We start from the raw sequence: 253,104 nt of genomic DNA on the forward strand, positions 1-253,104 counted from the left end.
ACTTTTAAAAACAAATATATTTTTTAGAAATATAGCTAACCTTTCTTAACATCTCTAAGAATCTCATGATATTTTTGACTTTTTTTTTGTTTAAGTCATAATATATGCACATATAAATAAAATTTTGATAATTCTTTAAATATTTTATAAAAAAACCTTGAGTTAGTATATTTTCAAAATATTGCTTATTCTCAGATTTTAACATGCTAATAAATTCGTTAATATTTATTTTATTAGTATTTTCCCCCTCGTGTAACTGTTGTTTAGAAGTATTAAACACATATTCATTTTCTGTAAAATTATTTATGTTTTCCATAAAAAATATTATAGTTATTATTGATAAAACGTTGTCATAAATTCCATTTAGTATTTCATAAATATTAAGAAAATCTTTTGAGTTTAAATATATTATACTTTTATATGTAAAAAATATATCTTTCAATATATTTATTAATAAATCGATGTTTTTATTAGTTACACTATTTTTTAACTTGGTAAATAAAAAATCTTTTAAAGAATCATTATCGGTTTTGTTTGTCCCAACTGTATATTTTAGCTTAACGAATAAGTTAGCAACATTATTGATGTTGTTAGAACTATTTGAATAAGATTCATTTTCATCTCTAATCCAATGTTCTTTATTGTATTTTTTTTCAATTACATCATTATATAAATAGCTTCTTTTTTTTTCTATAGCTTCTTCGTTGGGCATAGACACTCGTTTATTATTCAATTTTTTATCAAATATATCCTTCTCCATAGTTCCATTATATAATATAATATTATTTTTTAAAAGAGAAAATATGCACATTATGTTTTTGTAATTTACAGATTCAATTAAATTTTTATTAAAATCGTATGAATAATACATATATGATGACATAATTTCTTTTATATTTGTGGAATTTTTTATGTGATTTATACACATCGATATAATGTTTAATATAAAGTTTGGTATGTATGAATATATTTCATCTTTGTTTATTTGAATTATCCCATAATTATTACCAATAAAAAAGTTCAATATATTTTTTTTTAAAAACATAGAATATTTAAAATCGTTTTTTACATATTTTGTTACATAATAATTTAAATATAACAATAGTAAAAAGGATATATTTAGAGCTATTCTATAATTTTGCTTGTAAAAAAATAAATTTATTGATTCGAAAAATATGTTTAATATATTATTTATATTACTATATTCATTTTCTAATATATTATATAATAAAGGATAATCAAACAATACATATTCTGTTATAAAATTACTTAAGACAAATAAGCTCATTTCATATTTATCCTTTTTCGCAATATCATAAATTTTGTGACACAAGTCTAGGTTGTTTTTTAAATCCTTCGATTTACATATGTAATAAAACAATTCATTTTTTCTTAAATTTATTATATCATTATAAATTATTGTATTTTTTTCAAACATAGTATTTTCTATTTTATTTTTCTCTATCTCTTCATCTTCATTTATGGCATTTTCTTCCATTTTTATACCGTCCTGTTCATTTACCTTTTCATTTTCATAATTTAAATTGTTAAAAAATCTGATTAATATCAAGTATGTTTTGTAAGTCTTAATGTAAGAGTGATTTAGTAATAGAAAATACAATTTCTTTATATTTATAAAGCTTTTAAATTTTATAAAATATTTTAACAGTTCATTAATGTTAAATATATCAATCATTAATTTCATGTCGCATTTTTTCTTTAAATAATCACACATGTGTTTATATAACAATGTTTTAGTTAAAACAAAATACGAGTCTTTTGAAAAATATAAATTTAAATAGTATTTACTGATTAAATTTAGCTCATTTAATACATCCCCTTTGTCTACATCACATTTTTTAAAGCTTTCTATTAAATTTTTCACATTTAGATATTTAATAGGCATACTTTTTCTTAATTTCATTGTTTTATAAACCTTATACACTTTATCATATTTATGGTTATATAAAAATGATTTAATAAATAAACTATATGTTTTATTATTTGCATATAAGTTATCCCTTTTTTCCAATTTTTCAATTTTATCATGTTCTTTGTTTTTTAATAAGTGAACTAAATAGTTGTTAAACTTTTCCCTCATGATGATTAAATCTGATGTATTTATATCTTGACTTTTTAAATGTTTTAAAAAAAAAGTATCTTCATTTTCTTGTTGAGCATGTTCACTATCACATTTGTCGATTTTTTTTTTTTTTTCATTTCCATTACTCCTAACATTATTTTTTGTAAATAAAATGCTGGTATCATTTGTATTTACAATTTTTCGTTCAATCTCTATATTTTTAATTTGTTCATTAATTTCTAAAAGTAATTTATGTGTATTGTGAAAGCTGGTATCCTCCGCAACATTATTTATAACTGAATTAGTAATTTTTTTTGCATATGCTAAATGGTGATCACTAAATGAGCTGAAATTATTTTTAAACAAATCCAAAACTATTATTACTTTAAAATAATCCCTTATGTTATATAAATTGTGTAATAATATAAATAACATATAATTAAGAATTTGTAAATTTTTATCACACTGTTCTTTGTCTTTTAAAATATGTTTAAATCTCAATAAAAATATAACGCAAAAATAATAATCACTAAAATAAAAAAAAACATAAAACAACAAAAGTTGCACGAATAAATTATTATATAACTCCTTAAATTGTATATTATTCTCATTTTTCTTCACTAATATATATGTTTTATTATTTACAATACTTTCCTTCTTCTCATTGCTGTTTATATCTTGTGTATTGGTATCATTTTGTTTTTCTATATTAGTAGTGTTTTCGTATTCTATAACATTTTTAATCGATTCATATTCTATTTTTTCTTTTTCAAAAATATTGTTAATGACATATTCTCTGTACACATTATAATTTAAATTACTATCGTATTTTGCATCACCTTCCTTTTTATTTGTTGGATATATTTGGTTATGAATTAATAACATAAAATAGTAGAAGCGAGACTTACTTATATTATAAGTGTACAAAGAAAAAATGCATAAAAAGAAAAATTCTGGGTTTATTATATACTCATAGAAATGAACTAGATGTGGGCTATCTTTCATCAATAAATTCAATGATGAAAAAATTTCTGTTAGAAAATAAAATATACTATTATTATTTAAAATTTCGTCATTACTTAGAATGTAAAGGAAATTTATAATATTAATTTTTATAGAATCATTTTTTTTAATTTTTTTTATGAGATCATATATATTTATAAATTCACTTTTCATTTTGTTACATATGTATTCATCATATAAATAATTCTGTGAATATTTTATTATTTTGTCCATGCTATTTACTATTTCATTTTTAATAAAACTAAAAGACACATAATTATCTTTACAATACGTTAATAACATAGTGTATATTTCTAAATGCTTAAAAAAGTCATTTGCGTTAATATTTTCAATTGAAATAGACTCTAAGGAAAGAAAAAATGATTTTATTTCTTTTAAATTATAAATGTCGCTTAATTTTTTTTTTTTTTCACCTACATCTATATATGCTTTTTTATATTTTGTGCCCAAAATGTTTATTAAGCTTGTAATATCTTTAGTATTCACGTCATGGATTGTTATTTCATCCCAAGCATTTATATTCGACGTGAAATTGGAAATAAACTTATCTAGATCATTCTTAATTTTGTTTTTACTTTTATTACAGGGATATGAGGTATTTGTAATGTATTTCTCTATATATTCATATACATTTTTTTTAGTATTTAAGGGTTTCAACGAATTTCTATAAGATGAAAATGAATTTTCTAATGTTATTATTGACCTTATATTTTTAGGTCTTTGCATTTTTAATAAGTATTCATTTGTATTTAAAAGGGAAGTAGGCTTTAACTGGAAACATGATGCCATTTCATGGTATATTTTTGAAGGTAATATAAAAAAAAGAATAATATAGAAAAAATTATTCATATTATGTCATTTTGCCTATTCAAATATACTACCATATAATATATGCTCATATACTCAATTTCTCATTAGCTTCAACAAATAAAGTACTTATTTATATAAAAAACACGTTTATTTATCATTATGGAAATATAAAAAAAAACAGTAAATAAAAATATATTTAAGATAAATTTGTCAAAAAATTGCAACAATATTTTTAAAATTTTATAATGATTAGCCCCCAAGAATATTTAGAAAATGTACATATGTAAGAATTTGTTATCTATTTTGTGTAAGAAAAAAAAATATGCAACGGTAAAGGAGCTATTAAATTATATTTTAATATATTTTATTTCGAAAGTGTTAATAAATTATATATATTTATTGCATTATTTATGAAGAATATATATATGTAAAACAACTTAAATAATATTCGCAGTAATTATGATGTCGTATTATGAATAATATAAAATATGTTTAAAGGGGTAAGATAAACGACCACATATATATACTCAAAACCAAAAAAATATAAGATTTTCTGAGAATTTTATATTGTATCAAATTTGTATGATATAAAATAACTACGTTTTTTGTTATTTTCTAATAACAAATAAAAGAAAAATTGAAATAATAAACGATGTAAAATAAATAACATGGTTATCTTAAACAGTCAGTGATGCATTCCATTAATAGTGTTTCTATATGATATGATACAATAAACTCCGAAAAAAATGTGTTGTTAAATCATTTATTTAAAGGCATATTGAAATTACCTTAATATAACAATATGGATAATTTTATGGTCTTTTTTTAGGTATAGATGTAAAAATGTAAATACACTTAATATTCCATTTATTATTCTTCATAGTCTTAAAGATAAAATGGTGGGATTTTCTTGTTTAAATTTATATGGGTAAATAATTTTATATATTTATGTAATGTCATGTTGTATATACTCAAGAATGGTAATATAACATTAAATACAGACAAAAAAGAAAATAATAAGCACAAGTTAAAAATAAATAAAAATAATCTGGTTAATTTTAAAATGTGTCAATAGCTCACTTTTTAATAACATGGATTTTATAAAAAATAAAAACTATTAAGACATTAAGGAAAGTGTGAAATATTAGTGTTTTGTTTTGTGTATATATGTATCTTTAATTTTTTGAAATGTAAATTTTATTGTTGTAAGATTATATTAAAATATCTCTTGGATACAAAAGACCATAATATACTCAAAATGTAGTGAATATAATTTTATATTTATTGTTACAATTGTTAGACTCATAATGAATACCATTATTCTCATAAATTAATATTATATTATTGATAATGTGTATTCGCTTACAACATTTCTTAAATTAGCACTAAATATTATTGAAATACTTATCATTTTAATATGCGCCAAAACGTTATAAATCATGCATATTATATAATTTATTATTTATATTAGTATGGATATGAAAATATATATACCAAACTGACTTCAAGTATGTATTTTTCTATGATTTAAATGGATCATTTTGTGTTCAATAGTAAGCATGCTATATTTAATATGAATACAATGATAAACACCCAAAATAAAATGCATGTAATACGTTTTTAAAATACAAAGTTAATAATTTATTTTGTTTATTAAACTCATTTTATAGATTCTCAAAACATAAAATTTGATTTTGAATTTATGTATACTTCGTCTTTTAATAAATTACATTCTTTACAAGTACTAAATGAATGCACACATTCTATTTATTTTACATATTACCAGTATAATTTGATTATTTTAAAGTACAATAAATACATACTTATGTTTACTCCCAAAATAGCGTTTTCTTCGTAAAAAAAGACATTAATTTTTAAATTTGTGTAAATTAAATAGATTAATCATATAGTCTTCTAAACAATAACTGTATAAATAACCTATATTAATAAAATACTTATGTAGCTATCGAAAATAAAATTGTTATTAATACTAATAGTTATTTAATTGCTTTAAATATTTTATGTATTTAAAATAATTAAAAATATTAATTTTTTAAATGTAAATAGTAATTATATAAATAATAAAAACATATAAAGTTCTAGATAACTAATAAATCTTTTATAAATCCAATATAATTAAATTAATAATATTTTAGTAAATATTTTAAAAACATAATTTTATCTCAAATATTTTAATTAATATTACATTAATTTAAATAAAATGACAAAAATTAAATATAATAAATTATAATAGAAATCAAATAAATAAATTATAATAAAAATTAATAAAATAAATTATAATAAAAATTAATAAAATAAATTATAATAAAAATTAATAAAATAAATTATAATAAATTAAATAAAATAAATTATAATATAAATTAAATATAATAAACGATAATATAAATTAAATTAAATTAAATTAAATAAATAAGAATATAAGTTAAAAATAATAATATAGTAATACAATTAAATAAATAATATAATAACAGTAATATAGTTATTATTAATTAAATATATTAAAAATAATGATAAAATAATATTAAGACATATAAATTAATAACAATTTATTTAAAATAAATAATTTAATAAATAATAATATATTAATATTAATTAAATAAATAATATTAAATTGGATAATTAATAAATATAAAATAAATAATTTAATAGATATAATATACATATTATTAAATTAAATATATATATTATAGTTTTAATAAATTAAATAATATAAAGCATTTAATATATTATTATTTAAAAAATATATACAATAATTAAATATTAAATTAATTATAAAAACATAATAAATTATTTTAAATTAAATATATGCATAATATAAAATTGTTATAATATAATTATTTTATTTAATAATATATTTAATTAATAAAAATATACTAAATTATAATATATTCATTTTAAATAATATTATTTATTTTACATTAATATATATTATTTAATATTTTAATTTATAATAATTTTATATTAATAAACATTTATTAAATAAATATTAAAAATGGAAAATATATAATTGATTTATTATTTAATTTATATATTAATTTTACAATATTAAAATATAATTGTATTTTAATAATATATTATTAAAATATAACTATTATTAATAAATAATATTATTTTATAATTAAAAATAAATATAATTTATTTAATTTAATACATTTCAATATTATTTATACTTAATAATATTTTAACTAATTAATACTTATTTCTAAATTATATATAAAATATATAATTTTATATTAAATATATAATTTGGAACTAGTATAAATAAACAAAGGAATTAATATATTTTTAAGAAATAAATTTTCTCAATATATTTATATATCGCAATAAGAATATTTGACTAAACACACAAATTAATAAAAGACATATTTCATTTCAATATGAATAAATGCATGATATTAAGAATATTGTTTAGTATACTTTTGTAATATAATGTGTTATAATTAATAATGTTACAGTTAATTTATAAAACGACGAAAAAACAATGTCTATTGATTATATTTGTTACATAAAATAATCATGCATATATACATTAAATAATATCAAAATTATTTTTCGTTGCATAGATGAACATCTGAATCCTTTTATGTTGATTCATAAGATTATCAAATTTGTGAAATATTCCAAGTTTGTTGAAATATCATTATATATCTATATTTTTATTAATAAACAATAACTGTCAGTCTTATTCATAAAAAAATATATATTCGAATATTAATAATTTTTTTGTTTATAATATTGGATGTATTTTTTCCACTTTTTTAAGCATCTTTTTTTGTTTGAAATATATAACATTTAGTAAAAAATGGTATTCATGAGGTATTTAAAATAATATAGGAACCTTGTTATGTATAACTAAGATATGTTAAAACATAAAGACTTAGATATAAAACAATGTAAATTGCATTTATTAAATGATGAATTGATATACGACCAAAAACTGTCCTGAAAACGGTAAACGATATTTTAAATTCAATTATTACAAATTTACCTATTTAAACATTACTCCTTTTAAAAGAAATTCACAAAAAGATTTAGTAAAAGATGAGAAAATGAATAAAATAAACATATACTCTAATATTTTGTGTATTGTTATGTTAATACGAACATTATAATAAATGTATTACATCCAATGTTTTTACTTAGGGATGAATAAATGTATATGTTTATTCTTAAATCCATTTCGTGTTTTTTAATCAACAGTAATATATGTCTACAAGCAAAGCAAGTTCAATACAATATAAATTATATATTTAAAACTATATTAAAATTTAAATTTCAAAATCAATGTAATGAAATGATAGTAATAGCTTTTATTTTAATAAATTAATGACCATATGAAGTTTTTAATTAGTTAAAGTAACAATTTATATAAATATATTTTATATATTATTGTACTCATTTTATTTAATTAGCTACATAATTTGTTTTTTACGTAACATACATTTTAGACATGAAACGTAGTAAATATAGCTGTTTGCAAATTTTATTTTATATAATAAAACATAGTGTTTAAATGAAAAATAGGAATTTCATAGTATGTTTCATTAATATGATTTTAAGAACTGAACAAAATAAATATTATATTCCATTTTGGTATTTTTCGAATGTGAACAGTAGAAACCACACAAATTATATTTTAATATAATTTCCACATTGAAAATTATATATCTTAAAGATTACATAGCTTAACATGAGCTGACTTTGTATTATTTGAAATTATAATTTTTTAAAAGTTTTATGAAAATTAAAATATTTTCATTATAATGTTGATACTATAGTTTGATGAATATTATGATGCAGCAAATAAGTAAAAAACGAAAAAATAAAGTACTGTAATAAATCTTTGTTACACAGATTCTTATAAAACTGTATGCATGCTACTAAAACAAAATTTCATATTACCTAAAAGGTAAACAATATGAAAAGGTATTTGGATAAATATTGAATATTTCTAAATTGTCTAGAATAATATATTAATATTTGATTATAATTAGCATATTTTTCGTGACCCTGATGGAAACATGATACATAATCCAAAAGAGAGAAAACAAAGAAATATTCCAGAATGTGTTTTTATATCACTCTTTTAATACTCTAAATGTTAAAAATATATAGTAATATTTATAAGATATTTAATTTATATATATTTTATATATAAAGGAAAAGAAATAATGAGATAGTATTTTGATTTACTTGTATATAAATTCATCAAATGATATTTCCATATTTTTAACGTGATTGAATTCCACATTTAAAAAGGAATCTATTTCATCTTCTGTTAATTTCACACCAGTACCTACACATTGATATTAAAATGCATTTAATTTTGAATTAAATATGAAAATATAATATCTTCATCATCTTAAAATTGAACATCTCAGTATTTTGTTGTGTACCATAGTATATTTAGAACTTACCCAATGTCATTAATAAATGTTTTAGTTTTGCAAAGGTAATTGTTTTACTGCCTTCATTAGTATGGGCTTGTAACGATGTTAATAGCATTTTCCCAATGTTTTCATCATAGTAAAATTCTTGTATAAGAGCATAGAAATTGTTTAAATTTAAATTTCCGTTTGTCTTACATTCTGTATTTTTTAAAAAGATGATTATATATTAATGTAATATTAAAACAATATATGTTATATATGACATACTGAAATGTGCGATGTTAAAAAATGATGCAAGTCAACAAAAATGTATATATATATTTCACCCTCGAGTAAAGAAGCTGATTCATCTTTGTTAAGATAAATTCCAATCGACTTTAATAGATATAGCAACTGATTCCCATCTAGTCCATTTTTATTTTTATTGAATTCATTAAATATGAATTCGATTTCGCGTCTCTTAAAAACATATAAATATTGTGAAAATTAAGATGGATGTAGAGTGATTAAATAGTTTTATTTATGCATTAAATAAAAATATTTTTACGTTACCCTTTCCTTAGAAAATTTATATTTGTCCATTTAGAATATTAAAAATGAGGATTGTACTGGAGGAAAATTACATTTAAATTTCGGTACTTATCTGTTTTTCTTTAAGACAGATAAACATCAGTTTTTATCAAAAGTAATAAAATAAATAATGTTTCTATTTAATTACAAAGAGCTATAAGCATATGTATATTAATAAATTTGATAACTCTGAAAAGTATCAACTTTAGTTTTGTGCTTTTGAAAAATACTAAAACACATTTTCACGATCATTTAGGAATGGATTGTAAGAAAAGGGAATTTATTTGCACATATTTGGATAATGCCATATTATAAAGATTTATATTTAAATATGTAACAAATATGTATACGTAAAAACAATTTGTGAAAATACTGCGGATAATAATATTTTGTGTAAGAAGAAATTAAAAAATAAAATATTAAAAAATGAAAAACTTGTATTACCGCAAGCAATATTTAACATAATTATTAAAAAAATAATAATGTGATATTTAATCAGTTTAGTTATTTTGTTTTTTGTAATAATTCATCTTATAATTTATATTGGCATTACACAAAAAAACAGAAAAAGAAAAATTCTCTAATATGGTTTTATCGAACATTTTTTTATAATTAATTTGGATCCTCATTTTATTTTCGCAATAATAAATTATTTCCAATACAACTTTTGATGTATTTATATATATGATATATTCTACTTTAATTTGGGGAGTAATAATACATAATTTTAAATTTATAAAAATACACACTAATTTTAATCACAACAATCATAACCAATTTATATATTGTGTTTATTTTTCTTGTTACAAATTAAAATAAAAATATAATTTCCTCGCGATTTTTCAAGTGTGCTTCCAAAACTCATTAATTTAATTAATTATGTATATTAAAACTTGTGCTTTAAGTAACCCATGAATTTCTTTCTCTAGGTAATAATACAATGTCAAAATTAAAAATAAATTTATGACTATATTTCGTATATAATATATGTTGGAGGAATTGTACGTTTTTATTTATTCGCTTAATAAAAATTGATACATGTATATGCTAAATATTCCCATGGAAAATATGAAGACATACCATTTTAGGTTATAAATATAATATTTATCCTTAAAGACATTGTAGAAATAAAACAAATTAAATATGCCTTATTCTTATATTTTTAAAACTTATAGCAATTCCCCCTGCTTATTTTATTTGTATGTTTATAAAAAAAATAGCATTGCATATTGCCAGATTTTTTATGTTTAAAAAATAGGGTCTAAGTAAAATAAGAATGTATAATTAAAACCTTTTGAATTTTTATATAATACAAAAAAAATAACATAAAATAAAATAGTCTTATTTTTCAAAATGTAATATTATATATTTCAAATTAAGATATGATAAATCATCTTCAAAATATGATATATTTCAAAAACATAATAATAAAAAAGTGTGATAAAAAAATTATTTATGTTTATGTAGATTAAGCTACAAAATTAAATAAAACGGGTTTATAAATGGCTTTGTTATGCTTTAATACATCATGTTTGATATGTTATTATTTTAATATGCATATTTGCGTCTAGAATACAACTTCTCCATTTATCAATTATATAATTATCATTTAGAGGAACAAGTATATATTATTATTTTTATATTGCAACAAAATTTTTTCCAAAATTATGTGTTAAAAATATTAAGCTGATAACTGCAGATATTCTTTTACTAATCGATAAAACAACTTTTAATGAATTTCATTCCAAAAATTTTATTTGCCTTTCCAGAGAATCACAAAATTTAAAGTAGTACTGTGTTCACTGTTATCCATGATACCTTTGTGAAAAAAAAAAAAAAATAATACACATTTTTATATATTTCTTATTTGCACATAAAGAAATAAAATGTATTTAGCAACAACGTAGGCATTTATGTTTAATGATGTTTTACTTTTATTAAAATTATGTTAATGTATGTCTTTTTTATTTTTTTAAGTACCACAAATGCCGGTATAGCAACGGATAAATTACTAGTTACAATGTTATAGTTATCAATATAATAATTTTCATCTATTTTTTTATTGTATAGAATAACAGACATAAGGAATTGAAATATGAGAAAAAATATAAATCCTAATAATCCTTTGATTCCTATTATTCCACATATAGCACCAGCTATTATACCTACATTTTATTAAAATATATATATTATGCGAAAAAATACATGTATATATGCGCTATTGTGGGAATGAGTTTCAATATGATTGCTCATGATAAACAAATAGTCTTACCTATTATTTGTTTATAATAAAAAAAAACATCGTCCATTTCATTCTGAAGTAGAAAAATATAATTTAGCGTTAATGTTAAAAACATGTTGTAATTGCATATATATATGTATTAATAACTACACAAATAAGCAATATTATATATATGTATGCATACTTGATATGAAATAATTTTAAAATATGTATATTATTTGTTAACTAACCTTAGTCAGCTTATCATGAAGAAGCTTCTTAAATAATTCACTGCCATTTTTATTTGGCTTTGTCATTTTTTAAAAATCAAAACAAACAAAAGAATAATTTTCAATGATACTTTATTTTGTTCTTTTCTTTAAATCGTAGTATGTAATTTCATTTTAATTAATGAAATATCCTTATTTTTTCATACTTTATTTATTATCATTAATATAATACTTAAAAAAAATTAACAAAAATATAAAATAAATTATATAAGCATAAAAAAATACATACTGTATATATTTAATCTTGGTTACTCAACCATTTCAAAATGGGGAAAATAAAAATAATTATATAAAATATTTCCTAAAGATAAAATTATTTATAAATATAAGTGAATTTTTGTTTTGAAAAATGAAAAAATGCAATATATATAAGCATTTTGTTAATACTTCCAAAAATAGCTTTTTGTCGTATATTTTACCTAAAAATACCATATAAATTGTTATTTATTTTAATATATTTTATTATTTATATTTTTTGTGTAAAATTCGTTTATAGTTACATATATATGGGGTTTCATATGGGAAATTATAGCATGGCTTAAAATTAAGCACATAATGTTGTTATATTTTATTGATGGAAACTAAAAAAAATGGTTATAAATCCTTTAAACTCTTAATAATTAAAGTGAAATAAATGTAAAAATTATAAATTGTTTTTCCAAAAAAAAACAAGAACGGTTTGATTTGTTTTATATAAAACAACTGACGTTTTGAATAACAAATTTGATAAAAAAAAAAAATTATTAACATGGAATATAAAAAAGACAAACTATTAAGCTGCCTCGAAAAATGCATTCACATATTTTTATGTGTATACCTTCAAGTACGATTTCTTAATATATATAAGATCCCCTATAAGTATGTCCATAAGAATATTATCAAATAATTTCGATATAAAATTAAATGCGAATTTTCTCCAATATCTTTTAATATTTTATAAAAAAATTAATTTTTTTTTATAAATGAAAATATAAATATGTTATTGCATTTCAGGTGCCCACGATATTTTAATACGCACGTCGTTTTAAAAAAAATTGCTTTTTAATATAATTGCAACTATAAAAAACATATTTTTCAATTTATAATTTTATAAATAGTATAAAAAATGAAGAAATATAAACATGTGTGAAATAATTTTTTTTTATAAAACATGAAAAAAATTGGTTGCATATATATATATATAGTATGTGTCTATTTTCGTAATTTTCATTATATGAAGAAATTAAAAATAAAAAACGGTGGTACCGTATGTATAATTACATATTCACAATCTCAAACAAAACATGGGGCCCAATTGCGTTGCAATAAAACCAATAGAAAATTATCCTTACGCGAGTATATAAAACACTATTTATGGCATATCATTTTTATTTCACTTCATTCTTACTATTTTTGTTTTAAAAAATGATATGATTTGTCTTTAAGTCTCTTAAATGGTTACATATATAAATACTGAAAAAAAAAAATAATGTTGGAAAATTAACTTGTTTTTATTTTTAAATTTATTCTTATTTAGATTTTGCTGATGTGAACAAAATTAGAGAGGCACCACATGTCCATGATTCAATAAAGAATATGCAATTGAGTAAAACATGAAAAAAAAACACACACATATATAAGCATGATAACTTTTTTTTATTATGCAAGTCTTTATATACCATATATAATGTGTTTCTTTAAAACGTTTACATGTACAAACGTATTATGTTTTAAATTCATTACAATACATATATATAAACATATGTGATTATGTAAAAACTTTTTATTTTTTATTTTTTATTTTTTTGTCAGAAATTGCAGGTTTGATGAATCAAAAGAAAAATGAAAATGCTTTAAAAAAGAACGTCAATTTTAATATGTCTCCACAAACAAAAAATGATATAGGTAAGAAAAAGTTCAGCATCGAAAATTCAGCTATTGCCGAAATCCTTAACAATAAATTATTTCAAAGAAATTCATGCCCAAATATTTCAACTCCTAACAATAATAAGAGTATTGATAAAGAACCGATTTTAGGTAAAAGTCCAAAGTCATTTACACAACCAAAGACCTCAAATATAAATAAAGTGATAGATGAAAATTATAAAAAAAAATTAATCGCTGCTTTACAATCGAGGAATAATAAATATGATGATACAAAAAACATAGCTTGTGATAACACAGAAGAAAATAATAATATTGACACAAAAAATATAAATAATACCCTTAATAACAGAATAGAAAATATATCAATAAATAAATCACGTTATTCTGATTGCACACATATATCTAGCGATCATGAAGAAAATAACATTTGTATAAATCAATTTCAGGATAATAAATCTTATAAAGATCCAAACTTGGTAAAAAATGAAACAAAAGATTTGTTGTATTTCAAAAATAAAAATACACTTACAGATGATTCTACCTGTACACCGGATGAAGAAAATAGCAATAATGAATTACTCAAAAAAAAAAATACACATTTTTTTTTTAATTTTTTTAATTTAAAAAAAAAAAAAAATCGTAATTTCAAAAATGAAGATATCAAAAAAAGTGATTCCAATGAAGACAAACATAAATCTCCTAAGGACCCAAATTCTTTTATACCTCCTAAAAAGAATAAAAGGAGTCTAAAATATTTTTTTTTCCATTAAATGGAAATATTTAATATATAATTCGCTTAAAACAGCAAAATAAAAAATAAATTATATATTATATTAATTGCATTTTATATACCCGCGTTTTTTATATTTGTTTTATTTCCCTTCACATTTTAGCGTGAAGTTCTGTATAATATTTTTATAATTTTGTATCGAATATTTTTATATGAACAATTTTATTATATTTTTATTTTATGGCTTTTTTGTTTAGTTGTTTTTTAATACGAAATATAAAAAATTATGTATAATATATATGTCCTCGTTGAATAGACTATTAAGGAGCACGGTTAAAAACAATACTATAAAGGTCTCAATTGTTTAAGAAAACGAGAAACTAAAAATACACAAATAAAATAAAAATAATATAACATAAAAATAAACTACAAATTAAAATTGTGGTTAAAAGCTAAAAAGGCCATTGAAAAAAACTCAAAAAATGACATATAAATTAATTGTTATAATCCGGTTGTTGCATATTTTCAATCGAATTTGGATAATAATTATAGTTGGAATAAAAATCTGGAACGTTTTGAAACCTTTGGTTAAATAAAAAGGGTACTCCACATGCATTGTACATAAAATTTGCCCACTGACTCATACTTTCTTTGTTATAAGGGAAAGGGCCCATAAAAGGAGGAAGGTGGGAATATTTTGAATGACTAAAAAGGACGAAATAAATAAGTAAAAAATAAGAAAATACATATATATATAAATATTCGAATATGCAAAATTAAAATACTCTTAAAAAAAATAATTATATACTACCTTTTATTATTTTGTCGTTTTATAGACATTTTTGGCTTCTTAGGTTCGGCTTTTCTAACTTCAACCATTTTATCCTAATTAAAAAAAAAAAAAATTATTAATATATACGCATATTTACAATATAATAATATTATACTAAGGACATATGCATATTCTCCTCATTCCACTATTATTTCTTATTTAATTTTACATAAATTTTATGCCTTTTGTGCTTGAGAACTTTTGCAACTGATGATTCATTTGTGAAAACTACAAAACCAAAACATCGAGATCTACCACTAGAATCTACAACAATTTGTACTATATCTATTTCTCCAAATGCCGAAAAATAACTAAATAATAATAATTAAAAAAATGTGGATATATAAATATGCATACGTACAATATACATGTATACGTTCTCATACATACAAATATCTGCATAATCGCATAATATTCTATTATATATATATTTATTTTATTTTTTAATTGTTTATGCCTTTCTAAAGTATCTTTAGTCCAATAGTAGCTTAATCCGCCTACAAATATTTTTCTTTGAATATCTGAGGGTGTTGTATTGTGTTCCTCACGAACATCCACTCGTTTCCCATTCAATTCATGAGAATCCTGAATAAAATATACATAATGTGCCTTATATATTTTTTTTTTTGCTTTTTATATTCTTTCTTGATTTTTTAATATACCATTAATATTTGATCTTTATTTATATGAGATGACATGGTTACAAAGGCAAACCCTCTGTTCCTTTTTGTCTCGTGATCTTGTGCGATAACTACATTTTGCACAGGTCCATATTTTTCAAAATATTCGGTTATATACTTTTAAATCGAAATAAATAAAAAAATATCAGTTTATTATATTCGAATAAATTAGAGAAAAATATGAAAAAAAATTAACATATATTAAATAAAACCACAATATTTGTATTACTTTATTTGTAATATTTTGTGGAATTCCTCCAATGAAAAATTTAAATGGTTCATTTATAGTTTTTGAGCTACTTCCATATTCAATAATTCCTGTTGAAGCTAAATGTGTAAGCATGCATATGTGTATAAGAATAAATCCAGATATTTTTATATTAATTTTTATTGTTCTAATTTGTGTATTACCAGTACTTAGAGTATCCGTATTTTTGCTCCTAGAGGATGAACTACTTTTATCATTTTTGTTAGAGCATTTTGACATGCTTTTTTCATGGCAACAACACATTTTTTTTTTTCCTAAAAATAGAAAAGGTTAGCAATAATATATTTATAATTATGAATGTACATACATTGGGGTGGATATTATTTTATACAAGGTATCCTAACCACGCCTATAAGAACTGTTAGATAAACTTCGTTCTCGTTTTTCTCTGTTTTCACAATTGTTGTCACTTTCATTTTCGAGAGAAATATTGTCTATTACTTTTTTCCCGGTTTCTTCATTTTTATTTTCTTTTATTTTTGAGGATGTATCATTATCATTTGGTTCATTTATTATATCATTTGAAGTCATTTTGTGTATTTTATTTTTCTTCGAGAAAAAGGAAGCACGATTTTAATATCGATGTATTAAATAAAGATCTATATTACATATAGTTATTAAATCTATAAATATTTATTTTGGATAAAAATTATTTTTTATTTATTTTTTTTTTTTATTTTAATTTAAAGAAATATATATTTTTAAATTTATTACATTTAATGTATTATATATATATATATATATATATATATATACTCGATGCTCCCTTTTCTATTTTTTTTTTTATTTTAAACTTTTTTTCAAAATAATATTTTTTTTATTTAATTATTTTTATACTTCCCACATTAATTCTATTAAATATTAGAAATAACATTGCATACTATATTTTTATATTATAAAAAAAAAATAAGTACACACATGTATGCAATACAAAAGTAGACATGATATAGGAAATACTGTACTTAATTTTTAGGAGAAAAAAAAAACCATAGATATTTTTCATTCAAAATGTTCGTTAATATTTCCTCGTGTATGCTATTTAACATTTTATTTCGTTTTATTTTATTTTCACCTTTTTTATACCAGCTGGTATGGTTTTATTTTATTTTCTCGCAATTTTAAATTAATTTAAAAAACGGATTTAACTTAAATGGTAAACATTATACCAAAAAATTGTAATAAAATTTAATTGAGTTATTTTATGGTTTATTATCAATAATGTAAAAATATAGAAAAAAGGAAAAAAAAGTATATAAAATTAATAATATAAATATATAATCACGAAATGTATGAATGCATACTCACATGATATAAAGAGGGAAAATATAACATTAAAAAAAAAAAAAAAAAAAGCGGAACCAAAAAATTTAGTTAATTTTGTAAACAAACGCAATGATAGACTAAGTTTTTTGCTTTAAAAAAAAATAGTAAAAATATTAGTCTGTATTTTTTGATTTTTATTATAATTAATGTATTTCTAATATATTTTTTTTTATAATATTTAAAAACACAAACTATTCAGTATATTGTGTGGTTCCCAAAGTTTATTATATATATGGATAAATATGTATTTCATTTTATTTCATCCATATCTATACTACTACATATAACATTTCAAAGCACATATAGTTCTATTTCATATCCATAATATTTTTAAACGATTCTAAATGGTTTTGCCAACTTTCCCTTTCTTCTCTAGTTTTAAATGTGAAAAGGTAAGTATTAATGTTCACACTACTAACAGATATTTCAAGGGATTTAAGATTATCTACTTTGGTTCGTATTGATGTTATTTTATTTAAAGGAAAAGACCCAATAGGCTTTTTATGTCCATCATCATCTGCTTTCCCTTTATACCATTCAAGAAGTTTCCCATCTTTTGAACATGTTACTTTAACAGTTTCATGAAAAATAGTAGTTTTTATTTTAACAACTTTAGTTAATATTTTTCGGTATTCTTTAATTTTTTCATCTTTTAAATTTTTTGCTGAAATATCTTCCCCTGAATTATCTGTAGATAACTTTTCATCTTCATCTTCATCTTCATCATCATATATTTCATCTTTTATGTTTATTTTTCGAGCTGTTGGGGAATATGTAGGCCTTCTTCTTGCATTTCTTATAACATTTGGTTTTATGTTGCTATCGTCATTATTGTTACTATTATTTAAATCACCTAAATTTCCATGACTGTTTACTATTCCCTGATTTGTGTTAGTTCCATTATACTCTTTTTGATTTGCATTATATTTTTCTTGTTTTAATTCATAGTTAAAATTTTCTATCAAATTCGATAAAGGTCCGTTATTTGTCTGTTATGCGAAAAAGGGCAAACAAATGAGTAGCACCAAATTGGCAAACACAAAATGAATAGCATCAAACTAACAAATAAAAGATATTGAGCTATTTCGTTTTTTTACCATTTCTGGATTGTAATTTATCAGAGGACCATCGGGCGTTCTTTTCCCCCATCTTTCATAACAGCTATATGGAACTGTATTTCCCATATTATTTTTATGTGAATTTTTTTTTTTTTTAATTTATTAACGTTTTAATAGAAGAAAAAGTGGTAAATTATATCAAACCGTCAAAGTTGTTTAAATAAATAAAAAAGAACCACAAGGATTTTCAAAACTTTGACAACATATATTTCTCAAATGTGTAAAATGCATATAGTTAAATATATATGCATATATACATATATGATGTATATATATATTTTTTTTTTTTCTCCTAAATAATTAATATTATATGTAATTAAATTTGATATTAATTTTTTTTTTGTCATTTTTTTAAATAATGTGCGTGTGTTATAAATAAAATAAATAACAAAACATTTTCAAGGAAAATATTAAATTAGCATTTTTAGCGCATATATGCGCGCTAAAAAAATTAAAAAAAACATTTAATATGTAATATCGCAATATAGCAAATTAAATAGGTAAAAATAAGATATATAAGGAAAGTATATTTTTTAAAGATTATAAAATATAAATTAATGTTATTAAAAAAATTACAACATAGAGGACTATAGAAGAAGGAATTAAAAAAAAATATATTATACATATCACATTATTAATAAAATGTATATACATGCATTTTTTTAAGAGAATAAGCAAAGATGTGAATATTTCAGTTAGCCCATGTTGAAATGAAAACTTATGAAAATAAACAGTTCCATGTTTTGGGGGTTTATTATCATTTTATATTATCCAAATCAAAAGGGAAAGATAAATAAATTGAGAGATAAATGAGTATATGCATAAAGGGGTCAGACGTGGAAAAGTGCGTATTGGAAATGTAAAAAAAAAATTATTTTTTATTCTGAAAGTAATAGTATAGTTATATATATATGTGTGTAACTACATAAGGAATCATATATATACATGCTTATACGCACATGTGTACATATTATATATATGCGCTTGCAATGTCGCTGGAAAAATGCTAGGTATTCATATCCGTATACGAAAATATGCCTAATAAAAAAAGGGCGAAAAATATGAAAAAAACTGTGCGAACAAATACAATTGAAAAAAAGAAAAATGATATTTATATTTAAAGCCATTTTATTCGCAAATATTTATTATAACATAGTTTTTTCTTTTCACACAAAAAATAACAGTAACAATTATATATATATAAAAAAAAATAATTTTAAAAATTTTAAGTTTAAAAAAAGTAAATATATGTCTAAAAAGTGTAACACAACATTTTTGTGCATGAATAATGAAGAACAAAATGATTCACTAAAAAAAAATAAATCAGGGGATAGTTTAAAATTTTACGGATTTTCACATATTTATAAACATTTAAAAACAGATCAATCAAATATAGATTCTATAAAAAAAGGAAAAGATGAAAATAGTAAAACATCTCATGAAAATTTTGTCAAAAATGATTTTATAAAACAAGTGTCAGCATTTTCCCAAGAAAATAAAAATGATATAAAGAAATATCCCGAAGAAGATAAAAAATGCACACTAAACCCAGACAATAATAGTGTAAATAGTATAAGTGTTAACGTATTAGTTAAAGACGAACCAAATAGGATACAAAAAATGGCATTTGAAAATATATATGATTATAGCAATATATTTAAAGAAAAAGAAAAAAAAATTCATATAAAAAAATATGTTGCTAATATATTTCAGAAATTACCAAAATTTAAAGACAATCTAAAAGTAATTAAAGATGCATTATTGTATCTAAAATTTATAGAAAAAGGAAACTTATATTTAATTAAAGATTTGGATAAGAAAAGCATAAATTCAGAACCATATGACGATTTTTCAAATAAAAAAAAAAAAAAAGGAACAAAAAAAGATAAAATAAAATTAGAATTAACTAGTATTTATAATAATATAAATAAAGAAAAACACACAAAAAAAAGAATATGCAAAGAATGCTGTATTAAAGTAGATTTATATACAAAACTTTTATCAAGACCTTTAAACAATATATATAATTTGCACACAAATCTAAAAAAATATTTGCATCCTTTTCAGTATAGTTTATATGAAAATGCTATAACAAATATGTATAAAGATGGAGAAGCTTCAATGCCATTAAATGATGTATTAAATAATATTGTAGAAGTAAGAAAATTAATAACAGTAACTGGAAAAGCATATGCAGGACAAATGAAATATTTAAAAACCTGTAGAGAAATATTTAACAAATTAAATGAAGCTATAGTTGATCTAAATGTTATTTTACAATCAGGAAGAAAGTGGCTAGATTTATATAATTCATACATTAAAAAAATTAAAAAAATTAAATATATTGATATAGAAAAACCAGCCATATCAATTATAGGTTGTACTAATGTAGGAAAAAGTAGTATTCTAAATTCTATTACAAATTCTAAATCTAAAATAGCAAGTTATAATTTTACAACTAAAGAGTTTAATCTAGGCCATTATTCATTTGTAAATGAAAATGATATATTTACAGCACAAATTATGGATTTGCCAGGACTTATAAATCGACAAGAAGAAAAAAGAAACATCATGGAAAAACTTTCTCTTTCTTCTTTAAAAAATATACCTTCTGGAGTTATCTATGTTTTTGATCCATTAAAAAAAGAGGATCATAAATTTTCTTCTTTAAAATCACAAATAGAAATTAGATATTATTTAAGAGGACTTTTTCCATTTAGACCATGGATTGATGTTATAACCAAATCAGATTTAATTGATTTTTCAATGGTAAATATTCCTAAAGATATAAAAGAAAATGCTATTTTTATTTCAACAGAATACAAAGATTCGTTGTTACCACTGAAAGAAAAAATAAACGAAATGACATTCAAATTAAATAAATTCTTGCTCAAGCATACGATGGAATAATCTATTTTTTTTTTTTCTTAAACTGTCATAATTCTTGAATATTATTCTTATTATTTTGATGTTTATATTTTATATTTTCATAAATTAAGTCTTTAATTTTATTTCCATATTATTTGTTTCATAGTTCACCTTTTAAGGCACCTCAAACAATATATAATGTTTCTATTTGTTTTTAGTATTCCCACCAATTTTAACATTGCAAATAGTATAACACATTTCAAAATGCTAAATTAGTGCTCTTTTATAAGCATTAGTTTATATATTTTTTTTTAATATGAAAATAACAATAGCATTCACAATTTCATTAAAACACTGCAAACAAATTGCAAAAAATATCATGAAAAAAACAGTTTAACTACTAATCAGCAATTTAATACAAAATTAAACTAAATATGATGGACATGTATATTATTTTTATTTTTTATAAATCTGTTCAGAATAAATATTATTTCCATCATATGTAACTTGGTCATTTTTATGAAGTTCTATGTAATTTGTATTAGTTAAATTATTCTCACAATTATACATTTGTTGATTAATATATTTTGATGATTTTGTATTCTCTGAATTTATATTTATATGTTTTAGTTCTTTGATACAGTAATTTATAATTCCTGTCGTATTGTTTCTAAAGCAAAACGGGTTTTTAAGAAAGTTAACACTAATTCCATTTACCTGAACATTGTAACCAGCATCAATGTCAGGAATATATGGGCCATTAAAAAGTGTGGTTTTCATAGTTAAAAAGAAAAAAGATAAATTAAAAGAAAAAGAGAAACAGTTTTATACACAAAACAATAATTGCCTAATAGACAGTATATTTACTTTTAAATATGTTTATATTTTTTTAAAAAATGATTTACCAAATGAAAAAAAAAAATAAGTTTGTAGTAAATGTCCATAACCAATGAAAGCCAATTTATTATTAAATTGAAAAAGTAATATATTAATATAATGAATCTTAATAAAGTTTATTTATTGTAATTCGTTACTTTGGTTAAATCATATTTTAAAAAAAGAAAAAAATATAATTTTAAAATATATTCATATAAGTGTTTTTTCTGGAAAATGGCTAGAAAACATATATAATTTTATGAACGAGTAATAATTTCTTTATTTCTCCATGACCATGCAATAATTTCCCCGTTTTGTCTATGAACCAACCAACTTTTGTAGTTTTATAGCTATTAAATTCTGTCTTTTTTTTATTACATAATAAGGGTGAAAAATAGGCTATATAGCCTTTATTGTGTGTGGAATATTATATTTTTTTAAAAACACTTTGAAAGTTTTGCCATGTTAAATTATATCCATATTTTTATATACACACAAATTTACCCAGAAAAGCCCATAAATTATTATTATTTAAACAATTATTATATTATATGTTTTTTTTTTTTTTAATTTAATATAGAGTTAATTCAAGATGATTATAAATTATTTTTAAAATTTATTAAGTATTGTAGATGTTTTAGCGATTAATATATCATTATTAAAAAACGCTGTCATATATATAGGAAAACTGGTGGTGGTTAAAAAAGTCGTGGCCCATTGGTTGTAAAAAAAAATATATAAACTTATTATAAATTGAAAAGACTCTTTAAAAAAATATAATTTATATACTGACAATTTATAAACTTCCATTGTTAATATTGAAAATATTTTATGAAAATTTCTTTAGTACATATATATTGTATTATATATATATAAAATTGATTTTAAAAAAATGAACACACACACGCACGTACACACAAATAAATGAAAAAAAAAGCAAATGTATATTTTATATAGGAAAAAACAACGAAAAAATCTATAAGTATAAATTCCCATTATTTTTTTACAAAATATGTATTGAGAGTTTTATCAGTATGATAAAATAAATTACGCTCCTTTAAATAAAATTTATATATAATTTTATGGAAAATTATTTGGGAATTAACACATGTTAAGAGAAATTAATATATATAAAAAAACAAAAAAATGTAGAAGTGTGCAAAGTTATTAATTTTAATTAAAATTTGCTAAATATGTGCAATTAGATATTCATTTAATAATTTATTTAATTACAATAATGTAAAAGTACAATAATAAAAAATAAAATAAACAAATAGTTAGAAACATCACCATAAAAAAAAAAATATATATTAAGAATCTATAAGTGTTGTTAAAGAGCAAACCCAAAACTATGTTATATATATATATATATATATTATAACAGTTGCATAGAATTGCTCTCACATTTACACACAAATGACATATTGATATTATTTTAGTTAAATAAGACTGTGTTTTTAATTAAAATTCATGGTTTGTTTTAATACTTTTAAAGGAAAACATTTTAAAAAAAATACATATACATATGCGTGCACACAATAAGGTATAACACCATATATTTTATGATTATGCTTTAGATTTAAATCAAACATTTAATTTACTTTTTAATAAATCTACCAAAGCGATGGGAAATCGATGTTGCACGGGAAGAGATGTATGAAAATAAAATAAATGAACAAGCAAATAAATATATATGCAAAAAATAATTTTTAATTTTATGGAAATATATCTTTTTATCGTCCATTATAAGCATGTGTGCTATATTTCATTTTTATTTTATAGTTACTTTATAAAAGCAAGCTTCAAGAGCTTGGAATTGAGGGATCGAAAACAATAAGAAAATTGTTATCTTTTACAAGTAATTTTTATTTACACCATTTCATAAAAGCCTTGAATTATATTTCATTTATCGAATTGTATTAATATATTTTAAGTTTATATTGTGATTATTTTCAAAGATTAATATATTTATGTACTTTTTTTCTAATATTATAGACAATGACATTATACGATTCGATAAAGCATATGACGAAAATGATGTGCAGGAATTTGTGAATTTGTGTTCTTCAACTTGCGAGGTAAAAACGTAAAGATGTATATGAATATATCATGTGTGTAAATATATAGTTTAATTTTGTTAAGATCATATATTTTTAATTAATATGTATATTTATTTTTCTCAAATCAGATTGAAAAGTTAGAGGATAGAATGCACCCATGGGCTGCTGACCCCAAAACGATAGGTGCGTTATCAGCAACTCAATTGGCAATATTGGCTAGCAAAGAAAGTAAGAAAAAAAAATAATGTATTTAGAATAACAATTTTTATTTTTTTATTATCTGAAATTAATTTGGGATACATAAATTGCATATATTTTCTAAAACCCTTTTTGTTAGATGAGCCACATTATAAAGACGCAATTCGTGAATCTAACGGAATTCCAGTTTTTATAAACTTATTAAAATCACATGTAATATATATTTTTTTTTTCAAAATATTTAAATTTAAATAGTGTATAAGTATTATAATTTTTTTTGTATATTTTTTTTAAACAGGAATTAGATAGAGTACATGCAGCGGTTGTAGCTTTATCGTTTTTATCAGTTGATAGTTAGATAAAATAAAAAAAATAAACGAATATAAAATAATGATGGGAATAAATTATTGTGTGTTAAAACATATTTTATAGCTATTATAAATTAACATTTTTTCAAATTTTTATCCTATTTTTTATTTTTTCCCATTTTACAGATGTGAAAAACTGTATATGTATGTTTGAGAATGGAGCATTACCATATTTGATAACAGGAATGAAATCTAACATAGATGGAATGAAAGCAGCTTGCGCTCAAACATGTAGAAATATATTTGTATTAGGTAATAAAGAGGGGGCACGGATTAACATATACATATATGGATAGAAAGATGGATTTTCTACAACTCTCAACACATCAATACACATTTTTATTTACTTTTATAATTACACATTTCCAGATAAAAATTACAAGAAGGAATTTCTAAAATTGGGAGGAATAACTCAATTAGTCAATTTATTAGAATTGTATAATTAAAAAGGAAAATACGATACATGTATTTATTTTTTCACATATATTAATTACATTTCTATATATATATATATATATATTGAAGTTACTACTATTTTATTATTTCTAATTTTTTATCGAATTTATTTTAGATCATCTACTGATGATAGCCAACCTTTATATACCCAGTTGGAAGCTATTTATCACTTGGAAGACTTTATATTGGTTTGGGCAAAAAATAAAAATATAAATTTATATGCAAGTTCATAACAACTTATTATATACTCCATAAGTGTACAATTTGTGGTTGTAAATAAATATGTGTATATTATACCAATCATAGAATGCGTGCATACTTAAAATGGGGAATGTAATTGTGTTTTCTATTTTTTCTATTTTTTCTATTTTTCCCATTTTTTCGCCATTTTTCAGAATGATGGGGATGAAGTTCCTCAGTTTTTAGAGGCAGTAAAGAAATCCAATGCCATTAAAAATTTAAAAGCTCTCCAACAGGTATTAAAAAAAAAATAATAAAAATGATAAAGGCACTTAATAAAATGTTTGCATATATATATAAACACAATTAATAACTTTGTATATTTTTTTTAGTGCCCTGAACAAGATCTAGCTGAAGCTTCAAACGTTTTACTTTTAAGATTGACCGATTAATATATTCACTTTTTATAATTTTTTTAATGTTATTTTTTGTTACTTAAAATTCATAAATTGTACTATTTTGTAAAAATAAAGAGACTGACAACTTTTTTATTATTCCATTCCACGCATGTCTGCGCATTTTTGTAATTGTATACAATATGCGTATATATGTATTTATCTTTTTTAACCATTTAGCATTTTTGAAAAAAGTTATTTGCTTCATTAAAATGTGTAATTATTTATAATGCTATTAAACAAAATAATTTTTATATACACAAGTAATTAAATGACACTTATGTATATAACAATATAGACCCACATGCAACTTAATTTTTTTTTTTTTTAGTTTTGCATTAAAAAAATAAATTAATGTATTCCAGAATATGTATGTATCTATGTTAAAAGTGTGTAAAATTTGCATTTTTTTTTTTTAGAATTTTTAAAAAATAAAATGAAAGTATCTCAATTGTTTGGTAACTACTACATATGTATATGCTCATTTGAAATTTCCATTTTATATTTTTAAAATAATTTTAACAATATATTTAATTAAAATAATATTAAAGGAAATAAAATTATTAAGTAGAATAAATTGGTATATCTTTAGATTGTAAAAGCATTTCAGAAAAGTTTGAGATTTTATCTAAACCTCTTATTTCGGTTTTTAATTGAGGCATACAAACGATATGAAAATAATTTCCATATAAGTTTTTAATTTGTGTTAAATATTTAGATTGCAATTTTCTTCTGGATATATAAACATCTTCTAATTCTTTAGCCTTTAAAATAAGACTATTGAATGAATTTTGTATATTAGTATCTTTAATTTGTTTTAATAATTTTTCACATTTTTCTATATTTACATCTGGAGAAGTTAATGGAAAAACAACTTGATTTACAACAATGTTATAACAAGATATATTTTTTTTTGTAAGTTCTTGTATTAACCTTTCTGTTTCATATACACTTAAAAATTCTGGGATACATACACATACAAATGTTGTTTTTAAAGGATTTTGAAAATTTTCTTGAATACTTATTGACATTGTATTTAAATGATTTATTTTATCATACATTCCTTCAAATTCCATTTCATTGTTTGTTAAACTTTGCAACATGCTTAGTGTTCCTTTAAGTTTTTCTTTTAAATTAATTAAATATCCTAATGCCTTTTTTAATAAATCAGGAAAAGCTAAAAGTCTTAATGTATGGCCAGTAGGTGCTGTGTCAAAAACTATAACGGAATATTTCATATTTTTTATGGATTGCATTAATTCAGCAAAACATAATGCTTCGTCAATACCTGGAAAGCTTTGTAAAAGTTCAGGAATAATACTATTAAAAAAATCAGATTTATTTATTTTAAATGCAGTATCCTCTGAAAACGTTGTATCTATTTCCATACAATATAAATTATCAAAAGAATTGATTAATGTTGGTTTATTTGTAAACTTTTGATTAAATGCATCACTGGTATTATGCGCAGGATCTGTTGACAATAATAAAACGGATTCTCTTTTTTTAGCTAATTGAATAGCTATAGAACAAGATGTTGTAGTTTTTCCTACTCCACCTTTCCCTCCAACAAATATCCAATTTAATGATGTATTTTCAATTAATTTGTTTAAATTTGTTTCATAATATTCGTCTTCACATGAATCGCTATCTAATGATAACGAGCAGGATATTGATGATACATCTGATCCGGCTTTACTCATTTTTCACATCGAGTTTTGTACTAATTTTACTTCTATAATCAAATCAAACTAAATTAAATTAAATCTATATTTCAGCTGCCGTTTCCAATATGTATGTGTTTTTTTTTTTTTTTTTTTTTTCAGAAAATGTTTCTAAAGCATTGAGTGACTTAAACCGTTTCGGAAAATACAAACTATTTTTTATTTTGAGAATATTTTTTTAGAATAAAAATTATATCCATTTTTCTAAAAAAAATAAATATGTATAGTAGATACACATAAATTTATTTAAATAAAATTGAAAACCGAAAAATAAATTTGGAGAAATATACCATGTTTTTTTTTCAAATATTTTGATATTTTTTGTCCACGCATTATATGGGTATTATTTTTTTTTTTTATTTTAAAATATATTTAATGCGATAAAAAAATAATAATTATTGATTTTCCAATTTTTTGTGTTAAGGGACCACAAGTATATATTTTGTAAAAGAATAGAAAGGAAATATAAAATTTTATTTAAATTATGAATATTACATTTTTATGCACATATATGCAAAAAACATAATTTACAATAAATAGTTATATATATATATATCCTAATTTTCATGTATTTATAATTTAGTATATGGTGATTCGTTCTAAAGTATGAGTTTCCACGACATTTTCCGTTATTTATTTTTTTTTCAAAATACATAATGAAATTTGGACGTTTCATAAAACAATGCGATTATAAATATTTTTTAAAGCCAAGATTTAATCAATTTAATTCAGGAATTTGTCAAATAAATCAAGGAAAAAAAGAATTGAGTATTTTTAAAAAATTAATTGTGATAGGGGGAGGGGAATGGACAGAAAATAAGGAATCCGAAATAAATGAAAAAAAAAAAAAAAAAAAATTTGAAAAAGATTGGGTAAAAAAATGGAATATTTTTTTGGAAACAAATTTTGATAAAATAAAAAATGAATTGAAAGAAAAAGAAAAACATACTACAAATTCCTATGAAAAATATTTATATGAATGTGTTCAAAATTATAATTATAACGATTTATTAATAGCAGATATTATATATCAAAATAATCAAAAAATATTATGTATAGGGGAAGGAAACTTGTCTTTTAGTGTGTTATTACAAAAAAAACTTTTGAATTGCAATGTTATTGCAACTTCGATGGAAAGTAAAGATTTATTAGAAAAAAATTATGGAGAGTTGTTTATAAAAAATAAAAATAATTTAGAAAATAATGGTGGTATATATATACAAAATATTAATGTAGAATCTGTGAATAAGCATTTTTTAAAAAACATGTTTGATATTATAATTTTCAATTTTCCATTTACATTACCATCAAAAGAGTTTGTAGAAAAAAAGTGGAATATACAAATAGGTAATGAAAATGATGAAAAAAAAAATAACTATATTAAATATTATAAAAAAACAGAATATTATTTGATGAATAAACTAATATATTATTTATTCAAAAATTCATATATCCTATTAAAAGATAATGGATATTTACATTTACGAATAAATGATAAATATTTAACATGTAGTTTTCCAAGTGATTTTAATTTGTTTTTTCAACAAAAAATTAATTTTTATGATTCATATTTTATATACAAAAATATGAAATATATTCCTTCATTATATAATTATCATTTTTTTAATAATAATAATGATAATAATAATAAAAAAAAAAAAAATATTATGTTTACATCACATGGAAAAATTTTCAAAGGTTTTAAAATGGAATATACATCAACATTAGTTTTCAAAAAAATCAAAAAAAAACAAAACGGAAATAATTCAATTATTATAACAGATTAATAATTTAGTAGCTAAAGAGGTGGGAAATAAAATAAAATAAATATATTATTTTTTTTTTACATTAAAGCCACTTATTTTATTAGTGTGCAAAATATCATAAATAATTGAAACAGAAGAAAAGTTAAATGGGGATTTAAAATGTATCATAAGTTGTTTATATTTTTTAGTTTTTTCTGTAAATATTTTATTATATTTTTCAATTTTATTTTTTAAATTATCTTTTAATTTTATTTCATTAAAAAAGTTGTTATTATTACAATATCTGTTTAATGTTTCATCATTTGAATATAAATATAATTTTTTTTTTTTTTTTTTTTTTATTGACTTATTATAATTTGTGTTATATATTAACGGATTTATATAAAGATATTTATTCCAATAAATTGCCATATCAGCAGCAATTAATAAAATATTAATGTTTTTTGATTTTATTAAAATAGATGAATATAAAAACAGTTCTAATATTTTTATTAAAATTTGTCCTTTTTTTTTTATGTCTTTTCCTTGAAAATAATTTAAACTATCATCACTTAAATTGTTATATCCATCTTCTACATTTGATAAAACAAATAACTCTTTATTGTTTATAAAAAGTTTATCATAATATTCGTAAACAATATCTTTTATTTCTTCAATTTCAAACCCTCTATAAAAATAGTAGTCATTATTTAGTTTCGTCATTTGTTTCTTAATATATTTATTTTTTCCATTTTCTACACATATTTGAGTAAACATATTTGAATCTTTACAAAATAAGTATTTTTCTTCTATTTCTTTATAATTAGTAGTTATGAATTTATTTAAAATATGTTTTGTAACATATTCTTTTATGATGTTGTTTGGAAACGATGTGCGATTTACCTTTCCAATATTTATAATATTATTAGTACAATCGTGATTATTTTCTTTTTCATTATTTATCAAAATTGAATTATGCGACATTCCAGTATTTTCCACATAATTAATATATGAGTAAATTAAATGAATTTTATTATATAAGTTTTCGATAGAATATGTAGAATCTTTAAGTTTGCAAGTTTCAAATAGCATTTTAAATTCTTTTTTTTTTAAATTTTTAATAACACATGATGCAACATAAAAAGATCTATAAAAAATTGATTTCTTAAAAGGATAAGAAAATTTGATAAGAATATGATTTATATTTTCAAGTAGTGGTAAATTGTATTCATTGTTTATATTATAATTTGTATTTTCATACAAACATATAGATACATCATTTCTTGTATTTAATTCTATTAAGGAATATTTATCAAGTTTGTTTGCATTATATATTGATATTGCTTTTAAACCATGTGTGTATTTAAAAAAATAATTAATGTTTTTATATTTTTGTACTTTATTTTCATATATAGGACATAAATTACATGAATAACATATCAGTTCTACTATTCTTTTTACACAACAATTTGGTGGATATATAATAAAAATAATATTTTTCATATTATCTGAATTATTTGCCTCTTTTTTTTTTATGCGATTTTTTTGGCAATTTTTTCGAGAATTTTGACATTGTTTTTGACAGTTTTTTGCAGTTTTCACGATGCTGATATCGCAGGTATTCATTCGTTCATTTTGATTTAATACATCCGAATTAATATGTTTTTCTTCTTTTTCATTTTGATCTAAATTTGGGAATTTTTTTTTTAAAATTTTATACAAATATAATATTTCATTTTTATGTCCACATATTTCATATAAACTGTTTGGTCTAAAAAAAACACCCCATAAACTTGTAATTTTTTTTAGTTTTTCACATTTTTTTATATTTTTTTTAATATCTTTTTCACTCAAATTTAAAATATCATTCTTTTTTTTATCATCATTATCTAATTTATTATTTTCTTCATCATATTCTGTATTATTGAAATTATAACATGGTGATATATACCCAGAAGATAAACAACAATTTGACTCTGAAGTTTCATAATTGTATATTTCTGTATCGTTTATATTGGATATATTAGTTGGAATGCCTATATTTCCAGATCTTATAATCGAATGTAAATTGTCAAGTTCATGTTGAATAGCATTTGGAATGTGTATTGAATCGTGAATAATATATGTTTCGGAAAAGATTTGTGCAAATTTGTTTAAAAAATAGGAATATTTAGGGAAATTATTTTGATTAATTTCATATTTAGAGATATAATAACAATTTTTTTGGAAAGAATATAAAAAATCGGATAAATTAAAACTGAATTTCTTAGAATTTATATTATGTAAAAATAGGAAAAAATTATTTACACATTTTATTAATTTTAAAATAAGTAAATTTTTTTTATCTAATTTATCAAAGTTATTAATATATAATAATAATGATTTTATAATATTACAAAAATTATGAATTTTATCATTTAATAATTGTATAGAGCAATTTTTTATATTAGTTTCATTTATTAATAGCTTATATCTTTTTCCATTATCTTTATTTATAGGAATAAATAAATTTTTATATTTATTAATATTTATTTTAAAATGTGATAAAATTGTTTTTTCGTTAAAAATATATCCATTATATTTTTTTATTTTATTTAAAAATTCTGGATTTATATCATATCCTATAAGTATAGCATTACAACGTCTTAAAATATTAGATACGTTATATCCATAGTATTTGAGTTTTTTAGATAAAACATAATTACTAAAAAATGTAAACTTTCCTATAATAAAAAAAGTAAGAGGTTTATTATATTCATCTTTTATTGGAACAAACATATTTTTTTGAAAAGTATTTTCATGTTTATTATTTTTTTTATATTTCATATTTTCTAAATTTTTATAATCATTATATTCTTTGTCAAAATAGTGTTTATTTAAAACTCTTAAAACTTTTATTTTTTTTTTTTCATTTAATATATCTTTTACATTATCATTTAATTTTAAATCTTTTTTAATTGTTATTAATTTTTCTTCAATATTATTTGTCATTTCATAATAGTTATTAATAAATTTGTTCATATTGTCTTTTTCGATTTCGCCCTTTTCGATTTTGTCCATTTCGATTTCGTCTTTTTCTTGTGCAATTTCCTCTCTGTGTACACCATCCTTTTCAGTTATGTTTTTTATAAGTGATAAATCATCTATAAAATTAAGTTTATTTCTTTTATTTGAATTATTAGTTGTTTTATGTGTATACGTTTTAAAGTCACTGTTTCTTGACATAGTAGTTTGATTTTCTTTTTCCACATTTAATTTGGTTGTTATGTTTGTAGTTTTATTTAGGATTATACTTGAACTTTTGCAAAATGCATTATTATATGTCCATGAAATATTATTTTGTATTTCTTCATTTTCACTAATATTAAAGTTTTCATTTTTTTCAAACTTTTTCTTTGGAGTTGTTTTTTCTATAATTAAATTTGTTCTCAAATCCATATTCCAACATGATTTTCTATGATTTAAATTAATAATATTTTTTTTATTTTTCGAATCACTATTTATAATGCAACTAACTCGTGAATTTCCATGACGTTTTCTATGCTCATCATTATGTATTCCTTTTTGTATGGTTTTATATTTTTTTTTAGATTCTAATTCTGCATCAAATTTAAATATATCACTATAATCTGTTTTATTATTATTATTGTATATAGATACATAAGTATTATATTCATTGTTATTTTCTATATCATAAAATAAATTATTTTTTGAAAAATTTATATTTATTTTACTGGACATGTTTATATCCTGATCTTCTATTTCACATTTTTTTTTTTCTTTTATATTTTCCTCAGATGTATTAACAAAATAATTTTTGTAATTATAATTTTCTCCATCTGAAATTGAATTTCTTTTGTATGAACACTTTCGTTCCCTTTCCCATTCATATAAGATATCACATTTATTTGTCGATGAGTTTAAAACTGTTTCAATGCATTTTGAATTGTCTTTGCAATTTTTTTGAGATTTAAAAATTGTAAAACTGTTTTCTAAATCTGAATTAGTACCTGATGATACATTTTCATCTACATTGACTTTAATTTTTATATCATCTCCAAAAAGTGTTATAACAGATTTTTTGTTTTCTTTATTTTTTTTAATTTCATTAATTTTATTTATATCGTCTTTTTTACCTTGCCTGTTCATATTATTTATGTCATCCCGAATTTTTGTCATTTTTTCGGTATTTTCAAAATAATTTGTTTTTTTTTCTTCACTTTCTTTTTCTTTTAAACAATTTTGCTCGTGTAATAATTTTTTTCGTTTTCTTCCACGTTTTATAGGATTATTATTTTTTTTATTTTCTGAAATTATTTGATTTAATTTTTGGCCTTTTAATAATATGCTTTCCTGATCATTATTTTCTTTAACACTTTCGAATTTTTGTTTTTTGTTTAAGACAAATCCATTACTATTTGTTCTTTTTATACCCTTAAATAAAATTGATTTTATTTGGGTATTTTTTTCATCATTTTTTTCTTCATTTTGTTCGTCATTTTGTTTGTCATTTTCTTGTGTGTTATAGATAGTGTGTATGCTATTTGTATTATATGATTGAATTGACGAGAGGGGTTTAGTTTTGTTTGTATAATTAGATAATAAACATAATTTATTACTGTTTTCATTTTCATAATGTGGCTTAGTTATATTTTTTATTGTCTTATCATTACTTAATAAAAGATTGGTATTAATTTCTTCATTATTTTTTTTGAGACTAGTTTCTAAATTATATGCTTCACACCCCTTGTCATGATTAGCTTGTATTTTATATTCTTCACAAAATTCTATAGTTTCAACATTTTTTAAATTACATTTTTTTATTTTAAAGAAATTTGTTATTTTGTTCGATTCTTCTTCCTTATTCCCTTTCTTTTTGTTCATATTTTTTTTTCATATTTTTATTCATATTTTTTTTTCATGTTTTACTGTTTGGCGATTTAATATCGTTATCGCGAATTCATTTGTTTTTTGCAAATGTAATCCTTATGAATAATCGTACTTTTATTTAAGTATTTTTTTTTTTAGTTATTTGAAGTTTAACTAAAAAAAATAATAATGCTAAATAATAAATAAAATAATATATTATTCTTTACACATTTCCTGTAAATAAATAAAAAATTAAAATGTGTATACACGTTAATATATACTGGATTATACATACATATTCTTAAAATTTTTAGCAAAGAAAAAAAGGAGAAAAAAAAAATACATTTATAAAATATAAATACTAAAAAAAAAGAAAAGAAAAAACTTCAGAAAGAAATGTGCAACATCTGTAATATGCACAAACATGTGTATGCTTTTTTTTTTTTTTTTTTATCACGAATAATATAATATATTATACATTGGTGAATATATATGCTTATTTTTAAGACAATTTTTAAAATGGAAAATAAAATTGGAATTTACAAAATATGCGAAATATTCATTAAATGGGCAAAATAAATAATGGAAAAATATTGTAGCTGGCTTGAAAGTGACTTAACATTTTTTCTTTTCTTTTCACATTCCCAAAAATATGCAGAAAAAAATTTTAAGACAAAGTGATTACGAACATACCATACCTTATTATTTATATTTCCACAATTTTATTATTTTGCAAAACGAGTCTATTTATTATTTCTTCTATTTTTCATAAATAAAAAAAGAACAAATTTTTTTTTTAAGAATTATTTGTTATAATATGGTTCAACATACACTTATTTTTTATATGGGCCGAATCATTCACACATTATATATATATTTATTTACATATTTGCAAAAATAGAAAATGTAAATAATAATAAGAAAGAAATAAAATAACAAGGGGATATATAAAAATATGAATAGTTTATTTCATAAAGTTAATTTATATTATTTTTATTTCCATTTTTTTATAATGTTAAAATAACTTGAAAATTTTTTCTATATGCATATATCCAAACTTTCAAGTCATTTACATTATCTATATTATTATTTAAAAAAAAAAAAAAGGAAACTAATATATATAATTTTATGTTTATTCCCTAATATTATCTTAAAAGTTACAAACATTCGAAAAATATTTCGACACAATATATAACATATGTAATAACATATGGTGGGACTAATTAAGTTTCCATTTTTTTTTTGAATTAAAAATAAAGAAATAAAAATAAAGAAATAAAAATAAAGAAATAAAAATAAAGAAATAAAAATAAGGAAGTAAAAATAAAGAAATAAAAATAAGGAAGTAAAAAATATTTTTAAATGCTTCCATACAATTATACTTATTACTAATATATACCAAATCACAAATTAATGAATTCAAAAAAATCATAATTTTGTAAAAACACCAAAAAAAAAAAAAAAAAAATTGATGATATAGTTTGATATATATTTAATTACTCATGAAAAAATGAGTGGTAATGGATTTCCCGAATAATTTTTATTTCCTTTGTTTTTTTTTGTTGAAAAAAATAACAGAATGAATGAGCTTGAAGAAAACGAAGAGGAATTTTTTCTTAATATTTTTAGGGGGGGGCCGGGTAAACATTTTTTCTCAAAAAATGAAAATTTTTTTTTAGAAACCAACACTCTTGAAAATAACATAAGAAATAAACTTTTAAAAAATATAGAAAACCCTTGTTTTTTATCTAAACTTTCTGAATTAAAATACAAATTGTTATATGATTTTTGTGTTATAAAAAAAAAAGAAATTCAAAATAAGATTTGGAAAAATATAGAAAATGTGGTTAATAACTTATGTGATGAAGATGCTATCAATGTGCATGAACATTTAATTAAATCCAAAAAAAAAAAAGATGAAAAAATATTTTTGGGATATATACATATATACAATAATAATACAACAAGTAAAGATGAATTAGGTTCAACATATTTAATAAGAAGCATAGAAAATGATAAAATTGAAAAAAAAAATAATAATATGAAATCTTATTTACCTCAAAATATAGACTTAGAAAAAATATTATGGAATAAAATAAATTTAAATAAATATAAAAATTTTAAAGAAATAAATAAAAATATAAATATGTTATGGGATATATACATAAATTTTAATATTTTAAATTTAAATAAATGTAAAAATAAAGAAATTGTAAGGGATATATTAATAAACTTAATAAAAAAAGATAATCATTTAATTAATATTATTCCAGGGAATAATCAAATTAGATTGTCTAATATTCTAAATATATATAAAAGGGATAAAGCTGAAAATAAGCAAATAAAAATCCCAATTTTAAATATTGAGACACAAGTACAAAATGAAAATCAGAAAAATGTACACAACGAAAATAACTCTGATTTATCTTTTCATTTAAATGTTGGTTCAATTGTTGAGCAAAGTCCTGAAATAGTAAAAGATAATTTCAATAATATAAAAAATGATCAAAACGAAGTTCAAACATATTTAAAGAAAGAAGGAAATGGAGATATAAAAGAAAAAGATAAAACAATTGATCAAACAAATTTATATGAATGGAAGGATAATTCATCAATTAAAAATGTGTTTTCCTTGTTTTCTTCAACAAATAATTCAAATATAATTTTAAAACCAAAAAAAGATATTTTAAAAAAAATTAAATTAAAATCAATGAAAAACGAAACAGAAAATGAAAATAATTTAACACATGAATTGTTATTATATTCTATTAAAGGGGAAATACAAATAAAAGTAAAAAATATTGTCAAAATACATCAAGTTGGGCAAGGAGCATATGGAGATGTATGGATGGCTGAGGATATAGAAAATAATAAAAGAATTGCTTTAAAAAAATTAAAATTAAATGGAAATAAAGAAGGATTAGCTAAAACATACATCAGAGAAATATCTATACTTAATTCTTTACAACATAAAAATGTTGTTGAACTTATTGGTGTTATTCGTACAAATATTATTCCAGAAGAAATAAAATCAAATAATATATTATATAATTTTGAAAAAAAAAATCAACTTTTAAATTATCAAAATGTAAAAGATAAATCCATTGATTCGTATATAATGCCCGACCGAGCTTTAAAAAAGAAGTTAGCGAAATGTAGCTCCATTTATCAAAGTAGTGAAAGTAGCGAAAGTAGTGAAAGTAGCTCTGACAGCTCTGATGGGATTTCTTGTGACAGCGACTCTTGTTTGTGCAATAAGAATCCATTGAACAAAAAAGTAAATTCATGTGCATCTATTTGGATGGTTTTTGAATACGTTCCGTTTGACTTATCTGGATATAGCGAGCTGCTTCGAGAAGAACGTCAACAAAAAGATAGATATAAAAATATGAATTTGTTTACAATAGGTGAAATAAAAAATATAATGTTACAATTATTCCAAGCGCTAGAATATTGTCATAAAAATAATGTAATACATAGAGATATAAAAATAGCAAATTTATTAATAGATGCAAATGGTATTTTAAAATTAGCTGATTTTGGATTAGCTAGATTCCATATAGATAGTTTTGCATCTAACATGACAAACAGAGTTATTACTTTATGGTATAGACCACCAGAATTATTATTAGGTTCAGAAAATTATTCATCTAGTGTAGATATGTGGAGTTGTGGATGTGTTTTAGGAGAATTGCTGACAAGTAACCCTTTATTTACCGCTGATAATGAGTCAGATATTTTAAAAACTATAGTAAATAAAATAGGGGTTCCCAATAACAATGATTATAAATTTTTGAAAAGATTGCCACTATGGAATAAAATAAAGTTTAATCCAATACACCCAAGTAATATAAATAATTTAAATCAAACTAAAAAAATAGAAACTGAATATATTATAAAAAATTTAAATGGCGTTGGAGAAATAGGATTAGACCTTTTAAAGAAGCTTTTAAAATGGGACCCTTTAGAAAGAATATCAGCACATGATGCTTTAAGTCATCCATGGTTTAGAACTCATCCTTTACCTGAACCTATTCAACAAAGATGTAACATTAAAGCTGCTCATAGCTTTATGACAAAAAGTTATAAAAAAAGAGATGCTCCAAAAATTAATTTAAAAAAAAAAATACAAGAAAATTTTAGATTTTTAAATGTTGGAAAATATAGAAAAATATATTTTATGAATAAATATAACGGCAACATTCCTCAACAGTTGACTTCTCAAATGTCACATTCTTTTCTACCAGGTAAATTGTTTGTTAAACTCGAAAATTGCATACTTTATTATATGAACAAGTCATGTGAAAAAGTCATTTATTTATTTTTAACTTTTGTGTGCACGCAAGTTATACTAACTCATTTTAACGAATTCTTAATTCATTTTATTTTAAATTTGCAGATAACGAATTTCAAGGAATAAAAAACAAATACACTTCAAACGAAATTGAACTTCAAATTGGAAAAGAAAACAAAATAGATAAGGAAGAAAAATTAGATAATATAACTCGGATACAGGAAAATATTCAAACAGATCAAGCTAATGCTAAGATATTGTCTAATTCTGCAGATTATTTTGAAAAAAAAAATATAAAAAAAAATAATAATATTCCAGATACAGAAATAATTAGTAAAGATGGGTATGGATACAACAAATATGATAAAAGTTCACAAAATGAATATGAAAATAAATATAAAAATATAGATAGGCAAAATAAATATATGAACAAATATCAAAATGATAACAAAAAATACTATAATGATATAGAAAAGAAGAAAACATCTGATGATTATCGAGCTGGCTATGAATCTAATAGCCAATGGGGAAAAGGAAATTACATAATTAAAGACAGAAGAAGTAGGGAAAGAAGAATTAGAGGCAGCTGGAGTAGGGAAAGAAGAAGTAGGGAAAGAAGAAGTAGGGAAAGAAGAAGTAGGGAAAGAAGAAGTAGGGAAAGAAGAAGTAGGGAAAGAAGAAGTAGGGAAAGAAGAAGTAGGGAAATAAGAAGTAGGGAAATAAGAAGTAGGGAAAGAAGAAGTAGGGAAAGAAGAAGTAGGGAAATAAGAAGTAGGGAAAGAAGAAGTAGGGAAAGGAACTGGCATAGAAAAGAATATTGGAAAAGAGCCGGAAATAAAAGGGATTATCGAAATAGAGACAGAAATAAATATGACGAAAGGCATGAAGAAAAATATGACGAAAAATATAGGGATCGATATCGAAGTGAAAATAGGGAGAAAGATAAGTGGTGCGGGAAAAAAAGAGAGTATGAAAAAGAAGATGAATTGAATAAGTCAAGAGAATTAAAAAAGGAAATAAAAGAAGAAAATAGAAAAAAACAAAAATTAAATTCAGAAAATATCAAAGATGAAAAAAAATAAACTATTATATTTATAATAAAAATTTAGTACATAAATATTTGTTATGTTAATTGATAATATTCATTTTTTTTTTGTTTACATTTTCCATCTATTTTATTAGCATACTTTAAAGGGTTCATAAAGTTAATGCGAAGAAATTGGACGAATAGAGATTATAACTGATAAGTAATTACAGCACTATTTAGTGCATTATATTCATATTTACTTTTATATTATATTATATTATATTATATTATATTATATTATATTATATTATATTATATTATATTATATTATATTATATTATATTATATTATATTATATTATATTATATTATATTATATTATATTATATTATATTATATTATATTCATATTTACTTTTATATTATATTTGTTTTGTATATGTTACACATAAGTGTGTATATTCCATTTTTATCATTATTATTATCAATTTTTTTTAATTTTATAAGTATCAAAGATATAAGAAAAAAAACATTGCATATAATATACAAATACATGTAAGTCATGTTTATTGATTCTACGGAAAATATAAATTATATATCGGATAAAAATGTATGTGAAATAAAGGAAGTAAATATTAAAAGTGGGTATTATATTATAGTTTTTTTTTTTTTTGAATGTAAATTGAAATAATCTATGTTTTATATAAAACGAAAACAATTATATAGATAATTTATTATAAAGATGAAAAAAAAAATTATGTACCACTTAACAAACTTCTAATTATATTATCCTTTGCTGAAGATATTGCTTGATTTAATGAAGTTAAATCTTGTATATCATTTTCATTCATATATAATCGATTTACTATAATACTTGGATTAGTTTCCATAATAACCCCATTATCAATAATTTCATCTAAAAGCAGATAAATTGAATCTAATTTATCTATTAATTGTTTTTTTCCAATATTATTATTTGTTATATTATTTAAAGAATCTTGAATTGCTTTCATAACTTCATATAAAACAAGTTCATTACTAGTTTCATCGCCAACAACATATATATATATATCGTTTATTGGTAAACATAATATAATGTATTGATTTGATACTAAAATTTCTATTTCATTTAATAAGGAAGATGTTTTTTTAATTTTATCAACTATGTCATGTTCAAATTGTTTTTGTTCATCTACTGTTTTTAAATTGTTATACGATTCGTCATAAAAATTATTCATATGTTCTTTACTATACAATTGATTACTATTCATAAAATTATGTTCACATTGATTTTTATTTTTATTTTTATCATCTTTATTTTCTAACACATTCGTATAATATTTTACTGCAATTCTGTTCCCATATTCATCTAATATTATTATTGCATCAAGTTGTTTTATTGATACTCCTTTCATTATGTATTTTTTCAATTTTGTTCAAAATATATTAATATATGTAATACTTTCACCGCAGCTTTAGTTATATATTATTATAGATAGGGATAATTCTTTTTTGTATTTATATTTTTTTTAAATCATGTATAATTTTTTAATAACCTTTTCCTTTTTTTATATTAAAAATCAAATATACATGTGTATGGATATGGATATTTTTGTATGTGTTAAATTATTGGAGTTATATATAAATTTTTTGTAACTCCATTTATTATTTTTATATTTTAATGAAATTACAATTTTCAAAAAAATAAATAAAATATTTTTTTCAAACTTTTGTAGTGCCATAATATAAAATAGATAAACACTTTTTTTTTTTTTTTAAATAGTTTTACTTTGCTTCGGTATTGCATATTTTAAAATAGCACTTATTATATATTGACAAAAGAAAAATATATATAATAAAATAATATATATATTTTATTTTTTATTTTTATTAATGTTTGATATTTCATGATATATATGAAGGATTTTTTTTATATTAATTTATAACCATTGATATCTTTACTATAGATCATAACCCTCTGCTTAAATTATCATATAACATTCACTACAATACAAAATTCAACCAATCCAAGTTAGTTAACATATATTTAAGTAAATTAACAGATTTATATGTGCATCTTTCATTTTTTTATTCATATAATTGGACTATTTTTAAACACTCTATCTATATCTAGCCATTCTCTCTAAATATTATTTTTTTTATTTTTAAATATAAAAAAAAAATAAAGTGAAAGGCGTAGACAAACATTTTCCCGTATCTCTAAACTCAAACAATATCAATTTGAATAAGTATATCATACTTATATATTTATCCGAATAATTTTTTTTTTTTTAAAATGTCACATTTATATGAGCAAGTATATAAAAAAAGAAAATACTATGATAGGGCATTATGTAATGATTATGAAGATTGGTTAAATAAAATACAATATTCTAAAACTGTTTACATCGGGAACTTATCCATTTATACAACAGAGCAGCAAATATACGAGGTTCGAAAAGCACATTTTATGAAAATATGTGAAGAAAAAACATATTTTATTTTATTTTATTTTATTTTATTTTTACTTTTTTTTTATAGCATATGAATAAAGCTGGAGACGTCGAAAACATAATAATGGGATTGCATAGAACTGAAAAATCGCCCTGTGGTTTTTGTTTTGTAGTATATAAAAAAAAAGAAGGAGCAACACAATCTGTTAACTTTCTTAACAATTCAATATTAGATGGGAGGATAATAAGAGTAGATGAGGATTTAGGAGTAATAGGGAAACGAAAATATGGACGAGGTAAAACGGGTGTTCAAAAAAGAGATGAAAGAAATAAACATTTTGATGAAGATAGACCAGTAGTACTTGATAACTTAGCACAACATTTAATTACAAAAAAAAGAAAAATTAATAATAATAGTTATCATTATTCAAATGTGTACAATATATATCATCCATATGAAAGAAATGTCAAACCAAGAATTTTAACAAATAATAATTTTTATCCAAATAATTATCAAAATTCCAAATCTGTAAATTTAAAACCTGTTGTAACATTATACCCAAATGTTCAACACTTAATGACATACAATAGAAATAAAAACAACAATCCATATAATTATAATTATAAAAAAGATAGAAAACCCAACATGTGAATTTATTTTGTTTGAAAATGTACATGCTCATACATGCATGTGCTATAGTTATATCAAATATGTTTGTGTATTTTTTTTATAACATTTTAATTATTTTTTGTTTTCCATAAACCATTTGACTATCCCTTCATTTTACAAATATACTCTTAAAAAGAGAAATCCCAAAAAGTTTAAATAAAAAAAAAAAAAAATTCATTCCAATGTGCTACATATTATGTACGTACATATGGATGCCCAACACATACATTGGCTTGCTATTTTTTTAAAAAAATTAAGAGAAATGTGTAATAAATAAAGTGCACACAAATATATCCTCATAATATATATGCCAGAAATTATGTTTAAAAATATTTAAAAATTGATTTGTGAAATTCATCAAAATCTTTTATTCCTTTTTTTATTTCAAAATCTATAAAATTATATTTTAAATTTTTAAAAAAATTAATAATCTGTGCATTGGTGGATTCATAAGAATTTAATCGGTGTAAAATCGTTTCTTCATTGTCATCACTTCTTTTAACTAAATCTGCATTTCCTTTACAAATATGGCAATTTTTAGATGGCAAAAGTGGAGGCATATCAAAATTTTTATTTTTTATATCAACAATATTGAAGCAATTATTGCAAATAGTACAAATTCTTCTTCCTAATAACTTTTTAATTAGTATATATTTTGGAGAAAATATATTAACAAATAAATCAATACTTGTTATTTTTATTAATTCTTTACTTTGGTTTATATTTCTAGGAAATCCATCTAATATAAACCCTTTAAAATTGTTTGTATTATTAATAGAGCATTTTTTTATTTCCTCATCAACAATATGTGTTATTATATTGTCTGGAACTAAATTTCCACTATTGACTATTTTACTTATTTCTTTCCCAATTAATGATTTTTTTTTTATTTCATTCCTTAAAATATTACCTATATTTATATGTTTTAATTTTTCTTTTTCTGCTAATATTTCAGCAAATGTACCTTTACCCACCCCTGGCGCCCCAAACAATACAATTCTCATTCCCTAACTTTTAGTTTATTTTTAATTTAATTTGAGGCTTTATAATTATGTTTCACTTTACCCTATCTACAATTTTTCGGCATGTTTCTTTCTTTATTTATTTTTCCCACATTTATTTCATTTAAAAGAAAACACCTATTTTATACATCAATGGATATACATACATCGAGCAATGTATACGTATATGGTATTTCTTATACTTTTCGTTCTTTCCAATTTATGAAAAAAAAAGCATATGCTGTATATTTGCAATTTCATAAATGCTATTTCACATTTTCACTTTTTTTAAAAAATAATATGTATTTTATAAAATAAAGGAAAAATAAGTAAATATAGTAAAGCAACACTGTTAGGTGCATGTGGAAATATAGAGCTTCGATTGATTATCCATTTATTTTATTATTTTTTTTTGCTTAATTATTGCTAATATAATATACTTCAAAATAGTTATTAAAAAAATGAGGATTAAAAGTTTGTTTTAATTTGCTTTTTTCATATAACAAATGCACAAAACGTTAATACATCGTGCTTACAAAATGAAATTAAAAAATACTATAAAAAACAAGTAAAAAAAATACAAATAACTAGCTATGATAAATAACTAAAATAATATATAACAATAAAAAAATATGAACAATTCATAATTTTCTTACGCTATTTATTGCACACAAAATTATCCTTCTTCCTTTAGCTTTTTCCATTTTATATATATACGTTTCCTTATAGAACGATTTTTTATAATAATGTTAGCATAGTAATAGAAACAATAGTTCTGGCTATCAATAAATTGGCTGGTCATTATTCATGTATATATATAGCGAATTTATTTGGATCGGTTAAATATGTGTGCAATTTCACTACGCATTTCAGTTTGCAATTTTTTTCGCAATTTCGTAATTTTTATTCTTTCTTGATTTTCAAAATTACCCATACAAATAGTCCGATATTAGGTAGTTTAAGTTTTTCCTGAACGATCTGAACAAGTCATATTTTATTTTTTGAAAAATTTTGTTGACATAAAATGTGAAAACGCTGGTTTGTGTGGAATAAAGTTTTTCATCATACATGTGGCTCGTGGGGACAAAAAAAAGGTTGTGAAATTCTTTCAGTTTATTATCATTTGCCATATTTAATAGCATTAATAAACTTTCAAACGAGTTTAAAATTATTTGTGGTTTTGGAAGGATATATTCAGTAAAATGACCTTTAAAGCTTGCTATAAAAAGTTTATAAAAATAATAAGCATGCTCATAGGAAAAGAAAATAGGTATATATTTTTTTTTATCAAGGGTTTCAAGTTGTATATATAAATACAATTTTTTTTCATCCTTATTAGTGTGATTTTCTGTTTCGGGCCCTTCTTTTTCATATGCTTCCTTAATTGTGTATGTTATAAAAGTATTTGGATACAACTCAACTTTGACTTTTTTAAAATTTTTTCGAAAGAATAATTCATAAAAAGTTTTCTTAATAGTTGATTTGCGCAAAGTTATTTTATTTATATAATATATTGGTGTGCCATAAAATACTTTTTTATTTTTTAAAACATTTTGTAATTCGTTATAATTGGGTACTAAAACAAAATCAACTTTCGAACTTAACGATTTTTTTAACTTTAGAAAATAATCAAGGTTGGTAAATTTTACTTTTGATCCAAAAAAAAGTTTATCATTATTTTTATCTTTTAAATTTTTATTATATAAATGAGCAATATCGTCTTTGTATGCTTCCGCTGTTTTTAGATCAAAGAAAAATATTCCTATACAATCATTATTGTGTATTTTATTAAGGTCTATTTCTTTTCTGACTTGTTCATTTTTTTTTATTATAGGAAACAGCAAGCTATTATTATAATTTTCTAAAATTATATCATCGTATAAATTTTGATTAAATTCGGTGTTATTATATTCGATAGATTGGGTGGTTGTATTTTTTCCAGCCTGGTTATCTATTCCATAATCTGGATCAAAGGACAAAATAACTTCATCAAATTTGTTTGTAACTACAAATAATGGAACATTTTCTAAGTTTTTGATTTCATATTCATTTTTTTTTTTATAAAAAATAAAATTAATTTTATTTAGTACATTGTTTTTTTTCCAATTAAGTGATATTTCTTTTTTAATAGGGTTTAATATATGTGCATTTTTTTTTAATGTTATAATTTTTTTGTTCCAAACAAAGAGCAAATTTAATATAGCCCACAAAAAACAACTAGTTAAAAAAAGGAAGCGCATTTTACAAAAAAGTTATGCTTTTCCAAGCTCTGCAACTTCCTTCTTTTAGTTATAACCAGTTGGCTACTCAAATAAAAAACAACAAGCATGTTGGTTAGTAATTTCTCTCATTTCATTATTGATATATTTAAATTTTGTATTGTAAATTAAAAAATTATCTTAAAACAATATAAAATTTAAAAGATATATCACAATTATAAAGGCATGAACATTTTCCCATTTCAGCTATTTACTATCTTCATTTTCCCTTCCTATTGTTATGCATACATATTTATTCACTTATGTGCTTTTTTATTATTCATACAAGGGATATCCCCATAAAATTATAAATAATTCAAAAAAAAAACAAAACAATTACATTTACATATACAAATCATACATTTCTTTTATATTCATTTAACCTTTTATTATATCCAACCTTTTGGGGAGTAGCTATATTATTTTTTTTCAATAATTAAATTTATTCAATATATGTGTGTAAGGGTGATTAAAATAGCAAATGGAAAATGTTTATGTTCTATTATTTCGTAGCTATATTATATGGATAAAAAATAAATGAAAAACATATGTAAATTTAGCAACTCAAAAAAAATATCATAAATATTTTTTGGGGTAAATTAGTTAGTTTTTTTATTTATTAACAGGACTATCTAATTAAAAACTATTTCATATTTAGAACAGTCACTCATTATATAGTATATTTCCATACCTTATTTTTATTTATTTAAAAAAATGTTTTTAAACTTTTTATCTTTGTGACATACACTTGCAAACTTATTCACTTCCTTTACGACTCAACGTTGTGAACGTTTTTTTTTTTTTTTTATTGGGAGAATTTATATATACCAGTATATTTTCTATACATATTTTATGTATGGATATGGGTAATTATATTAAAAAAATATATTTTTCTTCTTAATAAGTAGTAAAAGTTTCTTTTTTTTTAAGGCAAAAGTGAAATAAACGAAAATAACGCACATGCATAATATATATGCATATCCATATACATATATATTTGTATATGTAATTTGGAAAATGCATGTATATTGTTCATATTTTTGTGATACAAAAGATATATGTATACATGCACATATATACAGTTTTCATCAAAAAGTTTCGTTTAAAAATTTTTTAATTAAAAAATATTATTATTATTTTTTTTTTTTTAAAATCAGTTCCTCTCGATTTGTATACAACACTTTCTATGTTTATCTACGTTTCTTTAATTTAATTAATTGTCTTCTTTTCCAATTAGCTCTTATAGATGGTCTACTTTTAGCAGACAAATGTCCTTTAACACGTAAACCTCTATATTTCTTTCCGGCTGAAGTTAAACCTCTTAATTCTCTATGCTTATGTACTGAATCACATATCCAGTTTATACTAGGATTATTTCTTACTGCATTATGCATTGGATCGACTAATATAACTTCATAATATTTATATACTGCATCTTGACCTACCCAATAACTATTTAAAACTCTTAAATTTCCGCAAATACTTTTACCTACTTTCCCTTCAGCAACACTTTTTAAATTTCGTGCTGATTTTTGTTTATGAACACCTTGATGTTTTGGTTTTCCATGAACAACACCTTTTCTTACTCTCTTTTTTCTATCACCTCGTCGAACTCTTACTCTATATATTACAAATCCTTGGAGAGCTTTATATCCTAATCGTTTTGCTTTATCTGGTCTGCTGGGTTTGGATACTCTATGTACAACTGGCAATTGCCTGTGAACAGATGCAAATTATATATACATATATAATAAAATTTATATATACTAACAAGTTTGGAATAAAATATGTTACTCTAACAACTATATTGCATATTATAAATTTTTTTTTTAGTGTATAAACAATAAAAAGTGATGTCAATATGCCCTGATCACAAGTTCATAGCTTTAGGACTCGAATCGACGAGTACATATAAAGTTACAAAACATATTTGTATATATATATATACTTTATTTTTTTATTTATTTTTTTTGTTGATGAATTTACCTATATTCCCAAGTTCTGACACGTAGCAAAAAATGCATAGCATCTGATTGTTTTTTTTTCCATATTTCTTGAATATACTTGTATGCTCCCATTTTTTTTTTTATTAGTTTAAATGTTCATGTAAATAATGTTTATATGTTTTTTATATACCATACATAAATCTTTAATTTGGTATAATTCTTTATTTTTCTAATTTATAATATTTATTATTATTTTAATTTTAATTTTTATAAATATAATTTTCTTTTATTTTACTATTATTGCAAATTTTTATGCTATTAAAAAAGGTGGGAAAATTATAGATATGCATATTTTTTATTATTATATATATATATGCATTTATTTATCATATTTAAGAACATTTACCGAAATCCATAAAAATAATAAATTTATATACTGCCAATAAATAAAAATATATTACATAATAAATATACCAAGCATATATAAAATGTTATACTATATATGTATTAATATGTTTAACCAATGGTATGTAGTATGTATATATATATGCAATATTTTCTTTGATTTTTTTTTTTTGTTTATATTTTCTATAACGAAGAAGGTGCTTGGAATATAATATTAGCCTGCTATATGAATTATATGATATATTATTTATTGTTCATAAAAAAATATCCCCCGTTTTACTTTTTTCATTATATATACTATATATTATTTGTACTTTTATATTTTTTTATATGCACAAGGGTTTGCTTGGTTTGGTTTGCCAATTCTCTAAATTATTCTTTACTATTTATTTATTTATGTATGTACGTACAACATAATATATAAAAAAACATTTTATATATGTACAAGTAAACGAGCCATTTCATGAACATTTTTTTTATATAAAAAAATATTATACGCTTATTAACATGAGTAAAATTAGTACATATTTTATTATGGAAAAATTGTCATTATTATAAGCACGCAAACTTGATTAAGATATTATATACCGTATTTAGAATATACGCAAAGATTGTATACTTTTATTTTTATTATTCACAGTTTGGGTTTTATTTTATTTTTTCCATTCCCTCCATATTTTTTCTCTAATTTTTTATAGCCCCCAATCTCACTAATGATTGCATGTTGGTGTACCATATAATTTATATATTTTTTTTTTTATAAATAATTTTTATTTGTTTCCCCCTTTTTAATAATTTATGATTAAAATTGTATATTTAAAAAAATATCACATTTAATGGATTATATATATATTTTTATTTTTTGTTTTACAGTGTTAAGTTTTTATTTTTCGATATTTTTTACATTAGTTAATTTTGAGGGTTTTCAACCGAATTTGTCCCTCTTTTTTTATAATAAGATTAATTAAAATAGTGTTGTAAAAAAAAAAGAAGAGGGGAAATAAAAAAAATAACTAATAATGTTGTTTACTATTTTTTCCTAAAATTACAAGAGCAAAATTTAATGTTCTTAATTAGAATATAATACCAATTTTATGCAAACTCGCATGTATAAAATGCATATATGTGAATATCTATAGATTTTAATGGGGATATTTTGGTAAATTTATAATTTTACAATTTTTTAATTACATATCATATTGCACATAGTGAGAAGAAATATGCATGCCATGTAATTAAATTAGGAAAGGTTAAACTGTAGGGAACAAAAAAAGACAAATTGTTTTAAATATGTAAACAAATGAATTAATATTATTGTATATATATATATATATGGATTTGTAACACTGACTATAAAATAACAACAGAAAGTGTGAAATCACATATTCACGTGTATATCTATTTTAAAAATACAACAAAAAAAAGAAAGGAAAAAAATAATATATTGTTCATTATTTGTTCTTTACTTTGTTTTAATATATCATCATATTAGCCTCTGTATTATTAAGTCAAACTTTTCATTTTTATCAATCGATATAAACATACTGTGCAAATATACTGCATACACATGTATATATTGTAAATACTTATAAACATTGTGGATTTGTATTTTCCTTTTTCCGATTTGCTTAAGCAATGGATAAATAAAAAATAGCGGTAACATAGCGAACAAAATTAGAAATATGACAAATTCAGAAAACAATAAAAAAAATATAAAAAAGTTATTACAATGACAGGTAAAAGCAGCAAATCCTAGAGTATATATTTAAAAAAAAAAAAATATGTACATATAATATATATATAAATACAATAAAATCATACGCAATTGTATGTGTGTAGATAGCAGTATAAGCTATCAAAATGTTTATGAAAATTAATTCGTTTAACATGTAAGTGTAAATTATAGTTTGTTTATAGACTAGGGGCCACCAGTTATGTATATGTGTGTGCTTATAAAGTATCGTTAAAAAGTAAAATGAATAGTAATGTAAAATGATAACAATAACGAAAACGTCAAAAATAAGCATAAGCACACATAGGTATTTACTCATAAAAAATATTTTTTTGTAAACATACGTGCATATATATATAATATATATGTAATTATGTTAACATACAATATTCTAAAAATACGGGGTTTCATTTATCATATTTTTCCCATTTTTTATAATCGAATAAATAAATAAATAAATACAAAAAAAGAAAAACGTTAAAAAAGCATCAAATATTTGAAAACTTGAAAATTTTGAAATGAAAAAAAAAAATAAATATATGCAATATATATGTGCATAGTTATATATACACTCATAAGTAATATAAAATGTAGAGTAGTATTGATAATATCTTCAAAGACATGAAAATTAATGTTAATAAAAATGTGTGCATATATATTTGATTCATTTTATTTTTCAAAAGTACGAAAAAAAAGGAAATATGTTATAACCATAAAAATAAACGTTTATAAATGAATTATATACACAACACATGAGATATAAGTATAAATATATTAACGATTAAATAAGTACTATATACTATATATTTATGTGTGCAAACATATTTAACCCACTTATTATATATCAACAATTAATTGGGCTATATGTAAATTAACTAGCAATATTCTTCATTAAAGTTGTACATAAAACATAATATGTATTTATTTATATTTACGATTGGTATATTTTATGCTTGTACACATATTTATACAAATGGTTAATATTAATATATTTACATATGTAAATAAACATACACATAAAATATATGTATGAATATATATTCTGTTTCCAATATTATATATTAAAAATTTTTGTTAATTATTTTTATTCTATAAAAACTTTTATTTTTTGATTATTCAATGTCCCTCCATCATATCGGCCTATAAAAAAAAAAAAATATATAAACTATTATTACCAAAAAAGAGTATATAGAATTCCCCTATTTCCACAATTACAAAACTTATATTTATTGAAAGTGGAAAAATAAATTTAATTGTTTAAATATGATACTTGCTGCCAATGCTGCGGTTTCGATGTTTGGGAATGTCACGTAGGCACACCCTGAATGCTCTCCCTAAAAATATTCCGAAAAAAATCATAAATAAATGTGTGATAACATATAAAATAAAATAAAACAAATAAAAATATATAACATGTACAGGCAAGAAAAATACCTTGCTGGTCATCATAATTCCAGCTCCTAAAACATTCCCCATACATTTAAATGTTTCCATAATATCTCTTGATGTTAAATTTTTTGGTATCTATATGAAAGTAAAATATTAATAAAGTATATGAATAAATTTATTTTCCATATATGTGGATAGAATATGATACTCTTTGGGCTAAATATAAACAAATAAATCATTCATTTAATATAATTGTTTTGAAAAAAAAAGTAATGCATATTTACATTTGTAACGATTATATTATGTGGTTTTGTATCATAAGGTCCATTGCCCATTCTAATTGGCTTATCCTTATAATTTATTTTCTCTGAGTTATAATCATCTAAACAAATATGAACATATATAAAATATGTATATGTGTCATAATAGTAAAATAATATTTTGAGAAAATAATGGATGAAATATTTTACGTGTTGAAGTTTTCGGATTTCCATGATAAGGATTGTTTGGAATAGGAGGGTGTGCGGCGCCATTCCAGGTATTTATGACTGAATAGTAAAATGATAAAAATAGTCGATAAAATAAAGAGATGAAATAGTCGATAAAATAAGGAAATTAAAGAAGGGTGTTGAGCTTTAAAATTACCTGGTTGGTAATACTTAGGAGCATTATTATGATCAGTATTATTTTGATAGTTTGGGTAGTATATTTTATCTTCTATATAATCTGTTGGGCGTAAATTATTTGGTTGGTAATAGTTAGGATTGGGTGGAATTGATATATTTGAATATTGTTGTTTTGTATTTGATGGAAATGAAAAATTATTATTATTGTGTTGTATATCCATGTATGGATAATCTTTATTTTTATTTATAGAATTGTTAGATATAAGGGTATGTTTTCTTTCGATCTGTATATTAATTGGATTATTTGTTTGTTGGGTTGGTGCTGGCATTAATGTTGGAGATGCCACAACATATAATTCTGATTCAGAAATATTATTCATTTTATAATTTTTTTTAAAACTATTATTATAATTATAATTAGGGTTTGTTTGTAAATTTACTTTTATATTTGTGTTAGTACATGGTAAGGAGTTTATACCAGAGCCATGGTTATAAATATTTGAAGTATATGGGGGAGTTGGACCATGAACAGACCCAATGCTTAAACTTTTGTTGTAAATTTGTGATTCATTTATTCTATAATGTGGATTGTTATTAATATTATTTGGATAATTACTCATTGAAATTATATCATTATTAATATCAGGATTGTTTGTTTGTTTTTTTAATTTCCAATTTTGTTGTTTTTCTTTTGGAATAAATGGAGGTGGTGGTGGAGGTGGAGGGTGAGTAGGTGGAGGCGGACAAGCCAATGGCCCATTTATTTTTTTTTTTGTTTTATTTTGAATTACTTTTTTATTATTTTTTTGGCTAGTTTTTGAAGATATGGATAATTTTTTCTTTGGCTTCTTTAATAAAACTTTCATTTTATTTTTTTTTTCATCCTCATTTTTTTCATCAGTTTTGTCGTCGATATTAGAAAAATCACTATCAGTCATTTCAGACAAATCTTTTGGGGTTTCCATTTTGCTACTCATTGTGTATGAATATATATGTATATGTTTTTTTTTTTTTTACTTAACAAAAATGCAAAATAAAAATTTTAAGTATTGTATAAAAATTATAATTGGAAAGCACCAAATATAATCAATACTTAAACATATATGCACATACATATAAAGTACGCCATTTATGCTTGTATATTTATAAAAAAAAAAAATAATTAAGAAAATGGGATAACTTCAATATAATATATACAACAAAAAAACTTAAATGGCATTCATTATATGTGAATAAGTGGGAAAATAAAAAAAAAAAAAAAAAGGAGGAAAATTCTCTCCTTCATATTCATAGGGAATTAGTAAACATTTTATGGATTATAAATATGTATGTATATATATAAATATGTATGTATAATAGATAGATATGTATGTATAATAGATAAATATGCATGTATATATGTAATATTATATAGTAATAAATGTAAATATAATATAAAATAATGGACATGTATATATTTATTTAAAGAAAAAAAAATTAACATATATTTTTTGCAACATTAATAAAATGTTAATATACTATGTATTTTTTGCGTACACAAATAAATATATTATAAGTGCTATTGTATAGGTAGCATTTTGCCCAAACTATTTTATAGAAAAAATGATATTTAAAAAAATAATTTAAAATGTTTAAAAATGTATAATTAAATGTATTAAAATAATTTAAAATGTACAAATACATATGAAAAAATATTAAAAAAAAAAATTATTTTAGTTTGAAAAATATAAATAAGTAGCGAGAATTAAGTACCAAAATATCGAAATACTTTTTAATATATTAATATAAATATTTATGATTTCCAAAATTGTTAAGGATATATAAATAGAAAAAAAAAAAGAAGAATGCTTTTAAAGGAAATTATAATAAGGCATGATTTATATTTCTGTTATTTGTTGAAATAACTTCAAATATATATTATTCATTTATTTCTCCATATTTATTGTGTATACAATTATATATGCACATGTATGTGCTACCACAATATATTTGTATTTAATTTGATAGGTTCACTATTTTTTTTTAAATCAGATTGTTATAACGAAAATAGGGATAATATCATAGTTTTTTATTTTGCTATATATCACATATTTATATTTTATAATATTTTTACAATATTCTCTAAAAAAATTTTATCCCCATACTTTCTATTACATTTCACACACAGTAATAGCAATAGCTTTGTTTTTGTTATTTATCAATTGCATTTACTTTTTTTTATTTCATTAATTTCTATTTCCCTTATAGTTTCACTTTGGGCTAATAACAATTTAGTATTCAAAAGTTCTTTTTCTAACTCTGATATTTTATTTTGATATTTTTTATTGTTTTCATTTTGTCCATCAAATTCATTTTTATTTTTATTTTCTGAACTATCAGCTTCTTTTTTGATTTTAACTTGAACTTCCTTATTTTCTTTTATACAGTTCATTTTTAATTCTTCTATATATTGTCGAATATAAGACATATCACTAACTAATTTACTAATTGATAATATAGAAATGCTGTTCTCGTTATTTTGGTTTTCTTTTTTATTTTGTTCATCTTTTGTAATATATTCTGTTTTTATATAATCATTAGCTAACTGTAAATTATTTATTTTTATTTTATTAACACCTTCTTTGTTTATTTCGCAATTTGGATTATTTAAAATATTTCTTATATTTTCAAGAGCTATACTTAATTCATTTTTCATAAACTTATTTAAACAGTTTACATATATTTCAGATGAATAAATATTTTGTTCATCATTAATTTTAAGAGTTTTACAATAAAATAGTTCTTTTTGAAAATTCTTATTTTTGCTGACATGGTCATGTAAATTTATTTCCTTTGGGTTTTGGGTAAAATATTCATCGCATTTGTTTATAATGGTAGTGGAATTTATTTGTTTTTCTAAACAATTATCATTTTTCTTTATCTTAAAACAAGTATAGATAATATGCATTAAATCTTTTAATTCATTTAATATAAGCTTTAAATAATCACAATGTTCTTTAAAAGCATATACATGTGCATTCATATCTTTTAATAAATCTTTTTCATTTTCAATATTTGTTTTTTCTATAAAATTTACATTATTTTTATCATTGTAGTTTATTTTGGGTATAAATTCAGGGAGTTCCTTTTTATTTAATTTGTCTTTTTCGATATTTATATCCCAAAATGTCTTATCCGCTTGGATAGCTTTATTATTCTCATTTTCTAATTGTGTGTTACTATTTATTTCTTCAAAATAGTAGTTCATATTCTTAATAAATTCCGAATTATTTATTGCCTTGTTCATATTTTCAATGATTACTTGTGGTTCTAAATCATAATTTGATTTATTATTTTTTTGAATTATTTTTGATGCTTGAAATATATTCCCATTGTTGTTTTTTCTACATTTTTGAATTTCTTCGTTTTCAGAATATTTACTTTCATAGTGTATAGATTCTTTTCTAATATTGTTTATATCTTTTCCTTCAAAGTTTTCTGATTCATATTCCTTATAATATGTTACTTTTGAACGATTATTTTTTTTAAGTTTATTTAATGAAGTAACTATTGAAAACTTTAAATTCTTAATGTCTTTATCTTCTCCACAAATTAATGGGTACATTTCGCAATTGTTTACTATTTTGTTTTCATTCTTATTACAAAATATATCTATATTATTATTTTGACAATTCATACCGATTTTATTTTTCCAACCCAATTCGTTACTATTTATGTTTTGTTTCCATTTAGGAACGATATAAGAATTTCCCTCATAATTATCTCCTTTTTCATATTGCATATTTTATTTAATTGTACTGATATAATTTGATCAAAATATTATTTTCGAATTTTTGTATAATTTAAACATTACATATATGTTTTTATAAAACTTTATTTCTTCATAAACCATTTTATTTTTCTTTTGAAGTTGTTTCCCCTTTTTTATCCCTTTTGTTTTTTTAATTAAAAAAATAGCATGTTTTTTTACAGGGAAATATATTTTCTTACATTTTAATTTTTATTATTTTTTTAAATACATTATGGAAACAATAATAATACTTTTTGTTTATTTTTAATAGTTAAATATGGTGGTAATTTCTTTATTTTTCTATGCATATACTTATTTGCTTATCTTAATAATACGTATCATTGAATGCAATATATAAAATTCAGCAACTTTAAATGGATGAAATCGAGATATAAGAATTCGTTTCTTTTTGTCTACACACATCTATTCATTATTTTTTCCCAATTTTTTATTTGTATCGATAATGGTAGTATTTTAAAATATTTTTTTTTATCATGTACATATATTTTTTAATTTATTTTTTATTATTATATTCATAGACAAAAGTTATTATCATATAAATTATTCAAATACTAATAATATACAACCAATAACATTATAGTAAAGAGTCTATAATTGTTGTGAATACTTCGAAAAATATATAGGATGTATATGTAAAAAATGTTAAATATTCTTAAAAAAAAATTAAAATTAAATTGCAAAAAAAAATAGCCAAATACAATGTTATATTTTTCGAATAATTATGAACTGTCCATAATAAAAACTATACATTTTTTTGTCGTAACTTTTCTTGATCATAAAAATAACCATTCGTTATATATATATATATATAAATAAAAAAATTCGCAAAAAATGATGGTTTGTTTTCATTTTTACTTGGCTAAAAATAAATTAAGTATCACAACATTCGAAATTGTAGAAATTGCAAAGATTACAAATTTTTTTTTCGAGAATTTGCTTCATGAAGTTGACAATGCAATAATCTCAAATGTGTTAATAACAAAAAAAGGGAAAAGTGTGTGTACATGTATATATAGCTAATATAATTATAAATGAACCTTTTTATTAAGCATAAATAAAAAAAGATAGCTATAACTCCTTAAGACAAAATATAAATGTATATGTTTCTTAAAGCGTTACGATTGTAGTTATCATAATGTTTTTAGAATCTTTATCATCTTTTAAAATTAAAAACGTGATATTTTTCTTGAGTGCATTCATTTCGTAAGGAATGTGATTATTGTATAAAAAGTAGAACTAGAACATGAGGGATAATTATTGTTTTTCATTTTGGTTTCGATTTGGTAATTAAAAAATTATAAAACTAACAAAATGAATAAAAATTGTGCATGGTATTGATGTAATGACAACATTAACAGTGGTAGTGAACATGTATAAAAAAAATAAATACAATTTTTACAATTAAAAGACATATATATTAAACAAAATAATATAAATAAATAATAATAATGTATAAAAAGTATTTAGAGTCTTTAATAGGGGAAGAAAAATTTGGAAATAAAACAAAAGTTAACTAAACGCATAACCAATAGATTTATCTTTGTACCTATCTATATTCATGTTATATTATATATATGTTGTAGTTGCACCGAAATAAAGAATAATATGTATAGGTATGCATATATAAATTTTTCTATATATTTCTTAAAATTTTTTTTATTATTTTTTCCCTGAACAAACCATAATAAAAATTGCATTCGTGTGATATTTTAATCCATATAAAATAATTTTTTTTATCTTAAAGATATAAAATATTTTTGGAGTATCTTTTTTAATACTTTAAAATTTTATTTATTTTTTAAAACAAACGAAAATGATAAGCAAAAGAGAGTGTTTGTTAGTGTAGGGTAACTATAAATATGTAAATATTTTATCCATTCAGAAAAATATATCTTTCTATATATTATATAGCCGATGCTAATATCAATGCATAATTAATTGAAAAAAAAAATATATATATATAAATCGAAAAAATGAGGAAAGCTTCAAAAGATTGTACATGAAAATTTTTAAGCTATACAGAAAAGATATATATATACTTAAAGGGATAATATGCATTTCAAGTGTACAGCAATATTATATATTATAATATATTTACTTAATTTTGGCGTTTTCAATAATTTACAATTTATCATTATAATTAACGGTAAGAAAGTTGTAAGGACAAAAGGAAATATATATAATGAAAGAACAAAAAATATAAATAAGCGTACACATACGAAGAAAGAAAAAAATAGATGGTTACCGTTTTTTTTATTCAACAAAGCTCGATATATTAATGATAGGGTTATAAAAAAAAAAAAAAAATTTCATGCACATAGTGCACCAAATGAAAATAATAATTATAAAGAATCAAATAATTCTCATATTTACCAAATAAGAAAAGAAATATTATCATCCCCTGGAAATATAAAAAGTATTATTGAAAAGCATGTTATTAACAAGGTTTTGCATGGAAATATAAATAAATACAATAGCTTTTCATATATATGTAACATTGATGAAATATATGAACAAGTCACCAAATTATATGAAATTTATGAACAATGTAATAAATTGCCCTTAAAATTACCAAAATTATTTGGTCTTCCTATTGCTTTAAAAGACAACATAATAACAAAAGGTATTCCGACAACAGCAGGAAGTAAAATATTATCAAATTATAAAAGTTCTTATGATAGTACAGTTGTAAAAAAATTAAAGAAACATGGAGCAATTATTATTGGGAAAACGCGTTTAGATGAATTTGCAATGGGATCATGCACAGGTAATGTAAAAAATCCATTTAATGAAAAGTATTTATCATGTGGTGGGTCATCTGGTGGTTCAGCTAGCTGTGTTGGATCAAAAATTCTGAACTGTTCAGTAAATACAGATACAGGAGGATCAATCCGAACACCTGCTGCATTGTGTGGATGTATAGGATTAAAACCTACTTATGGGAGAATAAGTAGATATGGTATTATACCATATAATGAAGAAACCGATGTAGTAGGTTTAATAGTTAATAACGTCTATGATTGTAGTATATTATTAGATTGCTTATCTGGATATGACAAAAATGATTTAAAAAGTGTGCACACAAAAAAAAAAAAATATTATTTTTTATTAAAAAAATATGAACAGTCAGAAATATTTAAAAGCGAAAAGCCATTAAAAAATATGAAATTTGGATATTTAAGTAAAGATCTATTAAAGAGATATTTTGTTGATGATGTTGTGTGTGATCATTATGATATGGTAATGAAAAATATTAAAGACATGGGGGGAATATTAATAAATACAAATATATACAAATTGGTTGAGTATTGTTATATATATTATATGTATTCAATGATAGTAGCAAATAGTAATATAGCAAGAATGAATGGAATTAATTATAATATTCCTAATATAAATAATGAAAATAATTTCATTACAAAATTACGATCAAATTTAATAGATGAAAATGTTTTAGCACGAATAATTGGAGGTTCAATTATATCTTCATATTTCGAAAAAAATAACAAAAAAATAAATTTCCGTCGCGTCTTTTTAGTAATAAAAAATAAATTGATTTCGCGTTTAAACAAAATTTTTGAACATGTTAATTTTATTTTATTACCATCATTACCTAGATCGAATAATATAAAGGAAGATTGTAATATGGATATTTCTTTATCATTTGAAAAATATTTAAAAAATAAAACAAATTTGGAAAAAAAATATTTTGATAATATTAATATGAACAACGACAATAATAATAAAAATTATTTCTGTATAGAAAATGACAATATAAGTAATAAGTATATGTACAATAAATATATGAGAGAAATATTTTTGGTTATATCTTCTATTACAGGATTTCCGAGTATCGTTATTCCAACAGGGGAATTTACTAAAAATTTGAATGAACCTCAATCTTTTCAGTTACTAAATTCGAAATTGAATGAGCATGAGTTGTTAAAAGTTGCCTTAGCATACAAGGATAAGATGTATGTTAATAAAAAATTGGTTCACAATTTGGAAAATAAGGCTAGTTAAATAAGTTTAAAAAAACGAAAAAAATTAGTAAAGTTGCGATTACACATTTGCTGCGTTTTTTTCTGGTGAAAAATTAGCTAAAAAAGGGGAATAATAAGGTGAATAAAAAAGTGAATAACAAACGGGGGATAAATTTGAAACAATCAAAAAGAAGAAAGAGGTAATTGCATATAACTATTACCATTGCTATTGGCTACTAATAATAGTAACATTGAAACAAATGAACAGAAACCACTCAATATAATACTAAAAAAAATTATTATTCCCTGGTTTAAAACATACAAAAATAATAAAATGGCAAACTAAAAAGGCCTATCTATGCATTATTGTTTAGTGTTTTTTTTTTTTTAGTATATGCTTAGATTAGTATTAGCTGTATTTTTTCCCAATTTTTTTGGAAACACATATAAATATATATATGCATATATATGGGTGTCCTATTACTAAAATAATTCATCTTCTTTTAAAATGAGAAACTTGTTTGTATTAATTAACTGTGTATTTAAATTATTTTTATCTTCAGAAGTATTACATTCTTCTGTTCTTTCATTTTGAAAGCTTTGGTTTCCTTTTCCTTTCCCTTCTTTTGCATGTATAGAATTTGTTATACTATCTTTGTCACTTTCTGTATGCTTAAATTTATCGGTAGATGACTCTTTATTATTATCATTTTGGGTTGTTAATGTATTTATGTTTTCCAGTTTATTTTTTTTTTTTTGATTTCTTAATTCTTTAATTTTTTGTTTTTTAATCAATCTTTTATTTCCTTTTTTTAGACGTTTTTTCTCCATATATTCAATTTTTTCATTTCTTTTTTGCTGAAATATTTGGTTTTCAGTATATTCTTTCCATTTTTTTTCTATCAATTCCAATCGTTCATTTTCTTGGTTTCTTTGCTTTCTATAAAGATCAAAGTAGTCACTTCCTGCCCCAGCACTGCTACCCCATACATTAGGAACTTTTTCTATTTGGACTTTTTTTTTTTCATCTTTATTAATTTCTTCAATTTTGTTCACGGGGATTTTTATTACCCTCCCATCTGACAACATAATCTCATCATCCAATGTTTTTAAATCCATTTTTTGCTTTTAATCCTTTTTTTCGATTTTTTTATAAAAGGGACAGTTTGGAGAATGGCGACGCTTTATGACATATCGTTTAATCTTGATCCTAGCTGGAGTAGCAAACTAATAAATTATTTTTTTAATAAATTCTGGATATATATAATTATATATTATTCATCAATTGTTTTGCATAAATTTTATTACACTTTTAAAATTTTTATGCATTCTATTTATTTTATTTTTCGAAATGGAAAGAAATTAAAAAAAATTCAATTCAGCGACGAAAAAATTTTCCTATTATATGCCCAATCGAAGAATTGCAAATCGCCCATTTTTTTGTGGGGAAAAATATTGACGCTTAGTAAAAACTAAAACAATTTTTATTTTTAAAAAGGTTATTATAAATGACATGGCTAATCTTAGATAAAAAAAATTATAAAATAAAAGAAAAGCAAATAAAGAAAAAAGGCAAATAAAGAAACTGAGCGAAAAAACAGCATTTAAAAGGTAATGCCATAAAGGGACAGAAGATTAGCCAAGCTGAATTAATTATATGTCATAAAAAAATGACATACTAATAAAGCCATTTTGATGATTAAAAAATAAGAGAAAAATTTAATACAGTTTTTTTTTGTGTAACTTCCTATTGTACCACACTATGAATAACACCATCTTGTTCCGACAAACCTAACTTGTTCAAAATTACAGATTTAAAGTAAATATATAAACTTTTATCAAACAAAACATCATCTAATAATTTGAATGTATGGTTAATCTGATTATATGTTAATAAAATTTGTTTTAAGTTTTCAATGATTCCAGTCTTTGCTATTAGAATATTATTATTTCCGTTTATTTTAATACCTATTTGATAACTACGTAAACTAAGCTCAACTAACAAAATAATATTTATAACATCATCTGTTGTAACTATACTATTGTACATTAATTTAGAATGAGCTTCGCTCAATCTGATCAGACTTTCTAACGAACGAATGGTTGTTCCATTATCTCCATTATTATGTTTTCTTAAATGTGAATAATATGTTATTAAAATTAATTTTGAACTTTTTGTGAAATTTGGAAAAAAATTATTTTTTAAATAATATATGTACTCTTTTAATTTTTCGCTAGGCCACGTTATTTTTTTTTTTTTAGTATCGGAAAATTTTCTTACTTGTTCAGAATATTTTCCCTCTGAATTTGCATATTTGGCTAGCTCATCATTTTCATTATTTTCTAAGTGTATTATTTTTGCATCATTCACTGTCTCTTGATCTTCTCTTGGTTTCTCCTTGTTATGTTCATTTTTATTTTCCAAATTTATTTCATCCTCACCCTGACGCAAAACACAATCAGCAACTCGTGCATCTGTTTCATCATTGTCTTCTGTTATAACTACTAAATCGAATCTACTTAGTAAAGCATATGAAAGGTTTATAATAAGTACTTGATCTTGGCATTTATCTATAGTTCCGTTCATATTTTTATGTATTTCAAAATTTGATGCACCGATAATAGTGCACCTGCAATTTAATTTGTCTACTATACCAGCTTTTGCTATAGATATAGACAATTGTTCCATGGCTTCATGTATAGCATTTTTATTTTCCGTTTTCATTAAACAAAATTCATCAATACAACATACGCCATTATCTGCTAAAACTAGTGCACCACTTTCCAACATAAAGTTGTTTCCTTCTTTTATTGCTGCACATGTTAAACCAGCTGTTGTGCAAAACATTCCAGATACATTAGTGCATATATTTGTTAAATTTTTTATTTCTTTTAACAATTGTGATTTTCCTGTTCCTGGATTTCCAACTAATAGCAAATGGCATAATGACCTTTTATGATAATTATCTACAGAAATTTGATTTATCATTTTTTTCGACCTTTTTCCCCCTTTTCTCTTCAAACTATCATAAAGTACATTATTTTTTTTTTTTTTTTTTTTTCCTTCATTTTGTCTCATATATATATTATCATCATTTGAAAATGTAGCATTTGAATCTTGCTCATTCTCGAACCCCTTCTTCCGTTTTGTCATGTTATCATTCAAATTACTATCTTCACTTTCATCATTTTCTTCACTTCTATTGAAATATTTTTTCCAACGATTGTTTTCAGCGTAAAATGAGTCAAACTCATTTATTTTGTTTCCTCCTATCAAAACAAGTAATACTGACAATTTAGATATTTTACAATTGTATAAATTAGGGCATACACTCTCACATATATTCTTTTTTCCTTCAATTTTATTATCTTTAAAGGCAAACCAATATTTTTCAAAAATATTTATTTCATGTTCCATTTCTCTATTTTGGAAACTCATTCCTGTAATATGCGTATTTCTTACAAGCGTTGAACCATTTATATTCGAAATGATATCATTTCGATAATTATCTGTTTGTAATTTTTGTCCACAGTTATTTTTTTCTAATAGAATACTCTGAATAGCATTGTTTTGGTCTAGACGTTTCCATTTTGCACAGGTTTCAGATTCATCAATAAGGCTATGTACACTTTTTGTAAAATCATTATCTATTAATATTTCATTGCCCTTTGAATTTCCCAATTTATTAACTTCAATATTGTTAGCTTCGATGAATAATTCTGTATCACATCTAATATCTTTATACAGTCTTTTCCATCGCCTTAGAATTATTCCATTTATTATTACTTTTTTTCCAGGATAATACTTTCCTACCAAATTTTCTAATACCACTACGGTTATTGAAAATGGAATATTTGCATTGCTTGTTTCTTTTATTTTTATTTCTTGGTAATCGACTCTTTGAACTTCATTTTCTAAAAATTCAAAGTTGGTTTTGTTGCAAATCTTTTGAGATACAATCCCGGGTTTAATATTATTATTATTATTATTATCCATACTATTTTTTCGTATCTTGAATTTCATGCTGTATTTATTCTTATTGTAATTACTTTCCTTTGCTACCCATTTCCCCCCTCCTTTGCCAATTACTTTATCTTTTTTTTTTCCTTTGAAAATATTTTTATATAGCATAATATCTACTTTATTAGGATCGCTATTTGTATTTATAATATTTTGACACTTGATAACCGGTTGAGTATTATAGTATAATTCAGGTATGGCTTTTTTTTTAATAATATGATCACAGCTCATGCATCTATATTTTTTATATTCTTCTAAAATTTTTTTTTCTCCAACTCTTGTTATTATACCTTCTGTACTTATAAATTTGCCAATATATTTATTACTTTCTATTTCTTGCAAATTATTTATGTGCATATTATGTAAAAATGGAACATTTACAATTCGACATTTCAATTTTATATTATGCTTATCAAATATTATTTTTAAGCAATTATTTATTTTTGATTTTATATTATTGTCTGTTAAAAATTCATAACTTTTATAAGAATGTAAAATACCTTTCATTAAACAGGCACTATATAAATCTATTTCCTCCATTACTTTCTTATCTTTGTTAAATTCATAATCTATAAAATCGTAAAAGTGTATCCCTTTTTTTTCATCTCCTTCGGGTTGTTTGGATTTTTCCAGTTTGCCATCATTTAACTGATCACTATCATTATCACTAGACTTAGATTGATTTAATTTTTGACTTAAACTGGTGAATGCTTCTTCCTTTTGGCTTTCTCTGTCTTCGTTATATGTATTTGTTTCTTTTTCCGAAATGGTCATATCATTTTCAGCCACTCTAATAAGGTTGTCTATAGAATTGGAATTTCCGTTTTTAATCATTTCATTGTTTTGATCAGGTTCGTCAAATTTATAATTTTCTAAATTATTTTCTTTATAATGTTGTTTCTTTTGGTTTTTTTTAGGCGTATTCCTTCTCATAATTTCTTCATTTCGAAGGACTTCAAAATAGCAACTCAAAAAAACGAGTCTAAAGAAGAATGGAGTGGAATAGTTATTTATAACATCAATAAATTTATGAAAATTATTTTGAATATAATAAATTAATTTATTTTCCCCATATTCAATTGCGTCATATGTATCAAAATAAAAATTGTATATATGGTCATTTCTGTCTTCTACAATTTTTTCTACATTAAAAAATTCAATATCCTCTAATTTACTAATATAATTAAGAGCTATGGCTTTTATTTGTTCATAATATTTCTTATTTTTTAAAAATAGTTTTATTAATATATTATTATAAAATTTCACATTTTCTACAGTCTCTTCTCTGTTGGTAATATCACCATCTTCTTCGCTGCTACCACCATAATCAGTGTCGCTAAAAATACTAGAGTCTGAGCTCGAGAGTGACATAACTGCTGGTATGAACGGTAAATGAACATGTGTATGTGCGAGTGTATATTTATATGGGGATATGGTTAAAGTTGATAACAACCGTTCGCATATGGTTGGAAAAATAAGCAAAATTAGATCAAATAATAACTTAAAATATGTATATGGAAATCTTTGTTTCAACAAAAAATAAAAAACGATAAACCGGCATCATTGAAAATTTCAAAACAAGCAATAACCACACAAATGAAAACAAAATTTTGGTATGTATGCTTCAGTTTTTTTTCATGTTTCTTTTTATAGGCATTTTGTGTATTTTTTACAAATTGTTTTTTGTATATTTTCGGAAAACTATTAAATTGACATATGCGGGTATTCCTCAAAAGGAATAAAACCAAATATAATTTTAATTAATTATAATATTGTAAAATAGCCAAAAAATGCATAATAATATATAATGTGAACTGTTTTTATTTCATTATTATATTTTTTTTAACTAGCCATAATAGAATATATTTGTTCATATTGTTATAATTTTTCTTAAATTTCTGCTTATTTCTTAAAAAAGGTATTATGTGTGTAAGTGTAGACGAATATGTTATTTATTGTCGACTACTTTTCACATGAACATAGCAAAATAAGATATCTTTAAAAAAAATAATAAGCTAGTTTTATGAACAAGTCATAAAAAAAAATAATAATAATAAACAGTACAAAACAGCTATCTCTATAAAATTGAAACATTAAAATAGCATAAAAACCTGACCAGTGAATTAAACAGAACATCCTTAATATATATCATTGGAATGTGGAGAAAAATGAAAAATTGAGTCATGTCATTATACACACATAATTATATATGCATATATATATTTTTTATTAAATAAATATATATAATAGCATATTGGTAAAACTATTATTTTTATGTCATATGTTTCCAAGTAGTGTATTTTAATATATAAAACAATGCTTATATGATATATTTTGTATGAAGTAGGTTTATTTTCGCGTATGTGGAATGCAGTCATAGCGGTAAAAAAAAATAAATGTCAGTAGCGCTACAGAGAAAATGAGCCCGATGTGTTGATATATATTATGGTAAAAGCTTTGAATTATTTTGAAAAAAAATAATAAAATGAACGAGTAAATTATAATACAAAAAAGGAAGGAAAACCATGGAAGAAAATGAAAATAAAAATAAAATATGATATTAAGAATGTATAACTATGGTGTATGGATTATATAATACACATTAATATATGAAAATATTCATTATACAACTATATTATTATTATATAATAAAAGATAGATTCCTTTATGAGCTAAATTGTAATTGCGTTTTATTTTTGTAACATAAATTTTTTTTAAGTATAAATATATATTTTGTGCTTTTACGCATATATATTAATGGCCTTCCAATTATTCTAGGATTTATTTAAAAAAACCTTGGACTTATAATATTTTCTTTTATTTTTTTTCCTTTTTACTTAATTTTTGAGATGTTTATTTCCATACAAATATGTCACAGATATAGCCTTTGTGTATTTTTACACGTTTATTTTTGTTTTGGGAATTTATTTCTTAAATAAGTTTTTTTGGTGCACTCTTATTTTGTGAATAGTAATATTTTACTATACAATTCAATTTTAAATAAATGCATAATGTACATAGTGGATATATATGTGTATAATATGCATGGCTGCTCACTAAAGTCACAAGAACATATCCATCTAATATGCGCGTATATTTATAAGTATTATTAATATATATATTTTTTGGTGTGCATTTTTTCGTGTTTTGTTGCAAGTGTAACAAGTGTTTTACATATTTATATTGTATGTTATTAACTAAATGTAAGCAAGCATTTATTTTTTTTATTAGCATTATTATTATATATTTTTTTTGTTAACAAAACAAGGAGCTTAATATTCTACAAACCCAAACTGTAGTACACACATGCATATAGTTTGTGTTCGTTCCTCTATATATAGTAATGTAAACTAAACAGAAGTTTATACATGCACATATTAATGTTATGAGTCATTTATCAGGTTATTTATGTATTTGGATATTTATGGCTAAGGAAATTTCGTATAAACCCAATTAGTGTGTAATTTTAAAGGGATATTTGTATTGTAAATATAGAGAATAACTCGGAGCATATTTTAAGTGTCTATATGCATATATTTTTAGAATAAATAATTTTTGTAAAAATGAAAAGCGAGATAAATAATATAGATAATGTCCAAGAAAGCAAATATGAGGATATGGATAGGGACTATTATAACTGTATAAAGAATTGCGCAGCAGATTTACAAAATTTATCATTAAATTTTTTTCCGTCAATTAATGCATATGCATGTATTCCAAAACTGAATGCTATAAATTCGATTACCTTTCATCCTTGTATATCAACTAAAGATTATTTTAATAATACCTATTCTTTTAAGCCTTTATTTACCCACCATTTTTTTAGCGACAGTGAGCAGGTAATTTTTCACAAAGTGCTTTTTGTTAAATGTCTTTTCTTTGGAATGAATTTATATTGGGATGTTCATTATTCTTCTTGATCCATATATGATTATTTGTTTACAGTTTTGTTTTTTTTTTATTTTTTTATTTGTTAGATAATTGGGTTCGAATCGTTGAAAATCGACTTTTATTATACATGTGATTGTTATGAAGTATACATGAAATTGAGTGGTTCAATATCTGACCAATATGAAAATTCTAATTATATTATGTTATTACTTTTGCAAAGTTTGTATATCACTACCCCTTATCCGGGGGGGTTTGTTGAATCTGAAGAAGATTTTTTAAAAATTTTAAAAAGAAACGAGATAAAACAGGATAAAAATAAACATAAAAAATCTAGAAATATAAAAGACAAACATTATAAAAATATCATAAATAGAAATAATTATATTCCTCCTGGTTTTGTAATATATGAAAAAAAACTTAGTGAAAAAATATATTTGCAAATAAGAAAATGTGGATTTTCACAAACATATTTTAAATCAAAAAATAAAAACAATAATAGATTGGATAAATCTGGAACTACACATGATTCTTTTTGTAACAATACTGATATTTTACTTCGAGCAAGTAATAATATAAATAATATGAATATTGATAATCCTATTAAATTAGACAAATCGGAATTGAATATGGTTCATAATAATATGAATAAAATTTCAAATAATGAAAGTATTTCTAATAGTACATGTAAAAATTCTAGTAACAATAGTAATATATGTTTGAGCAATAGCACTCGATCCATTGAAAATGAAAAAATCGACGAAGAAGAAAAAAATAATGTTAAACAAAATGGAAATATCGAATTAAATGATAAAGATAGTGAAAATAAATTTTTAGAAGAAGATATAAAAAATCGAGAAATTGATATTGATAATAAAAAAGGGAAAAAGAAATTTACAAAATATGTTACAGAAAAAGATTTATCAAAACTATATAAAGAATATTTAAACATCATAAATGATAAGAAAAAAAAAGATACAACTTTAAAGGATGTGAAGGAAAAATCGAACAATCTTGAAAAAATAAATGAATCTGAAATGGGATTGAATGAAAATATGGAAAATGTTGAAAAACAAGAAGAAGGTAAAGAATCTATTATTGAAAGTAAAATGATAAAACCAAAACAAAATGTTAAAAATGAAAAAATTAATGAGGGAATAATTGAAAAAACAGATGAAGAAAAAAAAAAAAGAAGAGGAGCAATAGAAGATAAATATAATAAATATGATTATACAATAAAAGCAAATTTTGAATTATTACATCGAAAAGTAGAATGGTTTTATCACTGGTTTATTGAAAGTGCATCTAATATTGAATATGATTGTCGATGGAATGTTATTCTTCCATATATAGTATTTAAACAGGAAAATACAAAAAGTTTTAGTGAAAATGATTTTATAGATTCTCTAAATATTTATTTAAATCGAAAAAGAGGAATTGTTGAAAACAAAGCAGGTGATAAAAACAATTGCTGTGATAATGATGAAGAAATAAAAATAAAAAATGTTGGAAAAAGAGGATTTAGTGAAATAAATTCGAACGAAAAAAAAAACAATTTGAAGAATAAACGGGTTAAAAAGGGTGAAGATAATACAGACAGAAGTGAGCAGACAAAAATTGATGAAAATAGAGATGGAATAAAAAGTAAAGATTTCAACAAATTTGAAATGGAAGAAATAGAATATGTACTTAGCCGTGAAACAGTTATGCAAGTTGTTAATGAGACGTTGAATAATAGATATGAAAAAGAGGAAGAATGTTATTACTCTTTTCATAAAAAATATGATGTTGTTTATTTATGTTCAGATTTAAAGAATGATGGAAATTTATTAATTTGTGACAAACCTGAAAATGGCGAAAATGGTAAAATAGTAAAATTCGAAGAAAATAATCCAGAATATGTAATGAATATGATTGATGCAAAAAAAAAAATAATAGTAGAGCAAACAAAAAATAAAAAAGGAAGAAGACGAAGTAATAGTGATAGTGGACAAGGAAGTAACAAAGGTGATAGTAATGAAGAAGATTCAGAATATTTATATTATTATTATTTATTTGGATTAGCAACAACATATACATTTTTTACTTTTCAATTTGATAGAAATCGAATATCACAATTCTTGATTTTTCCACCTATGCAAAATAAAGGATTAGGAATGAAAGTATTGGAAAAAATTTATCATTTATCGATTGTCAATTCTAACATAAAAGAAATTACTGTAGAAGATCCAGCAGCATCTTTTACACATTTAAGAGACATCATAACAATAAAAATATGTATTGATTTGAAAATTTTAAGTCCAACTATATTATATCCTGATGAGTATTTAAAGACAAAGAATATCGAAAAAGAACATGTAGAATTAGATAAAAAAAAATTTATAAAAGTCTGTAAAGAAACTCATAAACAGATTACACGAATGATTGAAACAATATCTTTAGCTGGTGTTTTACCTTACCCTGCTCCTTTATATATTGAAAATGAAGATAAGCATGTTCATTTTCGAAAAAAAGAGAAAAATGAAAATGTGAATATAGCAAACTCAATGGAGCATTTCGAAGCTTCAGATGCATGTAAAGATGTCCGAATAAAAATTAAAAAACGGATAAAAAGTGATTACATTGGAAATCTTATAAACAAAAATACCAACTGTATGTCTAGTGATGTTTTCCGAGATTATGTATGATTAAAAATAAATATCAAATTGACTTTGTATTTATGAATATATGCACAATTTTAATGATTAAATTTTTTTTTTTTTTTTCAATTTTATTAATTTTGTAAATTCTAGGTAAAGGAAGAGCTAAATAATTTGTGGAAGAAACAGTGTAAAGTATATTACAGGTAACTCTGAAATAAAAAAAAATAAAAAAAAAAAAATTTTTTTTTCGAAAATATAAAATAGGTGATATTATTAATCAATCGGGTCAATAGCTTTTAATGTGCATAATTATTTTTTTAATGTTTTTAGTGTTTTTAATTTTAATGTTTTTAATTTTTAAATTTTTGGCTGCGCAGAACCATCAAAAAGTTGAGGTCATTATACCCACTTTAATAAGAAACAAGTTGTAAGTTCGATAGAAATAAGTTTTGACATTTTTGGAATTTACAATTTTAACAATTTGGATTCATATTAAAAAGTGAATATGAATGGAATGGAAATATATTGTGTGTAAACAGAAACTTTTTTCATGATAACCTTTACAGAAAAAAAAAAATAGAACATACAGATACATAAAGATAACATAGATGTGTTTATTTGTTAACGAGGAAATGGATAAAAAAAAATAAGATGAATGAAATTCATTTTTTTGAAAAATGGAAAAATTCATTTTGTCTGTTTCTACATAATATATTGTCATAATAAGTTTGTCTTTTTTTTTTTTTTTTTTTTTTAAAACTTGAGTATTATGAACTAGATGAATAATTTTCGTCATAATCATTTTGAGGGTTAATAGAAGGTTCGTCTTGAATTGTCATATATATATTATTAAAATCTTCATCGTTTTGATTTTTATATTTTGGCTTAGTTATACAAGATATAAATAATATCCTTTTAGTTTTTTTTGCAAAAAAAAAATAATTAAAACTTGAAATACTTTGTTTATCTATATATGGGTCTTTATCAGTATTATTTAAATATGTATATATATCACAAGATTTAAAATCAATTAATTCTTTTAATATTTTCCATACTTTTTTATTAAATCCTCGATATATATTTTCAACTAAATAAAATAAATTATAATTAATATTGTCTATAACATTGTGTAAATTTTTTATAGGTTTGTAATTTGAGTTGTTTAAATATTTAAATTCATAATCTGGGAAAACATAATTTAATATATTTATTATATTTGACAAAATATATGTTTTTTCTTTATTATTTAATATATCTTGAATTGTTTTTTTATTCTTAATATCACACTGTTCGCTATTGTAATGTTCGCTATTGTAATGTTCGCTATTACAATGTTCACTATTACAATGTTCACTATTACAATGTTCACTATTACAATTGTTGTTATTATACTTGTCTGTTTCAAAAAGTTCAATTGTAGCTTCGATAAACCTATCATGGGCATCTAATCTTTCTAAAATTAAATTAATGTCATTAAGGTTTTCGATATCTAAGCTTATCATTTTTTTCTTTGGTTTTTGAATTTATTGTCAGGTTTATTAATTTTACACACATTATCATGTATATAAATATATATTTTTTTTTTTTTTTCTAAATGATAAATAAATATATAGAATGAGCTAAAGGATGTATAGAAATTTATTTTTATTATACATAAAGGGATTATTAACAGATATACAAAGTTGAAAACTCGAAGCGTATCACAAAAAATGGGACGAAAAAATGGGGATAAAACAAAGTTCCTCTGCGCCTGGGCCTAGGGTTATTTATAGACAAAACAAAAAATAAAATAAAAACAAAAGAAAACAAAAAATGAATATAAAAAAGATAAATTAAATGAGCAATTGAAAGTGTCAAGATGTATACATTCAATCAACTAGGAATAAAAATATTTAAAAAAAAATAGTAATGACAATAAATAATATATTAAAAAATTGTAAGGCTTTTAATATATGTTTAAAAAAATCTAAAACATTTGAACTTATGATATATAATCAAAAAAAGTATATCGAGGGAAAAACTTATTATTAAAAAGTTTAAGAAAATGTATATACATAGTGAGTGTCAATTTGATAAATAACTATAACCCCATTCAATATTAAAGTTATTGTTTTGTAAATACTTACATATTTTCTAGCATAATATCAAACTGCTATTTGAATATTGTATATCTATCAATAAATATATATATATATATTAACGAAAGGATAGACACGGAACCACATTAATAAATAAGTAAATAGATGAATAAATAGATGAATAAATAGATGAATAAATGGATGAATAAGTAAATGCTTTATTATTACAAAGGTAGTTTCCGTATATTCATAAAATGAGGAACTATAATATATCTGCTTAATTGTAATAATAAAAAATAAATGTGTGTATATTTGCTATAAAATTTGAAAAAAATATTTTTTGCATATTCATAAAATATTCTTAATAATATATTTCTTTTTTATATTTCTGTTCCCAATACAAAAAAAAATAAACGATTTTTTTACATTCTAACAAAACATTCTTTAAAATAAAGGAATGGAAATTTAGTATAAAAAAAAATTAGAATAATCAAAAAAATATATTTGTATATATATATATATGGAAATTTTATGAATTAAAACATAAAAAATAATTTAGGAACTAAAACATATTTTTCGATGCTTTTATTTTAATTATATATAAATTTTTATGGCAAAAAAAAAGAAAGCTTCTTTTATCGGGGCATGCAAACAATGATATATATTTGTTAACAACAAATATGTGTTAGTACCCAATTATATTATCAATGCATATTATATTAATTGTAATTGTTTTTAATTTATTTAATATTATAATTATTGTGTGATAAAACAACAGTATTCTTTCTATTTTTTATATGACCATATTTTATAAATAACGATAAATTAATCCGGATATTTTTTTTATTGATTACTCTTTTACTTTTCAGCTAAAGCCTTAGCGAAGTAGAAGGTACATAAAGTGAAGTAGAAGGTACATAAAGTGAAGTAGAAGGTACATAAAGTGAAGTAGAAGGTACATAAAGTGAAGTAGAAGGTACATAAAGTGAAGTAGAAGGTACATAAAGTGAAGTAGAAGGTACATAAAGTGAAGTAGAAGGTACATAAAGTGAAGTAGAAGGTACATAAAGTGAAGTAGAAGGTACATAAAGTGAAGTAGAAGGTACATAAAGTGAAGTAGAAGGTACATAAAGTGAAGTAGAAGGTACACAAGTATAAGTATGCTATTTACAATTGAGAGGGAATAGAGAAGGATAGTTATTTTTCCTTTCGATTTTCCAAAATATCAAATTTACATTTACAAAATTTTAGCACATAAAAATATGATTATAATTGTTTATAAAATGAATAAACGTTAATACAACATACTAATATGTCACAGTCCCCCTTTTATCACTCTTTAAAAGTATATGTTAATTATGAAAATGAAAGAAGGAAAATTAGGATTTATGAATTTTGTAAAATGCTATACATCTAACAATATGTGGGGGATGAAATGTTATTTTTATAATTCAGTGGTTAAAAGGAATTTTGTTTTTTTCCCAAAAAATTATAAAAATATAATTTTAAATACTGATAAAAAAAACATATACCATTTTTATTATAGTAATGAAATAAATAAGGAAAGAAATGATTTAACAATGAGCATTGATAAAGATGATAAAAATATAGAAAAAAGAAATACCGAATTTAAGAAAAAAAATGAAATAAAATTCAAAAGTGGAAAAAGTTTTTTTCTAGGAATAATTTGTTTTGTTACATCATTATTTTTTTATTGCACACTTCAAAAGGTTCCAGAAGGATATATTTGCTTATTGGAAAATAAAAAAGATAAAACAGTTTTACCATATATATATGATGATTTAATGACATTTTTTTTCAATTCTATAAAATATAATGTTATATTTATGAGAATTATTCCTATTCATAAAAAGTATACAAATATATATGAAACATATGATAAAAAAAAAGTCCGAGTTAAATTAGAAATAAAGCTTAAACCAAAAATTCCATTCGTTCGAGAAATATATAGTTCCTTTGGTGCAAATTATAGTACACATTTTATAAAAAAAGAATTAGATATTGATATAAAAAATGTTATAAAAAATCACAAATTTGACACTTTCATAAATTCAAATAAAAATAAATCTGACCAAATTAATGAAATTGCTGCAGATGATATAATTGATGAAATTGTAGATAGATTTTATGATACTTCTATTTTTTATAAAATAGTTATACTCGATGTTTTGTTATCATTTGAGCCAATAAATGAAGAAAACTAAAATCATTTTATGTTATTATCATCATCTTAAGTATAGTATTATATAATGTTTTATTTGTTTCACTTTTTATACAATCCACAAATATGCTAATTTCGTAATGGTATGTTTTATGCTATTATTTTGTAAATTCAATAACTTTTATGTAAATTTTTTTTTTTTTTTCAAAAATCCCAAAATAGTAAATACCGTTTATCAAAGATATGCATAAAATTGTTCAAACACGTATATACCCCATACACACACAACCATATATTTACATGTTGATAAAACAACATATTTGTTTTTTTTTTTTGGTTATCATTTATTTTAATTATAATTTTAATTGTAAAATTACAAAACAAATTAATACTTTGAAATGGTTAGTTAAAAAATAAAATGTAAAATAAATCACAACTTTAAAACATACAATTAATTTTTTTGAGATTGTTTTAAAAACTAAATTAAATTTTTAAATCGAAAAAATATGCAAAAAAGTTGATTTTTAATGTTGTCTAGATCTATAGCGTTTTACATTTTAAAATTATATACATACATAATATCCAAGAAATATTTATATATTTTTTGTATAATTAATTATTATTTTATTCCTAATTGGGAAATGTTTGAAGTTATTTGATATTTAAGTAATTGTGTGTAACACATTTATTTAACTTTAGATTGTTTTCTATTTTCATTTTATCATATAGTTTTTTAATTTAAACGAATATCATTACTTTTTCGAACTTCCAAAAGTAATGGGCCACAAATAACACCTTGTTGTTGTAACTTTTGATGTGAATTATCACAATATGGGAATTTGTTAGATTTCCAACATCTACATATAGATATTTTTGTTGACGTTTTCAATGGAGGGTATACAGTTTCAACATGAACAGCTTTAAAATTTCTCATATTTAATATATCTCCTTTTTTTCGAAAAATATCGATTTGTTTTTCTTTTATCAATCCGTTTCCCATCTTTCTGATTTGTATATAAATATATATATCTATCTTTGTGTGAATATATGTATAAATGGATTATATTGCACATATGCCACTATGCTTGTTTTATTTCACTTTTTTTTTAGTTGAAAATTGTTTAACATGCTTAATAAGATTTTTGTCTGCTTGAATTGTGTGCACGATATATTTTTTCATATCAAAACTTTCTAATGCATAATTAGAAATTTGTTATATTTTATATTTTGGTTATTAATCTCATTTAAACAAATATATTTTTATAGTAATTATTTTAGGTAGCTATTTGTCTTTTTTTTTTTTTTCGAATAGCCGTTTTTTTTGACTGTGGTCATGTAGAAATACGTGTGCCTATATATTCAATATGTTGCAAAATATAAAATGGATGATTTTTTTTCGAATATTCAAACGATGAATAAGAGAAAGTATTCCTTTTAAACTTGGTAAACATAGAGTGCTATTTTAATTCATAATTCAAAAATGCGTATTGCGTGTTAGAGATAAACATAAAATGCACGCACACATATTTGCATGTACACGTGCATGTAAATAGATATATGTGTGTGCGAATATTTTGATAGTAAGCTGAAATGTAAAAGGGGATATACAATATGTATTATAATTCACTGGTATGAGGTTTTCAAATATGTATTGCATATATATGCATATTTAGTTTTGGAAAAAAAAAGAGAAAAAAAGGCACATAAATAAATTAAAATTAAAGGAATGTCACACAAATAGTGTATATACATCCTTATTAACAAACAGAGAAAAATAACTGTAAAGAAAATTGTATTATATACTATAAAAATATATGAAGGGATAGTGGTTTAAATAAAATGATTACAATATCATATTTCCTTCCCCCTTTTTAAATACAATAAAAAAAATAACACGGGAAAAAATTTGAAATGTTTTATTATTTTTTTGAAATAAATAAAAAAAAATAAAAAGAAATATTAAGAAAAAAAAAATGGGGAAAATATTGAAAATACATTACACGTGCCGTATTATTATGCATGATATATTTTAAACAATTTGTATTTTGCTGAATACTAAATTTTTTTAGTATATATGCATAATTATGCGTATGCAAATTTAATTAAACGTAACTGTAAATTTTTAAATAAAGTATATATTAGCTAAGTATAGGTAAATAAAATTTTAGTGAATAAAAAAATTAACTAAATAATAAAATAAAATGGAATGTGAACTTCTTTGCCTAATTTGACATGGTTATAATGTATATTTGCTTATTAGCAAATTTTGTAAAAAAAAATTATTATACATTTTTCCCTTGCCCCTTCATCACACCATTTTAATAATAAATACTTCTACCAATGGGAATGTTCAATTATCATAAATTTTAATAGTATAATAAAGTATATTATTTTTTTTACTTTTTTTTATGTATAGATTTTTTTTTTAAGTGATTTTATTTGTTGTAAAAAAAATAAAAAATACATATATAATTAAAATTAGCAGATTTAATAAATATATAATATTTACAACAGTGAATAAAAATGTTTATCATAAATTGGTGAGTTAAATTATAATGCGTTTATAAATGTCAAGTATAAAATCTGTGTGTACCCGTGTTTTTTTTTCTTTTTTAATCAACTTTTGTTCCTAATATATGTTTTGTACAATGCCCTGAATATTACTTGGCTAAATTATTCTTTTTATTATCACTCTCATAATTGTGCATATTATTATAATTTGTTAGGTTTCGAGACATTTTGGCCCATTTGGGGTTATCACAAAAGAGCGCTAGAATATTATTTTTGGGTAAAGCAAAAAAAAATATATATATATATATTTTTGTTCAAATACTATAAAAATTGTATTCTAAAAATATGCTATATAGTAGAAATGTTTTTTTTTTCAAATTGTACAAACGCCGGTGTGCGAATTATATCGTAATAATTTTATTGCGCTTGTTTTTATTTTATGATATTGTACATAATATATACCCATAAAAATATGCACGTGTGCAGGTAAAAATGTATTTATTTTTTTTTGGTCAGGATTGGATAATGCTGGTAAGACGACCTTATTACATATGCTTAAAGATGATAGAGTTGCTCAACATGTTCCAACTTTACATCCACATTCAGAAGAACTAGTTGTTGGAAAAATAAGATTTAAAACATTTGATTTGGGAGGTCATGAAACAGCAAGAAGGATATGGAGAGATTATTTTGCAGCAGTTGATGCAGTTGTATTTATGATTGACACAACAGATCGATCACGATTTAATGAGGCACGAGAAGAATTAAAACAATTATTAGAAACAGAAGAATTAAGTAATGTTCCATTTGTTGTGTTAGGAAACAAAATTGATAAACCTGATGCAGCAAGTGAAGATGAACTACGACAACATTTAAACTTATTTTCAAATTCAACAATTAGTAACATTAAAGGGCGTACAGGTATTAGACCTGTAGAATTATTTATGTGTAGTGTTATAAGAAGAATGGGATATGCAGCTGCCTTTAAATGGATATCTCAATTTTTAACATAAGATTATACAAATTATTATTCATTCCAAAATATATTATATATAAACAAAATACACCATTTATATGCATGCGTTCATATAAAAAAATTTGAATAATATATATATATAAAGTTATATATTATTATATGCATGTAATAAGAGGGCGATATATATTATGAAGGGGAAGCGCCTATATAAATAACATATGCCTGTTTTTTCATTTTTTCATCTTTATTATATTATTACCTTATAGTTTATCCATTTACCAAAGAATTTTTGTCTAATTTATTTCAAATCGGATGATATATTCATTATATATCTATATATATATGCGTTTTTGGTTTTTACATATATTTATGTATCTAGCGATAAAAAGAAAAATTTACTTTTGAATTAAATTGATTTTAAACTTTATTTTTAACAAACAAGTTTTTAAGTATAAAAATTGTATAAGTTGTATAAATTATGTACAGGACATGTAAAAATAGTACAAAAAACGTGTCATAAAACAAATTATAAAAATGATTAAAAATGTTTTGATAAGAAGTAAAAAGTATAAACAATTTGAAACCATTATAAAAATTGGCATTTATTCGGTAAAAATATGCATATAAATATGATATATCTTAGTATACCTATATATGGTGAAATTTAGTAATGTACATAAAAAATTAAAACAAAAAAGCACAGACAACAATGTCGCATATATGTGTGCGTATATATTTGAAGAATATTCAAGGTCTCTATAATAATTTTTCTAGAAATACTATTTTAATTTTTAAGACAAAAAATTTAATTGTGAAAAATAATTTTTTCCCTATTCTTGAGATTTTTTATCATTTCCTGTGCATAAAAAAAGAGGCATAAAATTATGAACAGTACATGCAAAATTGATAAATGTATATAAATGTAGCCATTTTCAAAGAGTATATAGTTTTTTTTTTTTTTTTTGTATATTCATAAAAATTGGTGAGTATAACTTACCAGATAATTTTCTTTTGATTTGTAATTTTCGTTGTTTGATGGCCAAAGTTCCTTCAATTTACTCATCAAATTATAGTCAACTTTATATCCACCTATATATCCAGTTACATTTGTATTATTATATAAGTTGGCCTCGTGTTTATTAACATACATTTCCAAAGAATGTATTTGATTTTTATGTACGTTAAAATATTCATTTTGTATATATGTATGCATATCAAAATGTTTCAAATTATTAAAACTGATCGAATCATATATATCAAATAATTTTTTATTATAAAAAGCGATTGAATAATTTTTAAAACAAGTGATGGGGGTGCATAAAAAGTTGTTTTCATTAATTTTTATTTTATTGTTCATATATTTAGGAATTGGTATATAATATTCAGTTTGTAATATATGTTGAAAGCATTGATATGTCATATCTTTGCTTAAAAATAATATATTTTTTTTTTTAAACTTTTTCAATTGGTCGTTGTTTTTATTATTATCCATAATAATACAAGCCTCACTTTTTCGAAGTTTTTCAAAAATATCATATTTATTTTCAAAATAATTAATATTATTATTTTCATCTTGTGCTATGCTTGTAGATTTATTATTTTTTTTTTTTAAAGAATGTGAAAATTTATTATATCCATCAGGATATAAAACTTTGATGTGTTTTATCACTGATAATGTGTTATTAAAAAATAAAACAACATTTAAAAGAAAATCATAATAATTTATATAAGTGTTATATTGCATTTTATTGTTATAATCATTGTTGTATAAACAATAACATATTGGAGATTCGTAAAAAAAAAAGTTTTTTGTGGGTATACATTTGTTTAGTTCTTTTGAGATGCCATTAAATGTGTTTTTTAATTTTTTATTATTACAATTTTTTTTTTTTTTATTATTATTATTATTTTTTTTTTGCAATTTTGTCATAGCATTTAAAATGTAGACAATTCCTTTTTCATTGTAAAGCTCAAGTAGTTCTTTTATATCATATACATTTTTTATAATTGATGTAGAATATTTTGGTTGTTCTATTGTTGTATTTATATTATTTTGTTCAGTTTCTTTAAAATGGGAATGTGAATAATTGTCCATACTTTGATGATCTGGAGGGTTACATAAATCTACATTCGAAAAATATTCATATTCATTTTGTGGAGTAGCAGTTTTATTCATTCCATATTCATTCTTAAAATTTTGTTCATAATTTATTTCATCACCATATAAATATATATTTTCCATTTGATCTAATTGGTTGTTTGTTTTATATTCTATATGTTTTTCGTTTTGCTCGTTTTGTTTATTTTCTTTTAATTTGCGTAGAATAAATTCAAGCAAATTAAAACGATCAGAATAAAAAATTTTTGTATTATTTGAAATATTTTCTTTATTTTTTAAAATTCTAGATGCTTGGAAATTAGGAGAATATGTTACAAAAGGATAACTATCATTTAAATATTTTTTAATCATTTCTTCAGTTAAATTATATGCAGAATATCTTAGATTCACTAATGTTTGTACATAAAAAAAATTATTATAATGAAAAGTAGCGATTGATTTGTTATCTTCCCCAAGAATTATATTTATAATTTCATTTAATTTAATATACACTCCTTTGTCTAATATACATGTTTTTAATACTTCATTTTTATATTCCTTTTTAATATTATTTTCAGAATATATATCAATTAGGTTATCCTTTGCATATAATACTTGTACGTTATTATATTGTGGATACATTTTTTTTTTTTCGATAATTTTTTTATTATTTATAGACATATTTTTAATATTTTCAACAATTAAATTTGATGTTATTTCGTTTCTATGCAATTTATTACCACTATCATTATTACCACTATCATTATTACCATTATCATCATTATTATTATAAGTTTTTTCAAAAATAGATTCGGAGTGTTTATTTATATCTGTTATATTGCCATTTTGATATACGTTCTGACTGTTTTCCACAGATTCATATATATTATGATATAATTGTTCCAACTTTTTGTCACTTTTTCTTTCTCTATACATGACAATATTTTGAGGAAACAAACTATTAAAACAATTATTTCCATTTATATTTTCGTTAATATATGGAATCAATATATTTTCATTACATTGTTGGGTTCTATATATTTTGGATAAATTTGTTATTGTTTTTTTTAGTTTTCCCCAAACTTCCTGATCTATTTCCTGAGTATTATATTTAACTATTTGTATAGCATTATAATTGTTTTTTAAAATAAGTATTTTATTTTTTGTAATTAAATTAAATATTTTTGAAAGTGTTTCATTGGAAATATTTGAATAATTAGATGAACATTTTTTTAACATATCTAAATTATTTTTATTTAAATTTAGCATTTCATCTTTTAATTCATTGTTATTATTTATTTGGTTGTTTTTTTTTTCATTTTCTATTTCATTTTGAAAATTTAATAAGTTTTCATGATTGTAGTTAAATTTAGAATCTGAATTTTGTTTATCATTATATGTTTCTTGGGAGTTTTCTGAATTATTTGAATTTTCCAAAATATTTATAAGTTGCTTAAATAAATTTTCTATATTTTCATTTATATATGTATGGGTATGATATATTTTATTTATTGGAATCCAGTTTTGTAATTGATTTGATGTTAATTTTTTAATATTTATATTTAAGGGTGTACAAAAAATACATCCTGCCGAATTTATATGAAAAATGAATTGAATATAATCTAATTTTATACCTTTAATTTCTTGTCTTTTTTTTTTGATTTTGTTTTGTTTTCTTTTAATATAATAAGTATGCATCTCGGTCGTTTCTTCATCATAATAGTTTCTTTTTTCTAAATTTTGTTTACTATTTTTTATTTTTGAATCCGTTTTTTTTGAACAATATAAAGTTGGAATAACAAATTGTATACATGTTACTCCATATAAACCAAAAAATATATTATACATATCTGTATTTATTGAATTAATTTTATTTTCGTCATTTTGTATATTTATTGAATTCATTTTATTTTTTTGCATATGATTATATTTACTTGCATCTAAAATAAAAGAATCTGAAATATGCATTTTAACGCTTCGATAACTAAATATGTGATTCATGGAAATATTTTCCCTTATGAGTATATTTGATGCTCTTAAATCTGTTTCAATTTGTTTGGAGTTTGTATTTTCCTTCGTTTTGGTATCTATATTACATCTAGTTTGTTTTAAACTAGTTAAATTTTTGTAAACTGGCTCAGGATCTGCATCTGAAAAATTATAATTATATTTATAGTTAAGATAATCCAAGGGTTGGTTATTAGTATATGTTTGAATACCTAAATCTTTGTATTTAGTAAAATTATCATAAATAATAATTTTTCTTATATATACCATATGTTGATAATATGAAAATGTAAATAAATTATAAGCATTATTTTTGTGAAATTTATTAGTAAAGTTAGGATTTATTTTTATCCATTCAATGTATCTAAAATATATTGAAACAAATTCTGAGATATTTAAAGGAAATATAAATATGGGTTCAAATTGATTTCTTATATCCCAAATTTCAATATTATTAAAAGATGCATTTACGACTGCAATTATATATGGATAATCTGGATTTTTCTCTATAGCGGTATAACTTCGATTAAAATGTTGACGACTTTTATGTTCTGCATATGTGTTATAAGTTTGATTTCCGTCTGTATTTTTTGCATTTGTATTCAAATAAGTTGTATATGATATTCTATTTTTAAAAATCTTTTTTGTTGATCCAATGTTAGTATTAAATCTGGTTATCGTTTTACATCTTTTATCATATATATATATATTTTTTGAACCCAATAAAATATTATTATCATCATTTAAATCACATAAACATATAAATTTTATATTGGATTTAAAATTTTTATTACATTCAGAATTTTCAATCAAATTTAAATCTTTTATATCAATAATATCTGAATTTAGATCATATGTATATATACTGTTATTATTTCCTAAAAAATAGCATTTTCCAAATGTTGTTGAACTAGGGTACATTTGAAACAATCTATCAAATAATTGTATATCTCTTTTTATTTTAATATTATAATTAAATATTTCAAAAGAATCTGTGTTATTTTGTGATTTAAATGGGTTTATATTATTAGAAGTAAACATTGAATCTTTTAAGTTTTGAACAATACTATTTTCATAAAAATTTACATAAAAAATAAAAAGACCTATATCATTTCGTGTATATACAACAGTTTCATTAATATTATTATTATCTACTTTTATTTCTTTTATTTTTAAATATTTATTCATAGAACTATGTGCAATTTGATGTTTTTCAGTTTCATATCTATGCAGCTTAAATTCTAAATTTTTATCTATATTTAATTTATATTTATTTTTATAAACACATTTTTTATTATATTTTTCTGCTAATTTTATTCTTTTATCCATATTATAAAATGATGGTAACCGTTTCAAACTGTATTTATCATGATTGGTTAATTTACTAGAAATAATTTGAATTTTTTTATTAAAATTGAATTTTATATTAATTGGTATATTATCTATATTGTTGTATATCCTTGGAATGCTATAAGCATTTTCATAACTATTTTTTTTTTGAGCATATTCTTCATCATATATACAGTTATCTATGTCAACTTCCATAAGTTGTATGTTATTATTAAAAAAACCAGTTGGAAAAATTAAAACTGGAGTTTTTTGTCTAAAGTTTATGTCATATGCATACTTTTTATTTATACATGCATTTTTTTCTATATAAAAAGTTCCAAGCGTATTTATTACATCATTAGGTGTAGTAACTACAATATTATTATCTCTTATCCCTTTTTCATATTCCATAGAATTATATAAAAAATTTATTATATTTTGATTATATTTTTCTTTATATATTTTTTTGTGTATTTTTTCACTAGTTTTGTGTTTCTTAAGTTTATTATAGGAATTATCTTTTTCATTTCCAAAAAAACTTTGCTTACTTTGATTGCTATCATAACTAACGTCACTATAAATATAACTGTTATCACTTGTATCATTAGACATTTCACTACTATAATTGCTATTCATTTTAAATATTTTTTTTTTTTTTTTTTTTTTTTTTTTTTTTTTTTTCTTCCTTTCTTTTCTTTATTTCCTAATTTGGATTGATTATTCACATCTTCGTCATTTGAACCCACTATATCATCATATTCTTTATCGTGCCCAAATATATTTTCTCTATTAGTTTCTGGATTCTTAGGATCTGTTAATTTGACTATGTCATATAATTTATCAGATCCATAATAAGTTTTTATTTCGTGTAAAATATTTGAATTTATTGAATCATAGATCATATAAGGATAGTTAATAGCCTTTGTTTGATAATCAAATACATTGCTTTGTTCATGTTCTTTGAAATAATTATTTCCTCTTAATGTTTTCAATTTCACATCAATTTGATTTGGCTCGCTATATACTTTTAATCGTCGTAATGGATAGATATGTAAATTGAGTTTTTCTTCCATCCGTTATTTTGTTGTTTTGCTATTTTTATATTACTTATAAACAAATGGCACCTTTCTATTCCCTTTGAAAATAATAGCTATAATATCTCAACTATATTATGCCATTCAGTTTTTATCAAAGAAAACATTTATATATGTACACGTTCATACGAATATATGACTATTTTTTTTACATGTTGATAGTTATTAATGGAAAATTTTTATCAATACTTTTTTTTATGAAAATATTAATATGGCGTAATTTCCATTTATTTATTAGCTAATTATATTTTTTTTTTACAATAAAAAAAAATGATTTACAAAAAATAACGCCCACTATTTCAACATTTAAACGTTTTTTTAAATTCCCCAAATTTATGAATGCCCTATATTTTTTTTTTCGCCTGACCATGAAATATTTGTTCAGGTAAAAATACCTCGAAAATGAACAAAAAAAAAAAGTAATAATATAAAATATTTATTGTGGCATGTATACCAATTAAAAGAATAAAAACGACATACCTAAATAAATAATTACTTGAAAATGACACAAAACTATTGTTTCTGCATAGGTTTAGCAGAAACAATAGCTATATTATACCTTAATTTTTTTTTTATTAAATAGCTATATAAACATTATATATATTTAGACTATAAAAATGGGAGGCATAAATTATACGCAATTAATGTTTATCTAAAATTTCATGCTTGTATATGTATATTTGTTTTCCCTTTCTTTACACACATATAGCTTTTTCATTCTTAAAAATAATAAACTTCAATATTTTATGGTGTATATTATTTTTATTAATAATTTGGAAGGAAACATAAATTAGTATACCGAAAAAATACTAAATACCAGCACTTAAAACATAATTGTAAAAAAATATAATAAACCACGGTTTAATAAAAAGCATATTAATAGTCACATTTCAACATTTGCTTAGTTCAAAAAAAAGTTTCATGAAATTAATCTTTGTCTATTTTATTAAATTTTTGAAACAGTTTCCAGTTTTCCGTTTTTTTTCTATTTTGATTTTTTTATCATCTTTTAATTATTCATAGATTATATTTTTATATCTTAAATTTTTTTTTTAAATAAAAAAGTATATACACAACATTATTATATCAAACATAATTAAAAAAAATTCCTGACTTGTTCAGAATAAAATATTATGCACTAGCCCCAAAAAATTACTTATTTCGCTTGGTTATAATTTTTTGAAAAAAGGATAAATTAACTATAGAGATTAGTATACACAAAACATACATAGACATTTATATAAGACTAAGTTACATTATTTTTTCCATTTAGTAATCATTGAATATAATAATTTATTATCAGTTTTCATGAAAATCATACGACTTATTCCTTGTATTGATAAAAAATATATATGCATGGTCATAAATATGTGTACATATATAATATAATATAAGTAGACATATGAAATATATTATAATTTTTTTTTAATATTTTTTTATATTTTTTTATTCCAATTTTTATATGATGTTCCATAAAGGTAAATTATGTTCTCTTTTATTCGTAGCGCTGTTATTATATTTTTTGCAAAATGATGAGGAACATTTCCTAAAAATAGTTAAGTGTGACATTACTGTAGCTAGAAAAATAGGGAATAATTATAACAAAAAAAATAAGCACATTGGAAGCAAATTCTCTAATCAAACAAATATAGGATATAAAAAAGAAAATGATATAAAAAAATATATTTTGTTAATAAATAGTAAGCAAAAAAGCTATATAATATCTAGATTTTTCCTGAAACCCACTAAAAAAGATATATTTATTCGAATTGTAAATAAAAATAAAAATCAAAGGAATAAAAAAATATTTAATTTGAATAACATTGAGAAGAAAAAAAAAATATATATAATGGAAAAAAAAGTAAATAATAATTTTAAAAATTTTACATTTTTGGAATTGCGTAATCATGTTTTATCAAAAAAATCAAATGTCTTATCAAAAGAAACAATGGATATGAGTCATAACAAAAATATTCCTTATAATTTGGAAAATTATAGTAATAAATTTTGAGAGTAATAAGTGAGTTTGTATACATGTATTTCATTTATTTTTTTTTTTTAATATGCACATTCAAAAATAATATTTCTTAAAATTTGTCGATATATATTTTGTTATTTTAAACAAAAAATATATTTACAGATCATAATAGTTTTATAGATGAAGAACAAAATAAAAATTTTGATTGGAATCAGCTAATTAATTATAGTATGTCATGTAGAGAAACTGGATGTCCTAATGCATATCAAATGTGTATTCCATTTTCAGATAACAAAAAAAATTATGACGGAAAAGATATTGTATCTATTATTCTTGAGCATATAGGTTTTGCTGATTCACTATTAAAATTTTATAATGGACCTATTATCGATGAATATAGATATGATTTTTATTATTCATGTATTTGTAAAAAATATACAACAGATAACCATTGTGATGAATCTGTCGAGTAAGTTATATGACAATTTATTTTCCTTTTAAGATGAATAATAAAATAATCGATTTTTTATTTATACAAACTAATATTGACATTTTGTGTGCATTTTTTGGTTTATCAAAATACATATATTTATTGCCCAATTATCAAATCGAACGATCAGGTGAAAATATAAATAAGTGTATGTATGTAGAGAGGGAGATGATGAATATTTTCAAAAAGTGAAAAAGTTCATTTTAATATTTTCTAAATTTATGCAATTTAAAAACTAATTTATTTTATTACTTGGGGTAGGCTTTTAGTCATATAAAAAAATAAGCTCCAATTTATAAATCAATAAATATATGCACTAAAAATAGTTTAATTATAATAAATATATTGAAAGAAAAATTGTTAAGAATATATAAAAAACGAACTTATAAAGAATATTAAAATCAAAAAACATTCGTTTTAAATACCTTTTTTATTAATCAGAAACTAAAATATAACATAAATGTGCAAAAAAAAATCAAAAATTATGAAATGTATGCAAACACATATCTAACGTAATTCTTAAATGTCTGTGTTGTCCTAAGTCGTTTTGTTTTGTCCTCAAAAAATTTGAAGCCGCCAAAGGTTGGATTATATATATACATATGTATGCACTTTTTCACTAATAATAGTAAAAATTCATGCCTCTAAATTATTAATAGCCCTTAAAATATATTTACCTATAAAATATGGAGAGGGGAAATATATATACTCCTATAACAATAATTTTTCAAAAATATAATTAAAACATACAAGTGTGTCTATTTTTTGCATACACATTTTTATATATGAACAAATATACACGTGTACATGTTAATTTTGTTTATATTATATTTTTTAATACTTTTCCTTTTTTGTTATTACCATAAGTTTCTTCCTTTAGCTTGTCCAAATTTTCAATAATAGTTTTTACTATTAAATTTCTTTCTTTCCTTTTGCAAGTTGTTAATAATTTCTGCATCATAAAATTCCCGTAACAGTCTTTGCAAATGCTTATAATGTTGTCATTTCTGTGTGCAAAAAAAAAAAAAAATATATAATAGCTAGCTAAGAATATTGAAAAGGGGATAAAAAATAACATATATTTATGACAAATAAATTTAATACCCCTCAGGAATGTCGTCAACAATTCTTTTGATAATTTTTTTTTTGTATTTGTACTCCTTTTTAAGTAAAATTTTTTCTATGATATTGCTAAAAAAGTAGAAAAGAAAGAAAAATAAATAACCTAAATTATGTTTGCATATAAAAACTCGGAATATTTGCACAAATATTATATATTCACCAAAATTGGCTCTAATATATATATATATATATATAGTTGGGTATGGGTTTGTTAAAAGTTACCAGGCATATTTGTGAGAAGATAACTTGTAAATGTCGTTGACAATTTCATTAGTAATGAGGAGCCTAACATTGTCATCAGAATATTCGAAACATTTTTGGATAACATAATTTCCATATCTATTTTTTATTAAGTGTATTTTTTTGATAATTTTATCATTCAATCTATTGATTTGTTCAGGTGTTCCTATCTCATAAATTCTTTGAACTATTCTACACCCATAAGCATGGGAACTTAAAAATGATAAATATTCTTCTATAATATTTATGATTGTATCAATATTTTTTGATGGTAATACTTCGACACATTTTTGAACAACATGATTTCCATTTTGGTGACATATATAAGTTATTAAATCATTTTCCAATTCTTTAAAAATTTTACATTTATATTCATTAGATAGTGATTCTAATGATTTCTGGATAAGTCTACAACCATATGTGTGTAATGTTAAAAAGCTAGTATGTTTTAAGAATTCATCCGTAAAACGTTCTTTATATTTTTCATCTTTTAAATCAAATATACTTTGAGCTACATAACTTCCATACATGTCTGGGCACAATGATTTTGCATCAATTAGAAGAGAATTTAATATGATTTGCTTTTCTTCTGTGTCATTTTCTTTAAGCTTTTTTATAACATACTCACATCCATTTTTATGAAAACATAAAAAAAATATATCATTCATTATTTTATTTAAATCCTCATCTTTTACAGTTTGTTTGATTTCCTTTGTATTTTCTAATATTTCATTGATTGGTTCATTTATTATGGCATTATCATAATATTTTTCATTTTTTTTTTCACCTGACACTTTATTTATGACTTGTTCAGGTAAATTTACATTGTGATTTGTGAACAAATTATTTTTGGCTAGCTCAGGGAATTTGTCATTATGATTGTCTTCGTATTTAATTTTTTCGAAGAATTTGCCATTTTGTTCGCAAGGGGAATTTTCAAAATCATTAATAAATGAAAAATTATCTTCGGTGAGAGTTTTGGGGGAAGATAAAAATTCGTCGCTTACTGAGTTTAAACTTTCATAATGAGTAGACCATGAGTTTAACTCTTTTAAATTGTATAGATTATCTTTGAAGTTAAACTTTTTTTGAACATCCTTGAGGTTTTTTATGTTTGTTTCGTCTAAAAACATGGATTGCATCGTTTTGGGTATACTTAAATGTATATATGCTGAAATTTATATAGGTATATATAAAATAAATAATTTATGGTTGTACATGTATATATATTACATATGATTATAAAATATGAACAAGGAATATTTTTTTTAAATACGGTCTGAAAAAAAATAAATAGCACAATGATGAAATAATTAATGAATGGCTTTTTCAAAATATATGCTAAGTGTAAAACAAATATGTTAGAAGATTGCAATTTTTTATTATGTAGATATATAAAATGTGTATTTGAATTGTTATACAAACTGTTTTCATATTATATTAATATGATGAAATGACAAAAAAAAAATTAAAAGTATTATTATTTTTGTGTAGACAGCAATAAACTTAAACAATATTCTGTTTTCATGTTAAAAATGTGTGTAGAATATTTAAGAATAGACAAATGAGAAATGATAAGAAGAAAATAAAAGTATACAATATATATCATGGGTATATGGAATGTGGGGATAAAAAAAAAGTCAACAATAAATAATAAATAAATATTGTGGAAATAAAATAACATATAATTATTTTTAATACATTGATTTCCCTTTTATTTTTTTAAATTTCATTGATATAAAAATATATAATAATAACATATATGATTTCAAATTAATCTTTTCAAAAATGGTGTTTATTTTTGTATGTTTGTGTATGAATTAATCACATAACACATCTATTAAATTGAGTTGGTAATATAGACACAAATAAATATATATATTTTTATAGCTTAAAAGTGTGTTATGAATATTTTAAGCATATTTTCTTTTTCTTTGGATTGTGTAAAATGAACTCATATAATGCGTTTTTTTGTTTTTGTTATTTTGTCATTTTGTTATTTTGCTATTTTATGGATTAATTTTTGTTTATAAAATGGGAAATAATTTTAACATATTTAAATAAATGGAGAAAAAATATAAAATAATTATAAAAAAAAGTTAATACACATTTTTTCTTGTTATAGACCTTATATTTATTTATCCATATATATATATATATATATATATATATATATATACATACCAAGTGAATTAAGAGGAAAGCTAATTTATTATTCAGAATAATATATGAACTATATATAATTTTTATTATTTTGGTGTATATTAATCTGTCTATATGCATACATGCAATAATTTATCGACTTATATATCAAATAACATAAAATAGAAGTGTTTTAAATTATGGATATATGCTCAATATTCATTTTTTTTAATAAGTTAGCTATATTTAAATTATACATTTTATATATGGTCTCTTTTTTTTTTAAATATTATTTAAGTGATCATGAAAATATAAATAATTTTTTTTTATTTAATATACTTTTGCTTGCATGTGGTAAATGGAAATTTGGATGTGTTTTGAAAGTTCGTATATAGTTGTATGGACATATAAATATATTTTGTGAAAAAATTGTTTTTATGTTTTATACTTTATGCCAATACTTTTTGAGTAAAACAAAGCAAGTGCTTATAAATAATTAAAGCCAATTTTATAATATATATTTTTTTATTTAATTTGAATTTAGTAGTATAATTTTTTATGGTAAGTGCTCAAAGAGAGTTGCTTATAAAGTATGGTTTGTTTCTTTTTCGCCATTTTGAATTACACATTAAAAATATATAGATACATATATTATAATATGAAATCATTAATAATTTAGGGAAATTCTACAAATTTAAAAACGAATAAAATAATTGTTTTTCATTATGCCATAACACAATATTGATATATACATGTACAAACATTTTTTTTTATTTGGAAAATATAAATTATATAAAAAAAAATGTATAGTATACAAAATGAGCATATTCACACGGGGTGGACGTTCATTTTTTCATTTTTCCCCTGTTTTTTATGAGTATATGATAAAATTTTATGAACATTTACACAAAATGAAAATGGATATATAGGAAAAATGGAGCGGTATTTCATTTATCTTTGATTGTCATTTGGATATTATATTACCTTGGGTAGGCAATTAAAAATGTTAAATAACAATTTAAGGAAATTATATTTTATATATTAAAATTAACACTGTATTATATGATTCGCTTATAAAAGCCACTCTTCCCCATGCAAAGCTGTTTAATATCAATTTTAACAAATACACACATGTTAATATATTTATATATATAATTTATATATTTATAATTTATATATTTATATTTTTATTATTTATATATTTATTATTTATTGTGTGTGTCAATTCGGGTAGGATATACCTCTTTTTTATTGTTTAAAGCGATTTGTATTCTAAAATATAAAGAATTTGAAAAAGAGAAAGATAGAATATGATCCCATCATATATAGCTCTATAATTTTTATTTAGCGCGAATTAATTTTTCTATTAAGTTTATGTGTAATTAAAATAACGGAATATATATAATACAATAAAAAAGTGCATAAATTAAAATTTTTTCAATTAAATTTTTTTTTTTAAGGGGTTATATAATATTAAATATATAAAATACGATTATATATTTTTGCTACAATTTTTTATATTAAGATATAAATAGTAAATAAATGGTATTATATGGCATGTAATATATAAATTTTTTCCAATTTTTATTTTATATACACTTTTCCTTTTTTTTGTCATAAAACTTAAACAATTTACACATTCATTTTAAAAATTGACTATTTGTTTCAACATTTTTTGAGTTTTCGTTTTATAATAGTATTTTCATTTGTATATTGCTTATATATATATAAATACACACCTAAATGTTACAAAATGGAAGACTTATCTGAAACATTCGATATATATGCAATATGTGCATGTTGTAAAGTTCTGAACGATGATGAAAAGGTTAGATGCTTTAATAATAAAACGTTTAAGGGAATTGGAAATGCGGGGGTGTTACCTTGGAAATGTAATTTAATCGATATGAAATATTTTAGTTCTGTAACATCATATATAAATGAAAATAATTATATAAGATTGAAATGGAAAAGAGATAAATATATGGAAAAACATAATTTAAAAAATAATGTAGAACTAAATACTAATATAATTTCTTCAACTAATAATTTACAAAATATTGTAGTAATGGGAAAAAAAAGTTGGGAAAGTATTCCCAAAAAATTTAAACCTTTACAAAATCGAATAAACATTATTTTGTCTAGAACTTTGAAAAAAGAAGATATTGTAAACGAAAATAATAATGAAAATAATAATGTTATTATAATTAAAAGTGTAGATGATTTATTTCCTATTTTAAAATGCACAAAATATTACAAATGTTTTATTATAGGGGGTTCGTCTGTTTATAAAGAATTTTTAGATCGTAATTTAATAAAAAAAATATATTTTACAAGAATAAATAATTCTTATAATTGTGATGTTTTATTCCCAGAAATAAACGAAAATTTGTTTAAAATAACTTCAATAAGTGATGTATATAATAGTAACAACACAACTTTAGATTTTATAATTTATAGTAAGACAAAAGAAATAAATCCAAATGAGGAAGTACCTAATAATACATTTTTAGGTGTATGTGATGAACAAAATAAAGCCTTTGATGATGAAGACGATTATACATATTTCAGTTTCAATAAAAATAAAGAAAATATTAAAAAAAATTCTGAACATGCTCATAATTTTAAAATATATAATAGCATAAAATATAAAAATCATCCTGAATATCAATATTTAAATATTATATATGATATAATAATGCATGGAAATAAACAAGATGATAGAACAGGTGTTGGTGTGTTAAGTAAATTTGGATATATGATGAAATTTAATTTAAATGAATATTTTCCATTATTAACAACAAAAAAATTATTTATAAGAGGTATTATCGAAGAATTATTGTGGTTTATAAGAGGGGAAACAAATGGAAATACTTTGTTAGAAAAAAACGTAAGAATATGGGAAGCTAATGGAACAAGGGAATTTTTAGATAATAGAAAATTATTTCATAGAGAAGTTAATGATCTCGGTCCAATTTATGGATTTCAATGGAGGCATTTTGGTGCTGAATATACAGATATGCATGATAATTATAAAGACAAAGGAGTTGATCAATTAAAAAATATTATAAATTTAATTAAAAATGATCCTACTTGTAGACGAATTATTTTGTGTGCATGGAATGTAAAAGATTTAGATCAAATGGCATTACCTCCTTGTCATATTTTATGTCAATTTTATGTTTTTGACGGAAAATTATCATGTATTATGTATCAAAGATCTTGTGATTTAGGGCTTGGGGTTCCATTCAATATTGCTTCCTATTCTATATTTACATATATGATAGCACAAGTATGTAACTTACAGGCAGCTGAATTTATACATGTATTGGGTAATGCTCATGTTTATAATAATCATATTGAAAGCTTAAAGATTCAGTTAAATAGAACTCCTTACCCTTTTCCTACTCTTAAATTAAATCCTGACATTAAAAATATCGAGGATTTTACAATTTCTGATTTTACTGTTCAAAATTATGTTCATCACGATAAAATAAATATGGATATGGCAGCTTAATGTTCGTTTTTCTTATTTATATATTTATACCAATTGATTGTATTTATAACTGTAAAAATGTGTATGTTGTGTGCATATTTTTTTTTGTGCATGCACATGCATGTAAATAGCTAAAATTATGAACATTTTATTTTTTGTTCAGAAAAAAAAAACTTTACACACATAAAATGGCTAGTATGAATAGCCATATTTTATATAAATTAAATCCTATGAATTTATGACCATATTAAAAATTTAGATATTTATGGAACATAATATGTTTGAAACAATAAGACAAAATTATTATTATTATTATTATTTTTACTGTTATAATTATGTTGTCTCTTCAATGATTCATAAATAGTTGGACTTGATTTTTAAAATGTTTATAATATGATTAGCATAGTTAAATAAAAAAAGTTGAAAAATTAAAAAAAAACATATAAACACAAATGATGTTTTTTCCTTCAATTTCGATATCATATAGCAATCGTATTAGCAGGTAAATGAGCAAGGTTAATAAAAAAATGGTAAAAAAAAAAAAATTGGGGAAAAATAAACAAGGTGTTCTTTATCTACACTTTGGCTTTACAATGTATAATTTATATGCATACAAAAAAATTTTGATAAAATTGTAAAAAGGTGAATAAAATAACATTGTAACAGTAGTAGATAGTAAAGGGAAGGTGTTGCTCAAATAGTGTCGAAACAAAACTGGCATAAAGAAAAATTGATATTGAGCAGAGGATATGCGCATAATGGTATTTTGTTTGTTTGTTTGTTTTCTCATTTTTTGAGACAGCTCAATTCTTTATGTCCACAACATCATCGGACTTTTCTTCTTCAGGGTAGAAATATTCATCCTACAAAAAAAAAAAAAAATTATTTTGAAAATTTATCATAGATGGTTATAATAATAACTTATAAATATGAGATATATATATATATAATTTGTGAGGGATATGTATTTTATTTTATTAATTTCATTTTCTTAATTTTTATATTGAAATAAATTGATCACCATTTCCATTTGTTTATGGGCATTTAATTCATTTATGTGTTTTTCAATATCTAACAACCTCTGTGACATTGTTTTTATTATTTCATTAATATCGCCTAAGAATATAAAAAAATATATAAAATTATTACATTTAAAGAGGAATAAAAATACAGGTATTTGAATACGTCTTTCATAAATATAATAAAACAAAAGGTGTTTGTATTATTCAACTTACATTTCCCTTTTTTTTCAGCAATATCAGTCAAAGAGGTGAATGCAATTTGTAGTTCTCTAAGGCGAAGAAGTAAAATGAAATGAATAAGTGAAGTGAAATGAAGTGACATGAAGAGGTGTAGATCGGGTACCTGTGTTGAAGATTGCATATTTGGTTAAGGAGAGCTAGCTCATTTTGCATATACTTGTTTTTTTTTTTGATAAAATTGATATTTGTTTTTATTTCCTTGTGTTGAATAATATTATCTTCATTAGTTTCTTTATTTATGTTTTTTTTAATTTCTTTTTCTTTCATTTTAAGATCAACTAATTTTTCTTTTGCTTCTTGGATTAACTTTTGTTTATCATCTATGGTTTTATGTTTGTTGTCTTTATCGTTTACATTGTCATTTTCATTTATAGATTTCGAAATATTTTGTTTATCATTTTCATTTTTTATATCCATAATAGCATGCGTAACAACCACACATCTTATATATAACAAAAGAATATAAGGGATTTCTTTTATGCTTGCTAATTCGAGCCATTTTTTAACTTGTAATTTCATTTCATTTTCATTAGTATTAAAGTTCATTCCTCTATCTTTGCATATTTCAATAAGTGTGTTTTTTTTTAAATTATCGATCCCCTCATATATTAATTCTTTATCTTCTCTGTGCAGGCGTAAAAAATGATGTCGTAATTGCAAAACAACATGATAATGAATACTATATGGTTTTAATCCTAATAAATGACAAATAGTTTGTAATGTTTTTAAATTCATTTGATCAAGTACAAATTCTTCTTTAAATATTTTTGCAATTTTTAATGTATCATTAACATTTAAGAATGGATTAAGATCTTCTTCATCTTTATTTATTAATTGTTGATGGAATTTATTTAAAATTTTTTTTTTTTTATCTGAATCTATTCCTATATTTTCATTTAACTGTTTTTCTTTTTCTTCAATTAATTGTTGTAAAAATTTAGATAATTGTTGTTTTGCATATAAATTTTTTTTAATATTATTGAAATTATCATCATTATTTTTAAATGTAGAAGGTAATAAATTTGGATAAATTTTTAAAACAACTGGTAATAAAAATTCAGCAAATGGAACTATTACAAAAAAAGAAAAAGGTATTAATTTAAACATATCATTTATAGTTCGTATTAATAATTTATATTCAGAATAGGAAAGTCTATGCCCTTTTAATCTTTTTATTATTAAATTTTTTGATATTTTCATATTTGTTAAAAATAATAATACTCCAGTTTTAACCCAATCAATTGTATGTTTTATATTTTTTTTCAAATTTTCATAATGTATTTTTAAGATAGATGGCTGAAAAATAATTACTTTAATTACAGATCCAGATTTTTTTATAAATTCCATTGCTATTTTAAATCCATTTGTTCCTTTATTATAATATTTAGCAATTTTACTTTCTTTTTTATTTACACATTGTTTTGGTTTTTTTTTTTTTATTAAATTTATAATATCATTATGCTGAGAGTTATTTGAAATGGATTCGTTATTATCTATTTCGTTTTTTATATCATTTGTTTGTGTATGCTTAAAATTTGAAATTGATTTATTTGTATCTTTGCAATTTGTTGAAAATGGTTTATGATTCAAACTTAGTACATAATATATGCTTTTCATTTTATTCAAATTGTTTATATGGGTAAGATTATTTGAATACAGATTTGTATTATTCCAAACTTTATAACCTTTGTAATTTGAATTTTGTTCATATTTTAACGATTTGGGAATAGATGCATTTTTAAATTTTCTAGAAATTTGATTGTTGTTGCAAAAAAAGAAACATTTTCTAGAAATTTGATTATTGCTAAAAAAAAAGAAACACTTTATTGTTTGACAATCGCAGATCTTTGCGATTTTGTTTTTCTGATGGTTTGCTAATCCCCATGCCATTTGCATTTTTTTTTTTTTTTTTTGGTACTTTTTTTTTCAGCACCCTTTTCAATTTAAAAAAAAAGTAAAATGATTTGTATCAGGAATGTATAATACAATAACACATCGTAAAAAAAAATGTTTATTGTCTATATATACAAATTAGAATTTATAGTTTTAACCAATAAAATAAATATACATATTTTTTTTTTTCTAAATATGCTTTTATCTTATTGATATTCCGTTTTCTTTGATTGGGAAATTTATGATTATGCCGTTTTATGTTCTTTTCCTTTTATGGTATATATACACATTTAAAAAAAAAAAAAAAAAAAAATTTATTCATTTTATTCTTCTATTATAAGTTAATTAAAATTGTATTTTAATTTACTGTCTTTAACTTTTTATATATTTGGGTTTAAGTTTATTCTGATAAATTGTGCTCTTAAAAAATATTAGTGAATATATTTTAGCTAGCTCTTTTTTTTTCTTTAAAAAAAAATGATTATTCTACGATTTTTGCATGTTTTGCAAAAACAACTTGGATTAAAGTTTAAGAATAAGTAACGAGAATATAGAACAAATGGTGTTTTTGTAAATATAAGGACATTATATAATATACACTGAGTTACTCTTTTAATAATACAAATAAACGCTACATATATTCCAACTAAGGATATACTATATATCAATTTAAAAAAATAATAATCATATTTGCTTTTCAAATTGTTAATATGTCACTAACACAATGGAATTAGATAAACTGACTATTAAGTATTTTTAATTGTAAAAAAAAAAAGCAAAAAATAATGAAATATAAAAATATCCATCAAAACATTTTGTAGAAATTGTTAGAAAAGAAAAAAAAAATTATTATGTCATATAACTAATTATCTGAATAAATAAGAGTACAAAAATATAAAATCAAAGGAAATGATAAATAGGCATACAAGGGATATTATAGTATGTGAATTAAATATGCATATAATTTAAAGGTGTGAAAAAATATATTTGCAAACATATTTAAATAAATTTATGCATAATATTGCATCAAAAATAGTATACGAGTTTGAATACTTGGAGCAATGTTCATGTATATATATATATATATATATATATATACTACGCATACATACATATATAGCGTTCTGAATATAAATCATAATTTAACATGATGGTTAGTGGCGCTTTGTTATAAAGGTAAACATTTTTAATTTTTGATTTTATAATATAACAACATATACAAATTAATATAGAATAAATAGATAAATATATTTTTTCTTTCGTGGAATGTATATGTATACGATATATATTAACAATAAATTTCAAAACAGGACATGTATGTATATATATTATATAATATTTTTTTTTTTATACTTTTTATCATAAATAAAATAAAAATAATTAAATATTATTATGGTATATTTTGTATATGTTTATGCATATTTATGTATATACGATTTTTCAAGGTGATTTTGTGTGATGTATATGAAAAAAAAAAATAATAATAATAAAATAAATAAATAAATAAATAAATAAATAAATAAATAAATAAATAAATAAATAAATAAATAATAAATAGCAATTAAAAAGAGATTAACACGCGTTTGTTTTTTTGTTCGTTCCTTTAAGTTATTATCGTTCATTTATTTGTTTATGTATTTTTTGCAGTAATTTAATATATATTAAAAAAAAATTAACATTTCCATAGTGGAATATATCACTATTTTGTTTGCTTTGATTTGTATTAATACTGCCTTTTACAATTTTATATATAATCATGTATATATAATTTGCATACATAATCATGGATACACAATTATACAACTCAATGTATGATGTTTTTTTAAAAAATGATAAGACATTGGCTATATAACAGGATTAAAAATAAAATTCAATAAAACATTGTAAAATAGACCAAAATAACAAAAAAAAAAAAAACATAAAGGATATCAATTCGAAAATTATAAAGAAAAGCATATTCCAGAAATATAATTCAACAATTAAATTATTAAGGAGTATTGTATTAGTCTGTATGTATATAGGTTTAACTATGAATAAAATATAGATACTGGAAAAAAGTAGAAGAAAAAAAATAACTCCTAAATTTTGTGAAATAAAATGTGAATATAATTATCACAGATATTGTATTTCTTCGCATAAATCAGAATGCATATAAATATATATTTGTGTTTGTATATATTTATTAAAATAAATAACATGCTGGTTTAAAATAAACAAATAATATTTATTCGAAATGAAGAATATCATATTGAAAATATTAAAGAATATAGCGATAAATTATAATGCGACAAAATATGTGAAAAGATTTAAAAATATTATTTTTCAAAGTTTTAAACATATTATTATAGAGGAATTAGAATTAAACAAATTTAGTATAAATAATATATTTAATGATTATATAATAGATAATTATGTTAAAAATATTGACTTAAAATTAAGTGAAGTAAATTCAAATGGCCCCTGTTCAAACCCAACAAATAATTTTACTGATTATTTAATTTATTTAAATTTGCTAAATTATAAAAAAAAAGAGTTGCAATTTAATATATTCTTTTGTGATAAAATAGAAATTGATTGGGATACAAACCACACTGGTTATTTTTATGATAATCTTTTACTAAATATCGAAAACGTTTATATATTGCTTAATGTTATTGAGCTTTCTTTCGAAAAAGGGAATGTCCAACATGGAAATAAAATCGGGGAAAATGATGAACAAAACGGACAAAACAAACAAAATGAGGAAGGTGGTAGTGAAAAGGATTGGATCGGAATGGTGATATTTTTTACAATTGTCTTTCTGAACTTTTTAAAAGAAATGATTGTTGAAATTGGAAAGTGGATTTACTATTTAATAAGTTTATTATTGAAGAATATATCATATATAAATATATTAAAAAAAATATTTAGAAAAATAATTTTAGAAAACACATTATCTATAAATGTAAAAAATATGAATATAATATTTGAAGAAAAAATTAGTAAATGTGAACAAAATATGTTTTTGTCTATACATGTAGAAAATTTAAATATAGATAATTATAATTATATAAAAAATAAAAAAAAAAAATTAAGAGAGGAAATAGATGAACAACGGGTAAATAAGAATTTATCTGGATTTTATAATTATGGAAAATTAAATAAAATAAAATTTAATGAAAATAAAGAATATTTAAAAATGCTCCTTACAGGTTTTACTATTTATTATGATATAAGAACTCATTTAATTAGTGGCACAGATATTAATTTAGATAAAAATAAATATATTTTTTTTTATAACTACAATATAAATTTTATGCATAAAAGAAAATGCTTAGTTGAAGATATCGATTTGATTTGCATTATTTCGAAAAATATTCAAAACATTCAAAACTATGTGATTGATTTGATAGTATCGTCTCTTAAAATAAATTTTATACACGATAAGTTTTATGATTTATTTTTATTTATTTATAAATATTTTTATTTGTTGTGTAATAAAAATGTTTGTCTAAGAAAAGATAAAAAAAAAAAAAAAAAAAAACAATCTAAGAATGGCTATTTTGCGAAAACAATTGCAAACATAGAATTCAATATGAATATTGAAATGTTTAAAATAATGTTTTATTACAATTATTATTATTATTTGCAAATCGTTTTAAAGGATGTTAATTTTTTAATATTTTTTGTGAAGAAAGAATGGAAAAGTAGAAAAATCAGACAAACATTGTTAAATAGTTCTAAGCCAATAGTATTTAATTCTTATATTTTAAAAGATTTTATTTTTTTTATTGAATCATTTGTTATAAAAGAAGAATATTCTAAACTATCACTAACCATATATACAAAAAAAAAAGAATTTATTTATTTAAATAAAAGAAATATGATTATAAAACGTATTCAATATAATTGTAATCATGAAAAAGAATTATTAAAATATTGTAATTTAGAAAGCAAAATAAATCGATTTATAAATATTATTTCAGATGGGAATTATGACAAAACCAAAAGGAATAGTATAAATAATAATCATGAATTAACATGGAAAGATAATGGACAAAGGTATATACATGATAAAACTAAAAAGTATAGTTTATATTTTCGTATATATAAAAAGGAAAAAGGAATAAAGAATTGTCAAAATCCAAATTATTACATAAATAATATATATGTTTATATTGAAAATATATATTTCAAAATAAAAAATTTGGATAATATATATTCATTAATAAGTAATATTCCAGATAAGTTTTTTTTTATATTATATTATATCATTAGTACATCAAAAAATTTAAAAGGAAAATTAATGGATAACAAAAAAGATAAATTGACATATCGAAGAAGCAATGATATATGTCTAAATGTTAGATTAAATTTTATTGAAATAGAATTAAAAAATAGAAATATGGCTAGTTTTTTTTTTTGTATACATAATTTAGCATTATATAATGGAAATGGGAAATTGCGTCCTTATAAGCGACATTATTCGGGTTTTAATTTTTTTAAAAGAAAAAAAATAATATTTTGTAAAATAACAAATATATATTCATATATACAAAATGATAAAATCACACATGTACTTTTTTACCCATTTAATTTATTTTTTACAATTCATAATTATTTAAAAAAAAAAATGAAAATAGAAATATTATCTTTGATAATAGAACTTAACAAAAATGCAATTGAAATTTTTAAAGACATATTTTTTATTCCAGAAAAAGAAACAAGTAGTAATGATCTATTTTATGATTTTGAAAAAAAAAGAAAAAAAAATACAGAACATATATATAATGGTTATAAAACATTTAATAATGAATTAATAAATGTTGTTCATAAAAGTTTTACAGAAATAAATCCCAAAGTTGAAAATATATTAAATGAATATGATAATTTTATAACAATTTCTAACGAGTTAAACATTCTTTTTAGTTGTATAGACATATTTGTTGATGTTTTTAATTTTGAAAAAAATAATAAAGACGATGAAAAATATGATGTTAGTTCATCTTTTAGTATAACATCAGTTCTTAATACGCTTGAAAATATAAATATATATTTTTCTTTTCAATACATACATATTTATTTTTTTTTTAATAATGATTTTGTTGAATTAGGAAAAAAAGCAAGTAATAAAAATAAAAAAAATAAACATGTATTAAAAAAAAAAAAATATATGAATATATTATCTTTTTTTAATGATAAAAATAGAGCGAACAATATTAATAGTTTAATAAGCATAAATAATGTAAATGTTAACAATAATATTCCAATAAAACCCGTGGAAGTATTTTATATAAAATGTGAATTGAAAAATGTGAATTTTTTTTGTAATGTTAAAAAAGATAATGATAAAAATTGGAGTTTAGGAAAATATTCAATTTCAAGCAAGTTTAAAATTACAAATTTTCGAGTTTTATATAATTTTTATTTTATTCCAATAAATTTAGAAACATTTGTTATGAATGGTTTGTGTGTATATATTTTGAAGGGATCTATTTCTGATAAAGAAATAATAAAAATAAAAAAAAATGAAGATTCAGAAAAAAATAAAAAATCAATGTTTATTCTAAATAAATGTATGTTGGAATATGTTGATAAGGAAAATATTTTGATAAATAAATGTAAATGTATAATTAATTTGAATTATATAAATATATTTATATACGATTTTTTTATTAATTTATTTTATTATATATATAGAAATAGTAGGACAAGAGTATTTGATAAAACAAATGAAAAATATAGCAAAAAGAAAGAAAAAAAAATGAAATCAAATATAAATTCAATAATAAAAATACAATCAAATTATACAAAAATGTTGAAACGTATAAATATATGTAATGATTTATTAATTGCAAAAAATATATTTAAAATTTTCATTTTTTTTTCAATTAAAAAAACAAATATTTTTTTCATTTTTTATGATAAAGTAAATGAAAATAAAACATATTATAATTCCGATAATTTATCAAAATTTTATAACACTCATTTAATTTTACAATTAAATTATTTTTTTACTAAATTGAAAAATGAAATTGTACATATAAAATTAAGAGATACTGGACTAAATGCTTATTCATTTAACAATGATAATTTTTCATTTTATCAAAATAGCTATCCTTTTATTTCGAAATATTTAAATAAAATACAAACTTATTATTATATATTTAAACCTCGGATTTGGATCTGTTTAAAGTGGATAACACTTACGAGGTGTAATTGTTTTATGCATTATATGAGATGTGATATAAATAGAAGAAATGTGCGAACTACTCAAAATGAGGAAACTATTAAAAATGGGCAAACCGAATGTGTAGTGGCAAAATGCAAAGATAGAATAAACAAATCTGGGAAAAAAAAAAAAAAAATTTTAATAAAAGTCGATGAAATAAATATAAAAATGTTAAATTTGTATAATTCTATACTATTTATAAATTTACATAAAATAAGAATATTTAATTATTTAAATTTTATTGAGGAATTAAATATATATTTACAGTTATTTGCAACAACATTTAAAAGTCCATTTTTTGCAAAATATTTTCCTATAAATCATTTTGAATCTCGGAATGAATATATGATTGAGTTTGATATGAAAGAAAAAGAAACAAGTCAATTTAAAAATAGTAGTAAATATAATAAAGTAGAAAATGATGAATTGATAATAGATAAGGATTTTTATAATGAAGATACAATTAATAGTACATGGATTGAAATTTTTTATAAAATGTGTATATTTAAAAAAGTAATATGTTGTATAAATGTAATAAAATATAATTACACATTGATTTCCCCTATTGTAAATAATGACAGAAAAAAAACTAAGAAAGAAATACTTAGTTTAAAAATAAAAAAAACAGAATTAATATTAAAAAGAAATAATATAAAAAATTTAAATAAATATATATCTTATTTTAAATACAACTTGTGTGCAAACATATATGGAATCAATATATTTATAAAAAAATTAAAAAAAATATATATTTTATTTTGCTCTAATTTTTTATCTTTTTTTAGTAAAATCAATGGATATATGCCAAGAAATGCCATTTATCATGATTTTGAAAAGAAAAAAAAAAAAAAAAAAAATATTGGAGAATCATATGTATTGTATAAAAATAATTATTTAAAATATATCCGTTGGAAAAATAGTTCTATAGGATTGTTTTTTAAAATTAATAGACAAATAAAACGAAAAATATCGGATATAATTTTTTTAAAAAAAAATAATAATATTTTGATTAATTTAGAAGCTGAACAAACATTGGACAATAAATTTCCAATAATTGTAAAACTCGAATTAAAATCATATATTAAAAATAGAGAAAATTATTGTAGTGAAAACGATTTTGCATTTTATTTGTTTTTAAATGAAGTGACTATTTTATCTGTAGTTAGCATATATGTGAATATTGTTAATTTATTTGAAAGTTTGAAAAAAATTACAAACATGTGGATGAAATGCAATAGAGAAGCAAATAAAAATATAGAAATAGAAAAATATACACAAGAAAATTGTAATAAAATTGAAAAATATTATAGAAAATATCAAGTTAATAAAATAGATTCTGTTTCATTTTTACAATGTTTAGAAAGTTTAAAAATAAAGGTGAAAAATATATTTTTTTTATTTTATGAATATAATATGAAAATGTTTATAGGTTTTTATTTGAAAGAAATAAATAATATATTATATATAGATCATTTAAAAAAAAAAAAAAATTCAAATGAATATCAATATTATTTTAAATACATACACAAATTAACAGAATCAGTTTTGTTTACTAATAATGTTTATTTTAATTCGAATAATAATATTTATATTTTTGAGATTTTCAATAATTTAGTAAATAAAAACAATTTAAGTTACTTAAAGGGTATGTTTTATTTTTTTAAGAAGCAAAAGATAGATTCAAACTTGTTATTTTTAAGACAAAAAAAAATAATAAATAATCTAAAAAAGAAAAGACAAAAAGAATATAATGGGAAAAACAATAAAATACAAAATTTATCTATTTGGTGGAACAAGCAGTTAAAAATAGGGAAAAAAAAATATTCAATTTTAAAAAAAAATAAAATAATTAAGACTGAATTTCCATATTTTATTAATACAAATATATTACTTCATAAAATTATCAAATTGAATAAGAAGATACGTATTCCCAGTGAGTTAGATATAGATAATAAAAATAAAATGGTTGTTTTTGTAAAATATTATTTAAAAAATAAAAATACATTTATTCATATAGAAACTAAGCACACATTTAAAAATATTTGCATATATTATCCACTATACGCCATTATAGAATTAAATAAAATGGTAGATGCATTAAACTGCCCTTTTATTTATAAATTATATTTATCTACTATTACAAATTCTCAAAACAATGATAACGATTATATTTCCAAACAAAAAAAATGTGACATTTCTTTTGATTTTAAAGTTTGCCTTTTAAATTTTAAAATTAATCTTTTGTCGGCATATACATATTCAATCAGAAACATTAAAGAGGATGATCTCATAAAAAATGAAATCGAATTTAGAGATGAATCTAGAAAAAAAAATAAGGAAAATGATATTTTTAAGGTTCAGAAACGTGGAAATAATGATGATAATAGTGATAGCGGTACTTTTGAGATAAAATTGGAAAAACAAAAAAAAAAAAAAAAAAAGGAAAAAGGAAAAAACAAAAATGGCAATGAAATAAAATTCCAACATTTGGATGGTATTCTTAAACAAAAGGACGTGAAAAAACATAAAAATGAAATTGAAAAGAAAAACAGAAACAATAAATCAGATGAAATAGACGAAAAAAGCATATTGGAAAACAAAGAAAATGAAATAAATATGAATGAAATAAATAGAAAACAAAGAGCATTCTTATATGTTTTTGTTCTTAAAACAGATATAAATATAGATATGAAAAATAAAAATAAGAAAACAAAAATAAAAAAAAAAGTAATAAATAATAGTAAAAAAAATAATATTACTTTTGTAAATAAAGTAAATATGAATGTTTCTTTTTCCCATTTAAATGTAACAAGTGGCTTGTTGTATATATGTATTAACGCTGAACCTTTTTTATTTAACATAATAAGAGTTCAAAGTTTATTTAAATCCGTATATGAATATAATAATAGTTCGAAATACTATTTTAATATGTCTAGAAATCACAGGTTTAGACTGAAAAGAAATGAAAATTTAATAAGTCAAATAGAAAATAAAAATATTTCGAAAATAACTACTAAAACAAATAAAATAAAATTTATAATTATGAGAGAATATTGTACATATAATACAATAGATATAATGAATATTTTATTATTTTTTCAAAATATTAGTTACTATTTAAATTGGAGTAAACGGTCATGTAAAAAAACGAAAAAAAATATAAAGAATAAATCAAATGAACATGTTAAGGAAATTAATACAGACTTTGCAAGTAGCTATGACATATATAATAATATAAAACATGAAGGTATGGGTGCTAGCCAACATCATATAAGTGGTGATGCTTTGGATATTTATTCAACAAAGAAAAATGAAACAAATATTGATGGTTCGAAAAGAGAATCATATTATTACGAAGAAAAAGAAAGGAAAGAAAACAAAAGAATAATTGAGAGTTCTTATTTAAGTTATAATAATGAAGTTATAAAATTGGAAAATAATTTGAATGAAAAGAATCAGAAAAAACGGTATAAGAACAAAGGAATGAAAAGAGAATTAAAAATCGTTGATGAAATATTAGATAAAGGTTTGTGTGGAAATGAGAAAAAAAGTTCAAATGTGAATTATTGCCTGAACAATCAGAAAAAAAAAGCTATAAGCAAAAAAAATGTTAATGTAATTATTGGAAGTAAATCTATATATATTAATAATAATGATTTGTTGATTTTGAATTTGTTAATAGAAGAATTATTATTTATTCAAAAAAAGTTGAAAGGTGGTAAAGTTGTGTATTCGTGTAAATATAATTATAATGGTGTAATTATATCATCGAAATTTTCCAAAAAAAAATGTATAAATAACCAAAAAAAAAAAAAAAAAAAAAAAATTTGAACAATGCAGAAAAAAAGCGAAATTCAAGCCAAATTATAAAAAGAATGAAAAACAAAATAAATATTTCAGTAGATATGTTAAAAATATATTTTATGACAAAATCTTATGTGCATGAGCTATTTTCAATAAACAGTTTTAACAACATAATTAAAATAGAGAATACATATATAAATAACAAGATGAAATATTTGTTTATATTTTTTAATTTTAATAAAGTAGACACATTAACTGTCATTGCAAATGATTTAGTTAATTTTATTTATACTAATTCAATTAAAACATCGTTTATTGATTCATTTGATTTATCATGCCAATATATTTTGAATAATAAAAAAAATAAATTTTTGATTCATATTAAAGATGAAATAAATATTAATTTAAATAAAAATATTATAAACTTTTTTGTTTTATTTAAATATAATTTTTTACATGATTATTTCGATTATAATGAATACAGTGTGTTTAATCAGGCAGGTAGCAGTCGTGATAATAGTAGAGTTGCCATTGTAAAAGATTTAAGGAAATTTATTTTTTATGGAAATATATTTTTGAGAGAATATGTAATTATTCGAAATTTCACTTTTTATAATTTAAAATATGAATATGAAGATAATGTTGGTTATATAAATAAGAATGAAGAAAATCTAATAGTTGGAAATAATTTATATTTATTGAATATATATATGATTGATGGCAAAATAAATTTATCCAAAAAAATATATATAAAACGGGCTATACAATCGTTAAATAATTCTAATAATATAACAAGTAATAAAGATGATGGAAATTTTATTGAAAATAATGATGTCAGTTTTTATAACAACAACGAATGGGCTAATAATGATGGAAATAAAAATAAATTTCGTCCAATTTTGAACGAAAAAAATTATCTTTACATTGATGTGGTTGTACAGGAAAATAAAAGATGTATTAACATATATCCTTACTTCTTTATACATGTGCTATATAGTAAATTTTATGAAAAAAAAAAAAAAATGAATGAAAACGATGTAAATAGAAAAGATAACACAAAAATGAATATTGAAAACAATGATTGGATAAAATTAAAATTCATCAAAGAAGAATGTATAAATACTTGTTTAATACGAAAAAATGAGATGCTATTTAGTGTACCTTTTAATTTTATAAAAAAATGTAAATATATTCAGCTAGCTTTAAAAGAAGATAAAAAAATATTTACAAGCAATAAAATTAAATATAAAAATATATTTAATCTCCAAAAATATGCGTATAAGGATATTTATGATATAGAACATTATGTGTGCTGTTGTTTTTTTTATTTATTTCTAAAGAAAGAAAAAAAAATGAAAAAAAATAGAAAATATATTTCAAAATATGAAAAAAAAAAAAAAGAAGAAATAGTAGAAAACACCTTTCCAAAAAATGATGAATATAATAATTATTATAAAATATTTAATGTAATGAATATTGTTAAAAATAATATGCATATTATATCTATAGAAAGTTGTATAAGAATTATAAATTTAAGTCCACTCGATATAAAAGTTTTGCTAAAAAGGGAAAAGGGAAGTATAAACACATATAGTATAAAAAGCTTTGGTTACATAAATGTTTATGAATTTAATTTTTTAAAGAATATTATTTTAAATTTTTGTATGAGCATACATAGAAAATGGGTTGAATTTATAAAAATTGAAAATGAAAATTATTTTAGAGAATATAAAAATGATAATGGATCCAACACATTTTCTAAAGATCATTCTAAACAAGTTCATGATAATAAAAAAAATGGATGTCATATAATAAGTTACAAAATAATACAATTTAAGAATTTATATTTTGTTATATATATATATATATATAACAATTGCTATAATATTGCATTTCTAAGTAAATATAACATTTACAATTTTACAAAAAATACATTATATTACCATTTAACACATAATGAAGAAGAATGTACAATTGACGAATTGAAATATTTATCTGAAATAAAAAAACATAAACTTAAAGATACATTTAATATTTTAAAAGAACATATGTTTGTTTTGCATCCATTAATAGAAAATGAGATAATAATAGATAATAGCAATTTAATAAAAATAAAAAGAAATAAATTTTATAATTATAGTATAGATGGGAAAAGTCAGAATAATTTAATAGATGAAAAAGATAATACAAAAAAATATATAAACAATTATTGCTTTAATCACAAATTTGTTATAAATAATAATAGTTCTCGAATTTTAAATACAGATGTTTCTATTTATGAAATAAATAAATCATATACTAAAATAATTAATTTGAATGATGAATATATAAAAATAGATATAAACATAGTTACTATTCATTCATTTAATATAGTGTTTATTCAATTTTACCCTCATATTATTATAGTAAATTTAACAAAATATAATTTAGAATTAAAGTTGAAAAATAATGAAGAGGTTAAAAAAAAATATCAAAATATAAATTATGGAAAAAAGTATAATGAATTAAAAGAAAACAATTCGTATGCTTCTTGTGATAGTATACAAAATGACGAATTAAATTTTAGTGAGCAATCTGAGTGTTCTATTTCTAGTTATGATGAAATAAATAAAAAGGAGGTACCTATAACAGTTAGTTCAGATAATAAAATAAAAAATTATTTTAAAGCTGCATCTCAATTGTTTGACATAACGATAAATTCAAATAAAAAGAATAGAGGTAATTATATAATTTTAAGGAAAATGAGTATGAACGAATTAAATGTGAATGATAAAAATGCATGGGATTATATTAGTTTTAAAATTAAAAATAAAGGGGAAGAAGAAGAAGAAGAAGTTGATAATAATACAAAAGAAGAGGGGAAGTATAACTATTCGGAAAAAACAAATGTAAATAGATTTGCAAATTATGAAATGATTATTGAATATCTTAAAAAGAACGCAAATTCGAATATAAAGGGAGCAAACAATTTGATTGGGAAAAAATATACACGATGTAAATATATTAAAATTAGTAAAAATATGAATAAATATTTTTATATGTATAAATATAAAGAAATTAGATTTGCAAATAGAAAATTTGAGAATAATGACGAATATAAGTATTATGGAATAAAAGAAATGCTTTTTAATATAAGTTGCATAGAAATTAAAAAAACAAATTATATATTTATAAAGAAAATACCATTTCTTCTTAATTATGAGATGGGTTATTTTCAGGGTGGAATAACGATTCAATATGTTAGTAGCGAATCTGATATTCCTGAAGAATTTTTTATATTAAAAAATGAAAGAAAATGTTTTAATGAAACATCAAATAAAACAAAAAAGGAAAAATGTAATGATTATTTAAATAGACGAACATATACTTTGAAGAAAAAAGAGGAACATGTACTTGAAATTGATGGATATGAGAATTATCAGAAAATATATGATGGATTTAAAAAATTAAATTTAGGAATGGTTTGTAATTTAAAAAAAAAAAATTTTAATCTTATATTAAAAAGTTACAAAGAAATTGTAAATAACAAAATAATAAAAGAAGGAAAGATATATATATTCAACAATTTAAATATTCCAATTTTTGTGAGCCCAGATAAATCTAATTATCTTTTTTATATAAATAAGAAATATATATATTTTAAAGAAAATAAATATTTTTATTTTTATTTCCCTAAATTTATATTAATTAGCAAAAAGTTAGTTTTTTTATTCAAAACGGATAATAAAGTACATGAATATCGAGGAGTTAAAAATTATATGCACATAATAAAAGATGATAATATATTTCAGAATTTTTATGTTATGAAATTATTTTTGTTTTGTAGCATAGTTTCAACTTTTCAATTTTATTCTTTTGTCTTTTTAAGACGAGCATGTTCCTCTCGATTTAGTGGGAAAAAAAAAAGTGTTCGAAAAAATGGAAAAAGAAAAAATAGAAAAGAAATAGTTTATTTTGAATTATATTTAGTAAACTTTTATTGTGATATAATAATAAATAATAACAACGAAATAAATATAATATTAAATGGAATAAATGAATGGCATTTCATAAAAAAAATATTATCGATAAATTATTTTTTTAATTTTTTGAAAAACAATAAGTTTGATAAATATCCTAAAAGTATTTCAAACGTTACTTATATAAACAATATGTATGGTTTGAACAGTAATGATTTATTAAATGTTAAATGTTTTATACGAAGTATGAATTTGCTTTTTAATTTTGAAAATATTTCAAATAATTCAGAGAATTTGCGACAAAAAATATATATAAATAAAATACATTTAAATCTATACACATTTCAATATTTTAATAATAGTGTTGTTGAAAAGAAAAAGCGTTGCATCCAATTTTGGGGAAATACTAGTAGTCGATATAATCCAAAAACGATAAAAGGGGGATTCGGGAATACAGAAGAAAAAAATGAAACATTTGAGAAGTTTGACATTCACGAATTTGAATATTTGAATCGGGATGGTTACTTAGATTGTTTAGAAAGTTTAAAACGTTTCGAAAAAAGTCCAAATGTTGTGAAAAGTACCAGAAGTGACGAAATTGCGAAAGAATGTTTAGGGAAAGAGCTTGCTGTGGAATGTTCTAAAAATATAAGGATGAAAAATATTCGAATAAAGAATAAGAAATTGCTTGGTGAAATGTTAGAAAATAATTTAATTTTGAGAAATAACAATGAAATATATAATATATATAATAAGTTAAAAAATAAGATATATTGTCATTATTACTCTTTTATGTTTAGTGATTATATACGCAATAATAAAACATATAAAAATATTTTTAAATTATTGAAAAGTCAAATTATTGCAGTATGTTTTAATAAATCTGATTTTTACAAAAAGATATCCATAACGATTGATAATATTAGCATAAAAAAGGATATGTTATATGATAAAAAAAAAGTTGAATATAATTATACAATTTTAACTAAATATAATAAGAATGAAAGTATTTTATATATAAACATTAACTTATGTAAACAAACTTGTATGGAATATAAACATATTTATAATACTTTAAATATATTATACGCTTGTTCATATATAAATGCGATTAAAATGGGGAAAAATATAGGGGAACAAGATTTGTACAAAATTAAAAAAGGAAACTATTCTTTTTCAAATATTTTAAATAATATAAAAAGGGAAAAAGGTGTAATAAATTTCATTGATATTGAAAATAATATAAGAAATGATATTATTAAAAAAGCAAAATATAATATTTTTAATTCTAACAATTTTTCAAGAAACAGAGAGCATGCTTTACTATACAATATATATTATTTTTATAAAAAAAATGGAAAAATAAAAAAAAAAGAAAAAGATAATAACATTGGTGGAAATAATAGTAGTAGTAGTAGCAGTTGCAAACGCTATAAAGTAAAGAATTTATTAGAATTTATTGAAAATATAAAAAGTAAAAAGTGTGAAAAAAAAAGAAAAGAAATAAAGAATTTATCTATAGAAATATCTAGTCTTGTTTTGACATTGGACTATAATTATTTTATTAATATATTGCCATTATTTTATGATTATTTTTGTAAAAAATTAAAATATTTAAATCCTATAAATAACTTAAAAGATGAAAGGAAAGTATGTTTTTTACACATGTATTATTACTATTATTTAAACAAGTTAATGGGAAAAAAGCGATTTGAAAAATTAGAACAAATAAAAAACATTGGTAATTATTCTTATACAAATGATATAGTTATATGTAGACAAAATAAAGAAGAAAAAATATTTTTATTATATATACATAATATTAATATAAGGAAAACAAAGATATATATAAATGTAAATTATTTATTAAAATTATTTTTAACAAAAAATTTCTTGATGAATATATCAGCCATAAAGATTCAAAATAAACAAAAAAAAAATTTAAAACATATTTTAAAAAAAATAAAGAAAATATATTTTTACAATTATATTAGTATATTTTTTTATTTGCTTAAAAATATAAATATATCTGAACATTCGTCTTATACAACATTAAATTTCTTAAATTTTATTGAAAAGTTTTTAAAAAATAATTTACAGTTATCCCCTTTACAAAATTTATATAGTTTAATTATTACTTTAAAATATAAATGTGAATATGAACTTAATAATAATAAGATAAACCAAGATAGTTATTCTATAAATAAAAAAAATATTGAAGAATTAGTAAATATTGAAAATAATCCTCTTTTAATTATGTCTGAAAGGGATAAATATTCACAAGAAATTGACAATAGTAATAATTATTTTAAAAATATGTTTTTATTTAATTATTCTAACATTTTTTCTATGAATATATTTTCGAAAAATACAACACAAATAACTAATCACCCCAAAATACACAAAAGTTTAATGAAAAAAATAATGAATTTAAAAGAGCGAGAAAATATATTTTCAAAAATTCATGAATCATATAAAAATTCTGATTTGATTTCCAATTTTAAACATACAAAATTTAGTCAAAATTGTACCAAAAGTACACAAATACAATTTGACAATTCAAATGGCATTTCAGAATCGTCAAATATCAAATATAAAGATAGCAACAGCTCTGGAAATTATTTAAAAAAAAAAAAAAGTGGTAAAATGAAGAAAAAAAAGAACAGAAAAACAGACAGAAAAACAGACAGAAAAACAAACGTACAAAACATTACCCACATATCGTTTACTCACAACTTAAACATCAAAGAATAAGACCATTGTGTATTAAACATTTTAAAATATTTAGTTTCGTCCTTTTTTGTTTTTTTTTTCAACTTAATTTTTTGTTATTATGTGTACGAATTTGACTTAAACTATTTTTTTTAGTTTATTATTTTTATTGTTTTATTATTTTTATCGTTTTTATATTTTTTACTAGCTTTGAAGTTAATTTTTGTAGGAATGTTTTCCCTATATATATTTATTTAGCTTTACAACTTGATTGTTTTTAATAATTTGAATTAAATTTCAAAAAATATGATTTTCATGAAATTTGTTTAAATTGAAAATATATTGTTGTACAGAATTATAGAAATATATTATAGCGATAAATTTAATTATATATTAGTCTTTATTTTGTAGTTTTATTTAACAATAGAGACTTTTAATAAATTAATTAAATTGTGAAATTATTCCAGCATAAGATACAGATGATTCATTTATACTTTGAGCGGGGTTGGACTGAAATGGAATAAAAAAATGAGTGCGGAAATGGAGCGTACATAATTAATAAGTAAATATGTGTATGTAGGAAAATGAAAGATTTAATTTACATTCCGAAATATTATATAAGAATAAGATATGCATATATACCTGTGAATAATGCATTAATTGTGTTGATAATTTTCCGGGGAAAGATTGAATCAGCTGTGAAATAACAGATGAAATAGAAAATTAAATGACAAATGAAATAACAAATGAAATAACAAATGGTGAAAAATTACCTGAAGCATAATTTTTATAGGATTAGATCCGCATATAGTATTGTGAGTTTTTTTTAAATAGTCGATAAAATCTGAAAAAAAATAAAATTGCCATTTTTAATTTTTTTTGTAAACTATAGTATATAAAAAAATAAATATTTTTTGAAAAATTATAAGAGTATTAATTTAAATAACCTTGGACATGATGTTTCGTGATAATATTAATTCCGTCTTTATCCATATTCTTTAATTTGACAAAAAAATGAAAGAATAAAAAATAGTAAAATAATGTATCGTAATAATATGTAAATGACTCTAATTGTTGCATATACACATTTTTTTTATCAAACCTTAATTAAATTGACTTACCTCAATTTTTTTATGAATATATTTATCATTATATTTTTCTAATATGTTTGTAAAGCTAAATCTGAAAAAATTAGTTTAATTATAAATAAAAGTGTAGCATTATGAAAATATTATAAAAAAAAATTATATATTTTTTTTTTTGAGATCATGCAATATTTATAAGTAATATGAATACCTTCGTCCAAAATGACAAAAATCAGAAGAAAATATAAATGCATTTGTTTTGTCTTGAAAATATTTTTTTAAAGGGTTGCCTATATTAAATTAAACAAAAATATTATATATAATAGAGAATAAAATATGGTAAGTATATATGTTTATATGTGTAATATATTTTTTTATTTCTTACAAAATTCGTTAATTTTGTTAATATCATTTCCTATACATCCGACGTAGATTGGTACTATTTTAATGTCTTTTCTGAAAAATGTTTGTAAAATAAAATATTCATTGGTAGATTAAATTAAATTATTACTTTTTGCGTGTTATTTTATGTTATGTTAGGTAATAATATAAAATTAAAACAGTAAACAAATTGGGATTACTCTTTAATTATATATTTTATTAGTGGCAATTGCATTTCTATCGAATGCTCTTCTTCATCATCAATTTCATCAATGTAGTCATATAAATTTTGTGTGCCATTTTTCATAATATCTGATATAACTAAAGTGGAATAAATATTGGCGAATGAAATAAAATTGGCTATTTTATTCATATATGTATATTTAAAAAACGTGTAAATATATATGCATTTACAGTGGTAAGTGATAAATTACCATTTTTGTTTATTTGTAAAAACCCGAAAGGTGTTTCATATTTATCAACTTGTGGAAGTAAGCATCCTTTGTTGTAAATATGGTGATTTGGACCGAGAATAAAAATATTTTTTCTGAAATAAAAAACAGCCAAATTAAAAATTATTAACAATTAATAATTTTTTTATTACAAAATCATTAAAAGTGTAAAAAGTTCTGAACAGCAATAATTTTTTGTATAATCATTAAATAGGTTATATATAAATCCATTTCACACATTTATTATTCGTCTTTATTTTTTACTAACATATTTTCAACATTTATACAGGAATAAACATGGGAACTAGTTTCAAGGCAATAAGCATATCCTGCATGGCTTTAAAATAAGGGATTTTTTATGTGTAAACATATACGTAATGCATATATAATTCTAATAGAAGTCAATTATATATAATATGTATTTTTTAATTACGGGCAAATAGCAGCTTTAACTTGTTGTTTTGGTAAATTTATTTTTTCAAAAAGTGATTCTATGGAGTTTTTCAATACATTGCCTATAGTTACAAATGAATAAATTAAGAATGTAAATATTTTGGGGGGCATGCGCTTATACAGTTTTTTTACGAATGTCATTTATTTGATTTTTATTCTACAAATATATTGGGTATTACTGTTGTCGGAATACCAGGAACCAGAGTGATATGCTCTTCTATAAGTTGACATGATTAAATTATTTTTAAAAATAGGTTTCCTTATTATTGTTCTTTTATTTTATTCTTATCCCTTTATATTATTTTAAAAAAATTATATTACTATTAAAATTTATGAACCCAAAAATGCATAATTATTATAATATGGTTATTTTTCCAAAGAGGAGTTTTAGTTGATCATTTTTATTTAATTTATATATTTAATACGATTTTTTTTTCTAAAAAAATATATTCCCTTTGAAAAATTTAAGTGAATAATTTATTATTATCACACCTTAATGAATTTCCAAAAGTACAACGATGAATATTTTAATAATAAAAAATTTCTTTTTAGTATAATGTACATATTTTATTTATATTAAAGGAGTAGCGATTTTTCTATAGGTGTAAAATTAAATCTTTGTAAAATTTTAATAAAAATAGTATCCATAATACAAATAGTAAAAATGTTAATAAATATAATAGTTAATTTTTCTTTTATGAAATATTTAATTTGTTTAAAAATCAGTTATAGGCTGTAAGCATTTCGTTACGTCTTTTTCCACATGTCCATAGTAACATAAAATACGAAATATTATTTTAAAATTTTTAAGTTATATAATCATATTCGCAGATTTATTCACTAAAAAATAATTTTAATCTTTGGATATGCATATACATGCTTACAGATAGTAAATTATATTATGTAAATTCAAAAAAAAATATATATGGATAGTCATGTTAATGTATAAATATATGAGGCGTGGTCTTAAAAAAAGTTGCAAAAATATCTTTGAATTTTGAATAATTTTACTGTTACGTATATTTATTATTTTGGGTTTATTTTAATCAATATGTATAGTTATATATACATAATAATTATTTTTCTTTTTTTCTTATTTGATTTTATAAGTTACGATTGTCATATTGGGCGCATTCTTCGGTAGTTTTATTCCCTAAACCCTCATTTTCCTCATTTTCTTCATTTTCTTCATTTTCTTCATTTTCTTCATTTTCCTCATTTTCTTCATTTTCTTCATTTTCCTCATTTTCCTCATTTTTCTCATTTTCTTCATTTTCCTCATTTTCCTCATTTTTCTCATTTTCTTCATTTTCCTCATTTTCCTCATTTTCCTCATTTTTCTCATTTTCTTCATTTTCCTCATTTTCCTCAACTTCTTCAGATTCGACGTGACGATTCGTATTTTCATAAGCATCCTGATGATATTCGTAGAGTGCGTTATTTTCTGCTGGTGCTCCAATTGAAACTTCTATTTGATTAATTTTTTCTAATTCTTCTGCACATATATTTTTTTTAACATCTTCAACGCTGTTTATGTATGATGTAGTTTTAATAGATATACTGTTCATATTTGCATCTAATTCATCGTAGATATTATTTCCTTCGTTTTCCATATTATTTGATTCTTCTTTTTCGGATTCTTTGATATTTTTATGAATTTCTTCATCTTCTATTTTATTTATATCACTAATATTTGAATCAGTTAAAGAATACGCTACTTCATTGTTCTTTTCATTACTTGTTAAATTTTCAGAGTATCCATTATGTATTTTATTGCTAATACTAGAATTTTTAGACAGAAAATCAGAGGCGTTGCATTCTGGATCCTTATTTTCTACATCTACATTTTCACTATTATCAACTTCTGTTAATAATTTGTCTATTTCATTTAAGACTACATCATTAATATTTCCTCGATTAGAATGAGCATCATCTGAGTCCTCCTGTTCAGGATCAATTTCATTTATATCTATATCACTTTCATTATTCCCTAGTTTTTCATTTACTTTTTCTTGAAGTTTTAAGAGCATTTCTTCTTCAAAAACAGGAATAAAATATTTATTTTTTTTATTAAAACTAGAGTTTTGGTTAGCATTATCATCGTTATTATTAAAACTATAACTTTGGTTAGCATTATTGTCTTTATTATTTTCCTTATCATATTCTTTTGTTAATATTATCTGATTTTTGTTAATGTTATATGAATTACTTTCCTGATTTAGCAAATTTTTGATAAAATTTGTTTCATTTTCAGAAATATGTTCGTTAGAATTATATGGTTTATCTTTTTGTGGAATTATTTCTGATTTCACAGGCTCATTTTTATCTTCTCTTTTTTCTAAAATTGTTTTTTTTTTAAATACCTTTATTTTGTTTTCTGTTTTACTAATTTTAGTATTTATAGTTCTTTTTAAAATTTGATATTTATCTAAATTATTTTTTTCTTCATTTAATAAATTATTTTTTTCGCTTTCTAAGTTTGATATTTGTTTTTTTAATTTGGTTAATATACTCATTAAATTATTTATAACATTATTTTTTTCTTTTTTAAGTTCATCTCTTTTAGTATTAAGTGTGAATATTCTTTTTTCTAAAATATCTTTAGATAGATTAATACATTCTTCTATTGGGTTTTCATTTTCTTTCATTCTGTCTATTTTCAATTCGTTCATTTTTTTTTTAATTTCTTCGAGTTGTATATCTATTCTGAGGGATAATTGACAAATAAAAAAATGAAATATAAAAATTAAAAACTGTATGGGTATATTTGTGTATCTATTACTAAGTGCATTTACTTTATACTACATAAATTATTATATATTGAATTTATTTTATCGGTGCATAAATAATAATGGCATACTTGGATATATTTTCTTCATATAATTTATTTCCATTTTGGAGTTGTATTAATCGCGAACATAAATTTGATTGTTGCCCTAACAAATTTTTATATTCTTTTTCCAGTGCAACTTTGTTTGGTTTTTTTTTATTCGAATCTAGTAATCTTTCATTTTTTCTTATAATATCTTTTAAGAATTTTATTTCATTTTTTTTATTCTCAATATCTAAACATATTTGTTTATATTTTTGTTCTAATGTAGAATAAAATAATGGGTCTGTCGATTTTTTTAATTTTTTTTTTAAAGTAATACTATCTTTTTTAGCTGTTTCTATATGCTTATTTAAATATTGCATATTTTGTTCTATAGAATTATATGCTTTATTTAGTTCTGGTTTATTCTGGTTATTTGTATTAACTTTGAAATTTCCACACAACTCTATGAATTCAGCTATTTTGTTGTTGTGTTCAATCAGCTCTTCTAAACTGAGGTTTTTCTAAATGCATTATATGTGAAATAAATGTGTGCACATATATATGTGTATATATATAAGACATGATTAAGATTTATTAAGTATAAAGGAAAAACATAGACTATGTATTTATTTGTATCAATATTTATGTGTATATATTCTAATATATGTATATTATTACGCTTTTCAATAATTGGTCGCTATCCTCTAATAATTTATATACATTTTTTAGCTCGATAGGACAATAAACTTTATTTTTTATTATATCATTTCGATTTTTTCTTATTTGTAAACCTGTAAAATAAGGAAATACATATTAAATTATTTTGTGGGAATTAGTAAGGCGTTTTATATATTTTGTCTGAATATATATAAACCAAATAATGGCTATATAAGTTGTGTGCAAAAATGAATAAATATATGAACAGTTCAGGTGAATAAGGTTAAAATGGATAAAACAGCATGATCATATTATGTCAGTTTCAAAGATAAATCTATCTATATAACAAAAAAAATAGCTAGATAAAAAATAATTTTAAAGATATTAATTTGATTATAGTACTTGTGGATGATAATTCCTTTTCATAGGATAAATTTTTTTTTGAAGGATATCTCAAAGACGATTTAGTTTCATACATTTTCACTTTTTTTTATTAATTTGATGCATTGTATATTTTATTTTTTTGTTTTTTGTGGATCATGAAAAATGCAAAGTTTGTCCCTTATTTATGTATACTAATTCAGGTGTTGTTATTAAAAATGAGGTAGTTGAAAAAAAATATATAAAAATAAATATATATTTCAAGGATAAGTAGTAGAAATAAGCATAGATTATTTGGTTAAATACAATAATGGTATATTATACGAATATATTCATTTATACATACATACATAAATCTATATCCTTACTTATACGTGTGTGTATATATATGAGGGTATAAATGGAAAAAAGTATACAAAAGACACATTATATATATATTCAGAATATATTAAATTAAAATGATAAATGATTACAAATTTGTTTAATAAAAGATAACATTGATTTAGTCACATTTACATAAATATTTTCAAAACAAATTCATTTCAAAGCTGTCTAAAAAAGGAGAGATATGTGAATAAGAAGGATATGGAATAAAAATTATTTTTTAAACATGCACACTCAATAAAAAACGTAAAATAAATAAAAGGGAATTAACAATGCGTAAAATAATATCGTATTCTTATATATATATATATATTTTTTATTTCTAATATCCTTATAAATTTCAAGCTATAAGATAACAATAAGGAAAAATAAAAATCTACAAAAATAAAAAAATTATGCTTATTCGTACATATATACCTTTTAAAAAAATTAATAAAAATAAAAGATTTTTTATTTAAGAAAAATTTGCTATACCAAAAAAAGACCTTTAAACTTGTTTACATTTTAAATATGCATATATATAATTAATTTGTATAGTAGTTATATATATGTGTTTTGTTTTTAAAATGTTAGTTATGAATAGACCTGTCTTATGTACATATAATTTTTTTTGTGAATTTAATTTAAAAAAAATACAAAATAATAACATTTAATATTATGCTACTATATTTTATATATTTGTTTTTTTATCAGGGAACAAAAGCTGGAGCTCCACCGCGCTGTAAAGGGCTCTATAAATAATAACATTTAATATTATGCTACTATATTTTATATATTTGTTTTTTTATCCTTGTTAATATAAACTCTAATAAATTGGAGTGATGCCCATAGAACTACATTTTATTTGGAAAAAATATTAGCGAATTTATTCGAGTGGAAAATGATTGATATGTTACTCAAGATATTCTTCGGGAAGTATTTTGAATGTAAACAACGAGAAAAATAAAAAATAATGAAAACATAAAAAATAAAAAATAATAAAAACACAAAAAATAAAAAATACTACAATTATATTCCAAATAATATAGCTGTATCACCTTTTTTATATTTTTTTTACTGGTACTTTTTTGTAGCATATGACAATAACTTTATTACGATGAACATGAATGCAGGAGTTGAAATTCGAAACATAATAATAAAAAATGATGAAATCAACAATTTTTTAAAAGTTATTATTTTTTTATTTTGTCTACCAACACATGCATGGCATGCATGTATATATAATGACTTATATTTATCACCATGAATTTGATAGCTTATTAAAAAAATGTATTTTTGTCTACAATATATTTTTTTATTCCTTGTTCGTATTTATTTCATCCAGCTAGCCATATAAATATATATGTGCATATATACATATTTTTTTTTCTTCAAGAGTAAAAACGTAGATATAGAAATAGTTTACTTGAAAATTGAAAGAATTAATATAAGTTTTTTAACTTTATCTGGTGTATTAACTGTAATAAAAAAAAGAAACAGCATTTTCTTTATTTTGAATGAATTATTTTTTTAGCCATTTATACTTTGAAATATGCATATATTTTTTTTATTTAAAATGAAATACAGCTAAAGTTACAGGGGGTCGATTTGAGAATTAAGCCGAATATTCATAAAAATGCTTCCAAAGGAATAAAAAACAAACTTATGAAACTTTTAAAAAATAAAGAAAAGGGTAAGGGGGACATACACATTAAATAAAACTTCTTGGATATAGTACAAATACAGTGTATACTTACATATGCTATATTTCCCTTTATTTTTATGTTCTTATATTTTCTAATTTTTTTTTAGTTCATATAGTAGATAAAATAAAATTATTTTCTCCAAACGGAACAACGGTATGGGAAAAAATAGCATGAATTTGTAAAAATATAAATGAAAGAATATTATGATATCTATGAATGTTTGAAGTCATTTATATGAACATGCAATATGTCTTTAGACTAATTAAAATGTGAATATATATATATTTAAAATTTAATAGGATTTTAGTTTTTTACAAAAACGAGTACAGAAAAAAATATTATGTTGTAGCTGTGAAAATTATAAGGGCATTAAAAATACGTTATGTTCATATAATAACTATAGCAATATAAAAACTTATATATGTAAAGATTGTTCTATTTTAAAAAATAAAAAGTATGCACAGAATTTTAATTTATTACACGAACAAATTATTTTAAAAAAAGCATTTAAAAATTATACTACTGATATAAATAATGTAACTAGCACAAACAATACCCCTTATAATAATAACGAAATAAAATTTATGCATGGAAATATTCGAACCATTCTGAATAATAAAAATATATATCGAGATACGAAAAATGGAAAAGGAAATTTTATTAATTCATATAAACAAAACAAAAACAGTTATTCTAATATAAAAAATAGACACGAATTTGTTAAAGAAGATTATTCAAAGCTATATGGCAACAATAGTGAAAAATATGTTTATGATACATTTAAAGATCAAAACTATTACATAAATAGTAGCAATATATATAATCACATGGATATGGAAAATAATAATATTTTCAGATATGACGATGAATTAGATAATGGCCAGAATTCCAATTTCGAAAAAAATTATTTAACCAGCGAGAATATAATTAGTAACAATAATTTTGGGAAAAAACAAAGTAACAATAATTTTGGGAAAAAACAAAATATAGAAAGTAAAAAAACAAAGACAAAAAATGATCAGAGAACTAAAATTTGTACTAAATTTCACAATAGTTTTGACCATAATATTTATCAAAATAGTCATGAAATAAAGGAAGAAGCATACAAAAATATAGACTATAATATGCCAAGTAAAAAAGAGGGAAATAATTATACAAGGCATATCAATAAATTGTTATATCGCTATAGTAATATGGATAATGATGATTACAGAAAAATTAAAATCGATAATTTTTTTCAACCACAGTAAAGATACCTATATATAAAAAAGGGGAAAACAATACATTTTTTATATCAGCATGTTTAAAATGAGACAGTTATATTTATTACCTTTGTATTCATTTTAAATTTGTTTGTAAAATCGGGTTTATTTTATAGAATTTTTTTTCTACCGTTTTTAATTTATATTCTTAATATGTTACATATTCATGTGAATGTGTATATTTACCTATTGTACATATATGCGTATTTGTTTGTGAGGATAATTTTTTATAATATATATACACGTGTTTTATTTTTTATTTACACCTAAAAATTAAAAAAATATCTAAGTTTAGATAGTTATAACATTAAAAAAACAAAAAAATACAAGAATAACTTTTTAAAATATAATCATAATGTAAACAAATTAACAATTAAACAAAATTGTGGATTATGAACAGATTAATTGAAACAGATTAAAAAAAATAATAGCTATATAGGATAGTATAAAAGGCACATTTTTTTTTTTAATAAAAGTATGTGCATTTAATAAATTCATATGAATTGTTCAGAAAAAATGAAAAAATATAGCTAAAATTTATAATTAATTTTTTTTTTATGAACGAAACATAATGGTATTTTGATTAATAAAATTATAATGGTTCGACAATTTATTTGATCTAATAACTTTATTCGAATCAGGTATAACTGGCATATCGCTTATTTCCAATGGTTTTGGAAACTCGTTAAAATAAGGATGTTTTAATGCATCGGAAGCTGACATTCTGTCTTGTGGATTAAAATGTAATAATTTTTTTAACAAATCTAAACCAATATCCGATAAATATAGTCCTGAAAATTGGCTAGCTATGTTAGGAAAATGAGATCGAATATTATTAACATTCATTTTAATTTTTTTTTTTTTGAATAAATCTTTATTTTTTGATATAAAAGAGTATTCATAAAATTTTGGATATGTTTCTTTATCAGGTAATCCTAACAAATTTAATATTTTCCACATTTGATCAACTTCATTTTCACCTAAAAATAAAGGTTTTTTTAGTATCATTTCTGCAAATATACAACCTATACTCCACATATCAATTTTATTTGTATAGCATTTTTCTCCTAATAATAATTCAGGAGCTCTATACCATAAAGTTACTACATTTTTTGTAAAATTAGGATTATCAACATGACTAAATTTTCTGGCCATACCAAAATCACATATTTTTAAAATACCTTTATTACTATATAATAAATTTGTTGGTTTTAAATCTCGGTGCATAACCCAATTTGTGTGCAAATAATTAACACCATTTAATAGCTGCTTTAATAAGCATTTCAATTCAGAAACAGTAAAACCTGGTGATTTATTATCTAGTAGCATTTTTAATTCATGTTCAATGTATTCCATAACTAAATATATATCATTTAAATGCTTTCCTACTATAACTTCTTTAATAGACAAAATATTTTCATGGTCGAGTTGTAACAAAATATTAATTTCTCTTAACGATGTAATTGCAAAACCTTCATGTCGGATATTTGAGAAATTTTTTAGTTGTTTCAAAGCAATAATTTTTTTTGTTTTTTTATTTTGAGCTCTAAATACTGTTCCATATGTCCCTTCACTTATTTTATTTAATTTTTTATAATTTTTAATGCTTCGACATCCATTTAATATACAATCAATTTGGTCTGTTTCATTATCACTTAAACATTCTTCTTCATTACTATCATATTCATCACATATTTCTTCTTTAGCACTACTATTTTCACTTTCTGAATCATTTGCATCATTTTCTTTATTTTTATTTCCAACATTTTGATGTTGTTCATTATTATTTGAATTATCTTCAATATCATCTTTGGTGTGTTTTTCATTTTGTTTATCAACATCATGGTTGTGTTGTAATTCCTTTTCATGTTTATAGAATTCGTCTTTATGATCTACATACTTAGGGCGTTTATAGTTTATCGTTTTTTCAAAGGAACTTGAAAAACTATTTTTATAATTTTTTTTTGAAAAATCATTATAGTTATCTGAGTATTTTTTTTTTTTTTTTTCATAATTTTTTTTAGAATATTCTTCAATGTGTTCATTATTGGATTTATTATAATGATGAGATGCCATTTTGGCATTATATTCTTTTTTTTCATTGTGTATGTGATAAAATTCTGGTGAATTTTTATATTTTCTTTTATCACAATATTTATTTATTTCGGTGTGTCGTTTTTCAAATGTTTTTTTTTCACCATAATTATATGAATATCTATATGCTGCTTCGTTATTTTTTAAAGGATTGTTATCATTATCCAAGAGTTTCTTTCGTTTTATATCTCTTTCCATTCTATTGAAAAATTGATATATTGTTATCAAATTAGTATATTTTTATTTTTTTTTATATATTTAATTTATTTATTCAGGTACTAATTTAATTCAGCATTTGTTTTGTTTGTCCATCATATTTAATTACAAGTATTACAAACGTTCTTGGAAAATATTTTCCATTTATCAAAAAAATAATATTATTTATAAGTCATTATTTTTTAACATATATTTTAATAATTTATCAGTCCTGCATATATAAAAATATTTTACTATATTTTCTTAACGTTTTTATTAGTTTGCCAATTTTTTTGTTATAAACATATATCCCTATATTTATTAAAAATTTGATATTAAAAAACAATTTTTATAATATCAATTGATGCTGTTAAAGTTTTAGTGAATTACATAATATAATTTGATTACCAGCATATGCAATAGTTGTTAATTTGAAAAAAAAAAAAAAAAAAAAAAAAATATATTATATTATATGCTACCTTCCAATGTGATACTTTTGTATGTATATTTACACATAATAATAATATCACAAACATAAAAATAAAAATATTAGTATATAAATATATGTAATATATAGTTTGAGAATATTTTCCTTCTTTTATATATAACAAAGAAATAGAATAATATAGTTAAATTAAATTTTGTAAAAAAATATATTACTGAAAATGTACATTTTAAATAATATGTAAACATGCTAATAAAATTAATTGATCTTTATAATTTATTCATAGTAGTGTTGTTTGTTTTTTTATTATCCCAAAAATGAAATAAATAAAAAACTTTTGTTTTGTATTTAAGGTACATATATATTGTTAGTTTGTTTGCCAATACATATACATGTGTATTATAAAAACCCCCCAAAAAATAAATTAGTTTTTTTTTTAGTATAGTTTGTTATGTTATTCGATGTATAAGGATATATTTATAATTGGGGTTTTCATATAAAAAAATGGGATATTTTACAACCTTAAATTGTGTTAATATTACCAAATAAATTGTCTAAATATATATTTAAATACAAAGAAAATGTGAATGTAATGTTACATTTTTTTTATAATTATTATCTTGAATATGGAAAGTTTAAAGTTATTAAAAAGAGTAGACATAAAATGATGGGGTAGGGGTTAGGAGAAAAGATAACATTTCTATTTGAGTTATGTGCATATAAATAAATAAATTAAAAAATGAACAGACATGTTAATACATTTATCCTATGTTTTAAAATAAATAAGATAGAAAAATAATTTTTATAATTATATGAGTTCTTTTTCTTTAAAATGTTTAAAATAAAATAATATAAAATTATATATATTTTTTATATGCACACACACATGGATGTATAGTTCTACAAATAAAGAAATAATATAAAATATATATTTTTTTAGTAATATCAATGAAATAAATAAATATAAACCATATTTTTATAAAATATAAATATTGCATCCATATATAAGATCAAATTTTGAATTATTTTTTTTTTTTTCCTCTTATGGTTCTCATATATTAGTATTATACAATCATAAAACACAAGATAAAAAAAAATAAATATTTTTGATTTTTTTTTATAGAAAATAATATAAAAATATAATATATTGTTTTATTATTATCATTATTTTAAATAAGTCTAATTATATATAATGTGTAGGAAAATTATATAAAAAAAAAAAGTGAAAAACATAGAAAATAATGAAGGAAATGATAAGCCCACCAGCATATAAGCCTTTATATGAAGTTATTCGAATTAATAAAAAAAAAACTCCTAGTATAGACACTGAAATATATAAAGAATATTTATTAGTTAAGAAAAAGTTTGAAGAAAATCTCGAAAATAAGAATATAAAAATAATTGTTTATGAACATTTAAACGATGTATATGGAAAAACAGATGAAACTGTTAATACCTCTGATAGTTTAGACTTGTGTGAAGATCATTTAAAAAAAATAAGACAAAAAAAAAATATAAAAAATGTGAGCGAAGGGGAAGAACGTGGTAATGTTATACAAACTGAGGAAAATAAAAAGGTGAAAAAGAAAAAAAAAAAAGAAAAAAAAGGAGAAGCAAAGACAGAAGTAAAGACAGAAATATCGGTCGAAAAAACGGCCGAAATAAACAGTGATATAGTTGTAAAAACAAAGTCAACAAAAATTATAGGAACACTTAAAATATTATATAATTTTTATGTAAACTTATATGATAAAATAAAAGAAGATGTAGAAAATATAAAAAACAGAACAGATTATAATAAAATAAACTTATTTAAAGATGTTAATTTATATTCTAATTATATTTCTATGTTTGATATAATAAATATATGTGAAGATTTAAATATTATTAAAACATTTTTAAATTCGAAAAAAGAATGTGAATTGATATGGATTCTTACAGTTAATTATTTTGATAAAGTTGATGAAAATATATTCGAAAAATATAAATATAAGATAGATGTAAATTATGAAAAGCAAGAACCCAAACGGGTTCAGGAATATGCAGAAAAAAGTATTAAAAATCAAGTCGAAACTTCTGAAAATAACAATGATGTGGAAAATAGAATCATAAAAAATGGTTCTAAATTTGTGGAATCCAAAAGAGAAGATATTTTTCAAGAAACAATTAATGAAAAAAATAATTTCAATTCTAAAAAATTGAATAAAGATGCCGAACCATTATTATCTGAAAAATCCCCAAAAAACGAAATGAAAATAAAAACTAATGAGAAAGAAAAATCAAGGGGTGAAATAAATGATAAATATTGTGATACAATGATAAATAGAAAAGAAAAAATAAAAGAATATATTTATGAAAATTGCTCCGAGAAAGTTAATGCACTAATGTTCCGAAAAGTTAATTTCTTTGTCTTTGTCTACATAATAATTTATATAATTAAAACAAGCACTAGAAAGATTAAAGCGATAAAAGATGATATAAAAAAAATCAAAAGTTTTTTTTTTTTCTTAAATATTTATGAAAAGAAAAAAACTATAGAAACTTTAAATAATATATATAAAGACAAGTATCTAAATTTTTATCAAAATTATAATAGCAGTGAAGAAATTGAAAATTATAAAAAGAGGAAAATATTTCGACATAAATTTTCTTTTTATGATATTAATAAAATTTTGGGAAATAAAAATGCAGAATTTGGAAATTTAAAAACGGGTATGAACCAAAAGAAGGTCGAGGTAGCGAAAATAGAATCCACTGGAAAATTAGAAAAAAATATAGAATCTGAAAACATATTTAGCGAAGAAAAAATATTACTTACTTTTAAAGAAAACCAAACAGATATATTAAAAATTAATAATAAATGTTATGAGGAAAATGATAAAAATTGTCAAAAAGAAATAAAAGAAAAAACAGCACAAGAAAATCATCGATATAAAGATACACGTTTTATAGAAACGTCAGAATTATGTAATGATGTGGATATTATGAACAAGCAAGGTAATAATTGTGTAAATGAAGAAAATATGGGCATAAAAAGAAATAAAATTTTAAATAGCTATATGTTTGATTATATTTTTAAAAATTATTGTTACAAAAAAAAATATTGGAATGTAGCAGAGAATAGTAGTATTGATTTTGGTATTATAAAAAAAGAAAATAGTAATAAAAAATATAAAATAAATATATATAATCATAGTAAATATAATATAATAGTTGATGTTAATGTAGATAAAGATTTACCTGTATCGGTCATGTTTAAAGACAAATTATTTTGCGTTAGCTCGAAATATACCATTTATTTAGAAGTAGATAATTCCATTTCAGGAGAAAAATTCGGATTTGTAAATGTCAAGTTAAACTACAAAAATATAAACAAAGAACATGACCAAATAAATATTCCTGTCTATATTTTTATTCAGGATTAATATTTATGATAAACTAAAGTCTTTAATTATCAATTATCAAATCTAAAAATATACTATCGTATTTTACAATTCCATGAATATATATATATATATGTGTATAGTATTATTTTTATCTTTATTTTTACAATATTTTTTTGTTAATAATAAATATGCTTTTTAATTCGCGATTTATATTCCGCATTTTGTATTTACATTTATCATTATTACATAGAAATATAAATTATAGTTTTTTCTTTTCCATTTTATATTGCACAATATATGGTTTCTATTTATTTTTAACGCACACGTTTTAAAAAGCTGAAAAATAAATAAGAAATAAACTTAAGTACAAAAATAATGTGCAAAAAAAAAAAAAAAATTTCGAATAAGTATATTAGTCAATGAGACAGTGAAAAATATTTTTTTGAGATTAAAATAATGTAAACATAAGGTTCTCTGTATATATTATTTGTATTTTTTTTCCTAAAATATAGATTCTTTTTTTTTATATGTATTTTGAAATGCATATATGCATGAACATTTAGGTTAGATGTAATAATATTTTGATGAATGAGCATTTGAAAAATAAGAGTAGGATAAATATAACGGGATAATTGTAAAAGAAAGCATGGGGTTAGATGCAGAGAAAAACAAATTTGACCTTATAGATGTAGAACCCAAAAGCATAGAATTTTATTATGACAGCATAGAAAGCTTCGAGGAATTTGTTGAAAAAAAAAAAAAAGTGATAGAAAAAAAAGTTATAAAAATAAAAAATATATGCACAAAAATTCAAAACATAAAAATATTCGAATCTGAATCGAAATATTTAAAAATAAAAGGAATAAAAAAAAAAAAACTTGCTCCAGGTACTTATGAAAAAATACTAGTCGAATTTTCATTTTGTGATATAAATATAAATAAATATAAATATGAAAAAATAAAAAATATTTTAGATATAATAAATAATATAGAGGGAACTATAAATGTGAAAGTACAAAGTGAATACACAACATTGTATATTCCTATATATATAAAAAAGAAGGTTCCGATATTTAAATTTAATAATATATTTAATTTAGGATTATGTAAAACAAATCTAATTTATGATGTAAAACTAGAAATAAAAAATGTTGGAAATAAAAAAGGAACTTTATGTCTAGACAATATAAATAATGAAATGGTTGAAAATGATGGGAATAAAAATAGTAATACTATTTCGAATGGTAATAATAAACATATTGTTGAAAATAATTTGTTCATTTATTTTGACAAAAGTACGATTTGTCTAAACCCTAATGAAACCGGTACAATTAATATTAAAATAAAAAATAAAAACGAAGAAAAAATCCAAAAAACTTATAAAATAATTACACAAGAATATAGTTACTTTTCTCAAACTCCTAAAAATTTAACTATTATCGCATTTTTTATAAATAGCCAAGTATCATTTATATATGATAATATGAAAACAAATCAAATAAATTTGAATTACATTTATTTTGGAAATTCGAAAAGAATTAATGGGCAGATAAAAAATGAAAATCAGTATCCAGTTATTTGTAAATTAAAAAAAACTGAAGTTAAGATGTTTTATGATTCTAAGGAGTTTGCTTCCCATGCTGTTGACAGAGGTGTAGATGTTCGTACTCTTTTGATGGGTAATGAAAAAGTGAAAAAATGAAAAATGCAATATTATTTATCAGCCGTTAAACCACCTCAAATAGAAAAAACAATGTGGGTTTACATTTTATTTTTTATTTTTAGATTTGGATAATTTTCCCGAATTTGATATTAACAATGATGAAAAGAAAAAAAGTGAAGAAAATATTTTAGATGTAGGCAATAATTTAAAAATAGAAGAAAAAATAAAAATAAAGTTAGAGAAACAAAATGATATTTATTTCATAGACAAACAAAGTTGTACTGATATTTTATTATATATCGAAATAGAATCATGTGTGGATATTTTAAATAAAATTGATAAAAATTATTCATATATGTTAAACTACCCAGTAATGGCAGAAATAACAATAACTGCAAATAAATGTGATGAAAAAATTGTAGAAAAATATAAGGGTATTACTAATAAGAAAAAAACAACTATTGAACCAAGAAAAAATGAGAAGGTTGGAAAGGTTCGGAAAAATGAAAAAAATGAAAAAATTTCAAATAAAGCGTGCAATGACGATTGTGAAGAAGATTTAAAATTTTATGTATTTTTTTGTTTAACATTTCCATCAATCGTTTCAAATATGTATTTTTTAAACTATGATATGGTAGGGCAAAATGAAGAAAAAACATTGATTTTAGAGTTAAATAATTTAAATAAATTTCTAAAAATAAATTATAATTTTTCTAAAGTTTCTCATATATATCTAAATAAAAAAGAAGGTGTTATAAATCCATTGTCTAAAGATATTATTTCTCTTAATTTAAAATGTAATGTAATTAAAAATATAGATGAATATTTATATTTATTTTTTTGTAATAAATTATATTTTTTTGTGTTTTTTGTAAAAGCGCAAATCATAAAAACAACATCAATAGGAAGATCGATAGTTATAAAAAATGAAAAAATGATAAAACAAAATAATAGAAACACAATTGAGTTAGAAAAATTTTCCATTTCCAAAATAGGAGATGAAAATTTAAATGAAGATATAATTTATGAACAAATTTTAAAAAAGTTAGATTTAGAAAGAATCGACAAAAATTTATATTCATTAGATGGTAAATTAGACAAATATAAATATAACGAAAAATTTATGTCTTTTTTAAAGGAAAATAAAAAAAAATATAATGATATATTAAAATATATGTATAATAAAAGAGATGAGAAAAAAGAGAAGCAAGGAATAAAGAAGCCAATACCTGAAAATGAAAGAATTAATAATATAATAAATGATAAATTTATATATATAAGTGATAAACAAATAATAAAAAATGCCAACATGTTTATAAATAAATCTATATATGACGAAAAAAGGAAAACATATATTGATATGAAAAAGAGAAAAGAAATAAAAATATTTAATATTAAAAAAAGTAATGAGAAAAAAGAGGATATTCAATTAGAATATAGTGATGTATTAGAAGAAAACCAAATTAAAAATCTTATTTTTGATAAAATAATTTATTTTAATTATGTTTTGTTTAATCAAGTATATACAAAAATGTTTAATGTACATAATACAAATGATGAATGTAATATAAAAATTAATTTCATACATAGTTCTAATTTAAATTTAGATAAAAATTTATTATTTATAAAAGGAAATTCAAAAGAAATGGTAAAAACTAACTTACTTTTAAACTTACCTATTATAAAAACAGAAATGGAGAATTGGAGCAAAACAATAGACACTAATGAAATAAAATATGGAAATATTTGTAATGACGAAAAGAAAAATTTTCAACTTTTAACAGATCATACATTTAATCCAAAAGAGAAAAATAATTTATCATTATATGAGACAGAGGAGTTTTCAAATAATAAGAAAACTTATTTATTTGATCATAAATATTATACAGAAAATATAATATTAAAGATTAATGATAATTATGAAGATATGATAGTTGTTAAGGGAAATATAATACTTTTAAATATAGTCATTAAAATAAATACATTATATTTTTATTTTAAAAATTCAGACATATCTATGTTTTGTGAAAATAATTTAATTTTATATAATCCCTTTAACATTCCCATTCCTATCACACTTGAATTCTCCAAAAATATTTTTGAAGCAAAAAACAAACTTGTTGTAAGAAAAAGAAATAAAAATAAAAATTTGTATATCCATGTTATTGTTTATTTGTTTAGTTAGTATATTTAAATCTAGGTGTTTTACCTTTTCAAAATTACAATTTTTTTTTTTTTTATGAAAGATAAACCCTAGTGAATATAAGACTGTGCCAATCAAATTTATAGGAACAAAAAATATTGAGCACATGGATAATTTTATTAATTTGTATTTAGACAATAATAGACTTTACAAAAGGTAACATTGAATATATATATTAACAAAAAAAAAATGGATATATAAATAATAGTTTTCCTAAATATATATATAAAATAATCTTTATTAATTTTAATTTTTTTTCTCTTTCTTTTGTCTTATTTATACAGAATAAAATGCATATTTGATATAAATAAATGTTCTTGCAGAATAAATGTAAATGAAATAAAGTTTGAGAATATAATTTTAAACAAAAAATATTTCAAGCATTTTTACCTGACCAATACAGGTAAAAAAATAAAAATAAAAATTAGTACTATTAAAATGGTGTAGGTTTGTGTAGCTAGTTTAGTATTTTTTTTTTGAGAATTATTAAATAAATGCATAAAAAATAAAATTAGCATTATTTTCTAAGATTAAATAATATAAAGAATAAATTTTTTTTTTTATTAAATATATCAATTACTCATTATTTTTTTTTGAAGGCGATATTCCGGTTGTCTTTAATTGTGTTGCCAAACCAGATTGTGTTAATATTTATTATAAATATAATTATGTTAATAAGAATGAAAGTGTTAAAATTATAGTATCAATAAAATTGAAAGAAAATAAACAAATAAAAGATAAAATAATTTTGTCTATTCGTGGGTCTGATAATATTATTATTCCTATTATTGTTACAAAGGTAAATAATTTGGTTGTTTTAAATTAATTACTTATGAAATAAGTTATATCACAACGAATGTTAAATTTATGTTTTTATTTGAATATATTAATAATTAAAATTATGTTTATTTTAGGTTTATTCAAGCAATTTATTATTTCTTAATGACATTAAAATAGACCAAGAAACAAACGAATTAAAAAGGTATGAAATTAATATTGTAAATAAAGGAGGGTGTGAAGAAAATGTGATTTTAAATTTAAGTGAATTTAACTTTTTAAATATTGAATTAAATAAAAAAACAGAAAAGAATAGAATAATATATAATAATAAAGAATATAAAAATGTAAGAGATATGAAAGATGATTTTATGATTTTAAAAAAAATATTTAAGACAGAATATGAAAATGTTATAACCAATAAATGTGTAAAATATTATTTTAATAAATTAATAGATTTATATAATTTTTTACACAATTTTAGTAAAAATAAGTTTAAAATTATATTTGTAGAAAATAAAAATAAGGATATAAAAATAAATGAGAAAAATATGTACAAAATAAAAATATCACCAAAGTGTTTTGTTTCCTTATATATTCAATGTTATTATAATAATATAATAAAAAAAGAAATAAAATTTAACAAAATATTATTTGAAAACAAATGTTTACATGAATTATCAAATGAAGTTATAAATATAAATATTCAAAATAGCCAATTGAGTATATCACCAAATTTGCTATTTTTTCAAAATATTATACCTTACAATTCTGAACGAGCTTTCATAACTTATTATAAAAAAGAAGCAATTAAAAAAATAAAATTAAAAAATAATTATAGCTACCCTATTAAATGGAGAATATTATTATATGACAAAAAACAAAAAGACAATTTATTGGAAGCATTAGTTCATAATTTTGTAGAAATAGAAAGGAAACAAATTATGAAAAATAATGAAGATAGTAATGAAAAAATCGAAATAAACAAAGCACTTCCTAGACCGATTCAAAAAAAAGATGTTAATATAAATTCAAAGAAAGGATGTATTCAAGAAAATGTAGGAAATAAATCGAATGAAAGAATTGAAAAAATGTACGAAATCGAAATGAGTGAAGAAAGTGGAATAATAAAAGCAAATGAAGAAATTGAAGTTGAAGTAAAATTAAAAAATTGTAAAGATATAGGAAAATTTGTAGATATATTGGAATTAAAAACAAGCGTTGTAAAAAATGAACAAGCAGATAAAATCTTTGACGAAAAAAAATATTGTATATATATTTTATCAGTATTTGAAATTCCTAAATTATATTTTGACATTACATATATAAATATAATATATAATAAACTAAATGATACATTTACTTTCCCTTTTAAAATATATAACTATGGATATAGTTATGTAAGAATAAATTACAAATTTGAAAATTTATATACAGATTTTTTTTTTCTGTCATTAGATTTTATACAAGGAAATGAAATCGACATAAAAACAAAAAAAATTAATGTAGAGTTAAAATGTAAATCAATTAAAAATTTAAAATTTAAATCAGAAATTATAATTAGTATATTAGATTATGATATTTATAAAATACCAGTGTTTATAAACATTGATGAAAACATTGATTATTTTTTGGAAAAAGTAGAATATGAAAAATTTGATCCATTAACAAGTCAGGTAAATAATTCTAATTTTAATGGATATATGTGTAAAGAAAATTCAAGATCAAAATTATCTGAAATAATAGATGAAGTAGTCTGGACAGATAAAAGGTTTAACTCTGATACTATTGTTAATGATAATAAAATTGAAAATGATAAAATAAATTGTGCAACTGATTGTAGCTATAATGAAATAAAAGAAATGGACAAAAATAAAGCAAATAATTATTTTAAAAATGTAAACGATAATTATCATATTTCCAATGTTAGCGAGCAAAATAATGAGTTACTCTCTTTTTATTGTAAAAATATATGTATAGAAAATTGTAATATATTTAAAAAAAAGTGTATATATAAAAATTTAAAAATTAATAATATAAGAAATGTATATTATAATAAAGAAAATGAATTCATTGAAATAAATGAAATACCAAAAGATTATGTTTTTGTATTTCTTCAAAACATTCTATTAAATAAAAGTTGTTCTCCTACGTTTTTAGAAAATACTAATGATTTGTTTTTATTTTTTATTAATTTGTTAATCATTTTTTTTCATATATATCCAAATAGAAATATATATAATTTATTACATGAAATTAAAATATACCAAAATATTTCGATGCAAAACTTTGAAAAAAATATATTTATCCATGAAAATATCCTTGCAAATATAAAGCAAATTTTAAAAAGCTTAAAAGAGGTATGTTTGATAATTTAAACATTAGTTATATATATTTGTAGATACAAATAAAAATATGACTCTTAATTTTTTTATTTAATTATTTCTCTATATTTTATATTTAAATTTTTCATTTTTTATGCACATACTTTGAAATATATTTTTGATTTACATTTTACAACCAAAGAAATTGTTCAATTTTGTCTAATTATAATTGCGTATCTACATATTTTTACACACACACACATATATATATATATATATATATATTTATTTTTACATTTTTTGTAGGAAAAACTTTTAGTGAATCACATAATTTATGAAAATCTACTTCCCATAGATTTATACTGTTGTCATATACTGGATAAAGTCCCTGATAATTTTTACATAAAAAATGTGAAATATAAAAGAGATAGTTTTGAAATAAAAGATATATATAATTTTATTAATAATAATGATGACAAAATATTATATTTTGATCGAATATTAAAAACACATTTAAAGGTATTTAGCTATTCATGGATTACAATTTTTTTCGAATTATTAAATAAAGAAATATTTAATTGCGTTAATATAGAATCGTTATATAAATTGAGAGGAATTAAATTATGCAATATAGAAAACAAAGTTCATGAAAATATCAAAATACAAAAAATAAATTTTTTAGTTATTTTAAACAAAGAAAACAATGAATTAAATAAACATACAAGTATGTTAGAAAATATCAGAAATAAAACAAAAAGAGAAAAAATAAATGGGGATCATAATATTAATGATGGAAATAAAAATATAAAATTTGCTCAAATTAATGAAGAAAAAAAAGGGAAAAAAATAAACAAAAAAATTAATAATATTAAAAATGGAGTTATAAAGATAAGGAAACAACCAACTACAATAAAAAAAATGGGTACCAAAAAAAAAGACCTAGATTTAAATTATTTCAATTTTTATGAAAATAATTTAATTGATTTAAAATATTTGGTTAATAAAATAAACAATTTGGATTTATGGAGTGATAAAGGAGGCGATCAAAAAGAAAAAGAAAATAAAATGATGTTAGAAAAGTGTCAAAATAAAAAAAAAGACACACACAAAAAAGAAAATCAAATAGTTAGCACCAATCAAACAAACATCTCTAAATATTATAAAAATGTTGAATATATACTTTTTGAATGGCTATATTTTCATTACAATAATGTGTATTATAATAAGGTAAAAAATGAACAATACATATTTAAGAATAAAGAAAATGAATATGCTAAAAATGAAAGCAACTCAATTGATGATAATAATTGTAATTCTAATAAATTGAATGATATGCAGAAAAATGATGATAATTCTTCTGAATATATGAATAATGAAAGTTCATATAAAAATTTGGATAAATCTAACTTTTATAGAGAAGAAAATAAAAAAAAATATATTGTTAGCGAAAACAAACTGAAAATAACAAATATATATAGTTTAAAAAATTTAGTGATTATATTATATACAATAATTTCACACATACCATATTTTTTATTTTTTAAAAACAAAATAAAAGTAGAATGTAAAAATAAAAAGGATTACATGCATAATATTGATATTTTGTTAGTAATTTTAAATGAAATCAAATTAAGTAATTTAATAACTAGACAGGTTCTTATCGATTTTAATTATATTCACATATTTTTATTTTTAAATTGCTTATATTTTATATTACCAAATTATTTACCTAAGTATTATTTAGATGTCGATGATATTCAATCTTATAAAAGTGATCGAATTCTAATAAAAGAAGAGATTGTAAAAAAAAAAAATACTAAAAAACATAAAAAAAATGCCGATTTACACAAAGACAATGAAGGAAAAAGAAATCTTAAAAATAATAATGACAAAAGCATAGATCAAAATGAAAGAATAATATTAATATATAATTTAAATAATAATAAATGTAGATATACAGTTTTCTTAATAGGATGTAGTAAATATGAAATCGACAAAGAATATATAGAAATCGATTCTCATAAATCAGAAGAAATTAAATTAAAAATAGATCCAAATTACGACAAAGCAATATTAAAATATGATTATAATATTAACATAAAATTCCCATCTTTTACTAAAAAAATAAATGATATTCACAAAAAAGACAACTTGTTAAGTCATGAAAATATTAATAATATTATACCTTACCAAAAAAATACATCAAATTTTGGAGACTATCCTTCTATATCTTCTTATTCTATTGATAGTTTTCAATCTTCTTCATCTTATGATGGAATTCAAAATGTTGAGGAAAATAACAACTATGAAAATAATTTTTGTCATAATGAAAATTATACCATATTAGTATTACGAAAAGAAAGGTAAATTTTTTTTTTTTTTCATAATTTATTGAATTTTGGCTAGTTCAAAAAAACTAGCCAACGGAACAGCTTTTGCACACACCTTTTCCACATTTTTGCTTCATGTTTATATTTTTCTTTTCCCTTTTCAGCAATTTTTTCCCAGGAGATAATGACGAGGAAAAATTTATTTGTATTAAACTGGTTGAAACAAATAAGAACGAATTAAAATCCGAAATAGTGAGGAATAATAGTAATTTATTGGTGGAAGGAAAGGAATGGAATAAATTGAATAGCAATTTAAAGTTTGAAGAAGGGAAGGTGAATATGAAAAGTGCTAATGGAGCAAATTCATCAAAAATAAACATAATGTTGAAAAATAGTGAAATAAAATGCTTTAACATGAGGGGTAAAATATATGAAAACAAAAGTGTAGAAATAAATTTAATAAACGATATCTCGAAAAAGGTGGACATAAATATGAATATGTATCATATATATGTTAAAAATTTAAGGAGTGAAGAAATTAAAAAGGGAAATTTCTCTATAGACATATTAAATAATAAGAATAAAGAAAATATTAATTATAAAAATAAAAGCAATATTAATAGAAACATAAATGAAGAAAAATCATACAACCAATGTGATGTTTGTTCTTTACTTAATTTTAATTTAAAAAAAAATTTAAATTGTGATAAAGATTATTTTAGTTGTTTTTATATAGAAAATATGAAACCATTTGTTAGCAAAGAAAATGAGAAAAGAACAATCACATTACATTTTTGCCCATTTATAGAAGGATATTATTTATGTTTTTTACTTTTTTGTGCTAAAGATATAAAGACAAAATGTGTAATATCAAGTTGTAAATTAAATTGTTTATTTTATATTAATAATATAAAGGAAGAAGAAGTTATAAAAATAAACTCTCAATTATCAAAATTTTCATATCAGATAAAATTAACTCCAATAAATAAAAGGTTTTTAAAATGTATACAATTTATTTTATGTTATTTAAACAAAATGGGTAATAACGTTTTTTTAAATTACCTAAAAAGCTACCTAAATTATATAAATAAAATAAATGACAAATTTTATATAATGTGTGATAAGGCTGGTAAAACTGGGATAAAGGAAAAACTAGGATCTTTCCAAAAATGTAATTATAATGATTTTTTAAATAAAATGAATGAAAATGATTTATGTTTAGACAATTTTTATGATGAAATAAAAGAAAAAAATAACTATTTATATGAATTTAATATAAATGAAGAAATTATGGGTGTATATGAATATAACATTGTTTTGATGACAAATAAAGAAATAAAATATAATGAAGATGTAAATAATTCTATACAACCATTTGGATATGATAAATTAGAAATATCTGAAATAAATGAAAATAGTGCATATAATTCATGTAATAAATTGTACAAAATAATTGCAAGCATAAATAAAAAAGAAAATAATAATATTATGAATGTAACATTTAATCAAAATGCATATTTATTATCAAAAAAATATGTGTCTATATATAATTATACTAATAATAATTTAATATATAAATGCTCTAGTAGCGAAGTATTAGATATGAATAAAAATAAAATAGATTACAAAATATTTCATTATGATGAATATATTGAAATAGATAAAGATGTCGAATCATTTAATTTTGAAATAAGATGTTATTCAATTGTAGAAGTAACATGTTCATGTTTTATAATTTTAACTAATGTACAAAATGAGAAAGATGTAATAAAAATTAATGTAAAAGCAAATATTATGAAACCATACCCTAAAGATACAATTCATTTAAAAATTTTAAATAAAATGAAAAAGGCAGTAAGTATTGAAATTTATAATGAGTTAGATTTTCACTGTGAATATAAAATTTATTCAGATTTATCAATTATATTTGGGGATCAAAAAATAGAAATGCTTCCAAAGCAAAAGAAGGTTTATACTTTTTTTGTTAGAAGCATACATATAGGGGAATTCATTGGGTGCATTATATTTAAATGTTTTCGAATACTAGATGAGAATAACATAAAGGATTCTAGATATATGATTGAAAATGATTCTAATATTACATCTAAAAAATTTTCTTTGGTAAATTCCTTTTTTTGGTATAAATTAAAAGTTACAGTAGATTTAAACAAACCGATCAATGTTTTAATGCTCGAAAGTAATATAGGAGATGTGTTAAATAAAGAAATAGTGTTAAAAAATAACGGAAATAAAAAAGAAGAATATTTTTTACTTTTATATATGAATGAATATATAGAAAAAAAGAAAATTGAAATATCAGCAAAAGACGCATATGTATACACAATAAGATATGCTCCAAAAATACCGAATTATTTTGATAATATTGTAAAATGTGAAAATGAAGAAGATACGAAATATGTCAATTTTGGATTAAATGAGGAAAAAGAAAAAGCTTCAAAATATAATAAAACGAAAAAAACTGAATGCATGGGAAAGGATGAAGTAGAACAAAATGAGAGTATAGAATTTGCAGACATTTCAAATGAGTTATCAAATTTTTATTTCCTTCAAAATGAAGAGGAAGAAATAAAAAATGAAGGAGATTGTTTGCAAAGAAATATGACAAAAAGATTAAATTTGGAAAAAAATGAAAAAAAAATATTTGAAGAGTTAATAAAGTATTGTGAAAAGTATATAAATGTAGATATAAAATATACAAGTCATAATATTGGTTTTTTTTTTATATATAATAAAAATGAAGGTGTAAGTTATTATATATTAATATTATTAGCTAGATTTCGAACTCAATTAGATATTAGCAGCTTTTCTTCATTATTATCAAAATCTTGTTTAATACATTTGAATTTCGAATTTTCCAACAAAAATAAAAGATATGTAAACAAATTAGAAACATACCAGACAAACACAAGTTATTATTATAAAATAGGAGAGTATATTGAGGAAAGTAATATAAACATAGATGATGTAAAATTAAATGGAATAGATAAAGATAGATCATACAATTGTATTGAGAAGTATAACTTAAATAGTGAAATTGAGTTTTACAATAATAAAATTGAAACAAATGATTTAGATAAATTTTCTAATATTCCAGATTTTGAAAAGATGAATAATAATGAAAATAAAAGTGTTGATGTGAAAACCCCCAAAAATATAAGACACAATATAAAGGGAATATATCTAAGTAACAAAATAAATTATAGTATGATAAATTGTGATAATAAAACAGCTGGAAGTTATATTTTAATTAAATATAAACCAACTGTTGGTACCTCACAAGAATGTTATATTATAATACGAAGCGAAATATTTGGAGATTTTATTTATTTTTTAAAGGGTGGGTATATAGAAGAAAAAAAAATAAAAGAAAGAATAGTAATACATAATTCATTTTGCTTATATAATTTTAATATCAATTTATTTAATCCATTTTCTTCAAAAATATATGTAAAATGTATGCTCAAAGCAGTTAGGAGTAAAAACCATATGCATAATGATGGGAATGAAATAAAATGTCTAAAAATGTACAAGGAAGCGAGAAGTAAAGATATTGAAAATGAGAAGGAACTGAAAGAAAAAGTGATATTAAATACGAAATATAAATATTTTAAATTATTAAGTAATGAAAATTTTAAAATAAAAAAAAGAAAGCACTTTTCTATTTTTTCGACTTATTTTTGCAAATATGCAAAATCGATGGAAAAGTTGCTAATATTATTATACCCTATACATAATAAAAGAAAAGAAAATAAGAGTAAGCAATATATAATATATGAATATGAGTTATTTTTTAATAATACAAAAAGTGAATTTTTTCCTGAAAAATATCGTATAATAATGGATAAAAAGGAAGAAGAAAATAATTTAGACAATATCGAACATATTTGTAGTAAACAATTGAATTACATTTCAAATGAAATGTCAAAATGCTCATCATTTGGTTGTAATGATATAGAAGATTTGGGGGTAGTTAAAAAGGATAGTGAATCAGAAATTGCATGGATTGAAGATAATTTAGAACAAGTTGAATCGGATGGTTATAGTACAATAGAAGTAAGTTCTAAAACAAACAACCATATACTTTATTTAGACAAAGTAAGCATATCTGATTCATCAGAGGTAGGAATAGAAGAGTGTTATGAAAGGGAAGTGGAAATGAATAATAAGTTTCATAAAAATGGAGATGCGATAAATAACAAAGAAGTTGTTTATTCTGATGGTAAAATATTTATTCAAAGTATTTGTATGGTTAAAACTAGTATGAACATATTTATAAATAAAAAAAATATTGGAGAAATGGAAAAATATTATCACACAATAAAAGAGTTAGAAAAAAAAAAACAGGAAAAAAATATTATGCATCGAAATATTTTACTGGAAAAATCAAATTATAAAATATTTTTTCTAAATCTAACAAATTTAAAAAGTTCTGACAAGATAGAAGAAAATTGTAAAGACAATTATGGGAATGAAGTTTTAAATAATATTCTTTTTAATATGAATGAAAATATATTAAATAATTTTCTTTATATAAATATAATTGAAGATAAAGAAAGTTATTTGGTTATCAGTTTGGAATTATTAGCAGATATTCCATTTCATTGTAACTTTTTTGTAATGATTAAAAAAGTGGAAATTAAGGAAAAGAATGAAGATGTATTAAATGTGGAAAATGATGAAAGATATCAATATGAAAATGATGATAAAATATTAAAAGTTAAATCAATAAAAAGTGAAAAAATAAAAGAATTTGTAACAATTGAAAAAAATTATATATTTTTAGAAATATTTAACTATATCAATATATCAAAAAAATGTATAAATATATATATAGATAATAATTTATATTCAGAAACAAATTTAAATATTTTTTATAAGAATAATAGTGATTCGTATTTCGATGCTTATATAGTTGGTTATAATCAATTACGAGATAAAACAAATTCAGATGGAATACATAATTATAGTATTATACCAAAACAAGGAATATTAAAATATAATAGTTTTAATAAATTTATGATTACTAGAACGAATAAAATAAACATTATGGCATTTAACAGTTCATTTTTATTATTAATTAAAACAGAAAACAATATTTTTTCTTATATAATTTCTTCGCATTTTACACCTTCCCATGAGTTATATACTGAGGTAGCTTATTATATTCACGACATTTATTCTATCTTTATGCATAATACATTTTCAAATAAATATAAATACAGTTGTTAATTTGAAACTTTATTTATATATGGAATTTATATTTTCTATTTTATTTTAAGAATGAGAAAAATATAATACGAGATATTTTAAAAGCGAACCGCACAAAATTTAGCATTTTTTTCAACGAATTTAAACAGGTAAAAAATGGGAGAAAAAACGGAAAAATGAAACAATTTTAGCAATATTAACAAATATATATATATATATATTTTTAATTTGCAGGAAAAAAGAGAAAGTAGAATATTTAACAAAAAAGATGAAATAATAATTTATGATATTTCAGAATCAAATGAAATACAAAGTGGGTAATTTCTTTGGTCGAATATATTGCGCATGCACTTATCTAAATATTATATTTTATACTTGTTTGAATTTGAATGAATTTAAACTATTATAATATATATGCGTGTAATAACGTTTTACACTAAAAGATGGTTTGAGATTATTTATTAGTAGATGACGTTTTATATTTTCATTTGTGAATTATATATACAAAAAAATATATATTGTTTATGAGCTTCTTTTTAAATGTTTATTTTTAAAATGATATGTAGAATACATGATATAGAAAACAAAAATTATGGATATAAGGTGCAATGAAAGCTACGTTACTTCGACAATTTCGAATATTGTAAGCATTAAAAAGAAGGAAATAAAATAAATAGGGAATGTATATTTGATAATAATATGATTAGTTAATAAACTGTGATATATGTATGAAATAATTTAATTTTGGATTTTCTTTGTATCATCCCTAATTAGTTGAATTGGGGAATATATAATTGTATTTATGATTAAAAAAAAACTAAATATAATATATCAATTTGCTAAATGTATATTCGTAATAAATATAAATTGTCTAAAAATGTTAAAAAAAAATAAAGAATTAATACTAATTATTTTGTTCATTTGCGTTATCTTCATACAAATAATTATTTTTATTGTCCGCAAAATTTGTGTTATTATTCTGAGTATTATCAATACTAGTAAACTGATTATAATTTTCAAAATTGAAAGAATTTTTATTATCTTGAAATTCATCTTCATATTTAGAATATACATTTTTATTTTCATCAAATAAAATATCTATAGCATTAGAATAGTTACTAAAATTTATATCACTAGAATTTTGATTATTTTGATCATTTTGACTATTTTGATCATTTTGACTATTTTGATCATTTTGACTATTTTGATCATTTTGACTATTTTGATCATTTTGACTATTTTGATCATTTTGACTATTTTGATCATTTTGATTATTTTGATCATTTTGATTATTTTGATCATTTGGAGTAAGGGGATTGTCTAAGATTTCTGATGAAATTTGAGGATTTTCAATATCTTTTGAGATTTGAACGTTTTGGGGATGAATTAGTAAATTATTATTTTCTGAATTTTGGATTTTGTTAAAATCGGTGATTTGAGAAATATTCTGATTATTATTTTGTAGTAATTGTGTTTGGTTTGTATCTTCAATTTTTTTATCATTAATATAATTGGAATCATTAAAATATAAAGAATAATGATTTAATTCTTCAATAATTATATCATTCCATCCCGAAACAGTAACTAAAAAATTTGATAACCATTTAATTTCTAAAGATTTGTTGCTTAATATTTGACAAATATGAAGAAGATGTGCTTTATAACCACAATCGATTAAGGCTTCTAATTTTTTTTTTTTTTTTTTTTTTTTTATATTTCGACATCGCCTAACAACATCAAAATATCGCAAACATTTTGGAAGAAATGTAGTTAAAGCTAAAATATAATATAGAACATAAGAATATTCATTTTCTTTAAATATTATAGTTTGTAAAAGATCACAAACAGATATATGTAATAAGTTATTCCATTTAAATTTAAAAAATATATCAATAGATATATCAAAAAATCCTTCATCAATTATTTCAGTTAATATATTTTTTGATTTTGTTTTAATTAATGTTTTTATTAATTGTATAATTTCTAAAGTTGTAAATCCTAAAATATTTTTATCTTTATTTTTTTTTATATTTTTTATATATATATTCATAATATCCTTTATATATCCTAAAAAGCATATATCTATAAATAATGTGTTTTCTAAATATTCTACCCATTTTTCTAAAGTTATTGTTGGCTCTCTTTCTTCTTTTTGAAATATATTAAATGTTGTTTTAATATTATTAGAATTATTATTTTGCAAACTGTTATTATCTTGATCGTTTTGAATAAATTCATGTCCCGTTTCGATATCTACCATTTCCATTTTATTTGCTTCTACAGTCATTTCATTATATATGTTGTTTGTATTATTAGTTATGTCGGAGCAAATAAATTCATTTTGTAAATTTTGGACATTTTGGTGATTTAATTGAGGAATGTTATCATTTTGGGAAATTGAATTCCATGATAAAACTTCTACTTCTTTATTTAATTTATATTCAGATTGATATTGCGAAACTTTTTTAATTGTAGCAATATTTTTCATTTTATTTAGGACATCTTCAAATTTTATTTTTTTTAAATGTTCTATGTTATCATCATTTGTAGAATAATCCGAAGAAAAATCTGAAGCAAAAGAAAAACCATCACTATTACATCTTTCATTTTTTATATCATTATAATTTATAGTTTGATTATTATCAACATTATCATTAAAATTTATATTTTTTTCAATTGTTATATCTGTATATATCAAATTATTAGGATTTTCAAAACCATCTGCTAATATATTTTGATTTGAAAGTTCTGATGTAACCAAGGTTTCATTTATATCTCCATTACATATTGTTTGAATTGGTATATTTTTTTCTTCTTTTATTTTTTTACTAATATGATTTAATTGTGTATCTTTATTTATATCATTGCTTTGTTCGATTTCTATTTTTTCAATTTCACGTTTAACTCTTTCGCATTTTTCTTCATTTTCCTCTTTTTCTTCATTTTCCTCCTTTTCTTCATATTCATTTTGTACAGTTTCAATAGTTGCAAAATCAGAATTTGCATCTATGTTTGAGTTTTGTAAAAATAAATTATCTTCTACAATAGTTTGATAACCTTGATTAGAAATAAGATGCGTTTTAGAAACAAATATATTTTCTTCTAATAATTTGATAGATTTTCTTTTTTTTTTTTTTTTTTTTGTTTCTTTTTTTTTTTGTAAAATTTCAAATTCTTTTAATTCTTCTTTTTTTTTAGCTTCTTCTTCTTTATTATATATATCTAAACATTCATAAAAATCAATTTGATTATATGATTTTGCGAGCACTGTATAATGAAGTAAATCTGATATTATCGTTATAGCGGCTGAAACTGTGTATGGACATTCCGAAAAAACACATTTTATTAAATACAAAAATGAAATTTGTGATGATAAATCAATTATAAAATAGTTAAAATAATATATTTCTGTTTTCCTAACAAATAAATCCCTTATAAGACATGCTATGTTATCCTCTCTGTCTGAAATAATATATTCATTATCTGAAAAATTTCCATTTAAATTACTTAAAATAAGATATATAATATTTTTATTTTCAAATATAGTTAAATATGGTATTTTAACAAATAACAATACTTTAAATAATTCAGTTATATTTCTAGAATAAAAATGATATAGAAATCCTTTTAAATATAATTCTTTTTTTTTTTTTAAAAAATTTACAACTTCTTTAGAATTTTTATTATATATTGCTATTGCACACCGACTAAAATATCCCGCCAAAACTTCATTTAATTGATTTTTATTCAAAATAAAACTCCAAAAATATTTCATTAAATTATTATTATATACTATAGAATCAGTGATTAGTTTATTTTCAGAACTAATAATTTGATGGCATTTATATGGAAATCGATAATATCTATCATAGTTATTTTTATCATAAAATTCGTCAATTATATAACTTATAATTTTTTTTAAATTATCATCTTTAACTATATAATTAATTAATTCATAATTTTCAGATTTTATTTCGTGTAATAAACATTCATAGTTCAATATACTTTCTAAATCTTGGGTTTCAATATATTTTGAAAGTTCGAAAACTGATGATTCGCTTTTAAATTTCCAATCCATGTTGTTATTCATTGAATTTAAATTATAAATAAACAAAAAAAATATTTACAATTCTTTCACAAGTTTATACAAATAAAAATAGACAATAAATTTTAAACTACTGTTTTGAGTTGACTTGTATGTATTTATGTATTTATATGCATATGTCGGCGCATAAATTAACTTATATTTGAATAATGTATATAGAAACGAATCAGTTATGAACGTTTAGATATATATGTAACTTGTTTATATATATATGGGTAGTATTATAAATGTATGAGCATACATTATTGTTAAAATAAAACGAATTAAAACTTCAAAATTTTCTGCAATGGAATGTATTTTCACAATTTTGGTGTTTCACAAGGAAATTCAAATGGTTTTCAATTTAAAAAAATATAAAATGAAATGAAATAAATGGACTATATGTGTGTAAGTTTATAAAATACGAAAAAAAAACATTAACTAAGAATATTAACTAAATTGGGAATAAATATATCGAGCGCAAAATCCTCTATATATTTTAAAGATTGCCGAATATGCCAATAATATATAAGCAAATAAAATGTAGAATAAAAAATTTAATTACTTGAGTTCGCGAAAAATTAAATATATAAAATGAATGCATAAATATGTTTAACTAATACAATATATATACATACATGCATACATATATATATATATATATATATATACTATATATGCAATAAAAAATGCTCATAAATACAAAAAAAATGAATAGACAAGGCGTATAATAATACAATGTTCGTAAATTCGCACTATAATATTTTTAATTTTTTTTTTTCAATTTTAATAAAACAGAAACGCCTATAAAGATAATAAAAAGGTATTTATTCTTAAGATTGTACTATGATTTCATGAAAGAAAAAAAGTGAAACAAAACAAAGCAAAAGAATGTATATATGTATATATATATATATATATATATACATATAATGCTTATTTACATCAAATTTACAATAGTGTTTTACACATAATATGGGATGCATTATATATTATTGTATTCAGAAAGTATATATAACAAATGTTAACATATTTATTTTTCGTAGAAAATTGTATATTGAAATTTAAGCCAACATAATTTGTATAGTTCTCTATATTTTATATATAAATATGTGCATGATGTATGTATCTATATATATATTACCATTTTATTTATATTAATATGAAAAGAATGTTCTTATATAATTAGTGTTGAATATTTAAAATAATAATAGGGATATATATATGTCCTTATATAAATAACATAAGATTTTAGTATGTGTATATTTTTCAGTATATGGAATATTAATGAAAATAGCAAACTGGCAAAATACATCCAAAAAAAAAAAAAAAAAACGGAATAATTATAATATAATAAAAAATAAATATAATGATATTAAAATAAAAAATCCCCCCACGAAATAATTTATTCTGTTATTTTTTACTTGATTATTTTTCCATTTTGCTATAAATTTTTTGTATATCATTTTATTCGGTAAAAAATGCAAAAAAAAATGAAATAATTTAAAAAAATAACGATAAAAATTGGAAAAAAAATATATTAATAAATGTACCCATAAAAAATAAACAAAGGAAATATCTTTGTGCATAGTTTTTATATTAACATATGCAAACAAACCGGTGTTTAATATATATGCAAATTTGTACAACCCCCCCCATGGGCAATATAAAATATTATAGCTTTATTTTGGGCAAGCTTCAAATTTATATATTCTACGTACTCTATAATATTGTGAAAGAAATAGAAAAAAAATAATAAACCCCAAAATGTAATAAAATATATAAAAATAGCAAAATAAATTGTGAAAAAAAATATTTTGTGAAAAGCATTTAAACCTAATAGGGAATTAACCAGTATTTATTAATTGAAAAAAAAAATAGCGCAAAAAAAACTATAAATATTTTCCCCAACTTTTCAATATTTAAAAATAACGGTAAAATACTAGCATAATACAATAAAAAAAAATTGCAATGGGTTTATGATACATAGTAAATTTTTAGAGAAAAAATAAAATTCAAAATAATTTTTTATTTAAAAATAATTTGATGAAATTTGCTTTGTATATATATATGAAAAAGTATTAAAGAAGAAATTGATTTTGAAACAACTCTATTTATATTAATTTTCGATTTGTTTATACCAAAAATTGTATATTTTTATAAAATAAGGTATATATAGACATTTCTCGCTTTTTTGTATTTACAAAATTTATAACAATGTCAGTTTATATCCAGTTAACACATGACTTGTCCGGAACAGTAACTGCTGTCACAATTGGCGATTGGATTTTAGGAATTCTGAAACAAAAAAATATTCAAGAATATGAAGTTTTTTTTAAAAAATTTTTAAACATTTATCAAAACCAAGACAAAGAATCAGAAACAAATAATAGATCTGAAATATTTTCTTTGTTGTTATCTGCTAGTGATTGTGTTTTTGAAACATTAGTTGAAACAAAAAAGAATAAAAAAATAAATGTGATAATAGATAATAAGGAATGTGTTAAAAGTTTTAATGAATTTTATAAAGAAGTAGAAGAATATTTTGTAATATTAATTTCAATATTACAATTAGAATTTAAAAGTGTTGACGATCTTAATAATGCAACAAATAATTTCATAAAGGCTATAAAAAATTATAATGTTTTTCCAGAATTAAGATTAAAAATATTACAGTTATTATATAATTCATTTAATGTTAATTTTTCTTTTCGATTTCCAACATTTATAGCTATTTTACAATTTTCATCACAAAACAATATATTCCATGCTATTTTACCATATATAAAATCTATAGATGATTGGATAAAGGAATGGAATATAAGCAATCACGAAAAGAGACAAATATATTTAATCGTAGCTGAAGAATTAAAAAAATTAAAAAAATATGAAGATTCATATAAACATTTAAAAAAACATATATATTATTTTCAAAAAGAAAGTAAAGAGATTTTAAATCATGCATCTACGATAAAAGCAAGTGTTGAATTAGTTGTTGATTCAATTAATCTTAATAATAATATATTTTTTCACGAAATTGTTAATTTAGATGCAATTCAAAATTTGCAATATATAGAAGAACATAAACCAATATATGAATTATTAACAATCTTTTATAAATATAATATACAAGAGTTTTTAACATTTAAAGAAACATATGGAAATAAATTTTTTACAAAATATAATATTGATCTTGAAAATTCTGAAAACAAAATATATTTATTATCTATAATTTCTTTATTTAAAGATAATAAGGTTCAGAATATTCAATATATATCAGAGCAGTTAAATATTAACATGCTAAAAGTTGAAAAAATACTTGTATCGGCAATAGGTAGTGATATTATTGATGCAAAAATAGATCAAATAAACAAAACGGTACATATGAAAACAACTATTTTACGACAGTTTGACGAACAACAATGGGAACATCTTAATAATCAAATTGCAAAATATATAAAGAATGTTCAGAAAGTTCTTGATCTAACAACACATCGTAAATCTTCCTCTAATAAAGCATAATATATATTCTCAAACTTTGAATATCTTATAAATATTAAACCAGTAAAAATATATAAACCCATATTGAATTCAATAATGTATTGACATATTATATATAGTGTAATATAACAGAATATATAAATAATTTATTATTTTTTGCAAATTCTTTTTTTTTTTTTTTTAACATTTTTATAATTTTGAATAAGTTAAATATATTACATAAAAACTGCATGTGCATATATAAAAAATGTTTATTACACGTTCATTTTTTTTCATTTTTTTTTTATCCTCATTTTTTATCCAATAAAAAATAGTATTATAACTTGGTCTGCATATATTAATATCCTCAACAAAATATTTTGAGATAACATTTATATTTTAACTTTCTATGATTGAGCAAAAATCATAAGTGTTTGCTAATCCAATCTTTGCGATTTCATTTCGTTAAAATAAATAATCAAGATAATGAAAATTTATAATGTATCCAATTTTGCTTCATTTGAACGCTTAAGATTTATATTTTTTCCAGTTTTATATATTTTAATTTTGTTCAGCAAAGTTTTATTTAGTAGTTTTTTATGATCAATGCAAGTAAAAATGAAAGCAAAACAAATATGCACTAATTTCGATCATGAATGTTTTAATTTGTTCTTTAAAAAGGTTGTAATATAGTCAAATTCACGGAGTAATGTATAAATAAATATATATATATTTCAATATAGAGGTGTGAAAAAACAAGGGATATATATATTTAATAGGCTTCAATTTTGACATTTTTAAAGGAATTAAAATTTTTATTTCTTTGAGCAGCTGCTGAATCGTTAACATAAGTAGCTTTAAAGTTGTATTTCCTGTTGTTGAAATATTTGTCAAATTTAAAGTTTTTGCTAGTTTTATTATATGCATGGCTGCTATTCATATAATTCGTGGTTTTTATATAAGCATAATATTCATTGTTATGTAATTTTCTTGGTTTAACATTACCTATGTTTAATGTATCATATTTTAATCTTAATTTATTTGGGTCTAAATTTGAAGAGATATATTTTTTGTTAAGATATGTTTTATTTTTTTTAGAAACATTTAAACCAGTTTCATCATTTGCTACTCCCACCAAGGTGTTTGGACTTTCATTCGTTATAGAATTTTTAAAATTTTTTCCATATTTTTTTGTTTTTAATTTGTTTGAATTTGACACTTCGGATTTTATATTATTATTATTACTGCCATTTTTCGGTACATTTACTACTTTGCTGTTACATTTTTCGGTAGATGTTTTTGAGAAAATTGAATTATTAAATCCAATTAGTGTGGGTGTTGAATAATATTCCTCGGAATTTTCTTGGTTGTTCATTGAAAACTTTATCGAATTACTTCCAATCAAATATTCATTTATGTTATCTAAGCTGCTTACACAATTAGATGGAAATCCTTCATTTCCATGGTATACATCAGCTGCCAAGTTGCTATTATTGGCTGAAAATAAAGAGGGTATTGGTATTTGTTCTGGTTTGGGTGATCGCATATATAATGGTATAACAAATAAAGATTCATCATCTTCTTTTTTTAACTGTTTAAACGATTCATGTTTTAAGCTTAATGTTTTGCATAACTCTTCTTTTGGTATATTATTTAGTAAATGTGAATTCATAACATAAGATGGATATTTAGCAGATGATATTTTCGAATAAACATTTCCCATCATTCCATTCATTTTATTGATATTATCAATGCTTCCAACATCTATATCTTTCTCTGTCGCAAGGGATAAATCATCTACCAATTGAAAGGTAACCCTTTTTTCCATAGCACTATTTCCATCAGCTTGTCCTCCTAAGATGCAATTGTTATTTGTTTGCATTTGCCCATTTAAATCGTTTTTATTTTTAGCATCCACTTGATATTTGCTATTTTTTGTTTCTGTAATATTTGTATTTGCTATTTTTATATTGTGTGATTTATTTTTTTTACTTTTTTTCGTAGCTGATTCCTTTTCTTTATCCATTATTTCAACATTCTTTTGTTTTGCAAAATTGTTTTCGTTATTCGGTGATGCAATTTGTTGCGCATTGTTTTTATTATCATCATCATTCTCCTTAACATTTTGCAGAAGTAAATTAAATAATTCTTGAGTTGACGTAAAATTAAAAATATCTTTGTCTTTTATTTTCGATAAATTTTTGCTAGCTAAATTTTTTTTACATTTTTTTTCCTTTTTCTTTTCGTCAATTCCTTCGTTATTGTCATTTTTACCATTATTGCTACCATTATCATTATTATTTTTCTCGTTTTCTTCTAATTCACCAATTTTATTATTTAAATTATTTTTTATTACTAATTTTAATGATTTATGCTCAATATCATTATGCACATTATCTGCGGGTCTTTTTAATATTTTTACGACATTTATTTTTTTATTTTCGTCTTTTGTTTCTTCGCCAGTTTCTTCATTTTTGTTTCCTTCGCTCTTTCCAATTTTGGTTTTTCTCATAGAATTGCTATTGTTAGATGTATTACATTGCAAATTGGTATCAATGACGCTGTTTACCTTTTTTGATTCATTCGTATCTCTATCGTTTGTCTCAGATTTCATTTCGCGATTTTGGGATTTTTGATAGTTTGGTAATTTGTAATAATTATAACTTCGGTACCTATTATATCCATATGAGTTTCCCCGCCTTCTATTAAAATTATCCTTATTATAATGCATTCCTAAGGATAGCTTTTTGGATTTTTTATATGTGTCTATCGCCATTTTTATTATTCGTTTGTTTCTATTTTTTGTTAATTTATTTTGTTCTATACATTTATTGAAATATATAGAATTATACTAAAGGTAATTCCGTTCTTCTATTTATTTTATTTGTTTTTTTACAAAAAAAAATAAATATGTATAAATATATATACGTAATACATATAAAATATGTTTAGTATTTACATATGTATATAATTTGCTATGGATATATGCAAAAATAAATACATGCATATACATAAGCCGGAAGAATGTATTTGTATGCATACATATATGTCTATACAAACAGTACATATATATTCGTATACATATTAACAATAAAAAATAGTAAATAAATAATTATAATATAAAAAATATAAAACGATAGTAAATATTGCAAACACGGCTTCAAATTTGACTTTAAAAAAAAATATATAAATATATTTTTCTTCTGATCATATGCAATCTTCAAAATAATTTAATTATTAAAATTTAATTAAAAACAAAAAGAATAAACAACAACAAAAAAAATTATATATAATATAAACATATAATTTATTTACAAAAATATACATATATATTTTTCTAAAAATGTATGTATATATATATTTTCCATAAATTTAATTTATAATATGTACACATAATTTTATAGGCATTGTTTATTTTTGATTTACTTAAACAACATACTTTCTATTTTGGTACTAATATTTTAACGTAAAAAAAAAATATATATATAAATAAATATATATATAAACCGTGTCCCTATTGAATATTGTGGTATGTTGTTTTTCCTCTCATGCTTATAATTAAATATATTTCTCGTAAAATAAAATATAAAAAATAAAACTAAAATTAATATTACAACTATTATTTATATATAATTATCATGAAATAAATATGAGTTGCGCTATAAAAATAACGTTCATTGCATATAAATTAAAAAAATTGGTATAATTATAAAAAATAGTAGTTCAAGACACATATATATATATATATATATATATATATATATACTGGTACATATATGCACAACTGTTGTATGCTAGTAGCGATTTCCTTTTTAAAAATAAAACATCTACAAAGGAATATACTTGCTTAGTGAATAACTCACAAAAAAATAAAATGCACATTACTTTCTATGTATTTTTTTCTTTAGTAAATAGTATATATTTCTAAGCAATGTATGTAGGACATGAATATAAGTTGTGCATCCAGTTATTATAATCCGTTTCCGCAATAATATCTATGGGTATGTAAAAATCGTAATGTATATACATGTAGATATACACAATAAAAATGTAAAATATATTTTCTTATATGATTATAATATATAGAAACAAATAAGTATTGGATTTCTTTGCTTATATATTGAATATATATATATATATATATATATATATATATATGTATTAATATATAGTACGTATTAATTAGTCATGTAATTATATATAAATAACGTATATTTATGTGTATCCATATTTATATTACTAATCTAATATAACAATTTTGCTCATATTGTGTTATAAAGATCCTATATCACATATGCTATAAATTGTTCATGATTATATGATTTAAAGTAAATAATTATCTCATCAAAAATTTGTCAAGAACTAATGTGTGCAGTATATATATATATATGTATATGCATGCCTAAGAATGAATGTAGATATATACTATTATATATTTTTAAAATTGCTTCTTCATGATTGTATATAAAAATGTAAGAAAATTATTATATTTTATTACAAAGATAACACACAATAAAACATTAAGGTAAATAGCACATTATGTTTGCCTTTAATAATATAACTATAGATGTAATGTATTTTTTTTTATTTTTTATTTCCTTCATAGCTTATTTGAATAAGACTCATGAATGAATATATAATATATCCATCAATAATCCATGACAAATAACTAATATAAGGGCACTAACACACTCTCATTTTTTTCTCTCTTTTCATCCATTTTATAATATCATAATTTCGTTGTACATGTATTATATATTATAGAATACTTTTATATTACACATAAATTTATATTAAGAAGCATTTTATTATAAATATAAAATATTAATCACAAAATTTTTTATCATATTTAAAAATGAAGCACTTTCACATTTCTTCGACTTAACAAAATATAAAATTAACACATGTACACATATAAACTTGTATGTATATATATAGTAGTTTATATATGGATGAATATGCACACTTATGTAGTTTTATAGTCATATGCATTTAATATTGTAAATTTGCAAAATGCTCATTTATATAGTATGTGCATATAGTAAAACAATTTTCGCTTTTCATAATAGGTACTATATACTATTCGCTACAATAAAAGGTATTATCATGTACAAATATATATATACATATATTAAGAATGCATAAATATAAAAGCATATACAATATAAATAAAATATACTGATCTTAAGATTATTAATGCGTTATAAGTTATCTTTAAAACACTGTTTTATAAACGAAAAATGAAAACAAATGTTATTAACTTTTATGGGTTATTAAAATGCATTGAAATATAAAACAAATAAATAAAAATTATATGTATTTGCTATAAAAGAAAAATAAGTTCTTTGTTTATAAATATATTAGAAAAATACAATATATAAATAAATATAAAATATATATGAACATGAATATATATGTAAATGTGAATAAATGAATGTACTATACACACACTATTTCAAAAACATAAAGTACTAGTGGACTCGCTTTCGTAACATAAATTTTCTTAACGTTAATATGAAAACTTCAAAAAATAAAAAAAATATGCCATATTATATATATATTTGCTAATAATTATATGATATGCACATATTTTTTTTTATTTTGCTCGCTTTTATATTAACATGTAAGCATTATTAGTAATAAGACTCGCTAATTGTGTATATGAATTAAAAATGCATATAAGCATGCATTTATATATAAATATATATAGCATATTAATAAAAATATGCATATACACTTATGTATATTTTGAATATGAAATATAAAATATACATTATATATATGTCACACATATATCAGTCATATAGTAATATAACTGTGGATGTATGAATATATATATACGAGGATAAATGCATAAAAAAGTTAATTATATGAGCAATATTATATATATTATACAGTGAGTTAATGTAGAAAGAAAAAAAAGCAATAGCTGTTGTAATAATTATTGTAATTATAACTGTAAATATATACATATATATTATAACAACAATAGCAACGTAAAATATGATAGTAAATATTTAATATAAAAACAATTGTCAGAGAGCAGGAAATATATATTCTTCCTATATATAAAACCCTCTGTCAGACGATAAAAAATATATACAATTAAATGAAAATAGTTAAAAAAGGTAATTTGATATAGTATAATGAAATACAGGTTATTATATTATATATATATGTAAAGAAATAATAATGCATTAAAAAAAAAGAAAAAATTATTGATATTAAATTTTTGTTCAAATTTTTTGTTTTCTTTTTTTATAAAATATACAATTTAAATATGTTTTATGCAACATTCATGAATTTTGTTATATAAATATTTATTATTTATTCGCAAATTTAATGACAAATTCAACTTAAAAAATATATTTTAAAAAATTAATAAAAAATACATTTATTAGTAAAAAATAAATAATATAATATAATTTGATAAATAGTTATATAATATTTATTTTTTATTTTTTTAATCAACCCTTATAAAAATATTAATGTTGCTCTGAAAAAAAAAAAAAATTATTGCATTTTTTTTAAGGCAACAAAAAAACAATTTAAAGAAAAAGAAATATGAACATTAAAAATATTATAATTCAAATAATTATAAATATATACTTGTAAATTTGATTATATTAATGCTTTTATAATATTAAATATAATTTATTACAATATATATTATTGATTTATATATATATATTAGTTATTGACATTACCAATATTGCATTTTATTGATTTTGTTTTATACATAAATATAAATATATAAAATAATTAAAAAAAAACTTATGTATATTTGCGGGATAAATAAAGAAAAAAGTATTATCTGATAATATTAAATTGCCTTAGTATATACTATTATTTAAAAGGCATTTCTTCAGATATTCGTTTTATAATAATCATTATATTGAATATCCACAATATGAGAAATATGAATATATGTTATTTATAATGAAATAATAATAAATGGGGAGGGGAATAACTACTTATAATAAGCCTTAAAGATCGTCAAATAATATATTTTATAGTGGTTTTATTGCATGTTTAAAAATTAATTCGAAATTATATTATATATAAAGAGAATTTATAAAAATCCCATTAGCTATGCTTATATAATAATGCATTAAATAAATGATTGAAAATCCTATTTTTCTGGGTATTATATTATTGTTCTTGTATGTATATAACACTTTATAAAATTGTAAGTTTAAAAAAACTTTAAGTTATATTGGGTTGTAAAAGGAAGGTAGCATTTGTATATAAACCATGGCTGGGCTGTCAACTACATAAATATATGAGCATATGAATATGCGAAAATTGACATAAATATAAATATGTATATGATATAATAAATGTACATTGTACATGTGAAAATAAAAATTGTACATATAGAAATAAAAAGGTTGTAAGTGTATATAATATATCATATAAATGAAGCATGCAATATGCTTAAAGAGACCTTTAATATAGATATATAGTATATGATTTATGAATCGATATACTTTATTTTGAGCAAAACTAGATATGCTGATATCTATCAACATTTTAGTATATTTATATAAGAATATTGTGGAAGTTTGCACCCATTTTTAATGCATGTTCTTATTTCATATTGATCTTGTTTAAATTTTGGGGCTGAAAAAAATATATATGTGTATTAAAAATATACACAGTATATGGATGCTATGTTGTATTTTCTGATAAGCCCATTTTGCAGACAATACAAATTGTATACCAGTAAAATATATTTAGTACGAATTATTTAATTTTCGAAATTGTCCTTATGTATATTAAAATAAGAATATTTGTTCACGCCCTTTTTGAACCCTTGTACATCCATATTTTATATAGTTGTGAAAGGAATGTAAAAAAAAATGCTTTATAATAACTTTTTGTATTTTTAATTATCTTTATGCACCATCATAAAAAATAAGATAATAAGTACTAATGGAATTATAAGTCCTTCCAAAAATATGTAATAATATTTTTTGTTTAATTTATAAAAAAAGTGTTTATTATATTGGCATTTGATGATAAAAGGAAATTTTAAAATATGTTTTGTTCATTAAAATATAGACATACATATATTGTCGTTATATAAAAGAGAGATATATTTACAAGGTAATATGTATTATATAATATAAGGAAAAAATTATCTTAATATTTTTAGAAAAGGTTAAACATTCCAAAATTTTATTAAAAAATAATTACACTTATTTCTTTATATTATTAAATATTTTTTTCCTATTACCATTTATAATGATAAACAAGTTTTATATATTTTTTTTTGTAAATAGCAAAAATGTATTTCAAATATAAGAATAGTATAAATATATATAAATATATTTTGTGTGGTATTGTTTATTATTGTTCGAAATATGTATTGAAAAATGAGTTCCACTATTATTGAAAATAAAGAGAATTTATTAAAAGGTATTGGGAAAAAAGAAACATTAAGAGCCTTTTTAGAGGTAAGGAATTCTTTTTAAATAAAATATGACATTTTTTTTTCACATAAAAAATAAGTTAATATTTGTATATTTATGTTTTTCTATGAATGGATATATTCTGAATATTTTTGTATAAAATACAGATGATAATGAATGAGGGTAGATATTCGAGTTTTAAAGTTACAGTAAAAGATAATAGAGAGTTTTGGGGTTCTATAAAATATTTGGATAAACATTATTTATTTCTTATGGGTTGTGAGGAACACTACAAAGGTTCCCCTATACATGGTACGCATATGTGTGTATATATATTTGTTTAGGGAAATAAGTGAGTTGTATTCCTAGTCATTTAATTAGTCCATGTATAACTAAATGGCATAAATCTATATATTATTATAAAAATTGGGAGTGTATTTTTTTTTTTTTTTTCCTTTTGAAGGTAGTCAAGCTTATATAAGAGATTGCAGTGATGTTTTAATTCCGTTAAATTTAATAAAATCAATTGAAATCGAAAAAAAATTTTTTAATAATTGTTATGAAGAATTTACAAAAAATATAACATAATATATTTTATATATAAAAAATTCATATATTTTTTTAAGACACAAAAAAGTATTATATATTTATGTACATTTTTTATTTGTATTATTAAAAAAATATAAAAAACTTTAATTTAAAAAATCTAAGATTCTTCGTCATTTAAAATTTCTTCTTTCATAATCTGAAATTATAGGAAAAAAAAATATATGATCATTTTTAAATAATACGTCAAAATATATATACAACTATTATAGGAATGTAAATATTAATGCATAGGTTTATATATTCATAGTAAAAAATATATACCTCTTGTAATTGGATATACATTTCATAATAATCGTCGCCTTTTAACATGTCTTTGACAAAGTAGCATGTTACACGTATTCGAATCTATGGGAAAAAATGGGATATGTATATACGTATTTTGCCAAATTGTTTATCTATTGAGGATAGACAAAAGAGTGAAATTTAGATATGTTGAAAGCATTGAAATCAATTATTTGGTTTATGAAAAAAAAACTTACTTGCTCTAAAGCTCCTTTGATTACTCCACAAAATAAATTACAATAATTTAAAGACGATAGGGATTTTGGTAATTCAACAAAATCGCATAAAGGATTTTCATGAAAAATGATCGAATATATATTCGAATCTTTATTTACACAAGTAACTGTGCCGGTTATTCCTAGAAACATCTTGAATGCTACCTAAAAAAGAGAAGAATGAAAATGATATGTATTTTTACATTAGTGAAAATAATAAATCTGTATATGACGTAGTTGTGAATTAAAAAAAAAATTTTGGTAGCATTTTTTTCATATATTAATTTTTTTAATAAGGTTACCTTTGCTATAACTTCCATTGTTTCTTCAAAATCTTCACAAAAAGAAATCTCGGATTTTGCGAGAAATTCTTCGATAAGTCGTACCCCGATATTATGGCCCCTAAGAAAAGTAAAACGTTTAGCATGAATATATATATGTGTGTACATATTTTATTTATTTATATTTTAATTACATGAATATATTGTGAAAATTTATAGATATTAGTGTTTTCGAGTATTAGGGTTGTTTACATTTTACTTAATTGATCATTAACTTCATCAATAATCTCAAAATCTTTCAGCAACTGGCTTACTAAAGCTCCATATGTAAAGGACAATAATTCTGAGTTCTATAATAATATATATATATATAAATATTTTGAAAAAATGTTACAATTTTTAGGATATTAAATAGATGATTTCATTCGGATCTATGATGATATATCAAAGATATATATGAACATGTATAAAATGGGAAAAAAAATTATTTTATTTTATGTATTTACCACTTTTTCTAATTTTGCAAATATAGCATCTCCTTGTTTTTCATATTTATCTTTTAACATTTTGGGGTCTTAAAATGATATTAACAACTAGATATTATGATAATATAAGAATGTAAACTATTTACTTTCTAAAAGTATTTATTTTGAAATATCAATGAAACTCGTTAATTTATTTATTATGTTTTTTTCTGAAAAATTGCATGTTATTTATTTAGCAAAAATGTATACCTTATGGTCCACGTCAATATTATAAAAAAAAAAAATTTTTTTTTTTTAATTATTTATTCTTTTTTTTATTCATTTAAAGTGTGAACATTATTTAGAACTCCCAAACATTTATGTAGGTAGCGAAATTATAAAATATAGATTTATATATGAACGTATTTATTTTTTTCACGATTTCCATCGTTTGGGGTTTTGGATAAGATAATAATCCAAATGGAATTATAAAAGTTAATGAATAAATATCAGAAAAATAACGAATAAGTTTGCAGAAAAAAACAAATGGGGTTTTCCACAATTATCCCTTTTTAAGTTGTTTTCCAAATGTGTTATGAATAAATGTAGATCAATTGAGCATTCAAAAATTATTATTAAATTATTTAATGATAGTTTTTTATTAATAACAATAGTTATTTAACCCATTGAAATAATATGATGTATATTGAATGCTTTAAAATGGCGATAATTTAAAAAATTGTGATAATTTAAAAAATTTGTTAAATATTAGTTTTTCTGCATTTAATTCTTTATTTGGTGTGGTTTTTACTTTTTCTTTTTTATTTTCCTAATTTCTCAAAATGGAAAATTTGGGTATAAGTTTTCTTTATTTTTTATGAAATATATTAAAAAGTGTGGATAATAATAAAAAAAATATATATTTGTATATGTTAATTCAAAGGTGTAAATATTTTTAACTCCTAAAAAGAATTCGTTTTTTTCGTTGGGTTTTTTTGGGGTTTCATTGTGGTAGAAAATTTGTACATATATAATTTTTTTTTAATTTTTGAAAATGAATATATAGTATATATTTATATTTTTTAATTTTTTAAATGTAAAGATTTATTTATTTGTTAATCTATATTGTATATGGGATTATTAAAAATTTCCTGTGGGCAAACAACAATATATATATATGTGTGTGTATAATATCCCCCAATTTTATAAGAGCAACAAAAAAAAAATTCACTAATAGTTGTTTTATTAAATAATTTAAGAAAATTATTATAAAAAAAATGAATATATATATAATTTGGAAATTTTGTGAAAAAAACGAAAACATCTTTCTTTTGTGTAAACAGAAAGATAATTAAGTATAGGGGAAAGTAATTAAAAAGGAAATTTTTTTTTTATTTGTCTACTATTTGAGAAAAAATATATATTATATACTTTATATATATATTTGGTTGTATGTGTGTGTGGGTATATACAAACTTGCTGTTTGTTTAGTAGCATAAAATGGGAATTATTATAAGATGGCAAATATTGAGAAAGAAAAGAATAAATTAATAAATTTGGAAAAAAATAATGAAGAAGAAATAAATATGCTATGTATGGAAAATGTAAAAGGGAAAAAAGAGAGTAATATAATAAAAAGATATTCAAAATATAATTTATTAGACGAATTAAATATAAAAAAAAAAACATCTTTTAAGAAAAGACAAACTTGGGATAGCTTATCAAATATATCAAAATATTCATCAAATTGTAATAATAATATTGAAAAAAAAAATATATTAATTAGCTTGGGTAATAATGATTTTGGGCAATTGGGATCTGAAAAAAATAAAAAAGTTGGGTTTATCGATATTTTTTCTATTCCTATAAATAAAAAAAAATCAAGAAATCCTCAAAACAATAAAAAAGAAGAAAAATGTAAAAAAATATATAAAAAATTTAATAATATATTAAACGAAATAAAAAAGAGAAACATAAATTCTATGCAAGCATGTGATATGAATAAGTCTATTTGTTGTGATAATTTTCCCAAACAAATGTTAACACGACATTCTAGCCATTTATCATTTTTCACATTAAAAAAAAAAAAAATTGAAGAAAAAAATTATGAAAAGCATCAATTTGATAATGAACTATATAGGAATATATTTACACGATTTAAAGATGGTGATGTAGAAAATGAGGTGGGTTATAACAAAAAAATAAGTGATCGTTGTGTCAAGAAAAATAAGAAGCGAAGTAATAGTGTTTCAATTTATAGAAATGAAAAAGACAAAAATGAAAACGATAAAAATGAAGGCGATAAAAATGGAATCGATAAAAATGAGTTTTTTTTATATGATAGTAAAATAAATTACAAAAAAAAAAAGTTAACTGAATATGATGACTTTTTGTTGGTAAATGAAAATGTGGGAAGGAAAAAAGAAAAAGAATATTTTGATCCAAAAGAAATACGATGTGGAAAATTTCACTCAGGAATAATAAGTAAGCAAGGATTTGTATGTTTATGGGGATTAAATAATTATGGACAATTAGGAATTAACCCTAAAAAATCTGTTTATACACAATATAAACAAATAGGAGAAAAAAATAAAATGAGAAATAATTGGAATAAATATAAGCTTGTTAAAGATGATAAGAAGAATAAATTAGGTAAAAATAAAAGTATTTTTTCTGTATTTGATAAAAAAAAAAAATATACTTTATGGCCATATATATATAAATTAATGCCATTGAAATATTTTAGATATAAACATAAAGTAAAAAACATAAGTTTAGGTTCATACCATACAATGATTTTAACTTATGGTGGATATGTTTTCACATTTGGTTGCAATAAAAAAGGACAATTAGGATTGACAAATCGTTATGATAAAAAAATAAAATATACAAGTAAACCATTTATGATTCCTTTAGATGATAAGCATTTTAAACTAAACAAAAATAATAAATATAAAAATTATCAACTTAGTACTTCAAGAAAAGATAATATAAAGAATGTGTGTAAAAAAAGTGATAGATTTTTTTTTAGTGATAATTATAAATATCCAAATATTTCCCATCCTATAATTTATATAGAATGTGGAGCATACACTAGTTCAATAATTGATGGAAATAAAAATTTGTGGATGTGGGGATGGAATAAATATGGACAAATAGATTGTTCATATATAAATGAAAAGATGAAAAAAAAAAAAAAAGTGAATGAAAATGAACAGTTATATAGAAGCAATAGCAATAAATATGTAAACATTCCACGAAACATAAAAATAAAAAATAAAAATATAATTCAAATAAGTTTAGGGAAATATCATAGTTTATGTTTGACAGAGGAAAGATCAGTTTATGTATGGGGGTACTTATTAAACAAGAATAAAAAAAAGACAGAGAAAAAAACAAATGTAAAAAAAAACGGGTTAGCAAAAGGAATGAAAATAAAAATATGTTTTTTTGAAAAAAAAAATTATCAATATTATTATAAAGATTTTATAAAAATAACAAAAATAAAATGTTTGAGCAATTTATATATATCTAATATTGTATCTTCAAGTACCCATATAGTTTTTGTTGCCCCAATAAATTTTTTAAACATAAATGGATTGAATAATAATTTCTTATATACAAATAAAAATGCTGGTGATAAATACCGACGTAATATTCTTTTGAAAAATATGAGGGAAAATTCTAAAAAAAATATTTTGAAATATTTTTCAAATTATGTTTTAACTCGAGGAGGTGATAATATTTATTATGTTAAATATACTGATTTATATTATTTGATAAATATAAATGAAAATATATTGTCTAAAAAAAATTATGGAAACATATATTATATAAATAACAAATTTCATTTAAGCACCCCAGCTGATATTTCACAAGGATATTATACAAATAAAATAAATTATAATAATATTAACATGTTTAAAAATTGTGAATTATTTAAAGAAATAAAATTAAATAAAAGAAAATTTGATATTGAACAGACTGATAAAGAAAACAAAAACTTTAAAGTAGATACTTATGACTATCATATAAATAAGACAAATATATTTTTTGAAAAAATAATGAAACCTTTATATATATATAATGAAAATAATTTAGGAGAAATAAATAATATACAAATATTTCGTGTTGGGGTTGGAAAAAATTTCTGTATATTTTTAACATCATCACCAATTAGCAAAATGTTAAAAGATAAGAAGCTTGATAACAGTATTAGAAATAGTGGATATATAGAATGGGAAAATAGTGCATCTACATTTGATATTTTTCGAAATAATGGTTCTGAAAATAATTTATATTGTATTGGAAATTCAGAATATGGACAAATAATATTACCTAGTCATTGCAAACAAAGTAATGTGCCTGTACATGTTCATAAAAATAAGTTGATAGACAAAATAATATTAAAAAATAATAACAAAAAATATCATAATTTTTTTAAGATAAAAAGTAAAAGAAAAAATAGAGAATATAATATTTATGAAAGTAGAAGTATGAATAGTTGGGTGAATGATAATGATCAAAGTTATAAAAATCAATCACATAATTTATTAAAAATGAATATATCATATTTAGATCGAGATTTTTCGATAAATGATAAATCAATTAGTTCTCAAATTAGTAAAAATAAATTTATTTTATTTTCTAATTATTCAAATACACAATACACCGAACAAAACAATGTTCATAATTATTGTTTGGAAAATAATTTATTTAAAGATGAATTTGAAAATAACGAAACATATAAAAAGTGGAAAAGTAAGGATATAACAATTGAAGAAATGGAAGTAAATGAGAGATTAAATGAGTTAAACCGAATGGGAAGGATAAGAAAAATACAAAGAAATGATTGCTTATTTAATTTAAGAAAAGAAACATGTCAAAATTATGACTTAGAAAATGTGATAAAATTGAAAAATAATTATATGGAGAATAATAACCTTAATTTAACTCAAATAAAAAATAGAAATTATGTAAATAAATCATTTTCTGTATTTGAAAATGTATTGGACTATAAATATTGTTTAAAATGGAAAAATCATTATGAAGGTTTTCGAATATATAGATCTGTTTCAGAAAATTATGATAATAATATAAATAAAAGAAAAAATATGTGTAAAAAAATAAATGAAATATATGATCAAAATAATTCAGACAGTAGCATGGGCTTGATATTAAAAGATATGTATAACAATAATCCAAATGGTATATCAAATAAAAGTATAAATTTTGATTTTAGTGAAGAATTGAATAAAACTAAAGAAAGTCATCACGGGTGTATATTTAATAAATTAGGATCTTTTTATAATAAGTTATATGAAGAAAATGATATAAATGAAAAAAATGGGAAAAGAAGTGAAATATTTTTTTTAAAACCTGAATATTATAATGATATACAAAAAGATAGTGAATCAAAGAGTGACGAAAATGATCATTCATTATCTATTTATATAAGTGATGAAAAAGGCGATTCAATAAAAAATAAACGAAAATTATCTTTGAGAAATAAAAAAGAAAATGTTCGAAATTTAATATTAAAATATATTGATAATATAAATGATGATATTTTAAAAAAAAAAAATTGTTATGATAAATTAAATAATAATAAAAATATAAAAAGACATTTTAAAATTTTTAAAAAAAGAAATTCATGTTTATGGAATTATTTTAGATATCATAAAAAAAAAAATAATAACAATAAATATAATTCAGATCATATTGTAAACATTAACTTATTAGATGTTGCATGTGGGGATTACCATTCACTTATTTTGGTAGAAATTGATATATTATCATAAATAATAAGGATTAAAATAATTTCTTAAAATTTTTTGAGAATCTTTATTTGGTATTAAAATAAATATATTGTTTTTTTCATGTTTCATAAATTAAGTAGTTTTGTAACTACATTTTATCATCCGTTGTACTATAGTTGTAAAATAAGGAATGTTTTGTAAAAATATAATAAAACAAAAATAACAAAAAAAAATTAAAATAAATGAAGAAACAACAAGTATGTTATATTTGTAAAAATAATTATATTAAAAAATTTTATTTTCATTTTAGGAAAAATATAAGTTTATGAAAAAAAAATATTACCTACATATTATCAGTATTATATGCATTATAAAATAAATTGTTTGAGTGATATTTTTTTCTTCAATTTTCTATAAAAATATATAATTTAAACTAAAATAAATTGTAACATTTAATTTATAATATATAAACTGATAAGTTATAAAAAAAATAATGGAATAGCTAAATTCTCTACACGTAGCTTTATTCCACTTTATATAAATGATGATAATAAAATAGAATATTTGTAATTTTTTTTTTAACTTTTGTAAAGTTTAATTTTGTTCATACAGGTTGATATATATATATATATTTGTATTTTTTGCAAAATAAAAACAAACTCTTAACTAAAGGAAATGTAAAAAAAAAAAAAATGAAAGGCGAAAATAAAAGTAACATCGTGGAAAAGAAAAAAAAAAAATATGTATTAGATTCGAACAGTTTAATTAAATTTAAAGATTTTTTGTTTATGAATTATGATTGTTATATAACAGAAGGCGTAATCAAAGAAATTAAAGATGAATCATCACGAAATAAATTAAACAATATACTTCCTTTACTAAAAATATCAAGAGCTGAGCAAAATGATATTAATTTTATAAAGCATTTTTCAAAATTAACTGGGGACTATGATTCATTAAGTGAAGTAGATATAGAAGTCATAGCATTGACATATAATTTACATAGAAAATTTGGAGATGTTTCAAAGTTAAATGCTAGCCCCATGGAAACCATTTATAAATATGACGATGTTCAATATGACTATTCCAACCTTAATTCTAAAAATAATCGAAATAATAAAACAGATACTTTTGAAAAACGGGAAGATGGCGAAGTGGAAGAAAAGGAGGAGGTAGAAGAGGATGAAAAAAAGGAAAAAGATGAAGATGAAGAAGGTGAAAAAGATGAAGAAGATGAAGAAGGCGACGAGGTTACTGAGGAAGAAGTGGGGGAAGATGGGGAGGAGAAAAATAAAAAGATCTTTGGGATAGAAACAATAAAAGAAGAAGTGGTAGAAGTTGATGAAAATAAAAATGATGATGATGGGGGTAAATGGATTAATGTGAATAATTTTGATGTATTTAATTTAAATGTAGATCAAAATAAAAAATTTGAAAGTGATATAGCATGTGTTACAACAGATTATGCTATGCAAAATGTATTATATCAAATTGGGTTAAATGTTATAACTATTGATGGATATCAAATAAGATCTATTAAATTATGGGGATATATATGTACATCATGTTATTTTTTTATGAGAAAAAATTCGTTGTTATTTTGCTCAAAGTGTGGCAATAATAGTTTGAGAAAAGTTAATGTAATTGTGGATAATGAATTAAAAAAATTAGTTGTAAAAATCCCCAATTTTAAAGTAAATTATAAAAATACTATATTTAGTATTCCCAAAAAAAAAAATAAAAATAAATCCAAAAATAAATTTGAAGATAAGCTTCAGATATTTAGAGAAGATGAATTATTAATAGGAGGAAGAAAGCAATATTTAAATTATCAAAAAAAATTATATGATAGTCAAAAAAATATTAAATACCCTTTTAAGGATGAAAATATGGGTGAATATATAAATGACTGGACATATAGAACAACCTTAAAAAATGGTAAAATAGCTATTCTTAAAAATCCCAAAATTATTGTAGGAGGTAAACGAAATACTCACCATAAAAGGAAATGAATTGATGATACATTGAAGTGTTGGTATGAAATGACTATATATATGTACCTTTTTATTAATTTTAATTTTTTTGTTATTCTTTGCAAGCAATTGCACGTTTTTTCTTCGTTTTAAAATTTCGAGGCACGTGCATTTGCCCGCATATATGTTGCATATGAAAATAAAACTTTTAAAAACTATTTGACTTTTTTTCTAAATTTTATCCAAAAAGTAAAATATTTATTTAGTAATCTGCTGCCAAAAGTGTGTACATACAGCCAAAAGAAATAATAACAAAACAAAAATAATGACGAAATAAAAATAGCAATTTCTTATATTCTCAAACTTGCCTAAATCGCTTGCTTGTGCGCGAATAGAAAGAAGTATGCCACTTTGAAACAAAATATAGTTTACTTGAAATTGTAGTAAGTTATATGTGCATTGTTTATATACGCTTCATAAGTTTTGTTCAAAAAAAAAAGATAAGTCTATTACGTCAAAGGAAAATAAAACCATCATAGTAGTTACATTGAAACAACAAAAAATTTTTTAATTAATATATTTTTTTTTAATTGATGCTTTTTTTTAATTATTCATTAAATTAAATAAATTATTTGACACACAAAATGAAAGAAATTATAATTTTTTTATTTTTTTTTCTGTATATTGCATGCTATTCAATTGTATTGGCTAAAATTCCTATAGAAAACCCGCCTTTTATATTTAGCAAAAACAGAAAAGGTAGAAAATAAAATTAAATAAATTTAAAATATTGTCAAATATTGTGTTCAAATTAATAATATAATTCTTAAAAAAAAATATAGATGATATAAATATGTTCCTTGGAAATGAAACTATAAGTGATGATTTATTGAAGCCATCTTATTTGATGGATGTGACTTTAGAGAATTTTCCAAATCCATTTATTCATCCTTCTTTGTGTAATAGAAATGGATTAAAATATTCTTACATATGTGATCCTAATAAAATATTGTCTACATATACAGCAGACAAAATTGAAGGTATTGCACATACACACACATATATATATTTATTTAACTATGACTTATTTTCATTTTAATTAATAAAAACGAAAAAGAAGTTATCATATTAGCTTGTAAATATAAAAAAAGAAAATATGCTATTTTATAAATTTTTGTTTTATTTTCTAAAGAAATATTAAGTTATCAAAGAAGAAACTCTAGCCATTATTGCATAACCAAAGGAAAAGTTCCTTACGTGTAATATGCATATTTTTTTTATTTCATTTATAAGAAAAAATAAAATAATTTTTTATAAGTTTTTCATTGCTAATTATACAATATAAATTTATTAAATTTGTAAAAAAAAAAAAGATTAGGGGTGGCCTTAGTTAAAAAATTGCCTTATGGAATTAGTGCAGATACATTTGGATCACATATATTAGAGTATTGGAGATTGGGTAACACAAGTTGTAACGATGGAATTTTACTTCTTTTTGTAAAGGATGATATAAATTTTGTTTTGAAATGGAAAAAAGGTTATCAAAGATTTTTATTTTAATAAAACAAAGAATATTTTATATATGCAACTATATATATGTATGGACTGATGGGAGTAGTAGCTAAAATGAAAACGGTTTTTAATTTATTAACACAGGAGCGCAATCGATAATTAATTTCAGAACAGCTAGTTCTATGAACAAAACTTTTAAACAATATATAAGACGATACTCTTTGGAATATTCTATTTTGAGAGGTAAAAAAATGGAAATAATAATTTCTTAAGAATTTATAATACTATCTATATTGAAGAAAAAATGTATAATTTTTGTGGCCATTTTATATAGCAAATAACATTCGATCACCTTAGATATAATTGCTATATCTATACATTAATACTCATATATTTTTTTTCTTTCATTTTTTGCAGCTGTGAAACTGACATCTCAGGTATATGTTTACGTTGTTTTACTTTTTTAAATAAATAATTATATTATTATTATTATTATTATTATTATTATTATTATTATTATTATTATTATTATTATATATATTTTTTTAACCTTGCGTAGTATTTAACAGAGGAAATAATACCGTCCACACAAACGGCCCAAATGTAATTAAGAAGACAGACACGTCTTAATAAAAATCCAAATAATATATACGTTTATAAGCATACATATATAGTGAGAAAAATGAATAACATAAAACATTTCGTTCTTGCATATTTAGGGTTGTTGCTCTTACTATTGCCGTCATAGTGGGACTCAGTTATTTGGCTTGCATTTTAATAGGTATTCCTCAAGAGCATATGTATTTTTGCATTACTCAATTTATTATTTCATAAAAATTAATAATAGGGTTACACATGTTTTTTTTTATTTTTCTTAGTTTTCTCCGATGCACAAAAGGCAAATTAATTATTTGATGATCAACCAAATTTTTTGTAGAGTTAAATTTATTTTTCTTAATTTTAATTACAAGTCATGCATTAATACTTAAATAAAATATTCTCAAATAAAAAAAATCGTAAAATTGAAACAATTATTTTCTTTTTTTGTTTCACTGTGTGAAAATATTTTCAATTAAATTATTTTGTATTAAAACAAGGCAATAATAGTTTTGTTTTGAAGATATTTGTGTGTGTGTATTTCATTTTTTTATTAGCCCATTCTTAATAAAAGCAAACATATTTGAATTTTTTGAATATTAAAATTGTTATTCTTTATAAATTTATTATTTATGCTATGTATATTTTTGTTGAGTTTTAAATGTATCCTTTTTTTGGATGTTATAAAAGTATATAAAATAAGTAGACTAATTTCAAGCGTTTTTTGGCTTATTATAAATAAAAAAAAATTGGTAGCAAGCTTAAAAAATATGTATGTACATAAGAATATAGTTTTGGGGATATTGCTGCAAAAAAATAAAATAAATTATATTGGAAATAACTATATATATTTCCCCCTCCTGTTTAAATAACCGGGCTATATAACAAGTGTGCACTTATGCGCATTAATTTAGTGTATTTAATATATAATATAGCTATATAACAATATTATTATGTACATGTAATATATATAGTGACATATATGTGCATGCATTGTGCATATATTATATGATTTTTTATGAACAAAACATAAAAAATAAAATAATGAAAGCAAGAGAAGGGGATTTCTTATAAGACAATCATAAAGATTATTTTTTATGCTTAATTAAAATTTGATATTTATGATAACATTGTCTGCATATTTATAGCTACAATATATATATCTGTGTTACATATGCATGTATAATTATATATTTTAAAAATATTTTGAAATAATAAGATCCGAAATATAAGCCATCCATATATAATTTAAAGGAAAAACACGTTCATAATTATAAATTTAATTATATATTAATGTAGACATATATGTAATTGGAGATATTTTTATAAAAAAGCGTTATAATTTAAATTCCCATATATATATACATATTTATTTGGGAAAAAATCGGCATGTTAACATATTTTTCTCTATATTCTTAACTGTGAAAATAAATGTTGATTTAAGAAAACTTGTGTTTATTTGTATGGCTAAATTGTCTTTTTATGAATTTTGAAAATATAGCATTGAAGCTAGAGCATATACAAATTATTAAAAAAAAATATATAGATAGGGTTGTTTACGAATAAAAGGGGATATAGAATAAATGGTCATATATTTGTAAACTATACAATTTTTATATATTTTTTGTGTAACATATATATTAAGGTATATAATAGTATTATAATGCTTTTCAAAATTTATGAAATAAAAAACAGTAATTATGAATTTACTTCATGCATATATACCGTCTTATACAAATCAAAATATGTGCATTCAAAATGGAACTGTTCAAAAATATAACTCAAACTCAAATTCAAATAATGGATCGAACGTTTATGTGAATCCTTTCCCTATTTCTTATATGAATACAAATATGTTATTAGGAAATAATAATACAGCATTGAGTATGTATAACAATAACACGATAAAACCACAGTTTGATATAAATCCAAAAGTATATTCAAGAGACTTTAATCGAAGTAATTTTAATAATGTAATTAATAAAGTCCCTATAAAATACGAGAGTACCTCAAATTATAATAGATATAATAATAATATTAGCAATAACTATTTAACAGGACAAGATGAATGCTTATATAAGTCATGTCTTGATAGTAGAGTGTTTAGTTTACAATATAACAAGAATAATAATAAAAGTGTTACATATGATATATATAGAGATAACTTTAAAAGAGTTATAATATTTGATCTGGATGATACTTTAATTCCTACATGTTGGATTAGGGATAGATTAACATCTAAATATAACCTTAGTTATGAGCAATCTCTTAAAGAGGTAAAAAAAGAAATACAAACAAATAAAAACTATAACTTTGAATCATCAGTATGTTCTGTGATACGTCTATCTATGTCTATATCATCTGGAGTATTTATTGTAACAAATGCAAGGAGTGATAAATGGATAGAAACAGTAAGATGGTTATTTCCTCAATTTTCAAAAGTTTTAGATGAATACAACATTCCTATAATACGAACAGATCAGCATATGGAACCATCTCCTTTAAAAATGTATGAATATTTTCGATATTGGATGAATGCTAAGGTAAGCTTTTTAAAATGAGGAAAAAAGTATTATGTGTTAAAAAAAAATTAAATGTGAAAATGACCAGAATTCTTTTCTCCATATATATATGTATGTTACATATTAGTTCATTATTTTTTTCGAATATTATAGAAAAAAAAGTTTTTTGAAATAATTATAGATCATAGAAATTTGTGTAATCAATATATTTCGAGCAAAATCGATTTTATTTCTTTGGGGGACACTGAATTTGAAGAAGTAGCAACGGAAGTATGATAAAAATATAAAATTTTCAAAATTGAAATTATATTATTTTATGTTTGGAATCAATTATGGGTGTATGGTGTATTGTTCTCTTATTTATTTATTGTTTGTTTTTTATTTTTAGGAACTTCATATGAGTAATAAGAATATAATAAATAAGGCGTTTAACATAAAGGTTCAATCTGGATTATCACTATGCGAATTTATTGGAGTAAGCGAAAATAGGATATATTTATATGAGTTTATAGAACATATTTGGATGTTGTGTATATATGTGTGTAAATTATTTCATTATAGATATGTATATATTTCATGTTTATGACCATGCAGCAACTAAAATTGATACAAGTAGCTTTATCCATAATTACTAAAGAATCTTATTCATATAAATATTTAGCTTTGTCTGGATCTGTTCAAATTAAATTGTAATTTTAATAAAAATTAAAGAGAGATTATGTTTATCTTCATACAAACATGGGCATGCATATAAATTGTTTGAGTAATTTGAGATTAATTTATTTCTATAATTTGTATTTTAATAATTTGAACTTTTAAAATTTGTTTGCAGATTCGATTAGCAATCTATTATATAAGCCAGCTTAATTGTTTATTTTTTTTAATTAACTTTTAAAAAAAAAACGAAGAATTAACGATTTTAAAGGAATTAATTAATAAAATGTGGAAGGAGATTTGATATGGAATTAGCAGATTTAATTGTAGAGGTATTTATTGTTTTGAAATAATACATATATATAGAAAATATAATGAGTTATATTTTCAAGATATAGGGAATATGATTTTTAATAGTATATATAAATATTATAAGTATATATGATTTAAAATGTTTATTTTCCACATTCAATTATATTATATACACATATATTTTTATATTTTATTTATTATTTTAAAAATATTTGATTGTTTCATTTTATTTTTTGATAAAATGTGTTTATAATTAGTAAATCTTATTATTTTAAGTTTTTTTTAATTGTTAATTAATTTTGCTTTTTTAGACTATTTTTTTTTAGATTATTTTTTATTTGTTTATCTAATTATTTTAAAAAAAAAAACGATTTTTACAATTTTCCTATAAATAGAAAAATATATTATGAAAAAATAGCTTATTATTTTTTTTTTATGTTTGCCTGGTCAATTATGCACACGCATTTGTAAAATGGAAAGCATTAAGACAAGATAAAATAATAAGAAAAAGGGGGAATGAATAAATAAATAAATAAATAAATAAATAAATATATACGAATATATTATATATATTTTTTTTTTTCGTTATTATATGATATATTCCTAAGGTATGTAGAAATTTATTTTTTTATTTTAAATGTGGGAAATGATCATTTTAAGATTAAGCTTAAAAAGATAAACCTTAATTTGTGATATAAATGCATATATAATTTGGTAGATTTTTGTTTATATTTTTTTGTTCGAGTATGACGTATTTGAATAACTTATTTAAGTCATAAAAAATGCTACAAAATAATCTTAAAAATAAAAAAAAGAATATTAAAAATGGTGAAAATAAAGTTAATAATGTTAACAAAAAGACAAAGGCTTTAGCAAAAGTACGAACAAAAAATCCACAACGATAGACAAATATTTAGAGTGAAATATATACATATATGACGAATTGTATATATAGCGTGTATATGTGTAAAAAACATTATATTAATTTTTTCTTTTATAAAGAAAACTATACTAAATAAAAAGAAAATCGAGAAAAGCCCAACAATTTTAAGATGGATATATCTGTTAAGAAATTTGAAAGTATGGACAAAATAAAGAAATACTATAATACCTCAATAAAAATGCAAAATGATTGAAAAATATTAGAATAGGGAAAGGAATAAATATATAATTGATGTGTTTTAGGCAACTTAGTCATATATATTTGTATGTACATGTTTAATATATATGTATTTTTCCTTAACAATTATTTTTCATTTTCAAACTACATCGAAGCTGAACCAGTTAAAAAAAAATATAGATGATGAAATGAATAACTATGAAATAAATAAAAATATTAATAATAAGATGTTATTATTTTTAAATGATGATTTAGAAAAAAATATAATTTTAGAAAAAATTGAAGATTTGAAAAACAGTAGTATAAATGTGTTAATAGATATACATAAAGAAAATATAAATAATATGGAAAAACAATTTGAAAATGAAATAAAAAAATTATTTAAAAATTTTGAAGATGATCAAGAAATTTTAAAAAAGAATAAAAATAGTATAGTTCATAAAATAAATATTTTTTATAATAAGGTTAGTTATTGTCCGATTTTTTGAAAATATAATTGTAGAGGTAGTTGCACTTGTGTTTAATTTTTGTTTTATTTTAGTATTTGTATTAATTACAAATTTTGTTGTATTTTTAATTTTTCATAAATAAAAGATGGAAGAAAATAGAAAAGGCAGAAAAAATAATTTAGAAAAAGACGAACAAGATATTATGGATGAAATATATAAAAATAACATTGCCGAAAAGCATATATCAAATTATAATTTCAAAAAAATTAAGGAAGAAAATGATAAAACGTTTAACGACCTTCTTATTGAAAATAAAAGAGCATTAAATGATGAAGATGAAAAGTATAATTTAATAAAAATAAAATATGAAAAAAACCAAAATAATTTATTGTCTAAGGAAAAAGAAGTAATACAAAAGATAAGAAACTTATCTCAAAAAAATAAATGGATAAAAATTATTAACAAAAATCAAAAAAATTTTAACGTTTACTTTGGTAAATATGTATGGATATCTGTTCGTTCATATTATATATATATTTTTTTTTATTTAAGGTTCACGATTTAGAACTAAAAATTGATAACTGGAAATTGAAACTTGAAAATGAAGTAAAAGTGAGATTTAAAAAAAAAATAATATAGTAGAACATTTTAAACAATATATATGTTAGGTATTAGTTGGTGTTTTTTTTTATTTGAAAATTTTAAATATAGATATATGGAATTCAGATTGAAAGACTAAGGAAAGATAAAACTCAACTATTAAATCATATAAGAACAATTAAATTGATACTTCAAAAGTTGAAGTAAGTGCATAAAATAGGAAATCGAATAAATATGGATATAATATATTCATGTATATGTTTATTCGTTTATTTCTTTAGACATAATGATAAACAAAGATTAATTGACATAACTTCAAATTCAAGCAAATGCATAAAAAAATTAGAAGAAAATATTGTTCTCGCAAATAAGTTGATAAGTACGAACAATCTATGCAGGTATTTCAAAAAAAAAAAAAAAAAATTTATATAAGTCTATGATTAGTTAATATTATATCTTTCTTTCCATATATAGAGACAGTATTTATTTATGGCGTATTATAATTGGTATAAAAAAAAGTGACTATTATTATTATTTTTTGAATTTATAGGAAATATGAAACCGAAAGGGAAAAACTTTTTTCATGTTTAAGTTTAGAGGATCCAAAAAAAGAAGATATAACAATTGAAGAAGAAAAGGATAAGCTTTTTGTAATGCAAAAAAAAAAATAATAATAAATAATAATAATAATAAAAAATGATATATAAGCATGAGGCACCTAAATGAATATTATATAATAATTAAAAAATTTTCAGAGTAACAATAATTTAAAGGAAAAGAAAATATGTCTGTTTGATAATTTTTTTAAGAGAAAAAATAAAGTTGTCTTAGATATGTAAGTTAATAGTAGTGAAAAATAAAATTGATATTTATTAAATAATTTCGTGGGGATATAATTGTGTATATGTATGTATATACTATATGGAATAATATTCATGTTGACATTTTTTCTTTCCTTTTTTTAATTGGGTTATTGTAGAATAATTTTAAAAAAAGAATTAAAATATCTTAAGAAAAAAAATAAAGAATATAAAAAAAATATTGATGAAATGGAAGATAAATTAAATTTGAACAGAACAGTGAAATTCAAAAAGGAAGATTTTATTATACGCCCTTCCTAATTTTATTCATTTTATTTTTATACAAATTGTGGGAAATATACACACAAATGTATATGGATAATTCTGTAATTTTTTATATTCAATTCCTTTATTTTTTTTACATGAAAAATAAATTATATCAAAAAAAATATAATTTCAAGTAATTATTCCTTGTTTATTTTGTACTTTGGGAATTTTATATATTTTTTTTCACTATTTTTGAATATAATTTTTTCTACATTTTTGAGTGTTATTTGTTAACCTTATTTTGAAAAAAATGAAAAAGTTAAAAAAAATAATATAGAAATATGAATATTCCATGGAAATTTTCAACAACTCGAACATTTACTAAATTATTTTCACCAACATTGGAAATACCTTATTTTTTTAAAAATGATTCAGAAATTTTAATAAAAGAAAAAAAAACATACCCTTGTGAAGAAGTTATCAAAAAGGAAAATGAGAAGGAAAGAGGATATACAATAATAAATAATATTCATTATATGCAAAAATTCGATTTTTATGATAGACTTATAAAAACATATGTTGATGTTATTTTTAATTATCCAAAATATCCATTACATGTTCAGCACTTGCATATCTTTGGTAAGAAAAATAATAAGAAATTATAAAACGAATGTGAAATAAATAACAATATAATAATTTTATTTGTTTTCTTTTGTTTGTTCACTTCTTTTAAACTTTTTGATAGATTGTTGTATTTGCTTATTTGGTATTTATCCATTTTAAAGTATATTACATGATATTCATATATGGATTGAAAATATGTGCATATTATATATGTTACTATATTTTGTATTTTCAATGCAGGGAGAAATCTTTTAAAAGAAAAAGTTAATAATGTTAAAAAAAGTAGGGACCATAAAAATATGATATTTGAAAAAGAACAAGATAATTCAAACGATTTGAATGAATATCTTTCAGAATTAAATGATAGATTATTTTATAATAATAAAAAAGAAAAAAAAAATTATACAAACTATCAAATTGATAATATTATTTCAAGGATAAAGGAATTTTATAATTATAAAAATGTTATATATGCCTTGTTTAATTTAGAGCATAATAAAATAATTTTTAATTATACTGAAAATTTATTAATAAAAGATTTGCAGCATTGTTTTGTTAACTCGAATATAAATAATAATAGAAGAATATACAAATATATAAATAAGAATGGAAAAGATAATGTCTATATTTATATATTAGAATTTTCTCAAAATTTAAATATTTTAAAAAATCGATTTGAACTTATTAAAAAGTTATTTTATCCATATAATACTAAAAAAATAATATGATATACAATAGATGTGTCTTAGATAAACTAAGCTATAATATTTTATAATGATAAAAAAATATCATTATATATTGAAAGAATAAAATGAATGCATACTACCATTTGGCGTTTTATTTTGCATTGAATTGGGTATAAGTTTTATGTGTATTTTTTGAATGAATACATGTTTATTTAATTCGTTTATTCAATTTTCATTTAATTTTTATTTAATTTTTTATATTGCTGTTGTTTTTTTATTACAAATTATTAATTTTATATTTTTTCGTTGTTTATTATGCTAATATAAAATAGTAATAAACGTGTTTTGTCATTTTTGATTTTTTGAATACAAAAAAATGGAGATTTTGTACATATTTTTATAAATTAATGAGAAAAATATAAATAAAAATATATAAAAAGGTATAAAAATATAAAAAGGTATAAAAATATAAAAAGGTATAAAAATATAAAAAGGTATAAAAATATAAAAAGGTATAAAAATATAAAAAGGTATAAAAATATAAAAAGGTGTGAAAATATAAAAAGGTATAAAAATATAAAAAGGTGTGAAAATATAAAAAGGTATATGAAAAGGCATATTTTTCTGTAATATCGTATATACGTTTTTTATACGCAGTTTGTTTTAATAAAAACATATATTTTTAAAATATAATTGAAATATGCGGTGTGGTCATTTTGTTATATATTATATAAATATGTATAGTTTAAATTCGTTTTTTTTTATTTATACGAATAATAGTATATTATATATGTATTTTAATTATTTTTTTTTAAAATTTATTATTCTATGACAAAACAGTTAAATGATATAATTTGAATAACATAAATATACGCAGTTATTATTTAATATATTTGAGAAATTTACGATATATATATATATTTATAAATAAAAATGGTATTATGAATAAATATATATAATTTTTATTTATAAATTTTTGAATATATCTATATATAATAAGTAAATTTGAAGAAATGACTACAGTATTTTGGTAACACGTTTAAAGAAAAGTTATTTATAAATATATTTGTTTGGATCATACAAAATATAATTTTAAGAATATTTTTGAAGAATATATGATATTTAGTGATATATTATTAACAATATTTTAAAGAACCAAGAAATAACAAAACAGAAATAAATAACTAACGAAATGATGTATCTATAATAATATTTTAAATATAATATATTATGTATATACCGATTGTGTATATATTTATATAGATATTGAATATAATGATAAATAATATACTAAGGAATATTTAGAGAAGTTTGAGAAAAATTGTTTAGAAGAAAGCAAAATTAAGTAAAATAAATTTAGAAAGAAAACAAGTAATAAAAAATGTTGAATGAAAATAAAACGATAGGATTGGTGCTATTTTTTTTAGGAATAGTAGCAGGATTTATAGGTGTGTTTTTATTTTTCGATAAATTTTTTTTATGCATTTCTAATTTGTTTTTTTTATTGGGTTTATACTATTTATTGGGATTAGCGAAAATAATCAAATTTGTTGCAAACAGAAAAAAAATTGCAGGAAGCGCATGTTTCTTATTAGGTTTTTTTTTAATAGTTTTAGGGAGAACATTTTTTGGCGTTTTATTTCAAGGATATGGTTTATATAAATTATTTTTTTCCTTTTTACCAAATATTGTTAATACTGTGAAATATTCTCCGCTCAGTTTCATATTAGAGATACCAGGAATTAAACAAATATCTGAATATCTTTTAAACAACAAACGGTTACCGATTTGATTATTCAAAAAGCAATTTTTTACACGCTACTTTAATTTATTTGCCTTATGTGTTTGTATATGCACACATTTATATATATATAGAATATTGTGTTTTCACAAATAATATGCTTTGTGTGTGTTCATATCCCTGATTATATTTCCATCAATTGATTTTGTATTGTATGATATTATTTTTTTTCCTTTTTAAAAGTTTTATTTTTTTGTAATTTTAAACACTTATGTTTCCTTTTTAAAATTAAAAACAAAAACAGAATAAATAATTTTTAAGGAATGTAATTTGATAGCTATTTTTTTTTATTTTGCTAGCTGTAAAAAGGATATAGCTAGCTACTATAACAAATAAGTTTTGAGTAGTATATATATTGTTAGTTTTTAATTATATTAAATAATATGTATATATAGAAATGTCCGGAATAAGGATTATATGGATAAATCATGTCAAGTTTAGAGTAATTCAAAATGCATCAGGAAAATAAAATAAAATAAATACTAATTATGAATATATTATAGCATCGTTTAATGGTTGATAATAATTGAGTAAATGAGAGAAAGCAATTAAAATAGAACACATGAATATATATATATATATATATATATATATGTGTGTGTATGCGTTCGCAAATGTAGGGTATAATGCTTTTCATAGGACCTCAACGCCTGAGTCCGTGATCTGAAATGTAAGTGTTTTATACATGCGTAAAAATTCTGAACATTTAATAAACATTTTTCTGACTTGTTCATTATTTTTTTTTGTTTTTTTAAAAATAATAACTGTATTTGAACATGAAGAGTTGATAATATAATCGGAAATGTTAAATGATAAATCTGAGTAATGCTTGTTAATATTTGAACTATTAATTAATATAATAAAGATATTATTTTCATATGATATTTGTTTTAAAATTAAAGACATTTTAATATATAGTTGATATTTTTTATAACTATCTAAATTTTCATTTCCATTAAGTATAGAATTAAATGAATCAATTACAAGTAATGATATTTTATTATATTTGATAATACTATGTATATCTTTTTGAAATAATGAAAAAAACTCATTCTCGTCATGTATTTTTTGAATATATAAATTTGTTAATAAATTTCTTACAATGTCATTTTTATTTGTTTTAAATGAAAAGAGATTTTCTTGTTCTTCATTTTGGTTTAAATTATATTTTTTTGAATAAATGTGATTTAAATTTGAGAATTTGTTTGTATTTGTTTTTTTTTCGTCTATATAATAATTGGTATAATTATTTTCGTTGAGTTTCAATTTATTCTCTATTATGGTTGTAAGCCTTTGTATTGGAAAAGTTCTATTAAAATAAACATAAAAAACAATATCTTCCTTTTTTTCTTTATTTATTTTTATCAATTGTTCTGCACACAATGTAAGAACAAATTGTGTTTTTCCACTTCCTGGAGATCCTACTAGTTCTATTAAACTGTAATTAATTATGCCATTTTCGAAAAATAAATTAAGTTTTTCATTTTCAAATGCCAGTTTTTTTCTGCACAAACAAAAAAGTTGAAAGTTATATTGTGGCTTATTAAATATAATGAAGAACAAATGTAAAAGCAGGCTTATGGAATTTGTGTAAAGTTTTGATGGCTTATATAAATTGAAGTTTTATCATTTATATTTTTTGAATAACCTTTCAGATTTATTAAATGTGGAACCTTCGAATATTTGTTGAATTGATCTACATGTATTTTTATTCATCAGGTAAACAAATCATAGACAGTATTTCACATTTAAGATTGTTTTAGTGTTATTATTGTCGGCACATATATATATATATATATATATATATATATATATTTTTTTCCCTTTTCAATATATATTAAAAAAAATAATAATAAATAATATTATTAAGAATAATGGGTTTTGGGTAATTTTATTATATAAGCCCTTTGAATAAACTTTTATGGGCAATATGTGTTAACATTCAATATTAAAATATTTCAAGATTATTATTGTTCATCCAAATATGGCAATAATAAGAAATATTATGGAAAGAGAATTTGTAAAATATTGTAAATTTTTTTTGTTATGCCTTTGTTTTAAACTTATAAAAAAAAAGTATTACTCGATTATATTTGTGGAAAAAATTATGTTAATACAAAATACCGAAAAAATATGCACTAATTGGTAAAAATCAAGAGTATATATTTTTCTCCATGCTTTTCCACTTATGCATATGGATATTCGAATATATTAGTTTTGAACTTTTATATAAAATATTATTGCAACATGGAAAAAAAAAAAATATATATTCTAAAATATTTATAATAAGTTATGAAGTATAAAGATAAATAAGAAATGGATCAAAAGTATATAGATATTATATAGCATACATATATATATATATATATAAATGTATAGAAATCTTATATAAAACCAAATTAAATGGGACATATCAGAGATTTGCATATATTTTTACACATATATAATATAATAAAACAAAATAATAAATATAAATTATGCGCTATGCAGAAAAATAAAGATTCCTTGATGAAGGTGCGGAGCTGAAAGTGATACTTTGATAAAGAACAAAAAGAATATTTTAGCACAAAAAAAAAAATATAAAATAAATAAAATACGTTAAAATAGGAAGAAAAAGTTAGAATATAAAGATAAAATTGAAAACAAAATTTGTATAATTGAATGAGAGAATTAAACAAGGGATGAAAATGTATATGAAAAAAGGGAAAGTGTGGCTTTTCCTTTTTATAATATTCTTGATAGTTATTTTATGTAATTTTAAGATTTCTTATGAAAAAAATAATGAAAGGAATCTTAATGAAGTAACAAAAAATGAAATAGAATATAAAGAGTGCAAAAGTTTAGTACCTTTTTATCTAAATACCCCAGAATATTATAGCATATTACATGAAATTAATATATCGAATGCTTATTCAATAAAATTAAATACAACATATATATATTTTGAATATATAAATTGTAAGTTTTATGTGAATTTAAAATTGTATAGCAAACATGTTGATAAAATTGAATTGTATGAATATGTAAATAATAAAGGTATTTTGTTATTTTCTGAAAATAGGGAAGAAAATTTAATAAAATGTATATTTTATGTACAAGATGATAAGAATAATAAATATGGAAATGAAAACAAGCGTATATTTTATTTTATTATATATTCAAACAAAATAGAAACTTTTAGTGAATGTGTTAATATAAGATTAGATATAGGAATAGGACCAATTGCTTTGAAAAATGTAGAAAAAACAAATTGGGTTGAAAGTAATTATAATGAAGATAAAATAAAAAAAGATAAAAAAATAGAACATCATAATAGCTATATAGTAGTTAAAGAAAATTATAGATATGCAATAAATGATTATTTTAATTTTTCTTTAAAAAGCAATAAAGATTTTTATATTGATGAAAATGGTAAAAAATATACAATCGTATATAATGTTATAATTATTCTCGAATTTAATGAAGAAAATAATATAAAATTCTTTTCACTTTTATCACAAGGGGAAAATAAATGGAATAATTTTTCTATGCAATTAAAAAAAATAAAATTAAATAAAAACTATTTGCATAATATGAATATAGAATATATAATAAAACATGCGAATAGTGACATGACTTGTAATGATATGTGTGTAAAAAGTGAAGAATCGAAAAATGGGATAATATTTTTAAATGCTTTACTAAGTAATAATTATGTTTATAACTTTCAAATAAGATATGCTGAAGATGAAAAGGAAAATGATTACAACAACAATGATATTAAATATGGGAATAGAGATCGAAATAACAAATATTTGGGTAGAAATAGTGAGGGAAAAAGTGTAGAGAGTATAAGGGAAATGCTTGATCAAAATGATATAATTAATTTTAATTTTGAATATAATATAGTTAACAATATTGATAAATATACAATGTTAGATTATTTAAAAGCTCATTTTAATCATGAAAATATTCAAAATACATTTTTTTTTGATAAAATAATTCAAATAAAAGATAATAATATAAATAAAAATAATATATTGCCAATAATTGGATTTAATAAAGAATGTGTAGGGGAAAGTAAAAAGGAATGTAATAAATATGAGATAAATAATAATTATATAATTTATGGAAATACTATTGAAATAAATGATAATTTTATTTTAAATTTTGATCCTAATAATTTATTTAAAGAAGAAACAAAAATAAGTATAATAATTGAAGAAGAATCTTTTTTTAATTTTACACTAGAATCAAAATCAGAAAATATTTTTGTAAATTTATTAAAAAAAAATTCTATTGAGAATGTTTGTAATACATACTATTTAAATCATATGAAAGACTATAATTTATTTAGCTATTTAACTAAAAATGAAAAAATATGTTTGAAATATGATAAAACTAATTTTAGTAGACATAATATAAAAAATATTTCAAAGAAAATTATCATATATATAAAATGTATTATTTTGAAAGGAGAGTATGAACTTAAAATAAATTTTGAAGAATATAATAAAAAATTTGAAACAAATGATATTAATTTAATAATTCAACCATTACGTATATACGAAAATGTTCATTCATGTGATCGTAAAATGAATACAATAACAGATATGTTTTATTATAACCTTCGAACTGAAAATATGGATAAAAAAAATGATAATAGTGTTAAATCTTATAAGAACATTTATGAAAATATGTGGGAATTAAATAATTCAATTTTTGATGATTTTGATTTTATAATATTATATGAAAATGAGATATTTGAAAAGGTGGATAAAATAATAGTTACTATAAACAATTCAATATTCTCTGATATATTTATTATAATTTTTGAAACAGTAAAAGATGAAACTCATTATTATATATACAAAAATTCAAGGGAAGTAACTGAATATGAAATACAAAATAAACTAAATAATAAATTAAGTATATATGTATTAACACCAAGTTTGCATTATAGTGGTAGAAAAATATGTGGTTTTTTTTTTGTTGATATCGATTTTATACAAAATGAAAATAAAAAAGAATTTATTGGAGAAATAACATCATTTAATAATATGTATGAAACAAATAGAAGTTATATTGGAAAGGTTAATCATATTCCATATTTAATTATAGGTTATGATACTTATTCATTTAATCATTTCTGTTATATACCAGATAATAAAGAGCATGTTCTTATAATTTTTATTGAAAAAGAATCTATAATAAAAATAAATTGTTTTATGGAAAATTATGTATATATAGAACTATATGAAAGAAAACACATTGGTGGTGAAATAAAAAAAATAAAATTACTTGAAGAATATCAACAGGTATATATCGAATCGTTTACTAAGGGGGAATATGAGATTGTGTTTAAGTTTAATGTGAAAAATAATAGAGAAATGAGTAATTTTTTTTATTTACAAATATATATATATCAAATAAATTTGTTGGATAAATGTGTTTTTCATATTGAAGATGATTTTAGCGAAATAACAGAAGGTTCAAGTTCTATATATGATTTAAATAGTGTTTATAAAAAAATAAAAAGTAAAAATAATAAAAATAGTAATAAAGAAATTGGATATTTTAATGATAATAATGGTTTTATATTCGAAAATGATTCTTCTTATTATTTTTTTAAACGATATTTACTTTTTCTTTTTCCAAAAAAAATTGGTGAAAAAATTGAAAAAAAAATAATATTACCTGAAATGAATAATATGAATAATTCTGGATTTGTATTAAAAGCTGAGTTAGTATTTCATAAAAATTTTTTACCTTACAAATTATCTTTAGAAGAAGATGGGGAAAACATATTAACCCATGAAAGTAATATTTATAAAAATAAAATTATAATAACCTTTAACATTTTAAATAAAAATGTCAATTTTGTAAAATTATATATATATTTGTATGATAATGTAAATGAAACTTTAATTGAAAATTATTGTCCATATGCTTATTTGAATATTATTTATACACATGAGTTGGAAAGGTATATAGAAACTGAGAGCGAGAAGTATCAATATGACAGTATGAATTTGCCCCTTTTTTTGAATAACATATTATTGAAAAGGTATAATTATTTTGAACATGCAGAAGTTGGAAATGTGGAAGTCGATAATGTAAAAGCTGAAAATGGTGATGATAAAAATCGAGAAGTGGTTCTATTTCATGATAAAAATGAAGGGTCTATTAACAACCAAAGAATAGAATATAAATTTATCACAAGTAATAATAATATGATGTTTTTTTTAGCAGAAAAAAATGCTTTTTTAAATATATATATTTATAAAGAAGGAAAAGAAAATATGATGTTAAATATTTATAAATATAAAGATATATCAAAATTAGAAAAAAGTGAAATATTACCACATGATGAGATAAATAAAGATATACAATCTTGTTGTGAAGAAATATTATCATATTCTAAAACTAATGATATATATATATCAACTTATTTTGAAAAAGGGTTATATATATTTAAATATTCTGAAAAATTGCCATATATAAATATGATATTGAGTATAATATGGGTTGAAACTCCAAATATTAAAGGTGTAGTTATGACTTCAAATAAAAATAATAAATATGAAATTAATAAATATATTGAAGAAACTGAATCTAAATTTTATTTTAGTAAAGAATTAGAATGTGGTGATAAAAAGGGAATATTTTATGAAGAAAAAAATTTGAAAAATTTAGAAAAATTTGTTATAGAAAATATGTTTGATAAAAATATGTATACAGTTTATTATGGAAATAAAAAAAAAAAAATAACATTTTTAAATGAATCAAAGAATATAGTAATATATGAAAGAATACATATATGTTTTGGGAATGATATATTTAATCATCAAGTTATTAACAATACAAGCTATATTAAAGAAAAGGAAAGTGAAGAATCTCATATTCTTTTGACATTAAATGTAGAAAAAGAATGCCAAGTATATATAGAAGTAAAACCACATTTTTATTATTTTATATATCCATTTAAAATAAATATATTATCAAAAAATTCATATTTTAAAGTGTCGAGTGAATATAAAAAATATGTATATGCAAATATTGAACAAGGGGAATATAAAATAGAGATTTCTTTCAAAATGGAAAATGATGTGAATAATAAAATAAGCAAAATTCGTGGAACTATATTTGATGTTATAATATTTCTATATAATACACCAAATGAAGATAAATTAAAAAATGGTGATTTTTCAGATAAAGAAAAAAAAGAGATAGTATCATTAAAAAGTGAGACATCTAATATGAATAAATCATATATTCGAAGAGTTTATAAAAATGTTTTCAAAAAAGTTAATCTTAAAAATTTAAGTGAAAATGGAATTATAGTAAATGAAAAAATAATTAGGCATAAATCTGAATATAACTATTTTTTTTGTTATGATAAATATATCATTAAAAATAATCAAGAAATATTTTTTACATTAATGGATAATGTGTCTTATATTTTGAAAGTATATTTAGCACCAATCTATGAACTAAGCGGAAATAATAATTCGAAAAATATAAACAAGGATTTTGTAAAATTCGAAGACAGTGACAAGAATAATGAATCTCCATTTATTTATAATTTTTCTACAAATTATTTAGATTATACTTTAAACGTTCGAAATGTATTTAATATTGAAGTTATTGAGAATAGTTTGAATAATAGTTACATTCCTGAAAAAGTAATTAAAGAAAAAAAATTAAAAAATAAAATAATTGAAAAAAACACAGCAGAATCAAATATATTATATGCAAATGAGGATGATGAATACATATTAAATGTATATGAGGTTAAGAAAAATTTCAAGTTGGTTATTAAAAACTACAATAATATAGATAATAATATTGAATTAGTTTTAGGCTTAGTTCCTTTAAAATATTATAAAACGAATATTAACACAAAATATAGCAATGAATATATTAACAGTTATTTTAAAGACATTTTTAATACGATATCTGCTAAAACAAATTTATATAGTAGTATAATTTTTGAGAATAGAGAAAATTCTACTTACATATATACACGTGTAGAAACTTCAGTGGTATATTTAAAAAATATTATTATAGAAGACACATTTTCTTTCCCTTTGCATATTAAGAAGGTAAGAAATGAAATGGATTATAGGAATGTGTGTTTATTTTTTTAGTAGTATAAATTTAGAATATTTATATATATATATTTTTCTTATCATTTTGAATATTTTAATTAATTAATTTTTTTTTTTTTTTTTTTTTTTAGGGTAGCTACATCAAGCTAAACATTGGATATGATTTCTCAAGGGTTAACTTTTATGTCAAAATTATGAGAAATAATAAGAAAATTTCAACTAGTAATAAAATTAAAGGAAATATGGATAATGGAAAAATAAATATTTTTGAAAATGTTAGTTTGTTTTTAGAAGAAGGAGAGTATAAATTTCAAATATTTTTTTATAACTTAATTGATAACTATATTCATATAAATAAGAATATGGGCTTTCCTTTTTACTTTTCATTTGAAATTTTTGATTTTGTTGAAAATAAAAATAATACTTCAGTGCTATTAGATGTGTATCCTCACAGTTCAGTATATGTAGACAAATCTTATCCCTTTAATGTAATTCCACAAAATTTAAATAAACATTTGTTTGGATAGTTTGTAAATGTGCACTTATGTACATGGACGTGCGTATATATATATATTTTTTTTTTTTCCTTAACCAGATTGATCTTATTTTTTGGTCTGAGGGAAAAAGAGAGAAACACGCCTTTATGGAAGATGAAATGAAAAAAATAGTATATTTAAGAGTTGATGAAATAATAAAATCGGGAAAAATAAAAATACAAAAAAGTTATTTATTACCAGAAGATATGAATAATCTTAAAAATAATATGATTTTAAAATTTGATTTGAAAGATAATGTTGATATAATAAATGAAAATAACAATAAAAAGAATAAATATCTTTTTACTTTTTTAAATAACGATGTAAAAGAAAACATTAAAGAAAATGAAGTAGCTATGGAAATGAGTAATACAAAACTTAATAGTCAAGAACAGCTTAAACAAATTCATAGTGAAAGTATAAATAAATCAATTTTACTTGAATATAAGAAAGAGGATTCTGAAAAAATAGAAGAAAATGATAGTTACATTTCCCATAATGTGAATCAAAACATGTAATATAAATATAGATATAGCAATTGCCTTAATTAAGGGATATTTACATTTTTATATTGGCTATAAATATATGCATATATTTCATACTTGTTTTTTTCAGGTTTTATGATATAGATAAAGCTATCAAGAATTATCGTTCTAAAGAAAACGAAAAATTGAAAGAAGTCACATCTTCTATTTTTAATAAACCATTTTCAGACCCAGATAATAAATCCTGTATATACATACCTATATTTTTAATAGAAATATACTGTTTCGAAAAAAATAATTTTTTTTATTTTATATTCATTTTGTTTATTTTTTTTATGACTAGTGCATTTATATTTTTATTAATAAAATTTTACAAAAATTGGAAATATTATAGAAATTATGACATTTTCAAAGAATATGATGAAACAATTAGTCTTTTTGATGATGATATATAAAATTCAAAAATAATTTACATATATGTGTGCATCAATTTTTTTTTTGTTTACATGCACTCATATTTTGCATATTTAAATTGTCTATCTTTTTTCATGTGCTTTTAATTTTTGGATTTTCTTTTATTGTTTATTTTCATCTTTGTTTAGTTTGATTTTGTTTATTATTTATTTATTTATTTATTTACTTGTGTTTTGAATTAGTTCAATTTTGTGAAAAGTAAAAAAGACAATAGTTGATATATGCGCATATTTTAGTGCGATTTATAAATTATTAACATAAAAAAAAATTGTAAACATGTTGAAAAAAAAGAGATCGTGTAAATATAGGAGTTGAAATAAACTAAGCAATTGTAAGTTACATAAATGTATATCTAGATATAGTTGTTAAAAAATAAGCATGTAAATAAATACATAGAATAAGGTTAAGAGAAATGAAAAAAAAATCATTAATAGTGAATATGTATATACGGAAACATAAATATTCTTGCACACACATTATAAATAATTAAATACATAAGATTTAAGCATAAAATATAAAGAGATATAGGAAATAGTAAAAATGAAATAATTAAAATAAATAATTTCATTTGAAAAATTGTTACGATATATTTTGATAGTAAATTTATATATATACATTAATGATGTAGCAACATAAAAAATAAAAAGTAATAAACGTGTAAATGAGCATATATATTGTATAATAGGGATAGTTGTATCTATAATTGTAAATTTATAAATAAGAATCAAAGGTAATAAAATAATATTATTATAACTAGCTAAAGAAATTAAGGATAATAATTTAATAGCGAATTTTTTTTTTGTAATAAAATAATTAACTAGTAATATAAAAACAGGAAGTAGTACATTAAACAAGTAAATAGAAAATAATGTGTTATATAGAACATTTAGTTTATTTTGATAAATGTATCTATTTATATAATCATTGTTAATATTTGTTGTGGTATTAAATATAGTATTATTTAAATTGAAAATAAAAAAATATATAAAAGAAATAAATATATTTAACCATATAAATCCATATAAGTCTGGATTTTTTATAATGTTCAATTTGTTATCGTAATAATCAACAGCATCATCATTAATACATGTTACATTTCTAATATTTTCATTTTCATCATAATTTTCATTATCTGAACCATTTGATGTATAATTATTTATATCTGTGGCATATTTTATGGTTGGACATGTGTTTTGTATTTTTGAGTCGATATTGCCTTGTTCAATATCATCAAAATTATTAATAAAATAAGATTTTTTATCTACATCACAATATGGAAATAATGCACACATACATCGATATATAATTATGTCGTTATCTATATCATAAAAATGTAACAATTTAGTTCTTATATTATTTAACTTTTTAAATAAAGGAAAAAACCCAAAGGGTGTGTTTTCATTATTTTCATCAAAATTATTTTCACTTGTTTGTGCGCTTAAATTTATTATATTCATTTTGCCCATTATATTTGTTTGAGTGTTATTTTGTTTTTCAGAAAAAAAATTGTGTTCTTTTTCGAAATCTTCAATTTTATAAAAATTTGAATTATTCTGGATGTCATTAAACAAAAAAGAAGGATTATTTTGTGTGTCTAGAATAGTTATTGGATTGTTTAAATTATTAATTATAGTATTATTTTTATTTTCATTTTTATTTTCACTTTCATTGATATTATCAGTTATAATATCATCAGAAAAATTGAGTAAATGAGAAGGGATATTTTTATTCGAATTATATAAGGTAAAGTTTGAATTTTTATTTCGACTATTATTACTTGACTCTTTGTTTATATCATTTAAATTAAATGTTTTTAAATTATCATTTTGGACATTTCTAATATTTGATCCAAAAATACTTTCATTATCATATTTACCATTTTGATTTGTATAATAAATATTACTATTATTGTTGTCTACCCTTGAATTGGAATTTATAAGGAAATTGTTATTAAACTCATTTTGTACCAATCTTGATCGTTCACTATTATCATTACAATTTTTATTATGCTCACTATTCATTGTTAAAATGTCATGATAAAGTTTCCAACCCAAATAAATTTTAAACTCATCACCTTTCCTATTAATTTATATTTTTTTAATTTTTTAGGAATGGAGAGAAAAAATGAATAACAAAAAGATAGAGCATTAAGCAGAATAATGTATTATAAATTCTGAAAATCACAAAAAATTGGAAAAGGGAAAATAAATATTTATGAAGTGTCAAACATAAAAAAGGTGAAAATTTTATGTAAACTTAATAATTAACAAAATGAGATAAAATATGTGATTTTTTTTTAACTTGAAAAAAAAAATTAGTAATAAGTTGCATGATTAATTTGTACAAATTCCTTTAAATTGTGTGGATGTATACATATATATAATTTTTTTTTTAAATATATTTTATGATACAACTCTCTAAATATGTATTAATAAGTTTATACGCATTTAAGAGTTTATGTAAATACGCTTAGAAAATTAAATAAAAAACAAATAGAACAAAAAAAAAATGTATATTACTGTTTCATTTTTCACCTTAAATAGTACATACGTCTTTATACACAATTTATATATAATATATTTATGTACATATGCTGATGAAGTTTGAGATATAAGAAAAAAATGGAAATGTACAATATATTGTCATTAAGCATATAAAAAAAATAAAAATACACACATATTGTATAATTTCTCCTAAATTGGGAATAATATTAAAATTAAAAAAAAAAAAATCTTTGGAAAATAATTTTTTTTATATATTTGTTCAACTTATAACAGTAGCACATTTCTATAAAATTTTGGTGGAAGCTTACAAAAGTCTACACAAAATATAGTTTTGATATAATAATATATTATATTTTTTTTTTTGGTTAATTTAAAAAATAAATATGATTTTACTTATAAGATAAAAAACGAGAAAGAATTATTAATTACTCTTTTTACTATGATTGGTTTGGGTATAATTTGAACTTTTTAATTGTTAGGTTTTACATTATAATAAAAAAAAATTTACATTATATTTAGAGGGTAGGGAGAGGGATGCTTCATGCTAAAATATATATGAAAAAATTTATGATTCCCCAAAAAATGCCTGTATAAGTTTTGCGTATGTACATATATACGTGGCACATATGGGTGCAGCGTTATACAATTTTATAGTTCCATCATTGAATAAGGCTTTTTAGATATATGAATAAAAAGGGAAAGAGTTTGTATGTATGTTACTTATATAAATTATTTAAATAATGATACGTATGTAGTATTTACTTATATATATCACATACTATAATATATACAAATAAACACTAGGGGTTGGATAATTGTGGTAACCCGTTAAAATAAGCTATTTAATAAATATATATAAAAAAAGGATATGAAAAAACGAGCAATCATTAAAAAAAAAGCAAAATAAAATTTTATATTAAAAATAAACTTAATATTTGTGTACTAAATAAATACAAATTTTCTTTTCGTTTCTATATTTTTGTAGTTAATTTTTTTTTTATTACATTTTAAAGATATTTGTTTAAAAAAATAAATAGGATAATACTTAAAATAATATATATTATATATTTCCATAGAGGAAAAAAAACACAAAAAACGAGAGAAAAAAAAAATTTTAAGTTGTGTACGAAGCACAGTTTGCTACATACTATCAATAAAATTATATTTCTTTAAAAAAATAAAATATATTCATTATATATTTAAATATATATATATTATTTAAACAATTTTCTTTAAAATGGAAGATGAAAAAAATGATTATAACCCAGAAGAAGAAGTAACTACAGGAAACTGGAATACTCCAAAAGTAAAATAAAAATATGCATGTACACTTTTGGTATATATATGGGATGTTAATAAATGAAGTGAATAAGTATATATAGTATAATTGTGTAACTTATTATTCCTGTGTATGCTTTTTACGTTCGATTTTGTGTAATATAGTATATAATTTTTTAAGGACATGCACACATATAATACAAGTATGTGTATATACAGGCAAAGAATATTATATATATAATATTTAATAATATATATGATGTTGAAATAAAATAGTTATTTCAGTTACAATATATACATTTTTGTATGTTTATGTAAGTGTAGTTTTGTGATATATAATATTATTGAGATTATTATTTATGTTACTTTGATTTTTTTATTCAGATCGAATTGAAAGAAGTTGAAATAAAAACAGGAGAAGAAGATGAAAGTTTATTTTGGTCAGGACGATCGAAATTGTATAGATGGGTAGAGGGGGAATGGAAAGAAAGAGGATTAGGAGAATCTAAATTATTATTACATAAAAAAAATGGAACAATCAGATTTTTGTTAAGACAAGAAAAAACTTTAAAAGTTGTTGCAAACCATTATATATACCCTAACAAATCATATTGTAAACTTGTACCAAATGCCGGAAGTGAAAAAATATATGCATGGACTGTTAAAGATTTTGCTGAAGAGCCAAAAATCGAACAATTCGCTTTAAAATTTAATACAGCAGAGGCTGCAAAATTATTTAAGCAAAAATTTGATGAGGCTGGTAAAATTAACCTCAAGTTACTTGACGACAAATGCGAGTTGAAAACTGAGAAAGTGGAAGAAAAGGAAAAAGAAAAAGAAGAAAAAGAAGAAAAAGAGAAAAAGGAAGAAAATGACGAAAAAGAGAAAAAGGAAGAAAAGGAAGAAAAAGAAGAAAAAGAAGAAAAAGAGGATAAGCCTGATAAGGAGAAAAAGGAAGAGAAAGAGGAGAAAGAAAAAAAAGAAGATAAGGAAGAAGATAAAAAAGAAGATAAGGAAGAAAATAAGAAAGAAGATAAGGAAGAAGATAAGAAAGAAGATAAGGAAGAAGATAAGGAAGAAAAGGATAAAGAGGAAAATATTAAAAGAGAAGATTAAAGAAGAACAATTAATATAACAATAACAATATGTCAAATATATATTTTCCATATTTTATATAAACTAATTTGTTAAGAAGTTATATAAATGTAAATATCACTGCAACTTGGCACATACATCGCCACTATATATATATGTAGGAAGGTGTAGGCGCATTGTAACGTGTGTATGTACAGTTATATTTATATTTTATGGATATAAAGCTTTGAAATAAATAATTAAATTTGCACTGAAAAATTAAAGAAATAACATGAATTATTATATTCCCGACAAAAAAATGTGTGCAAACAATAATAATAGTATGAACAAACGTATGAATGAAAAAAAACATTTTGTTATAAGCAGTTACTCCGTAATGTTTAATGCATATGTAAATATATATTGTGTACATATGTGCTTATAAGTATCCATATTGTTAAGTTTTTGTTTAATACTGTATATATATATAATATATATGTATATATTTTTTTTTGTAGTGGAGAATTGCATGAAGTGTCAAATACAGCATTTATAAACAATAAATTGAATGAATATATATATATATATAAACAAGCAAAGAAATAAACAAAGAAATATTTCTTTACAGCAATAAATGTTTATTATTATATTTAAAAAAATAAGAAAATATGTTAGCTTTATATATAAATAAAAAACGAAAATTATTAGTACTATTTCAAAAAAACACGTTTATAATTATATTTTCTTAAGTATATATACGTTGAGCTCTCTATTTATAAAGTTTTATTATTAAATGGAGAATGTTTGTACATTTAAAAACAATTTTATATGTTTATAGTTAAAAACAATAATTAATTTTTGTAGGCCAATGTTGTTTATTTATTTCAATTATGTTGTATATATAATATGATTTAATTGCTGCAAAGGAAATAATAAGTATCATTTATAATTTTGCTAAAGGTAGTATATATTTTATATGTCTTTAGTAATTTTTTTTGATAAAAAGTTTGAATAATGTGACTTGTATTTTTTTTTCTTTTTATGAATAGAATAAAATATAAAAATATTTTTTTTCTTACCTCACTATTTACTTAATAGAAAATTTTTTTTTTTTCGTTTATCAAATATGAAGTATTTCAAAGATTGGTATTTGTACCTGCATAAAAGTGCAAATTAAAGAAAAAAAAAATAATAAATATATATATAATATTAATGTATAAATGATAATAATATATATAATGAAATAAACAAAATAACAAAGTAAAAGATAAATAATGATATGTCTTAACCTTGGTGTATAATCACTATGTAACTTTGTGTGTATTTTATTATATATATTTTTTTTGTGGTAGCCATAGAAATGTAATGGTATATTGTAATTTCGTTCATTTTTTTTTCAATATTAATTAAACTAAATTATTAAAAAATAGAAAAAATATTATCAAATAATTCTTTAAAGAGTGTATGTAAATTAATAGGAATATACTATCATGTAGAAAAGAGAAAATGTATTCTTTTTTTTGTATAGTTGATAAAAATAAAATTTAAAAATAAATACAAAATTAGTATCCTGTTCAATATGAAGGAATATTTTATAAATATAAAATTTTTCATATATGTTTTATAAATTTTGTTTTTACTACAATTATGTGTAGCGAAAAAAAAAAATGTTTCATTTTTTTAAATAACAGGAAAGTATACACCTTGTGTATATAGATAGTAATATATATGTACATGTGCGCAGGTGTTTAATTTTCTAATAACAAAAATTAGTATTTAATCTTTTATTTTTGCGCAGATTTAATCTTTTATCTTTGCATAGACTTAATCTGTTTTTGTTTTTCCACATATTTTATCATTATATTCACTTTGTATAATGAATTATAATTTTTTATTTTTTTCCATTTTAATAATAAATATATTTTCAACACATTTAATAAGCAAATGTAACAAACTGAAATTAAGCTCAAAAAGAAAAAACAGCCAGGACGCTCTTATTCCAAATGAGGGAAATTATATGAATCCGAATATAATCTATGATGAAAAAAATAATAAGGAAAGTGCAAATGAAAAAATAGACAATGGGAAAAATTATATAGAAAATCAATTAAATTATAATAAAAACAATAGGACAAATAATGAGGAAATAAATACAAATATTAATCATATTTATAATGTACAAAATAAATATAATAATATTAAAGAAATGGAAAAAATGACAAAAAGTTATGAAGATATGAGCATTTTAGAAGAAAATTCGAAAAAATTACAAAACGATATACATTCATGGATAAAATCTGTACATAGTATTGAAGAAAAGACAAGTAAATTAAAAAATATAAAAAATGATTTATTAAATAATATTATATCATTAAATAAAACATTATTAGAAGAAATTGAAAATATTAATGAAATTAAAAAGCTTCAAAATGAACAAAATGAAATATTTTCTGAAAATTTGTTGTACTTTTTCCCATCAATGCCTGAAAAATTACAAGAAAATATAGAAAAAGATTATAATATTTTAAATTATTTAGAAATTTACAATAAAAAGGATAATTTAAAAAAAGTTGATACAAATTTGTCATATACTTGCATGTTCAGCTTTTTTAGTTATTTAATTTTGCTTTCAGCAACAGTTTTATTTTTTTTATAATTTATTTTGAAATAATATATGCAGAATGTAAAAGGCAAATCATTTCACTTTTTTGGAGTGTATATCTGGGAATATATATATTCGTAAAATTATGTGAACTTACAAACATATGCGATTATGCATTAATAAAAACAAAAAAGGAAATGGCATTATTCTTGTTTGTTTCCAATTATTACGAAAGAATTTTAAGAAATTTTGAAGAATAAAAGATATATAAACATTTTACTAGTTTCCTTATAAATATTATGAATTGTGAGGATTTATTTTCGGCATAAGTTTAATTACAAGAAATAAAAAAATGTGGATATATTTGATTATATTATTTGTTTATATAAATACATATATTATTGTTGTTTTAAATTTGTATTTTTATATTTTTTAAAATTAGAATGCCTCTTCATAGCTACTTTTTTTGGCAATATATATGGATAAATGTATGTATGCGAATAAGACAATATTTATTTTGCCGTTTCAAAAATGGAGCGGCATTTAATTGATGTGTTTCCAGTACATAATGTTTTATTTTTTAAGTGTTTTGTAATATTTCATGTTTTAAAATATTATTAAAATAGTTTTATAAAAATAAAAAAAATTATATAAAAAAGAGATATATATTTATGTATGTTAAGTTGGTAATTAAAAAAATAATAATAAATAATAACAATGTTATTAAAAATAATTTATGAATTATAACAAATATGGATGTAATGCACGATCATGTAGAAAAAATATAGTGAGTGTAAAACGCATCCTCTTTCGAAATTTATTTAATTTTATATATAGTCTATACATTCTTAGACATATTTATATATTTGGGTATCTAATCAATTACCAATTCGTTACAAGCACATATATTTAATTATGTTTTCCCCAGTTTGCGAGCATGAAATATGGGAAGTGGAATTACAAAAAAGTAGCGAAATTGGTAATTAAAATATATATATGAGTAACCAATTAACTGCTAATAAATTTAAAATATAAAAAATAAATGAATATAATCAATACACAAAAATTATATTAAAAAAACCCTTTTATTATTTTACTGTTATTCATTGAGATCTAAAAAAATATATTTTTTTGATATATATATTGGTCATTTTATTTAATTGTATTATACATAAATGTATTAGTATAGTTTACTGGAAAAAGGGATGATTTTTTTTGATAGCTATTTGTAATTTATCATAAGCTTTATTATAGTTACTAATTTTGTGTTTGCTGTTGTATTTACTTAATGTGTTTTCGAACTCTGTAAGATTATTATTTGGCTTGCAAATAAATAAACAAGTAATAGATCTTTTTAACTTACATAAATGAGCTAATTTATTTTTAGTTGTAAAAAAAGTATATGGAATATTATTTTCTTCACAAAATATTGGCATATGGCAAATAATATCAATGGGGAATACATCAATAGCTAAAATGAGTATTCCTTTGATACCTCTTCTTATAGCTTTAATTACTTGACTCAATCCTATTATTAAAAATTTCGTTTTTAATATTTTTTTTTTTTTATCATCAAGTTGTTCATTAGTTTTTATTATATGTGTTGCATTAATTTTAGCATGATATGTATAATCTATAATTTTTAAAAGATATTTATAATATTTTTTTTTTAATAATGGTTCGCTAATTTTTGATATGTATGAATTACTGTTTTCTTTTTTTATTTCTTCAATTGCTTTATCATAACCCTTTTTTTCTTTATTTTTGTTGGTACTAATAACACTATTATTATCATTTTCTTGTTCGTTTTCGGTTTGTTCTTGTTCTTCTCCCTTTTCTTTTTCTTTTTCCCTTTTTAATTCAGATGAGTCGTCTTTAACAGAATTTATCTCCATTTTATATTTATCTTTGGCTTTAATTAAATATTTAGAAATAAATGAGATAAACTTTTAATTTCATATATGTTGAGGGAGTAATTACGTGATGTTATTTAACAAAAAAATAAAATATTTCGCAAATATATGTTCACGAATAATTATCGTATATTTTATTTCCTTTTGTTGTTTCTTCAATTTTTACTTTTTTTTACAAAATATAATAATCATCATTAAAAATAATAAATAATGAAATAATATAATATCACAAATTTATATGGAATATTGAATAATGTTCTATTAATAAGATATAAATAATATATGCCGATGAAAAAAATACATAAATATATTTTATATATATCAGTTATATAGTATGTGATAACTGGGAATTATCGTGCTTTAAAATGTAAAAAAATGTCGATATTTTTTTACAATTATGTATAAAAAAAAAAATAATAATATATATATATAATGAATGTTTAAAGGACAAAATAAAATTCATTAAAATATGTAAAAAGTAAAATAATAAGCATAATGAAACTTATTTTATATTTTTTCATATTTTTATGTATACATGTACGTATTATGCATATTTAAGTACATTTATATGCATATGTTTAGTATGTGTATTAAATATATGAATATTTAAATGGACAAAGAAGAAAAGAATAAGTAAAATAATTATTAACTTAATTAAAAAGAAGTCAATTCATAAATGATTGATTCCAGCTCTTTTTAATTATTTTATTATCTACAAAAATAATAAATTTGTAACTTTCTTTTAATGTAAAACATTTTGTATATTATATACATGCATTCATACATACATACATATATACATATTTAGTATTTGAAACAATTTTTGACGCTTATATTCGTGATAAATATCATATATATATTGCTTAACGTTTATATGTGGATGTGCTAATTATGAAGACAATAAATGATAATTTTCAAAGGATGTGAATTAAAATGATATAACTTAAAATAGTTTAAGATAATAAATACCATAAAACTCGGAAGAAAAAATCATGAGAAATTAAATAATAAAAAATAAAGATACTATAAAAAATATGTGGATTGTGAGCTCATATTTCTTGTTATTTCCTATATAAATAATAATGAATTACCAAGATTTGAATGTTGTGATATAATAAATGAATTGTGATTGTCTAAATGTGTGCAAATAATAGTTGTAGTTATATAATACATTGGAAGAAACCGAATAATGAAAAGGGGGTAAAAAAAAATCAGTAAAATGCAATAAATTGAATGTAGAGAAATAATAAACTATAACAATGAATAAAAATACAATGTAAATTATATTAATTATAAATATGATTATTATAATTTATATATGTTTAAAAAATAATTTTTTTTTTAAGTTAATTTAGCTAACAAAATTTTGAAATGATGATTAATTATCAATAAAAAGTTATATTTTTCCGTTTTTTGGGTTATTTTACTATTTTTATTTGTTTTGAATATTATTTTATATTTTTTTAGCAATCAATACGAATTTATAAATATATGAAAATTTTGTCATACTTATATTCATATATTTATTTAGTTAGTTATATCGAATTGAAAATATAATTAGCTTAATTTATATGCTAATATTACTTATTTCTTTTATTTTTTGGTATAAAATCTGCACATTTATGAGACTTGTGTGTAGTAACGATATGTTTATAAATGTTGCAATTTTGTGTATGACTATTTTGCAAAATTTAATATAATTTTATTTTTATGATTGTTAAAATAGTGTAAATTTATTTTGTCTGTTTTTAAAATTATTATATTTATTCTATATATTATATTTTTGGTGTTGTTTGATTTTATGTAAAACGAAGAAGGTTTTATGTTGTTTGTTTATTTTTTTATAAAAAGGAAATATATCAAGCTGTTTCAAAATGGGAAAATATGAAATAGAGAGAAATTATAAGGTATTTTTTTACTTGCAAAACTATTAGAAAATAAGAATAATTATAATTAATGTGCTTATTTTCAATTTTTATATTTTTGTTTTTAGGTTTTGAAAGAAAATAATATACTCAATATATTTAAATATGTAAATTGTGAAAAAAATGAAAGCAAAGAAAAAATCGCTATTTTGTATTATTTGTGTAACGTTTTCGAGGAAAGACATCTAGTGTAAAAAATAAAGCAATTAAACGAATTTATTTATGAAAAGTTTACGAAATAAATTGGAATATTTGTATTTAATATATATATATATATTTTACTTGTTCATTATGTTTATACTTTTTTATTTTGTCTCATTTTATAGGCTAAATGATCAGATATTACAGACTTACCTAAATTTACTTAAAATTTTTGAGGATTATTTAATACAAACTTATAAAAAAAAAAAAATTTTAATAAAAAAAAATAAATGTTATTATAATGAAAAGGAATTAGAGTTAGAACTTAGTACTTCATTAAGCATACTGATTCAGAATTTCAGTTATATAATTTTGCATATATCTTATTTTATATCACTAAATAGTAAATGTAAAAAGAGCCCTATTTTGAGATTACATATATATTACATACATGTGTTAACATTTATTATATTACAAAAATATATGAAAATAAATGAAAAATATAGATACAAGAGAATATTATATTTATGTTACACTAATTTGTTATTACAATTTCTTATGAGTATATATAATTTAAAATTATATGAGACAATTTCCGAGGATAAATTTTACATAATTTCTAAGTATATTTTATTAATTATTAATAATTTTCGTAATATAAAGAAGAATAAAGATAGTGAACGGTTGTTCATATGTTTTTATGATTATGCTTATAAAGTAATAGAGATATTTTTATGGAAGTATATAATACTTGTAAATAAAAATAAGGAAGCTAATTGTTATGATAAACTCATAAATTATTATAAAAATTTAATATCATTTTTATATTCCTATATAGAAAAGCTAAAAATATTAAAGGGTGTGGAAAAATATATATTATTTAATAAAAAAAAAATATATAATAATTTTACTTTATTATCTATAATAAAAAATACAATAGATATCCATTTTTTTAGTAACACCTTTATATTTTCAATCAATGATAATAAATTTACAGATTTTGAATTAAAAAAAAATAAAAATGTTATAGTTGATGAAATTAAGAAAACATCTCAAAATGTGTCTGGAGAATATAAAGAAAAACACAATAAAATACTAGAAGATGAAGAGAATGTAAATTTTAGTAAAATAAAAAAAAAAATAGACAATAATAATATTAGCATGATAAATAAAGATATTAAAAATGTTAAAGAAAAGGATGAGGATAAAATAGGGAACAGAATATTTTTAAATATAAATAATGAAGTAGTAAAAAATATAATATTATTAAAAATATTAAAATTATCTGAAACATTGTTATTAAAAAATGGGAGATTATATTTGAATTTATATATACATTGTTTAATAAATAATGTTAGTAATTTAACTATAAAAGAAATATATGATACTTTACAAGATATAAAAGTAATTGATAAAAATGTGTGTATGTATTATAGATTTTTAAATTTGTTTGAATATTATTTGAATATATATTTTTATATAATTAACATAAATAAAATTGGTAATATAAAAAATAAAGATAATCATAATAAGTATCCTGTGTATAGCAACATGATAAAAAATGTTATATTTTATTTGTATGAAATGTACATGTTATTTATTTTGTTGTTGAGTTCAGACAACAAATTTGTGGAATTTTTTTTTAAGTATATAAATAAAGAAATGAAGAGTAATGAAAATGATGTCCAAGCTAAGAATTGCAACAAAAATTTTTCGAAAAATGAATTTTATTTTATTAGAAATATATTACACATAACAATGTCTGATAATTGTATTCGTGTTAATAATGTGACATTACTTATTGTGGATTTAATATTTATGAGTAATAGTATTTATTATTTTCCAGTTTTAAAATGTTTATACAAAAATAATGAAAAGTTAAATTTATTTATTGAAAATAAAATGCTGAGAATTTTTAAAAAAAACAAAATGCTTGTTAATATAAATAAGAAAAATATATATTTTAACGAAAAATATAAAGATATGACGCTAGAAAAATTTAAGGATTATATATTATACAGAAAAACTATGAATATACTTTCGAATAATTATTTTGATATGATAAATATATCAGGTTTAAATATTTGTGTAAACATGAAAATGGATTTCCATTTATATATAAATAATTATGTAAGATCCTTTATTTCACTTTCAGAAAAAAAGGTAAATTATAATATGTTACAGTTTATAAAACATAATAGACATAAAGCTATAAGTGATATTGCCAGTTTGAGTTTAGAGAATGAATATAATAAAAATAACAAAATAAAAATGGAAAAGTTTGGTGAAAACTGTATAGATTGTGTATACATAGAAAATAATGAAGAACAAAAAGATGAAGAAAATAAAAATGAATATCGAAACGGTGAATTTTATGAAAATGGAATAAAAATAAAACGCAACAAAGACATTCGTACAAGCAAAAAATTAAAAAATGTTAGTTTTTCCAATAATATTAATGCGTCAAAGAATAAAGATAACAAAGTTGATAAAATACATTCTTCACTTACTATACAGAACGGGGATAGGACTTGTGGGGATAGAAATTTGAAAGATGAATATTATACAAAGTTGTATTTTTCTTTTTTGGCAAATAATATATTATCAAAAATTATGAAAAATAAAAAGAATAGTTATTATTATTCAGAAGTACAAAATAATTGCCAAAATTATTTAGGAATATATATAAATAAATTACAATATTATTGCAATAATATATTTAATTGTAAATATATATTTCATTGCAATTTGAGTAATTGTATTAAGAAAATATTTTTGGAAAAAAAAAATAATTCCAAAAGTTCAAATAATAATGTATTATGGAATACTTATTCATTTGATAATAGACAGGTTAATTTGAATAAACACAACAATGAGGTATTATTAAATCATAAAAGTTTTTATATTAAAGGTATAAAAAAAAAAATGAATTTTTCAAGATATGATATTTTAAATAATATGCTTAATTATAAAAGTAGCTATTTTGATAATGAAAATTATTATTTTAATTTTTTATTTAACATTAAATATATACAAAATTTAAATGACAACATTAATGATTATTTTTTACTAAAAAAAAAGCAAACACATAGAAATGCAATATTTAATATAAATTTGAATATCAAAGATAAAATAAAGGAGAAAATGAAAATAATTCGTAATGACATTTTTTATGATTCAAATTATAATTTTTTATCAAAATCGTTTGAAGATAATATCAAAATAAATGGCGAAAGCATAAATAAGCCTATACTTAGTGACTTATTTTTAAAAGAGGAATGGAACTATAATGATTTTTATAGGACTAGAAAAAAATATAGTGAAAATTATTTACTTTCTTTTCTTTTTTTAAATTATAATTATTGTATATATAATTATAAATCAAAAAATTGTCTTCAAAAATTTTTATTATTAATATTAAAATATTTTAAAAAAATGATTACACACATAAATATATATAAATACACATGTGCAACATTATTATTTCTAACATCTTATTTGGAAAAAAAACCATTGCCATATTTAGATTTGTTTATGATAACTAATAACGTAAGTAGCGATATATCTTTTGGGTTTTTAGAAAAACATAATGAATTAAATAGGCTAAGAAAAGAAATAAAAATGCATCTCGATGTGAATATTACAGATGCGAGTGATTCAAATCAAGGGGATAATAATTGTAGAAATGCTAATAATATTACTAATGAAAATTTTGATAATTTATTCGAGGATAAAAAAGAGCATGATTTATCAGAAAAAATATATGGAATGAAAAATAGATCATTATTATCTCAAATAAATAAGCAAAAAAAGAAAAAAAAAGGAATTAACGTAAAATATGAAGATAAGAAAGAAAATGTAAATAATAAGGAAAGAAGTGGTATATTATTCTATGAGCTGAATGATAGTTTTAAAAAAATATCATTAAATCAAATACTTGTGAATCGTATTACTAGGGAATACAGCTATATAAAAAAGAGTGTATTAAAAAATATGAAAAATTGTAAACATAACAATTTAAGAATTGAGAGCGAAGAAAATGATGATAGAGAGAAGAAAGATGATAAATATTTAATTTTTTGTAAAGGGGAACATAAAATAATATTGAAAACACTTCTTAATATAATAGACAATATAAAAATATATATTTTTAGTAACATTTTTCATTACCTATATAAGGATCGAATAAGTTATAGCAAATACATAAGTTTACTATCATTATATTTTTATAAAATATATTTTACAATGTTTTATTTAGAAGTATATAAAAAGGATATATCAAATAAAAATATGATTGAGGCGATAAAAAGCAAGCTTATAGAAATAACTCCAGTTTTATGCATCAAATATATGAATATATATAATATTAATAATATATGTAAAATAGAAATATTAAAAATAATAAAAGAGGAGAAGAATGAAAAAATGAAAAATAAGAATAATTCAGAAAGTAAAGAAATTAACTTAACAAATGATGATTTTGATAAGCTTTATGTACTAATAATATATTATATTGAAAGTATAAGAAAAAAGGAGAACATATTATTTAGTTTATATTTATTATTAGATAAATATATATTTCGAAATAAATATATACATAAAAATATTAAACAGTTAGTCAATTATAGAATATTTGTATTCCTATATGATATGAACAAATTTTATGATTATAATTATATTTTTACAACAATGTTTATATTAATGAATATTATGAGTTATAATAAGTTTATAAGAAATTATATTTATTATATATTTGATTATATATTTAAATCAAAGATAAATGTGATATATGATTGTAGATTTCTTGTATGTTTTTTAAAAAATTTAGAAAAAAGTAGTCTTGATTATGCTTTTTCAAAAATTTTGATACAAGAAAATAAACAATTTAAAAATTTAGTAAAACGGAAGAAAGCGAATTTGATTAAAATTATATATAAAGTTAATTTATACATTACTATTAATTATTTATTATTTTTAAAAATGTTAAATTGTTGTAAATTTTTTTTATATTTATATTCTTACTTTTTTTACGAATTTTATATTTTGTGTGTAAAGAAATATACAAAGAAATATGAGAGCAATAATTTCAATTACAGTGCAATAAATAGCAGTAGAAATCAAGATGAACGTTCTTTTTCAAGAAAAAACAAAAAGTCTCAAATTTCAAGTGTGTCTCGAAAACAAAAAATAACTAGCGATGGTCTTAAAGTAGAACCATCATTTAGGCACAATAGAGAAACTAATAAATGTGAAAAAGCTAGTAAATATGAAAAAGATAGCGATATGCATTTAAAAGAAGCAAATTATATGTGTATTAATAATATTGAAGATAAAAATAAACATGTGAAAGGCTTATTCTTCAAAAAAAGTTATTCTCCTAAATCTATGAACAATAAAACATATATATATGATATATATGTTAAAAGGAGTGGATCGGATGGCATTATGGGGGTTAAGCGTAGAAAGAACCATCTAAGAATTAAAACAACGAATGAATTTTTTTTTAATTGTAATGTGAAAGATGAAAAAAATGATAAAGAGTGGGTAAATGAGTCTAAATATGTATTAAAAAATGGGAAAAAATATATGAAGAGAAATAATGCAAATAATAATAGTTCTTTAAAATATATTAAAAAATATAAATATGACAAAAAAATTAGTAATTTTATAACACGATCATATTATGATCGTGAGAATATTAAATACGAAGAAAAAGGAATAAGGAGGAAAAATATTATATTTATAGATAGAAGGTATGAAAAAGGTGAAATTGTCAAAAATGAAAAAAGGAGAGCAATAATATCGAAAAAAAATAAAAAAAATAACGCTATTTTTTTAGGAGGAAATAAAGAATTTGATGAACTTGGTAATAAGGAAAATAATGATAATGATATACGTTATTTAAAAATAATAAAAAAAGTAAGAGGAAGTAAAACATATATATATAATGTATATGATATAAAAATAGGTAAACCAGTTTTACATAATAAAAAATATTTTAAAGAATATATAAACGTAATAAACTATGTTATGTGTATATTTTTAGCTACTAATATTACTAATTTAAACATGAATATGTTAAACAATTATTATATATATATTATATCAAAAATTATAAAGAAGAACTTCAAATTTTATTTTACATATTTTTATTATATTATATTTAAAAAGAAAAATAATAGGTATAAAAATATATATAATATAAATTTTTACAATATATTAAATAATACGTGTAAAAAAAAAATAGACGTGTGTAAAATAAATATAAAAAATAAATATATATATGTTTTGAATACATTATCAAGTATGTTGTGTGTATATAATTATAAATATGCATTTTTTAATTATTATTTTGTTTATTTTTATAAAATTGTGAAAATGATGGCAATGTTTTCTGTCAAATCAATATTAATTTCGAATATATTGATAGACACATATAATGATGCTATATATAATGATAAAGATTCAAATAGTAACAAAGAAATAGATGGTAATAAAAACAATTCGAGTAATAAATATAATAGGAATCTAGATTATTATCACAAATGTTATTATATAAGTTCAGAAGAAAACAATAGTAAATTCAATGAAATAGAAGATATGTCTAGCTTTATGAGCGAAATAGATAATAATTACAGTATAAAAAAAGTGTTACAATATCCTGAAAATATAAATGGAATTAATATAATCAATAAAAACTACAACAACGATAGAGGTGAAAACAAAGTAATAGAGAAAAATGAAAAAAATAAATTATATAAAAATAAGAACAAAAAAAAATGTAAAAAAAATAATTCTTTATTTCTTAACAAAGACAATAAAAATTATATTGATAGTGATATCGTAATGATAAAATGGTATATAATGTATTTCTTAAAAGAGGAAGAGAGTTTGATAAAATATAATTTAAAGAATTCTAAATTAACAAGCAAAAATGTGTTAGATAAATACATAAAACATATTAACAATATGCTGTTGTTATATGTAATGGTTAATTATATGATATTGATATATAAAAATATAAGTTTAAATAAGAGGGGTATTATAAAGACCAAATTAGAAAAATTAGATTATTATAATTATTATTTAATGAAAAAAATAGTAAACATTTATTTTTTAAACATTCCGTATTTATGCAACTATTTAATAGTAGCCTTTGAATTTTTTAGTAATTTTTGCAATACATTTTTATGTATTAATTATGATTCATTTGGTCTAACAAATCAGATAAAGTTAATTTTTAAAAATCATTATATGTATTATTTGTCAAATTTTTCTAATAAAATAAAAAATTTAAAAACATATTATCATGTAAATTACTACAAGAGTAGAAATTTATATTTTTACAATTATAAGAAGAAACCTGATAAGTTTTTTGAGTCTATTAAAGAAGTAGAAGACAGAAATAAGGAGCATAGACATAGTAATGCATCAAGTATTATAAAAGTTGGGAATGCAGAGGATCAAAATTATGTTCCTTTTGAAAATAATCGAGATAATATAAACAATTATAATAATTTGCATTCAAATATTTATTATAGTGAAGAAGATGTAAAAAAGGATTCACCACGTTATGATAAAATTGAAAAAAATTATAATGGAATAAAAAGTGATGGAAATAAACACGAGATTGAATATGATAACTGTGTAAGTGATTATGATGATTATATATATAAAGATTGCTTTTTCGAATTAAAAGATATACTGAAAAAAGGGATAAAAATATATATAAATAATTTATATAGCAGAAGTATTAAGAATTTGTATTATTTTTTAGATTTCTTTAACGATACAACATGTAGTATACAATTTTTAAATTTATATTTATATGAGAATGTAAGAATTAAAGATATATATAATAATATAAATCTTGAAGGTTTGAATAATATTTATTTATATAATTCAAAGGTGTTAAAAATAGACTATTATTTTATATCATTGACGTTTTTAATTTTGATAAGAATATTTAATTTTGCTTCTAACTTTTTTCATTCTTCTAATTATTTTGTCCAATTATATTCAAAATATAAATATAATTATTTCTTATATAATAGTACCGCACATAAATATTTTTTATTTTATAATATATATTTTTTTTTGACAAATAAAAATCCAGAAAAAAAAGAAGGGCTACTTAATTTAAAAATAAATAAAGATATAATAAATTTATGCATTTCAGATATTTTTTATTTTAACAAATTGCTTTTACAAAAATGTTTTATGTATTTATTTTTTTTTTTCCACAATTTTAATCATATATTAAATGATATATATTGTGTAAATTGCCTAAATAAATATTCAGTTGGATGTTATGATCAAAATGCTAATCCTATAGAGCTTGGTAAATTTCATGAAATAAATGGAAATAAAGAAAAAAATATTTTTAAGAAAACAAAAAGGATAGTGAATAATAATATAAATAATTATTATGGAAGTAGTATAGAGAAAAAAAAAAAAAAAAAATATGAAAACACTGTATATAAGAAAAATGTGAAAAATAAATTGAATAATAAGGGGAATGACGAATATTATGGTATGTGTGTTGATAACACAAAAGAAAATGTAATAGACAAAATGATAAATATCAATGATAGTGATGATATGAAATATGAAAAGAATGATAAATTAAAAAATAGTTATATATGTGGTAATATTGAATACGAGAATGATATAAAAAACATCATAAAATGTAATAGTAAAGAATATAACCATTCTAATAAACAAAATATATCCAATATTGAAAAAGAGGAAAACATCATTTCACAAACAAAAGGAAATAATATTGCATCGTATTTAAAAAATAAATTTAATAATTTAATGAGGCATCATGAAAATGAAAAAGATTCATCATATATAATGCATAAAAATATCAATAAAAGTTTATATAATGATGGAATATTTCATACAAATTCAGTTTCAAATAAAAATAGCAAAATAAAATTGGAAGAATATCCAAATAATAATAAAAATTGTCATAATAAAGATAATAGTGTGAATAGTATGTGTGACAAAAATAAAAAGCATGAAGATTCATCTACAACTTTTTCAAATAATGATAGAAAAAATGATTTAGTTTTATTAAAAGCATATAAAAATATGTTAAATTATAAAAAGATTAACAAAAAGAGATTATATGATTATATGCTAGAGGAAGAACTACGTTGTACGTGTATAAATAAATATGTATATGTTTGCAATTTGATATATAATTGCCTTATTTATATATTCGAAATGAAATTAAAGTGTAAACGCATAAAGAAAAAACATCCTATAATTCCATTTAATATATTTAAAAATAAAAAGAAGAAAAACAAAAAAACTAAAATGGAAAATTTAGCTAGCTATAACAACAATAATAATCAGATAATAATTAATACGAAATTTTTTGGGAATGTTGATTTTACCATTTTAAGTATTTTATATATGACTGAAAATATTTATATGAATTTATATAAATGTAAATTATTTACGGATATGTGTATATTTAATAATATAAAATATACATGTATGGAAAATAAAGTGAAAAAAAAAAATAGTTATAAAAAAAGTAAAATTAAAATACTAAAAAATGGCACTAAAGTAACGAATGCATCTAGCAATAAATCTATAAATAAAGCAAATTTAAATTCGAATGATGATATTTCAGATAATCATAGTGTCCCCTTTTGGGTAAAAACTAGCAGATCTTATACATCTTCGAATAAATTAACTGAATCTGAATGTAGTGAAAAATTTGATAAAAACTTTAAGAATATTTATTCAAATAGAAAAAATAATTATAATTCGATTTTAGAGAAAACTGATAAACCAAATAAAAAAAGAAAAAAATTAAGTAATTATTTTAGGAAAAAAAAACAAGATGAAAACAAAAAGTTATTATCCATTTATAATGAAAAGGTAAATAAAAAGAAAGAAAAAAAAAACCTTAAAAATTATGAGCATGATATGGATGATATACCAATACAATACAATAAGAAGACAAAAGAAGTAGTATATCAAGGGGAAAGAAATATAAATAATAAAGAGTGTAGTATTACATATGGGTTATTAATGGATCCACAAAAAAACAATACTAGTAGTTACACATATAATATGGAAAAAAAAAATTTCCTTAATAACATATATACTAGCCAAAAAAAAACATCCAAAAAAAAAAAAAAAAAATATTTATTATTAGGTAGAGACGATAGTAATGCTAAAAATAATTTGGAAAAAAAATCAATAAACGATAATACACCGATAAATAGTAAATTGAATAATAGTGGACAAAATATATGCGAAGAGACGAATGAAAATTATGATTATTTTGATATTGAAAATGAAGGTATTAAGATGGGTAATAAAAAAAAGACTGAGATAGTTACAAAGAAAACTAATCGAATAGAAATGGCTGTTAAAAATATGGTAAAAAAAGAAAAAGAGAAGAAAAAGGTTAAAGGAAATAAAAATATAAAAATGGAAAAGGAAAATGAAAAAAGAAAAAATAAGAATAAAAAATTGAAAAAGAAAAATAGAAAGAAGAAAAAAAAAAAATCAATTCACGATTATGAAAATATGTACAATGCTAATGTGAAAGGGAAATGGAACATTCGGAAATTGTTTTTTAATAAAAATAAGAATAATAAAAAGAAAAAGAAAAAATATATCAACCAAAGTAATATAAGTGACAATATGAGAATTAATAACTTATTTGTTAAATATAAACCAAGAAATATTAAAAATAATATTCTTAATAAATTGCTAAAAATAAATATTGGGGATAAGGAAGAGAATATTGAAAGAATAAAAAATTTATTAATTACATTTTATAGTAATAATAATGAAAAAAAAATAAATAATTATATTCAGAACATATTTAAGTATACATCATTATATTCAAATTTTAACGTATTCTATAAAAGAAATATAGAAATATTATGCTATAAGACAAAAGTGGGAAACAGTTTGATAAAATTGTTATATTCGATTTCTTATAAACATAATATATCGATATTTTACAAAATATGTAAAAAGATTGAATACATATATAACTATTTAAATTTATCATTTTACAATGATTTATTTAATATGAATACTAAAGATATAAATGATAGGATAAATAAATATTCATTATTTATGTTGATAAAATATTTAAAATATCATATGCATAACAATAGGCAGTTGTTTAATATATTTATAACCAAAATAATAAATTTTATAAATCATAATATACATAATATATCCGAATTTTTATGTATGTACAGATATAACGACTTATTAAATATAATTAATCACTATATTGTGAGTACAAACATAAATGATATGTTAACTTTAAATAAATATAATATTTTTTTATTAGGAGCAAATAAAATATTATATGTTCCCGTATCAAATATATTATTTTTATATTGTAATGAATTAAGCCTTAATGATGTTATGAAAATTTTGTATAGTCATCCGCAGTATAGTCTTTTTATTAAAAGTGTAGCAGTTAATGCTTTATTATATTCATATAAAAAAAATACAATCACAAATGTAATATATTTGCAATTATTTGAATATTTAAAAGTGGATTTAGGAAACAGAATATTATTTTTTATTGTATTTTTTTCTTTTCAATCGTTCCGGTTTTTATACACATTTTTTCTGAACATGCACACATATATGAATGATGAATTTTTAGGGCATTTATCATATTATGAAAATTTTAAAAATAAAAGAGAAAGTTGTATAATTCCAATTGATGGGAATGATAACAATCTATTAAGTATATGTAATGATAATATTGAAAAGTGTTTGATATTTAATAAAGATTTATTTGAAAAACGTAAAAGGAATATATTTAAAGATATTTTGCTATTATGGCCTTGGAGAAAACAAGAAAAAAATGACATACCGAATGAGTATAAAAATAATAAAAATATAGTTACTAACAATATAAATATTAATAATTTTATATATTTTAAATATAATAATTATGTAAAAAAGAAAAATGTTTTATCATTAAAAATATCGCTTATTAAAAAAATATTCCTAGAAAATTTGGATAATACAAATCGAGATATATTGCTAGAATCATGTCGTATTCACAACAAAATTTTTTGTCTAAGTTTAGAAGCTTCAAAAATGGATAAAAATATACAATTAGATTTTGTAAAAATGGAAATTAGAAATATGCTTAATAATATAGATATTGATAAAATAAAATTATTAACATCCAATAATATAGTGTCTTATTTATCTGACGATATAAAAGTATTAATGTCAGCAACAAGATCACCATTATTTTTATCTTTTAAAACAATAAAATGTAATTTGAAAAAATATATGTATTTTAATAACCCTTTTAAATATTATTCGGGTATGTTCAAGAGTAGTCATGAAATTGATTATAAGAAAATTCCAGATGTGTTTTCACCTGGGAAGTTTGATGCCGATTACAAAAACAAACAGATGAATGATAAAATTTTACATTATAATAGTGATTTATATTTAGGGAAGAAATCAGAAAATATTTTAAGTGATAATTTAAAAAAAATAGATTATTTTATTAATAAAATAAATGAAAAAAGCGATTTATGTGACAAAGAAAAATCTGATGTTGACTTTGCTCAAAGAAACTATATTTATAAAGGACGTGGAAATAGTCGATTAATGAATAACGAATATGATTTAAATATTAAAAATAATAATTCATTAAATGATATTATTTATAAAATGAATAACAAAGAAAAAAATGACGAAAGAAAACAGTTGGTTGATAAAATATATGAAGATGTATCATATATTTATAAAGTAAACGATGATGTTCGACAAGATAAATTAGTTGTTCAAATAATTTATATATTTATACACATTTTTAGTGATTGCAAACTCTTTTATAATTTATTTCCATATAATATCATAACAAACAAATATTACAATATCAATTTAAATAAGGCTCATAATAATATGGGTAGCCATAATATAAACATTTTTGTTAAAAATGTAAAAGAGGAAGAAAAAAGTACAAATAATGAAAAATCAGAAAATAAGCGAAAGTTTTCGTTTTCATTTCATTTATTTAAAAAGAAAAAGGTGAAGAATAAAAAAATGAAAGATAAGAATAGGGATATAAGTACAGATGCACAAAAAGGGGATAGGAGTATGAATAAGGATAAACTTTACACAAGTAGAGACTTACAAAATTATGTTAATATGAATTATACATTTTCTAATTATATTAACACAAATTCTAAAACAATTGATGTTTCTAGTATAAAACAAAAAAAAAAAAAAAAAAAAAAATTTGAAAATTTCGGTGCAGTTATTGAAGTTTTACCCAAAACAAAAAGTCGACATGAAATAGGAAGAAAATATCAAAATATAATAAAATTTTATCATTTAAAATTTTCAAATATTTATATTTATATTTATGCCTTGAAAAATTTTATATCATCTTTGGCTGCATATTCGTTAATGTCCTTTATTTTACAAGTAAAGGATAGACATAATGGAAATTTGTTATTTGATGAATACGGAAATATTGTACACATAGATTTTGGCTATATATTGAATATATATCCAGGTAATTTCATTTAAATATTTTATTTATATATGTATATGTGAAAATGTATATATATTAAATATGTGGATAAAATATATATTCAGTTATTTCAATTTCTTATATACTATGTTTATTTTTATATTAAAAATTTTTGTAGGTATTTCTATAAATTTTGAACTTGCCCCATTTAAGCTCACCAAGGAAATGATTACGCTTTTAACCATCAATAATCAGAGAAAACAATATTTTATTTTTACATATATTCATCTAGTTGTGAAAGGGTAGATTTTGAATAATAAAATGTGTATATACTCTTTATGTTTTTTCTCTGAATTTCTTATTTTCTATGCCTAGTTTATTAACATTTATAATACTGCATATATAGAAGCTTATCGTAAAGAAAATAAAAATTTACAAAACCTTAATAAAAATGTATATAAATTTTACTTCGTTTTAATATTATTTTTAGGTACTTGCTTTTAAGACAAAAAAGTGATTGGATAATTTCGTGCATAGAAAGTTTATCGAATTCAGAAATTAACTGTTTTAAATATAATACCATTGAAAAGTTGAAGTAAGGAAAAATAATTACAGAATAGAATAATAAAATATTATGGCGTTAATTTGTGCAATAGACGTGAAAATAAGTGTCGCTATTTTTTTTCTTAAGTTTATATATGTATTGTTTTTTCTCTTCGTATGTTGTTTATTATTTTATTTATTTACCCCTTGTATTAATATAGAAAACGATTGAATCTGGACAAAAATGACAATGACGCAAGTATTTTTATGATTAATAAAATTCATCAAGCTTACAACAACATAACTACTATCATGTATGATTATATTCAAAATATTCAGCAAGGAATACAATAATTATGAAAACTGGTACTATAAATTACTGAAATGTGTAAATTTAAAGCTTTTGATCAAGCAATTTAATATTAAGTTTGTTTATTCGCATAAAAATGGAAGAAAAATGAATAGAAAAGATCATATATGAGAATAAAAACTTAAAGCGAACATTTTGTTTTATTTGATAATTTTTTGTTTTAATATATTACTACCATATTAATTATTAATTTCATTTGCTAACATTTTCATTTTTTATATTTTTAAACATTTGTTTCGTTATTTACTAGTTGTATATTTTTTTCCCTAAAATACTTTTATTAATTTAAAAACAAACGCATTAAAATTTTTTTTTTCATATATTTAATTCATAGCTCTTTGTATATACCATTTTTGAGGAATTATGACTCATATATATATTTTTTTAATTTGATCATATTTATTATTCTATACGACATTATTGAATTTATTATAATAAAAATAAAAAGTGGTAAAATATATATAATACCCAATTATAAAAATGATAAAATGCATATGCATTATAAAACCTAAATGTGTAACTTTTAGGTATGTAGAATAAGCAAGGATGACAAATGTCAATATAAAAGATATATTTATCATAAATTAGATTTAAAAAAGTGTAAAATTTAATATAATTCCCTATAGCGTGGATATTGTTATGTTAAATGGATAAATTTCATACTGTTATATTTAAAATGGGCATATATATATTAATAATATTTCATAATATATCTTGTTCTTAATAAATTATATAATAATTTAAACAATCGGTATTTGAATTAGCATATTTACTTTTCTACATATTAGGTTATATTAATTGTTAAGCATAGACATATTGTTTAGTTTTGACAATGACATATATATGAATATATAATTTATAAAAAAAGTAGACAGTTAATTTCTTTAAAGGGTATATATAAATTAATAGATCGATGTTTTGAATATGTTATTTTTACGAAAAGGTATATATTTTTTAAATTGTTCTATATAATGATTTAAAGTATTTTCATTAGTCGAACTAAATATACGACATTAACATATACTGGTATAAAAACAAACATAACATTAATAATAATAAATTAACGTTTTAAATTCGAAAAAAGGTATAGTATATTTATTTAATCTGCTTATACTCATAAATTCATTATATGCATTTTTAAATTGGTATATTATGAACATATTCTACATAAAAGACAAAAATTTTGATATTACCTCTTATAACTAATATTTAACTATATTTTTAATACATTAAACAATATTAAACTTTTCAAAAAACATAATAATAATTATATTAATAATTCTATAAAATTCATTAAAAATTTGGCTTTTAAAATTATAGGGCTAAATAATATTTTATTATAAAATATGTAATAAACAATACATTTAAAATTTTTAGTAGGTATTCAAATGGAATAGGTATTACCGTGTTTATACGAATTAATATATTATTATCAAATAAATAGTATGATTATAAATTTAAAAACAAATTAAATGAAAGGAAACAACAAAAGGGATTTATAAAATATATACTTACATATGTAGGTTAAAAAAATAATGCATATAGATTTATACTTGTATTAAAAGGCATGAGTAAATTATATACGAAGCAGACTTTATTAAAAAAAATGTTTTATAATACTTATATTTTATCTTATAAATTATTCTTATATATATTACAAGAATTTTATATAAATATTATGTAATTTTAATATACTCAATTAAAAAGTAATTATATTCCACAATACAGGGTTCAGGGTTTAGAGTTGCGTATTGGGAACATATATTTGGGGTCAGGGTTCTGTATTATGAAATCTATGTTTTGAGTTATATATTTATTTAATTTTTTATAATTTGATAATATTTATTGTCTGTACATGTTGGTCATATATGTTTTCCGCTTCCTTATCTTTAATCTCGATCTGCAGTCTAAATATGCAACCAAAAGAGGGACTACATAATATATTTTATAAGTTATAATACTTATGCCTAATTCGTTCATATATATTAAATGTGGAAATATTATAGCATCACATATTATATTTTATTGCTAATTTTTGGATAAATATATATAAAAATCCTTATTATTTATTATATAAGACTTGTTAATCAAGAGTTATCTTGAATTGCGCATACCATAATATATAATGCATTTATATATTTTGTGAAAATATTTATTTAATAAAAATTATTATTTGTGTCATTATTTTGATTTAAATTGTAACTTTCAATCAAACTATATAGTAATTTTATATATGAGGCTATAAATTATATTAGAATCATTGGGAATAATTGTCTACAATATAATATAGCTTCAGGTTATTATTCATATTATTAAGATTAATTAAGCATGTTGCAATATATAATAAATAGTCATAAATTATAGATTCATGGAATATCGATCGATATTCGATAATACAACATTATCTATAAAAGGAATTTTATGCATCTAACATTTTTAGTCATACATAAAAAATTGAGCTATATATACAATATTTAAGTTTTAATTGTAGTTACTATTCTTTTTTTGTATTCCCTTTGCATTTTTATTAAAATTAATTAGTAATATAGAAGTTGTTTTATACTCTTTAATTTATTTACTATAAAAGTATAATATTAGATTAATTATTATTAATTTTTGAATTTTATATTTTTAGGTATATATAAATTGGAAAAATATCATATTTAAAATAGTTAAAAAAATAAAATATATGTTAACAAAATTTCATATCATATTTTGTTCTAATAATTTTTCTAATAATTTTTTCAATAATTATAAATAATATGCTAGATAGAATGTTGTTATTGTTCTAATATATATATATATATAATATTGTATCAATGGATAAGCACTGAAATATGTTAAATTTTGGAAGCATATACAATTATATATTAATTCAAAGTATATAGAAAAGGTATATAATAATTAATTTAATTTTAACTAATAATATTTTTATTAGGTTATTATATATATAAAACTCACAAATATATTGACATTGCGAAATAATATATGTTCTAAAATACTTGATTTAAAAACTACGAAACTAGGAAAATTCTACATTGATTTAAATAATTTTTATTAAATGCACTGATTATTCCGTTGTACTATACAGTGGAATACCAATAGCATAATAATGGTAATAACAATAGATAAAGTATTAAATACGAAAAAATCATTAAATTAATTTGATTCGAATACATTGATATATATTATTAAACTTGTAATAAGATTAAAATTATATGCACAAAACATAAAATGAAATGTTATAATTTTGGTTTAGTGTTTTTTTAATGTGGCAATATTAGAATTAACGCTACCAAGCAATATAATATTAATAATTATATAGTTTTCCATTATAGAACTAAATATAGTTTATTATAAAACAAAAGGCAAACAATATATTTAAAAAAGTAATAATTCTAAGTTATTTTTAATATATACATGAAATGAAAGATTTAATAGTAGAAAATACAAAACATAATTAAACTAGGTAGAAAGGTGAATCTTATATGATAACACCCTTGTCTTAAAAAACATACTTCCATTATATCTCCTATTTAGAATGTATATATACCAATCTATTATGCATAGTTTTCTATTATACTTTAAAATTAGCATCAATAGTTATTTATATCTTATATATTTAATATTAATAGAAAGGAATAATAAATATTTAATATTTACTAATTATCATTTTAAAAACTATTTACTCTCAAAGACTTATTTAAACTTATAAATAGTTTAATAAAACGGACTCAGTGCTAATTGTTGTTTTAACAGTGGACATGATACGCCAAATAGGTTGTAAAATTACCCAATAAAGTATAATTATAAATTGAAGTGTATAAGAATAAAAATAAAGTTATTTAACACATTAAAATTCTTTTTAAATTTATCTATATTAATTACAGATAATATAAATTTATATAATTTGCATAGAAAATGAATCATGCAACTTAATTTGAATATAACATTGGTATATAATATTAGAAACAATATATAAAAGTTTAATATATTTTAAAAAATTACTATTTATATATTTTTAAGGGTTTTAATAACTTTCTTAATTTTTTATATTTGTGCAGTATTTAAGTTTTAGGATACTGTTTATTATAATAAGATATGTGACGTTGTTTACGTTCTATATTAAAGCATATGTATAAGTATATATATTTTTAACTCATTATAAAATTCCTTAATATTTTATAATAAAATTAATTATGTATAATATTATTAGTAATATTGATTTTATGCATAAATTGTATTATTATACATATGGTTAAATATGTATTAAACCAACCATAATTTAAGACAATTTAGTAAATTCCAATAAAAGTAAATATAATATTCCTCTATTAATATTATTGTATTATTACTCCACATTAATTTTAAATTATTATTAAAATTATCAATGTGTTTAATACGATAAATGTAATATAGAAGATTCATTTACAAGATATATTTTGTCAGTATATATATTTTATATAAAAACAATATGATGCCAATCTACAAATTAAGAACAAAATTCCTTTACAATGGAGGACCAACGAATGGTAAATAATTTTATTTAAAATAAAACATTCCTATCCTTTATTTTATTTTGTTTGATTTGTCTACAAATCACGTTATATTTTATTCACTAAATTTTGTATTAATACATATTTTTATTAATTTATATATAATTTTTCTCAGTGTGAGTTATTTCTTGAAGCTGGTAATTTTTTTAATGGTAAAAATGTCAAAGTGAAGAAAATGAACGAATCCCCAGCATACAAACAATATTTCCCCAATAATAAACCATGCTCAAATAACAGGGAAAGTATTGGTGCTTTGATCGAGTATTTGTTTACATATTTATATAATAATGAAAGCAATTATTATGAACATTTTATGATGTGATTAGCTCATAAATTATTTAAGATGGTCAAAAACAAAGACAAAGTCAATAAAATTACTTTAAGTCCGACTTATGATAAATATTTAAAGAAATATATGGTTAATTTTAAATATTGGAATCATTTAAATAATGTAAGGGATTTGAAAGATGCTAATCTTAGGGACATGCATGAATTGTATACGTTACTTAATCATATATGTAATACAATTGTAGATTATCAAAAACACGGTACCCAAAGTAAGAATCTTTATAAAAATTCTGTCGAATTGTTTTAATCAATATAGAAGCCTTTAAGGGTTTTTTCTTGGCATCCTTCATATCTACCTCTATTGGAAAAATTAAAAAAAATATATGATGACTTTAGAACTTCTGCTATTAAGAATGATACTGATAAAAAATATAATATAGAAAATCTTCTTCTAGAACTTACAACGAAAAATAAAAGCAATCCATATTTTGTATTAAATAATGAAGAATTTAATTCCAATGGTCCAAATTTTCAATTGAAATATGAGAATAAATCCGAAATTCCAAAGGGAAGCAACACTCAAGAGGTGGAAAAATATCGTAAAATAAATGAGAAGAGTAGTAAAGAAAGAATCAAGCTACAAAATCCAGTGGATAAAACATCAAGCCAAAGAGAGGAGCCATCAGTTTCAAAAGGTGCATCAAAATTTTCAAGAAATAAACAAGAAAGTAGTGGAAAATTCCAAGGAGGCTCTATAGAATCAACCAAAGATAATTTATCACCGAAACCGAAAGATCAAATAATACCTCAAGAAATACCCCAAGCACTACATCCACCTCGGCATCAACATCAACTACAATCAAAGACACATACAAATCCAGAACCAAAACCACAAAATAAAGAAAATGAGACACAATTAGAAGCACAAGATGAAGAACATGTGATGCAACCTGAATCTACACAAGAAAAATCATTGATGGAACATGAAACTATAAAAAAAATCACATAAAAGGGATTTTTACATGATTTCTATAAACTGAATCTTTTATTTTTTTATAAAAACCTTACTGATTATGGAAATCGTTTATATGAAAGTGCATCAACTAGCTTAAAAAAAGGTTATTCTGCATTTAATAATTTTGCTAATGATTTAATTACTCAACCAAATAAAGTAAATGTTACATTATCATCAGATGATAATAACATTCAACCAAAAAATTTGGGAAGCGATTTGTCTCCCTCTGATGATACATCAGAAACGCCCTTGCCTTCAGCAGCACAATATAGTGACAACAAAATTGAAAGTGAAAAACACGAAACAAATCCTGAAGATGGAAACCAAGAAAATAAAACTGAAGGTAAAGACCAAATAAGTAGAACTAAAATTAAAGGCAAAATAAGTGAAACTAAACAATCAACACCAATTCCAACTCCTAAAGAGTCCTCAAAGGATTATATCAATATAGCATATTATCAAAAAGATGGAAAACTTCCTTATAAAACCAATGTACAAAAAAACATATCTGAAATAGGATTTAAAGGAACGTTACTTAAAGAAAACAAGTTAATTGTATATTCAGTTATAGTTATTGGAATATTCGTTACTTTAGTAGCTATGTATAAGGTAAATAGAAATAAAAATATTATATAGAAAATTAAAAAATATATATTACTACATATTTTGTGTATGCATAAAAAACAAATAACTATATATTTTTACTATTTTTGTGTTAGTGTTTAGCATTTGAGCGAAGAAAAAAGCTGAAGAAAAAAAAACATGAAAAAGGTTATAAAATTGTGTGATAAAAATAAAACCGAAAATAAAGTTAGAAATACATTCATCGAAAAGAACCAATGTAATAATTATAAATTGATTTGATAATAAAATGACATTATTAAGTATATAGAAACATATAGAGGAGGATTATACGGCAGGGTCCTAAGTTATATTTTTGTTTATTTTTTTATAATTTGATAATATTTATTTGTCTATGAAAGTTTACTAAATTATATTACAATAGAAAAAATAATTTAAATATATATAGTAATACATTGTAAAAAATAAAAAAATATACATATCATATTTCAAAATTTCAAATATCTAGATGAAGAATATTATAATACAAACAGAAAACGAGTATTAATATTATAGATTCCCATAAAGGAAACATATTTCATAAAATATAATACTCATGTTTGATTTGTACTTGCAATTTAAATATGATTAAAACACAACATGAATATTTTATGCGAATGATGTTACTAATGTTAATTTTGTTATTCTACTTAATGCATGTATTCATATCAAAAATACATTATAGTGTATGTATAATAACTTTTTTAAAATTTAATATAAATAGTGCTCATTTTTTGTATTCGAATGTTTTATGTTTCTTTTAAATTTTAATTTACATGAATATAAATTGTTTTATATTATTTGTTTATTTGGCATAAAATTTTAATATTATATAACGTATCAGCATTTAAGGTTTGTAGTTATATATATATAATTATGAAATATATCATATTTTAAATTAGATAAAATGAAATATATAAGTATATTAATAAAATTTCCTAATGTATTTTGTTTTTAATAATTTTTATAAAAATTAAAAAATTAGGTATAGAGATTAGGGTTATTATTCGAATATATGCACATATAAAATATTGTATTATTGACTAAACATAAAAATATTATTTACTTCAGAAAAATAATATAATTATATATTAATGCAAATACTATGGAAAAATTATGTTCCAATTAATATGTTTGAATATTATATTTTTTTTATTATACATACACAAATCTATATTATAAGCAATGAATCATGGATATATTCTGCATTTATTTAAATTAATTATATTGAGTGCATTAAATATGTCACGGTATTATACAATGCTATAACCAAAACAATAACAATATTAAATTAATATATTATTAAATACGAACAAATGTATTATGTTTATTTGATATACTCATATGGGTGTAAATCCATTATATATATTATTAAACAGGTGACAAAATCAAAATTGTGTGCATACAAAATAATATGAAATATAATAACATTTATTTAAGTAAGCTTTAATGTGGTAATATTAGTATTAACACTATCAAGCCATGTATTATTAATTCTATTAATAATTATATACTTTTCCTTAGATGAACATTTTCCTATTATTAAATATAATTTTGTTAGAAAATATCCAATATATAATATTTTCTTAGATCAAGATTAGAAATTTACACAAGGTAAAATAATGATATATTACTTTCTAAATGAATTGATTATTAAACTAATGTATGAATATGTTGTAAAATTAAGAAAGTAGTTGGTTTGAAGCAAAATATATGAAAACAACTTCATTTACTTGATTTTATAGATTATAATAAGTTTTCATATTTTTTAATAGTTAAAATAATTGAAAGTATAATATACAAACTATTATTATAAATCGAATTTTTATACTGTGGTTTATTTAAGTTTATAATTACCTCGATTAATATAACTGTATATTATTTATTTTTATAAAATCCTGTAAAAATGCATAAAATACCCCCTCGAAATTATTAATTAACTGTATTTGTGTATAAAGGAATATTAGGTAAAACAAAGTTATTGCACATTATGAAAAATGCTTTTAATTAATATGTACAAATTAAACAGACATAAAAACTATGCGTAATATGTTTATAAAAATAAATAATACTAAGTCAATATTTAAGTATGTAATTTAAATAAAAATATATGTTATATTTACTAGAGGTAATACTAAAAGATATAATATTCCTTACAAAATAATAACGAATATCAATAAACTATATTGAATAATGTGATATAATACATTCTTATTTTTTTTATATATTTACAGTTATATAAGGTTGGAATCACTTTATTAAAACTAATATATAATACATCTTTTCTCCCATATGTAAACCTACAAATACAATGATCTATATTATTATATAAAAGTGGATGTCATTTATTATTATTGCGAGATTTCATAGATTTATGTAATGATATTACGAATATGATCAAAGCTTTTCAAAAAAATGAAAAATTTAGAAGGTTTATCTAAACTATCATAAAAATAAATATATATTATTCCTCATACATTACTATATTATATATTAATTTAAAATTAATAATATGATTAACTACAAACAATTTTATATAGAAAGACATGTAATTGTATAACTTATTTTGGTATAATATATAAGTTTTATATAAAAATGATATGATGTCATTTAACATGCAAATTAAAAATAAAATTCGATTACAATGCCTAAGGAAATGGTAAATACATTATTTTTAAATAAAAACGGTCACCTTAAATTTTATATGATATATTTCCTGTATATTATTATTAAATTTTATAAAAATTTTCTTAGTGTATGATATTTCAAAATGTTTATCATGTTTTTAATAAAGAAAAACCTGATTTGAATACAATAAGTTCGAAAAATGGAACTTACATTTGGTATTGCCCTAAAGATGATTAATCAAAAACATATAAATGTAACAACATTTTTGGTGGGCTTAATTATCTGTGTATGTATTCATCTATTGAATTATACAAAAATCCTAGAAATATAATGAATTTTAAAAATAACAATAAGCAATATGTTGGATACATTATGATGTGGCTAAGTTACATGTTAAACCTAAATGAACTGTAGAAGGAATCACCAATCTACAGCATTTTTATTGTACATATATAAATAATGATAAGTACAAAAAGCCCATAACATATGTTACAGAGTATAAAAATTATAAGGATCTTATAGATAAAACAAATATGATGAATATGGATATTAAAGATATATCTAAATTTTATGGTACATTTAAATTATTATGTGAAATGTATATTGAAATTGAAGAAAACAAGCCAATTTGCAATGCATATTGAGAAAAAGATAATGAATTTGCTAAAAAATATGATGAAATTAAAGAAGATTATAATAATACTGATAGCAGTTCATATAGACAAATATTTTCTACTTTATCAATTGATTATAATAATTTAAAAAATAAATATAAAGATGTTCAAGATAGCGATTTTCCAACCCTTCCAGAGATAAACACATCACAAAATACTACAAAAATTCCTGATGAAACTTCTGAACAAAACTCTGCAATTAATTCTGTACAAAATTATAATGTTACATCAAGTTCGTCGATAGTAAGCAAATTAATTCCAGTTTTATCGATATTTGATGCAATATCAGTTTTTTGGGGAATTGAATATAAGGTAAATAATAAGGAATTAAAAAATATTACATTTAAATGCTATTTTAATTATATATATGTAAACGTTAACAAAAAAATAATGCGCTTCTTAACATTTTATATTAGTATTCGTTATTTGGATTTCGAAAACAATCTCAAAAACAACATTTAAGAGAAAAACTAAAAAAATAAAGAAGAAAATGAATCATTAATAAATTATTCTGGGTACGACGATTGATGTATTTTATGAAACTGTCTATTTGGAAATATATAAGTTTTGATCATAATTTTGATGTTATGGATGAGGGTTGAAGTTATGTTTGTGGACCCCATGTTCGGATTAGGTATAAGTATTATATTGTATTTAATTTTGTATAATTTGTATAATTTTGTATTTTATTGTTAATTTTGAGCTAATGATTTATGGGGCGATTGGTCGAATATTAGAATCGATATAGAAAGATGATTCCAAAGTGTCGATTTAGCCCTAGAAGAAAACGTTGATTTAAATAATCAAAATGTTTAATATGAGAAAATGGAGGAGAAGAATGGGAATTGCAAGAAAATAAATTATTATTTCAAACAAAAAGGCATGTAAAATGATTTCACCCCTCAGTACCACCTGAACCAAATGATAAATGAAATGACAAATGAAGAAAGTGATGAGGGAATGGTTTTGAATGGAATAGAAATACAAGGTACTATTGGGATGGAATTTATTTAAAGGTATATTTATTTTAATAGTCATTATTTTAGGAATTAGTATAATATTTTAAAAATATTTTCCCACTGGAAAATATTATATATTTTGGTGATTTTTACGTTAGTATTTATGAGTTGAAAGAAGAAATGGAAGTAAGGAAAAAACATGAACAAGTCGTAAATTGTATCGATGAGAAAATGAGATTATTAAATATATAAAGGAAGGTTATATGACAGTTATTAATTTATTTTGTTTGTTAATTTTTTTTGTTTATAAAGAAAGCACAATTCTTTAGAATTATAAATTTAATTAACTTATATTTGAAGTTGAATTTAAAAAATGTATAAATTTAAATAGTACGAAATAAACAGAATTTCGTTTATTAATATAAGTAATTAGGGATTTAATATGTGGGAGACATATTAAGGCTCATTTACCCTATTTTTATAAAAAAATATAGAATACATTTTTTATATGAAGAAATGCTTTATGACAACTAATGCGCTATATTTATGTTTTATTTAAACAGCATTTATAAAAATAAAGACAATATAATATTTAACTATTAAAGGTACTATAACACGTGTTTAATGAATATGAAAAAATAAAGCGCTTGCTATTAAGTATATTTCATTTTCTGGTTTCATATAATAATAAATTAATAATTTGTTACTAATTTTTTATTTTACATGTATTTTTCACTGTAATTTATACGAGGTATACTTGATAATATGAATATTTTATATTATTTTAATATAAATATAGTATATTTGATGGTGTATATTCTGAGATATATTTTTAAATAAAATTATTATATACCAATTTATGGAGAGGCCATATATTTTAAAAAACGAAGAAAAATAAAATGTAGAATATTATTAAATAATATTTAAAATTGGAGAAATATTATAATAAAATATAATAAATTAGAAACGATTTAAATGTAAATATCAATGGTGCTTTGCTAATGTTTTCATTATGTGTTTGTATTTATTCATATAAAAAAATATATCCAATATTTTATTATTTTAATAGATATTTATTAATGTGTTCATATGTGAACAATAATAGGAAAATATAAGTTTATAAAATATTAAAAACGTACCACTAAAATCACCAACGTATTATAAATTATATTAAAAGCCTATTTGTATACCAATTTTCCAAAAAATATATTTTATGGAAAATTATTATATACATATATTTTTTTATAATTAAAATATTAAAAACGGTGTATTTTTTAGAGAAAAGTTAATATTTCTTTGAAAAAAAACATAATATATATATCCATAAGCAATTTTAATGAAATAACGAAATTTATTATAACAATTACATTAATTAATTTTACAAAAAGTGTAAAAAGTTAATAAATGAAATAAATTCGTTTTTTTTATAGATATATTCATTTATTCATAAATTTTAGAACAAAAAACTAGTAAATATTACTATTTTGTGAATAAATATTAAGTTACCGACATTACCTCAAACTTCATATATTAGTTCTTTTATTTAATAAAGGTAAAAATGAGAGTCAGTGTTTTAAAATATGTTATTTTTTCAATTGTTATTTGTTCTTTTGAATATGCCAAAAATGTAAGTTACACTTTATTTTCTTTTATTATTAATAATATTTCATTATAGTTTTTGTATTTATCGCTTTACATTAACCTTATATTATTGTCTCATGTATTGACAAGGTACTTAAGTTAAAGAAGCAATTAAAATTAATTACATATATGTTAATAAATATTTCATTTCTTTGTAGGAATTATACTTTGTAAACGATAAAGGGATATACCTTGAAGGGAATGTAATAAACTTTAGAAATAATAGGATATTAGAAGAAGCGGACAATCAAATTGATTTAAATGAATTTTATCAATCAACTTTGAGTCTTGCAAATCAATTTAATGGTTGTAATGATGGTAAAAAGGAAATAGAACACCTTCAAAATATTATAAATTCACATATAAAGAAGCATAAAGAAAATAATACATTACCCAATTTAAATAATTTAGATAAGAAAACTAAAAAGCTAATTGATGACCTTCGAACAGAATTAGAAGAAGTAAAAAGAGAGATTGATAATAAAAGGAATGGTGAATTAGCAATACATTCGATAGATGATAAAATAATAATAAAAAAAGATGAAAATGGTTCTGTATCAGAACATGAAGACTTTAAACAATTGAGAAATTCTGAAAATATTTTGGAAATTGATGAAGATATTTTTGATAATGAATATTGTGAAATTAAATCAAGTGAAAATTATAGGAAATTCCAAATTAATAAAAATATTAAAAAAAATGAAAAATTAATTAAGAAGTTGATGATTTTGTCTGTTACAATTTTGTCTGTGGCAATAGCATCAGGAACAGTGAGCTTACTATTGCTACTTGCACCGTTGGGGGGGTTAATATTTAGGAACTGGCGGAGAATCAGGAAATATAGATTTAGATTATGAAAAATATAAATATAACCACTCTTTATTATTGTGATTTATTATACTTGTTTAAATGATTAAACATAATATATTTAATAGTTTATGGCATAAAAGCTACATTTTTTACATTTTATAGAATAATGAAATTTGATTTAATTGTTTGTTTTATTATTATATATTTTTTAATTTAATATATAATCACGTTATGTAATTAATTTGTCTTTGCTTAGTGTTTGTCAAAAACTCATTTGTCCTTATTTCCATGCCATATATATTATATATTAATGGATTTTTAATTTACTCATTTTTAGCTATTATTTGTAATTATTTTAAATAAACTAATTTAAGCACACTTATTGATAAAATTATAAGGTATATTGATGGTTTAGATTTAAGTTTAGGGTTGCATTTTGGAGAACTTGTATTTTGGGTTATGGTCCTGTACTGTGGGTTATAGTTTTGCTCTATGGAATATATTCCTTGGGTTAGGATTATATTGTATTAATTTGTTTATAATTTGATCATATTTATTTGTATATAAATGCTGATTAACTATATGTATCATCCCTGTATGTTTAATTTCGAGCTGAAGTCTAAATATGCAACCAAAAAGCCATTAATATGAAAGGGACACATAACATTTTTTCATAAATTATAATATATATAATTTAGTGTTCATTCCGATTTAATATGATTAAAATAAAATGCATATATTGTATATATTAATATAGATATTGGCTATATATGAATTCATATTATATATATCATAATTGCATATTATATAAAACTTGTTAATCAGAAACTACATTGAATTATGCATATCATAATATGTTCCTTTATTTGATGAAAATTTTATTTAGCAAAACTTATGATTTGTATCATATTTATTTTGATTCAAATAGTATTTTTATAACCGACTAGTATAATAATTTCATATATCAGAGTATAATTATAATTTGATTCATTTGGAACAATTGGCTACATTATAATATACCTTCATGTAATGATTATATTTTTAATGTTAATTAAACACGCTGCTAATATATAATAGATAATCATAAAATATGGATTCATAAATATTGATTGAGAATCGACAATATAACATAGTCTATAAAATATTGTTACGCTTCTAACATTTTTTGAAGTTGTAATTGTAGTCACTATTCTCTTTTTGTATTTTACATTTGTATTAAAATTAATTAGTATTAAAAAAAGCTTCTTTATATACATTAATTTATTTTCTATAAAGGTGTAATAATAGATTAATCACTATTATTTTTTAAATTTTATATTTTGAGATATAAATAAATTATATTTTAAAAGATTTAAATAATAAAATATAAGTATATTAATAAAATTTCATGTTATAGTTTGTTTTAATAATTATAAATAATATGAAAGATAAAATGCATTATTATTATGTGACTATACATATAATCTAGTAAAATACCAATAATTAATATTGAAATATTATGAAACCTTCATATAATTAAATATTAGTATGAATTTGATCGAAAAGACGCATAATAATACATTATAAAGGTATAAATGTTATATATTTGTTAAAGATTAAATTTGGGACATGTGATTTTATATTTTAAAAAACTAGATAAATAAAGAAAATGTTAAAGACTCAATTCATGTTAAATACATTTTACTATTCCATATTAACGGGTATTATACTATCAGTGCTTAGTGAATCATCTTTAATCCAAAAAAACATTACTTTATCATAGAATTAATAAAACATAGAATTTTAAACAAATTATTTGAATGCATACACATTGATAACTACAACAGTATAATATATAAGATAAAAATGAACTATGTAGAACATTTAACGAATATTCAATTTAATTTATATATTAAAAGAGGAAATATATTTATATTTCTCCTCTTAAAGGGTAATATAACAACCTAATTACGCATAGTTTTCTATTATACTTTAAAATATGCATCAATACTTATTTATTTGTTAATATTTAATATTTAATATTTACTAATTATAATTTCAAAAAAATCTACATTTAAATATTTATTTAAGCTTATAAATAGCTTAATAAATACGGATTCAGTACTAATTGTTTTAAAGAATGGAAAAAACGTGAAAAAGATATTATAAAATTACCCAATAATGTATACATTTAAATTGAATTATATACGAATGAAAATAAGATTATTGGATTTATTAAAATAGGTTATAAATTAATCTATATTAAATAAAAATAATATAAATTTTTGTAATTTGTATAAAGATGTAACACAACTTAATTTGAAAATGCTATAATTTTAATAAAACATGGTATATAGTATTAGAAACAAGTATATAAATATTTAATATATTTTAAAAAATGACTATTTATATACTTTTAAAAAACATACTAATAATAGATTTATTAATTTTTATATATGTATAGGTTCATGGGTATAAATATATTTATTAAAACATGAGAAACAAATTTGTATTTTTCTATATTGAGACATAACATAAGGGGATGTATTTAAACTCATTACAAAATCCCTTAATTTTATATAATGGATATTATTAATAATCATGAATTTAAGTATAAATTATATTATACATATGACCAAAGTAAATATCTCCAATTTAAGGCAGTTTAGCTAATTTCAATAAATTATATATAAACTTACTATGGTGATGGTATTGTATTATTACTTTACATTAATTTTAATTTAATATAAAAATAAAATGTGGTTAACTACAGATAATTGTTATATAAAGAATACAATTTTAATTCCCCTATTTTGATGTCATATATATGAAATTAATATGATGTACTTAATTTATAGTTCAAAAATAATTTTCCAATATGCTAGATAGTAAAGTGGTACATATAATTCTTTGAATAAAAATGTTTGTTATTACACATTTTTATATTGTATTATCTATAAATTAATAACAAATTCATTTTAATAGGCATTTTTATTTGGTTTTTAAAATTGTTTCTTAGTGTGGAGAGTTTGATACTTTGTGCAAGTTTTTCCCGACGAATTAGATGAATCTGGAAAATATCGTTTTAATTGTGGAAGGCTCAAGAGTTATTTCCCCAAATCTGGAAGCTGCAACAACGATGTCAATAAAATTAATGCTGGATGTTTATGGTTATTTAATAAATTTTATGGTGACAGTGGTAAATTTTCGATAAATGCAAATTACAAGATTGATATTGTTGTATACTTTATGATGTGGTTAGGCTATAGGTTAAATCAAAAACACAAATCGGAATCAACAAGTTTAAAGATTTTTATAGTAATTATATGGAAAGTGTCAATGAGTATAAACAGAACATAGCTGATGTTAAGGAATATACAAGTTATATAGATCTTATAAATAAAAAAAAAGAATTGATGAATATTTCAAATGAAAATATGTCTAAACTTTATGAATTATTTAAAACCCTATGCAATACGATTAATACTGTTGATAAAAAAGAAGATGGCGAAATATATTTAGAATATGCTAATAATTTTGTTAATAAACATAATGAACTTAAGAATAATTCTAATAATATAAAGACGATTCATATAATAAAATATTGTCTACATTATCAGATGGTTATACTTCTTTTAAAAATACTTATTATGATTCTAATATAAGAAGTAAACTACCAAGTCTTATAATGGAAAAAAAAACACAAATTTCTTTAAGGCCTAATGGATCACAAGATATGTTCTCGAGTGAAACGCTACCATCAAGTACTGAAATTGAAGTATCAATTTCTGAAACTGATGTATCAGATTCTGAAAAAACACTATCGAGTTCATTGACAATAAGCAAACTAATTCCAATTCCATTTATATTGGTTGCAACAATAATTTTATTAGGAATTTCATATAAGGTAAATAATAAGTCAAATAAAAAATATATTCAACACTGACTAATTTGTGAATATAAATAAATTATACAATTTAAAAAATTTTTATATTAGTATTCGTTATTTGGATTTTGGAAACGACTTCAAAGACAATATTTAAGAGAAAAACTAAAAAAAAGAAGAAAATGAATCATTAATATATGATTCGAAGAGTAATGAAGATTTCAGGAATAGTAATAATGATTTATATATTTTAAGAAACTGTCTATTTAGAAATAAATTTTGGTCATAATTTTATATAGTTTTTATGTTGTGGGTCAGGATTATGTTTGTGGATCCCATATTCGGGTTAGGGTTAAGTGTTATATTGCATTTAATTTTTTATAATTTGATAACATTTATTAGTTTAAAGAATTGCTTTAAATATATATAGGAAATAAATTATTCAAATATGTAAAAGATACGCTGTAGTTTTTAATATTTATATTAAGTCTAAATATGTAAGAAAACATGAGGATGAATATTACTCTGAAAAGGAGCAATAATGAAATATATTTTTATAAATTATTAGAATTGAATTTCGTGTTAATATAACTTAATGTTAAATTTGTTGAACTATTTAATTTTTATATTTTATTGTTAATATGCGGTTAATGGCTTATGTGAAATTAATCAAATATTGGAATCGATATAGAAAAATGATTCCAAAGTATCGATTTCGTCCTCGAAGAAAACGTTTATTTAAATAATTACAATATTTAATATGAACAACTAGGGGGGGAAATTGGAAAAAAATAATTTATTATTATTTCCTCCATCAGTGACACCTGAATCGAATGATAAATGGAATAAATGAAGGAGGGATTAATTTAAATGGAATAGAAGTATAAAGTACTATTTGGAGGAAATATATTTAAAGGAGGTAAGCTACGTTAAAGGCATATTTATTTTAATACCCATTATTTTAAGAATTAGTATAATACTTTAAAAATATTTGTCCACTTGAAAATGTTATATATTTTGGTGATTTTTACGTTAGTGTTTGTGTTAGTATTTGTGAGTTTTGGGAAGAAGTGGAAATAAGGAAAAAATATGATAAATGTCGTAAATTGAGTTGATGAGAAAGTGCGATTATTAAATATATACAAACTTATGCAAACAGATCCTGCACAGTTATTAATTTTTTGTTTATAGAAGGAAAAGCGATTATTTATATAATAAATTTAATTAACTTATATTTGAAGTCAAATTTAAAAATATATAAATTTAAATAATAATAAATAGTAAACTTGGCTATTCATATAAAGAAGTATTATGTATATATGATATATGTCAAGAATTTGCTTCTTATTTTATAATAAAACATAAATAAATTTTCTATATGGTGAAATTCTCTATTATAACTGAATTATAATATTTATTTGACTTAATTATTACTTATAAAAGTCAAAAAAATGTAGTGTTTAAATACAAAAGGCGTCTTAACATCTGTTAAATGAATATAATGAAAATAAAATTTAATAGTATTAAGTGTATTTCATTTTTCGACTTGAGATAAAAATAAATTAGTATATCATTCAATATATTGGTTCTATATGTATTATTTTTGTGATTTAATATTATAATTTGATTATTTGTTTGAGTTACATTTAAAAATATGAATATTTTATGTTATTTTAATAGAAATCATATATTTGATGCTGTATATTCAGAGATATGTTTATAAATAAAATTATTACATATAAATATATAAAAAAATATATTTTTACACAAAATCGGTAAATAAAATGGAGAATATTATTAAGTAATACTTAAAATTGGAGAAATATTATAATGAAATATAATAAATTAGAAACGATTTAAATGTAAATATCAATGGTGCTTTGCTAATGTTTTCATTATGTGTTTGTATTTATTCATATAAAAAAATATATCCAATATTTTATTATTTTAATAGATATTTATTAATGTGTTCATATGTGAACAATAATAGGAAAATATAAGTTTATAAAATATTAAAAACGTACCACTAAAATCACCAACGTATTATAAATTATATTAAAAGCCTATTTGTATACCAATTTTCCAAAAAATATATTTTATGGAAAATTATTATATACATATATTTTTTTATAATTAAAATATTAAAAACGGTGTATTTTTTAGAGAAAAGTTAATATTTCTTTGAAAAAAAACATAATATATATATCCATAAGCAATTTTAATGAAATAACGAAATTTATTATAACAATTACATTAATTAATTTTACAAAAAGTGTAAAAAGTTAATAAATGAAATAAATTCGTTTTTTTTATAGATATATTCATTTATTCATAAATTTTAGAACAAAAAACTAGTAAATATTACTATTTTGTGAATAAATATTAAGTTACCGACATTACCTCAAACTTCATATATTAGTTCTTTTATTTAATAAAGGTAAAAATGAGAGTCAGTGTTTTAAAATATGTTATTTTTTCAATTGTTATTTGTTCTTTTGAATATGCCAAAAATGTAAGTTACACTTTATTTTCTTTTATTATTAATAATATTTCGCTATAGTTTTCGTATCTATTTGTTTCACATTATTCTTATATTATTGGTTCATGTATTGGTAAGGTATACTTATGTTAAGTTAAACCAACAATTAAAATTAATTACATATATGTTAATAAATATTTCATTTATTTTCAGGAACTATACTTTGTAAACGATAAAGGGATATGCCTTGAAAGGAATGTAATGAACTTTAGAAATAATAGGATATTAGCATATGCAGATAACGAATTTGATTTAAATGAATTTTATCAATCAACTTTGAGTCTTGCAAGTCAACTTGGTGATTGTGTTGAAGGTAACAAAGAAATAGAACACCTTCGAAATATTATAGATTCACATATAAAGAAGCATAAAGGAAGTAGCACATCACTTGATTTAAAAAATGTAGATAGTAAGACAAAAAAAATAATTGATGACCTTCGAACAGAATTAGAAGAAGTAAAAAGAGAGATTGATAATAAAAGGAATGGTGAATTAGCAATACATTCGATAGATGATAAAATAATAATAAAAAAAGATGAAAATAGTTCTGTATCAGAGCATGAAGACTTTAAGCAATTGGAAAATAATGAAAATAATAAAATTGCATCAAGTAATTGCTATATGAAATCAAAATTGACTAAAAAATATGGAAAAGAAGCAACCAAATTCATCCTATCGTGTTTGGGATTTTTAGCAGCTGGTTTTCCGGTATTAATTGGAGGGCTGTACTTTATGATACTATTTATACCGTCTGGGTTTTCCATATATTATTTCTTTTGGAGACTTATTAAATGTGAACATAAATTAAAAAAAATATCAAAATAACCACTTTTTATTATTATGCTTTATTATACATGTCTAAATGACTAGAAATAATATAATAATATTTTATGCCATAAAAGTTATACTTTTTACATTTTATATAATAATTAAATATAATTTAATTGCATATTTTATTATTAATTTTATTATTATTATATATTTTAATTTGATATATAATCACTTTATATAATTAATTTACCTGTGTTTGTCGCTTTCAAAAACTCATTTGTCTATTTCTATGCACATATTATGTATTAATAGATTTTTAATTTACTCATTTTTAGCTAGTATTTATAATTATTTTAAATAAATAAATTTAAGCACACTTATTAATAAAATTATAAGCTATATTGATGGTTTAGATTTAAGTTTAGAATTGCATTTTGAAGAACTTGTATTTTGGGTCATGGTCCTGTACTGTGGGTTATAGTTTTGCTCTATGGGATCTATTCTTTGGGTTAGGGTTATATTTTTATTAATTTGTTTATAATTTGATCATATTTATTTGTCTATAAATTGTGATTAAATATATATACTATACTCATATGCTTAATCTCGAAATTAAGTCCAAATATGTACCCCCAAAGGAGCATATCCATTAATACGAAAGGGGTTGCATAACATTTTTTCCATAAAGTGTAATATTGATTTAATATGATTAAAATAGCATATTGAATATATTAATATAGATATTGATTATATATGAATTCATATTATATATATCATAATTATTTATTATATAAGATTTATTAACCCAGAGTTATATTGAATTATGCATATCATAATGTATTTCTTTATTTAATGAAACATTTTATTTAGTAAACTTATTATTTGTATCATATTTGTTTTAATTTAAATCGTATTTTGATAACCGAATAATATAATAATTTTATATATTAGAGTATAAATTATAATTAGATTCATTGGGAACAATTGTCTACATTATAATATAGCTTCAGGTTAATGAGTATTTTTTATTGTTAATTAAACATATTACTAATATATAATAGGTAGTCATAAAATACAGATGTATAGAATATCGATCGAAGCTCGACGACGCAACGATATCTATAAAATATGTTTTATGCATCTAGCATTATTAATAATAAAATAAAAATTGCGCTACATATACAATATTTTTATAAATTTTAATTGTGTACTATTCCTTTTTTGTGATTCCTTTATATTTGTACTAAAACTAATTAGTATTAATAGAAGTTGCTTTATACGCTTTAATTTATTTATCATAAAGGTATAATATTAGATTAATCACTATTAATTTTTAAACTTTATAGTTTTGAGGTATAAATAAATTATATTTTAAAATAGTTAAAAGAACAAATATAAGTATATTAATAAAATTTAATGTTATAGTTTGCTATAATACTTATAAACAATTTGGTATATAAAATTATGATATTATTCTAAAATTTATAGATATAAATGAACATAATATTGTATCAATTACTAAAGCCTGAAATATGTTAAAATTGGGAACCATATACAATTATATATTAATGCAAAGTATATAGAAAAAGTATTTAATAATTAATTTAATTTGAATTAATAATTTTTTATTAGGTTATATAAATACAAATTAACATATATATAATTTAAATATATTGTTATTGCGAAATTATATGTTCTGAAATAATTTAAAAACTATGAAAGAGGAAATATTACACATTGATTTAAAGTATTTTTATTAAACGCATTAATTATACCGTTGTACTATACAGTGATATAGCAGTAACAATAATAATAGTAATAGCAATATATAAACGTATTAAATATGAACAAATATATTATGTTAAATTGATACACTATGTGGGCATAAATTCATTATATATATTATTAAACTTGTAATAAGGCTAAGATTGTATGCATACACGATCAAATGAAATATTACAATTTTGACTTAGTATTTTTTAATGTGCTAATATTAGAATTAACGCTATAAAGCAAAATAATATTAATGATTCTAGAGTTTACTTAAAAATATAGTTTTTCATCATAAAACTAAATATAGTTTGTTATAAAGTATAAAAGCAAACTATATATTTAGAAAATAATTCTAAGGCATTTTTAATTTATACATTAATTGAAAGTTTGAATGGTAAAAAATATAATTAAACTATGTAGAATAGTTAAATCTTATATGGGTACATCATTGTCTTAAAAAAGCATACTTCCCTTATCTCTCCTCTCAAAGTGCAATATACCAACCTAATTACGCATAGTTTTCTATTATACTTTAAAATTTACATCAATACTTATTTATGTGTTATATATTTAATATTTACTAAGTATTATTTTAAAAAAATATGCATTTAAAGACGTATTTATGTTTATAAATAACATAATAAATACGGTTTCAGTGCTAATTGACGTTTTAAACCGTGGGAAAGATGTGCAAAATATATTATAAAATCACCCAATAAGGAATATTTCTAAATTGAATTATATAGGAATAAAAATTAAGTTATTGAAAATGTTAAAATATAATCAGAATGCATATATAATTAAAAGTAATATTAAATTTATATAATTTTCATAAAAAGTAGAGCATATAACTTATTTTGTAAATGTCATAATTTTAGAAAAAACAATATTATATATTATAAGAAACAAATATTTAAGTATTTAATATATTTTAAAAAATGATTATTTATATACTTTTAAGATTATAATAATAATGGGTTTATTGATTGATTCTATTTTTACAATATATTAGTTTTGGAGCGCCATTTATTAAAACAAAAGATATGACGTTGTTTATTTTAAATATTAATGCATATGTATAAGAAGATATATTCTAAACTAATTTTGATGTCATTTTAATTTTTATAATAATTTTCATGAGTGTTATTAAGGATAACTATATATGTAAAATTGTATTATATATATATATATATATATATGATAAAAAATGTGTTAAACAACACTTAAAATAAGGAAATTTATCTAACTACCATAAAAGTATATATTGTTCCATATTATCTTTAAATTAATATTAAAAATGATAATAACACGTTTAACTACAAATAATTGATATATATAACTCAAATACTTGTATCACCTATTTTGATGCAGATTATACATTTTATATAAAAAAAACTATCATAGGACAAAATACAACGAATAGCACAAAATACTTCATTAAAAATGACAACAAAATAGTATATACACTTTTAATAAAGTTTAATCTTCTTACATTTATTGATATTATATTACTCATAAATTAATAGTAAAATTAACATTATAAAAATATTAATTTATTTTTATTTGTTTTTTTTAAATGGATTCTTAGTGTATTACGTTTGATGATTTGAGGAGATTTTTTTCCGATGATTTAACTGAATCTGGAGAATATTATTCTATAAGTGGATCATTCAATGCCTATTGTCCTAATGGAGGTTCAGAAAACAATAAAGAATGTAAGACTGATGTCGATAAGATTAATGTTGGATGCTTATGGCTATTTAAACAATTTTATGGGGATAGTGAACAATTTTCGAATAATGAAGATAGCAACATGAACATTGTTACATATATTTTTTCGTGGTTAAGTTATAAGTTAAATCAAAAACCACAAAACGGAATCACTAAATTAATGGATTTCTATACTATTATATAGAAAATTCAGAGGAGTATAAAAATAATATAGATGGTGTTGATTATAATAATTATAAGGATTTTATAGATAAAAATAAGGGATTGATGGACATTGATATTAAATTTATGTCTAAATTTTATAATTTATTTAATAATTTGTATAAAATGTATAATGAGCTTCAAAATTCGAATAATAATTCCCAAGAATATTTAAAATATGTTATCAATTTTGTTGATGAGTATAAAAAACTTAATGAAAATTTCAATGATACTAACGATAATTATTTAAACAAGTACTATCCGTTGTATCAAACGATTATAATTATATAAAAAGTACATTAGATGTTGAATCTGTAAGGAACCAAATTCCAGAACTTACGAAGGAAAAAACGACAACACAAGTTTCTGGACCAAGTCCTAAAAAAACCCAAATATCTTTAAGTTCTAATGGAACACAGATGAATGGGTTATCGAGTGGAGCATCAACATCAAACTCTGAATTTGAAGTATCATATTCTGAAACGACACTATCGAGTTCATTGACAATAAGTAAACTAATTCCAATTCCATTTATATTAGTTGTAATATCAATTTTATTAGTAATTTCATATAAGGTAAATAATAAGTCAAATAAAAAATATATTCAGCACTGACTAATTTGTGAATATAAATAAATTATACATTTTTAAAATTTTTATATTAGTATTCGTTATTTGGATTTTGGAAACGACTTCAAAGATAATGTTTAAGAGAAAAGCTAAAAAAATAAAGAAGAAAATAGACTATAATATATGATTCGAAGAGTAGTAACTGTTTCAGGAATAGTAATAATGATTGATATACGATAAGAAACCGTCTATTTAGAAATAAGTAATTTTTTCATAATTTTATATAGTTTTTATGTTGGGTGTCAGAGTTGTGCTTGTGGATCCCATATTCGGGTTAGGATTAAGTGTTATATTGTATTTAATTTTTTATAATTTGATAATATTTATTAGTTTAAGGAATGTTTTTAAATATGTATAGGATAAGTTGAAGTTTTTAAGATTTATATTAAGTCTAAATATGTAAGAGAAAAAATGAGGATGAAAATAAACGAATAAAGAAATATATTTTTATAAATTATAAGAATTTTATTTCGTGTTAATATAACTTAATGATAAATGTGTTGAATAATTTACTTTTTGTATTTTATTTTAATTTTGGGTTAATGACTTAGGAAATTGGTCAAATATCGGAATATACTTGGTTATAGAAGAGAACGTTAATTTAAATAATTACAATATTTAATATGAAAAACGGGGAGGGGGGGAATTGAAAGAAAATAATTTATTATGATTTCAAACAAAATGACATTTAATGCGATTTCTTCCATCAGTGACGCCTGAACCGAATGATAAATGAAGTGATATAGGAATCGAATTGAAGTATAAAGTACTATTTGGAGGAAGTATATTTAAAGAAAGTAAGCTACGTTAAAGACATTTATTTTAATACCCATTATTTTAAGAATTAGTATAACATTTTAAAAATATTTTTCCACTGGAAAGTATTATATATTTTGGTGATTTTTATGTTAGTGCTTATGTTAATATTTATAAATTGGGGAAGATGTGGTAGTAAGGAAAAAACATGAAAAAAGTTATAAATTGAGTCGAATAGAAAATGGAATTATTAAATATATAGAAACATATAGAGGAAGAGAATACAAATTTTATTGATTATTATATAATTCTCCTTAATAGTTTTTTATATCTAAAAATAAATACGTTTTATTATAAAATATACAATACATAATATATATTTAGGTTATAAGTATAAATGTGTGGTTAAAATGGTAACCCATGTTATATTGGTTCTCAGATTAATACATTATTCCAACCAAAGTATGAATAAAATTTTAAAATTAAAGTTAATATATTTAGATTAAATTGTATGAAAACAATTATATTTATTTGCTTTAATGCTTAAAAAATATTTTTTAATCATTTATATACTAAATAATAAGAATGAAAATAAAATACACATTTTATATATACTAATTGCTATCCCCAAACAAATTTATGTTCATGATATATTTTAATTGTAACAGTTCAATTAAACCAATTTGTACATTATGTTTTTTAATTTTAAAAATTAAATAAGATATGCACTCAAAACTATTCATTAATTTTATTTATATATAAAGTGTTAATATATAAACAAAGTTATTACACATTTTAAAATGGATCATTTACATATTGATTAAATGCAAATGCACAAAGTATATCATTTAATTAGAAAAAATAATATTAATTTATTTATTAAATATTATAATTTAAACAAAAAAATGTCTTCATTTATTGGCAATAATATAAAAAGGTGTAATATTTCTCATTGAATAATAGCGTATATCAATATATGGCATTACATAATGAGATCCAAATCCATTTTTAACAACCATAGTAATACATATTTCTTATTATTTATGTATTTATAGTAACATAAGTTTTGAAACTCATTTATTAAAAAAGTAGTGAATATAATTTTATTTTCATGTGTAAACCTATAATATAAATGTGTTATTATATAAAGCAAATTCCATCTATTTTTGTTATGGCATTCCATGAATTTGTGTAATCGGGTTATTCATAATATTATTTTAAAAAATTATATTATGCATAAAATATATTATACATAGATATGATAAAAATATTAAACAAATAGCCACTTAAGGCAATTAGCAATTGTTATAAACAAAAATCGAATACCTGTTTAATACTATTATTATTCCATGCTAATTCAAGCATTCAAACTAATAAGAATGTCTTTAACTACATATATTAATTATATATAAATCTCAATTAATTAACAACCTACTTTGTCTCAATACATATATTACATAAAAATAATATGATGACAAATTATCTCCCGATTAAAAATGGGATCCAGCATACTGGTTGATGTGGTATATACATTTTTTAATAAAATGAATTTTCTTTTATTTTATTGTTTTAGCACTGTTTATAAATTAACTTAAATTTCAATAAGATTTCATTAATATATTTTTTATTAATTTTTATAATATTTTCGTAGTGTGGCACAATTGAAAAGATTGACGAATGTTTAACCATCGACAAATTATCTACAGGAAATGAATGTTCGGATGATGTATTATACACTGCTTTTTGCCCTACCAAGAAAGAGGGTCAAAAGGGACAATGTGTGACAAATGGTGAAAAAATTAGTGCTGGGTTTACATGGTTGTTAACGATGCTCGAGGCTCTTAATGAGGAGTGTCCTGAAAATGAAAAAGACAAATATATTGAATATGCTATTTTATGGTTAAGTTCTAAAAGTAATATAATTAATTCTGATATGTATGTTAGTACAGATGCTATTTATGACATTCTTGAAAGAAATAATCCCTCTTGGTATAATCAATTTCGTAATAAAGTAAATAAAAAAAAAAAATCAATGAATTTTAGTAATTACCATATGTGTAATCTATATAAATTACTTAATGAATTATGTACTCTAATTACTAAATATAACCAAGATAGATCAAACCCAGAAGCATATTTAGGATATGCTAATAATTTTGCTGAAACATATAAAAATTATGTTACGAACGCCTCTAAGGTTCAAAATTGCGAATCATATTGTGATGTGCTGTCTACTTTAAAAAGTGAATATGATAATTTTAAAGAAGAAAATAAAGATCTAGAAGGTAAACTTCCTGAAATCAATGAAACAGAAACTTGTAAGGATTTATGTAAACAAAAAAAACAAAAAACAGAGAATGATAAGGGTATAGGAGATGGATTGGATGATGGGAAAGTAGATATAGATGACGGAACAGATGATAATCAAAGAAATCAAGAAGAATCAAGAAATGGACAAGGTGCCACAGATAGTGTTCCAGGAGAAAAAGAAACTAAAAGTACACCAGGAATAACTTTTTATATTGGTCAATTCGTTTATACGAGCGTATTAAATAGCACTTTCAATTTTGTTGAAACATATAAGGAACAAATTATAAATATCTCTAAAGGAATCCCTGATGTATATAATAAAACTTTAAATATTATAAAAAATGGTTTCAGTAAATCTACTAATTTTTTTAATGAAATTATTGGGAGTATAAGCTCCAGCTCTAAAAAGGTAGAAATATCTGGTAGTTCAGGCAATAAAAGGCAGGAATTAGACGGCGCAGGGGATGAATCACCCTCATCTGATGACTCATCATCACCTCAAAAACATACACTCCAAGCTTCATCATCATCAAGTTCTACGAAACAAACTAAAACATCAGAATCGTCTCAGGGCCCAACTGTAAAAACAAATTCTGATCAAACGGATCAAGAAAAACCTCAAGCACAAGTGCCAAAATCAGTGATTACATCGGAAAGTTCAGTAATCGAAGTAAAAGAAAATGGAACAACAGGAATAGATGTTAATATACTCAAAAAATACAAACCAATTGGAATTTCAATTATAATGCTTTTAATACCCATTGCTTTAGCCATTATGTACAAGGTAAATAAAAAGAAAACTGTGAAGTATACAATTTTTAAAATATTTCTTCACTATAAATATTATATATTTTCCATAATTTTATGTTAGTATTTTCCATTTAAATGGAGAAAGGAATTGAAGAAAAAAAAAAACATGAAAAAGGTTATAAATATATTTGGTGTAAATGAAGCGACAAAAAGAGTTATAAACCCAACTGATCGAAAAAACAAAGTGCAAATAATTATAAATTTATCTAAAAAAAAGCAGGATAAAAAGGTTACAAATTTATCTAAAAAAAATCAGGATGAAAAGGTTACAAATTCATCTACTCAAAAAAAACAGGACAAAAAGCTTAAAAATTCATCTACTCAAAAAAAGCAGACTAAGCAGTTTATAAATTCCATTTATTGGGAAAAATATCCATTATTAAATATATATAAACTTATGGAGGCCAAGCCTGTACCATTTATTATTTTGTATTTGGTGTTTATTTTTTATGTTTATAGAAGAAAATGCGATTCTTTAGAATAATAAATATAATTAATAGTTTTTGTTTTATGTTCATATTCTTTGAATCTGACTTTAAATTTCAATATAAGTAATTTGGCTTATATAAACAATTCAAAAGTGTATTTTGTGTAATATTATAATATGTGTATTTTATTAATCTATATAAAACAGTGTCTTATGATCGATTCATGTGATTTCAATTATAATTTCCTTTTCTATAACTCTAAAAATATATTAGTTTATAAAATTATTTAGTAACGAAAAAAAATAAAAAAGAGGAAATAAATCATTAATAAATTATTCAGACGACATGAATTGATATAATTAAGATATGTCCTATTTGGAGATAATTAATTTTTAATGAAAATTATTTGGTTTATAAGAAAAATGAAAAAAATAAATAAATTCCATTCATGAAAATAAATTTTCTAATATTACGGTCTGAAAAAAATATATAAAATATATGTTTATATATATAAAGCTTTTACAATAATGCATTTTCTATATGAGTAAATGTACTATGATAATTAATGTGCTATATTTATGTTTTATTTAAATAGTATTTATAAAAATAAGGCAATATAATGTTTAACTATTAAAGGTACTATGATATATGTTTAATGAATCGAGAAATAAAGCGTTTCTTATCAAATGTACTGCATTTTCTGGTTTTACATGTATTATTCGTTGTGATTTATACAAGGTATACTTGAAAATTTGAATATTTTATATGATTATAATAGGAATAGTACAATTGATGCTTATATTCATAGATATATTTATAAATAAAATTAGTGCACATCAATTTATGAAAAAAAATATTTTTACAAACAAATGGTAAATAAAATGTGAAATATTATTAATTAATATTTAAAATTGGAGAAATATAACAATAAAATATAATAAATTAAAAATCATTTAAATGTAAATAACAAAGATACTTTATTAATGTGCTCATTATATGTTTGTATTTATTCATATAGAACATATATATATGCACCTAATATCATATATTATATTAATTGATATTTATTATTTGGTCGTATGTAAATGATAATAGAAAATATATAAATTTACAAAATATTAAAACCCCATCAGTAAATATACCAAAGTGTTACAAATTATATTAAAAGTTTATTTTATAACAAATTTTCTAAAAATAAATTTTAGGGAAAATTATTATGTGCATATATTTTGTTATAATTAAAATATTAAAAATTATGTATTTTTTAGAAAAAAATATTTGAAAATGAAAAATATAATATTTATATCCATAAATACTTTTAATGAATAAAACGAAGTTTATTACAACGGTTACACAATTAATTCTATTGAATATGCAAGAAATTAACAAATGAAATAAAATTTGTTTTTTATAGATATATAATTTATTTATAAATTTTAGAACAAAAAACTATAGTAAACATTAATATTTTGGGAATAAATATCAAGTTATCAACATTATCTCAAACTACATATATTAGCTCATTTATTTAATAAATAAAGGTAAAAATGAGAGTCAGTATTTTAAAATATGTTCTTTTTTCAATTGTTATTTGTTCTTTTGAATATGCCAAAAATGTAAGTTACACTTTATTTTCTTTTATTATTAATAAAATTTCACTATAGTTTTCGTATCTATTTGTTTCACATTATCTTATATTATTGTTTCATGTATTGGTAAAACACGTGTGTTAAGTTAAACCAACAATTAAAATTGGTTATATATGTGTTAATATCTCATTTCTTTTCAGGAACTATACTTTGTAAACGATAGAGGGATATACCTTGGACGGAATGTAGTGAACTTTAGAAATAATAGGATATTAGCATATGCAGATAACGAATTTGATTTAAATGAATTTTATCAATCAACTTTGAGTCTTGCAAGTCAACTTGGTGATTGTGTTGAAGGTAACAAAGAAATAGAACACCTTCGAAATATTATAGATTCACATATAAAGAAGCATAAAGGAAGTAGCACATCACTTGATTTAAAAAATGTAGATAGTAAGACAAAAAAAATAATTGATGACCTTCGAACAGAATTAGAAGAAGTAAAAAGAGAGATTGATAATAAAAGGAATGGTGAATTAGCAATACATTCGATAGATGATAAAATAATAATAAAAAAAGATGAAAATAGTTCTGTATCAGAGCATGAAGACTTTAACCAATTGGAAAATAATGAAAATAATAAAATTGCATCAAGTAATTGCTATATGAAATCAAAATTGACTAAAAAAATTAAAAAAGAATTAATCAGATTCTTCCTGTCGTCTTTGACATTTTTAGCAGTTGCTGTTTCAGTATTAATAACAGGGTTTCCGAGCTTATTTATATTACTCATACCGTCTGGAGTTTCCATATTTTTTTTCCAGTGGAGAATTATTAAATGTTCCTTTAAATTAAAAAAAATATAAAAATAACCACTTTTTATTATTATGCTTTATTATACATGCTTAAATGACTAGAAATAATATACTTAATATTTTATGGCATAAAAGTTATATTTTTTACATTTTATATAATAATTAAATATAATTTAATTGCTTGTTATATTATTATATATTTTAATTTGATATATAATCATGTCATATAATTAATTCGTCTGTGATTACTGTTTTCCAAAAATTCATATGTTTTTATTTCCATACATATATATTATGTATTAATGGATTTCGAATTTACTCATTTTTAGCTAGTATTTGTAATTATTTTAAATAAACTAATTTAAGCACACTTATTAATAAAATTATAAGCTATATTAATGGTTCAGATTTAGGTTTAGAGTTGCGTTTTGGAGAACTCGTATTTTGGATCATGATCCTGCAGTGTGGGTTATAGTTTTACTCTATGGAATCTATTCTTTGAGTTAGAGTTATATTTTTATTAATTTGTTTATAATTTGATCATATTTATTTGTCTATAAATGGTGATTAAATATATATATACTATACTCGTATGTTTAATTTCAAAATTAAGTCCAAATATGTACCACCCAAAGGAGCATATCCATTAATACGAAATGAGTTGCATAACATTTTTTCCATAAAGTGTAATATTGATTTAATATGATTAAAACAGGATATTGAATATATTAATATATATATATTGACTATATATGAATTCATATTATCTGTATCATAATTATTTATTACATAAAACTTGTTAATACATAGTTATATTGAATTATGCATATCATAATATATGTCTTTATTTGATGAAACATTTTATTTAGTAAAACTTATTATTTGTTTTAATTTAAATTGTATTTTGATAATCGAACAGTACAATATTATTATTATGTATGAAGTTGGGTATTAATTATAATAAAATTCATTTTGAGTATTCATCTACATTATAAATACATTCAGGTTAAAATGTGTTTTTAAGATTAATTAAACATATTACCAATATAGAATAGGTAGTCATAAAATATAGATTCATAAAACATCAATCGAGGTTCGACAACACAACGATATCTATAAAAGATGTTTTGTGCATCAATCGTTTTAAATAATACAATAAAAATATACATATTAATAAAAAATTACAATATAGATATAGGCATAGTATCCTTTTAACTTTCGATTATATATAGTATAATTTTATGGTAAGGTTTTAAATTAAAATTATAGAAATAGTTTTATATTATTTATTATGAAGGTATAATATTAGATTAATCATTATTAATTTTTAAACATTATAATTTTGAGTTATAAATAAATTATATTTTAAAACAGTTAAAAAATAAATATATAAATAAAATTTAATGCTATATTTTGCTATAATACTTATAAACAACCTGGTATATAAAATTAACGTTATTTTTCTAATATATATAATATTGTATCGATGACTAAAACTGAAATATGTTAAAATTTGGGAACATATAGAATTATATATTAATGCAAATTATATAGAAAAAGTATGTAATGATTAATTTTAACTAATAATATTTTTATTAGGTTATTATATATATATAAAATCACAAATATATAATTTAAATATATTGTTATTACAAAATAATATATATGTTCTAAAATGTTATACTTTAAAACAATGAAACAAGTAAATTACTAATTGGTTTAAAGTATCCCTATTGACTGCATTAATTATCGCATTGTACTATACAGTGATATAGCAGTAGCAATAATAATAGTAATAAAAATATATAAACGTATTAAATACGAACAAACCATTAAGTTCATCTGATTCGAATACGTTGATATATATTAATTATATATATTATTAAACTTATAATCATATTAAAATTGTATGGATATATGATAAAATGAAATATTATAACATTTATTTAAGTATGCATTAATGCGATAATATTAGAATTAACACTACCAAGAAAATAATATTAATAATTATAGTCTTCTTAAAAATATAGTTTTTCATCATAAAACCAAATATAGTTTATTATAAAATATAAAAGCAAACTATATATTTAGAAAAATAATAGTTCTAAGTTATTTTTAATGATTAATTTTAATATATACATGCATTGAAAGTTTTAATGGTAGAAAATATAAAATATAATTAAACTATGTAGAATAAATAAATGTTATATAGCTATATCATTGTCTTAAAAAAGTATAATTCCCTTATATACCCTATCTAAAATGTAAATATAACAATTTAATTACGCATGGTTTTCTATTATATTTTAAAATTTGCATCAATACTTATTAATTTTTTAATATTTAATATCTAATAATTATTATTATTTTAAAAACTATTTGCATTCAAAGGTTTATTTAAGCTTATAAATAACATAATAAATACGATTTCAGCGCTAATTTTCGTTTTAAACCGTGGAAAATATGTGCAAAATATATTATAAAATCACTCAATAAAGAATAATTTTAAATTAAATATGTAGGAATAAAAATAATGTTATCGAACTTATTAAAATATATTATGAATTTATCTATATTAAATAAAAATAATATTAAAATTATGCATATAAATTAAAAAAGGGAACAATGCAACTTATTTTATAAATGTTACAAATTTAGAAAAGTCTATATTATATATTATAAGAAGCAAGTATATAAGTATTTAATATATTTTAAAAAATAACCATTTATATACTTTTAAGGATTATAGTAATAATATATTTCTTAATTGTTTCGATTTTTTCAATATATTATTTTTGGAGCATCATTTATTAAAACAAAAGATATAACGTATATTTTCTATATTAAAGCATATGTATAAGAAGATATATCCTAATTTCATTACAATGTTACTTTAAGTTTTATAATAATGCTCATAAGAGTGTTATTGAGGATAACAATTTATGCAAAATTGTATTATATATACATATAATAAATGTATTAAACCCCCCAAAAACAAGGAAATTTAACTACCATAAAAAAAATATAATATTCTTATAGTAAAATATTATATTATTATTCCATATTAATTTTAAATTGAAATTAATAATAATAAAAATATTTTTATCTACAAATAATTGTTGTATATAGGGATAAATAATTGTATTACCTATTTTAGTATATATATAACATGAATCCCCCTTAACATAGAGATTATAAAATATATTCCATCATAATGAATGATACTCTAGTATGTACATTTTTTTATATTATATTTCCTATAAACTTCATTAAGCTTTATTTTAAAAACATTTTCTTAATACATATTTTTACCATTTTTTTTTAAATGGTTTCTTAGTGTTTAAAATTTGATTTTTTGAGGTATTATTTACCTGCTGAATTAGGCGGAACCGCAAATTTTGAATTTAAACAAATTACAAATTTCAATAAGTACTGCCCTAGTGAAAACTGCAATACTGATCTCGAAAAAATTACAATTGGATTTTTATGGTTACTTGAACAATATTTTACTATATCCAAAGATACAGATGATTATAATGAAAATAATACAAATGCATTTTTTCTATATATTATTTCATGGTTAAGTTACCAATTAAAGCAAAATTCAGAGCACAATACCACCACAATAAACGATTTTTATACTAAACATGTAAAAAATAGTGGTAAATATAGTAAATTTATAAATGATTCCAGTATTTGTGCAAATCTTAAGGAAATCATAGATAAACAAAAAGATTTGTTCAATATTGATATTGAAGATCTGTCTAAATTTTATGATGCATTCAAATTATTATG

General features: G+C 20.9%; 64 protein-coding genes and 4 pseudogenes across 64 annotated transcripts in view, besides 4 other annotated features; 38 read left to right on the top strand and 30 right to left on the bottom strand.

The window, feature by feature from the left end:
- The window catches only part of PBANKA_0716100 (conserved Plasmodium protein, unknown function), a gene marked incomplete at both ends in the record, with an annotated part of 4,728 nt that extends 773 nt beyond the window's left edge, over positions 1-3,955 (bottom strand). The window contains one exon of the mRNA XM_034564073.1: positions 41-3,955. Coding sequence (XP_034420906.1) covers positions 41-3,955 — 3,915 coding nt within the window. The remainder of the gene's footprint in view (positions 1-40) is intronic.
- Positions 3,956-9,015: 5,060 nt separating this feature from the next.
- On the bottom strand, positions 9,016-9,909 carry PBANKA_0716200 (calmodulin-like protein, putative; the record flags this gene model as incomplete). Its single annotated transcript, XM_034564074.1, has 5 exons — positions 9,016-9,031; positions 9,131-9,233; positions 9,355-9,525; positions 9,654-9,786; positions 9,880-9,909. 5 exons carry the CDS (start codon positions 9,907-9,909, stop codon positions 9,016-9,018), a joined length of 453 nt encoding a protein of 150 aa, XP_034420907.1.
- Positions 9,910-11,679: 1,770 nt separating this feature from the next.
- PBANKA_0716300 (Rab5-interacting protein, putative) lies at positions 11,680-12,435 on the bottom strand (the record flags this gene model as incomplete). The annotated part of the gene is made up of 4 exons (XM_034564076.1): positions 11,680-11,715; positions 11,878-12,062; positions 12,170-12,212; positions 12,370-12,435. 4 exons carry the CDS (start codon positions 12,433-12,435, stop codon positions 11,680-11,682), a joined length of 330 nt encoding a protein of 109 aa, XP_034420908.1.
- A 1,256-nt stretch (positions 12,436-13,691) lies between these two features.
- Positions 13,692-15,044, top strand: PBANKA_0716400 (conserved Plasmodium protein, unknown function; the record flags this gene model as incomplete). The annotated part of the gene is made up of 3 exons (XM_034564077.1): positions 13,692-13,743; positions 13,925-13,993; positions 14,200-15,044. The coding sequence occupies 3 exons, from the start codon at positions 13,692-13,694 to the stop codon at positions 15,042-15,044; spliced, it is 966 nt and encodes a 321-aa protein (XP_034420909.1).
- Positions 15,045-15,498: 454 nt separating this feature from the next.
- On the bottom strand, positions 15,499-17,315 carry PBANKA_0716500 (RNA-binding protein, putative; the record flags this gene model as incomplete). The annotated part of the gene is made up of 8 exons (XM_034564078.1): positions 15,499-15,709; positions 15,816-15,889; positions 16,006-16,147; positions 16,213-16,421; positions 16,499-16,633; positions 16,746-16,843; positions 16,928-17,038; positions 17,129-17,315. 8 exons carry the CDS (start codon positions 17,313-17,315, stop codon positions 15,499-15,501), a joined length of 1,167 nt encoding a protein of 388 aa, XP_034420910.1.
- A 1,100-nt stretch (positions 17,316-18,415) lies between these two features.
- Positions 18,416-19,291, bottom strand: PBANKA_0716600 (acylated pleckstrin-homology domain-containing protein, putative; the record flags this gene model as incomplete). The annotated part of the gene is made up of 2 exons (XM_034564079.1): positions 18,416-19,096; positions 19,205-19,291. 2 exons carry the CDS (start codon positions 19,289-19,291, stop codon positions 18,416-18,418), a joined length of 768 nt encoding a protein of 255 aa, XP_034420911.1.
- A 1,038-nt stretch (positions 19,292-20,329) lies between these two features.
- On the top strand, positions 20,330-22,135 carry PBANKA_0716700 (GTP-binding protein, putative; the record flags this gene model as incomplete). The annotated part of the gene is made up of 1 exon (XM_034564080.1): positions 20,330-22,135. The coding sequence occupies one exon, from the start codon at positions 20,330-20,332 to the stop codon at positions 22,133-22,135; it is 1,806 nt and encodes a 601-aa protein (XP_034420912.1).
- Positions 22,136-22,549: 414 nt separating this feature from the next.
- Positions 22,550-22,873, bottom strand: PBANKA_0716800 (conserved Plasmodium protein, unknown function; the record flags this gene model as incomplete). The annotated part of the gene is made up of 1 exon (XM_034564081.1): positions 22,550-22,873. One exon carries the CDS (start codon positions 22,871-22,873, stop codon positions 22,550-22,552), a length of 324 nt encoding a protein of 107 aa, XP_034420913.1.
- Positions 22,874-24,593: 1,720 nt separating this feature from the next.
- PBANKA_0716900 (armadillo-domain containing rhoptry protein, putative) lies at positions 24,594-26,683 on the top strand (the record flags this gene model as incomplete). The annotated part of the gene is made up of 11 exons (XM_034564082.1): positions 24,594-24,623; positions 24,752-24,827; positions 24,965-25,047; positions 25,158-25,257; positions 25,367-25,440; positions 25,526-25,580; positions 25,722-25,847; positions 25,965-26,031; positions 26,167-26,239; positions 26,447-26,527; positions 26,624-26,683. 11 exons carry the CDS (start codon positions 24,594-24,596, stop codon positions 26,681-26,683), a joined length of 825 nt encoding a protein of 274 aa, XP_034420914.1.
- Positions 26,684-27,249: 566 nt separating this feature from the next.
- On the bottom strand, positions 27,250-28,389 carry PBANKA_0717000 (arsenical pump-driving ATPase, putative; the record flags this gene model as incomplete). The annotated part of the gene is made up of 1 exon (XM_034564083.1): positions 27,250-28,389. One exon carries the CDS (start codon positions 28,387-28,389, stop codon positions 27,250-27,252), a length of 1,140 nt encoding a protein of 379 aa, XP_034420915.1.
- A 677-nt stretch (positions 28,390-29,066) lies between these two features.
- On the top strand, positions 29,067-30,197 carry PBANKA_0717100 (conserved protein, unknown function; the record flags this gene model as incomplete). Its single annotated transcript, XM_034564084.1, has 1 exon — positions 29,067-30,197. The coding sequence occupies one exon, from the start codon at positions 29,067-29,069 to the stop codon at positions 30,195-30,197; it is 1,131 nt and encodes a 376-aa protein (XP_034420916.1).
- A 45-nt stretch (positions 30,198-30,242) lies between these two features.
- Positions 30,243-35,039, bottom strand: PBANKA_0717200 (conserved Plasmodium protein, unknown function; the record flags this gene model as incomplete). Its single annotated transcript, XM_034564085.1, has 1 exon — positions 30,243-35,039. The coding sequence occupies one exon, from the start codon at positions 35,037-35,039 to the stop codon at positions 30,243-30,245; it is 4,797 nt and encodes a 1,598-aa protein (XP_034420917.1).
- A 1,564-nt stretch (positions 35,040-36,603) lies between these two features.
- PBANKA_0717300 (cdc2-related protein kinase 3) lies at positions 36,604-40,400 on the top strand (the record flags this gene model as incomplete). The annotated part of the gene is made up of 2 exons (XM_034564087.1): positions 36,604-39,271; positions 39,424-40,400. 2 exons carry the CDS (start codon positions 36,604-36,606, stop codon positions 40,398-40,400), a joined length of 3,645 nt encoding a protein of 1,214 aa, XP_034420918.1.
- A 698-nt stretch (positions 40,401-41,098) lies between these two features.
- PBANKA_0717400 (coatomer subunit zeta, putative) lies at positions 41,099-41,758 on the bottom strand (the record flags this gene model as incomplete). The annotated part of the gene is made up of 1 exon (XM_034564088.1): positions 41,099-41,758. One exon carries the CDS (start codon positions 41,756-41,758, stop codon positions 41,099-41,101), a length of 660 nt encoding a protein of 219 aa, XP_034420919.1.
- An 881-nt stretch (positions 41,759-42,639) lies between these two features.
- PBANKA_0717500 (nuclear cap-binding protein subunit 2, putative) lies at positions 42,640-43,448 on the top strand (the record flags this gene model as incomplete). The annotated part of the gene is made up of 2 exons (XM_034564089.1): positions 42,640-42,795; positions 42,885-43,448. 2 exons carry the CDS (start codon positions 42,640-42,642, stop codon positions 43,446-43,448), a joined length of 720 nt encoding a protein of 239 aa, XP_034420920.1.
- Positions 43,449-43,789: 341 nt separating this feature from the next.
- On the bottom strand, positions 43,790-44,470 carry PBANKA_0717600 (GTP:AMP phosphotransferase, putative; the record flags this gene model as incomplete). Its single annotated transcript, XM_034564090.1, has 1 exon — positions 43,790-44,470. The coding sequence occupies one exon, from the start codon at positions 44,468-44,470 to the stop codon at positions 43,790-43,792; it is 681 nt and encodes a 226-aa protein (XP_034420921.1).
- Positions 44,471-45,393: 923 nt separating this feature from the next.
- Positions 45,394-46,707, bottom strand: PBANKA_0717700 (conserved Plasmodium protein, unknown function; the record flags this gene model as incomplete). Its single annotated transcript, XM_034564091.1, has 1 exon — positions 45,394-46,707. One exon carries the CDS (start codon positions 46,705-46,707, stop codon positions 45,394-45,396), a length of 1,314 nt encoding a protein of 437 aa, XP_034420922.1.
- A 1,208-nt stretch (positions 46,708-47,915) lies between these two features.
- PBANKA_0717800 (60S ribosomal protein L15, putative) lies at positions 47,916-48,803 on the bottom strand (the record flags this gene model as incomplete). The annotated part of the gene is made up of 2 exons (XM_034564092.1): positions 47,916-48,441; positions 48,712-48,803. 2 exons carry the CDS (start codon positions 48,801-48,803, stop codon positions 47,916-47,918), a joined length of 618 nt encoding a protein of 205 aa, XP_034420923.1.
- A 3,089-nt stretch (positions 48,804-51,892) lies between these two features.
- Positions 51,893-53,800, bottom strand: PBANKA_0717900 (RNA-binding protein, putative; the record flags this gene model as incomplete). Its single annotated transcript, XM_034564093.1, has 6 exons — positions 51,893-51,948; positions 52,079-52,142; positions 52,243-52,332; positions 52,482-52,579; positions 52,668-52,745; positions 52,843-53,800. 6 exons carry the CDS (start codon positions 53,798-53,800, stop codon positions 51,893-51,895), a joined length of 1,344 nt encoding a protein of 447 aa, XP_034420924.1.
- A 1,220-nt stretch (positions 53,801-55,020) lies between these two features.
- On the bottom strand, positions 55,021-56,604 carry PBANKA_0718000 (conserved Plasmodium protein, unknown function; the record flags this gene model as incomplete). Its single annotated transcript, XM_034564094.1, has 1 exon — positions 55,021-56,604. The coding sequence occupies one exon, from the start codon at positions 56,602-56,604 to the stop codon at positions 55,021-55,023; it is 1,584 nt and encodes a 527-aa protein (XP_034420925.1).
- Positions 56,605-58,686: 2,082 nt separating this feature from the next.
- Positions 58,687-60,657, top strand: PBANKA_0718100 (glutamyl-tRNA(Gln) amidotransferase subunit A; the record flags this gene model as incomplete). Its single annotated transcript, XM_034564095.1, has 1 exon — positions 58,687-60,657. The coding sequence occupies one exon, from the start codon at positions 58,687-58,689 to the stop codon at positions 60,655-60,657; it is 1,971 nt and encodes a 656-aa protein (XP_034420926.1).
- A 443-nt stretch (positions 60,658-61,100) lies between these two features.
- PBANKA_0718200 (conserved protein, unknown function) lies at positions 61,101-61,736 on the bottom strand (the record flags this gene model as incomplete). The annotated part of the gene is made up of 1 exon (XM_034564096.1): positions 61,101-61,736. One exon carries the CDS (start codon positions 61,734-61,736, stop codon positions 61,101-61,103), a length of 636 nt encoding a protein of 211 aa, XP_034420927.1.
- Positions 61,737-62,364: 628 nt separating this feature from the next.
- On the bottom strand, positions 62,365-66,009 carry PBANKA_0718300 (DNA helicase MCM9, putative; the record flags this gene model as incomplete). The annotated part of the gene is made up of 1 exon (XM_034564098.1): positions 62,365-66,009. The coding sequence occupies one exon, from the start codon at positions 66,007-66,009 to the stop codon at positions 62,365-62,367; it is 3,645 nt and encodes a 1,214-aa protein (XP_034420928.1).
- A 2,192-nt stretch (positions 66,010-68,201) lies between these two features.
- PBANKA_0718400 (histone acetyltransferase, putative) lies at positions 68,202-71,582 on the top strand (the record flags this gene model as incomplete). Its single annotated transcript, XM_034564099.1, has 4 exons — positions 68,202-68,477; positions 68,616-71,207; positions 71,319-71,371; positions 71,546-71,582. 4 exons carry the CDS (start codon positions 68,202-68,204, stop codon positions 71,580-71,582), a joined length of 2,958 nt encoding a protein of 985 aa, XP_034420929.1.
- Positions 71,583-71,935: 353 nt separating this feature from the next.
- Positions 71,936-72,670, bottom strand: PBANKA_0718500 (repressor of RNA polymerase III transcription MAF1, putative; the record flags this gene model as incomplete). The annotated part of the gene is made up of 1 exon (XM_034564100.1): positions 71,936-72,670. The coding sequence occupies one exon, from the start codon at positions 72,668-72,670 to the stop codon at positions 71,936-71,938; it is 735 nt and encodes a 244-aa protein (XP_034420930.1).
- Positions 72,671-74,595: 1,925 nt separating this feature from the next.
- PBANKA_0718600 (prohibitin-like protein PHBL) lies at positions 74,596-75,471 on the top strand (the record flags this gene model as incomplete). Its single annotated transcript, XM_034564101.1, has 1 exon — positions 74,596-75,471. The coding sequence occupies one exon, from the start codon at positions 74,596-74,598 to the stop codon at positions 75,469-75,471; it is 876 nt and encodes a 291-aa protein (XP_034420931.1).
- A 690-nt stretch (positions 75,472-76,161) lies between these two features.
- On the bottom strand, positions 76,162-76,428 carry PBANKA_0718700 (CDGSH iron-sulfur domain-containing protein, putative; the record flags this gene model as incomplete). Its single annotated transcript, XM_034564102.1, has 1 exon — positions 76,162-76,428. One exon carries the CDS (start codon positions 76,426-76,428, stop codon positions 76,162-76,164), a length of 267 nt encoding a protein of 88 aa, XP_034420932.1.
- A 1,523-nt stretch (positions 76,429-77,951) lies between these two features.
- On the top strand, positions 77,952-78,952 carry PBANKA_0718800 (small GTP-binding protein sar1, putative; the record flags this gene model as incomplete). The annotated part of the gene is made up of 3 exons (XM_034564103.1): positions 77,952-77,968; positions 78,155-78,216; positions 78,456-78,952. 3 exons carry the CDS (start codon positions 77,952-77,954, stop codon positions 78,950-78,952), a joined length of 576 nt encoding a protein of 191 aa, XP_034420933.1.
- Positions 78,953-79,720: 768 nt separating this feature from the next.
- PBANKA_0718900 (conserved Plasmodium protein, unknown function) lies at positions 79,721-85,422 on the bottom strand (the record flags this gene model as incomplete). Its single annotated transcript, XM_034564104.1, is given in 3 exon segments — positions 79,721-79,771; positions 79,913-85,012; positions 85,024-85,422. The coding sequence occupies 3 exon segments, from the start codon at positions 85,420-85,422 to the stop codon at positions 79,721-79,723; spliced, it is 5,550 nt and encodes a 1,849-aa protein (XP_034420934.1).
- Positions 85,423-86,905: 1,483 nt separating this feature from the next.
- On the top strand, positions 86,906-87,894 carry PBANKA_0719100 (conserved Plasmodium protein, unknown function; the record flags this gene model as incomplete). Its single annotated transcript, XM_034564105.1, has 2 exons — positions 86,906-87,440; positions 87,584-87,894. 2 exons carry the CDS (start codon positions 86,906-86,908, stop codon positions 87,892-87,894), a joined length of 846 nt encoding a protein of 281 aa, XP_034420935.1.
- Positions 87,895-88,547: 653 nt separating this feature from the next.
- PBANKA_0719200 (mRNA-binding protein PUF2) lies at positions 88,548-90,415 on the bottom strand (the record flags this gene model as incomplete). The annotated part of the gene is made up of 4 exons (XM_034564106.1): positions 88,548-88,588; positions 88,773-88,918; positions 89,016-89,102; positions 89,256-90,415. 4 exons carry the CDS (start codon positions 90,413-90,415, stop codon positions 88,548-88,550), a joined length of 1,434 nt encoding a protein of 477 aa, XP_034420936.1.
- Positions 90,416-93,168: 2,753 nt separating this feature from the next.
- On the top strand, positions 93,169-94,932 carry PBANKA_0719300 (bifunctional dihydrofolate reductase-thymidylate synthase, putative; the record flags this gene model as incomplete). Its single annotated transcript, XM_034564107.1, has 1 exon — positions 93,169-94,932. One exon carries the CDS (start codon positions 93,169-93,171, stop codon positions 94,930-94,932), a length of 1,764 nt encoding a protein of 587 aa, XP_034420937.1.
- Positions 94,933-95,714: 782 nt separating this feature from the next.
- On the bottom strand, positions 95,715-98,069 carry PBANKA_0719400 (LETM1-like protein, putative; the record flags this gene model as incomplete). Its single annotated transcript, XM_034564109.1, has 4 exons — positions 95,715-95,774; positions 95,933-96,027; positions 96,147-96,202; positions 96,277-98,069. The coding sequence occupies 4 exons, from the start codon at positions 98,067-98,069 to the stop codon at positions 95,715-95,717; spliced, it is 2,004 nt and encodes a 667-aa protein (XP_034420938.1).
- A 2,230-nt stretch (positions 98,070-100,299) lies between these two features.
- Positions 100,300-114,794, top strand: PBANKA_0719500 (conserved Plasmodium protein, unknown function; the record flags this gene model as incomplete). The annotated part of the gene is given in 2 exon segments (XM_034564110.1): positions 100,300-108,090; positions 108,105-114,794. 2 exon segments carry the CDS (start codon positions 100,300-100,302, stop codon positions 114,792-114,794), a joined length of 14,481 nt encoding a protein of 4,826 aa, XP_034420939.1.
- Positions 114,795-115,193: 399 nt separating this feature from the next.
- PBANKA_0719600 (memo-like protein) lies at positions 115,194-117,354 on the bottom strand (the record flags this gene model as incomplete). The annotated part of the gene is made up of 12 exons (XM_034564111.1): positions 115,194-115,262; positions 115,395-115,448; positions 115,526-115,596; positions 115,700-115,748; positions 115,874-115,934; positions 116,049-116,127; positions 116,223-116,293; positions 116,419-116,539; positions 116,653-116,765; positions 116,939-117,007; positions 117,104-117,185; positions 117,303-117,354. 12 exons carry the CDS (start codon positions 117,352-117,354, stop codon positions 115,194-115,196), a joined length of 891 nt encoding a protein of 296 aa, XP_034420940.1.
- Positions 117,355-118,226: 872 nt separating this feature from the next.
- PBANKA_0719700 (conserved Plasmodium protein, unknown function) lies at positions 118,227-121,073 on the bottom strand (the record flags this gene model as incomplete). Its single annotated transcript, XM_034564112.1, has 4 exons — positions 118,227-119,829; positions 119,984-120,459; positions 120,617-120,729; positions 120,998-121,073. 4 exons carry the CDS (start codon positions 121,071-121,073, stop codon positions 118,227-118,229), a joined length of 2,268 nt encoding a protein of 755 aa, XP_034420941.1.
- Positions 121,074-122,240: 1,167 nt separating this feature from the next.
- Positions 122,241-124,295, top strand: PBANKA_0719800 (conserved Plasmodium protein, unknown function; the record flags this gene model as incomplete). Its single annotated transcript, XM_034564113.1, has 6 exons — positions 122,241-122,286; positions 122,434-122,528; positions 122,736-122,819; positions 122,927-123,032; positions 123,152-123,198; positions 123,345-124,295. 6 exons carry the CDS (start codon positions 122,241-122,243, stop codon positions 124,293-124,295), a joined length of 1,329 nt encoding a protein of 442 aa, XP_034420942.1.
- Positions 124,296-124,862: 567 nt separating this feature from the next.
- On the bottom strand, positions 124,863-126,599 carry PBANKA_0719900 (cdc2-related protein kinase 1; the record flags this gene model as incomplete). Its single annotated transcript, XM_034564114.1, has 1 exon — positions 124,863-126,599. The coding sequence occupies one exon, from the start codon at positions 126,597-126,599 to the stop codon at positions 124,863-124,865; it is 1,737 nt and encodes a 578-aa protein (XP_034420943.1).
- Positions 126,600-128,282: 1,683 nt separating this feature from the next.
- Positions 128,283-130,466, top strand: PBANKA_0720000 (conserved Plasmodium protein, unknown function; the record flags this gene model as incomplete). Its single annotated transcript, XM_034564115.1, has 1 exon — positions 128,283-130,466. One exon carries the CDS (start codon positions 128,283-128,285, stop codon positions 130,464-130,466), a length of 2,184 nt encoding a protein of 727 aa, XP_034420944.1.
- A 607-nt stretch (positions 130,467-131,073) lies between these two features.
- On the top strand, positions 131,074-145,274 carry PBANKA_0720100 (conserved Plasmodium protein, unknown function; the record flags this gene model as incomplete). Its single annotated transcript, XM_034564116.1, has 10 exons — positions 131,074-132,106; positions 132,213-134,212; positions 134,337-134,449; positions 134,578-134,696; positions 134,893-135,092; positions 135,208-137,430; positions 137,701-139,757; positions 139,889-144,896; positions 145,025-145,102; positions 145,188-145,274. The coding sequence occupies 10 exons, from the start codon at positions 131,074-131,076 to the stop codon at positions 145,272-145,274; spliced, it is 12,918 nt and encodes a 4,305-aa protein (XP_034420945.1).
- A 583-nt stretch (positions 145,275-145,857) lies between these two features.
- On the bottom strand, positions 145,858-149,031 carry PBANKA_0720200 (protein SOC1; the record flags this gene model as incomplete). The annotated part of the gene is made up of 1 exon (XM_034564117.1): positions 145,858-149,031. One exon carries the CDS (start codon positions 149,029-149,031, stop codon positions 145,858-145,860), a length of 3,174 nt encoding a protein of 1,057 aa, XP_034420946.1.
- Positions 149,032-151,254: 2,223 nt separating this feature from the next.
- Positions 151,255-152,559, top strand: PBANKA_0720300 (eukaryotic translation initiation factor 3 subunit M, putative; the record flags this gene model as incomplete). The annotated part of the gene is made up of 1 exon (XM_034564118.1): positions 151,255-152,559. One exon carries the CDS (start codon positions 151,255-151,257, stop codon positions 152,557-152,559), a length of 1,305 nt encoding a protein of 434 aa, XP_034420947.1.
- Positions 152,560-153,289: 730 nt separating this feature from the next.
- On the bottom strand, positions 153,290-155,293 carry PBANKA_0720400 (conserved Plasmodium protein, unknown function; the record flags this gene model as incomplete). The annotated part of the gene is made up of 1 exon (XM_034564120.1): positions 153,290-155,293. One exon carries the CDS (start codon positions 155,291-155,293, stop codon positions 153,290-153,292), a length of 2,004 nt encoding a protein of 667 aa, XP_034420948.1.
- Positions 155,294-160,895: 5,602 nt separating this feature from the next.
- PBANKA_0720500 (conserved Plasmodium protein, unknown function) lies at positions 160,896-161,519 on the top strand (the record flags this gene model as incomplete). Its single annotated transcript, XM_034564121.1, has 3 exons — positions 160,896-160,976; positions 161,099-161,243; positions 161,395-161,519. The coding sequence occupies 3 exons, from the start codon at positions 160,896-160,898 to the stop codon at positions 161,517-161,519; spliced, it is 351 nt and encodes a 116-aa protein (XP_034420949.1).
- A 118-nt stretch (positions 161,520-161,637) lies between these two features.
- Positions 161,638-162,884, bottom strand: PBANKA_0720600 (trafficking protein particle complex subunit 3, putative; the record flags this gene model as incomplete). The annotated part of the gene is made up of 6 exons (XM_034564122.1): positions 161,638-161,676; positions 161,802-161,885; positions 162,020-162,202; positions 162,340-162,439; positions 162,571-162,668; positions 162,825-162,884. 6 exons carry the CDS (start codon positions 162,882-162,884, stop codon positions 161,638-161,640), a joined length of 564 nt encoding a protein of 187 aa, XP_034420950.1.
- A 1,415-nt stretch (positions 162,885-164,299) lies between these two features.
- On the top strand, positions 164,300-168,583 carry PBANKA_0720700 (regulator of chromosome condensation, putative; the record flags this gene model as incomplete). Its single annotated transcript, XM_034564123.1, has 1 exon — positions 164,300-168,583. The coding sequence occupies one exon, from the start codon at positions 164,300-164,302 to the stop codon at positions 168,581-168,583; it is 4,284 nt and encodes a 1,427-aa protein (XP_034420951.1).
- A 650-nt stretch (positions 168,584-169,233) lies between these two features.
- PBANKA_0720800 (RNA-binding protein NOB1, putative) lies at positions 169,234-170,553 on the top strand (the record flags this gene model as incomplete). Its single annotated transcript, XM_034564124.1, has 1 exon — positions 169,234-170,553. The coding sequence occupies one exon, from the start codon at positions 169,234-169,236 to the stop codon at positions 170,551-170,553; it is 1,320 nt and encodes a 439-aa protein (XP_034420952.1).
- A 605-nt stretch (positions 170,554-171,158) lies between these two features.
- On the top strand, positions 171,159-172,933 carry PBANKA_0720900 (MOLO1 domain-containing protein, putative; the record flags this gene model as incomplete). The annotated part of the gene is made up of 9 exons (XM_034564125.1): positions 171,159-171,273; positions 171,357-171,554; positions 171,707-171,773; positions 171,888-172,051; positions 172,171-172,269; positions 172,444-172,463; positions 172,586-172,629; positions 172,746-172,807; positions 172,905-172,933. 9 exons carry the CDS (start codon positions 171,159-171,161, stop codon positions 172,931-172,933), a joined length of 798 nt encoding a protein of 265 aa, XP_034420953.1.
- Positions 172,934-174,323: 1,390 nt separating this feature from the next.
- PBANKA_0721000 (conserved protein, unknown function) lies at positions 174,324-175,987 on the top strand (the record flags this gene model as incomplete). Its single annotated transcript, XM_034564126.1, has 5 exons — positions 174,324-175,166; positions 175,299-175,415; positions 175,534-175,620; positions 175,740-175,834; positions 175,978-175,987. 5 exons carry the CDS (start codon positions 174,324-174,326, stop codon positions 175,985-175,987), a joined length of 1,152 nt encoding a protein of 383 aa, XP_034420954.1.
- A 906-nt stretch (positions 175,988-176,893) lies between these two features.
- PBANKA_0721100 (conserved Plasmodium protein, unknown function) lies at positions 176,894-179,401 on the top strand (the record flags this gene model as incomplete). The annotated part of the gene is made up of 10 exons (XM_034564127.1): positions 176,894-176,989; positions 177,114-177,191; positions 177,387-177,695; positions 177,826-178,086; positions 178,233-178,292; positions 178,392-178,483; positions 178,562-178,678; positions 178,831-178,930; positions 179,036-179,115; positions 179,260-179,401. 10 exons carry the CDS (start codon positions 176,894-176,896, stop codon positions 179,399-179,401), a joined length of 1,335 nt encoding a protein of 444 aa, XP_034420955.1.
- A 287-nt stretch (positions 179,402-179,688) lies between these two features.
- Positions 179,689-180,699, top strand: PBANKA_0721200 (conserved Plasmodium protein, unknown function; the record flags this gene model as incomplete). Its single annotated transcript, XM_034564128.1, has 2 exons — positions 179,689-179,986; positions 180,212-180,699. 2 exons carry the CDS (start codon positions 179,689-179,691, stop codon positions 180,697-180,699), a joined length of 786 nt encoding a protein of 261 aa, XP_034420956.1.
- A 1,339-nt stretch (positions 180,700-182,038) lies between these two features.
- PBANKA_0721300 (protein transport protein GOT1, putative) lies at positions 182,039-182,449 on the top strand (the record flags this gene model as incomplete). Its single annotated transcript, XM_034564129.1, has 1 exon — positions 182,039-182,449. The coding sequence occupies one exon, from the start codon at positions 182,039-182,041 to the stop codon at positions 182,447-182,449; it is 411 nt and encodes a 136-aa protein (XP_034420957.1).
- A 642-nt stretch (positions 182,450-183,091) lies between these two features.
- PBANKA_0721400 (conserved Plasmodium protein, unknown function) lies at positions 183,092-184,174 on the bottom strand (the record flags this gene model as incomplete). The annotated part of the gene is made up of 2 exons (XM_034564131.1): positions 183,092-183,962; positions 184,107-184,174. The coding sequence occupies 2 exons, from the start codon at positions 184,172-184,174 to the stop codon at positions 183,092-183,094; spliced, it is 939 nt and encodes a 312-aa protein (XP_034420958.1).
- Positions 184,175-185,145: 971 nt separating this feature from the next.
- Positions 185,146-192,024, top strand: PBANKA_0721500 (conserved Plasmodium protein, unknown function; the record flags this gene model as incomplete). The annotated part of the gene is made up of 4 exons (XM_034564132.1): positions 185,146-190,542; positions 190,680-191,036; positions 191,144-191,598; positions 191,700-192,024. The coding sequence occupies 4 exons, from the start codon at positions 185,146-185,148 to the stop codon at positions 192,022-192,024; spliced, it is 6,534 nt and encodes a 2,177-aa protein (XP_034420959.1).
- A 495-nt stretch (positions 192,025-192,519) lies between these two features.
- On the bottom strand, positions 192,520-194,064 carry PBANKA_0721600 (conserved Plasmodium protein, unknown function; the record flags this gene model as incomplete). The annotated part of the gene is made up of 1 exon (XM_034564133.1): positions 192,520-194,064. One exon carries the CDS (start codon positions 194,062-194,064, stop codon positions 192,520-192,522), a length of 1,545 nt encoding a protein of 514 aa, XP_034420960.1.
- Positions 194,065-195,784: 1,720 nt separating this feature from the next.
- PBANKA_0721700 (ran-specific GTPase-activating protein 1, putative) lies at positions 195,785-196,941 on the top strand (the record flags this gene model as incomplete). Its single annotated transcript, XM_034564134.1, has 2 exons — positions 195,785-195,853; positions 196,210-196,941. The coding sequence occupies 2 exons, from the start codon at positions 195,785-195,787 to the stop codon at positions 196,939-196,941; spliced, it is 801 nt and encodes a 266-aa protein (XP_034420961.1).
- Positions 196,942-198,775: 1,834 nt separating this feature from the next.
- On the top strand, positions 198,776-199,555 carry PBANKA_0721800 (apical merozoite protein, putative; the record flags this gene model as incomplete). Its single annotated transcript, XM_034564135.1, has 1 exon — positions 198,776-199,555. The coding sequence occupies one exon, from the start codon at positions 198,776-198,778 to the stop codon at positions 199,553-199,555; it is 780 nt and encodes a 259-aa protein (XP_034420962.1).
- Positions 199,556-200,691: 1,136 nt separating this feature from the next.
- Positions 200,692-201,396, bottom strand: PBANKA_0721900 (60S ribosomal protein L7ae/L30e, putative; the record flags this gene model as incomplete). The annotated part of the gene is made up of 1 exon (XM_034564136.1): positions 200,692-201,396. One exon carries the CDS (start codon positions 201,394-201,396, stop codon positions 200,692-200,694), a length of 705 nt encoding a protein of 234 aa, XP_034420963.1.
- A 1,892-nt stretch (positions 201,397-203,288) lies between these two features.
- Positions 203,289-217,881, top strand: PBANKA_0722000 (phosphatidylinositol 4-kinase, putative; the record flags this gene model as incomplete). Its single annotated transcript, XM_034564137.1, has 6 exons — positions 203,289-203,321; positions 203,408-203,529; positions 203,666-217,026; positions 217,163-217,286; positions 217,475-217,579; positions 217,749-217,881. 6 exons carry the CDS (start codon positions 203,289-203,291, stop codon positions 217,879-217,881), a joined length of 13,878 nt encoding a protein of 4,625 aa, XP_034420964.1.
- Positions 217,882-222,411: 4,530 nt separating this feature from the next.
- PBANKA_0722100 lies at positions 222,412-224,544 on the top strand (annotated as a pseudogene).
- Positions 222,412-224,544: a sequence feature (BIR protein, pseudogene;~PIR protein, pseudogene).
- A 2,477-nt stretch (positions 224,545-227,021) lies between these two features.
- On the top strand, positions 227,022-228,161 carry PBANKA_0722200 (annotated as a pseudogene).
- Positions 227,022-228,161: a sequence feature (BIR protein, pseudogene;~PIR protein, pseudogene).
- Positions 228,162-230,196: 2,035 nt separating this feature from the next.
- On the top strand, positions 230,197-231,136 carry PBANKA_0722600 (fam-b protein; the record flags this gene model as incomplete). Its single annotated transcript, XM_034564138.1, has 2 exons — positions 230,197-230,265; positions 230,438-231,136. The coding sequence occupies 2 exons, from the start codon at positions 230,197-230,199 to the stop codon at positions 231,134-231,136; spliced, it is 768 nt and encodes a 255-aa protein (XP_034420965.1).
- A 2,810-nt stretch (positions 231,137-233,946) lies between these two features.
- Positions 233,947-235,140, top strand: PBANKA_0722700 (annotated as a pseudogene).
- Positions 233,947-235,140: a sequence feature (BIR protein, pseudogene;~PIR protein, pseudogene).
- Positions 235,141-237,397: 2,257 nt separating this feature from the next.
- PBANKA_0722801 (fam-b protein) lies at positions 237,398-238,318 on the top strand (the record flags this gene model as incomplete). The annotated part of the gene is made up of 2 exons (XM_034564139.1): positions 237,398-237,466; positions 237,647-238,318. The coding sequence occupies 2 exons, from the start codon at positions 237,398-237,400 to the stop codon at positions 238,316-238,318; spliced, it is 741 nt and encodes a 246-aa protein (XP_034420966.1).
- A 3,307-nt stretch (positions 238,319-241,625) lies between these two features.
- PBANKA_0722900 lies at positions 241,626-242,672 on the top strand (annotated as a pseudogene).
- Positions 241,626-242,672: a sequence feature (BIR protein, pseudogene;~PIR protein, pseudogene).
- A 2,178-nt stretch (positions 242,673-244,850) lies between these two features.
- PBANKA_0722921 (BIR protein) lies at positions 244,851-246,958 on the top strand (the record flags this gene model as incomplete). Its single annotated transcript, XM_034564140.1, has 3 exons — positions 244,851-244,877; positions 245,006-246,448; positions 246,536-246,958. 3 exons carry the CDS (start codon positions 244,851-244,853, stop codon positions 246,956-246,958), a joined length of 1,893 nt encoding a protein of 630 aa, XP_034420967.1.
- A 1,491-nt stretch (positions 246,959-248,449) lies between these two features.
- Positions 248,450-249,360, top strand: PBANKA_0722941 (fam-b protein; the record flags this gene model as incomplete). Its single annotated transcript, XM_034564142.1, has 2 exons — positions 248,450-248,518; positions 248,692-249,360. The coding sequence occupies 2 exons, from the start codon at positions 248,450-248,452 to the stop codon at positions 249,358-249,360; spliced, it is 738 nt and encodes a 245-aa protein (XP_034420968.1).
- A 3,163-nt stretch (positions 249,361-252,523) lies between these two features.
- Positions 252,524-253,072, top strand: PBANKA_0722961 (BIR protein; the record flags this gene model as incomplete). The annotated part of the gene is made up of 2 exons (XM_034564143.1): positions 252,524-252,538; positions 252,647-253,072. Coding segments are annotated over 2 exons (441 nt in total), but the record flags the coding sequence as incomplete, so codon positions are not given.
- Between the last annotated feature and the right edge of the window lie 32 nt (positions 253,073-253,104).

Source organism: Plasmodium berghei, assembly GCF_900002375.2.
Source record: "Plasmodium berghei ANKA genome assembly, chromosome: 7".
Classification (NCBI taxonomy): domain Eukaryota; phylum Apicomplexa; class Aconoidasida; order Haemosporida; family Plasmodiidae; genus Plasmodium; species Plasmodium berghei.